General features: G+C 41.8%; 1 protein-coding gene and 2 long non-coding RNA genes across 5 annotated transcripts in view; 2 read left to right on the top strand and 1 right to left on the bottom strand.

The window, feature by feature from the left end:
* The first annotated feature begins 108,071 nt into the window (after positions 1 to 108,071).
* Positions 108,072 to 238,331, top strand: LOC140066051 (uncharacterized). Of its 2 annotated transcripts, XR_011848088.1 has the most exons (4): positions 108,072 to 108,124; positions 118,437 to 118,532; positions 226,425 to 226,610; positions 238,251 to 238,331. It is a non-coding gene; the product is annotated as an uncharacterized lncRNA (long non-coding RNA). The 2 variants fall into 2 exon arrangements; XR_011848089.1 differs by lacking the exon at positions 226,425 to 226,610.
* Positions 238,332 to 242,482: 4,151 nt separating this feature from the next.
* LOC140066050 (uncharacterized) lies at positions 242,483 to 256,423 on the top strand. The gene is made up of 3 exons (XR_011848087.1): positions 242,483 to 242,591; positions 242,681 to 242,812; positions 256,298 to 256,423. It is a non-coding gene; the product is annotated as an uncharacterized lncRNA (long non-coding RNA).
* A 26,262-nt stretch (positions 256,424 to 282,685) lies between these two features.
* TFAP2C (transcription factor AP-2 gamma) overlaps positions 282,686 to 288,358 on the bottom strand; it is a 13,693-nt gene continuing 8,020 nt past the window's right edge. For both annotated transcript variants that reach the window (XM_072110695.1, XM_072110693.1), the window contains exons 5-7: positions 286,750 to 286,868; positions 286,195 to 286,336; positions 282,686 to 284,157 (exon numbers count right to left, since the gene is read on the bottom strand). In XM_072110695.1, the coding sequence (XP_071966796.1) occupies positions 283,872 to 284,157; positions 286,195 to 286,336; positions 286,750 to 286,868 (547 nt within the window). In that variant the 3' untranslated portion in view covers positions 282,686 to 283,871. The remainder of the gene's footprint in view (positions 284,158 to 286,194; positions 286,337 to 286,749; positions 286,869 to 288,358) is intronic.

Below are 288,358 nucleotides of genomic sequence, written 5' to 3'. Positions count from 1 at the left end.
CGCTTGGCTCCTACCTTCTAAAGATCACTTCAGTCACGTGTCATAACAGCTACAAGGGAACCGATGCAGGTGGACAGAGCTCGGCTGTCTTCTCAGGAACATTCCAGGCGACATCAGGAGAACCTCTGCCTCTACTGTGCCAGCCTGGGACACTTCCTTCAGGCCTGTCCATTCCGGCCTCAGCGTCCAGGAAATGCTTGCACCTGGGGATCTTGGGAGAAGTGTCCCTAGGTGAGAACAGCTCATGAACAGGTGCTTAGTTCCAGATTTCTGCCTTCATGGATTTCGGCTCTGCAGGAAACTTTGTGGATGCCTCTCAGGTCTCCCAGCATCTATTCCCTTTGGTTCACCTCGAGAAGCATCTGGTCATCTCCTCTGTCAGTGGCCAAATCCTCTCCATTCCGGTCTGGTACCACACTCTAAAGAGAGACTGTCTTTCTGTGTGCTACCGCAGGCCACGTCTTCCCTTCTGTTGGGTCTTCCGTGGTTGCAGCTCCTGTGCTTAATTGGAAGACAGGGAAGATTCTTCATTGGGGACCAGATTGCCAGTCTCGCTGTGTGGTGGTTCCTCATCCAGTCATGGTCCTTCTATGGTTCCCAAGCCTTGGGACGGTCTCCTTGTTTGCTATCAGGATTTTGCAGATGTCTTTTCGAAGAAGCAAGCTGAGACTTTGCCCCTGAACCGTCCCTAAAACTGCCCTGTTGATCTGCTGCTATCAACTTCTATCTGCTGGGTATGTCTCCTCCTCGGGGCTGGATGTACCCACTCTCTCTGCCTGGAACCACAGCATTGTCGGACTACATCAAAGAGAACCTGCAAAGAGGGTTCATTCGTAAATCCTCTTCTCCAGCTGGTGCAGACTTCTTCTTTGTGACCAAAAAGAATAGGTCACTTGGTCCATGTATCGACTACCGCGGTCTTAACAAGGTCACCATTAAGAGCTGCTATCTTTTGCCATTAATCACTGAGCAGTTCGACCACCTAAGTGGAGCCAAGGTCTTCTCCAAACTACAACCTCATCCGTATCCGCAAAGGTGACCAGGGTGGCCGTTCTGACTTTGTAACGCATCAGCCGTCTTTCGGGAGTTCGTCAACAACATCTTCAGAGACTTGCTATATACCTATGTTGTGATTTATCTTGATGATTTACTGGTGTTCTCTGTGTACCTTGAATCTCTTTGGTCCCACGTACTATAAGTCCTCAGGCGTCTTAAGAGCCAATCACCTCTACACCAAACTTGAAAAGTGCCAGTTCCATCAGAAGAGTCTTCCCCTCCATGGCTACATCATATCTGACAGGGGTCTACAGATGGATCCTGCTAAGTTGTCTGCACTTCTTCAATGGTCACGTGTAATACAGAGATTCCTGGGCTTTGCAAACTATTACCGGCAGTTTATCCTGCACTTCTTCTCTCTTGTCTCTCCTATTGTGGAACTCACCAAGAAGGAAGCCAAACCCCCGTCTCTGGCCTCTGGAGGCTAAAGAAGCCTTCTGTAATTGAAAGTCTGCCTTTGCCTCAGCGCCAGTTCTCACACAGCCTGATACAGAGAACCCCTTTCCACCTCGAAGTAGATGCCTCCTCAGTACGAGCGGGGGCGGTGCTCACCCAGAAAGGGCCCAAAGGCTGAACCCTTACTTGGTTTTTCTGCAAGACGCAGGAATTACTCCATAGAAGACAGACAACTACTGGCCATTAAACTTGCTCTGAAAGAATGGTGCTATCTGCTGGAGGGAGATCACCACTCGTTCTGCGTGGTTACGATCATAAGAACCTCATTTATCTCCAGACTGCTCAGTGCCTCAGCCCACGGCAAGCCCGCTGGTTGCTCTTCTTTGCACATTTTAATCTCTTGATTAATTTCGGTCTTACTGAGAAGAATGTCAAGGCTGATGCCCTCTCTCGTGCCTCCGATGTCATTGGCGAAGAACCGGCTCCTCGGCATATTATTTCTCCCAAGCAAATGGTTGTTGCCTGGCCACAGAAAGGGAGCCAGAACACCTATAAAGCATGACCTAATTTATTTTACCGGTTGAATCTCAAAAAATTGCCCCCCCCCCCGCCCCGGGTCATTAAAAAAATTGAGACATGCATTTATGTATTTATTATATTTATTTATTAATAAGTTACCGTAGACATCGCTCACCCGAATACATTCTAACATATACATTGTCCCTCTTTAATTAAAATGTACAGTTTCTTTCAAATTATTATATTGTGCCTGTCATGAATTATTTATAAAGCAAATTACCTTTAACTCCACCAGAACAAAGCTTAATACATAGATGCAGCACTAGTATGGTGTTCAATACTGTATATACACTCACCGGCCACTTTATTAGGTACACCATGTTAGTAACGGGTTGGACCCCCTTTTGCCTTCAGAACTGCCTCAATTCTTCGTGGCATAGATTCAACAAGGTGCTGGAAGCATTCCTCAGAGATTTTGGTCCATATTAACACCACCACCACCACCAGCCTAAACCGTTGATACAAGGCAGGATGGATCCATGCTTTCATGTTGTTGACGCCAAATTCTGACCCTACCATCCGATTGTCGCAGCAGAAATCGAAACTCATCAGACCAGGTAACGTTTTTCCAATCTTCTACTGTCCAATTTCGATGAGCTTGTGCAAATTGTAGCCTCAGTTTCCTGTTCTTAGCTGAAAGGAGTGGCACCCGGTGTGGTCTTCTGCTGCTGTAGCCCATCTGCCTCAAAGTTCGACGTACTGTGCGTTCAGAGATGCTCTTCTGCCTACCTTGGTTGTAACGGGTGGCGATTTGAGTCACTGTTGCCTTTCTATCAGCTCGAACCAGTCTGCCCATTCACCTCTGACCTCTGGCATCAACAAGGCATTTCCGCCTACAGAACTGCCGCTCACTGGATGTTTTTTTCTTTTTCGGACCATTTTCTGTAAACCCTAGAGATGATTGTGCGTAAAAATCCCAGTAGATCAACAGTTTCTGAAATACTCAGACCAGCCCTTCTGGCAAAAACAACCATGCCACGTTCAAAGGCACTCAAATCACCTTTCTTCCCCATACTGATGCTCGGTTTGAACTGCAGGAGATTGTCTTGACCATGTCTAAATGCACTGAGTTGCCGCCATGTGATTGGTTGATTAGAAATTAAGTGTTAACAAGCAGTTGGACAGGTGCACCTAAAAAAGTGGCCGGTGAGTGTAGGTATCTGGTAAACTTCCCCCCCCCCAGTATATAGGTAGCCAGCACACTGCAAGAAGTCCCATGTAATTGCATCTCTCTTGTCCTCCTAGCCTACTAACATTCCCTTGAAAATACATCCCTCTTGTCCCTCCAGCTTTCTAACTGCAGTGCAATATACACTCACCGGCCACTTTATTAGGTACACCATGCTAGTAATGGGTTGGACCCCCTTTTGCCTTCAGAACTGCCTTAATTCTTCGTGGCATAGATTCAACAAGGTGCTGGAAGCATTCCTCAGAGAATTTGGTCCATATTGACATGATGGCATCACACGGTTGCCGCAGATTTGCCGGCTGCACATCCATGATGCGAATCTCCCGTTCCACCACATCCCAAAGATGTTCTATTGGATTGAGATCTGGTGACTGTGGAGGCCATTTGAGTACAGTGAACTCATTGTCATGTTCAAGAAACCAGTCTGAGATGATTCCAGCTTTATGACATGGCGCATTATCCTGCTGAAAGTAGCCATCAGATGTTGGGTACATTATGGTCATAAAGGGATGGACATGGTCAGCAACAATACTCAGGTAGGCTGTGGCGTTGCAACGATGCTAAATTGGTACCAAGGGGCCCAAAGAGTGCCAAGAAAATATTCCCCATACCATGACACCACCACCAGCCTGAACCGTTGATACAAGGCAGGATGGATCCATGCTTTCATGTTGTTGACGCCAAATTCTGACCCTACCATCCGAATGTTGCAGCAGAAATCGAGACTCATCAGACCAGGTAACGTTTTTCCAATCTTCTACTGTCCAATTTCGATGAGCTTGTGCAAATTGTAGCCTCAGTTTCCTGTTCTTAGCTGAAAGGAGTGGCACCCGGTGTGGTCTTCTGCTGCTGTAGCCCATCTGCCTCAAAGTTCGACGTGCTGTGCATTCAGAGATGCTCTTCTGCCTACCTTGGTTATAACGGGTGGCGATTTGAGTCACTGTTGCCTTTCTATCAGCTCGAACCAGTCTGCCCATTCTCCTCTGACCTCTGGCATCAATAAGGCATTTCCGACCACAGAACTGCCGCTCACTGGATGTTTTTTCTTTTTCAGACCAATCTCTGTAAACCGTAGAGATGGTTGTGCGTGAAAATCCCAGTAGATCAGCAGTTTCTGAAATACTCAGACCAGCCCTTCTGGCACCAACAACCATGCCACGTTCAAAGGCACTCAAATCACCTTTCTTCCCCATACTGATGCTCGGTTTGAACTGCAGGAGATTGTCTTGACCATGTCTACATGCCTAAATGCACTGTTGCCGCCATGTGATTGCCTGATTAGAAATTAAGTGTTAACGAGCAGTTGGACAGGTGTATCTAATAAAGTGGCCAGTGAGTGTATGACATAACTACACAACACAACATTTTTCTGCATAGGGGAGCAAAATTGTAAATAACAACTTATTAAAGTGGGTATGGAAAGTAATTAGGCCCTTTTAAATTTTTCACTCTTTGTTTCTTTGCAGCCAATTGGTTAGAACCAAAAAAGTTTTTTCTTTGCTCATTAGTGTACACCCCATCTCGAGAGAAAAAAACCCAGAAATGTAGATATTTTTGCCAATTTATTAAGCAAGAAAAACTGAAATATCACATGGTCATGAGTATTCAGCTCCTTTGCTCAGTATTTGAGCTAGTACAGCCATGAGTCTTCTTGGAAATGATGCAACAAGTTTTTCACAGCCGGATTTGGGAAGCCTCTGCCATTCTTCCTTGGATATCCTCTCCAGCTCTCTCAGGTTGGATGATGAACATTTGTGGACAGCCATTTTTAAGTCTCTCCAGACATGCACAATCGGGTTAAGGTCTTGGCTCTGGCTGGGCCAGTCAGGAATGGTCACAGGGTTGTATTGAAGCAACTGCTTTTTTATTTTAGGATATCTCTGTACTTGGCCGCTTTCATCTTTTCTTTAACCCCTTACCGACATGTGACTTAATAGTACTTCACATGCCGGGTGCATGGAAAGGGCTCATGGGCTCAGCCTTCTCCATAGTCAATAAGTCTTTGCTGCATATTGCCAGCACCGATTGCAGGTGTTTTCCCACTAATCGCCACCGGCGGCTTAAAAAAGAGGATTGTTGCTCCTCGTGAAGTCATCAGGGAGCGGCGATCCATCGCCATGGCAGCCTCGGGTCTTCCAAAGACCCGAGGCTGCTTTGGGTTAACCTATTCATTACAATGTGCTATCAGCACATTGTAATGAATGAGGAGTAAAATCCCCATACAGTGCCATACTGTAGTATGGCAGTATATGATAGGATCATGCAGACTACCTAGGGTTAAAGTACCCTAGGGAGTCTGAAACCTCAAATCACCCCCCCATTTCCTAGAACTTATATAAATATAAATAAACAGAAAAAACCATAAACACATTAGGTATTGACACCTCCGAAAATGCCCGGTCTATCAAAATATAATAATGGTTTTTCAAAAGCCACAAAAAGCGACACCTCCCAAAGCTCCATACAACAATGTATAAAAAAGTTATTAGCGCCAGAAGATGGCAAAATCCCCAAAAAATTTTAGTACAGGAGGTTTTAATTTTTGTAAATGTATGAAAACATTATAAAACCTATACACATTGGTATCCCCGTAATCATACTGACCCAAAGAATAAAGTAGACATGTCATTTGGGGCATACAGTGAAATCGCTAAAATCCAAGCCCACAAGAATACAGCACAAATGCATTTTTTTACCAATTTCACTGCATTTGGAATTTTTTTCCCGCTTCCCAGTACAAGGCATGGAATATTAAATACCACCATTTTGAAATGTAATTTGTTACACAGAAAATAAGCCATAACACAGCTCTGTATATGGAAAAATAAAAAAGTTATAGATCTTTAAAGGTGGGGAGTGAAAAATGAAAATGCAAAAACAAAAAAGGGCTGCGGCTCGATGGGGTTAATTACAACAATTAGTTGTCCTTAAAAACTCTATTAGGATTGTATTTGGAAGGGGATTAGCAGTGCCTGGTTTTTTCCACACATACCCCTTAGAATTAACACAAAAAAGTTCAATCTTCGTCTCATCAGGAGTCCTTCGTATGTTTTTTTTTTGCAAACTGTATGCAGACTTTTATATGTCTTGCACTGAGGAGTGGCTACTGTCAGCACACTACGCCATAAAGCCCTGACTGGTGAGGGTTTCAGTGATGGTTGACTTTCTCCCATCTCCCTACTGCTTTTCTGGAGCTCAGCCACATCTTGGGGTTCTTCTTTACCTCTCTCACCAAGGCTCTTCTCTCACAGTTGCTTAGTTTGGCTGGAGGGCCAGGTCGAGGAAGAGTTGTTATCTTCCCAAACGTTTTCCTTTTAAGGATTATGGATGCCACTGTGCTCTACGGAACCATGAGTGCTGCTGAAATGATTTTGTAACCTTGGTCAGATCTGTGCCTTGCCACAATTCTGTCTCTGAGCTCCTTTAGCAGTTCCTTAGACCTCATGATTCTCATGTACTCAGATATGCACTCTGAGGTCTTACATAGACAGATGTGTGCATTTCCTAATCAAGTCCAATCCGTTTAATTAATAAGGCTGGACTCCAATGAAGGAGTAGAACTATCTCAAGGAGGATCAGAAGGAAATGAACAGCACGTAAGTCAAATATGATTGTCACAGTAAAGGGTCTAAATATTTACTGTGTGATATTACAGTTTTTCAGCAAAAAATATCTACATTTCTGTTTTTTCTAGTGGGATGGGGTGCAGAGTGTACATTAATAAGCAAAAAAAAAGACTTCTTACCAATCTTACCAATTGGCTGCAATGAAACAAAGAGTGAAAAATATAAAGGGGTCTCAAAATTTTCTCTACCCACTGTACATATTAGCTTATATTTTATTTACCCATTCAAATACAAATACTGTAATACCAATTTACAGGAGAATTCTGGTAATTACAAAATAAACCTATCTACAAGTTGTTCAGTGACGGGTGTGCCTTATTAATTGAGAAAAGTTAAGAGGTCACCATCATTTCACAAAATGCAGTGCAGAGTACACCAGGTTAATGAAGACAGTAGTGAAGTTTGCACTAGTTTTGATAATGGTAAAACTGTTTTGAATTTAGAAAGATCTCACGTCACATAGGGGAAAATTTATTACAATTGCCATATTGAATGCATTTCATTATCCATGGCCTCCTTCCTTTTAAAATCCTAAACTTAAAATTATACAAAAGAGCCTGAAAGGCTACAGGGGCAGTTTCCAGAGCCCATCCATACTTCAGATTTACATTATCTCAACAGGCTGTTACACTGTCTCAGCTTCCCCCTGCTCCCTCAGCACTTCCCCCTCCCTTTACCTTATGTAATCTTACTGCAGCACAGGAAGTTTCAGCATACAGGGGGACGTGCTCCTTGTACAAGGTACCCGCATGTGAATCTGAAGCACTGTGGGACTCAGGAGCCTTTCAGACTCATTAGCATAATTTAAAACATTGATTTTAGAAGGAAGGAAGTCATGGATAACAAATATAAGAAGATTACCAAAACAGCAGTGTCTCCATTCTTTTTCTGTCAACCTATAAGTGACTATTCATGACTGAATAACATCCAGACTATTTATGAAAGTCTCCAAGAGAAGATGGAGACAACTAGCTTCAATCCTTAGAGAAATTAGAAGAATGCCAGATCCTAACTGTGTTCGCAGGGACTTGTCTAACTGCCTTCTCTTGTAGAACTGGACACTTTCCACCTGAGACCTGTCTGACCCTAACAAAAATTATACAGCTTCAATTTTCATGGTCTGACAACTCTCTTCAGTGTCCCACTCATTATAGTGATATTATCATGTCAACGTCTGAAAGGTCACCCGGTACTACTCTACCTAACTACTTTGTGATAAGGTATAGAAAGAATTTATGGTTTAGGGAAAAGTGTCTATACTCATGGAAAAATATGAATGTTCTCTCCATTGTGTTTCTTGCAAGGACTTGCAGGATATTAATCAAGGAGTTTTGCCCCAAATGTCTGCTAAATAGAAGACTTTTGTGTTATCATAGTGAGCGTTGAATGGACCCAAATATTTATTTTGTTAAATGTTACTAGAATAGGAGCTGATGAAGACACTAGACCAGTGATTGCGAACCTTTTACTGGCCGAGTGCCCAAACTGCAACCCAAAACCCCCCTTATTTATTGTGAGGTGCCAACCAAAAATGAAAGCAGTAACTTATTACTCCTTGTTCTTCAACAACTTTTGATCATATTGGCCTCCTAAGGACAGATGGAAAATTTGCATCATTTTAGCTTCTTTCCAGTGTCCCTATGTAGACAGAGAATCGTGGGGCAGCAGAAGGTCCTCCAAAGATAATTCTGCGCTGTCTACTCATTCTCCCTCTTCCTACATTCCCAAGCAGTGAGGTATCACTTTAATATATGACTGAAGGCAGCATCTTTTAAATTGCTTGAGACTGCAGGAAGCAGTCCTTGGTCCTTTCCTTGAGTCCGGCAGGTGTTCTGGGGCAATGGCCTGGGTGCCCACAGAAAGGGCTCTGAGTTCCGCCTCTGGCACCCGAGCGATAGGCTAGCCACCAGTGGACTAGACTCTAACACAACCTCAACAAATACAGCACATATAAGGCAAATTCACCACCAGCAGTGGCCAATTAATTCCCAAAACCCAACAAAAATTATGATTTTTACCTATTTCATCCCACAAAAAATGCAGTATAAGGGATCAAATAACACATCTACACAAGAATGATACAGGTACAAGCACAACATGTACCACAAAAAAACAAGCCATCAACCAGCTTCATAGACAAAAAATAAATAAATGTGTTATGCCACAATGCAAAATGCAAAATGCTGACAATGCAAAATTTTACAGCTTTCACTGTGCGTCACAAATGACATGTCTACTTTATTCTTTGGATCGGTGCAATTACGGGGATACCAAATTTGTATAGGTATGTTTTCATACATTTACAAAACTTAAAACCTCCTTTACAAAATTTTTTTTTTAATTTTGCCATCTTCTGGCACCAATAACTTTTTCATACTTTGGTGTGCGGAGCTGTGGGTGTTGTCATTTTTTGCGACTTTTGATGGCATTTTCATTGCTATAATTGTTAGGAGTGTACAACCTTTTGATCACTTTTTATAGATTTTTTAATATTTTTCAAAATGGCAAAAAAGTGCCATTTCTGCAGTGAAAAACTGTTATTATATTTTGATAGATCGGGCATTTTCGGACGCGGCGATACCTAATGTGTTTATGATTTTTACTGTTTATTAATATTTATATCAGTTCTAGGGAAAGGGAGGTGATTTGAATTTTTAGTTTTATTTATTATAATTTTTTTTAACTTTTGCTATTTTTCAGACTCCCTAGGGTACTTTAACCTGATCGATCCTATCATATACTGCCATACTACAATATGGCAGTATATGGGGATTTTTCTCGTCATTCATTGCAATGTGCTTGTAATGAATGTAAATGAGACAGCCTTGTGTATTCGGAAGAATCGAGGCTGTCATACGATGACGTCATGGGGAGCGACGATCCGCAGCAAGACATCTTTTTGAAGCCGCCGGCAGCATTGCGTTCGGTGCTAGCAATATGCAGCAAAGACGTTCCGGCTATGGAGAGTGCTCTGCCCGCAAGCCCTCTCCATGCACCGGGACCCAGCTTATGCTGTACTAAACACAGTAGATAATTTTTTAACAGACTTTTAGATGAAGCACATAGCTGAAGCACACAGGGGGTATTTTATCCGATAAGCCCCTATCTTTCAGCATTGTAGGCGCTGGGATATGGTGGGATTGGCTGGGCCGACTGGAAGCTCTCTAAACAAACAGGGGCATGGATCAGACTGACCACGGTGCAGGACATCTGCAGCAACGGAGGAGGCGAGTACACATTTATTATTTTTTTAAAAGCCTCCACCAGCTCAGCCCTAATTTATTGATAGTCTCGGATAACCCTTTTAAGGGGTTAAGTATAAACATGTTTACAAGCCTGTGATCATAATGCAGGTGAATAACTAGCTAGAGATCCAAGACTATTCTTTAGAGAGGTGAGGCGGTGATATTTCCAGCTTACTGCAAATTTGTAAAACTTTGAAAACAAAACATTTGCGTTGTAATGCCCTGAAATGTGTCAAATTCTGAAAGAAAAAAACATAAGAATTTTATGATTTTTTAATACTTATCATTGTAGAAATCCCTTTATGGCAAACACCTCAAGTGATGACAGTATGACATCAAAGATGCTTCTGAAGAGTATTATTTCTGTCAGTAAAGGCTCTTGATATAGACAGATTGAGTTTCTAAACTTGTCAATCTTCAAAATATCAAAAGAGAACTGAAAATCAAAAAATGACCTTAAAAGTGCCTCTAGGGTCATTATCAGGACCCAAGGAATCTTTGCAGTGTCTAGAAGCCAGTAATGGGATCAGAAAAAGACTTCATTAAGGAGGGCAACACGTGTATGGGTGAAATATAAAATTTACCCAAGTGACCTCACTAAACCATGAACTACTTTATATTTAGACTAAGACCAATGTAAAAGGCAGCTCTGGCCATAATATCCATGACTATGTAGGTGCATTTAGGAAACAGCTCTAATTCATTTTAAATACTATAATACTGGCCTCTATGTACAAGAGTATAACTACTTTAACGATGGCTTTCTCATATTCTTGGTCTCCAGGAGGTGTTCAATATATGGGAATTCATATTGCACCCTCAATGAAATTAGAAAACCACCACAGACTTAGTGGCTATACAAGAAAATGCACACTCTAATATACTGGTAGCACCCTAAATTCAAAAGTAAAACTATACTAGTACAGCAAGTTCAAGAATACATCACTATAACACTGCTATTACTCTTTCCTATGTTCAAAACTGGATTATAATACTGCCACATGTATTCAAGTAAATAACTACTACAATACTGCTCCGAGGGAACCAGTATATAAAACTATAGTATATCATATTATCAAAGAATATACCTACTATAATACAAGAATATAAATGCCACATATGAATTATACTGTCCATTATGAACAAGGATTTATACATCATACTTTGTATATTAGAAATGATTCTGAAGTTCATTGTAGTGGTCGTCCACTCACTGCTGCCATGTACTGCCCCATCAACTGGGAACACAGTGTATCTTTTCTCTGACAAAGAACAGACCAGGGTCCAGCTAAACATTCTCAGGCCAGTACAGATATGGCTGATTTGTCCAACCTCTGTGGATGACTCTTGCTTATATGTGACATGTGGTTTTGTTTAAGGCTTATGGGAACCACAAGACCTTAGGAATCAGAGCAGATGGGATGGAAACACCAAAGAGTGCATATCATGTCACTGAACAGTCCTTAGAGGTCTGATCTGGAAGTATGGGGGCAGATGCTTTAGAAGGTTACCCCTACTCCAAAACCTTGCATGCTGTACATCTCGTCACACATAATGGAGGATGAAGGTTTTGTTGTGTAAGGGTGATGTTGCTCAGAGCATGCCGGCTTTGCCTGGCAGCAGGGTTCTATTGGGCTGATGGTGCTGTGCAAGTGGGGTGATGTTGCTTGGAGCTTGAGGACTTTACTGGCAGGCGAAGGGGCTATTGAGCTGCTAGTGGTGTCCCACTAGGGTGATGTTGCTCTAAGCCTGGGGACTTTGCCTGGCAGCGAGATGCTCTTGGGCTGCTTGGTGAATCCTCTATGAGGGATGCTGCAGTGGTGGTGATCATTGTGTGGGCTGTCCCCAATGATGAAGATCATCACAAAGTGGCCAGTGGCCTATAAAGTATCATCAAGGTGTATTCTAAGAATCTTTTATTCATTTTTGTAGATTTTGTGATGGACAAACAAGTCTGTGGTAGTCTGTAAGAGTAAGTAACTGAATTTCTGCTGTATATACTCTAGTATTCTTAGGCCCTCTTGGATTAATGTCCTGTCCTGGCTTTTCCCTATGGCTTCCTCTGAGTATATGTCCCTGCTTGTGCAGTTTTTAGCCCTTTAATTGGAGATGGCTTGCAGCCCGCTGTATATGGCAGCACTTTAAAGTCCTGTCAAAGTCACTGATTCTTAAAGCGAACCTGTCACCAAGAATGTAATTTTTTAAGCTAGTGACATATTCCAACAACCTATACTGTGCTGATTTTAACTCCTTATCCATCAGAAAGCTGTTAAGGATGTATGACAAGGACTCAAGAGCATATTGTACTGAATCCTATGTAAAATAGCCAGATACTGCAATACAGTAGTATCACAGTAAATGGTAGGAACAATCAGATCATCTGGATTTAAAGTACCCTAGAGGGTATAAAAAATAATAAAACATTTTTTTAAGTTAAATAAAAATTCATATTACCCCCCTTTCCCTAGAACTGATTTAAAACTAAAACAGGAAAAATCACAAACATTTAAGGTTTCAAAACGCATCCCGAAATGCTTGTTCTATCAAAATATAAATGTGGTTATTCCCAGGGATGAACCCCATAACAGACAATAGCTCCCAAATGTGAAAAACTCTGCTTTTACACCATTTTACGTGACATAAATGCAATATAAAGGTTGCACAGTCATCAAAAAAAAAATTTAATCTTTCAAAAAATGACATCTTACACAGCTCTTACACCGAAGTATGAAAATGTTCTTAGCGTCAGCTGAGGCAAAAGACATTTTCTTTGTACACGTATTAATTTTTAAAAATGTATTAAAACACAATAAAACCTTAAATACCTTTGATTAAAACTTTTAATAAAAAATTTGGCATCATCGTGATCATACCAAACCAAAGAATAAAGTAGACACATCATTTGGAACGCACAGTGAATGTCATGAAAAAGTCCACAAGAAAGAGACGCAATTGCCTTTTTTCACCAATTTCAGCACCTTCTTAGTATGCGGCACGGAATGATAAATAATGTCACTGAGAAGTCAAATGTTTTACACAGAAAAGAAGCCCTCTCACAGCTCTGTACACGGAAAACAAAAAAGTTATAGCTTTTTGAAGGTGGGGAGCGAAAAATGAACAAAAAAACTCTGTGATGTGAGAGGTTCGTTGTCAGCATTCTGAATCATTTCAGTAGTTTATAAAAGTTTAATTTATATTACCTGGATCCCTGTCTGCAGCGTGTGGTGAATCCTGCTGCAAGCAGGGAGCCAGGTAATGTAATTCAAACTGTTTAAACTACTGAAATGATTCCGAATGCTGACAAATGAATGTTGAACATCAGCATAGCATAGACTATTGGAACCTGTCAATAACCAAAAATCACATTCCTAGCGACAGGTTCTCTTTAAGGATGAATTTTGACTCATGGAAATAAAATCAAATATATGAATTAAAGGCATATTCATTCAAGCTTAGAACACAAGTTTGGTTTTGAGGACTAAGCTACTAAGTTACAAAATCATGGCAAAATAAAGCTTTACAGAGATTTTAAAATAGGATGAATAAGACTTGAAATGGGACTATTAATAGAGGATCCTGTTCAGTCTTGTAAAATCAAAGTTTCTTTTTCCCATGCTTCCTGATAGCTCTTATAAGACATATGACTATACATTTTGATCCCTAAGTGGGTCATAAAACTTAAAGGGAACCTATCACCAGTAATGTGATTTTTAGCTGGTGACAGATTCCAATGCCATATTCTTATCTGATTTTATAAAAGCTTTTGTTAGCATTCTGAATCATTTCAGTAGTTTATAAGTTATGTTCACGTAACCTGGCTCCCCGCAAGCAGCATGTGGTGAGTCCCCAGGGATGGGCACAGCTGCAGCCTGTGTGTGCTTGTGTCAGTTTTTTCTCCTCCACATTCATACAGCTCCCTCACACTCCCAACTCCCTGTTATGTGCATTGAGCAAAAAAGGGAGGGGGATGGTGAGGAGGAGAGGAAGAATGTATAAGGAGTACATGCACACAAAGGCTGCAGCTGACCCTCCCTTCCTTTCACCACGACTGACCACACGCTGCAGGCAGGGAGTCAGGTAATGTAAACCAGAATATTATAAACTACTGAAATGATTCAGAATGCTGACAAGGGCATTTTTGAAATGAGGTTTAGGTGACAGATTCGCTGTAAGAAACCTTTCACGAAATTATAGTTTTTTTCTATGAATATGAATGATTAATCAAAAAAATTATACATATGTGAATAATTCTTTAATGCAAATACATAATAAAAATACAGATTAAAATAAGTAGATAAAACCTTGTATCTTGTATCCTGTTCAAAAAATAACTTGTACTGTAACTCAACTTAATACATGACTAAGTCGATTAGACGAAACGCGTAGGTCTGTGCTATATTGTCATTTTTAACAAAGATGGAATAAAGGGATTGGATTTTTAAACGCATCCCCTGTAATTGTGCTGGATTCCCTTTTGGATGTTCGTCTTGCTGCTGCGTGGAGGGCTTGCACGCTGAAAATCTCCATGTAGCGGGAGGATTGCGGATCAACCACGAGGGTTAGTTGGCAGTATCGTAATTTTATATTTATTTAAATTTAACCTACAAATTATTGCATTTTTATTTTATTTTTATTTTTTAATGATAATATAACATTTTCTATCCTTAACCCTTCTGGCAACAAAACTGAAACCTAATAATAATGAGAGTATTAATAATAATAATAATAAAAAATGTTTTATATATTACTATTTTTTATCGCTATTTTTGACAGTTTCCAGGCATCTGAATTGTTTATTGCATCCCAGGTAATTACCTAATCAAGAGTACAGAGTATTTGTGATAAATATTGTCATTTTGTGATACAAAATAGCTTATATACAGAAAAAAAAATCTTTTCCGCATTATTTAATAAAATTTGACATTTATTTAGATAATACAAGCCTCTGGTGTTTTCTGGAAGAAGGTGTTTTGACATCTTCCAGTAGATGGGTGATATATTATAAGCAACGGTGATGCAAACATAAGTGGGAATTGAGAATACCTCTTCCCTCAGGCTATGTGAAGCAGTTGCTATTTTGAAGGTTTTATTTTTCCTTTTTTTTTCTTTGATTTGTGTCGTTGTGACAAGGTCTTAGATGAAAATAATACAGGGAGAGGTGTTTAAGCTCAGAAGAAAATATTTAATTAGACTTTTCAATGTCAGAGACTGAAAACATTTGCAAAGAAGAGAAAAAAAAAGTTGACTTATTATCGTCAGACGCATCTCAAATACCCTCAGGCATTAAGTTATCTTTGAAAAATATTTCTCAGCATTTGCATAGAACACAAGAACATTGCTTTGAAATAGTATTGGAGGTGAAGTCAGGGTAATTTGTGAAACTCACCATCTGATTAATTTCCTTTAAATAATTTCATACTATTGTTTCACTTTCTTTAACTATTTATTCAACTATTGTAAGCCTGGGGGAGAAAGCAGTGACAGTAGTAATCAATAGGGTTTTTTCTTATCAAACAGTTGATCTTTGGCTAATACTAGGCAGTGCACTTACTGGTGGTGGTGATTATACTAGAATGAGGACTGACTGGTAGCAGTGATTATACTAGACCGTGGACTGACTGGTGCCAGTGATTATACTAGACTGAGGATTATTTGGTAGAAAAAGCTTACATTAGACTAAGGACTGGCTGGTAGATAGCATTTACATAAGACCCCCACTCATCACAACACAAAATACAGTTTAATATTGTGCACCATAACATATTTAATTGCCTCACATACTAGGAGATACGTTATTGACTATTTTTATGGTTCAATAAACTTTATTGCAAGTGAGCGAGAAGCCTACAAGTCAGGCACATGTTCGGGTCGCAGCCCCATATTTATCTATGACAAGGATCATAATCAAGCAGGGTTCAAGCTCGAGCAAGCAAATATGAACAAATCTAATATTAACTAAACAACTAGAGGTGAAGAAATAAGGGGGGTAGGAAAAGAGGGGGGGGGGGGGAGACAAGGAATCGATCACTACACATCAAGGTTAGGGGGGGGTACCCCCTGTTGCTGAAACAGCGGTGCCCATGATTACAACATCTATAACCAAGAGGTTAGAGCAGGTGAGTTCCTGAACATGTCCCATCTGTACCAGGTTTTGTGGAAAATATCATATTGATTGTTATCTAGTGCTCTCAGTTCCTCCATTCGTCTCAGTCTGTCCATCTCCTCCACCCACAGTAGTCTGGTAGGTGGAGAAGTGGATTTCCACAATCTAGGAATTACCTGTCTCATTGCCACTATGCAGTGACGCAGGAGGCCTTTTTTAATGTCTCTAAGCCGCCCTGGGAGCATTGATAACAAAGCAATATCAGGAGAAATGCTCCCAGTGGAGCCGTATAGCTGCTTGTAGAGATCCCAAATGGCGTTCCACACTGCTGCCACCACTCCACAGTCCCACCACACATGAAGCATGGTGCCCCTGTCCTTGTGACAACGCCAGCAAATAGGAGAAACTGAAGGGAACATGCTATGTAGGCGAGTGGGGGTTCTATACCACCTAGTAAGGATTTTAAAATTAGTCTCCTGGATTTTGTTGGACACCGACAACTTATGGGTTAAAAGGAGGGACTTTTCCCATTGTTCTTTGGTGAAGGTTTTACCCAACTCCGTTTCCCATGCCTTCATATATGGCAGTGGTAGGTCCTCCTCACCGCAACCCGACAGCATCCTATAGACTAGAGACACTCCATGAGGAGTCAGTTTGGCCGAACTGCAGATGGACTCAAAAGCCGTAAGTGTGGAGGTTAAGGTTCCCCCGGGAGTCAGAGTTTGAACAGCACTACGAAGTTGGAGATACTGTAGCCATACCCCAGGATAAGGTCTCCTTTCCCCCAAGATGTCGTTTAAAGAACGTATCCCTGTTGTGGATATTATCTCCCCCAGAGTCTTATGACGGCCATTGTCATTTAGTAAAATAGGGCATCTATTTAATGTTTCCGGCATTCCGGGAAGACCTATGACCGGGGACAAAGGACCGGGGACATTGATAAGTTTAACCCTGATGGCGAACTTGCCCCAGACTTTTAAGATGTGCGACATTAGTGGTGAGATGTTGTATAAGTCCCAGTCACTCTTAGGGGGGAGCCAGAACAGATCTGGGAGATGACCATGATTCAGTAGGGAACATTCCAGGTCTACCCATAGCTTCCCGCTGTTCCGACTTGTCAGGTCTAATACCACTTTACTTATGACCGCCCTATGGTAGCGTGAGAAGTCTGGAAGACCTGCCCCCCCCAATTCTTTGTGTCTTGTTAAGATGCTGTGTTTTATCCGTGGGGGGGAGTTCCTCCAAACAAATTTAGTTGCTAGTTTCCTGAGTCGATCTAGGAAAGCGGCGCTTAGATCCATGGGAACCGTCTGGAAAATGTAGAGGATCTTAGGCAGGGAGTCCATCTTAAGCGTATTCATCCTACCAAACCAAGAGAGGGAGAGGGAACTCCATGATTTGAGATCGGTTTCTATGTTCTTAAGCAGGGGCGCATAATTCAAAGCGTAGATTTGGTTAGGATCTGATGGAATGTGCACTCCAAGATATTTAATATGCCCATTTGCCCATTTAAAGGGAAGGGAGGTGGTCAGGGAGGAGACCAGCTGATTCGGAATATTGATGTTCAAGATCTCAGATTTTTGGACATTAACCTTGAAATTGCTAACTCTACTGTATGCCTCAAACTCCCTCATAATATTAGGAAGACTTACTACCGGATCTGAGACATAAATGAGTAAGTCATCAGCAAACAGTGAGAGTTTATAAGGTTTTCCTTTGATCTCTAGGCCTCTAATGGAAGGGTTATCACGAAGTGCACAAGCCAAAGATTCCATCACTAGGATATAAAGGAGTGGGGACAATGGGCACCCCTGTCTCGTGCCATTACGAATGGGAAAGGGGGAGGATAACGACCCGTTAACCCTGACACATGCGGACGGATTTGTATAGAGGGCCATAATTCTGTTCCTTGTTTTTGCTCCCAAACCCAACCTCGTAAGAGTGGCCCCCAGGTACCCCCAATGTACCCTATCAAAGGCTTTTTCAGCGTCCACCGTAAGCAGACATAAAGGGGTCCCCGAGCGCCGAGCCCACGAAATTAGGGTAAGTGTTTTTAGGGTATTGTCCCTTGCCTCGCGACCCGGAACAAAGCCCACCTGTTCAGGGTGAATTAAGTTTGGGATAAATGGGGAGATGCGTAAAGCTAAAATCTTGGAGTATATTTTAAGATCGATATTAATCAAGGAGATGGGCCTATAATTTCCGCAGTGGTTAGGGTCCTTACCCGGTTTAGGGATAACCGAGATGTGGGCTCTAAGGGATTGTGGGTCAAAGGGACTGTCTATGTCTATAGAGTTGAAGAAGTCCGTCAAAGGTGTAGCTAGGGCTTCCCCGAAGACTCTATAAAATCTGGGTGTGAAGCCATCTGGCCCAGGGCTCTTGCCCATTTTCAGTTCCTTTATCACCTGCAGAATTTCTTCTGAGGTGAAGTCGTTATCAATTGTAGAGGCTTCCTCTGGGGAAATTGAGTTTGGGAAATGAGATTCCAGATAACCTGAGATCTCTTCCATGGAGCGAACAGGATCAGTAGTGGGGACATCCAGATTATATAGAGCGGTATAGAAGTTACTAAATTCCCGAAGAATCTCATTCGGTGAGTTAACTAAGATGCCCTGGGGTGAGTATATGGACATAACTGGTGTCTGAGGGGTCCTAGGATGTAGGGTTTTGGCTAGTAATTTCCCGCATTTATCCCCATATTCGAAGTAATCTTTTCTCACCTTATCTCTAAAACATAGGCTCTTTTGATCTAATATTTGGAGGATCTTGTGTCTAATAGTTGAGATTTCCGTCTTTAAAAGATCAGTTGGAGAGGATTTATTAGCGGTTTCTTTAGAACCCAATTCTGAGAATAAGGAGCTCAGTTTTGCAGAATTTTCCTTTTTAAGTCGTGCCCCATGTGCCATAAACACCCCTCGGATGGATCCCTTTAAAATCTCCCATCTAACTGGTATTGTAAGAAGTTGGGTCTGACTTGAGGATATAAAGTCCTTGATTACATCCCGGACCTCCGCTTCGCATAGGGCATCATTTAGTAGGTTGTCATTTAATCTCCAGGAAAATTCCTTTGTGCGTTTACCCAAATGGCCTAGCCACCCGTACACAGGGGCATGGTCTGACCAGAGGGCGGAATCAATAGAACTCTTAGGGCCCCGATCTAACAGTTGGCGTGATACGAAGAGGTAATCTAGGCGGCCGTAGCTATTATGTGCTTGAGAGTGATGGCTATAGTCTCTGACTCCCGGGTGAAGCACCCTCCACATGTCTACTAATTTGAGGTTTAATAATGAGCGTCTCAGCCTACGTAGTGCCAGGTGGGAAAGTGAGGACCTACCTGTGGAAGAGTCCAGTGCAGGGTCAAGAGGGACGTTGAAATCGCCTCCTAGAATCAATGCAGATCCTTCAGCAAAAACAGCCAATTTTTTCAAAACACCCACGCCAAAAGACACCTGGCCCTGGTTTGGAAAATAAACATTAGCAAGTGTGAAAACATTTCCCAGTAAGTCAATTTTAAGAAATATGTAACGGCCTTCCGTGTCTACCTCCGTGGCCAATATGGTCGGATGGAACGACTTGTGAAAAGCTATGGACACTCCACAAGCCTTCCTAGAGGGGTGAGGGCAGTGGTGCCATACAGGGTAATACTTATTGTGTAATTTGGGAATGCCGTCCACTTTAAAGTGAGTCTCTTGAAACATTGCTACCAAAACTCGTCTCTTATGGAGACGGTACAATATTTGGCTTCGTTTCTCCGGTTTATTTAGACCCCTGGCATTGTATGTACAGAAAGTTATTACCGCCATAGTTTAGGTAAAGGGGAGCTTAGATCATGTGTAGATAATGTAGTGGGGGAAGGGAGGAGGTTAGACCAGGAAAGAACGGGGAGGGAAGAAAGGGGTAAACAAACATGACAAACATAACATACATGAGAAAATGTACAACCCAGGCCCCTAGTGAGCCTGGTAAATCTAAGAAAAGGCATAAAAAGCCAAGGCGATGTCCAGCACCGCAACCATAAGGGGGAGACGAGGAGATCAATGGGGGGCGAGTCTCCCGGCACATCTCCGCCAAAAAAAACAGTATGTTCATAATACAAGAAAAAACATATTAAGCGCTTCAGAAATAGAATTTCAAATAATTAAAGATTATAAAAGCCCCTGCTACACTCCCAAAGGCATCGCAGCCTGTGATAAAACGAGGAGTACAGGTATTATTATAAACCATGTGAAATAGATTATAACAGCTTAGTAAGGAAAGCATAACAGGTAACCCTATCAAATAGATAAGTATACAAAGAAAAACCGTTCAGGTTCCGGTAGAGTGACTCGTAGCTCGGTCTGAGCCTCTTCTGCGTGTTTCCTGCCACCTCTCTCTCGGCGGTTGAACCGGGGCCGAGTTGATTATAGGCCACTCAGGTAAGGCTATCTGTGGCAGCTCGAACGTCCCCAGAAATTTCGGGAGGTCTCCGAGAGATCTGAATACAGCCGACTTCCCATTTTTCTTGGCAATCAGTTGAAACGGGTAGCCCCATCTATACGGGATGTCCCTGGATTGCAATTCCGTCAATAGAGGACGCAAGGCCCTCCGCAGTTGAAGGGTTCTCCTCGCTAAGTCTGGGAGAACAATAATTTTGGATCCACGGAACGTGATGTCCTTGAGCTCCCTTGCACGACGAAGTATCTCCTCTTTTTCCTTGAAGAAATGGACTCGGCATAGGATATCTCTAGGGCGCTCAGAAGCCGCCGGCTTAGGGCCCAATGTGCGATGGATACGATCCAGCTCAATTGGAGAGGCAGAAGGTTGGTTTAAGATCTCTGCAAAAAACGCTTGGGCCCACTCCTCAAGTTTAGATGGTTCCACGTCTTCATTTACGCCTCTAATCCTTAGATTGTTACGGCGGTGCCTGTTCTCAATATCTTCCAGGTGTGTCAAAATACTAGAGATATGGGATGCATGTTCCTGTAGAACTTGTGAGTGAGTGTCCAATTGATCTAGAATTTTCTCCTGGGCAGACTCCGCTTCTGCCACCCTGTGGCCAATGTGATGTATTTCTTTCTGCAAACCAGCAATGTCCCTTTTATGAGATTCCTCCAGCCTTGAAAAAAGGTTGTTAATTTCATGCCTGGTAGGCATGGCACGTATATGCGCCTTCCAGTCCCATTCTTGTTGGGAGACACTTGCCCCCTGGGATGGGGAAACATTGCCCCCTTGGCTTGCAGTGGGGGTGGGAGGTAGGGCCCTGTGGGGAGTGGAAGGCCATATTAATGTAGGGGAGGCCTGGGATGGAGGTACTTCTCCTCTGCTCCCCGATAGTGGGGGGTATTCTTCATGATGCCCCTCTGAAGGGGCACTCACCGTGGTGCCCGGAGACTGCGGGGCTGACTCCTCCATTACACTCAGCTCCTGCTGAGCAGATGGTGCTGCGGTGTGAGGAAGTCGGGCGGTCGCGGCCGCCATCTTGGGCGCCTCGTGCGCCGCGTCCTCAGGCAGCTCCGCTGCCCTGAGGAACTTGGTTATAGCTCCCGGGTCGGCTGTTGGGGGTGCCGTGGTCCTCCTCGGTCCCCTCCTGTGGACCATGGTGCGATCGGGGCTCTTAGCGCTCTGTATCGCGTGTGATTGGCGGGAATGGCCGGGAGCTCGCAGTCAGTGCGACTTACTCCGCCATCGCCAAGCCACGCCCCCCTTATTGACTATTTTTAAACATAAGCAGGAGTCACATCTAGTGACCAATTGTGCTCTGATGCAGTACTTCGTGACTACTGTCTTCAGCAACTTGCAGCAGATCTCCATACTTTGTCTCTAATATTACTAAAGTCAATTAAATTAAAGTTTCCCCTGAATAACAACACTCTTCCCTTCAATAATCCTCACAACACATGTAACCAATCTGTGCTCCCAAATGTATAAATTATAATAAATTTTACGCCCCAAAAATAAATTATATAGAATCCCTTGAATTAAACTATACATGCAGGGTCACCTAATATAATCAGTAAAACTACAGTAAATACTTGAGTATAAGCCAACCCGAGTATAAGCCGAGGTACCTAGTTTTACCACCAAAAACTGGGAAAACCTACTGATTCGAGTATAACCCAAAGGTGGGAAATGCATTGGTCACAGCCTCTCAGTATATAGCCAGAAAGCCCCCTGTAGTATATAGCCTGCCAGCCCCCTGTAACATATAGCCTGCCAGCTTCCTGTATTATATAGCCTGCCAGCCTCCTTTAGTATATATACAGCTCCCTGTAGTATATAGCCTCCAACCCTTTAGTATATATTGCCTGCTAACCCCCTGTAGGCAAAAGAAGAAGAAGTTCCACAAAAAATAATCAAATATTAATACATTTTATTGTAGAAATATTATAATAAAAATATGTACTGACTAATGGACAACTATGCACAGGAAAAATATGCCCCGGCACTAGACAGCGGGGGCTGGAGCTATATATAACATTTTACACAATGGCAACATCCAAGCCGCATGACAAGATTACTGACATTGAATATCATGCAGACACGGGTGGAGACTTGAAGGCTTGACAGCTGAAACGTGCGTCGGGGTCAGCGTGGGGCTCATTCTCATTATGTGTGAGGATATTTGGACCTTTCTGTTTACTTTATGATCACCAGCAGTTTATTTTGTTCTTATACACTTGTATATACTCTCTTTTGTGTCCTCTTTATGTACAAATCCCACACTTGGTTTTTTGTACATAGCCCTCACCCGTGTCTGCTTGATATTCAATGTCAGTAACTTTCATGCGGCTTGGATGTTGCCATTGTGTAAAATGTTATATATAGCTCCAGCCCACGCTGTCTAGTGCTGGGGCATATTTTTCCTGTGCACAGTTGTCCATTAGTCAGTACATATTTTTATTATAATATTTCTACAATAAAATTTATTAATATTTGATTATTTTTTGTGGTACTTCTTCTTCTTTTGGTTTGAGTGCTTTCCATATGTTCCATGGTATTTTTGTATCTTTTGAACCCAGCAACTTCATAGCAAAAATTATTTTTTGGTTTGGCTGTTAGCCCCCTGTAGGGAATAAACTGACTATTCACCATTCCGAAGGCCCGGGCATGTTCATGCCGCAGGTCCGCGATAGATCCGTGGCCTGCCACTTCTGTCTTCACGTGCGTCAGCGACAGCTCCGTGTGCACAGCCCGATCGGCAGCGGCTGACATCACAGTTGTGCGCCGGCCGGGCCACGAGCACAAAGCTCTCGCGGACCTGCAGCCAGCATGAAGACAGAAGAGGTGCGGCCACGGAGCTGTCGTGGACCTGCGGCATGAAGATGAAGAGGACCTGCCCGGGCCATCGGAATGGTGAGTAGTCAGTTTATTTTTTTTTGTATACCGGAATATAAGCCGATTGGGGAATTTTCAGCACAAAAATTGTGCTCAATTAGAATAAGCATAATGCACCCCATAGAAGTGAGTACAATCTCCACATTTATGTAAAGATATAATACTTTGATACAATTAATTATATTATAAACAGTGCCAGACCCCTCTCCAAATAAATTATATTGTCTTTAAAACAATTATATTATCATTATAAATTTAAGACCCCACTAATGAATTGTAATATATATTGTCCTCCATAAATGAAAACCCCCAATGATAAATAATAATATATTCTGCTCTGCCAATAATAGACTTTCAAATATAAACATTGATTTTGTAATAGACTCTAATAGACTCTGAAGTCTAAAACTCCAGCCCCTTAAAAGCCCTGCCTGCTTGCCTCCGTAAACAGGGATAGTCACAAAACTTAGCTCTGTTATATATAACATGTTGTTTATTACTGAAGAACACTAAGAGGCTATTCTACCCCAGAACAAAGGATTTTGTCACAATTGGCTCTAGGGGAAATACCTGGTGGGGATGTTTTACCTGGAATTTCTTCTTAAAGGAGTGAGGTGGTGCCGGGGCTTATTTTCGTTATGTTATTAAATCGATGTAAAGTGTTTAAACGCTTTATTAATATTTATATACAAGTAGCTGCACAGCACCGTGGTCCGCGCTCGGCGCACCATGCGTGCGACCACTTTCTATTCAGGCGCACAAAGTGGCCGCGTGCTCGGTGCGCCGAGCGCGGACCACGGTGCGGTGCAGCCACTTCCTATATAAAGAAAAATAAAGCGTTAAAACACTTTACATCTATTTAATAACATAATGAAAATAAGCACCCTCAGCTGGTGCACGGCATTAGCAGCTTATAACCACCATGTGGTAGGTTTCCTTTAACCATGAATTGTGAGGAGACTCCCTCAGAGGAAAGATCTCAAGAACCTATTTATGCAGGAATCCTCCATCACCTTCACCTCTAAATCGTCTAGGAAATCTATTATGTGCACATTGGCCCGCCAGGACCTCTCCTCTTAATCAAGGTTGCCAAGCTTTTTTTTTAAAACAATTTTTATTGGTTTTACACCAGAAAAAAATAGCTGACATGGAAAACATGCCCAGTGGGCACCAATTACACATCTCATGGGAACAAATATCATTTACCAACAACAAAAATTTCTTGCTCTTGTATTTCTGAACAATTGTATTTAAATTCTGTATTGACATTAGCATAGATCCTAATGTCTAATATACGGCATCACAAGGACACATACAAAGAATAAAAAGAAACAAAAAACTGACTAGATAACATTAATATTGCATTAAAAAAAAATAGTATTGGGCCTAGAGCTACTGATAATCCAGTTTCACTCTTGGAAGTGGACGCTTTGCATCCAAGTATCCCACTGTGTTTTAACGGTGCTGTAATAAAATAGCCTTTTCGTAGGAGCATGTAGTGTTGATTTGTGTGATGACTTCCTTGATATTTGGATTTCAAGTATCTTTCCAGTACCTTGCTAGTTTTGTAGACATTAGGATATCTCCTAGGATAGTACACAATTTAGAAGGGAATTCTTTGAGATTCATTAAAAATAATGCTGTAACTGGGGAGAATGGGGTGTTTGTAATGAGTGTCAAACTTTTTTCACTGGTGGCCATATCAGCCTTACAAAGGCCTAATGTGATTTTAGTTCTGTATGAATGTAGCTACACCTTAAAACAGTTAAGAGAGCTTATAAGTAATTTATGGCGCGGCACTTGCTCAGCACACTGTACGCTGCTTTCCTGAACTTCTGCCATGCTTGTCAGACAGTAACTAAGCTCAATGTAGGGGCAGGGAGCCATAGCTGGGCCAGGGAACACAAGGTTGTGCACCAGATTCAGTCCACAAGCCTTGTGTTTAATGCTCTAAATCCACTAACTTGTCATTCAGAATATTATTTTCCCTCACCGCACAAGCCATTCCTTAGCCTCCAATCAAGAACTTTCACCTAGGTTACCATTGCTGACACCTTTACCTTAATTTTGGCCATATCACCTCTCAACAAAGAGAAATCGGTTGAGAGAATACCCATCGGTTTGGTCAGAACCTCCAAAATTTTCCCAAAAACAAGATTAAGTTCACTCCCTTATACTTCCTCTAGGTTCTCAGAAATGCCTGGAAGGTCTTGATTTTTCACCTGCATGCTACCCAGCTTTAGAATGGCCAGATTGAGAAGTTTGTCAGTTTTTGTGAGTGAAGAATTCCAGATCAATTCTTAGTGGCTTCTTTCAGCTTTACCCCATTGTAGGATGAACTGATGAATCTACCGATGAATCTCCCGATTTACGTGGTGCATTATTTTGCCATTTTTCCCTTAACCCTAGCGAATACTTTACAATCTCGGATTCCCAGGGGACTTACCCTCCAACCTTAAAGACACCAAGCCACAGAATACTGCCTCCTGGTATTATTACAATTCATGTTAAGTTACTAGATGCTCATAGCAGAGACCTCTAATATCAATGGTTCTATTCTAGGACACACTTACAGATAGATTTAACATATAGTCCCAAAGGTGGGATGCTTTTTTTAAAGCATTACTGTGCTACAGAAAATGGAGGTTCTGGGCTACAGAATGTGGGTGCTAAGTTACTTACCTATGGGGGTGGGGTGCTGGGCTTCTTTACCAAAAGGGTTGCTGTGCTACATTTATATTGAAGGATGCTGCCCTGCATTTCAAAGGAGGTGTAGGGCCACATTTGTAAGAGTTGTAAGTGCATTCTGTGCTAACTAAACTAATGAGCATGAACTGGTATAAAATGAGTTAATTAGGGGAAACTAAACACTAGTATTTACTATAATATATTAACGGGTGATAGTGTATTATCTATATATGTATGGGCACATTGTGATCAGTTTTGAGGGGAAAAATTAGAAGCACTTTCTTACTATTTTTAATTAATGGCATTAAGCCATTGCATTTTATCTCCTCAGGATCAGCCTTCATTCTGCTGTGTTTTTGCTGCAATCTTTTTTTTGGGGGGGAGGGGCACAATTTGGCTTTTCTGCCAAATTGTTATGGCTGCTATCATATCAGATCTCCCCCATTGTCTATATAGCATACACTGAAAATCAAGATAGCTGTTTGCATCCACCTGTTGATGTGATATATCTCTGTCTTTGATGTGTTGTCAGAATTATTCAATGATTTCTTCAGTAGTCCCCTATCATATCAAGAATAGGTTGCCAAAGAATTGTCTATAAAGTACAACATTGTGAATGTAGGAATGGCCTTTGGTTATGTGATGCTCCTCAAAATCCACTATTAAAACATGGTGCAACAATCATACCCATTTTGTTACTGTAATTGTTTCCTATGCTCTACTGATCTTACTGTAGGAGATTCTTCATATATCATATATGTACCATCCTGTGCATACCTAAACTGATTTTGGACATTTTTATTGATTTTTAAAGGGGTATTCTGGGAATATTAATGTCTGATACAAAAATCCATATTGCTATAAATAAATGAATACAACAAAACTCAATGAGGAAGAAGTATCAATCTGTCTACGCCAGAACACTGGAGTAATTTTCACACAAACTCATGAAATGCCAAGTGCCACATTTTCTGAAGGCTTTAGAACAGTTTCGCGATTTTTCTTTTTAAAAATGGATGTGTTCTCAGTAGCTACAGGGGTGCAACTTTACACAAAATAGCCTGTGCACCAGAAAATTCAATATTGTGATGCAGTAAACTAGACCAACTAAAAGGAGGTGCAAAGTAATACTCATCAGTCTTATCCCACACCCGATTAATCATCTGGCATCAGACACAATGATAAATCTGGAGCAGTAGAGAACTGTCTAGTTCAACTCTGCACTGGTCTAAAGACTGACACATAAATGCATTGTTTGCTATTAGGATGGCCAACGCAGAATACAAGAGAATACAACTCCCATGAGCCCTCAGTTCTTCCCTTTCCTGCTCTGCTCCACTGAGATGGTGTCTCCCCCCCGAGACTGGCCCTACTTGATGTGTCACAAACTTTACTGGTGTACCAAGTCCAAGCACATAATAAATCCCTCCAGTTTTATCTGCAATGTTCTGATTGCCTCCATGTATATCATCATCCAGACCCCTCCATGTAAAAATTCAGACATAATCCCTGAATCACCATTATAACACTGTAGAATAAAAAGTAGCTGAACATTCAGAACAATGTCTTTGAGATGACTATTGCAGAGTTTCTAGTTTGTAATGAAGATTTATCCAAAGAAGAAATGTAGACATTAAATCACTAGGGGATCATGTTGCTATATATGACAAATACAACCAATTCCTTCCCCAAGGTGATGTCACTCATACAGGAGTTCTGTTCTTATTCCGGATTCATAATTAATTGGGATAAATCGGTTTTAATGCCGCTGACAAGTAACCACAACATTACTGATGCTAAAACCTATTTGTTCGGAAGGGAACTTCAGAACGTTTGAGGAAATACAGGCTGAATTCCAATTGCCACATGCATGGTTCCATCAGTATTTGCAAATTCGACATGCTTTTGAATTACAGTCCAGGGTAGATCAGAAAGAAGTAGGCTCCAATGGAGCATTGAATAGAATCTTGAAGTCAAGTTCTACTAAAGGCCTGATCTCATATTCTTATACAGTGCTATTAAATGACTCTATTAAGAATATTCCATTAAAATGTCGGGCACATTGGGATAGAGAAGTGGGCCCTATTGATGAGGAGCAGTGGACTGAAGCTTTGGAATTGGTGCCAACCCTCTCGCCTAGTGAAGCACGCAGGATGTCTCACTTATTTCTTTTATATCGAACATATAGGTCGCCCCAAATATTATTTTGCATAGGAGCTAGGCCTAATTCAGAATGTCCGAGATGTGGAACTGAAGAGGAACTGGAATCCTTCTGGAAATCAGTATTAGAACTGACGCGTAAAGTCTTCTCTGTAACAATTGAGGAAAGTCCCCTAGTATGTCTATTGGGAGTACTGAAGATAGACAACCTGACAGAACCTAACAACATTGCAATACAAAGATCTTTATATCAAGCTAGAAAAGTTATAGCTGCTCATTGGATTAGGCCTAGGCCACCGGACAAGAAAGAGTTTATAGACCGTTTGGATGCAATAATATTACTGGAGTATAGTACGTATGTGAAGAGGAATGGGGTCTCCAAATTTGAAAAGATTTGGGGCAAGCGGCTAGATACGCCTGGTTTACCATCAAACTCCCTTATAAGACTAAGAACTAGTTTAGAATATCAATTATCATTAGCAAAATAAGTAAAGATAGGTTTAGGTCTTCTTTAATATGTGAAAGACTGTATAAGACCTAACTGGTCTTAGTAGGGCTGGCTCGCAAGGGTGGGTGGGGGGAGTTGGGAAGGGAAGCAGGGAGTATGCTACCAATAATAAGCGTATATGATAACGTGAATTTTATATGAGAAGAAGGATACAACTGTAGTTCCCTTATAATGCTTATATATATATATATATATATATATATATATATATATGTATAATTTGAGGTTGTATTATTGTATAAAACCAAAGCTTATTGTAATGATATGTACATACTCCCCTCCAGGCATAGTTTTGTGCTGTTGCCTGAAGAGGCAAGTGCCAGTGTACGACAAATTCCTCTCATTGGGGCACATTTACTTACTCGGTCCAGTTGCGATCCCGTGGTGCGTTGTCCGACAAGGATTCGGGTCGGCCGAGATTCACTAAGGTTGTGCGCCCGATATCCAGCAGGTGTCGCTGATGCGAGGTCCGCCGGAGTTCACCTTCTTCTTTCTGGTGCATGTAAGTGCGTGATCTTGCGACACAAATCGTTTTTTAAATTCTGCGTTTTTTCCGAATCCGTCGGGTTGTCGGGACCCGATTTCTGTTACGTGAAAGACGGCACCGATGCGCCACAATCCGATTGCGTGCGCAGCAATCCCAGGGCTATTCGGTGCAAACCGTAAATATTCGGGAAACCCGACGAAAGTGCGGTGTTCGGACCCTTTATAAATGAGTCCCATTGTGTTTCTAGGTTTCTTACCAGAGGTATATACTTTTAAAGTTACTATCGGTAGTATAATTTTCATATTTGGCTCCCACTCCCATTTCATTATGGATATCTCCATGTCATCAGAATCTATAAACACAATTGGTGCTATTGAACAGAAGTTATAGCTGTTTAAATTCTGCTCCGCCAGCCTATCAGCTAAAGACAGCATAAACGATGAATGAGCTGACAGATGCAATGCCCTACAAGCAGAAATATAGACAAGAGGGAATCATTCAAGGAAAGTGCCATTGCTAGACATGAGAAAATGGTTCTAATGATCCCGAAGGCATTAATCACAAGAAAATCACAATCAGGGTGCGGCCACACACAGCGCAATGCAAATGCCCAGGGTGGGGACTTGGCCAGAAACGCATTCGATTGGTAACTGGCACCTGGTATTTTGCATTGTTAAAATGCAATACAAACGCCACACGGAACTACACCCGTTTTGTGTTATGATGACATGATTATATTACAATAAATGTTGTTTCTTTTTGTAAATGTGGAATTTCACAACAGAGAATAAGACATCCACTGAGAATGAGCCCCAATCCATTTTTTTTTTATATTATCCTGTTTTTATCTTTCAGAATTCTTCTAAGCAGTTTGAAGGGAACCTGTGATCAACAACAGGTACAATAAACCATACTTACTATCCCACTGTGTCTTTGTCAAAAAGTATCAGATTCCCAGCTTAAATCTACCTCCTGACTGTAGTAAAGTCATTCCCCAAACTTTTTCTGCCTTTGTCTATGTTGGCTCTGCCTACTTGTGTGTGGATCTGCCCACTGCTGCTTGGTCCTGCCCATCCCAGGGTTTGTAAAATGGTGAGAAGATCTGCAGTTTCCCCACACAATGCTCACTGCTAAATACACCATGCAGTGAGAGGGGCCACATACTGATAAGGACTGGAAGTGGACAAGGAAAGAAATTGCTGTCTGCTCAGGCTTAGAATTGAAGAGTTTGTCAGTAAATATTATAAGGTGGGGTTCACTGGCAGCCTGGAGAAAAGGTGCCTTTTCTCTTCAGAAAATGACTCTACTCATTTGTATATTATATAAATGGTTGTAATTGAAGGAAATCTACCATTTGCATTGTGAAGCAAACATACCTTGAGAATGCTGAAGCTACACTGATGTAGAAACATATTTTGTTTAATCCCTGAACAGTAAGAAAAGATGACAGAAGTTACAAGCTACTTAGTTCATAACTTGTTTATCAGCTGAGCTGTTCTTTTTATGACTGTTCTCATTGTATATTTCCTGTAGTTGTTAATGGTTCTTTAGCTTTGTGTAACTTCAACTTAGGCTGTTTTTACATGAACGGATCCCTTTCTGGATCTTTCCTTAATGGAAACCTACCAGAACGGATCCCTTTCTGGATCTTTCCTTAATGGAAACCTACCATTACAAATGGTCGGTGTAAGCTGTAGATACGGAGCACCAGATCAGGGTGAGCTGGTGCCGGAGCTTACTTTCGTTAGTGTTATAAACCGCTGCATCCCGGTTTAAACACTTTTTAATGTTTATAGCTGTAGCTGCTTCGGCGCTTGGTGCGCACGACAGTGCGTGCGTGACGTCTCCGGCACTTCCTATAGGAAGTAAAAAAAAGCGCAGAAGCAAAAATTTTTTAGCTAAAATAAGGGTGTCAGTCAGTTAATAGAGCTCTATAGGACCTGTCACTGGCTGTATATGTGCAAATATGGTTACAAGTTCTCTTTAGGGAAAGCTGGGTGTGTGCTTGAGCTTGTTTTGTCTGCAGCTGTGGCTTGAGTGATGGACGGCTGAAAAATTGCACTTCCTAGTAACTGTATTTAATATTCCATAATACTGGGGGAAAAAAAAACCAAGTGCAGTGAAATTGAAAAAAAGCTTGTGGGCAATGTTTTTACAGTTTTCAATATGCAGCTTACAAATGACACCTCCCCTTTATTTTATGGTTCAGCATAATAATCAAATTTATATAGGTTTAAATAGATTTGAAAACATGAAAACCTTTTTCGTAGGCGTGTGGTTAGCTAGACATGTGAGCAGGTCTGCATTTGGCTAGTAGCTGCAAAATCCATTAAAATATCCTATTTTACACTATTTCAGGGGAATTTCTGTTTCACCACAAGTACTCTAAGTTATCATCTGCTTACAAGACATCGTCCGGTACCCCGTGGGAAGTTTTTGGACAAAGTAACCGTTCCCAATCCGATTCTGTTTGTCTAAAGTCTAACTGGTGCTCACTCTTCTCATTTAACTGACGTGCTAAGCTTTCTGCACCTGTCCAGAGCTTGGGGAGTTGTTTGGAGCCTGTGAAATCAGTGTCACCTGCTTCGAAGACTATGACCATCCTGAGGCATAGCAGGAGAAGAATTCAGGGGCCAGACCAGAGGCTCAGGGCTATCTGAGCATGTCAAATGGTTGGAGATATGGGTGATGCAGCTAGCCTGCTGAGTGTCCAGCATCTTTGAAGTCCACCTTTTCTGCTCTGGCACTTGAGAAGAGGTGCCCAACCGGAAGTGGTGCTCGGCTGGATGCGTCAGTTTGGGACTCTAACCATAATACCCTTCTACATCCCCATTCTCTTGTTGTACAGACTGTATGCCTTGCCGAGTCCTTTCCCAGCCACCATGTTGGTGAGCCAGGTGATCATAGTATCATAGTATCATAGTATCATAGTATATAAGGCTGGAAGGAGACGCAAGTCCATCAAGTCCAACCTTCAAGAATTAAATAAATGTTTTATCCCCATAACCCGTGATATTTTTTCTCTCCAGAAAGTCATCCAGGCCTCTCTTGAACATGTACATAGAGTCGGCCATAACAACCTCCTGCGGCAGAGAGTTCCACAGTCTCACTGCTCTTACAGTAAAGAACCTTTGTCTATGGTGATGGTAGAATCGCCTCTCCTCTAGGCGTAGAGGATGCCCCCTTGTCCTGGTCACAGGCCTAGGTATAAAAAGATCTTTGGAGAGATCCTTGTACTGTCCGTTCAGGTATTTGTACATTGTAATGAGGTCTCCCCTCAGTCGTCTTTTTTCTAAACTGAATAATCCCAAATTTTGTAATCTGTCATTGTATTCTAGTCCCCCCATTCCCCTAATAATCCTGGTTGCTCTCCCCTGCACCCGTTCCAGCTCTACTATATCCTTTTTATATACTGGTGCCCAAAACTGTACACAATATTCCATGTGTGGTCTGACCAGGGATTTGTATAAGGGCAGAACTATGTCTTTATCATGAGAATCTATTCCTCTCTTGATACATCCCATTATTTTATTTGCTTTAGCAGCAGCCGCCTGGCTCTGGTCACTAAAATTAAGTTTACCATCCACCAATACGCCCAAGTCCTTTTCAGCTTCAGTTTTACTAAGTAATTGACCGTTTAGAACATAAATATACTTTTTGTTTCCATGGCCCAAGTGCATAACTTTACATTTATCTACATTAAACCTCATCAACCATTTCTCTGCCCATCCCTCAAGCTTCCACAAATCCCTCTGTAATGCTAAACTATCGACCTCAGTATTTATTACTTTACACAGCTTAGTATCATCTGCAAATATTGAAACTTGACTGTGTAAACCCACTACAAGGTCATTAATAAAAATATTAAAAAGAAGTGGCCCCAATACTGACCCCTGTGGCACTCCACTGGTAACATCAACCCAATCTGAGAATGTGCCATTAATGACCAGCCTCTGTTTTCTATCACTAAGCCAATTACTTACCCAGATACACAGATTTTCTCCTATTCCCAGCAGTCTCATTTTATATACCAACCTTTTATGTGGCACGGTGTCAAATGCCTTTGAAAAGTCCAGATATACAACATCCACAGCGTCCCCCAGATCCAGTCTTGAACTTACCTCCTCGTAGAAACCAATCAGATTAGTCTGACAGGACCGATCTCTCATAAACCCATGCTGACGCTGGGTTATAAGGTTGTGCACAGTGAGATACTCCAGGATAGCATCTCTAATAAACCCCTCAAATATTTTCCCCACCACAGCAGTTAGACTTACGGGTCTGTAGTTTCCAGGATCGCTATTTGATCCTTTTTTGTATATTGGTACCACATTTGCTATGCGCCATTCCTGTGGAACATAACCAGTCCTCAGTGAATCTTCAAATCTTTTAAAAATAACGGTCTGTCTATCACCGTACATAATTCATGCAGAACCCGGGGGTGTATGCCATCTGGCCCAGGTGATTTATCTATCTTAGTGGTTGCGAGGCGGCGCCGTACCTCTTCCTGGGTTAAACTGTTGACATTATAAAAAGAATTTACATTATTCCTCATTGTGTCTTCCACCAGGGGATTTTCCTGGGTAAAGACAGTTGAGAAGGCGACATTCAGTAGATTGGCCCTTTCCTCATCTCCTTCCACCATGACCCCCATGTTATTTCTAAGGGGACCCACACTCTCTGTTTTTAGTTTCTTATCATTTATATACTTGAAAAATCATTTGGGATTATTTTTGCTCTCCCTGGCAATATTTCTTTCAGTCTCTATTTTTGCGGCCTTTATCTGTTTTTTACAGGATTTATTTTTCTCTCTATAATCCTGTAATGCCTCATCGCTACCTTCACGTTTTAGCACCTTAAACGCTTTATCTTTCTCGCTTATTGCTTTCCTTACAAGACTAGTTAGCCACATAGGCTTTTTCTTGTTCCTTTTATGCTTTTTCCCATAAGGTATGTGTTTCTCACAGGACTTTTTCAGAATATATGAGAAAAAGTCCCATTTTTGGGGGGGGGCTTTGGTCTTTGAGAGCATTATCCCAGTCTATGCCTTTAAGGTCTTCCCTTTGTTGATGAAAATTTGCCCTCCTGAAGTTTAGAGTGTTGGTTGCCCCTTCACTAACGTGCTTAGTAAAGCGTAATACAAAATCAATGATATTATGATCACTATTCCCCAGGTTCCCCCCAACCTGTAGTTTTGATACCCTATCAGGTCTGTTGGTAAGGATAAGGTCCAGCAGTGCCCCCCCTCTTGTTGGCTCCAGGACTAGTTGCGACAGGTAATTGTCTTTTGTTGTTGACAAGAACCTGCTACCTTTGAAGGACCTGCAGGTTTCTGCCCCCCAGTCAATATCTGGGTAATTGAAGTCCCCCATGATAAGTACTTCACCATGCTTTGAAGCCGCATCCATTTCACTTATCAGCATTTCCTCTGCTGCCTCCATTATATTTGGAGCCTTGTAACAAACCCCTAGTAATATTTTATTTTTATTTTTCCCTCCTCTTATCTCCACCCATAGGGACTCCACATTTGCGTTACTGATGTCATCTCGCAAGACGGGCTTGAGGCAAGAATTCACATATAAACAAACCCCTCCCCCTTTTTTATTTATACGATCCTTTCTAAAAAGACTATAACCATCTATAGTAACAGCCCAGTCATAGCTACTGTCCAGCCATGTCTCGCTGATACCCACTATATCATATTTCCGTTCCAACATCAAGAGTTCCAGTTCCTCCATTTTGTTTGTGAGGCTTCTGGCATTTGTGTACATACACTTTATATGGTTTTCCCTGTCCGTATTCCTTTTGTCCTTATTCCCCAATCTCATTCCAGCCCCCCTTCCTCCCCCATGGACTATGGCTCTTCCCAGCTCTCTATGTACACCGTCTATTTGCCCTGCACAAGTGTAGTTGCCCTCCCCCCAGGTCTCTAGTTTAAACACTCCTCCAACCTTCTAGCCATTTTTTCCCCTAAAACAGCAGCCCCCTCCCCATTGAGGTGCAGCCCATCCCTACTGTAGAGCCTGTAGCCCACAGAAAAGTCAGCCCAGTTCTCCATGAACCCAAACCCCTCCTTCCTACACCAACTTTTGAGCCACTTATTTACCTCCTTGATCTCCCGCTGCCTTTCTGGTGTGGCACGTGGTACAGGCAGTATTTCGGAGAAAATTACCTTTGAGGTCCTTGCCCTGAGCTTATGGCCTAAATCTCTGAAATCATTTTTAAGGACCTTCCACCTACCTGTTACTTTGTCATTAGTGCCAATGTGGACCATGACCGCTGGTTCCTCACCAGCCCCTCCCAGTAATCCATCAACCCGATCCGCAACATGCCGAACCCGAGCACCCGGCAAACAACACACTGTTCGGTATGCACGGTCTTTGTGACAGATTGCCCTGTGTGTTCCCCTAATAATCGAATCTCCCACTACCAGCACCTGTCTGACCTTGCCTGTGCTCCCATTACCCTTCTTACTGGAGCAGACATTCCCCTGGTTGCTAGCGGCCACATCTTTCTGCAGCATTGCTACCCCAGAGCTGATATCCCCCTCATCCGCCAGCCTGGCAAACTTATTGGGGTGCACCAGATCAGGACTAGACTCTCTACAACTCTTCCCTCTACCCCGCCTTCTACATGTTACCCAACTAGCTGCCCCCTCACTCTGCACCTCCATACTTCCCTCCCCACAACCATCTTCCCCAGAGAGTTTGTGCTCCAGGAGCAGCAAACTTCGTTCCATATTATCAATTGCCCGTAGCCTTGAAACTTGCTCATTTAGATCCAGAATCTGGGCTTCCAGATGAGCAATTTTCACACACCCCACACAGCAGTATTCCCCCTCGAACGGCTGTTCAAGGAAAGCATACATGGCACAGGATGTACACCGTGTAGCAATGCCACTTATGGAGTCCATTATTCTAATGGGGATTACAATAGAATTATGCACAGAAAGAAGAATTTACAGTCAAAGTAACACAGAACACAGAAGTTACCTGCTAAAGCCCCTCAAACTTAAGTCCCTTAAACGTAAGTCACACGCTCATACACTCGCTTTGCTAATGCTTTTTTAAAAGTTATCTGCCACAAAAATCTGCAGAGCTCACTGCACAAGATCTGGCTGCAAAACCCAGGGATGGTGCCTAACCCAGGGATGGTGCCTAACCAGCTGGAGCTGTGTTGGGCACCATCCCTGCCTGTAAGGGCAACTGTCTTCTGGGAAATCCTCTCCCGTGACCTCTTCACCTTCAAACCTGCATCCTCTCCCTCTTATTATACGGACTGTTTGTTCTCCTTAGTCCTCTCTGGCCATTAACTCTTTTGTTTATTTTCCCCTTTAACCCCTACGGGACTCAGCCTCTTTTGGCCTTAAGGACGCGGCCCCATTTTTCAAATCTGACCTGTGTCACTATAAGTGGTTATAGCTTTGGAACGCTATGAGATATCCAGGGGATTTTGAGATTGTTTTCTCGTGACACATTGTACTTCAAATTAGTTGGATGAAATCTTTTGCGTTTAGTTATGAAAAAACCCAAAATTTGGCAAAAATTTGGAAAAATTCTTTATTTTCAACATTCTAAATTCTCTACTTTTGATGCAGACATAGCACCCAAATAAATTCATAACTTACATTTCCCAAATGTCTGCTTTATGTTGGCATGGTTTTTTAAGATTCCACATATTTTACTAGAATGTTATGAGGCTCAGAATTTAGGTATAATTTTTCACATTTTTTGTAAAATCACCAAAACCTGTATTTAAATGCACCTGCTCAAATTCCAGGCCTAAATAATGGCTAGACTCATAAATTATGGAAACTACACCCCTCAACGTATGAAAAACCACTTTTAAGAAGTTTGTTAATCCTTTAGGTGTTATATAGGTGTCCAAACAAAATGGAGGTGCAGTCTGCAAATTGTAATATTTTTTCACAATACACTCATTTTGGGTGGAAAATTAAACATTTACAATGGATTAAATGAAAAAAGGCTCCACAAAGTTTGATCCCCAATTTCTCCCGAGTACACCAATACCCCATATGTGGTGGTAACCTGCTGTATGGGTGCACGGCCGCGCATAGGAGGGAAGGAGGCGCTATCCAGATCGGATTTACTATGTCACATTGTACAGGCTATAATTTTTTTCTTTTTTTTAATGTGGACCTATAGGGGCTTATTTCTTTTGCCACATGAGATGCACTTTTCTGGTACGTAATTTTGGGGAATCTATAGGCTAATTGGTGAGATTTTATTAACTCTTTGTTGGTGGAGGAAATGAAAATCATCACTTTTTAGGAAGATTTTAATGTTTTTTTTTTTGGCCATTTACCATGCCATAAAAATTGTATATTATTTTTATTCTATGGGTCGCCACGATTACAAAAAGACCTCATTTATATCGATTTTTTTTATTTTTTCCCATTTTTACTGAATAAAAAGTAATTTGGCAAAAATGTTGTTAATTTTAGCATCACCGTCTTTCATATGCATAAATTTTTTATATTTCGCCTCACAAATCTGTTTAAGGGCTTATTTTTTGCAAGAAGGATTGTTCTTTTTAGTGGTCTTATTTCAGAGTGCATAACATTTTTTAAATCACTTTTTAGAGCATTTTTTATAGGGTGTTAATTGAAAATTATCTTTTTTTTGGAGCTTTTTTTTTTTTTTACGGGGTTCACTTTGTGGATCTAATAACGATTCTGTTTTATTATGCAGATTGTTACGGACGCAAGGATACCATGTGGTAGGATAATATGTGGGGGTTTTGTGTATTTTATTCAATTGTACTGAATAAAAACCAATTTGGAGAAAATCTTGCTCATTTTAGCATCACCATCTTTTCATATGCATAACTTTTTTATTTTTCGGCTGACAAATCTAGTTAGGGGCTTATTTTTAGCGAGAAGAGTTGTTCTTTTTAGTGGGCTTATTTTGGAGTGCAAATCACCTTTTAGATCATTTTTTATAGGGTATTAATTAAAAATGATCTTTTTTCAGAATGTTTTTGCGTTTTTTTTCTACAGCGTTTTTTCTACGGTACCGTGTGGGTCCAGTAACGATTCTGTTTTATTATACAGATTGTGTTTTTATAGGAAAGTGACATTTTAGGGGCTTATATTTTAATGTATTAATTTTTTATTTATTCTAATGTATTAACTTTAGTGTTTTGACTTTTTTTTTACTTATACGTACTTGAACTTGAACCAGTGATGCTCTGATCACTGGTTCAAGTTCAATACACAGCTCTACAATACTATTTTATTGTAGAGCAGTGTAAACTGCAGGCGCATGCTCAGACAGTTTGCAGTCAGACCCGGAAGGGGTCTGAATGCCAGTCCTCGGAGCTGCCCAGAAGTGGATCGGATCCCCTGTGCCACTTACCGATCCACAGCGCAAACACCCTTACACGCCGTGGTCATGCTTGACCGCGGCGTGTAAGGGGTTAACACCCGCGATCGGAGCCAGCTCCGATCGCGGTTGTTAGCTCAGGCTGTCAGCTGTGATAGACAGGACTCTGGTATTAGAGGTTTAATTCATTCTGGCTTCCAATGTTAATGGAAAGGGTTGTATTTCTAATTTACTAGAAGCAGTAACATTTTTTGGGGGGAATCTGCATTAGTTATTAACACTGAATGACAATCAATTTCACGTGATGTTGTCTAAATGGAATAGACAACAGGTGAAAATTATTGCCAATTAGCAAGACATACTTAATAAAGGAGTGGTACTGCAGGTGGGGACCAGAGACCACCTATGCTTTCTGGCTAATGTTTTGGTCAATTTTGAATGTTGGTGGTGCTTTCACACGTGTGGCAGCATGGAATGGACTCTACAACCCACACAAGGGGCTCATGTAGTGCAGCTCATCCAGGATGACACATCAATGTGAGCTGTGGCCAGAAGGTTTGCTGTGTCTGTCAGCGTACTATCCAGAGGCTGGAGGCGCTACCAGCAGACAGGCCAGTACACCAGGAGACATGGAGGGCCAGTACACCGAGGAGGGCAACAAGCCAGCGGCAGGACCGTTACCTCTGTCTTTGTGCAAGGAGCAACAGGCAGGAGCACATCCAGAGTCCTGCAAAATGACATCTAGCAGGCCACAAATGTGCATGTGTCTGCACAAATGTTTAGAAACTGACTTCATGAAGATGGTATGAGGGCCTGACGTCCATAGATAAGGGTTGAGCTCAAAGCCCAACATCTTGCAGGACACTTAGCAACAGGATTGGCAAATTTGCCACTGGCGCCATGTGCTCTTCACTGATTACAGCAGGTTCACACTGAGCACATGTGACAGACGTGACAGAGTCTGAAGGCACAGAGGAGAGTGCCTGCTGCCTGCAACATCCTTCAGCATGACCGTTTAGGCATTGAGTTAGTAATGGTGTGGGGTGGCATTTCTTTGGAGGGCCACACAGCCCTCCATGTGCTCGTCAGAGGTAGCCTGACTGCTAATAGGTACCAAGATGAGATCCTCAGTTCCCTTGTGAGACCATACCCTGGTGTGGTTGGCCATGGGTTCCTCCTAATGCAGGACCATGCTAGACCTTATGTGGTTGGATTGTATCAGCAGTTCCTGCATTAAACCTATGGACTGGCCAGCTTGTTCCCCAGACCTGAATCCAGTTGAGCACATCTGGGACATCATGTCTCGCTCCAACCACCAACATCACATTGCACCACAGAATGTCTAGGTGATCTGTATATAGAGACTTTATATAATTATACCTGTGGGAGGATCTGTATATAGGGGGCTCTATATAATTAAACCTGGGGGAGAATCTGTATATAGGAGGCTTTATATAATTATACCTGGAGGAGGATCTGTATATAGAGGGGAGGGGGCTTCACATAATTATACCTGGTGGGAGATCTGTATATGGGGGAAGACATTTAATTAAACTAGGGGGGCTAAATACTAAAAACTGCATTTTAATGAGGGCTCTGTATAATTAAACTAGAGGGGCTGTAAACTAGGTGGGGTTCTATTTATAAACTATGGATGTTGTATATAATTTAATTGGGGGTCTGTATACTGAGATGTTGAAATGGTGGAGGGTGGAGTCACATGTTGCAATTGTTTTGCATTTACTAATACAGTGTGAATGCCCAGGGTGGGGATTGGCCTGGTCGCATTTGTGTTTTTTTAATTGAAATGTTTGCAATCAGTATCTAGCACCCAGTGTTTTGCATTGTTTAATTATTCTTTGGGACTATATATATGGCATTTATGAGACCCTGCATATATGTATCATTTTAGTGGAGGTATTATATGGTAATTTATTCAGGGGGAATATAGCAGATATCCTAATACATTAGTAGAGTCATGCTGTGGATGTTTTATATGTGGGAAACAGTGTGGTCTATTGTGTTGTGCATAAATGGTATTTAGGTGATGTTATGCTGTAAGTGACTTTGGTATTTTTACGGGCGCAATGTGGAAATCTTATCCCTGGAGCTAAAGACATCTGGCGGCAAAGTCAACCGTGATAAACCACGGATGGAAGGAGCCATTATGAAGTTCTTTTCTTGATGGAGCAGATCAACGTCTATAAGGTAATTCAGTCAGCAAAATATATCTGCGGATCAGGATAGCCAGCAGGGTTAAGGGGAAGGGGGAGGCAGCATTTTAATTTTCACCTCAGACAGCAAAAAGGCTAGAATCATCCTGAGTTGATGGATACTTAGTCCAGGTCTGGGAGGAGACTATCCTCAGCCGCATCAAGAGCATGCCGAGGCATTGTAGGGAGGTCATACAGGCAAGTGGAAGCCACAAAAAATACTGAGTCTCATTTTGGATCAGCCTGTAGTGTGGTTTCCACTTACATTTTTTGGGTGACTCGAATTCCAGGCCTCCATTGGTTAATAAAATGTATTTCCCTTGATCCCATTTTTGTGATTTTGTTGTCACCATATTAAACTTTGAATGAGAATGTCATTCTTACAGATCTAGGATGTGTTTGTTATTTAAGTGTTCCCTTTATTTTTTTTGAGCAGTGTACCGTATATTCCGGCGTATAAGATGACTTTTGAAGACAGAAAAATCTTCTGTCTTCTCTGGGGTCGTCTTATACGCCGGTAATCCCGACCGCCCGCCGTGTATTCACGGCGGTGGTCGGGTCCCGGTGCATGGCTCACGGGCTGAGCATATTGCAGCAAAGGCTTACCGGTAACACCGATCGCGGGTGTTTTCACAGTGATGGCTGCCGGCAGCCTCAAAAAGCTGCCGGCAGCCTCAAAAGGACATTGGGGCGCATACTCACCCTCCGTTGGCCCCGATGTCTGCACGGCTCGTCTTCAGTCTTCCGCGCCATCTTCTTTCTTCTGCTGGACGCCGCCATGTTTTTCCCAGCAGCGGCGCGTCATAGTAGGCGTCTGCCGGGGAAGATCAATGGCGGCACCCAGCAGAAGACAGAAGACGGCGCTGAGAACTGAAGACTCTTTTACTCTTTTCTTTACTCCTCTAAGGTGGCTCCCACACAGGAACAGCTTGATTCTTTCCTAGCTAATTTACCTCTACGTAGGTTAACAAAGGAGCAGGTTGCTCTTCTGGTTGTGCCCATAACAGAAGAAGAACTGGAATTGGCCCTTGCTTAGTTTTAATAAACTAAATGGCATGTTTAGAGACCTTATATAGAAGAAATTTGAGGTATATCTCATATTAAGTTAACGACTCTTCAGCATTCCAAGGAGGATGGTGACCTTGCACACCCTTATCCTTGTCTATACTACCTGTCCTCTCAGCTGCAACTGTTCAACTGTTCACAAATGTTATCCTGTTCGCTTTTGAAGACATTGGTGGAAATGGGTAATTTGTTTAGTGTAAGTGCTCGGTATGCAGGGTTAAACAGCTCACACCCACACTTGGTCCGATATCTTATATTCTGAATTGAACAAAGTACTTAAATTTGTTCAGTTCAGTGGGGTATTACTGCTTTGACACATACTCTGGAGGAAACCTCTATGAAGTAGTTTGATCAATTGCAAGAGGAGTTTGCCCTACCTTATTGATGTTTTTATCAGTTTCTTCAGATACGCCATGCAACATCATCTCGGAACCGTCTTCTCAGCCCCATCGGAAAAGCTCCCAGTAATATGGTGCTTAAAATGGTAGCAAAAGTGGGAGACACCAAGGTGATTATCTCTGCACATTATAGTTATCTGTTTCTCATTTGTTTCTCATATCCCCTCTGATGGTAAAACCTAAATCGGAGTTGGATGTGTTAAGTATCTCAGTTGACCAGTGGCAGGACATTCTGGAATCCATACCTAAGGCCCTTGTAACGGTTTAGTATATTTGATGTGGAATTGACCTTGACTCAGAAGATACTGGATTGAGTTGTTAGAACTTGTTAATGCTGTATGTGAGACTGACTGTACCATGTTTGGGAATAGTATGTATCCTGGGGTATGTTTATGACATTCCTATAACGGAGAGCCACAGATTTGCGATTCCGCAACTTTTATACCTTGCCCGTAAACTTGAGGGGTGGGTTGACATTTTAATTGATACCATTTGAGGACTGTACAAACTTTTGATAATTTTTCATTCCAATTTCTGTGATTTGCAAAATGGCAGCATGCAATTGCCGGCGAAATATAAAAGGTTAACACTAGGTTGTGTTACTGTTGGGTGTTTGCCACAACCCTTGAGCCCTCTTCAAATATCCTTAATGCCATTTTGATGTACTGGTAAGTCACATGTTGTTAAACTTACATACAGGTGTGGCAGTTATATAAACTCTGGAACTGTTCACTGAGGATCCTTACCAGCTGTCTCCTCAAGAGGTCATCAAGCATATATTAAGCATATATGGTGATCTGTACATTTCTTCATAGTTGCCTTTAATCTCAGGAGTAGAGAGATAGTGTTATTGGCTGTGATATTGTGTCACGGGTGCTCCTGCGACCGACCCATGTCCCAGGTTGCAGGCGCACCTGTGTGCCTCCCTTTGCTCCTTCATGTCAGCAGCAGCCCTTACCTGTTTCCGTTCCACCGATGGTCCCCCTTAGAGATGAGCGAGCACTAAAATGCTCGGGTACTCGTTATTCGAGACGAACTTTTCCCGATGCTCGAGTGCTCGTCTCGAATAACGAGCCCCATTGAAGTCAATGGGAGACTCGAGCATTTTTCAAGGGGACCAAGGCTCTGCACAGGGAAGCTTGGCCAAACACCTGGGAACCTCAGAAAAGGATGGAAACACCACGGAAATGGACAGGAAACAGCAGGGGCAGCATGCATGGATGCCTCTGAGGCTGCTTAATCGCACCATTATGCCAAAATTATGGGCAACAGCATGGCCATGACAGAGTGACAGAATGAAGCTAGATAGCATCTAAAACATCCAATAATTGACCCTGACACTATAGGGGACTTCATGCAGAGGCAGCGGCAGCAGCGGCAGGCTAGAGAGTGGCATGGCGACATACCCTAAATGGACTCAGGCTTCAAACCAATGGGTGGCAGAGAGGAACCAAAGGAGGTGAGCAAGAAGCGCTCAAATAATATCGGTACATGATAAAAGTTTGCCAGTATATTTTGTGGATTACACAGCAGGGTGGCGACAAAGTTAACATGGACGCCATGAAAACAACCCAAAATTCTGCCTGACAAAGCTCGTTTGATAAGGGGACCATGTATGGAGGCAGTGAACTAGTAGTAGATTAAAGGTGCTGCAGTTAAAACTATGTTAGTTGGATCTTGGCATGGAGCTGGCGCTCCGCTGCCAGGCAAGCTTTCGCCAATCCAAGCCCGTGTCTCTAGGCTACTCCCCAAACAGCACTTCTAAGAACCTTTTGTATAAGATCAAGTGTAGTAGCGTTCTTATAAGTTTAGAATATGGCGGGTGAGGGTAATGTAAACAGAAGCGCAAGAAGCGCTGAAATAATATTGGTAAATGATAAAAGTTTGCCAGTATATTTTGTGGATAACACAGCTGGGTGGCGACAAAGTTAACAACTTTGATGTGGAATCCATGAAAACAACCCAAATTTCTGCCTGACACACCTCGTTTGATAAAGGGACGATGTATGGAGGCAGCTATATGGACGACTTTTGGAGGTAGCAATGGAGACAACGTGTGGAGGCTGCTATGGAGACAATTTAATTTGGATAGTGCCTGTATGTGGCAGTCCAAAAAAGTTTTCAAACCAGAGGAGCAGGTAGGTGGCCCTCCAGAAAAATGGAATAGATTGAGTGCCTGCATGTGGCAGTCCAAAAAAGTTTTCAAACCAGAGGAGCAGGTAGGTGGTCCTCCAGAAAAATGGAATAGATTGAGTGCCTGTATGTGGCAGTCCAAAAAAGTTTTCAAACCAGAGGAGCAGGTAGGTGGCCCTCCAGAAAAATGGAATAGATTGAGTGCCTGTATGTGGCAGTCCAAAAAAGTTTTCAAACCAGAGGAGCAGGTAGGTAGCCCTCCAGAAAAATGGAATAGATTGAGTGCCTGTATGTGGCAGTCCAAAAAAGTTTTCAAACCAGAGGAGCAGGTAGGTGGCCCTCCAGAAAAATGGAATAGATTGAGTGCCTGTATGTGGCAGTCCAAAAAAGTTTTCAAACCAGAGGAGCAGGTAGGTGGCCCTCCAGAAAAATGGAATAGATTGAGTGCCTGTATGTGGCAGTCCAAAAAAGTTTTCAAACCAGAGGAGCAGGTAGGTGGCCCTCCAGAAAAATGGAATAGATTGAGTGCCTGTATGTGGCACTCCCAAAAATTGTTTAAAACAGAAGACCGGGTCGGTGGCCCTCCAGAAAAATTAAATGCATAAAGTACTATAGCTAGAGCCAGTGGGCCCTGTCAAAAAATAGCCAGTTTCCTCTGCTTTACTGTACAAAGAGGAGGAGAAGGAGGAAAATGAGGAGGAGGAGGAGTGGATAAATTATTCAGGTTGAGCTTCCTTCACCTGGTGGAAATTGGAAATTATGAGAAATCCAGGCTTTATTCATCTTAATAAGCGTCAGCCTGTCAGCGCTGTCAGTCGACAGGCGTGTACGCTTATCGGTGATGATGCCACCAGCTGCACTGAAAACCCGCTCGGACAAGACGCTAGCGGCAGGGCAGGCAAGAACCTCCAAGGCGTACAGCGCCAGTTCGTGCCAGATGTCCAGCTTTGAAACCCAGTAGTTGTAGGGAGCTGTGTGATCATTTAGGACGATGGTATGGTCAGCTACGTACTCCCTCACCATCTTTCTGTAAAGATCAGCCCTACTCTGCCGAGACTGGGGACAGGTGACAGTGTCTTGCTGGGGTGACATAAAGCTGGCAAAAGCCTTGTAAAGCGTACCCTTGCCAGTGCTGGACAAGCTGCCTGCTCGCCTACTCTCCCTCGCTACTTGTCCCGCAGAACTACGCACTCTGCCGCTAGCGCTGTCAGAAGGGAAATACTGTTTCAGCTTGTGCACCAGGGCCTGCTGGTATTCATGCATTCTCACACTCCTTTCCTCTCCAGGGATGAGAGTGGAAAGATTTTGCTTGTACCGTGGGTCCAGGAGAGTGAACACCCAGTAATCGGTGCTGGAATAAATTCTTTGAACGCGAGGGTCACGGGATAGGCAGCCTAGCATGAAATCTGCCATATGCGCAAGAGTACCAACGCGTAAGAATTCACTCCCCTCACTGGCCTGACTGTCCATTTCCTCCTCCTCCAACTCCTCCAACTCCTCTTCTTCTGCCCATACACGCTGAACAGTGAAGGACTCAACAATGGTCCCCTCTTGTGTCTCGTCAACATTCTCCTCCTCTTCCTCCTCATCCTCCTCCACCTCCACCTCCTCCGATATGCGCTGAGAAACAGACCTAAGGGTGCTTTGGCTATCAACAAGGGAATCTTCTTCCCCCGTCTCTTGTGACGAGCGCAAAGCTTCCGACTTCATGCTGATCAGAGATTTTTTCAACAGCCCAAGCAGCGGGATGGTGAGGCTGATGATGGCGGCATCGCCACTGACCATCTGTGTTGACTCCTCAAAGTTACTCAGCACCTGACAGATATCAGACATCCACGTCCACTCCTCATTGTAGACTTGAGGAAGCTGACTGACCTGACTACCAGTTCTGGTGGAAGTTGACATCTGGCAGTCTACAATCGCTCGGCGCTGCTGGTAAACTCTGGATAACATGGTCAGTGTTGAATTCCACCTCGTGGGCACGTCGCACAACAGTCGGTGAGCGGGCAGTTGGAGGCGGCGCTGCGCTGCCCTGAGAGTGGCAGCATCTGTGCTGGACTTCCTGAAATGCGCACAGATGCGGCGCACCTTCGTGAGCAAATCAGACAGATTGGGGTATGTCTTGAGGAAACGCTGAACTATCAGATTTAACACATGGGCCAGGCATGGCACATGTGTCAGTCTGCCGAGTTGCAGAGCCGCCACCAGGTTACGGCCGTTGTCACACACAACCATGCCTGGCTTCAGGTTCAGCGGTGCCAGCCACAGATCAGTCTGCGCCGTGATGCCCTGTAATAGTTCTTGGGCGGTGTGCCTTTTATCGCCTAGGCTCAGCAGTTTGAGCACCGCCTGCTGTCGCTTAGCGACGGCACTGCTGCTGTGCCTAGAGCTACAGACTGATGGCGCCATGCCCACGGATGGTAGTTCGGAGGAGGAGGTGGAGGAGGGGTGGGAGGAGGAGGAGGCATAGTAGGCCTGAAACACCTGGACTGAGGTAGGCCCCGCAATCCTCGGCGTCGGCAGTATATGACCAGCCGCAGGGTCAGACTCGGTCCCAGCCTCCACCAAGTTAACCCAATGTGCCGTCAGCGATATATAGTGGCCATGCCCGGCAGCACTCGTCCACGTGTCCGTGGTCAGGTGGACCTTGTCAGAAACGGCGTTGGTCAGGGCACGGATGATGTTGTCTGACACGTGCTGGTGCAGGGCTGGGACGGCACATCGGGAAAAGTAGTGGCGGCTGGGGACCGAATACCGAGGGGCGGCCGCCGCCATGAGGTTGCGAAAGGCCTCGGTCTCTACTAGCCTATAGGGCAGCATCTCCAGGCTGAGCAATCTGGAGATGTGGACATTAAGGGCTTGGGCGTGCGGGTGGGTTGCACTATATTTGCGTTTCCGCTCCAGCGTCTGGGGTATGGAGAGCTGAACGCTGGTGGATGCTGTGGAGGATCGTGGAGGCGACGATGGGGTTTTTGTGCCAGGGTCCTGGGCAGGGGGCTGACTATCAGCTGACACAGGGGAAGGAGCAGTGGTGTGCACGGCCGGAGGTGAACGGGCTTGTTGCCACTGAGTGGGGTGTTTAGCATTCATATGCCTGCGCATACTGGTGGTAGTTAAGCTATTAGTGGTGGAACCCCTGCTGATCCTGGTTTGGCAAATGTTGCACACCACAGTCCATCGGTCATCCGGTGTTTCCTTAAAGAACCTCCAGACTTCTGAAAATCTAGCCCTCGCCGCAGGAGCCCTCGCCACGGGAGCTTCACTAGTTGACACATTTGGCGCTGATGCACCAGGTCTGGCCCTGCCTCTCCGTCTGGCCCCACCACTGCCTCTTCCAACCTGTTCTGGTCGAGGACTCTCCTCCGTCTCAGAAGCACTGTGTTCACCCGGCCTATCAACCCAGCTTGGGTCTGTCACCTCATCATCCTCCGATCCCTCAGTCTGCTCCCCCCTCGGACTTCCTGCCCTGACAACAACTCCCCCACTGTCTGACAACCGTGTCTCCTCATCGTCGGACACCTCTTTACACACTTCTTCCACTACGTCAAGAAGGTCATCATCACCCACAGACTGCGACTGGTGGAAAACCTGGGCATCGGAAAATTGCTCAGCAGCAACCGGACAAGTGGTTTGTGACTGTGGGAAGGGTCCAGAAAACAGTTCCTCAGAGTATGCCGGTTCAAATGCCAAATTTTCCTGGGAGGGGGCAGACTGGGGGGGAGGAGGCTGAGGTGCAGGAGCTGGAGGAGTGCCGATTTCGGTGACATGGGTGGACTGCGTGGAAGACTGACTGGTGGACAAATTGCTCGAAGCATTGTCGGCAATCCACGACATCACCTGTTCGCACTGTTCTGGCCTCAACAGTGCTCTACCACGAGTCCCAGTAACTTCAGACATGAACCTAGGGAGTGTAGCTCTACGGCGTTCCCCTGCTCCCTCATCAGCAGGTGGTGTCTCACCCCGCCCAGGACCACGGCCTCTGATTCCTGCAGTAGTTGGACGCCCACGTCCCCGCCCTCGTCCTCTACCCCTAGCCCTCGGGTTAAACATTTTGAAAATGAAAGTTATAACTTTAATTTTTTTTTTAACTTTTTTTTGTGTTTTTTTGTGTTTTTTAGTTTTTTTTTGTGTTTTTTAGTTTTTAAAACCAAACAATGCTATCCTATTGCTATGGCTATTTTCTAGCCAAGTATGAAAGCACACTGCTATGCCAGATGAGATGACGCTGAGTTATGAAAAAATAAACGTAAAATAAAAAGGAAATGGCAGACTGTGCCTAATTGAAATCCAACCCCTAATAAATTTTCCCACTTCGGTCTTTGCGATGGATATGTGCGTCACTAAGCGCTAAACACAGCGGTCGCAAGTCTCACTCCAAATTCCTGACAATTGGCTAGTTTATGCACTGCAGCAAGGACAGCCACCAGCAGATCAACCAGAAATAAAATATATATAACGCTATTGTAGGCCTAAGTAAGCCGTTTGGATTCTCCTTTGGCTATTTTCTAGCCAAGTATGAAAGCACACTGATGAGATGACGCTGAGTTATGAAAAAATAAACGTAAAATAAAAAAGAAATGGCAGACTGTGCCTAATTGAAATCCAACCCCTAATAAATTTTCCCACTTCGGTCTTTGCGATGGATATGTGCGTCACTAAGTGCTAAACACAGCGGTCGCAAGTCTCACTCCAAATTCCTGACAATTGGCTAGTATATGCACTGCAGCAAGGACAGCCACCAGCAGATCAACCAGAAATAAAATATATATAACGCTATTGTAGGCGTAAGTAAGCCGTTTGGATTTTCCTTTGGCTATTTTCTAGCCAAGTATGAAAGCACACTGATGAGATGACGCTGAGTTATGAAAAAATAAACGTAAAATAAAAAGGAAATGGCAGACTGTGCCTAATTGAAATCCAACCCCTAATAAATTTTCCCACTTCGGTCTTTGCGATGGATATGTGCGTCACTAAGCGCTAAACACAGCGGTCGCAAGTCTCACTCCAAATTCCTGACAATTGGCTAGTATATGCACTGCAGCAAGGACAGCCACCAGCAGATCAACCAGAAATAAAATATATATAACGCTATTGTAGGCGTAAGTAAGCCGTTTGGATTCTCCTTTGGCTATTTTCTAGCCAAGTATGAAAGCACACTGATGAGATGACGCTGAGTTATGAAAAAATAAACGTAAAATAAAAAGAAACTGCCAGACTGTGCCTAATTGAAATCCAACCGCTAATAAATTTTCCCACTTCGGTCTTTGCGATGGATATGTGCGTCACTAAGCGCAAAACACAGCGGTCGCAAGTCTCACTACAAATTGCTCACAATTTGCTAGTAGATGCACTGCAGCAAGGACAGCCACCAGCAGATCAACCAGAAATCAAATATATATAACGCTACTGTAGGCGTAAGTAAACCGTTTGGATTCTCCTATGGCTATTTTCTAGCCAAGTATGAAAGCACACTGCTATGCCAGTTGAGATGACGCTGAGTTATTAAAAAAATAAACGTAAAATAAAAAAGGAAATGGCAGACTGTGCCTAATTGAAATCCAACCCCTAATAAATTTTCCCACTTCGGTCTTTGCGATGGATATGTGCGTCACTAAGCGCAAAACACAGCGGTCGCAACTCTCACTACAAATTGCTCACAATTTGCTAGTAGATGCACTGCAGCAAGGATAGCCACCAGCAGATCAACCAGAAATCAAATATATATAACGCTACTGTAGGCGTAAGTAAGCCGTTTGGATTCTCCTATGGCTATTTTCTAGCCAAGTATGAAAGCACACTGATGAGATGACGCTGAGTTATGAAAAAATAAACGTAAAATAAAAAGTAAATGGCAGACTGTGCCTAATTGAAATCAAACCCCTAATAAATTTTCCCACTTTGGTGTTTGAGGTGGATATGTGTGTCACTAAGAGCTAAACACAACGGTAGCAAGTCCCCCTGCAAATTCCTCACAATATGGTACTAGCTGCACTACTAGTGCCAGCAAGCCCAGCCACAAGCAAACAAAAAAAAAAAAGTATAACGTTATTGTAGCCCTAAGAAGGGCTGTTGGGTTCTTGTTGAATAACTCCTGCCTAACACTATTCTAATAGAACACCCTAACGCTTTCCCTGACCAGCAGCAGCTCTCTCCCTAGCGGCATCCAGACACAGAATGATCCGAGCAGCGCGGGCAGTGGCTAGTCTATCCCAGGGTCACCTGATCTGGCCAGCCAACCACTGCTATCGACGTGTAAGGGTACTACGTCATGCTGGGTGGAGTGCAGAGTCTCCTGGCTTGTGATTGGCTCTGTTTCTGGCCGCCAAAAAGCAAAACGGCGGGAGCTGCCATTTTCTCGAGCGGGCGAAGTATTCGTCCGAGCAACGAGCAGTTTCGAGTACGCTAATGCTCGGACGAGTATGTTCGCTCATCTCTAGTCCCCCTGCCACAGTCCCTGGGACGTGTGCCAGCGTTCTGAGATTCAAAGGGCCAGTACGCTGATAATTGCCGCAGGCCGGCCAGACATAGTGTCTTGTGTCATAGAAAAAGCTTGTTTCCCTATGTCCTGTGATTTTTTTCTGATTCCTGTTGTGACCCCGGGTTCTGTTCCTGACTATGCTTCTCTGCTGCCAGGCCTGACCTTCTGCTCCGCCATCAACTTGGTTGACACCGCTAGCAAAGTTGCACCTGTGGAGCGAGCCGGTGGTAATTTCAGCTGCAGCAAGTACAATCTGCTTTGCGACGGGCTCTGATGAAAATCGGGTTCCGCTTAGACTCCTTTCCCAAGTGTGGGCTTACGTCATCGCTTGCGGTGGTATAGTGTGTCGACTAACCCTGATAGTGACATACTGGTTCCTCTGTAGTGAGGTGTCATATTACCTATATGTTTTCTACACTACCAGTATTATCTGCTATGTAATCCATTTACAGCCGGTATTGGTTGTTCTATACAGTATTGTATGATCTATACACTACTATAGGGTATCTGCCAGGGTCGGACTGGGGTGCCAAGGGCCCACCAATGAAATTAATTCTGGGGGCCCACCAGCTGCTTCATCGATACCTGCGAGCCACCCCCATGTATATTTTCATTACGTTTCTGAACGTGCTGCAAATGCAAGGTGTGAATGCAGCCTGTGGCCATGTTCACACATTCCGTTTTTTGTTGCTTTTTTCAACGCTTTAGAAAGATGATCTGTTCCTCTTCCATTTGAATGTATGTCCATTCAGCAGACAAACTTTAAATTTTTGCAACAAAAAAAACATAATGTGTGAATGCAGCGTCAGGTTTTCTGAACACTACACTTGTGCAGTTCTTGGGATGGAAACAATTGTCCCATGGAACATTGTTTGAGGGTGGCTTGTCATCAGGATGCAAGTACATAATGATAGCCTGAACCGCAAACATGGTTGGGACCTGCTTGGTCAATTGCAGCTCAGGCAGTTGGCTCATACACAGCTGTGATATTCACAGCCATGTGCATGAGCCCATAGAAGTGAATGAGGACGTGTACAACAATCCTGCAGAGAACAGGCCTCAGGCCCCATGCACACTTTGTTTTTTGATGAGTTTTAACTGCATTGGAAACCGCAAAAGGTAGGGGCTTTGTCAGAACACATATGTCTTTCTACTGAAACACCTTTGTTCTGGAATGAGCCCCTCCCTGTTGCGTTTTAAAATGGAAATAAAACAGATAAAGAACTGCAACGTGTGAATGGGGCCTGAGGCTTGTTAACCTGTTAACCGCCGGACTGTTTAACTTCCTGGAATCAGTAATTAACATTTATCACCAGGATGAAGGATTGTAAACCAAACATACTGGTGTGTGCCCCCTCTGGCAGGATCTTCTCTTCTTTAAGGTGGTTATGCCCTTGTTTTTAATAAAAAAGGGCTTTTAAAAAATTATGCAAATTAGTCTGAGGGGCTCCAGGTTCCATTAACTTCTATAAAGCCTGAGCCCTTTTTTTCAAAACCAGGGAATAAGAAGCTAAAAGAAGAGCAGATCCTGCCAGAGGGGGCGCACACCAGCATGTAAGTATGCCTGGTTTACAATCCTTCATCCTGGTGATAGATGTCCTTTAAGGACTGCACATAGTATATGTATGTCCTTAACAGGTCCCCTACTAAAGGACACCCGACTTACAGACAACCCCTAGTTACAGACATACCCCTCTGCCCACTGTTACCTCTGGTGAAGTCTCTGGATGTTACTTAAGTGTAAACCTATTTTGTCTACCTAAGAAAGGAGACAGACCCAGGACATAAACACATAATACAAATATAATATTAAAATGCTTTATTAGATTCAATATACAAAAGATCATAAAAATTTTTTTTATTAATAAAAAATGTGCAGCCACAAATGGTGGTAAGCAGACAAAAAGGAGTGACACCACTTGGACACAAAGGGAGAAAGTTACTGCATTACATATTTCCTGGGGAACAGGTAGATCAGGTATTTATTTACCGTTATAATTAGAGATGAGCGAGCACTAAAATGCTCGGGTACTCGTTATTCGAGACGAACTTTTCCCGATGCTCAAGTGCTCGTCTCTGAAGTCAATGGGAGACTCGAGCATTTTTCAAGGGGACCAAGGCTCTGCACAGGGAAGCTTGGCCAAACACCTGGGAACCTCAGAAAAGGATGAAAACACCACGGAAATGGACAGGAAACAGCAGGGGCAGCATGCATGGATGCCTCTGAGGCTGCTTAATCGCACCATTATGCAAAAATTATGGGCAACAGCATGGCCATGACAGAGTGACCGAATGAGGCTGGATAGCATCTAAAACATGTAATAATTGACCCTGACACTATAGGGGACGGCATGCAGAGGCAGCGGCAGCAGTGGCAGGCTAGAGAGTCTCATAGCGACAAACCCTAAATGGACTCAGGTTTCACCAAAGGAGGTGAAATGATTTCCTATGTGAACAAAAGGTTGACGGTATATTTAGTCGATAACACAGCATGGTGGCGACATAGTGACCAAGTTCCATAACGTATCTGGTGAAACACCCGAAAAATGAGCCTGACACAGCTCTTTTGATAAGGGGACGACATGTGGAGGCAGCCATGGAGACGACTTCCATGATTAAGAGCGACAGTATGGGGCATTCATATTGCGCTGCTATGATTGCAACTTCAGGTCTCCAGCATGGCGGCGACAGATGGGCCGAGTTCCACTATGTATCTGGTGAAACACCTGAAAATTCTGCCTGACACAGCTTGTTTGATAAGGGGATGATGTGCTGCATATCCTCTCATGCTCCAGCGTCTGGGGTATAGAGAGTTGAAATGAGACATTGGTGGACGCTGTGGAGGATCGTGGAGGCAAAATGGACAGGAAACAGCAGGGGCAGCATGCATGGATGCCTCTGAGGCTGCCTAATCTTGGGATGGAGCTGGCGGTCCACTGCCAGGCAAGATTTCGCCTGTCCAAGCCCCTGTCTCTCGGCTCCTCCCCATCCAAAATGGGCCTGGGGGCCAGAAGCGTTTACTTTGAAAAAATTATAATTTTCAAAGCAGGCCAGGTCGTTTGAATATTTTACCTAGGAATAATGGAATAGCATAGTGGTTCTAGTTTTAATTGTTTTTACGGAAATGGTTCCATGATTAAGAGCTACAGTATGGGGCATCCATATTGCACTGCTATGATTGCAACTTCAGGTCTCCAGCATGGCGGCGACAGATGGGCCGAGTTCCACTATGTATCTGGTGAAACACCTGAAAATTCTGCCTGACACAGCTCGTTTGATAAGGGGACGATGTATGGAGGCAGTGAACTAGTAGGAGATTAAAGGTGCTGCAGTTAAAACTATGTTAGTTGGATCTTGAGATGGAGCTGGCGCTCCGCTGCCAGGCGAGCTTTCACCAATCCAAGCCCCTGTCTCTAGGCTACTCCCCAAACAGCACTTTTAAGAACCTTTTGTATAAGATCAAGTGTAGTAGCGTTCTTATAAGTTTAGGATATGGCGGGTGAGGCGAATGTAAACAGATGCGCAAGAAGCGCTGAAATAATATCGGTAAATGATAAAAGTTTGCCAGTATATTTTGTGGATTACACAGCAGGGTGGCAACAAAGTTAACAAGTTTGATGTGGAAGCCATGAAAACAACCCAAAATTCTGCCTGACACAGCTCGTTTGATAAGGGGACCATGTATGGAGGCAGTGAACTAGTAGTAGATTAAAGGTACTGCAGTTAAAACTATGTTAGTTGGATCTTGAGATGGAGCTGGCGCTCCGCTTCCAGGCGAGCTTTCGCCAATCCAAGCCCCTGTTTCTAGGCTACTCCCCAAACAGCACTTCTAAGAACCTTTTGTATAAGATCAAGTGTAGTAGCGTTCTTATAAGTTTAGGATATGGCGGGTGAGGGGAATGTAAACAGATGCGCAAGAAGCGCTGAAATAATATCGGTAAATGATAAAAGTTTGCCAGTATGTTTTGTGGATTACACAGCAGGGTGGCAACAAAGTTAACAAGTTTGATGTGGAAGCCATGAAAACAACCCAAAATTCTGCCTGACACAGCTCGTTTGATAATGGGACCATGTATGGAGGCAGTGAACTAGTAGTAGATTAAAGGTGCTGCAGTTAAAACTATGTTAGTTGGATCTTGAGATGGAGCTGGCGCTCCGCTGCCAGGCGAGCTTTCGCCAATCCAAGCCCCTGTTTCTAGGCTACTCCCCAAACAGCACTTCTAAGAACCTTTTGTATAAGATCAAGTGTAGTAGCGTTCTTATAAGTTTAGGATATGGCGGGTGAGGGGAATGTAAACGGATGCGCAAGAAGCGCTGAAATAATATCGGTAAATAATAAAAGTTTGCCAGTATATTTTGTGGATTACACAGCAGGGTGGCAACAAAGTTAACAAGTTTGATGTGGAATCCATGAAAACAACCCAAAATTCTGCCTGACACAGCTCGATTGATAAGGGGACCATGTATGGAGGCAGTGAACTAGTAGTAGATTAAAGGTGCTGCAGTTAAAACTATGTTAGTTGGATCTTGAGATGGAGCTGGCGCTCGGCTGCCAGGCGAGCTTTCGCCAATCCAAGCCCCTGTCTCTCGGCTACTCCCCAAACAGAACTTCTAAGAACCTTTTGTATAAGATCAAGTGTAGTAGCGTTCTTATACGTTTGGGATATGGCGGGTGAGGGGAATGTAAACAGATGCGCAAGAAGCGCTGAAATAATATCGGTAAATGATAAAAGTTAGCCAGTATATTTTGTGGATTACACAGCATGGTGGCGACAAAGTTAACAAGTTTGATGTGGAAGCCATGAAAACAACCCAAAATTCTGCCTGACACAGCTCGTTTGATAAGGGGACCATGTATGGAGGCAGTGAACTAGTAGTAGATTAAAGGTGCTGCAGTTAAAACTATGTTAGTTGGATCTTGAGATGGAGCTGGCGCTCGGCTGCCAGGCGAGCTTTCGCCAATCCAAGCCCCTGTCTCTCGGCTACTCCCCAAACAGAACTTCTAAGAACCTTTTGTATAAGATCAAGTGTAGTAGCGTTCTTATAAGTTTAGGATATGGCGGGTGAGGGGAATGTAAACAGATGCACAAGAAGCGCTGAAATAATATCGGTAAATGATAAAAGTTTGCCAGTATATTTTGTGGATTACACAGCAGGGTGGCAACAAAGTTAACAAGTTTGATGTGGAATCCATGAAAACAACCCAAAATTCTGCCTGACACAGCTCGATTGATAAGGGGACCATGTATGGAGGCAGTGAACTAGTAGTAGATTAAAGGTACTGCAGTTAAAACTATATTAGTTGGATCTTGAGATGGAGCTGGCGCTCCGCTGCCAGGCGAGCTTTCGCCAATCCAAGCCCCTGTCTCTAGGCTACTCCCCAAACAGCACTTCTAAGAACCTTTTGTATAAGATCAACTGTAGTAGCGTTCTTATACGTTTGGGATATGGCGGGTGAGGGGAATGTAAACAGATGCGCAAGAAGCGCTGAAATAATATCGGTAAATGATAAAAGTTAGCCAGTATATTTTGTGGATTACACAGCATGGTGGCGACAAAGTTAACAAGTTTGATGTGGAAGCCATGAAAACAACCCAAAATTCTGCCTGACACAGCTCGTTTGATAAGCGGGCCATGTATGGAGGCAGTGAACTAGTAGTAGATTAAAGGTGCTGCAGTTAAAACTATGTTAGTTGGATCTTGAGATGGAGCTGGCGCTCCGCTGCCAGGCGAGCTTTCGCCAATCCAAGCCCCTGTCTCTCGGCTACTCCCCAAACAGAACTTCTAAGAACCTTTTGTATAAGATCAAGTGTAGTAGCGTTCTTATAAGTTTAGGATATGGCGGGTGAGGGGAATGTAAACAGATGCGCAAGAAGCGCTGAAATAATATTGGTAAATGATAAAAGTTTGCCAGTATATTTTGTGGATTACACAGCAGGGTGGCAACAAAGTTAACAAGTTTGATGTGGAAGCCATGAAAACAACCCAAAATTCTGCCTGACACAGCTCGTTTGATAAGGGGACCATGTATGGAGGCAGTGAACTAGTAGTAGATTAAAGGTGCTGCAGTTAAAACTATGTTAGTTGGATCTTGAGATCGAGCTGGCGCTCCGCTGCCAGGCGAGCTTTCGCCAATCCAAGCCCCTGTTTCTAGGCTACTCCCCAAACAGCACTTCTAAGAGCCTTTTGTATAAGATTAAGTGTAGTAGCGTTCTTATAAGTTTAGGATATGGCGGGTGAGGGGAATGTAAACAGATGCACAAGAAGCGCTGAAATAATATCGGTAAATGATAAAAGTTTGCCAGTATATTTTGTGGATTACACAGCAGGGTGGCGATAATGTTAACAAGTTTGATGTGGAATCCATGAAAACAACCCAAAATTCTGCCTGACACAGCTCAAATGATAAGGGGACCATGTATGGAGGCAGTGAACTAGTAGTAGATTAAAGGTACTGCAGTTAAAACTATGTTAGTTGGATCTTGAGATGGAGCTGGCGCTCCGCTGCCAGGCGAGCTTTCGCTAATCCAAGCCCCTGTCTCTAGGCTACCCCCCAACAGCACTTCTAAGAATCCATGTGGATGTGGAATCTATGAAAACAACCCAAAATTCTGCGTGACACATTTTGTTTGATAAGGAGACCATGTATGGAGGCAGCTATATGGACGACTTTTGGAGGCAGCTATGGCGATGACGTGTGGAGGTAGCAATGGAGACAACGTGTGGAGCCAGCTAAAAAGACGACATGTGGAGGCTGCTATGGAGACAATTTAATTTGGATAGTGCCTGTATGTGGCAGTCCAAAAAAGTTTTCAAACCGGAGGAGCAGGTAGGTGGTCCTCCAGAAAAATTAAATAAATTGAGTGCCTGTATGTGGCAGTCCCAAAAATTGCTTAAAACAGAGGACCGGGTAGGTGGCCCTCCAGAAAAATTAAATACATAGAGTACTATAGCTAGAGCCAGTTGGCCCTGGCAAAAAATAGCCAGTTTCCTCTGCTTTAGTGTACAAAGAGGAGGAGAAGGAGGACAATGAGGAGGAGTGCATACATTATTCAGGTTGGCATATAGTTCTCCTTCAGGTCCGTTCTTAGTCCTTTGTTACCTCCCTGCGCTTGAATTTGCCATTCGATTAGGGCGTGGCCAGGATTGTATTCCGCCGCCCTAAATTGTTTTTATCCAATGTAATGTCTTTGTTTTGTAGGTGTGGCTGCACATGCAGCAGAGTCTTCCGGCGCCCTCATTTAAAAGCCAGATGAGGACGCTTGAAGAGTCAGGCAAGATGAAGCGCTAACTTATGCGCGAAACGATTCGTCCCTGAACGAAATAACGCATCCTTACGCACAACCCTCCCCTGATGTGTACGCCATGTTTTAATATGGATAAATAAAGAAACAGAAGTTTTACAAAAGGCGGTGAGTGCCAACTTTTTCTTTTCTCTCATGAAGTTCTTGTATTATTCAGGTTGAGCTTCTTTCACCTGGTGGAGAATGAAAATCCGGAGAAATCCAGGCTTTATTCATCTTGATAAGCGTCAGCCTGTCAGCGCTGTCAGTCGACAGGCGTGTACGCTTATCGGTGATGATGCCACCAGCTGCTCTGAAAACCCGCTCGGAAAACACGCTAGCGGCAGGGCAGGCAAGAACCTCCAAGGCGTACAGCGCCAGTTTGTGCCACATGTCCAGCTTTGAGACCCAGTAGTTGCAGGGAGCTGTGGGATCATTTAGGACGATGGTATGGTCAGCTACATACTCCCTCACCATCTTTCTGTAAAGATCAGCCCTACTCTGCCGAGACTGGGGACAGGTGACAGTGTCTTGCTGGGGTGACATAAAACTGGCCACAGATCAGTCTGCGCCGTGATGCCCTGTAATAGCTCTTGGGCGGTGTGCCTTTTATCGCCTAGGCTCAGCAGTTTGAGCACCGCCTGCTGTCGCTTAGGGACGGCACTGCTGCTGTGCCTAGAGCTACCGACTGATGGCGCCATGCCCATGGATGGTAATTCGGAGGAGGCGGCCTTTGAGACCTGGACCGAGGTAGGCCCCGCAATCCTCTGCGTTGGCAGTATATGAGCAGCCCCAGGGTCAGACTCGGTCCCATCCTCCACCAAGTTAACCCAATGTGCCGTCAGCGATATATAGTGGCCCTGCCCGGCAGCACTCGTCCACGTGCCCGTGGTCAGGTGGACCTTGTCAGAAACGGCATTGGTCAGGGCACGGATGATGTTCTCTGACACGTGCTTGTGCAGGGCTGGGACGGCACATCGGGAAAAGTAGTGGCGGCTGGGGACCGAATACCGAGGGGCGGCCGCCGCCATGAGGTTTCGAAAGGCCTCGGTCTCTACCAGCCTATAGGGCAGCATCTCCAGGCTAAGCAACTTGGAGATGTGGACGTTGAGGGCTTGGGCGTGTGGGTGGGTTGCGCTATACTTCCTTTTGCGCTCCAGCGTCTGGGGTATGGAGAGCTGAACGCTGGTGGATGCTGTGGAGGATCGTGGAGGCGAAGATGGGGTTTTCGCACGGGAGGTGTTTGGCCCGTGGTCCTGGGCAAGGGGCTGACTAGCAGATGACACAGGGGAAGGAGCAGTGGTGTGCCCGGCCGGAGGTGAACGGGCTTGGTGCCATTGAGTAGGGTGTTTAGCATTCATATGCCTGCGCATACTGGGGGTAGTTAAGCTAGTAGTGGTGGAACCCCTGCTGATCCTGGTTTGGCAAAGGTTGCACACCACAGTCCGTTGGTCATCCGGTGTTTCTTTAAAGAACCTCCAGACTTCTGAAAATCTAGCCCTCACCACGGGAGCTTGACTACGGGCAACATTTGGCGCTGATGCACCAGCTCTGGCCCTGCCTCTCCAACTGGCCCCACCACTGCCTCTTCCAACCTGTTCTGCTATAGGACTCGCCTCCGTCTCAGAAGCACTGTGTTCACCCGGCCTATCAACCCAGCTTGGGTGTCACGGGTGCTCCCGCGATCGATGTCTCGGATCGCGGGCGCACCCGTGTTCCTGCTGCTGCCCCCAGTCCCGGGTCCCGCTCACCTTCCCTGGCTCCCCCAATGTCCTCCCTGGCTCCTGCAGCTCGGCGCGCACGTCCCAGTCTCCTAGGGCGCGCACGCGCCGTCACTCTTAGATTTAAAGGGCCAGCACGCCAATAATTGGCACTGGCCTGCTATAAGTTTCTTCCCCTTCCTGTGACCCTTGCCGGATCTTTGTGCCTCATAGCCTTAAAGAAAGCTTCCAAGCGAGTATTCCTGCGTTCCTGTGTTTTCCTGCGTTCCTGTGTATTCCTGCGTTCCTGTGTGTCTCCGCTCCCAAGTCCTGTGTTTCCCGTGTTCCTCCGTGTTGTTGTGTTCCTGTGCCTGTGTTCCCGTCCCCTTCTGCCTGGACCTCCTGTTGCTGACCCCGGACTTGGACCTGACGTTGCATCTCTGCCGCCTGCCCTGACCCTGTGCCTGGACCTGTCTACGAGATTGTCATCCGCTAAGGTACCTCGACCTCGGCTGCCACCGTGGGCTAGTCACACCTGGGAACGACCTAGTGGTATCCTGCCGCAGCAAGTCCAACCCGCTTTGCGGCGGGCCCTGGTGAACACCAGGTGCCGCTAGGCTCCGGTTCCGGGTGTTGGCTAGTTACATCTCCCGCGGTGGTCCATAGGATCCACTGATCCTGACAGTAAGATTCGGCCATGGATCCCGCCGAGGTTCCGCTTCCTACTCGTCCCAACTTTGCCGCCATTGTGGTCCAGCAATCCCAGGAGATTGCCGCTCAGCGTGAACAGCTGGATCAAGTCACCACCATGCTGCAACAGCTGCTAGCCACCCAGCAACAGCAACAGGCTCCTGTGCCCGCTCCAGCGACCCCTGCCGTTCCGGTCTGTCCTCCTGCTGCTGAACCCCGACTTCGGCTGTCTATGCCCCGCAAGTTTGACGGAGACCCCAAGGATTGCCGGGGCTTTATAACTCAGTGCTCTCTGCAAATAGAGCTCATGCCTTCGCAATTTGTCTCGGAGCGGTCTAAGGTGGCATTCTTCGTCAGTCTCCTCTCCGGGAAAGCTCTGGCCTGGGCTACCCCTCTTTGGGATAGAGGCGACCCAGTCACGACTACTCTCACGGCTTTTCTGGCAGAGTTCCGGGCCGTATTTGAGGAACCTGCACGGGCCGCTTCTGCCGAGACTGCTTTACTGAACCTGCGCCAAGGCAGCTCGTCTGTGGGAGAGTATGCGGTTCAGTTCCGCACCCTGGCCTCTGAACTTGCCTGGAACGATGCAGCCCTCATCGCTACCTTTAAGAAGGGACTCTCTGCGCAGGTTAAGGACGCTCTGGCTGCTCGGGACCTGCCGTCAACTGTGAGTGGTCTTATCACTCTGGCCACTCGGATTGATGTTCGATTCAAGGAACGCGCCGAGGAACTCCGCACCGAGCACCCTCAAGCCCGGGTAAGACGTTTTCCTCGCCTGGCTCCTGCCTTTCAAAGACCTCTCCAGCCTTTGCCTGAATTGTCTGCTGAGGAACCTATGCAGGTGGACAGAATTCGGCTCTCCCTACAGAAGCGTTCAAGACGACGACAGGAGAACCTCTGTCTGTACTGTGCCAGCCCAGAGCACTTCATCAGTTCCTGTCCTGTCCGTCCTCAATGTCCGGGAAACGCCAGCACCTAGGCTTCTTGGGAGAGGCGTCCCTTGGTGTAAGTACAGCTTCTCCACGTCTGACTCTTCCCGTGCTCCTCAGCGCTGGCACCGGTACCCAGATCCAGGTTTCTGCCTTCCTGGATTCTGGCTCTACAGCGAACTTTGTGGATGCAGCCTTGGTCTCTCAGCATCACTTCCCGGTGGTTCGTCTCGAGAAGCCATTGTCCATTGCCTCGGTCAATGGTCAGATTCTCTCCGTGCCCATCTGGTTTCGCACGGAACCCCTGCTTCTGCAAGTTGGTGCCCTACATCAAGAGAGACTTTCTTTTTTTTGTGCTGCCCCAAAGCACATCTGCTCTACTGCTGGGTCTCCCCTGGCTTCAGCTTCATGCCCCTGTTCTGGACTGGTCTTCTTGAGAGATTCTCCGTTGGGGTCCGGATTGTTCCTCACATTGCATGCGGGTCCTTCATCCACTGCCTGTCAGGACTTCTACGTTGTCTCACAAATCCCTGCAGAGACTTCCCGATCCGTATATGGACTTCGCATATGTGTTTTCCAAGAGACAAGCTGAGACACTACCTCCACATCGTTCCTATGATTGCCCTGTGGATCTCATTCCGGGTGCCACTCTCCCCAGAGGTAGGGTCTATCCGCTTTCTGTTCCTGAGATGGCTGCTATGTCTGAATACATCAAGGAGAATCTTAAGAGGGGTTTCATACGCAAGTCCTCCTCTCCGGCTGGTGCAGGATTCTTCTTTGTCACCAGGAAAAACGGCTCCTTACATCCCTGTATAGACTATCGTGGGCTGAATAAGATCACGGTTAAAAACCGATACCCCTTGCCGTTGATCACGGAACTCTTTGATCGCCTGCGCGGCACCAAGGTGTTCTCCAAACTGGATCTTCGGGGTGCTTACAATCTCATCCGGATCCGCAAAGGTGACGAGTGGAAGACGGCGTTTAATACCCGGGATGGGCATTTTAAATATTTAGTAATGCCCTTTGGACTGTGTAATGCCCCTGCTGTCTTTCAAGAATTTGTTAATGAGGATAATAGTAGAAACAAGACAAAAAAGCGCTCATAGGGTGATATTATAAGGTCGCGAGTATTTTGTATGGTAGAGTGACTGGTAGAGTTGTGCTCACAAGGCACAACTCTAGTGTAAATTCACTGTGTCAGTGGCAGCCGGTGCTTCAAAGTAATCTCCAAACGCAGGGATCTAGGCCGGTAGGAGTCTGGGAGTCAATATGAGAAGGGGTAGAAGCGGTGGGCGCACAACGAGACCGGGTATATAATTTCTCCAATAAGATTTATTACGAGTAAAAGAACAAATCACAGATCATCACAACGCGTTTCGGGGAACTGGGGTCCCCTTTGTCAAGTGAAAAAATTCTGTAGGTTTGGTAAAGGACAAGTATACATAAGACTCAAAAGTAATAATAGTATAGGGATTAAAAATGCAAATATAATAATGGTAAAGAGATAAAAATACAAAATATCATATTACGATGCGTGGTACAATCAATTGTGAGTCAACATGCAGAGCGTTAAAACTGGGGTCTATTGGTGGTAAAATAGGTTGTAGACCAATTATATCTCTATACAGGGCTCCGTTTACAGATCTAAAATTGTATATAGAAATAAGTGTGGATATAAAAAAAATTTTACAACATTTCATATAAAATATATATATTAAATATATTAAATATATATACACATATGTGTCAGTTCAGTTCATCAGTTCAAAATATTATTAAATATATATACACAAACATATATGCATCAAATATATATAAACATATGTATCGGTTCGAAATTTCATATAAAAAATATTAAATATATATACACATATGCATCCGATTAAATAGATATAAAACCATATAAACCTGAATGTAGTTAGTTATGGTTAGTTACTACACTTTTGTTGGGGAATGGTGGATGGTAGTTCATATGTATCGCTGCATATGAATGGTAAGTCTTACCGGTCTCCGGACGTTCCTGGAGAGTGTGTCCAGAGGCTGTGCGCACGGTACGGCGTCTGAATTTAAATGTCCGCAGTGGCTTTGATCAGAGGGGAAGCGCAAGGTGTGCGCATGCGTACTAGATAAAGGTGATGTAACTGGGATGTTTGGTGACATGTGATCGGATGGAGACGTTGTCTAGGTGAAGTAAATAAACAGAGCACAGCGGGAGGTATGTGATCTCTGTTTATGGCAGTAAAGTATGCGAACGGAGGAATTGCCGGGGAGCGATATATGTCGCTTAAAAGGGGGGGGGGGACGTGATTGGCAGATCAGAGTTTGGGTTTAGATGGAATATTGTAAGGATACATAGGGTAATTGTATTAGGTGGTTATTGGAAAGTGTAAGGAAGGGGTTAAAAGTTGTCTTCGAACATTTCGTTTAAACCTGCTGGATGCAGGCTGTTTAATTTGAAAATCCAGAACATTTCCCTTTTTCTTAGCTGTTGGAAGCGGTCATGTTGTGTTTCAGCAATTTTTTCGATGGGTATAACAGAAAAGGTGGTGAAATCTTTATTATGGCACGTTAAAGCGTGTCTGGAGACACTATGTTTTGTGTATCCGTTTGTCACTTTGCTTCTGTGTCCATTCATTCTTGTACTTAGACTCTGACAGGTTCGGCCTATATACTGTAGTCTGCAAGTACATTCTAAAAGGTAGATTACAAAGGTAGAGGAGCAATTGATGAATTGTTGGATCTTAAACACCTCCCCAGTTTGGTTGCTGGTAAAGGTTTTTTTCTTATGTTGGATGTTTGAACAACATTTGCAATTTACACGGCCGCACTTATAGCTGCCTATTGTGTGTGGGAAGAAACTTATTTGTTTGGCTCCTTCCTTTTTCATCCGTAGTTTAGTCAGGGCTATTATGCCCTTCAGTGTCTGGGGTCTTCTATATATGATTTTGGGTTGTTTTGATAGGTCTTTCTTCAAAAAGGGGTCATGGAGCAGAATTGGCCAATATTTCTTGAAAATATTGACAAGAGTATGGTGATTTGTGTTGTAGTTTGTGATAAACGCTGGGCTATTTGTTGGGGTTTTGGTGTCTTTTTTAGTAGTTTTAATGGACGGTTTGAGACACTCTGCCTGAGAGAGGGCAAGGGCTCTATCGAACGCTGCTTCGACCAAAGGTTGGGGAAAATTTTTCTCTTTAAATCTCTTTTTGAGATTTGACTCTGTGTTTTGTACGTATCGGTGTCTGTACAATTTCGGCGAATCCTCCTGAATTGGCTAAATGGAATATTGGACTTCCACTTGCTGTGGTGTGCGCTTGTGTAGTCCAAATAGCTATTCGTGTCGACAGGTTTGAAAAATGTGCTGGTGGAGATTTGATTGTTTGCTGAGGAAAGGTGGAGATCTAGGAATTCTAGTTCAACTGGGGAGAAATTGGCCGTAAAGGATAGGCCGCAGTTATTGTTGTTGAGATGTTTGATGAAAAGTTCAATGGACGTTGGGGGGCCCTTCCAGATCAGTAAGAGGTCATCTATATATCTTTTGTATAAGATGATGTTGGATTCCCATGGATTATTGTTGTAAATGTATTCTTCTTCAAATTTCCCCATATACAGATTAGCGAAGCTAGGGGCAAACCGTGTCCCCATAGCTGTCCCTTTAATTTGTCTATAAGTTGTATTCTGGAACATGAAGTAGTTGTGAGTGAGTATATAGTGAATGGCTTTAATGATGAAGTCACACCCGCCATTTCAACATTGAGGCCAACAAAGCTTCCAACACAGAACCACCTTCACAGAAAGACCTTACTGAACCTGCAAAAACACCCTCTACCAACCTCCCAATGATTCAGACTGGTCTTAAACCAAAATCCAAATTTTATCCCACACATCATAGAGGAAGTCACATCGAGACTTTTCTATCTATGGTGGAAAGCGAGTTTAGAAATATAAACAAAAACCTTAGAGTAAGCCACAACCTGAAACCCTCAGAGAAATTGGCCCTCAAAAACCTTACAAACAACTCTGATCTAGTTATTCGCAATGCGGATAAGGGCGGTGGAATTGTCATACAGAATAAAGCAGCCTACCTATCCGAAGCCTCCAGAATTCTCTCAGATACAGAATACTACGAAGTGCTATCATATAACCCAATCAACCCATATGCCATAGAAATGAAAACTCTGCTAGATAAAGCCCTAACTTTAGGCATCATTACTAAGAAAGAAAGAGCTTATATATGGATAGAAGCCCCGGTCACGCCAACATTTTATCACCTCCCAAAGGTGCATAAAGATGCTACCAACCCACCTGGTAGACCAATAATTTCTGGGATCTCATCCTTGACCTGTAATTTATCCCATTACGTGGATACTTTACTTCAAAAACATGTAATTCAACTGAAATCTTATTTACGTGACACCACTAGTGTCCTATTAAAGCTTCAAGAAGTCCAATGGGAACCCTCGTTCATGTGGCTATCACTCGACGTAGCAGCTTTATATTCCAATATTCCTCACGATAAAGGCATAGAAGCGGTTAAACACTATTTATATAATGACCCCACCATGCCCCGTATACAGAGTGACTTCATCATTAAAGCCATTCACTATATACTCACTCACAACTACTTCATGTTCCAGAATACAACTTATAGACAAATTAAAGGGACAGCTATGGGGACACGGTTTGCCCCTAGCTTCGCTAATCTGTATATGGGGAAATTTGAAGAAGAATACATTTACAACAATAATCCATGGGAATCCAACATCATCTTATACAAAAGATATATAGATGACCTCTTACTGATCTGGAAGGGCCCCCCAACGTCCATTGAACTTTTCATCAAACATCTCAACAACAATAACTGCGGCCTATCCTTTACGGCCAATTTCTCCCCAGTTGAACTAGAATTCCTAGATCTCCACCTTTCCTCAGCAAACAATCAAATCTCCACCAGCACATTTTTCAAACCTGTCGACACGAATAGCTATTTGGACTACACAAGCGCACACCACAGCAAGTGGAAGTCCAATATTCCATTTAGCCAATTCAGGAGGATTCGCCGAAATTGTACAGACACCGATACGTACAAAACACAGAGTCAAATCCTCAAAAAGAGATTTAAAGAGAAAAATTTTCCCCAACCTTTGGTCGAAGCAGCGTTCGATAGAGCCCTTGCCCTCTCTCAGGCAGAGTGTCTCAAACCGTCCATTAAAACTACTAAAAAAGACACCAAAACCCCAACAAATAGCCCAGCGTTTATCACAAACTACAACACAAATCACCATACTCTTGTCAATATTTTCAAGAAATATTGGCCAATTCTGCTCCATGACCCCTTTTTGAAGAAAGACCTATCAAAACAACCCAAAATCATATATAGAAGACCCCAGACACTGAAGGGCATAATAGCCCCGACTAAACTACGGATGAAAAAGGAAGGAGCCAAACAAATAAGTTTCTTCCCACACACAATAGGCAGCTATAAGTGCGGCCGTGTAAATTGCAAATGTTGTTCAAACATCCAACATAAGAAAAAAACCTTTACCAGCAACCAAACTGGGGAGGTGTTTAAGATCCAACAATTCATCAATTGCTCCTCTACCTTTGTAATCTACCTTTTAGAATGTACTTGCAGACTACAGTATATAGGCCGAACCTGTCAGAGTCTAAGTACAAGAATGAATGGACACAGAAGCAAAGTGACAAACGGATACACAAAACATAGTGTCTCCAGACACGCTTTAACGTGCCATAATAAAGATTTCACCACCTTTTCTGTTATACCCATCGAAAAAATTGCTGAAACACAACATGACCGCTTCCAACAGCTAAGAAAAAGGGAAATGTTCTGGATTTTCAAATTAAACAGCCTGCATCCAGCAGGTTTAAACGAAATGTTCGAAGACAACTTTTAACCCCTTCCTTACACTTTCCAATAACCACCTAATACAATTACCCTATGTATCCTTACAATATTCCATCTAAACCCAAACTCTGATCTGCCAATCACGTCCCCCCCCCCTTTTAAGCGACATATATCGCTCCCCGGCAATTCCTCCGTTCGCATACTTTACTGCCATAAACAGAGATCACATACCTCCCGCTGTGCTCTGTTTATTTACTTCACCTAGACAACGTCTCCATCCGATCACATGTCACCAAACATCCCAGTTACATCACCTTTATCTAGTACGCATGCGCACACCTCGCGCTTCCCCTCTGATCAAAGCCACTGCGGACATTTAAATTCAGACGCCATACCGTGCGCACAGCCTCTGGACACACTCTCCAGGAACGTCCGGAGACCGGTAAGACTTACCATTCATATGCAGCGATACATATGAACTACCATCCACCATTCCCCAACAAAAGTGTAGTAACTAACCATAACTAACTACATTCAGGTTTATATGGTTTTATATCTATTTAATCGGATGCATATGTGTATATATATTTAATATTTTTTATATGAAATTTCGAACCGATACATATGTTTATATATATTTGATGCATATATGTTTGTGTATATATATTTAATAATATTTTGAACTGATGAACTGAACTGACACATATGTGTATATATATTTAATATATTTAATATATATATTTTATATGAAATGTTGTAAAATTTTTTTTATATCCACACTTATTTCTATATACAATTTTAGATCTGTAAACGGAGCCCTGTATAGAGATATAATTGGTCTACAACCTATTTTACCACCAATAGACCCCAGTTTTAACGCTCTGCATGTTGACTCACAATTGATTGTACCACGCATCGTAATATGATATTTTGTATTTTTATCTCTTTACCATTATTATATTTGCATTTTTAATCCCTATACTATTATTACTTTTGAGTCTTATGTATACTTGTCCTTTACCAAACCTACAGAATTTTTTCACTTGACAAAGGGGACCCCAGTTCCCCGAAACGCGTTGTGATGATCTGTGATTTGTTCTTTTACTCGTAATAAATCTTATTGGAGAAATTATATACCCGGTCTCGTTGTGCGCCCACCGCTTCTACCCCTTCTCATATTGAAGAATTTGTTAATGACATTTTCCGGGACCTCCTCTGTACATGTGTCGTGGTCTACCTGGATGACATCCTGGTGTACTCTCCGGACCTTGAATCCCACCAGAGACACGTACGCCAAGTTCTTGATCGACTTCGTGCCAACCATCTCTACGCCAAACTGGAGAAATGCCAGTTTCACCAGCACAGTCTTCCATTTCTTGGTTATATAATTTCCGACAAAGGCCTCCAGATGGATCCCGCAAAACTGTCTGCAGTTCTTCAGTGGCCTCGCCCAGAGGGCCTCCGAGCCATACAGAGTTTCCTGGGGTTTGCAAATTATTATCGACAGTTTATTCCCCATTTTTCCACTGTGGTGTCTCCCATTGTGGCCCTCACTAAGAAGGGTGCCAATCCACGTTCCTGGTCTCCTACAGCTGAAGAGGCCTTCTCCAAGTTAAAGTCCGCTTTTGCCTCAGCTCCAGTACTCTCTAGGCCTGATACCGACAAACCTTTCTTTCTTGAGGTGGATGCGTCCTCCGTGGGAGCTGGAGCGGTCCTCACCCAAAAAGGGCCCAGGGGCCGAACTTCCACTTGCGGCTTCTTTTCAAAAACATTTTTCCCAGCTGAAAGAAATTATTCGATTGGTGACCGAGAGCTCTTGGCCATTAAACTTGCTCTGGAGGAAGCTCCGGTGTCTTCTGGAGGGTGCTCTTCATCCTGTATGTGTGTACACTGACCACAAGAACTTGTTATACCTCCAGTCAGCCCAGCGCCTGAATCCCAGGCAAGCCCGGTGGTCATTGTTCTTTTCCCGTTTCAACCTGCTAATCCATTTTCGTCCGGCTGACAAGAACGTCAAGGCTGATGCTCTATCCCGTGCCTCTGATGTGACTGGAGAGGAACCAGCTCCTCGGCATATAATTTCTCCGGACCAGCTTGTTGTTGCAGGTCCTGTTGATCTTCGGCAGCTACCTCCTGGCAAGACATATGTTAGACCTGCTCTTCAGAAGAGGATTTTGTCTTGGGGACATTCTTCCCATATGGCTGGGCACCCTGGGGTGTGGGATCCTGCTCCTCCTGTGCCCGCAACAAAGCCTCTCGTCTCAAGCCAGCTGGACTGTTATTACCATTACCGATACCCAGTCGCCCGTGGTCCCACGTGGCAATGGATTTTGTCACTGATCTGCCTGTCTCCTCGGGCTGTACTGTCATCTGGGTGGTGACGGACCGGTTTTCGAAGATGTCACATTTTGTTCCTCTTCCAGCTTGCCAGCCTTTTCTTCAGACATATCTTCCGGCTGCATGGTCTTCCGCTGCACATCGTGTCCGATCGTGGAGTCCAGTTTGTGTCAAAATTCTGGCGTTCCTTGTGTAACCAACTGCAGGTCAACCTTGAATTTTCTTCTGCCTACCACCCTCAGTCTAATGGTCAAGTGGAGAGGGTGAAGCAGACTTTGGGCTGCTATCTCCGTCACTTCGTCTCAGCCCGTCAGGACAACTGGGCTGACCTCCTACCCTGGGCTGAGTTCTCATATAATTCCCTGGACTCTGGGTCTACTGGCTTGTCTCCATTCTTCGTGGTCTATGGACGTATTCCTCGCCCTCCTCTTCCCCTGTCTACCCCCTCTGATGTCCCTGCGGTTGAGGATCTGCTATTGGACCTGAACTCTATTTGGGACCAGACCCGCCAGTCTCTTCTGCGAGCTACAGACCGTATCAAGACCCAGGCTGATAAGAGGCGTCGGGCTCCTCCCGTCTTTTCTCCTGGTGAAAAAGTATGGTTATCTTCCAGATACGTCCGACTCAAGATACCTAGCTACAAGGTCGGTCCCCGGTTCCTTGGTCCTTTCGAGGTAATCAAGCGCATCAATCAAGTGGCCTACAAACTCCGCCTTCCTCCTTCTATGCGCATACCGAACTCCTTCCATTTCTCCCTCCTGAAACCTGTCATCCTGAACCGCTTCTCCCAACAATCCCCTCCTCCTGCTCCTGAGGCGGATTCCCCAGACGTCTATGAGGTTAAGGAAGTTCTGGACATGAAGTTCGTGAGGGGTAAGCGGTTCTTTCTTGTAGACTGGAGGGGGTTCGGGCCTGAGGAGAGATCCTGGGAGCCCGAAGAGAACATTTTGGATCGGACTCTCCTCCAGAGGTTAATTGGCCGCAAGAAGAAGAGGGGGAGGCCGAAGAGGGGTGGGTACTGCCACGGGTGCTCCCGCGATCGCTGTCTCGGATCGCGGGTGCACCCGTGTTCCTGCTGCTGCCCACGGTCCCGGGTCCCGCTCACCTTCCCTGGCTCCCGCGATGTCCTCCCTGGCTCCCGCAGCTCGGCGCGCGCGTCCCCGTCTCCTAGGGCGCGCGCGCGCCGTCACTCTTAGATTTAAAGGGCCAGCACGCCAATAATTGGCGCTGGCCTGCTATAAGTTTCTTCCCCTTCCTGTGACCCTTGCCGGTTCTTTGTGCCTCATAGCCTTAAAGAAAGCTTCCAAGCGAGTATTCCTGCGTTCCTGTGTTTTCCTGCGTTCCTGTGTATTCCTGCGTTCCTGTGTGTCTCCGCTCCCAAGTCCTGTGTTTCCCGTGTTCCTCCGTGTTGCTGTGTTCCTGTGCCTGTGTTCCCGTCCCCTTCTGCCTGGACCTCCTGTTTCCGGCCCCCGGACTTGGACCTGACGTTGCATCTCTGCCGCCTGACCTGACCCTGTGCCTGGACCTGTCTACGAGATTGTCATCCGCTAAGGTACCTCGACCTCGGCTGCCACCGTGGGCTAGTCACACCTGGGAACGACCTAGTTGTATCCTGCCGCAGCAAGTCCAAACCGCTTTGCGGCGGGCTCTGGTGAATACCAGGTGCCGCTAGGCTCCGGTTCCGGGTGTTGGCTAGTTACATCTCCCGCGGTGGTCCAGAGGATCCACTGATCCTGACATTGGGTCTGTCACCTCATCATCCTCCGATCCCTCAGTCTGCTCCCCCCTCGGACTTCCTGCCCTGACAACAACTTCACCACTGTCTGACAACCGTGTCTCCTCATCGTCCGACACCTCTTTACACACTTCTTCCACTACATCAATAATGTCATCATCACCTACAGACTGCGACCGGTGGAAAACCTGGGCATCGGAAAATTGCTCAGCAGCAAGCAGACAAGTGGTTTGTGACTGTGGGAAGGGTCCAGAAAACAGTTCCTCAGAGTATGCCGGTTCAAATGCCAAATTTTGCTGGGAGGGGGCAGACTGGGGGGAAGGAGGCTGAGGTGGAGGAGCTGGAGGAGTGCTGATTTCGGTGACATGGGTGGACTGCGTGGAAGACTGACTGGTGGACAAATGGCTAGAAGCATTGTCTGCAATCCACGACATCACCTCTTCGCACTGTTCTGGCCTCAACAGTGCTCTACCACGAGTCCCAGTAACTTGAGACATGATGAAATTTTTAATTTCAAAATTAAAGTGTAAACTTCAAATTTTTTTTTTTTGTGTGTTTTTTATGTTTTTTTTTTAAACAAAACGATGCTATCCTATTGCTATGGCTAGTTTCTAACCTACACTGGCAGCACACAACTGGATTTTGTGCTGTGCCAGATAACTTTGAGTTATAAGATAAATAAACGTAAAAAATAAATAAATCAGCAGGCTGTGCCTTATTCAAATCAAACCCCTAATAAATTGTCCCACTTCAGTGTTTGAGGTGGATATGTGTGTCACTAAAAGCTAAACACAACGGTCCCAAGTCTCCCAGCAAATTCCTCACAATATGGTACTAGCTGCACTAGTAATGCCAGCAAGCCCAGCCACAAGCAAACAAAAAGAAGGAAAATATAATGCTATTGTAGGCCTAAGTAAGCCATTGGGGTTCTCCTATGGCTATTTTCTAGCCTACACTCAAAGCACACTGCTTTGCCAGATAACTTTAAGTTATAAAAAGAAATAAACGTAAAAAAAAATAAATCAGCAGACTCGGCGTAATTCAAATCAAACCCCTAATAAATTGTCCCACTTCGGTGTTTGAGGTGTATATGTGTGTCACTAAGAGCTAAACACAACGGTCGCAAGTCCCCCTGCAAATTCCTCACAATATGGTACTAGCTGCACTACCAATGCCAGCAAGCCCAGCCACAAGCAAACCAAAAAAAAAAAAGGAAAATATAACGCTATTGTGGGCCTAAATAAGCCGTTGGGGTTCTCCTATGGCTATTTTCTAGCCCACACTCACAGTAATCTGCCAAAGCAGTGTGCTTTGAGTGTGGGCTAGAAAATAGCCATAGGAGAACCCCAACGGCTTATTTAGGCCTACAATAGCGTTATATTTTCCTTTTTTTTTGGTTTGCTTGTGGCTGGGCTTGCTGGCATTACTAGTGCAGCTAGTACCATATTGTGAGTAATTTGAAGGGAGACTTGTGTTTAGCTCTTAGTGACACGCATATCCACCTCAAACACCAAAGTGGGACAATTTATTAGGGGTTTGATTTGAATTAGGCAGAGTCTGCTGATTTATTTTTTTTTACGTTTATTTCTTTTTAAAACTCACAGTAATCTGCCAAAGCAGTGTGCTTTGAGTTTTAAAAAGAAATAAACGTAAAAAAAAATAAATCAGCAGACTCTGCCTAATTCAAATCAAACCCCTAATAAATTGTCCCACTTTGGTGTTTGAGGTGGATATGCGTGTCACTAAGAGCTAAACACAAGTCTCCCTTCAAATTACTCACAATATGGTACTAGCTGCACTAGTAATGCCAGCAAGCCCAGCCACAAGCAAACCAAAAAAAAAGGAAAATATAACGCTATTGTAGGCCTAAATAAGCCGTTGGGGTTCTCCTATGGCTATTTTCTAGCCCACACTCAAAGCACACTGCTTTGGCAGATTACTGTGAGTTTTAAAAAGAAATAAACGTAAAAAAAAATAAATCAGCAGACTCTGCCTAATTCAAATCAAACCCCTAATAAATTGTCCCACTTTGGTGTTTGAGGTGGATATGCGTGTCACTAAGAGCTAAACACAACGGTCGCAGGTCTCCCAGCAAATTCCTCACAATATGGTACTAGCTGCACTACTGATGCCAGCAAGCCCAGCCACAAGCAAACAAAAAAAAGGAAAATATAACGCTATTATAGGCCTAAGTAAGCCGTTGGGGTTCTCCTATGGCTATTTTCTAGCCTACACTCAAAGCACACTGCTTTGCCAGATAACTTTAAGTTATAAAAAGAAATAAACGTAAAAAAAAATAAATCAGCAGACTCGGCGTAATTCTAATCAAACCCCTAATAAATTGTCCCACTTCGGTGTTTGAGGTGGATATGCGTGTCATTAAGAGCTAGACACAAGTCTCCCTGCAAATTCCTCACAATATGGTACTAGCTGCACTACTAATGCCAGCAAACCCAGCCACAAGCAAACAAAAAAAAAGGAAAATATAACGCTATTGTAGGCCTAAATAAGCCGTTGGGGTTCTACTATGGCTATTTTCTAGCCCACACTCAAAGCACACTGCTTTGGCAGATTACTGTGAGTTCTAAAAAGAAATAAACGTAAAAAAAAAAAAAAATCAGCAGACTCTGTCTTATTCAAATCAAACCCCTAATAAATTGTCCCACTTCGGTGTTTGAGGTGGATATGTGTGTCACTAAGAGCTAAACACAAGTCTCCCTGCAAATTACTCACAATATGGTACTAGCTGCACTACTAATAGCAGCAAGCCCAGCCACAAGCAAACCAAAAAAAGGAAAATAAAACGTTATTGTAGCCCTAAGAAGGGCTGTTGGGTTCTTGTTGAATCACTCCTGCCTAACACTATTCTAATAGAACAGCCCAACGCTTTCCCTGACCAGCAGCAGCTCTCTCCCTAGCGGCATCCAGACAGAGAATGATCCGAGCAGCGCAGACAGGGGCTAGTCTATTCCAGGGTCACCTGATCTGGCCAGCCAACCACTGCTATCGACGTGTAAGGGTACCACGTCATGCTGGGTGGAGTGCAGAGTCTCCTGGCTTTTGGCCGCCAAAAAGCAAAACGGCGGGAGATGCCATTTTCTCGAGCTGGCGAAAAACTCGTCTGAGCAACGAGCAGTTTCGAGTACGCTAATGCTCGAACGAGCATAAAGCTCGGACGAGTATGTTCGCTCATCTCTATTCATTAGTTAAATGATGTCATTTCAAATGAAAATAGAAGAAGAGTGAATAGAGGAAAATATCTTTTCTAAACAGTGTCTGCCATGTTTGTTCCTTTTGGCTCCAAGAAGAAGAACTTTTCCATAATTTTTTTATACAGTCCTCTTTTCTTCCTTCCTACATAATCTCACCCTCCCATCTTGGTCATCCTGCTGATGAGGCCTGACATCTCAGGTTGATCTGTTTGCAGCTTAATCTCCCATTTTACAATGACTCATATATAAATGGAAGCAGCATATATGGAGGATAGCCCCCAGGCCCCAATAGTTATTACCTTCTCCTTTGATGTAACATTAATTCATCAACTTAAATAAAGACACAGACAGTGGTAATCACCAAAACAAAACAAAGAAGTCATCACTTAATGCACCTGAAATTGACGCGACTTCATCAATATGTCACTCCTAAACACTAAAGTCTCTTGTAACACCCAGTGACAGGTTTAGGGCCATTTTACACACAATTACACTACTGCTCAGTTTCATATCAGGCAAGCTGCAGATAATGACATTACCAATAAACATGGCATTTATGTGGCGTGGGGACTAGGAGAACATGTGATGTTGCCACTTGTTTGTATGGGGGAAGGGATATATAGGGTTATGTGATAGAGCTACTTTGAAGATTTCCCATGACCTGGTCAGACTCCTTTCATCTATTTCAGTTTACAGGTGTCTTGCCCTGGTACACAATTCCTTTTATAATAAGTGTATAGTTATGCAATATGTTTTTACTCCAAGTATCTAACAAATTAATCTAATTAGGGAAATATATTGATGAATGGTTTGTAGCTCCAATGCAGAGCTATGTGTGTTATAAACATTTTGTTTTAATACCTTGCCATTTAGACTGCCTGTTTGTTGCCAATGAATTGAACATGACAGTTTCAGAGCATAATATCCTTTCTATATACATAATATAAATAATAGGATTCTGTCTCCATGCAGCCACCACTAGAGGAGATCTAACAGCTTACTGAATACTGTGTATACATTGAACACAAAAACTAACCCTCCAGTCAGGACCTCTAATTGGATAGATAAGTCTGATTTGCAGTATGGCTACATAGTGAGACCCGGTCTGACCCTGTCTCCTCATTAGTTCAGCAGTAATCAGAACCAATGGTGAGACTCGAGGCGCTTCTCAGACCATGTAACCTTTTAGGCACTGTAGTACAGATCTAAGGAACATAAATAGAAGGTCAACACCCCTTCATATATTAATATACTATAATATTAATCTAGCCATCTAATGTTGGCTGGCTGTATTTATCAACCATACATGTGGAAGATGATGATCAGATGTCAACTGACAGAACCCTCTCTATTCAGGGAGAGGTTTGTGGCAGGTTTCAGGGAGAGGTTTCTCCACGGCTAGGTTTGGGGATTATTTTGTGCTCCTAATTAAAAGTGCAAGAAAGATAATGAAGACATGAAAGAACCAATGCTTTGGAGCCTTTTCTCTAGTCCAAATTTATTCTTGCAGAAAGAAAGAAACAACAGGTTGGTAAAACCTGTCGTTATAACAGCAGCTAATCATCACCAGCTTCCTGTTACACACTAGCTGCCACCGGCACATTGTAACAGATCTTCAGAAATTAAAATGCCTGGAGTCTTGAACAGACCCTATCCTGTCATGGCGATGGATTGTCTCTCCCCAATGTGGTCAAAGGGAGAAAACGATCCCCACCAAGATGGGTTTGCCAGTGGCATTTAAAGGAAGTCTACCATGGGGAATCTTTCTGAGAAATAACGCTGGAAGTGTAATGCTGGAATATGCAAATTAATTTCTATGGCTTCTGGTGGCGTGTAGTAGCCTTTGCCCCCGGGAGCTGAGCAGGTTACTCCACATCTCCAGTAGCCTTTGAAATTAATTTGCATATTCCAGCTTTAAACTTTATTTCTGCAGCAGCTGCCTGGACAGGTAATCTACCATGGGGAATAACTCAGAAAGTAGATTCTTAATGGTAGATTTCCTTTAAATGGTTATTTCTGGGTGTTTGCTGTTTAATACAGGTCTGTATGTAGAGGTCTCAGCCTATGAGCCCTTTTCATACATCCTTAATGGCCCTATGACATACATCAGTTTCCCCCAACCTTTTTGTATCTGGGGAGCGGCTGCACCAAAAATTTTTTTACCAAGGATCTGGCCGGGTAACCCTTTTACCATGATCCCTCGAAAATAAAATTGTGTGCCTCGCAAATAGTCCACATCTAGCCCCAACCAATATAATGTGCCATTAACCGCAGCCCCAGGTTTAAAATACTCCCTTTCCTCCAGCTGCCCTTTTTTGTATCCCTTTTTAATGTTTTAATTAGAAGCAACAGTAAAGGGGACATTATAATACCCCTTTTATAATGTCCCCTTGTCTTTTGGCTTTACACTGTGAGGAAAAAAATGTACATACCACATATGTATCCCAGCAGCGACCTCCCCTCGCTAATAACATGTCCAACAGCGCTGTCCCCTCACTAATAACATATCCAGCAGCAGCCTCCCCTCACTTATAACATATCTAGCAGCAGCCTCCCATCACTAATAACATGTCCAAGCAGTGGCCTCCACTCACTAATAACATGTCCCAGCAGTGGCCTCCCCTCACTAATAACATCTCCAGCAGTGGCCTTCCCTCACTAATAACATGTCCAACAGTGGCCTCCCCTCACTAATAACATCTCCAGCAGTGGTCTCCCCTCACAAATAACATGAGCAGCAGTGAAGCAGCCGTGTTGCCGCTTGATGACATCATTATAGCGGTTGCGTGCAGCAGAGAGCATATATGTGCCTCTGCCCGTACTGCCGGGAATCTGAGGAGAGATGAAGTCGGAGCCGCAGGGTGAAGGGGAGCGCCGGAGGTGAGTATCCAATTTTTTTTAACCGTCGGATCACAGCCCGGCAGCACGTGTTCCACGGCCCAGCGATGGAAGACTACTGACATACATCACACGTCATTGAGCGTTAATTTGTTAATAATAATACTAAGAAGTTAAAGAAATTCATTTAAAATTTCAACCACCCCTTTTTCTCTAAATTGCTGTCAAACTAAATCATAAACATATCAGGTATTCTCACATCTCAAAATGCCTCTATTTGGTAAACACTGTAAAAGAAAAATTTCAAACTTCAATAAAAATTTATTTTAGGTAATACAAAATGGAACCAATTAAAATGTCAAATGGTCCCCCAAAAATGTACACTTTGCACACTTTGTACACTTTGTGCAGAAGTATACAAAAGTTATGGGTGTAAGAACATAACAATAGATATTATTTTTGGAAAATTGGTATCTCTTTGTTCTAGTACTGACCAAATAATAAATGGGTTGGGTCATTTGGATTAAACACTGAAAGACGAAAAATAAAGTCCATTAGAAAAGGGGACAAGTCGGTATTTTGTCATTTTCACCCTCATTGGTCTTTTTAATGGAAAAATAAAAACATTCTGGCGCACATTTACTAAGGCCCTTGCGCCAGTTTTCTGTCGGACTTTGCAGGTTCTTTCTAGTGCAAACTGCTTGCACAGATATTTAAGAAGGATCCTCACTGGATATGTGTCGCGCGCTACCCGTGGCTGCACTATTCTTTATGCAACCCAGATTTTTGCACTGAAGGGGGCGTTCCACAGAATTGTGGCACACTCCCTATGTTAAAGGTGCACTCTGTTGGGGCAGTGCAGAGGGCAACAGATTCATGTCGAAAGTGTTAGGGATTTTTATGCAGGGCCCCAACAGCCCTCTTGACCTTTGTAAGGTGAGTCCTAATTAACCCTTTCATGATTGAACATAAAGACTAAGACATACACGTCAATCTCTTAGTCAAGATCTTCTACTCTTTAATAATGAAAATGCATAATATATAACAGACAGAAAAGTCATCAAAGGGGCGTGAATAGTATACTGCAAAGCTATTGGACATCAGCACTTTCTGGGAAAAACAATTAATTAATTGTGCTCAGTTCTCAGAGACCTTGTACACAGATATTGTTTATACTAATGCTGAGAAGAAGGTGATAAGTGGCTCCAGAATCCTAATATCATGCAGCATCGAGGACAGACTGGCTTCTCATTAAATGTCAAAGGGTATTAGCTGACAGGCGAGCAAACATGTTACATAAAATGAAGTTTGAATCATGACATTAACTGGACAATGGTTAGGGAACATGGCCGCTGTATCTAAGATGGCGGACAGTAGTCAAGATGGCGTCCGAAACCAGTGCGACCTCCTTAACAAAAGTATGCCAGAAACCCTGAATGTGCACTATACACAGGCAAACTGCAAATATTACAGACTTCACTGTTCTTAGTAAATGTGCCCCACTGTCATTTGAAAGGAGAGGAAGCAAAAACATAAACATTTGTTCCAAATCTAATTATTAATTTTCCTTTTAATGCTATTGTTTTATAACATACATTATAATGTAGGTTCTTTCTGCTCCCATGAAGGACTGACGACTTCTGGGTTCCCGTCTCCTTCAAAGGTCTTAGCAGCTCTTGAAAGGTTTTAGCTTTAATCTACAGGTATTTAGGTAATGAGCAGCTGTGATAGATATAGCCTGTAGCATGGAATTCACAGGCAAACATTAGATACAATCAAGATAGAGTTTCATGTGCTGATTTGTATCCTTCTGCTGGATGAGGTATCACAGAGTTGTCCAATCATTTCTAGCTAGTCACGAATATGGAGGGGGTGGAGTATGCCCTTCTTAATGAAATATCCACTGTAAAGATCAATGTCGGTTCAAAAAATAAAAGCATTATCATAGATAATTATTATACATGGAGATTCTTGTACATAACGGTGGTATATTTTTGTCACACATTGAGCAGTATTATTGTAGGTATTATTCCTGTACATAGGGGCCACTATTATAGTAGAGTCTTATACATAGGGAATACTATTATAACAGTTATATATTTCCTCTAAGGGGTTAGTATTATAGTAGTTATACATTTGTCTGTAGGGACAGTACTAAAATAGTATGAACATATATTAAGTGATGAAGAGGATTGTAGTCCTCAGGGTACAAAAAGCAGACCGGTCTGTGTATGACATTCAGTATATTCACAGGTGTAATTCTGGTGTTGGGACAAATATGATGTCATTTCATCTTTTTCCAGCCTTATATACTATGATACTATGATTAGGTTGTCAGCGGTCTGTAATGTACTGTACCATTAACCACACAGAGCTTTATCTTTGGATTCCACACATACAGTTCCTGAGATCATAAATTTCACATTCTTAGCTTCAAGCAATATTCAAACATCTGGAGATTAGCTACTACCAAAGTTTATGAGCTGCGTATTCCACTTTCCACTGCCATATCACTAATTCCTTTGCACTATTGTTCGCAGTGTATACGTTATACACTGTAAAGTTATGCACTTGGGCTATGGAAACAAAACGTACAATTATGCTCTAAACAGTCAATTACTTGGTAAAACTGCAGCTAAAAATACTTTGGGGTATTGGTAAATGATCAACTTAATTTTAGCGACCAGAGCCAGGCGGCTGCTGCTAAAGCAAATAGAATTATGTGATGTATCAAGAGAGGAATAGACTCTTATGATAAGGACATAGTTTTACCTTTATACAAATTACTGGGCAGACCATTCTATTATTCTATCACTAGAGAGAGTATTTTCAACATTAGTGTATAATGGTCTGTCACTGATCCTTAGTGGCAGAGTACATAGTAACAAGCAATGAAGCACAGACCATTATTCACTAATGCTGGAAATACGTGTAATAGAATGGTCTGACCAGCGATTTGTATAAAAGTAAAACTATGTCCTTATCGTGAGAATCTATTCCTCTCTTTATACATCCCATAATTTTACTGTGATGTCCTTGAGTCTTATAAAGACTCCTGGCTGTCATGGCATCTGATCGGTGCTCCCATATGATGTCACAGGGAGTGACGGTGAAAGCCGTACTCACATGCAGCTGGCTCTCGACTGCCAGCTTCGCCTGCTGAAGTCAACGGGTTGACACCCACAATTGGTAACTGCAATATGCAGCAAACACCCTGTTTATATGGAGAGGGCTCAGCCTCAAGTTAATATTGAGCACTCCCAATACTCGCTTAACGGACTTGGGACGTATTCATATGTCACAAGTTGTTAAGGGGTTAACTTCTTCCAGTTCATGTTTCTTTTTTGACCCAGTGTGGTGGCATGATCCAGAAAATCAACTTTGAAGTAGGATGAAAATTAGATGTATAAAGTCATGGGGCGGAGAGTTAAGCACTGAAGTTAAGCTTTTCCTAGTGGAGTGTTTGCCACGAAAGAAACTTTATTCTTCTTAATTATTTATAGAGCACCATTAACCACTTAGTGACGCAGCCTGAAAAGGCTCTAGAGACTGGGGCATTTTAGCAAATTTTTATATGCAGCGGTTTAAGAGCCATAACTTCATAACTTTTAAAATTAGAAAAAAATTGGTTTTTTTTGTAATTTATAGTACATATTTTTTTAATTTTAAATTAACTCAAAATGAACATTCTTAATGAAGTCCCTATTTTATTTTGGTGGTTTTACTTTATAATATGTATGGTGTCGGGCAAATGGGGCGACTATGGCAGTATTTTTTGTTGTGTAAAAGGGATTTTTTTATATTGGGCATGTATTTTTTATGTGTGTTTCTATTTTATATGTCCCCCATGAGGTCACAAAAGACCCATGGGGGACATTTTTTTTTTCTTTAAATTTCTTTTTTATCTTTTACACGTTTCCCCCTGTAACTGGGGCATCTAAAAGAGTCTCAGTTAAAGGCGGAAACGACCGTTTGTGACTTGTGATGTTAATCAGAGCTATACTTGGTCTGATTAGACCCAGCAGCTCTGGTTAACCCCTTTAGACCCAGCGGTCACGTGGCCGCAGAGTCTATAGAGGCTACACCGGCTACACTCCTCTATGCATCGCTCTACTTCAGTGCGATGTTGTGAAGAGCGGAAAAGGGATAAGCGGTAATAAACCCGGACCCGGTCCTGCTCCCACGGCTAGTGCAAGAGCAGTAGAAGGTTGACTCTGATCCTGCGCCTCCTGATGTCTAAAGTCTGAAGCAGGTTATCTACAGAGATCTGGAACAAGTGGGAAGAGGACCCTACATGGGAAGTTGTTAAGATACTTGCCAACATACTCATAGCAGTTCATTATGTCAATGCCTGCTGCCAGGTGTGTGTTTTCTGGGCACTATATCCTTATTAATGATATAAGTACATGGCTTCAATGCTTCAATGCAGTATTGTTACTCAATTGCCCCATTTTTTTGGTACCTACCTCCCAGTATTTGGAGGTGCCATTCACTCACCAATATTAACTTGTTCTAGTATAGAAGCTTTGTAGTTTGGAAAATGTTTTAATCCCTCTGTATTTACTGATCAGCCTGCAGAAGGCTAAGTGCTGAGAATAGTATTCTTACCTTACAATAAATTCCAAGGTTTCTGTTTTCACCTTGGAGCAAACTGATGTCACAGTGTGAGATGTGGAGAGGCTACATGGTCATTTTCCTGCCCCTCCTCCTACGCCTCCTGGCTAAAATAATGCTCGCTGCTTTGTTCCCGTGTGATGATAGCCAGTGATTTTCATGAAAGGAGCGTCGGCTCTGAATGGTTTAATGTGACACTTCTCTATAGAAAAAGTGACACTAATCCACCTTATGGAATAGAAAAACTGTTTCACACTCAGTCACTGAGAACGGACAATTTTTGTTTTTTACCCTCCAGCTATAAGGTATTCAGTTAGTGACTGGAACAAAGGATAGTGGTCCCATTAGTACATATTATATATCTCAGTTGTTTGGAGACTATTTTATGTGTATCAAATATGATGCCTTATAACAGAAAGGCATCTTCTGCTAAAGCTTAAGAAAAAAAAATATAAAAAATAGAACTTATAATATCTGTATTCCTGTTCCTGGTACAAATCTCATTTTTATTTCACATAGAATTTTAACTTTGGCAGAGCTACAAGAAGTTGTGGGAATCCTAGTTTCAGAGCCCACTGTGGGCCTATTGTAACATGTTTGCAGATGTTCTACTCTTTTTAAGATAAACTGGTACCCATTCCTATTCTTTATTATAGCAGCCATGCAGTGAGGCACCGTACTGGTTGGTGACAGAGGAGAGGGGTTAATGGGAGGACAACTGATCTCTATTTCATCCTCTATTGAAACACCGGCTGTATGAACACAGACTAGAACATGTTTCTCTATCTACAACAGCACAATAGACTAATTAATGATGAAAATTATTTAAAGATGGGCAAATTTACACATTTCCCCTTACCTAAACTATACAACATCAGAAAAAAATTATTTTCTGAAAAAAAATAAAAACTTTTATAGATTTCTTTATTTGAGTGTCAGTGAAAATGTTAATGGATCTCTCTTTCTCTCTCTCTCTCTCTCTATATATATATATATATATATATAGCTGCCCACATATGACACAGCATTTTGTCATCACATCCTCAAAAGCTAAACAAATTGAGGAGTTTGCACAATGGAAATGTAATGTTTATGTGTTTACAAGCAGACCACACAGGGAGGAGTTTATGCTCTGCACTTTATTTATTTTTGGATCTTTGTAGGAAAGATAATGGAAAGAGATGAAGATTTCTGGAACTATCCAATATGTTAATGCAGAGTGAAAGCCATTATACTGTATGCTATATGGATATGAGGTGTTACTAATTGCTATAAATCTGGGTCACATAGTTCTTTACCGTGTAAAGAAAAGTATTGTATATGGGGCAGATTTACCAATAATGCAGCCCATGTAATTGCTATGGTCTCCAGAAAACAGTGGAGCCCTAAACAGGGGTGGGATGCAACTTCAAAAATACATGTGTTTCAAGGAACAAGGGAAGCGGAGATACAGACCTCCCTATTTCCTGCTTGCTTTAAACTGACCTCCACTAAATGCCAATTCATCTTAAAGAAAATCTACCATCAAAATCAAGCATGAATAAACCAGGGGCACTTGCTCATAGATTCATTCATGTGACTGTGATAATCTTCTTATATTTGTTTCCCATGGTCTCCTTCCCTCTAAAATCAACTTTTAAAATTTAGCTAATCAGCCAAAAGGGCTCTAGGGACATTACAAGAACACCTGTGTTCTGTAGCTTCACATGCTATAACACTGAGCTGGAAGATGTCTTCCCCTCCTGCCTGCTCCTTCTGCACTTTCCTCTCCCTTTGTCTACTGTAATCTCACACAGTAGGAGGGGAGAGGTGCTCCAGCACAGTGTAACGGCCTGTGAGGCTACACTACAGAGGGGCTCTGGTAACGCCCCCCAGAGTGCTTCTGACTATAAAGTTTAAAAAGTGTTTTAAACCGCGATACAGCGGTTTAAAACACTAACAAAAATAAGCTCCGGCACCAGCTCACCCTGAGTTGATGCTCGGTATTGCCTTCTTACACCTACCACTTCAAGTGGTAGGTTTCCTTTAAGGACACTTTGGCACTTGCAAGACTATGTAAAGAAGTTGAAACTAGATAGTGACCACCTCACACCCCATCCAGGTTGTACTTTACTTGTTGGGCTTTTTCTTTTACTATGTTTCAGAAAAGTTGATGAATGAATATTAAACTGTTTTACTATGTCACTGTAGCATTTGTTACATATGTTGGTGTGGGTGTTCCTAAAATGATGGAAATTGGGCGATCAAGTCCCTCATTCTCTGAGGTCCTGACTCTGCTTGGATCAATGAGAGGCAATGTCTTGTAAGAGCACAAGTGATACCCAACAGTATGGCTTGACCAGTTAGTCTTTACTCTGGAGATGCCACAGAGCAAGGGACCATTGCCCTATGACAATGATCTAGTGACACGGTGAGGTTTTTCCAAGATTTGCTATGGACCCAGTGACTTCTAGTTATACCCCTTGTCCTATATAATTTAAAAACTAATGATGTATTCAAAGAAATCCTTAAAACAGTAGACCAAGAGATTGTTTAATGTATGAGATCACAACCTCTTTCATCATCTATTACTACAGTGAGGATCTCCCATCTGAGATGAATTACAGAGGAACAAATGTCTTAAGTGTTATTGTTACTGCACTTGTAAAAATACATTAACGTCTCTAAAGCTCTTTCAAGCAGCGATTCTGGCAGTAATTTGTATATAATATAGAAGAACAATGTTTGTTCCTAGTGATGATACTTATAGCTAAAGTTTATAAAGTTCACATTATAAAGGTTAATGAAAGACACAAGGAGATGCAGACACGGAAGGAAACTGGGCATATACAATCTGAGTGATTGTGTGAGATGTGTTAAAAATGTGTCAAAATGAAGTAACAGTCATTTATAAATCTACACACAAAACAAAAGCATATGTCCAATATCACTACATAATTATACTTGCTGTACACATATGGTTATATACCAGAAGATACTAGGATTGTCCAGAGCACTGTATACTGGAAGATATTTCTGTGTAGCTCTGCATATATAACTGTATAACAAGGTTATACCATCAAGGTGCTTATAACTTTATTCAGGCAAATATACAAAATGATACATAAGTTATTATATACAGAAGAAGACTAGGTTATACCAGTATGTTGTATATTTCTTATAGCAGCTGTTCATAAATAATTATATACTATAAGATTTCCATGTTATGCAAGCATGGATCATATCACTATATTCATCAGGTGTATGTACATAACTACATGCCCCAGCTACACCATCATGGCCCACACAATAGGACTATATAAAAGGACACGGTTTGTAGGGACGAACCGTCAGAGAGTCTCTGAGGGAAGAGTCTGTGGACTCCCTGCACCACCGTGGGGAATGATGGCACTAGCCGCAACCCGGGACCGGAGCCTATGTGGCCCCTGGTCTTCGCCAGAGTACGCTGCAAAGCGGGATGCTCTGTCTGCATCGGGGAGCCAGGAGGTCATTCCACGGGTGTGACTAGGCCCACGTTGGCAGCCAAGGTAGGGAAGCAGGCAACAGGAACCACTGGATGGTACAGGAACCACAGTAACGGATCACCGGAGCTAAACGCAGGACCTCGGCTGGATGGCAGGACCTCGGCAGGATGGCAGAACCTCAGCTGGATGGCAGGACCACGGCTGGATCACAAGAGTACAGGACCGCCACAGGAGTACGGGACCTTAGAACACCAACAGAATTTGATAGACCCGATATATGTGGACAATAAAGTTGGCCACACTCGGGTCCCAATACAGAACACTAATAGTTTGACCCAAAAAGTGATGTAACACTTACAAAGAATAAATGTAAAAAATTACCATCTTTATTAGTAACATACAAATAATCAAGACACACAATAGATGAACTACAATGGGTTAAAAGCCATGTGTGGTACAATAAATAATTATATCTATGTATATGGGTAGGTAATAAGTTTGTCATATAGCATAGCCCCAAGTAAACATGCATAAGACAATGGGGTTAGAATAGATGCACAGATAATCCTGCAGGAAAAAATGACAAAAGGAAAGTGGAAAACAAATACCATACCAAATCAGATCACACATGGGAAGTTGCCCTTGATCTGATTTGGTATGGTATTTGTTTTCCACTTTCCTTTTGTCATTTTTCATCTAGTTCATCTATTGTGTGTCTTGATTATTTGTATGTTACTAATAAAGATGGTAATTTTTTACATTTATTCTTTGTAAGTGTTACATCACTTTTTGGGTCAAACTATTAGTGTTCAGGAGTACGGGACCGCCACAGGAGCATGGGACGTCACAGGAACAAGGGACATCCACAGGAACACGGGACTGCCACAAGAATACGGGAACGCCACAGGAACACGGGAACTTGGAGAAACACTGGAGTACAGACACAGGGAGGAAACCTGGGAACGCTGGGACACTAGGTAACACAGGAGGGCTTTCACTTCAGGGAATGACTTGAAGATCTGGCAGAGAGTGAAGGGAGGTGCTGAATTATAAGGATGTGCCCCTAGAGACCGGGGACGCAAACGGCCGGAAGCACCATGAACAGGTATGTTAGAGTCCGGGGACGGGGTAGGCACGTAGCGGAGCACAGGTGCACCCGCGATCCGCGACACGGATTGCGGGGGCACCCGTGACATAGGTCCGGGCACCACCCGTGACACACGTATAATGTAAACCAGCTGTATATCTATATACCAGAAATACTCAGGCTATACCAGCATGGGACTATAAAAAAAGTAACTGTATAACCAGCTATACATATACAAGGGAGAAAAAGGGAGAAGCTTGCAAGCCTGAGAACAAATTCCCAACTGTGAAGCACAGCGGGTGGCAGCTTCATTTTCGTGGGGTTGTTTTACCGCAGGAGATACTGGCCCACAAACATGGTGCAGTTACACCAGTTCTGTCAGAAGGAAAGGTCCCAAATTCCTACTAACTATCTAAGCTTGTGGAAACGTTTGGCCCAAGTCATACAGTTTAACGGCAGTGATACGAAATACTAATGAAACTTATGTAAACGTTTGACTTTTTAAAAATTCTCTCTCACATTATTCTGGCGGGTCACATAGTGAGAAAAACATACATGTGTGTCTTCTTATATACTGTATATAAACTTCTTGTTTTTAACTATATATACCAGAAATACCCAGGCTATACCACCATACCAATACATTAGGACTATATAAAAATAAATGTATAACTTATACCAGCTGTATGTATCTAATTAGTGGATAAACCAGAAAGGCCCAGGTTATACCAGCATGATCCAAAAAGCAGGACTATATACAAGGGAATGTTATAAAAAGGGAATTTTACATACAAAATTTTGGTGTTTGCCCCCTTTTGCAGGATCCACTCTTCCTCAAGCTTCCTATGCCCTAGTTTTTAGGAATGAAGGCTTCAGAAATTATGCAAATGATCCTGAGGGGCTCAAGGTTCCATTAACCTATATGTAGCTCAGAGCCCCTCATGCTTATTTGCATAATTTTAAAAAGCATTTTTTTGCTAAGAGAAGAGCAGATCCTGCCAGCGAGCACGCACACCAGTATGCTGGGTTTACAACCCTTGATCCTGGTGGTCCTTTAAGATGAGTTTCTATGTCGGAACAGGTATAGTTAGTAAGTGTAACTCCAGCCAAATAATTTTTTGGAACCTGTGACAATAAGATTTAAAACAATTTGGGTCGACAAGGGAACAAGGATTAATAATAAAACCACATTATAGACACCTTACAGTTGATCATTGCAACCTTGCACTAAGGTAAAGTAAATTACAAGCATCCAGGGCGCTTCACCAGATGTCACAATGGGCAGAGAGTTACTTTTGCAACAAGGGGTCATCTGTAAGTCGGGGACTGTATAGCAGCATGGCCCATACAGTAGGACCATATATAAGATAATATATTATGCCAGATGTAGTTATATACCAGAAGATGTCCAATTTATATCAGCATGCTCCATATCATTTTATACAAGAAGATCTCAACTAACTTCGTATACCGACATTTTACGATATTTATATGATCTTGAAAAATGCTCAAAATATCTTGTAAAAACTGGTGGCATCCGAAAAATGTAACAAATAGCGTTTGTGGTTGCTGAGCTTCCTGATGTTCTACAAGTTCTCTACCTCATAAATAGATTAAAAGCAAATTTACTGGAGTCATATGGACTTTATCACGTAAGATGCACTTCTGTTTGTAAAATGGAGGATCGTAATCATGTTACTTCACTTGTGATAATTTACTGAGCATAAAGAGCTCCTAAAATTGCTTTTAAGGAATGATTTTCTCTTTGTCAAAAAAGAAGGTTCAAAAAGCTGGCAACATTATTAAATATTAATATTAAAATAGAGATGCCTTTGTTATAGATTTTTCTTACTGATCACCTTTCCTCAGAAGGGCGATTAGTATCAGATTGGCAGTGTACCACACCCGATATCCCTACTATTCAGTTGAGTAGCTCCTGTAATTGCTGTGCCCACTTTACAGGCATGTGATATCACACTTATTCGTCACCTAGCCATAGACACTGTCGGTGTACTTACTACATCTGCGACAGGACCCGGGATGTAATACGCTGTTATGCTCCTGGTGGGACTGGAAGCAATTCTGATCCTAGCATCTACCCTTTCCAGATTGGGAACTTGCCAATATATGTCTCCTCCTTATGTCTAATATAGTTTTAGCAAATAGGCACCTGTGCATACATTTTAGATTTTACTATCATTGAGCTGGCTCTACTAGAAAGCAGCTTCTAGTGCTACAGCATAAGCTGCAGTGTTACACCTTAGCGCTGTACAATTGAAACCACTGGACCGCGCTGTATGCAATCGGGCATATTCATGAGGGGGTGGGCTTTGGGGTGGTGACTGCCGGCCTATGGAGTAGGAGGGCGGTAAGAGGGAGGGGCAGCACCTCGGACTGCCCCCTCATGAATACGCCCGACCGCTTACAGCGCGTTCCAGCGTTTTCATTTGTACAGTGCTGCAGAGGTTTCCGATAACGCTAGCAGTGTAACACTGCTGTATATGCTGTAGCACTAGTGCAGTTAGGTGACATGTCCTCTTTAAGGTCAGTAAAATAAATAATAATAACTTGACCCCACAACCTTTACTTTGCATAAATAGATATATAGATTTTATTCCAAAGGGAAAAATAAAAAAAAGCAATCCCGAAAAAAGGACAAATAGAAAGGTCTCCTTGACACATTGATGCATTTTTGGAAGTAAGTGGGATACGCAGCATGCCCAGGACCCCTGATATGTCATCTACAAATAAAGCAATTATTTTAAGATGTTTATATTAAGCTGTATGAAAGGGATAGCATTTTGTGGACATTGGTCCTCATTGGGGGGTACGTGTTACTGACACGATCCACTGATTAATGCATTTAAATCCTGAAAGAAATCCAGACTTTACCCTGTTGGCCGCACAGGAGGAGATGAGCCCTATTGTGAATTACAGTGGAGGAAGACGCAGTCATTGCAAAGAATGTAATTAAGAGTGTAGACATCACGACCACTACCCCCTGATGTGTAATAGGGTGACTGTGTCTCCTTCCCTGGGACGTGGCCATGATGTCTGAGGTCCCCTCTGGAGACTGGAAAAACTGGTTTCCACTTAGAAGTATAATGAATATATATAATGGGACAAGTCATTCCTTATGTAAATGGTGCTACCCCCTTGTTGTACTGAATGTAATTAAAGACAATAACAGACCTTTGATGTAATACTCAACAAATCATTAGGCAAATTGATAAGATGAAGAGGGATTTTTATTGAATGGATGACATTTTGTCCACAAAGTGAATATCCTTTGCCCATGATTATAACAGATAGTAACACATGCATATATATTAGACCGTAGTCTGACCATGGTTTTCCCAATTTTACTGTATGGATACTCCATTCCCTATCTCTGGCCATAATGAACCATGTTTATTTGTAAATAATTTTTTTTTTTACCCACAAATTTATTTTAGATCACAAAAGATATACCAATATAGTTAGCTTTCCCTTTACATCCCCCCCACACACACAAACACACAAACACATACATCCTAACCCATTTCCAATTGCAGGGGAAGAGAGAAGAATGGAAAATGCATCATATAAAATTTTCCTTTTAATTTTCTCCTATTACTTTAGTGCCATATATCCCAATTTTTTTCAGTTTTCCACAGAGCCCTGGCTAGTAAACCAAATCCTTTATCATATTGTTTAATAGTTAACAGGAGATTACACCAGTATCCCCTAGTAGCTGGTTCCTTAGTACCCCGTTTCCTAGCAATACATTCAGGCAGTTTGTACAACCCTTACTATTAGCTTATGGAAAGAATGGTTTCTTTCTGTGGAATAATTTTAATCCCTGAAATCGTGGCTGTATAATCACATACCTCCTTCCTGTAGGATTGAGCATCATGTCCAGATTACTTGTAGAAAATTTGTACCTTGTCTTCTATATCTAATACAATACCTTTCTTTAATTTTTAAGGCTGTTGGTGTATGATGAGTCCTTTGAATACTATTAAAATGAATAAGACTGAGGTTCCAACTGAGTGAACCACTCTATGGGGGGTCATTTATCTTTCATCAGGACATTTGTATGTGTCTTTCCTTCTTTTGGACTTGTTTGACTTATCATAGAGGTTGATATATCAGGCAGTTAAGTCGATGGGTGTTTTGCAACGTTTTAATTCAATTGTCGCAGAACGGTCTCAAACTTTTCTGCAACTTCTTCTAAAGTTTTAGAGTTTTTAGAGTGATCTTTCACCACATACTTATAGCTTGAATATTATCCTTTTTATAAGTGATTCATCCTCTGAAGTGAAAACAACAACAACCTTCTATAACTTGCAAAATCTAATTCCTCTTTTTTTTCAGAAGAAATAACATCCGTAATGATTATAAGATCCTGAATATTAGGATTTGCAAAAACCCTTTAAATGTGCAGATTTGTTTTTAACGAGAACCAACTTTTTGAATTAATTTAGAGCCCAGCCCTGAAATCTCTCCTCTTTTAAGATATCACTCTCTAATAATTTGAAGATGACTCTCATCCTGCCGTCTCATTATTGAACTACATGCAATTGGTGCAGAATTGTCACTCCACTTCAGCCAAACTACTTATCTGTGTAACTATATATTTTCCAAACAAAAATTCGAGTTCTAATAGGAACATATAAATACATCATCTTCATCCTAATTATTTTGTGACCCCAGATTAGCGCATTCAGTATTACATAAGTCAGTCTAAAGAAAGAATCATCAATCCAGACCCGGCATGAGAATAGCATGGAAAGAATTTCAGAAAGCAGAACCATCTTTACTATAACCCTATTATGTCTCCATATGATAAAGGTAGTTTGTTCCAACGCTATATTATTTTCCTGAGAAGGCCAATAAGCAGGGAAAGATAATAATCCAGTCTAATAAAATACCCAAATCCCTAAATACTAAAAGTGATCAAAACAAATAGAGGAGGTATCTCCTGTGAAATATTCCTGAAATATTCCTTCATCTTAGTGTAGTAATATTGATTTATGCAAGTTAATCTCTAAGTCAAATAACTTGCCAAATTCTTTCATAACCTGAATGATTTTTAAGACTGAAATTGGCGTTTCTTTAAGATATAATATGAGGTTGTCCATATACAAAGAAACCTTATCATCTTTTCCCCTGCATCCCCTTCCATGATTGCATTCTCCTCTTTCCTAATTGCGATGGCTAGCGGTTCGGTTCAATCACGTTTCCTTTTTATTATAAGTGTAACGATCACCAGTTATCTATGGTGTGTGCTGGAACCTGCCAGCAATTGTTTAAAGGGTATATTTCACCCTCCAGTGCTTTACCATTGGACCTGATGTGATAGCATCTTGGTAATTGTGTTTGTGATGGCTGAGTAAATTGCTGGCCTGGGCAGTCATACAATTTGTTCATTAACACATCCAGTGACTTAAAGTTTAACCTTCTCTAATGGTAGACATTCTAGGGGAGATTTATCAAAACTGTAACAGAGTACAAGTGCATAGTTATACTGTCTTATTCAGTGGCAGATATATCAAGTGTCTGATGCTGAATCATAAATCTGTTGTAATATCTGTATGATCTATTAGTTGGTCTAATTTTCTCCAGGATGCTACACCAAAATGTTGGCGCATCTGCATTATTTTAGCGGACAGACTTAAAACAGAATTACAACAATTACAAACCTTTTTTTTTTAACACTTCCCATATGGAAAGCTCTCTATTTTTGTTTGTTTTTTTTTCAATAAAAGAAAATAATGTGTAAAAATTCCCAAATTATCCTAAAATTAGAGTTCCACCTATGGATATGTAAACAACAAAGACCTAAAACACATTAACATACTCTACAGACTTGTGTTCTCACACAGGTTACGGGGGCCTTTCAGCAAACTTGGGTCACGTACGTCATGTGAGAATTTAAATATAATGGGGATTTAACCAGCTATTTAAAGGCCTCCTAATCTGCATAACTCATTAAAAAGGCAAAGAGTATGTAAAATACTTTTGCCTAGATCGGAAAAAAAACACTTCTCTTTCAGTTAAAATAATAAATGCGGATTATTTCACAGCTGAGTTGCCTGGCACCAAACTTTTGAATTTTTTTATTGATTTTTTTTTTTTTGAATTTGGTGAAAATAATGAAACGTGCTTCCCAAAATGTCAGCAGAAAATCCTTTTATTTCTACCTAATTTATTTTGATGTGCTATTCGAATGCAAATACAGATGGCTTTAAAATTCTTTTTCCTCCCAAGCCAATTATTTTCCACTCATTAGATTGGGAGCTTCAGTATGCTGCATTGAAATGGAGAATGCAAGTTTTCTAATTGCAAGATATTTGGAAACCTGGTGTAAAACTTTCAGTATGTTATAGCTTCCATGTATATTTATATATTTAATATTTGGATTCTTTATAGAGTTACCTTAAAATATATTATCCAGAAGAGCCATGGTACTTTAACCCCTTAAGGACGCAGGGTTTTTCCGCTCATTTCTCGCTCTCCAACTTCAAAAATCCATAACTTTTTCATTTTTATGTGTACAGACCTGTGTGAGGGCTTATTTTGTGCGTAACAAATTTTACTTTCCCGTAATGTTATTTATTCCAACAATTCCAAATGTGGAAAAACTGAAAAAAAACGCACGTGCGTCACATTTTTGTGGGCTCAGTTTTTTCGACTTTGACTGTGCACTCAAATTAACACCTCAGCTTTATTCTTTGGTTTGGTGCGATCCCGGTGATACCAAATGTATATAGGTTTTATTGTGTTTTAATACATTTTCAAAAATTAAACGAATAGGTACAAAAAAAAAAAAAAATTGCCATCTTCTGACACTAATAACTTTTTCATACTTTGGCGCACGGAGATGTGTGAGGTGTCATTTTTTGCAAAATGATGCGACGTTTTCATTGCTACCATTTTGAGGTCTGTGCGACAACGGAGGGGTTAATAGCTTAATAGTTATTAGCGGTGGGGGTTTTCTGCAATATGCAAAAACCCCCACCTTTGTATGAAGAGGACTCAGCCCGTGAGCCCTCTTCATACATCCCTTATACCTCTGCGCCGTAGAGCTACGGCGCAGAGTGTTAAGGGGTTAACAACTGTGATACTCAGAGTAATGTATGTCATAGATATAGGAACAAAACTCAAAAGGCATATTTTTTACTTTTTGATATAAAGAAAAAAATCGATAGCTGACAAATGGTCTCTGTCTGTATCGGTTCAGTCTCTGCTATATGTGATTTTCAGAACTTTTTTTCTAATTACTGGGTCATCATGACAATAAGTACAGTGAAAAATGCTCTTGGGTAGTCCGTTTTTGAAACAAAAGGCATGATGCAAATCTGTAGCAATAAATGTAGAAAAAGTAGATTCTTTACAGCCAAGAATCAGCTCATTTGTGCGCATATAGCCTTATGGCTCATGCCCACAAAAGTAAAAAATGGATGTTGTCCTTTTCTAATGGGCAGCACAAGGCCATACCAAATGCAATACTTTTTAATGGGTCAGTACATCGGTTATTGTCTAATTAACCGTGTAAAATATGTTCTACTCTGAAATGTTTTCACTGACCCATGTTTGCAGTCAATATCAATTGGTTATTGAAAAAAACTGGACGGGACTTGTATGGCATCTAAGTGCCATTGGTGAAAAATTGATGGTTTCTATGATACAATCTTGATATTCAGGCCTAAAGTTAAGCCCTATCCACGGGATCGATCTGCAGTTTCGCTCAGCCCCATAGAGATTAATGGAGCAGAACGGTCATTCGCAGCCGTTTGCTCCATTAGTCTGTCGGAGTGACGGGGCGTCCGATGGACCCCTCGTTTTCACGATCTGTGGGGTCTTAGCACTGAGATTCCCACTGATCAGCAAGTTAGGCCCTATCCCGGGCATAGGATCTAACTTTAGTTTGTGGGAAAACCCCTTTAACAGACATAAAAAATGGACAGCCAGATCCTAAATGGAGGTAAATCTTCAGTAAAAAGAGGCCATTCATTTCTGTTTTTCATGGCTGAGAATTGGCTGGGTCATGGGTATCTGTGTAACTAATTGCAACACTTAGGCCCCTTCTCCACTGGCGTTTTTCACGCGCGAGTTCTGCGCGTGCATTTGACGCTCAGAACTCGCATTGCACTCTGTCCCATTGTATTCAATGGGTCTTTCTCCATTAGCGTGGTTTTTAACGCGCGTGCTTGCGTTCGTTTGCACGCGCGTCAAAATCGCAGCATGCTCTATTTTTGCGGGTCACGCGCGTTTTTCACGCCCCATTCAAGTCTATGGAGATGCATCAAGAACGCATTGCACTCGCAATCATTGCAAGTGCAATGCGAGTGCAATGCGTTTTAAACGTAAGGGTTGCTAGGTGACCAGAATAACATTATTTCCCCTGCTCGCGATCGAGCATTTAATTAAAAAAACACAATGAAGAACAGTGAAGAATAGAATAAAATCATTGTACACAGTGAACACAGTGACCACAGGATCATTTAAGATAAAAACACAGTGCAGAACACAGTGAAGAATAGATTACAGATGTTCGGCACATCTGCTTACTTGTCGGGAGATACGCGCGGAACGGTGCGAACAAAATAGCATGTGAAGAACAATATATATGTGTGAAGAATACATTGCAGATGTATGGAAACATCTGCAATGTGTTCTTTACACACATATATATTGTTCTTCACATGCTATTTTGTTCGCGCCGTTCCGCGCGTATCTCCCGACAAGTAAGCAGATGTGCCGAACATCTGTAATCTATTCTGCACTGTGTTCTGCACTGTGTTTTTATCTTAAATGATCCTGTGTTCACTGTGTTCACTGTGTACAATGTTTTTATTCTATTCTTCACTGTTCTTCACATCTGCTAAATTGTCGGGAGATAATATACGCGCGGAACAGTGAAGAATAGATCGCCGATGTTTGCAAATTATCAGAAGACATTATTTTTCAATTAAATAACACATTTTAATCCCAAACCATGGTCCCTTTGAAATATGCTCGAGTCTCCCATTGAATCGCGCGTCAAAAATGCGCCGAAAACGCAAAAAAAACGCAAATTACTCCAAGGAAAAATGCAACAAAAACGCAGCAAAAACGTCAGTTTTTCACGCATTGCACACGCACGTGAAACGCAACGCTAGTGTGCAAGAGGCCTTAGTCAGAAGAAACTATTTTTTATTGCCTATATACAGCACCAGAACCAAGCTTCTAGGGAATGGAGGAGGGGAATTCCTTCTGCTGCCTTTCAGCAATGCAGTTTAAAGACTTTGTATACATGACTGTCATGGGCTGAAGGTCCCTCACTACCTACAAGGCAGAATCAAACTTGGTGGGTGGTTTGAGCCCACATCATAATGTGCTACTGTTTAACACAGAGGAGCAGATTTTGCAATCTGTTTTAGAAGCAATAGTATTTAAATATGTGACCAAATTCTTTTTGCCTTACTTTTCCTTTTACCGCATTTATCTAGGGTCTCATTTGTTTTTTAGACACTAATATGACTAATACTACAAAAAAGGTATGGAAAAAGGGTGTGGCTTTGCTATAAAATGGGTCTGCACCAAAAATGATGCAAATGCATCAGAATTTTGCTGCATATTTCTGGCGTAAACTAATAAGTGGTGCAATGTTAGCACATAACTGGATGCTGCCAATGTTCACTCCTTCTCTCGCATTCAGAGGCGAAGGGTGACGCAGGAGAAAGTATCTAGTTCTCTGTTGTAAGGGAATGTTGGGAATCCACTTCTTTAGACAGTTCAGATACATCTGCCACAGTTTGTGTGTTACAAAACTTAATGGGCATATATAGTTAGTTTCACATTTATTAAATGTTTATACACTTTTAGGACTATGTTTTACAAAGGCTTAGCTGGAAAGGAACACGGCTTAACATGTGCCAATCAAAAAGTGATGCTTCAAATCTATAGTATAATATGAGCATCATCTATCTCAGTGGTGGCGAACCTATGGCACGGGTGCCAGAGGTGGCACTCAGAGCCCTCTATATGGGCACCCTTGCCATCACCCCAGGGCAGGGTTCGCCAGAAAGAATTCAAGGCTTATTGCAATCACAGGCAGACCAGGACCCCAGAAGGAAGCTACAATGATAATCCAAACTTCTTTTCCTTCTTTCTACTGTATTAGTGTCCTCAGGGGCCTATACAATTGAATCCTGTGAAAGAGCAGGGAGTAATAAGTTACTGCTTAAATTGTTACATTGGCATTTTGCGAAAAATATGTGGGTTTTGGTTGTAGTTTGGGCACTCGATGTCTAAAAGATTTGCCGTCACTGATCTATCTGATCATCATCAAAGTTTGCTTAGAAACTCTGCTGTAGTATGAGACTAGTATGAGACTAGTATGAAACTGAACATAAGATTAATATATCATTGATAGATATTTTAATGTACTTGTGGTTTATATTATATGGAGTATTAGTATTTATAAGACAACTAAAGCAGTCTTTTGCAAATCTTAAGACCCTTCAGTTCAGGACCTGAGAAGATTTATGACCTGCTCAATCAGAGTTTGCATGTGAAGGATACTGTGCAGGTGAAGGAGGTGAATATTTTTCCAGATAATGACTTTTGCCCTGGGCTGTTACATTGACAGGTTTCTTGATTTATTAGAAGCACAGAGAACAAATGACTAAAATACTAGTAACATTTCAGTGTCAGAGCCTGAGGAGGAATCTTCTTGGTGCAAAAGTTTTCTTCATAAACATGGTATACACACTATAGATAGCATAAAGCAAAATATTCCATACACACCCCCGCTGTGTGGGATGGGGGAATATCTCCAGGAACTTTCCAAATCAGGTGAAGATTATCTGCCACATGGATGACATTTACTCCTGCTAAACATGACTTCTTTTAATTATAATAAATGTCATATTTGGAGACTTGGTCCACTTTAGTGCTATTCTTTTAAAAGTATGATTTTTTATAACACCACAAAACATGCATAAGAGAGTTGGTAAAAACACCATGTATATGCATCTCCGTTTTTGATAATGAAAAAAAATAATCAATTATTTCTAAATAAGAATTAATGATGTCCCAAACTGAGTTTGCAAATTCGGCCAACGAATGGCTAATAAAAACAACAAATATTAATATAAAAATATTAAAATTTTATTTTACTTTTTAAATGCAAACATTCAATATCAAGTTAATAGGAAGGCTGTTTCCTTGAAAATATAAATGTATTGACAGAGAGAGCGTTGCCTTAAAACACGATGTTTTAAAAATTTACAAAATAATTCTTTCTGTTTTCTACTTAAATCTAAATTTCAGAACAAAATTTCTGTTAAAATTCCTGGCAGCTAACAATTTTAGTGGCTGGCAAACCTCAGACATCTAGTTCCACCTGTTGATTTCTTTTTTGTGCCCTGTAGCTGTAGGTTTGCACTTTCCTAATTTCTATGAGTAAATATCCAGGCACTCAGACACTGTGTGCTGACTTATTTCCCTTCAAAAATACTTCTAGGCAATGAAGGTTAATATTTTTTTGAATATTGTTTGCACATGTTAAAAGAAAATAAATGTCCCGGGGTTTGACATAACTGTAAATGTGTATATTTCAGTTACAATGGGTTTTCTGATCCATTAAGGCTGAAAAAATTTGTAAGTGTAACTTCTCTTCAGAACTAAACATAAAAACTGAATTGCAAAGATATTACATCACAATGACATTGGGGCAGATTTTGGGTGGTTTCACATTGGTATTTTTTACATCAGTGATTTTTCACTGAACCTATTTTGGCTTATGGACACATACAGATTGGTTTTCTCCTCCTGGTTTGAGTGATTTTTCACTGATGCCTTATGGACCAATTCTTTTCAATGGGCTTTTTCATACTTTAGTTTTTTGCACTGTTGTCAGTGAACGCAAAACTCCACAGGATTTTGTATTTAGTGCATTCTCCCAGAAATCAATAGGTTGTTTTTATATGCAAAGCATCTGCAGAAAGATGTGAGCACTTGTCAAGTGGTCCCCTCAAGCTTTAATGTCCACATGCTACATCGATCCTCCTCTCCTCCTGTAGTTATGCAAACCCCAGAACTTGAACACTACAATTACAAGTATGTAACTATGAAATAGTATGAATAGTAACCCGCTTTTGCTCCACATTGACGTCAGTCTTTTTATTACATTATTTGCCCTTAGAGGACAAAATCTTGTGAAGTGAAAAAAATTCCAAGTATGACTATAAATATCAACTTGATGCAGAAGATTCTGAGATTTATCTGAGGGACAATTAGTTCCAATTTTTTTAACTCAGTAGTAATAAAGAATGTACTGCATCGGTAGTAGGAGACATACCACTACAGAGGTCCTTCTCCTGCTGCTGGGAAGGCGTTTTGTTGTGTGGAATCCACATTTTTAATTGTCATATTCCTTGAGACCTCGTAAGGAATGAACTGGAAATCTAAAGTGGCCCTCGAAAAACATCTAAGCCACCATTCTCGCAGGCTGCAGAGTTTCATCATAGGCTGATCAGTGAGCGATCGGGGTTTGGTCAGTGAAAAAATGACATTTTCCATCAGAGTTCAGTCAGTTTTCAGTCAGAGTTTGCTCAGTGTGATCAGTTTTTACTGTCTTTTTCACACACATGACACATGAAAAAAGACCAATGTGTCTCAGAATGTAATGCGTTTTTGATGTGTCTCCATGGGGCGCTCTTGTGAACGCATGAAAAAAGGGATGTCTGACAAAACCCAATGAATACAATGGGTCAGTGTTCAATGCATGTCCTGCACGTCAGAAACACACGCAAAACACAAGCATGAAAAATGCTTGTGTGATAGTAGCTTCAGAGTGGCCACATGTCATAGAGTAAGAGTAAGCAAGAGTAAGAGTAAGTGCAGTCAACTGAAATATATATATATATATATATATATATATATATATATATATATATATATATATTCTTAAATATTATACTTCTCAGTATGGGTAACAAGAATATCTATCTTAGTCCTGTGCAAGTAAAAGAAAGTGTGTGGCATACTTGAGCAGTCATCAGTAAAATATCAAGCTAGAAGGTGCATTGATCTTCTGTAATTGTCACACCGGTCAGCTGTTCCACATAGCATTATACTTTGCACAGGGCTGCAGCAGCCTGCCACCTTGTTTATCCTTACATAGGACTGCTGTCTCTATTTGATGCTGCCAATCCTGTGTAAAGTGTAATACCTTACAGCTAAAAGATTTACATGGTGACTCAGAAAGCAGTCCTGAGTTTAAAAAAGGGATAGACTGTATAAATTATTAGTAAAATATGGATGAATGGTGTGCAGCATTCCTACTTCAAATCTTCGAAGCAAAGGCCAATGAGCAGTTTGAAAACTAAAGACAGAGCCAGATGCAGATAGCTTGAAGTGAGTAAGCATGCCTCCCAACTTTAGTAACAGAGAAAGAGAGACATAAGATTCAGTTCTCTGGGCGGCACAGAAATCATTTTCCCTAAATCACACCCTTTGCTCCATGCTGCACAGGGGCACAGGGATAATGCAGGGAGATCTCTGCAATATCACTGTAATACCTGCATAAGGATGATGCTAGACTACTGACTGATCTGGTTGCTTCTGGCTCTAGTGCTAGAGATTTATTTTGGTCAGTGTGTCAGTTGTTCTCACCAGTCATCTATTGTTGACCAATAATATGAATAGTTCAATAATAGCATTGGCAAAGAAAGCCCCTTTAACACAAAAAGATATGTATATATTACATATAAATGCAGCGATTCATTATAATATATACTGCCCCACAAAATTATCAAAGAGGTAGCACCCCTCAAATTAATTTCTGTTATATACATTTCACCTTGAATACACTGCACATCCTTAATGAAAAAATATACAATGACCCCCTCCTAAATTTTATTATATACAGTACTCCATTCCCAAAATTATTATATCGCCCCCTAATTAATACATGACACATCCAGCCAAAATGAATTACTGCAGAGCTGTAGCTGTAGTCCATAGTAGAAAAAACTTACCTTCAGGCCCTTCAATCTTTCAGCTTAATTTACCTTCAAAGAATCTCATAGAGAGTGGCCATAGGGCACTGGATTTCATGGTACCAGCTAATTTAGACAATTAAAAAGTCATGTACTCTCAGCCTCTGCCCAAATATCCTTTTTCAAGTACCAAATTGGATAAGATGAAAAGCCATCAAAACCCTTTTTGTGAATCCAGTTTGAAGAATTGATCAAACTTATGTTTTAAATGGCGCCTAAATTGTCCAAAACATATTTTAAATGTTTCATGTAAAAACAAAGTCCCAAAGGAAACATGATTATATATCTATATATATATATATATATATATATATATAGATATATATATATATCTATATATATATATATATATATATATATATTTATATAAGTGCAGCAAAATATACATAAACAGCATTATGAAAGCGGAAAAAACTGAAAAATCAAGAAAATTAGTTTATTTAGTTTTATTTTTGGACTTGGAGACATAAATAGTGTTGAACAAGTGCTGGTATACACATATGGCAGCCAGTAGCTGGCATAAACATCTTCAGTTAAATCATTAGTAATGCTAAAATTACTGTATGACATTTTGCTAAAATTAACTTACCTACTTTGACCATTAGAGGGCAGTGACACCCAAAATAATGGACAGCCTTTCCTTACTTAGCTGAAAGAAAGGCAGGAGTGACAGACCCCATGTTCTGCACAGCTTCTATCAGGTAACGTATCATTGTCATTGCATTGTTTCTGTTGTATTAAGTAAGAAGTGAATTGTCATTTTGATGCATGATTATAAAATGTTTCCCTGTTGGAATTATTAATAATAGTTTCATTTAGACTACCTGTGGTAGCTATAAGTGTCCATGCTTTCATAGAGATCTATGTGCACTGGCTCATATTAATCTATGTCACTCATACCTACTCTCCAAGTCAGGCCAGCATTTCATTCTTACTGGGAAGACCCACCCGAGCAAGTTTTGACAAATTTATAGACCCAGGTATCTGAAATTGACTACTGTGGTGAACTGACATAGGTTTTAGCTATAGTGTATGGTGGTTATAAAGACTGGCATGAATGGCAGAAAACTTGTTTTTGACCTTTTGATGCCAGTACAATGGAATTCAAGGATTCATAGACTGCTTCATATTTGTTTTGCTGTGGAAAGATGTCTGGCAAACGTCAATAAAATCTGTATAAATTCTATGCCAGAGTGCTACCCACAGTACCCAGAGTGACCTGCAGAGTACCCAGAGTACCCCTTACAGCAGCCCCTGCCCTTCCCTCGATGTATGTCCCGTTGTGGAAAAAAACGAAAACATTTACCTTTCCTTGCTGTCCCGAAGCTACAGCAGTTTTCTACTTTATTCCTGTGTGTCCCGGCTGTACACGTCGGCTCTGGCGCAGGCAGATGCGATGACATCGTCATTGTGAGCCAGCGCGTACAGATGCCGCACACAGGACGAAAGATTGCTGCACCTGCTTTGGGGAAGTAAGGAAAGTTCAGTATCAGAAGTACCCTGCCCCTGTGCTGTGCTCCTGACTAACATGGCATAGGGCAGGTGTCAGGGTTCGGGATCAGTGGACCCTCTGGACCACCGCGGGAGATGGTACCAGCCGACACCTGGGACCGGAATCTAAGTGGCACCTGGTCTTCACCAGAGCCCGCCGCAAAGCGGTATAGTCTTGCTGCGGCTGGGTGCCACCAGGTCGGACCACAGGTGCGACTTGCCCGCGGTGGCAGCCGAGGTCGAGGTACCTTTGCAGGAGACAGTCTCATAGTCAGGCTCAAGCGGGCACTCAAGGCAGGTAGCAGAGGTGCAAGGTCAAGTCGAAATCCGGGATCAGCAACGGGAGATTAGAGCAGATGGAAACAGGAACACTGGAGCACAGGAACACGGGAACACACTGGAGCACAGGAACACGGGAACACACTGGAATACGCGAACAGGAACGCAGGAACAGAAATGCCGGAACAGGAACACAGGAACAGAAATGCCGGAACAGGAACACAGGAACAGAAATGCCGGAACAGGAACGCAGGAACAGGAATGCCGGAACAGGAACACACAGGGGGCTTTCTCTTCATGCAAGATGGCTTGAAGATCTGGCAGGGAATCCTGGGAACAGCCGGCCTTTAAGTAAACCTGGAAGTGGGAAGCGCCAATCAGCGGTACTCTGGCCCTTTAAATTGTCAAGTGCCTGCGAACGCGCACGCCCTAGGGAGCGGGGACGCGTGCGGCCTGAGCCGGACGGGAGCAGGAGCATGGAGAGGTGATTTCGGAGTGGGGACCGGGGCAGCGCCATGGAGAGGGGCACGGGTGTCCCCGTGATCCGTGTCCGGGCACCTGTGACAGCAGGGAGCCACAGCCGGGCCACATAACACAAGGTCACAGGCCAAGGTCTACAGAGATTATAATTGTTTCATGGATGGTATCTAAAACAATGGTTTTACTGGGGCCCAGGCCACATATTTTTCTCTTTAATCATAGTAAATTATTACATACAATATCATTGTCAGGTTTCTAGAAGGTGTAGTAAGTCTTGCATAATTCATCATTATGTAAACGGCCGTTAAACCTTCATTTTTCTATAGAACAGCATATTACCCAACAGCTTGGGTGTGTGAACATTTGCAACAACTGTGTGATAATTATGGGGTAAATAATTCTTATGGTAATATGTTCCCAAATATATGTGTAGAATCAAGTAATCAATCAAGGCAAATGGTGAAGAAAACTTGCCTTTTTCAATTATAATGTTAGGCTTGCCCCAACCTCTGTCCCTTCCTATAGCCCCCCACGCTAACCCGTGGGGCGACTACTTGAAGACACTGGATAAGTGAGGGAAGGGAAACACAAACAGACTGACAAACATAAAACACAAAAGAATGGTAAACTAGCCGGGGTCACAACGAGAGGGTACATCAAGAGCAAAGTCAGTAAGCAAAGAGTCAATGGCAAAAACTAGCCGAGGTCACAACAATTCCGATACAGATACTGAGCAAGTCAACCTAATGCAGCGAGCGAGTGATGAAGGGATTTCAAACACTGGCACAGGTGACTAATGAAGCTGCAATTTATGCAGCCAGAAGCCCACCCCCTGGGAATTAACCCCTCATGGTGCAGAACAACCAGGCAGCATGCAGAGGTACCACAAGTCCCAGCAGTTCCGAACACAACTCCTAGACAGCTCAAGATCTTAGCAGCCGCTGCCCGGGACGAGAGGTGAAGTCTGCGCAGATACGCGCCAGGGTTTGGAGAACGCTGCTGGCACCACCACTAGATTGTTCAACAATGAATAGACAGCAAGTGCAAATCCTCCCCATAGTCACTACTTCATGTCACATATCTCTAGTGCTAAGAACCTCTACAGACATTTCTATCCTCATGACTCACTGATATCATCCTTCTATGAAGCTAACCATTTTAGGGTCACTGAATGTTTAAACTGCAGATGTCTGCAGATACTCGAGAGAGATGGTAGGAGGGAAACTATAAAGGAAACTAGCCTTACATGTACTTCCTTCAGGAAACACTTGGGAGCATCAGATCAGCCCCACAGATCAAGAGTGCGCTGTGATCAATTTAATTAGGTAACCAGATGTAATTAAATCTCTGAACATAATGCACATCCCCAGGGGGTCACCAGAACGTGTAGTGGAGTTATAAACCATAACATGAGAAAAATATTGATGTAGGATTGATGTCTCAGAGATTAGGGAAATGGCAGCCAGATACAAAGACATGAGATATACTGATATTAGATGCATACAGGAGAACTCCTAGTTATTTTATACAATGCATGTTGCCAGTTGTAAAATAATAAATCAGTTACGTCTCCCTACCACCCCACTGCAGTTCATCTCACAGCCACACCCTTTTGGCCTTTGTTGGGTAAATGGAGCCCTTTGGATTTGTTTATCTGAAACCTGCCATCAGAAATTGGCCTACTAAACCATTACCAGTATTGTACTACTGTTAACCAGCCGAACACCTTCTCGATCATGTTTTTTTCATGACCCAGCTAGGTGGCGTTGTCAATAAAACTTTGAACTCAGGTGTTACTGGTTGTATAAAGTCAGGGAGGCTAGCCCCAATCGCGGGTGTTGTCCCGTCAATCACCGGCGGCAAAGCTCTTCTGATGAGGTTCGTCACTCCATGTGATGTCATTAAAAGGGCGGCGATTGGTTGCCATGACAGCCTCGGGTCTTCCGAAGCCCGAAGGCTGTCTCATTTTAACCCATTCATTACAATGTGCTATTTGCACATTGTAATGAATAAGGAGGAAAATCCCCATATACTGCCATACAGTGTATGTGGTAGGATCAATCAGTCAAACTAGGGTTAAAATACCCTAAGGGCTCTGAAAATAGTAAAAAAAAATGTAAAAAGTGAAAAAAAATTGCAATGAAAAAAACCTAAAAATTCAAATCACCCCCCCTTTCCCTACAAGTCATGTAAATATAAATAAACAGTAGAAATCATAAACACATTCGGTATTTACGCATTTGAAAATGCCGGATCTATCAAAATATAATACCAGTTTTTCACTGCGTTTAAACCCGTAACGGAAAATAGCGCCTGAAGTTGAAAATGCCACTTTTCTGCCATTTTGAAAAATATAAAAAATTCAATAAAAAGTGATCAAAAGGTCATAGAGTCCTAAAAAATATAGCATTGAAAACATCATCAAAAGTCGCAAAAAATGACACCACCCACAGCTCCGTACACTAAAGTATAAAAAGTTATAAGCGCCAGAAAATGGAAAAATCTCCCCACAAAATGTACAGGAGGTTTTAATTTTTATAAATGTATGAAAACATTATAAAATCTATACAAATTTGTTATCCCCATGATTGCACTAAGCCGAAGAATAAAGTAGACATGTCATTTGGGGTGCACAAGAAAAAGGGGTCGCACAAGAAAATGTTATTTTTCACCATTTTCACTGCATTTGGAATTTTTTCCCTGCTTTCCAGTACACAGCATGGAATATTAAATACTGTCACTATTAAGTGCAAACACAGAAAACAAGCCATCATAGAGCCCTTTAAGTGTAAAAATAAAAATGTTATTGATTTTTGATGGTGGGGAGTGAAAAATGGAAACGAAAAAACAAAAAAGGGCTGGGTTGTTAAGGGGTTAATGCCTGCACCAAATGGTTTTTATCAAAAAACTATTATAAAATGTTGGACCTTGGGAAAGCTGGGTTGCATGCAGGCTGTAACTTTCCAGAAAGAACTAATCAACCTGACTGGATGACTCATGCACAGCATATGCCCACTCTGCTAAAGGACGCCCCGAGGAGGGGTGAGAGAACATGTATCTTTTCCCCATGTATGGTGCGGTTCAGAGCCACACTTTTGTGGCACCAGATTGCCGCCGAGAGCCTACTGCCCTCTATGGGGACGTATATGCGGCCACAAGCTTGCAGCCTTATGTACGTCCCCATAATAGTTGTTGTGTAATGTAGCCTTATTCTTCAGATGGACATAGGCTGCTTTTATGAGTTTTAGTTGGGGAGAAAAATAAAGCGAGACAGCGCCCTCTAAAGCTGCATTCACACATGGCGTTAGCGCTTGCGTTTTGAACAGCTGAAGAGAGTAGATTACTCTCCATTGACTAATTACACTACTGTCAACATTGCGTTCACAAAACATATGTAAGCATTGCATTACTGCATGCATTTTGTAAACACAATGTTGACAGTAATTAAATTACTATAATGAAGGTAGTCCAGCAAATGGTACTTTTTACCCCTGTACCCCTGCTCAACAGTTTAAAACTGCCCTTTGCTTTATTGTTATTACTTATATATTCTATGTAAGTACACTTTGTATGTGTCTACTATGTTGTGTAGGTCTGATATTGTGTCGTGTATGTGATGCCTGCACACGTTGGATTCCTTCTGCTATTAGGCAGGGAGAGAGGAGAAAGTGCCAATGTGTAGTTCCAGGAATTTGTTCCAGATTTGGTAGGTCCAAAATTTTTCCAGTTTTTGAGACCCAAAGCAAAGCTATATTTGGAGACTCCCTAATGCAAAGCTCCACTCCAAGTCTTATGCGTTCTGCTCTGCCAAATACAGAACTCCCAGGCCCTAAGCTATTGTTTGCATTGCTTTATGTGTAAGTCCGACCCTGAAAGTGCTGAACCACAGTTAAAAAGACATATTTCAGCACCCAGGGGTTATGTGTGAAAGCTCCAAACAGGGGAAACAGATTCAGAAGGCTAGTAGGGTAGAGCCAAAAATCCAGACCCTATTTTGGTGTATCCGTTTGTTTCATACATTGCTTAAAATGCACACCAAATAGCTGACAGGGGGGTAATTGGAATGTATTCATGTAAAGTCAGCTTTTTTTGCTGCTAAGAAATACATGAACATTAAAATGAATAGAAAGCTGTTGCCGGGCACATTCGATTTCCATTTCAATCTTGTGTACAGACATTTTCCATTTAAAAATAGACCTTACAAATTCTGAGCGAACATACCCTTAGGGTAGAGACACCCTATAAATGAACAGTTGTCAATGTAATGGTCAAAGCAAATATTTTCTTTGTATGCTTCACACAGTCGTACATACATAAATAAGGCCCACAGATCCAGCAGTTCACTCTCATATCAAGCCTCTTGCCCAGATACTGGCAAGAAATACAACCGCGTGGCACTCACAGCACCCACCTAATGCATCCACAAATGAATCTGGACATTTGCCCCATAGATTTATGTTGTCCTTTATTTTGTATACCAGTCATGTAACACTATAAAGCACTCACTCCTCTCCCTTTCTGTCACTATGTAATCAGTTTACTACAGATTAGAAGAGGAGAGATGGAGCCTTCAGCCTATGAGTTTTTTAGGCAGTCCATTTGGTTGCTGGCAGATGAAGCCATGGCAGTGGATGGGTTAAGGCTGCATGGCATTACTGAAAGACCACCACAAAGCATCCATATAAATCTGTGAAAAATCATAAATGAGTAAGAGAAGGTTTGCCTTAATCTGGAAAAATCTCATTCTGTTACAATATAATTGGATTTTGTAGATGGAAAATGCATTTTGGTGTTGCTCAGGTCATGTGAGGCGACATCTGGAGACATTGGATCCATTTACTCCAAACAGGACGTGCAACGCAAAAGACGGTAACACACTTGTGACTAACAGAGACTAACAAAGACTGAACAAATATGCTGCTAACTTGGGAATCACAAACAAAACCCATAGACTGAGTTTATGAGACTGTTTGTATTACCTGCAGGATATTAAGGAGAGGGGTGCATCATCTGACCTAGGAGAACACGTGACAAAACACATGACATTCACCTCTACCAGACTAAACATCTACATTCAAGCTTATGGTTACTCCTATCATCCCTCTCTGTAAGTCCAAGCTTCATATTTCATACACAGTGCATAACTGTTACTGTTGCTGTCTCATAGTGGGTTTTTCATAGCTCTCTTTCTGTCTGTCTTTCAATAAATCCTTTGATTCCCCTCCTTTACTTCCAAGTTCCAACCCTTATCACTTGTCTGTTGTTTTTGCATAGCACCAAGGAACTAAATGGGGATTTATATAAATAATTATGTTTAATTATTAAAAATAAATTTACTAAAAATAATTATAATTTGGCTCCAGGACAGCACGCTACTCCCCATGACAGTAAACCGAGTAGCTTCCTGGGAGGAACTAACCACTTTCATGTCCAGAAAGGGATGCTAATTTTATTCCTACCCTCAACTCTGAGGGTACAGTCACACGTTGCAGATAAAACAGCATCACAATCAGCTTTGAGGCGGTTTTAGGTGCAGTTTTGTCAATTTCACAGGTGAAAGACATGAACTGAACAGGTGAATTTGATTTTGAAGGAGAAAGCTGTTCAACAAATGTATTTCACCTGTTGATTTGATGTCTTTCACTTGTTAAAATAAGTAATACCACCTAAAACCAACCCAAAGCTAATTGCGATGCAGTTTTAACTGCAACGTGTGACCGCACCCTGAATCACTGACTGAAATTGATTATTCTAAGAAACAATCGTTATATGTTTTTATGTAATCAACATAAACCAGTTACATGACATCCACTCTCAAGCATATGTGTCCAGAAACACATGTAGGGCTGGAGAGATACTTTCCATATAGGAAGGTCATGAAGGTGGGCCGTTTAATGAATAACTACAAAGCAATTAGTATGAGCCTCTTGTTAATTCCAACTTGGGACTTTATCTTTTGTGAATGGAAACAATTAAGGTCCAACAGTTATAGTGACAGAGTAAGCCGAAAAACACAGCGCTAGAAGTCAGTAAATGACCTGGATCCTTCCCCTCCCCCACCCTGCCTTTCTTTCATCTGGGCTTCACATGGACCAATTTGAGTTCCTTTTGCTGTCTGATAACGACTTCCTTTGCCATTTCCTTTGGGGAATTGAGATCACTACAATAAAACTGAGATTTCCATGTCTTAACTTTTAGCAGAATTGAGATTTTGTACCTGATCCTTTACTGACAGGTGAGCAGGGAAGTGGTCTACATTGACACAACTATGCATTAAAAATCTATTTATTTCTTATTAGCAGATTTTATTTATCCATTCATCCATTCTTTTCTTAAAGACAAAAAAATATACAAAAATAAACCATGGATAAATCGGGGACACTAACTCATGGATCCAGACACCATGATTGTGGTAATCTTCTTATATGTCCTTGGCCTCCTTACTTCTAAAATCAACTTTTAAAATTATTCTAATACGACTACTGGGGCAATTCCAATAGCCCCTATGTGCTGCAGATTCACAGGCTGTTACAGTGTGCAAGGAGCACTTCCCCCTCCCACTGTATGCTGAAACTTCATGTGTTGCAGTGAGATTACATCAGTCAGAGGGAAGGAGGAAGTGCTGAGAGAGAGCAGAAATGGAGGGAGATTTTTCAGAATCAGTATGCATAAAGTGTATGTGACTATAAACCTGCCATTGGAATATTGTTCTAGAATAGCAGGTAGTTTTCTCATGTAGGGGATCTTCCTGGTATGTTTCACTGTAAAGGTGTTAAAGTTTTAATAAATATAATACATATGTATAATATGTTTCCCCTTTCCCTCCGTTATCTCAACACTTTCTCCCTCCCTCCCTCTTCCTGATGTAATCTCACTGCAGCACAGGAAGTGGTAGTAGAAAGTGCTCCATGTACACTGTAACAACCTGCGAATCTGCAGCATGGAGGGACTGTCCCAGTGTTACTGTCCCAGTAGTCTTTCAGGCTCATTAGCATAATTTTAAAAGAAAGAAAGAAGTCCATGGATAACAAATAGAAGAAGATTATAAGAGTCACAGTGTCTGGATCTATGAGTAAGTGTCCCTGGTTTATCTATGCTTGATCTTCATGGGAGATTCCCTTTAAGCTGCTCATATTCTATGCATATACACATTAAAGTATGCATGTGTCTTCTCGGGGGAGAGGAAGTCAAGGACAGTGGTTTATCTTCTGAGACATCAAAGGATTGGGTATGCTTAGATCCAATAGTAAGCTAGGTCTAATAAACCACCAGATTCAGACAGTTTTCATATAATATGTATTGGGACCTATATGAAAAAATAACTCTTATTCTAGAACAAATTTACAGTGACAGGTTTATAGGAACATAAATATTATACATACTGGTCTTCTTATTTGATACATCCATACCAACCGAAGCTCATTATTTAATGGGGTTATAAAGATGGCCTTCCAGAAACATTTCCACACGTGTTCCTAGATTGTGACTATTCCTAGATTGTGACTTCATAAGAGCGAATGAGACTAAACTACAATATCACATGCAGCCTATTGACAGGTGAGCTGCTGTCATTTTTATTCCTGTACCAACCTTAACCATTTTGGATTAGATAAAGTCCAAGACATTCCTTGACTGGTTAGTTTTTAGCTGACTTTTTGGCTCCAGGGTAAGAGATATGAGAACGAAGTGATATGAGACTAGTATATACCTGCTCCGCGGTTTATTTGTCCCATTTTCATGCAATGAATACCAACAAGTTCATGTAGACTCCATCGAGATACAATATGGGGAATTCAGTGTTTAGAACGCCAGTCTTAAAATTCCCCCCTGCCAGCACACCGATGCCTTATCTACTAAGAGGCTCCAGGTTGGAGCTGATAGAGACTATAGTAAATCGGGCATGTTGGGCGTTTACACCCTTTCTACTCCTGCCTGCTCTCTGCCCTAACATGTCCAAAGTTACATGCAAGGCGAAGAAGGCATAATGAATTTCCCGCACTGGCTTCCACTGAGATGTCCATTGTGGTACATACACTGCTTTTCTTCCTGTCAAATAATAGAACTGGTCATGGAGCCTCATTTAACTTATGTTTTTCCCCCCAAAAAAATTCTAAAATAAATACAGCATCCTTCTTTTGCATCAACTGCGTCTTCATCTATATGTTAAATTCTGTTTATATTAGACATGAAAGTGGGAAGAGCATACAATGTCAAAACTATCTATGAACAGAACCCCTGTCACTTTATTTCACTGGAGGGTACAAACAAGATGCTTTCTGAAAACAGCAGATAACTAGAGGCGGCCTGCAGTTTATTGACACTAAGTCTATGTGACATATGTCACTGTCCTCCTCCAATGAGACACAAATGACTGCACAACAAGCGCTGACTTCTCAAGTCAATATCTTAATAGGACTTACAAGAATTAAAGAAGTCGTCACAACTCCTATCATTCTCTCATTAGAAATTAAAGGGACATTCCCATTCTCCTCTATTAATGGCATAACCAAAGGATGTGTCTACATAACTTACAGATGCAGGACCCACCTCTTGAGAATAAAGGTCCTTTGAGAACATTTTTTGCCTTGGCAAATAGAGACATTTAACTCTTTCAATTTTAGGGGAGAGCTGAAAAGTAGACTTAAAGGGTGTGTCCACTTTCAGCAAATAATTTTAATTTTATGTAATGAAAAATTATACAATTTTCCAAAACTTTCAGTAACAATTCCTTGCAGTTTTCTAGACCTCTGCTTGTTGCCATTGCCTGTGGATAGAAATCTGTCCCTGGTCATGTGTTGTCACAAGTTCACAGTGCATTATACCAGACAGCTCGGATTACTTTCTGTGATGACCAAGGATGTAAACATTGAAGCTTTCCATTGAATGACAGCAAGCAGAGATCTAGAAAACCCACAAGGCATTGATAGAGAAAATATTTTGAAAAACTGTATAGGTTTTCATTACACAAATGAAAGTGGACACCCCCTTTAAATAGAGAGTGTCATGTATGTGTGGCAACCTCTCCATTATGCCTGGTCTCAATGAAGATCAGGGTCTCCAGTTCCTAAAATCAGTGTGAGACCAACATCTTTCAGTTTTTTACTACATGTAGGCCAACCACATGCAGTTTGCCTCAGAGTGCACCCAATTCATGAAGAATGGAGCATTGTCGTCATGAATCTGGCGCACCCTGTGAAGCCCCAAATTGCAGGAACTTAGTGCACCAGTTTTTTTTTAGTGCACTCGGTCTAACGACCATGCTGCATGTTTATGTGAGACTTCCAGAACGCCCCTTTCTGTGCACAGTATTGTGTTGCAGCATATGTGGTACAACCGCGACACAATATTAGCGTAAACACTGCATAAATACATGTGCAACCAGTTTTCACATGTATTTATGTGCAGTTTGCATAAATGTGGCCCATTATGTGGAAAAGGAAATACTCCTGTTTTAACAAAATATTATTTTGCCACACGGGGCGCTCTTGGACCATTTTGGGACCGTTTGTAAACGGATTGAAAATGCATGCGGTTTGAAACGCATGCATTGTTGTATGTTTACCATACATTTGGCTGGTTTTAATCTATTTCACAGCTGCATACACTTCTAGAAATGAAGATAAGCAGGTTCAAACCAGCCAAATGCATTGTAAACATACAAAAATGCATGCAGCCCCTTTTTAAAAATCTAATCTTCTTGGTGAGTATGTTCAATAGCTCATTGACTAACCAAAAGCCAGTTGTGTCCGGATAGGTTCCTTAGTGCACTGGCTATATACTGGGGGGGGTGACACTGGCTATATACTGGGGGGTAGGCACTGGTTATATATGAGGGGGCAGGCACTGGCTATGTACTGGAGCGCAGGCACTGGCATATATACTGGGGCAAGACACTGGCTATATACTTGTGGCAAGCATACTAGGGGGCTCCTGACTATATACTGGGGGCAGAGGGCTGCTGGCTTTAGACAAAGGGACAGGCACTGGCTATATTCAAGGGGACAGCTAGCTAAATACAACTGTACAGGAGATTGGCTATATACTAGGGGGCTGGCTATAAACTAGGAGGCTGATGACTATACACTGGGGGCGGGCACTGGCTATATGCAAGGGGACTGCTGGCTATATTCTAGGGGGCAGGGGGCTTGTTATATACTAGGAGCAAGCTGGCTATATACTGGAGGCAGGCACTGGCTATATACTAGGAGGCAGGGGTTGGCTATATACTGGAGGCAAGCACTGGCTATATACTAGCGGGCAGGTGGCTGGCTATATACTGGGGCAAGCTAGCTATATACGACGGGGCAGGGGTTGGCTATATACTGGAGGGCATGTGCTTGCTGGCTATACACTGGGAAGGCTGTGACCAATGCATTTTCTACTCTAGGCTTATACTCGAGTCAATAGGTTTTCCCAGTTTTTTTGTGTTAAAATTAGGTGCCTCAGCTTATACTCGGGTTGGCTTACATGTGGGTATATACAGTAATTCATTTGAAACTATTAAAATATATAACCATAGAAAAGATTAAAATATTATATGTAAAATAGGATGAGGCCTAACATTGTTTTCCTAATATTTTCTTATCAAATATTTATTTTAAATACTTTTTAAAAGAAATAAGACAAAATAAATAAAACAAGGAAAATATGAAAGTATTTTTGAAAGTGTGACAAGGAAAACAGTCGCCAAGTTAACAAGAAAAGATCCAACTTCCTGATACTATTCACATAAATTTCTCCAGCTCGCAGTTACAGCTGCCGCTCTCACCTGTATGTTTACCCACAAATATGCCCTAGCCTCATTGTAGAGGTTTTACACCTGGAAGGCGATCTGTCAAATTAATATCTGCATGAAACAAAGATCAGAGGAGAACTCTGCACTGCAGAAGATATTTACTGGGCATCTGTCAACAAGACTTAAAATGGACTATTTAGCCTTAAATATTTCAGATGCAAGCTTCAAGAAGCAAGGACATCGTGGATGTAAAACAGACTTAAACTTTCAATAAAGAAACTTTAAAGTCAAAAAATTCATTTAGGAAATACATTTGTACAAAAGAAAACCAAAACATTTCAGGCTGCTATTAATGTAAAAATAAAAACATTTTATTTTATATTGAGATATTACAAAGCCTCTGGTTGCTCAGTTTGTTGTAAGAACAACTTGGTCTGAAAAATCCTTAGGCTGCATTCACATAATGCTTTGAACACACATAACCAAACCCAAAGGCATTTTGACAATAACACATGCATTTTCAAAGTGGCAACATATGTTTTTCATAATTATTATGAAATTCAAAAGGCGAGAGACATTTGTGTTTTGGTTTGCATATGAATAAGCATTTTTCCCAATGCATTTAATGGTGTTTCAATAAAGCAAAACAGCGGTTCTGTAGGTGGTTACCACAGAACATTTCTCTATTGTCATCCATTTTGTTTTGGGCATTTTTGCAGTTTGTAATTGCGCTTATCCCATTGGGGGAACCAGGTCTGAACTGGCGGAGTTTTGTGCTGTAGTGTCCGATGGAAACTATAGTAAATGTGGAGGGCTGGCCCGCTATCCACCATAACTTTCCCCCGCTCACAGCCCTTTCTCCACTCAGACACAAATAAATCTACCCTATTGTCTGGGAATTAAGCAGATACCAGAAGACAGGGCATAGGAGGGCAACAACCCAACAGCAGCACTGCTACCGCCTACGTTGTGCAAGGAGGAACAATGCCAGAGCCCTTCAAAATGACTTGGTACTATGGTCCCAAGTGGCACGCTATTTATAGAATTAGAGAATTAGGTAGTGGCAAAAAAATTATAGAAACTAATACAATTTTTAAGTTCAAAAATTCAAGTTTTTTAAAGTATTTTTATTGTTTTAGTTTTTCTTTCTTTTCAAATACACCCAGGAACTCAGTGTTTTACCAGAATGTGCCCTTGTCATAAGTAAACATTAGACAAGATAAAAATGTAGATGAATATTTATAGGTTTTGGAATGTTCCATGAAGTTTAAAGGGGAGGGATTAAAACGATTAAACCTTTTTTTTTTTCATTTTTGCTAAATGACTTCTTAAAGGGGAAAGGTCAGGCTAATCAGGCAGAAATTAAATGCAGCTGTAGAACAAGATTCTTCTTAGAGAAAATACTTAGAACCTCAGTAAATGTCTAATTGCCTCCTCGCTCTCTGTTTTCATCCACAATAGCAATTTTATTTGGAGCCAGTTTGCTAATGAGTTTCGGAAGTGTCCAGAATTTACATAAATTGATATGGAATCTATTGGCATAAGTAGGAGAACATGACTGTCAAAAATTATTTCTTTATTATGGAAAAATATTATAAAATAAATACAAAGGTGGCACTGTTGATGTTATTTGTGTAATCTATACAATCTATAATTAAATTAGCAGATGTAATAGTACTCAGCTGCGGGAATTGATTTCCTGCAAAACTCAGTACTACCCTGTTTCCCCTAAAATAGGACCCAGTAAAATTTTGTTCAAGCTTAGAAAATAAGACCTATTTTACAGCTTTACCACACCATACATTAGCAATAGTAGATCATTTAGATACTGCAAGAGGTTTTGACATGGAGGAAGAATTCATGGGATAAAATCCCACTGTTTTGCTATGAGCAGGCTACCTGGACAAGAAGGGGTCATTTAAGGAAACTGGTATTGCTAAACATTGGGGCCAATAATTCTAATAGAAATGGAGTACCCAAGAAATTCAGCATGAAATGAGTTTGGAGAGTTATAAGGATGTTCGAGAAGTTGATTTTTGTTCAACCATGTGAATTCTTGTAAGAAAAAAAGTAAATTTCAGCTCACCATATGCTTGTGGGTTCAATGCTGGTAAATTCAGGCAGCCGGTGTGCGGCCATACTGGGGGTCATTTACTTTTCCCTGTATTGCCCCGGGTTTCTGGCGCACGCGATCGGATTGTGCTGCATCGGCGCCGGCATGCACGTGATGGAAACCGGGGGCGTGGCCGTACGAAAACTCGACGGATTCGGAGAACGGGACACGCACTTACCTTCACCAAGTATAGAATCGTGAACTCCTCCGGGCCTCGGCAGACTTCAGCGCAGCAGCGACACCTGGTGGACATCAGAGGAACTGCCTTAGTGAATCGCCGGAGAACGCGCCGCTGGATCGCGAATGGGCCGGGTAAGTAAATCTGCCCCACACAGGGGCCAGTCAGAAATCCATAAATCCAAAAAGGAAAAGTCCAGCATCCAGGCAAAAAACGATGTGTCATCAGATAAAATCCACTTTTATTAAAGAAAACAGTTTAAAAACATATAGTGACGTCCTATAACATGACAGACCTGTCATGAAGATGAAGACCCGAATCCACCGCAGAGAACGCGCCGCTGGATCGTGAATGGACTGGGTAGGTAAATCTGCCCCACTGTCTTATTTTCGAGGAGCCGGTGCCAGAAGCTGCAGGGGTCAGCTGTATATGGCAGCTGACACCCTCTTCTAACACCCATGATCAGAGGTAACGAGTATTTTGTGGCCACCCTGAAATACTTAATAAAATCTTATGAATGAGCTACAGACCCCCAAAATGAAGTATATGTACAGTGTATCTAATCCATCAAAAAATAAGCCCTAATATGTCAACAGAAAGTAGATAAATATTTTAAAACTTTTACAATTTTGACAATATAAAGCTATATAAGGCTGTGTAAGGCTGGAAAAAGATGCAAATCCATCAAGTCCACCTTTAAGAATTAAACAAATGTATTTTCCCCATCCTGTATTGCAGTCTCTGGCAAAGTGCAATACAGGAGGCCTAAAGACAGGTATGGGAGTCTTTAACAGGCTCCCAGCCATCATAGCAACTGATCAGCACCATCCAGTGACGTCACAGGGGGACCAATCAGCCATCCAAGATCATGGTGCTCATGTGAAGAACTGTTAGGTGCCGCAGTCTGATTTGAGCATGGCACCTAACATCATAATTGCTGCGATTGGCAGTGGCAGCTGTGTAATACAGCTGACACCCATTGGGGCACATTTACTAAGGGTCCGAACACCGCATTTTACTTCAGGTTTCCCGACAATTGCCAATTTGCTACACATTTAACAGGGGTTTTTGGCGGACGGGATAGGATTTTGGGTCAATCGCACCGCCTTCCATGCAACACAAATCGGGTTGCGTGGCTGCCGGACAACCCAAATGATTCGGACTAAGAGCGGGATTTAAAATTCAAATTGTGTTGCAAGACAATGCACTCACATACACCGGGAAGAAGATGGTGAACTCCGGCGGACCTCTGCGGGTAAGAAACACATGTAGGATATCGGGCGCACAATCTTAGTAAATCGTGCCGGACTTCATCCTCGTCGGACAACGCACCTCGGGGATCGCAACAGGACCGGGTAAGTAAATGTGCCCCACTGTGTATGGAGAGGGCTCGGTCTGTGAGCCCTCTCCTTACACCCCTTACTGCTGTATGAAGTTGTACAGCAGTAATGAAGTGGTTAAATCTAATTCTGAATGCAGCAAGCTCCCACTAGTGATTACTAAAGAGAGAGCATATAATATCTCAATATGATGAATTATGCAGTGTGTAAGATGTGTTGGTGTGATGTTCTTTTGGGTCCAATCCTATCAAAAAAAAAAAATAATAATTTTGGGAAAAAAAAGTCATTTAGGGATTGGTATTGTGGTTTACGCTTTTTTGTTTCTAACTATTGTGGTTTTCATTCAGTTCTAATGTACAACCTGTAACAGGTGTTCACTGCCTGGTCTCCTCCTGTGGCCGGAAACAAAGATCTTTAGAATCATTCAAAGAAATCATCTGGCCCATCATTAGATCTTAGAGTACTTAGAGTAATCCAATAACATATGTTACCCTTTAAAGCTCCGGAGGAATGGAACATATTAGTTACAGACCTTGATTTTTACTGTTTATTAATAATTTCCACTGCCATCCTGTTAACGCAAAAAAGCAGAGACGTCTTAATTAGTGGTCTTTAAAGCATCTCTTAAGCTGTTTCGGGTTATTGGAAAGCAGATGTCAAGGTAAGCCAATATACATAGAAAACAATCATGGTAAATGCAAAAAATAAAATGATCTACCTATTGTAGCTTTAAATTCAGTTCTACAATAAAACATAGCTACCATATATATGCATACCCCAAATATATATTACTGTATGTAGAAAATAAACTTTCTGAAAAATTGCATTGGTTAAATTGTTTTGTTAAAAAATAAAAATAAAATAAAATCTCTTCAGTAATCAGGTGTACTTTCTATGAGAACATAGCTCCAAGAAACTGCATTACCCCCTGAAGAAGTCACTTGACTGACACATAATCCTCAGTCCAACACAATATTTTCAAAATATTTGCTTAAACTTTTTTATGAAGTGAATTAAATCATTGTGACAAGTGTCTATTTTTGTCTATTTCAGTTAACCAACTGAATTGTATGATTTTTCTCAACCAAAAGGATCCCTGGGGCCATACTGTTGCACTCATATGAAGGCATACACAAAAAACAAAGCAATGTAAGACCTACCCGCATGTGAGCTTCTGGCATACAGAGAGGATTTGTTGATGTCTTATTTTGATTCTTTACTTGTCTTTTATTGTATAGGATGATTTTAATTTAATATTTTATAAAAACACAATTATCTAATACTACTGAAATGAATAGGACATTAGGTATAATATATATTTCAAGGACAGTATTAAAAAAATAACTATATACTACTACATACAGTGACCATGTAGCCATGTGTATGAGCCCTTGTGACTCAAATCTGTGTTTCATGGGGTCCACATGTACCACCATGCAAGGACCCTAAGGGTTCTCTATTTTCACAGCAGCCAGCACAGTAATTGCACCCTTACTTTGTATAAGGGGTGGATGTTGGAAATACTTTCTAATGTTTTTCTTATAGAATAAACTCCTAAATATGGCTAGAGGCTTACAACTATTAGCACAAAACAAAGTTAAACCATAGTAGAAAACTACTAAGACACATTATTACTATTAAAGGGTAACTCCAGAAAGAAATATGAATTCATTACATTTGGCTTACATGTGGCCCTTGTAACATAACAATGATCTAAAATCAAAATCTGTAAAACCCTATGCTATAGGAAAAGAGTCTGGTTTAACCCTTTAATGACCTTGCCCTTTTTTGTTTTTTTATTTTTATTTTTCCCTCCCCACAATCAAAAATCTATAAAATTTTTTTACACGTAAAGAGCTCTGTGTTGGCTTGTTTTTTGCCTAACAAATTGCACTTCATAGTGATGGTATTTATTCTTCCATGCTGTATATTGGGAAGTGGGAGAAAAATTCAAAATGCAGTGAAATTGGTGAAAAAACGCATTTGCAGCGTTTTCTTGTGGGCTTGGAATTCACGGCTTTCTCTTTGTTTTCATACATTTACAAAAATTTAAAACTTGTGTAGAAATTTTTAATTTTTCAATGCTATTTTTAGGACTGTATGACCTTTTGATCACTTTTTATTGATTTTTTAAAATATTTTTAAAAATGGCAAAAATGTGCCAATTTCGACTTTGGGCACTATGTTTTGTTACAGGGTTATATGCAGTGAAAAACAGTTATTATATTTTGATAGATCAGGCATTTCAGATGAGGCAATACCTAATGTGTTTGTGATTTTTACTGTTTATTTAAATTTATATCAGTTCTAGGTAAAGGGGGGTGATTTGAATGTTTAGGTTTTTTATAATAATTTTTTTTCATTTGTACTTTTACTATTTTTTGACTCCCTAGGGTACTTTAAACCTAAGTTGTCCAATTGAACCTACCATATACTGCCATACTACGTTATGGCGGTATATGGGGATTTTCCTCCTCATTTGCACATTGTAATCAATGGATTGAAACAAGACAGCCTCTGGGCTTCGGAAGACCCATGGCTGTCATGGCAACGGATTGCTGCTCCCCTAGGACGTCACGGGGAGTGACGATCTCCAACAAGATGGTGGCACCCATGTGCAGCCATCTTTTTGAAGCCGCTGGCAGCTTTGCGGGTTATTTGCGATATACTGCAAAGACTTACCGGCTATGGAGAGGGTTCAGCCCGTGAGCCCTCTCCATGAACCCGCAGCTAACCCGTGACATGCTATTACGTTACGGGTCATGAATGGTTTAAGTAACCACTGGACAACAGGAATTACTTTGGGTTACCAGGTTGACAAAACCTGCTAGGCCACAAGGAACTCACCAAAGTGGTAACTAGAAATTATATGAGGACATTGCGGGTCAGAATAATAATTCCTTTATTTATATAGCGCACACAGATTCTGCATTGCTGCACAAAGCTTGTCAAATCAGTCCCTGTCCCTATGAGGCTCACTATCTAATCAACCTGCCAGTATGTTTTTGTAGTGTGGGTGGAAACCCACACAAACATGGAGAGAACAACAAATTCTTTGCAGATGTTGACCTGGATGCGCCTTGAACCTAGGATTCCGGCGCTGCAAGGCTGTAGTGCTAATCACTGAGCCACCGTGCTACTAGATGCTGTATCACTGGATCAAAAAGGATTTGACTATGCATAATTGGGCCAAAAGGTACTGCTTTCAGTACTGAGTGGTCATGAGGGACTTTATGCTGCTCACCTTCAGCACAAGATACTAAAATATGTAAGGCACTAGGTTCTGCAGTGGATTAGAGGAAACTCCCGGAATAATTAACTGTGTAATGTTCTATTGGATCATCAAGGAGTAGAAGCTATACTATTACATCCCCAAAGACCAGATGCCCCGCTAATGGGTGACCAAGGGTCACCAAAGTTCCAAAGTACTAATATATGAAAAGAGAAAAACATCACTTTATCATCAGGAATGAAATGCAAAGAAATTTCTAATAAAAAGCTGCCCTTCCTCCCAAAAGCGGATGCATTACCATTTAACGCTCAGCTATTGAATCATATAGATGTATTTATGACTTTTTGGACTAACTGGTTTGTTTACACCACTCACATTTTTGAAAAGTGGGTGGGAATGTGGGCGTGGTTAGCAGGTTTAGCAACATTTTAAAAAATCCCATAATTGTATCAGCTTTCCTTCATAAAGGGGATGGTTTAGAAAATGAAGTATTTACTTCACAGACTTAGAGTAACACTTCAGGAAAGATGTGGCATATAAAGTACATATTTATAAATTTGGCATAGTCTTAAGCCAGCCCAGTGTCCAGCCAAACTGACTCCAAAAAGTCTAATGATAATACATTTCCCCATTGGGTCTGTTTTTTTTATTCTCCTAAGGTTTTGCTGGATGTGAAGAGTTCACCTGCTTTAGCTGGAGACAATGCTTAGTAATTAGGCATTAGTACCTCTTACCTGCTGCAATGGCTTTTAGTTTGTCGTTTGTTTGATGGAGAGAGATGGGATAAGGACTGCAAAGAAGAGTCGTTGTCAGTCAGTTTTCCCTGGGGGTATAAGACAAGCTACTCTCAGCTCTTCCAAGTAATTATAGATAATCAACCCAAAAATGTCTGCGGTCTTTTCTTGTGTTCTGCATTCCACACTCCACCCACAACAGGATCTCCACAGCAAAAAAAAATTTGATTACTCCTAATTTGGACACTTTCTAAATTTGTACTTTTATAAATGGTGCACAGAGTACTACACACTCCACATCCTGCATGCAGTGGATGAAAGGCTGCAGCCGGATATATAGACGGCTTTTCTCTCTTAAACATCCTGCAATTAAATCCTACAGAGCCGTGACAGCACCCCGAATCCACACATTGTTATAATATCTGGGGGGGGGGGTGGATGGAGAAATGCAATTTAAAGGCATATGACACTGGAATACAGAATTTATATCACCAGCTTACATAGGAGAGTGTACCAAAATGTAAAATGTTATACCATTACACCACAGTTATTTTGGACTACTTACACATGTATGCTTGGCTCAGCCTATCGGTGTATGTTTAGTGAACAGAAAGAGGGAAGGAAAGTGAAGAGAGGTGTCTTGTAGCCGCTTATCTCCCAATCCTTATCTGCTGTCAGGGGAGAGTTAAGAGGCTCCATTACACATATGATTGCCAGCTGAACATGTCAAAATTGGTGGGTTCATTCCAATGTTTATGTGTATAACCAGATTAATAGGGATATGGACCCCTAGACATTCCAATGTTTATCTAATGTGTATAACCAGATTAATAGTGATATGGACCCCTAGACATTCCAATGTTTATCTAATGTGTATAACCAGATTAATAGTGATATGGACCCCTAGACAGTTATAGTTATTGGCTTTGGGAGCAATTCTGACCATAAGCTCTGAATTGCTATCCTAATATCTGAATGGTCAGGCCACCTTTGCATCAACTTTTACTAAAAATATGTGTTATTGCTCATAATTTCAAAATCGTTTTTTTCTAACCTGGAATGGCAAATCTACAAAGGTTAGATATTCATCACTACTCTGATTTAGTAGCTTTGCCATTCAGGAAAGGGAAAATTGTGATGACACCTCTTGTCTGAATATTTGATATTGTCATAGCTATTATTCTACTTAGGGCAGCACATAGATTCAATAGGTTTTTCCGATTTAATGTACTAGTAAACCCCAGACAATCCCCATAAAGGACCATCTTTTAACAACAGAATCACTCCATTCAAGGTGATAGATTTAACTTAGGCATTCAAAAAAATTTCCAAGCCTTAAGAATACTTTAGACATTCAAGTAATACATCTCCTTACAGTTATCGCCTTTGTCAACTGCAAATTCAAAAATATTCCTTTAAGATATATAAACTCTGAAAGAAGAAGATAAAAGGATCAGGTTATAGAGGAGGATGAGTTCAGAGAATGGCCTCGGGTGCTGTCTGCAGTGTGAGTTCCCACCACAGGAACTGAATCAGTCACACAGTCGTAGGTGCAGCTGAAATAAATATATACAGAGTCACATGCGCCTGCTAGGTGTGACCCGTGAGCTGCTTCTGCTCCTTTATTTATCTCTCTGCATTCAAGATGTTGCTGTTACTTCTATGTCCACACTGTCTCTCCACATCTTAAAGCAGGCAAGCTGTAATCTATGATCACTACTGGACATGCAATGTTATGAGTGTACAAAATTACCCCACCAGCAGGACAGTTAGTGCATCATCCTGGGTCATAGAATGTACTAAATACTGGGAGATAAAGCAAGAGGAAAGATGTTTTGGTGTGCAAGGCTATGTCTATATTGACAACTCACTCAAGTCCGAGGAGTTGTTTTCTAATTGGTGCCTTTAAATATTTTCACTCTTACCCACAATAATTCAGAATGGTCAATACTGCGTTACTGGGTGGGTCATGTAGGAATTCAGATGTAATCTCAGACCAGCTAAAGTCATGCCTTTAAATCCTAGTCCATGAACTGGTGGAACTGGCTAGAATGACCAGTGTTTGACCTGATAACCTTCCTGTAATTTTACTTGGCTTGGGGCATTTTTTCTTTATCTTTAGAAAAAAGAATTTTTTTCAAGCAGTGACCAAAATCTTGGGTATCTTGTACAGATAGATGTAGATGATGTGCAATAATGGGTAACACTTATCATCTTCAATCACAACAGGCCTTAGATTGAGGGCTTTGTCTGAACAGCTTCTCCTAGCAGAAGCCATTATCTGTACCCCCAAAACTTTGACCTATATGCAAGCAATGGCGGTCCAAGATGTCTCTCTCCATTCACTATGCCTCTCCAGTCCAGGCAAACTTTGGAAGCTACAGTTTGTAGGGGCGCTTAAAAGTTGATTTGCACATATGCATTACACATATGCAAATGTGAAACAGGCCTAAAACTACCACACAAATCACTGACTGTCCCAATTTCACAAATGCAGTTCATTACCCAAAGAAAAGTTTCAGTACTGATATAACAGTTTTAAATACTCCCAAACAATACTATATGTCATTTACAAAAGGAATAGTGCCATACGCTGACTAAATGACACTTTAATAGTGTCATGCAGTCGCCAAATCATAGTCTCAAAAAGTTTTATAGTCTGCATTCCATAAACTACTCCAATAATACTGACAAGCAACAGCTTGAAATATTACCTAACAATAGTGACATTCAGTCCAAATACTACTGTTTTAAATGTTAGACACAATAGAGCCCATATAATAATAATAATTCCTTTATTTATATAGCGCACACAGATTATGTAGCGCTGTACAGAGCTTGCCAAATCGCTCCCTGTCCTCAATGGGGCTCACAATCTAATCAACCTACCAGTATGTTTTGGAGTGGGGGAGGAAATTGGAGAACCTGGAGGAAATCCACGCAAACATGGAGAGAACATACAAACTCTTTGCACATTCCACAAGGAGGGTAAGCCACAAAAGGTCATTGCTAAAGATGCTGGCTGTTCACAAAAGGCTGTATGAAAGCATATTAATGGAAAGCTTAGTGAAAGGTAAATGTGTAGTAAAATAAAGGAATTATTATTATTAAAAAAGGTGTACTAATCATCCGGGATAACTGCAGCATAGATATGACTGTTAAGAATAGTCCATAAAAAATTTTGGTGAGATTTACAGTGAGTGGACATCTTCTGGAGTCAGTGCTTCAAGAGTGTCAAATCATTCCTGACAATAGACAGCGCCAAGGTCAAGAGTCTGGATCTGGCTGTGATCGGTTGCCATGGGCAACTGGAAATATTCTGACTTTCAGACACTTGATAAATCTGCCCCATAGTGTTGCTCTCCCGGCCTCTGCTGAGTATATCAGTAGCTCAGCAGGAGGGTAGCTTTAAATTATGTCACTGTCGATATAAGGGAAACACCCTGGACATTGGCAGCAGCCACTCACTGGCTACTGCTGATGCTCACTCCTCCTCTCACTTTCAAGGGGGAAGCAGTAGGACAATATATCCAGGGGTGTAACTTGAGGGGCAGAGTAGGTTGCGATCGCACCCAGGCCCAAGAGGTTTATGGGGCCTTGTGGTGTCACTTTCCCATATGAGAAGACTATTACTATAAACCCTACATTATATTTGGAGGCCTGGCACAATCTTTGCACTGGGGCCCATCAGCTTCTAGTTACGCCACTGAATATATCCCATGTTATGGCACATCATTTAAATGCAGCCTTACATTTTATCAAACTATCTGAGGCTAAATGATAAATCTGGCATTTCAATTCCAGAGTTTAAATGATGACAATTAGATTTAGACGCATTATTACCACAGCTTACCCATGGCTTGCTCCTGTCTACATTCCATAAGTAACCAAAGAAAGGCTACATTCACACCGCGCTGCTCACCCCTGGCCCTCTCCATAGAGATATATGTTGCACAGTGCCGTATGCCTAGAAAAGTCATGTCCTATCTTTCACGTGGTACAGAGTGGTATGGTGCCGCACGTGTGCGGCACCGTACCGCTTTTGTAGGGTGCCATGTGCCCATTGCCGTCAGTGGGGGACATATATAGGCTGCATATATGTCCCCCATATGGCAGTGTGAATGCAGCCTAATACTGACAAGCAACAGCATGCAAAGTATCTACAATTATATAAAACCCATGAAAAATGTGGTGCAAGGAGTTTTGACAGTTTTTTTGTGCAAATAACAGATTTCTGTTATAAGCCACTTCATTCATATGATGTCAAATCCACACTGTTTCTTACATTTTATAGAAACAATTTTGCAAACAATATTGATACATAGATTTGCTTTTTGCGAGAATATCTACCCAGAAACATTTTCCCCTCTGCAAAGACACATGAATCATGGAAAGTGTAATTATCTGCAACTAACAATATGCTAACATTATGGGGCAGATTTACTTACCCGGTCCATTCGCAATCCAGCAGCGTGTTCTCTGCGCTGGATTTGGGTCGGGCCAGGATTTATTAAGGTAGTTCCCCCGACATCCACCAGGCGGCGCTGCTGCACTGAAGTTCCCTGGAACGCACTGGAATACACCGAGCCAGGCTGAGTGAAGGTAAGTGCAAGCTCCACGACAGATTTTTTTTTTTAAATGCTGCGTTTTTTCCGAATCCGTCGGGTTTCCGTTCGGCCACGCCCCCCGATTTCCGTCGCGTGCATGCTAAGGAGCCCTGTCTCTCCTAGTTATGCCACTGCATGAGAGGCTTAGATACAGCAGCTTAGCAGCCCACAAAAGTTTCTCAGGTAGTGTAGCTCATCCAGGATGGCACATGAATGCAAGCTGTGGCCAGAAGGTTTGCTGTGCCTGTTTGGTAGTGGCCAGAGGCTGCAGGCGCTACCAGAAGACAGGCCAGTACACCAGGAGAGCGTGGCGTGGGCCGTAGGAGGACAGCAACCCAGCAGCAGAAGTGCTACCTAGACTTTTGTACACGGAGGAGCACTGCCAGAGCCCTGCAAAATGACCTCCAGCAGCCACAAATCTGCATGTGTACAAATGGTCAGAAACAGACTCTATGAGGATGGAATGAGGGCCCAACGTCCACAGAAGGGGGTTGTGCTCACATCCCAACACTGTGCAGGGCACTTGGCATTTGCCAGAGACCACCAGGATCGGCAAATTCACCACTGGCGTGCTGTGCTCTTCACAAACCAAAGCAGGTACACACTGAGCACATGTGACAAACGTGAAATAGTCTGGAGACGCTGTGGAGAGGGATCTGCTGCCTGCAACATCCTTCAGCAGGAGTGGAGCGGCATAGCCCTCCATGTACTCCCCAGAGGTAGCCTCACTGCCATTATGTACCAAGATGAGATCCTCAAACCCCTTGTGAGATAATATTCTGGTGCAGTTAAATGCAGTTGTAATGCAGGTAAATGCTAGACCTCATGTGGCTGGAGTGTGTTAGCAGTTCCTGCAAGATGAAGGCATTGAAGCTGATGGACTGGCCCGCTCATTTCCCAGACCTGAATCTGATGGAGCACATCCATCCACCAACATCACGTTGCACCACAGACTGTCCACAAGTTGGCGAATGCTTTAATTCAGGTCAGGGAGGAGATCCCTCATGAGACCATCAGCAACCTCCTCAGGAGCATGCCGGGGCGTTGTAGGGAGGTCATTCAGGCACATGGAGGCCACACACAATACTGAACCTCATTTTGTCTTGTTTTAGTTGATCCGCCTGTAGTGTGTTTGTCCACTATAATTTTGTGGGTGACTCCAAATCCAGGTCTCCATTGGTTAAAGGAAACCTCACATTTGATTTGGGGCATTGTGAATCAAACATTGCCTTGAAAATGCTGTAGCTACACTGATGCAGGATCATATCTTGGATAATCCCTGAGCTGAGTGGTTTTGCTGAAAAAACAATTAGAACATTCAGGACCTTGGGAAAGCTGGGTCAGGCTGGTTTCCTACCTAAACACATTACACATGGAGCTTTTCATTAGACATGGAGGTTAGTCAAGACATGACTAATCAACCTGAGCTGGATCACTTATACACAGCAACTGGGGGGTGGTGCAGCAATTGATTTTTCTGCCTTCAAACACAACCCAGGGATTACATCATCTCGTCAGTGAATAACTAATGTGCTAGGAGAAGGGCTGAGCCAGCTGCAGCAGCAACAGAGCTTTATTATCATAATTTTATAATTGTTTTATCAGCAAAACCACTCAGCCCAGGGATTAACCAAGATATGATCCTGCATCAGTGTAGCTACAGCATTCTCAAGGTATATTTGCTTCATAATGCATCATATTAAATGTTATTTGAGTGTTATGAGCAATACATAATGAATCTGCTCAGCTCCTCCTGCTCTACAACATTCTGCCTGCAGAATGGACAGCGGGTCCCATTTACATACAAAGCTCAGCAAAAAATATAATACATATTATGTTAAGATACAGCATTTTGGCAGACTGTATCATACAGCCGAAACATACTGTATGGTAAAGATAATTCACAATCATCATAGAGGTAGCTGTTAATTGAGTAAAAGGCCCTCACTTGAAATGCTGACAAACATCTGATCCCCTAAACCTTCTGCAAATGAGTTTGGCGACCCTGTCCTGTATCAATGTGACTGGTGCAGGAGTCCACAGAAGCTTAGACCATGACCCCCAATCTGCCAGCAGCATAAGCTGGCAAGAAGCAACCTGCCATGAGTCAGCCAGTCTCCCAGTCCAAATCAGCACCCCACAGTTTATAGTGCAGCCCCTGAATACAATAAAGAGTGGTTCCTTTGAATAGAAGGCTGTGCACTGAAGGAGAGACCATTAGATCATAGTAATTATTCCATTTACATCGCACAGAGCCACAGTGGGATCCTAAGATCTCATCAAACACTTCTCTCTCCCCCTGTCCTGGGCTGTTAATGAGGCAAACTGGATGCCTTTGTAAGAGCCATTCACTCAGGAGGACGTCTATCCAGCCAGCAACAGCTTTGTCCACAGAACAGGCCCTGCTTTTCAGAAGCCATTTATACCCCTGTGACCTATGACCTGTAGGGTTGTGACATCAGCAGGCAGATTTGCGATCATTTTTATTGGCAAACACTCAACTCTTGTTCTGTGTCTTTAACTTCAGTCTGCCGTTTTGTGGCTATACACTTTGCTCTAACAAAGCATCTGCCAAATAACTAGAAAGTGGGCCAAAGCCTCACAATAGAGCCTCTTATCTCATTGCATTGAAATAAAAAGCTTGCCCATCCCCAAAAATAATATCCTTATAACAGGAATTTAATTGTCTAGATTATCGAATAAGTGAGACGGTGAAATATTCAGCTAATCACATCACAGGAAGAGCCAGCTTTAAAAATAAATTGTATATTTACAGTTTTAGGTGAATTTATGGGGCCTGGAAGAAAAAAAAACAGCTAAAATTATAGTACTGTAATTGTAATCTAAAAATAGTACATTATTTATTGTAAAAAGACAATAATATTATTAATCAAGTAGATGATTTCCAGCATTCAAATAATACAAGTAAATAAAACATTGTAATGGTGGTAGAATAATACTAAAAATAAAGTTAATTATATAAATAAATGTAAATAATACAAAATTACTCATCCATAATCTCTACACATAGAACAAAAACTTTCTTAATAGTAAAAATAATACCAAGAACCCAAAAGTGGTGTTAACTTAACTTAATAATACACACCAAAATTGAGATGCAAAAGGAATGTCAAGCGTCCAGTGAAGCGCTGTAAAAAATGATTTTCTTTATTAATTTTCCATTAAAAAGAGATACATATTCATAGATATGCAGACTGAATTTACCCAGCCACATGTGTTGTTTAGAGTTAGGACAACATATCACATCCAAAACCACCACAGTTCATACAAGGAAAATAGTCAAAATGCTAAATGTATAGATATGTTTAAACATACCCAAATGTTTAATCCAGAAATCAACTAGTGTTATTTATATTGGAGAACTTATAAAAGATCCAGGGAATTTCAAATGTCCACACAAAAAAAAAATCAGTCTCCAAGAGGGCGCTGTCTCTATGTCCTCTGTTATGCATCTATTTTTGATTAAAAACAAATAAATGTATTTTTTACAGAGCCCTGTGAGATGCTGGATTTCCCTTTTACATCACTTCTTGCAGTGTGTAACCACTGTCTCTACAGTATGTGTGATGCATACTCATGGTGGTTTCCACTGCTCAGTTTTTCAGATGCAGTTTTCAATGCCATTAGCAGACGTGGATCACAATGAATCGGAAGATATCTTTGATAGGTGCTACTCCTCTTTTTTTCATTCCACTCCTGGTTTGGACATCGAAAAACTGCATCAGAAAAACTAAATGTGTGATTGCAGGCTCAGCATCCGGTGTATGGGGAGTTTGGTGAGTGTATATCCCCCTCTAACATTTATTGAAAAGAGACACGGACAATGCTTTCAATACATTGATCCAGTGTAAAATACAGTAGGTACATTAACAGGTAGGTGTCTTCAGTTCATCCGCAAATGTGATACTACACAAAACAGAAGGACTTGGTGAGATACCAAATATATACAACTTTGTTATAATACATAAATCATAATCATTAGAAAAAGAATCTCATACCAAGAATACCAATACAGACAGGTCCACCATCATGGGGGGTCTAGTGGGACTGTGTTCAAGGGCCCCCACGTTTTCCAATCAAAAGGTGGCCGAGGGGCTCACAGTACCCACTAACTCCCCATACATGGGTCCTATCAGTCTGAAAAAAAATCTATATTCACCTTCTTCTCCCCTCCAGCGGCTCTGTCTTCTCCTCTTCTGGCCTGGTTACATCAATAAGACGTGGCTGTGTCGCGGCCGCATGACATCATAGCGTATGTCCTGTAAACGCTGCCACGCTGACACACGCTGCCACAACACATGCAGAGTCATAGTAATGCACCCAGGCCAGAGGAGAAGAAGACGGAGGTGAGTATAGACTTTTTTTTCAAGAGGGCCGGGCTGTGGACATTAAATTAATGATGGGTAGGTTAATATAAAGGGGGCATCTGGGGTGGACATTTCATTAAAAGGGAGCATCTGAGGTGGACATTTTCATTAAAGGAGGGCATCTGGAGTGGACATTTTATTAAAGGGGAACATCTGTGGTGGACATTTCATTAAAGGGGGGCATCTGGGGTGGATATTTCCTCCACATGGTCCGTTGCTAAGCGGACACAGGACAGAAGATGGCCGCTGGTCACATGTCCACATCACATGTCCTGCACCTGCCTGGACAGGTCATGTGATCACCACTACGTTTGGCTGTAGCCCATTGGTTGTGGTGCATCCAGTATGGTCAGTGTTGTGGTGATGGCAGTTACACATCATTACTATGGTAACAGAGCAAGAAAACCTGTTAGATCATCACTGGGAGCTGAGCATAAGAGGTAGGAGGAGTTACTGAGAACTAAAGGACCTTGGGACTTGTAGTTTCCAGTGGCGGCCAGCTTGGTGATAACTCTGCATACTTTAGAAAGGCCATAAAATTTTGTGAATCATAAAATTGAACTATTTAAGCTCCATTTTGTGACTAATGACATTTAGTTTTGTTTCATCCATTTATTTATATCATCATGGGTTTTTGTATCAGATGTTCATATTCCTGGAATACCCCTTTAACGCTGCTGCTCTGTACCAGAATGGCATACAACTTTAATGAGTTAAAGAGAACCCGTCAGGCAAAATAATCCCCCTAAACTAAATATATTTTCATAAACTGCCATTAGAGAGCATTGCCTCTATCCCTTCATTGTCCCTCTACATGCCTGTAAACCTAAGCAATGAGGTCCTAAAGCTGTATGCAAATGACCTGTGAAATGTCCAATGAGTCATTAGCATATTCAAGCTGCCCAGCTTATTCATGAGTGGGAGGCACAGCCACACCCCCAGTGCATAACTGACAGCCTATATAATTATGTGAGGCTGTATAATGGTGTGAGGCTGTATAATGATGACCTTCCTGGTGCTGGTGGCCACGCCCCCTGCAGCCTGTGTGTGTATGTGTATGTGAAAGATACAATATCTCCAGGCAGCCATGTTATAGCAGAACCTGTCAGGTACTTGTGTAGCTGATGTTTGTGTCATAAATGTCACACATGTGTATTAGGAGAATGTCAGCAGACAGCACACACTGCTGCAATGCTTTACTATACATTACACACAGACATGAGCAGGGGGAGGAGAGGGGAGGGGTAACAGGGGTGACATCACTGCCTCTGACCATGTGACCAGCCTCATTTTCATAATAAAGAAAAGATGATTTTGCAATGATTAATGTATGAATTGACTAGATATAGGCTGTGATGGAATCCCTGTGAACTGCTCCAACAGGTAGTAGTGACAGGACAAGTGACACAGATCTGATACGTAGAAACAGTAGTGACCGCACACCATGCATGGGTGGTGCTCAATGTAGGATTCTCAGTCCATCCATAATCCACATAGAGAACATGGCACACACCAAACTGGTTTTCTTTAATTTCTTTATTTTTAGCGTTTTCAACGTATAATTCACACAGTGGAGCCTTCACCGTAGAAATTGAACAAAAGTTATATAATTCTATACAGATCAGAGGTAATATACGACGTTTCGGTCATCACGACCTTTGTCAAGCATGATCTGGCAATGTCTGCAGTAGTAGGTAGGAGAGTGGTGAGGCTGATGACAGGTGTCCTTTAAGAGGACCATTTATCTGTGTAAATTTGGGTGGTCTGGTCAATGTGGGTTTACTGTATTATTATAATTTGGTAGGTTACAAATCAGATCTGGAAATATAATATCGGAATTTCATCAGCAGTTAGTATCTATAGCTGTCACTTCTAAGAATAATAATAATGATAACTAATTATAAGATTTACTTAAAGGAAATGGATAACCATGAATAAACCAGGGACACTTATTCACGGATCCAGACAACATGATTGGGGTAATCTTCTCATATGTGCTATCTTTGTTATTCTTAACCTCCTTCCTAAAATCAACTTTTACGTTTATGCTAATGAGTCTGAGGGCTTAAACTAGTCCCTCAGTGATCTGGCTTTACATGCTATTACACTGACTCACCCTTATCCCTGCTTCCTGCAGTGAGAACTTCCTGGAGGCCATGGATAACAAATATAAGAATATTACAACAGTCACGGTGACTGGATCTATGAGTAATTGCCCCTAGTTTATCCATGCTTGATTTTGATAGTAGATTTTCTTTAAATATGTATAATCTCACCTTGGTGGTGAAAAGGTGAACTACAAATGACAAAAGGTAAAATGTTTATCCTACACATTTCTGGCATGAATGCTGCACACATATCACTAAACTTCCAACATTAGGATAGTGATAAGAGTTTCAATTGCACTCCCATTTCTCTGGATATAGGTGGAGATCACAGATTACAAAACCTATAGGTTCCATTAAACTGTGAACAACATGTTAAAACGCAAACCAAAAAGAAAAAAATGTGGAATTTGCCGTTTCAATAAAAATTAAATATATACATAAATCATCCCATCACTTGTCATCAAGTAAGTCCATATTGAAAAAATTATTAGCTGAAATTTTTTTTCAAACAAATATATTCATATTTTCAATGCAGTTGGGAGAAGGCGTCACAAGTTTTGAAAGTAAACTCATTTCCTGATGCTAAAAAAAGGCTATTTTCACCTTGCCTGTTGTTTGTAGCGCTTCTCCGCTTTACCTGCCACCTGAAAAAGCATCATTTAGTCTCACCTTACCTACATCTCCGTGACAACGTGATTTCACTTGTCACAACAACTCGAGACAGCATTGGGGCCACCATTAATTAGACTAATTAGAGGCAAAGGACTGCGCCTAATTAATCAGTTTGGTTAAAATAAAACGTCCTCTTGTTCTACAGCATTAGAAGTGTGATTGTTAATTGACAAAGCTTCTTTTTAACCTCATGAGTGCTGAGATGAAGAACACAAATCAAATATTAAGATCCTCTCGTTCATTTCTCTCAGAAATGAAGCTTGGACTTGGCTACAAGTGGACCTATCCTGAAGTCACGTCCTTACTGTAATAGTTACCAAGACTCCAAGAACAGTTTCTAATTAGTAGCGTTGGATAGGAGTGTGGGTATAAGCAGAACTTGTTACAGCCCTCAACCCACACTCACCCTGATGACCATTCTGTGATCTCAAGGGGGGTTGCCAGGTTTGTTTTTTCTACAGATTTTATTGACTTCTGTAGAAATAGCTATGAAAATTTTATTCATTCACAGGTGAATTATAGATCACACAGACCCAGGGTTTGAAAGGAGCCCCTCTGGTGCAGGAACTCACCTGAACATACTCTTGACCACCAGGGATATTCTTATCACTTTACCTGCTGTCATAGACCACTAGTGGTATTCTTATTTTCCCACAGATGGAGCAAGGATATAGAAGTAATCTACTGAATGATCTTGGAAGCAATTACTTTGTAAGATTAAATCAATTTTACAATTTTTTCAGACCATAATGAAAATTATACAGATCTTTTCATGACAGTGGTGCCTCATATATACACCCAAGAGTCAATAAAACAGTCTTTAGTGTTTGGGTCACAAAACCCCTGTCCTCAAAAATGGGCACAACTCTTCATGGGATTTTAATGATTATTTGGTTTTCATTATCAGAGGTAGCTGCACTCTAAGAAACATAATACAGATTCTGGGATTGTAATGGCTTGTTCTGTATAAGAATGTGGCACTTAATCACAAAAGCCCAAGAAAACCTATAATTTGAGGCCAAGTTGCAGAATATAAGAACTGAAACAAAAGTGACTTTTGTCTCTTGTGCAAGAGAAGCAGCTGTAACGACTGGTTTCTCACCTGTCCTGAGTGGGTGGGATGGGTAATTATCACCTTTGGATAGGTCCTCTGCTAATCCTGCAGATTAAGGGGACAGAAAATACACAGTTCCTGTGTGATAAAAAGGACAGGTGGATTGAGGTCACACCCTGTGCAGAATACTTAATTGCACAAGTGACAGTTTTCCTTACTTTTTTGCCTTGTGTCCTGCAATAATGAGATTAATGGATTATTACAACCAAAAGGAAGCAGGTGAATTTTGGAAAAGCCAGAGTTGTCTAGATCTATCTATCTATCTATCTATCTATCTATCTATCTATCTATCTATCTATCTATCTATCTATCTATCTATCTATCTATCTTTCTAGTTATTCATCTATCTAATTCACTAGGTCTCTTGCAAATGCCTTTATGCTCACCTGGACTTTACCTGGGTATAGCATATGGCCGGGTGCAGGAGGGAGGAAGGGTGAGCGCTCAACCTGAAAGATTCACAACGCTGGCTCACAGTGTTCCCGTCGGCTGGATTGACTTCCCTTGCTGTTACATTATACAGGACCCTGTCTTCCGGTGTGGATCTTCAAGTTGACAAGGACTTTTACTATAGAGGAAGCCTTCTGAGACCTGTGGATGCAGGTTTTACAAAATGGACCCAACAAAGGGAGGGGTTTGTCCCCAAAATGTGTCGTCTGTTATGTGTATCCTGAAAAAATCACTATAAGAGCAGCGCGTATGACTCAGCCTGTCTTTTCCTATTACTGAATTTTGGTCTGGTACACTGTCTGTCTATAATGCTGTGTGCAGTGATTCACTAAGATTGTGCGCCAGAAATCATGAATGTGTCCCCACCATCTTTTTAGTGGTGCATCTAAGTGCTTGGGCTTGGGACACAATTTGAAAATGAAATCCTGCGCTCAGTCCGAATCAGTCAGACTGTCCGACGGCAAGCCCCCTAATTTGTGTTGCCCCCCAATCAGTGGTAATTTACAGTATATTGTGTATATGCAACACCTTGCCATTGCATAGGCAGGTGAGAAGTTGCTAATAGCGCCCTCTCTAGTTAGGAGCTGTTAGGGGAACTGATCACCTCTCTTGGAAGGTTCTGGAATCTAGTCATTGTGTAATTGCAGCTGCAGGTTCTGCCTGAAAAGGCAACCATTAATGCTGTTATTTGTATTGTCCAATTAGGTTCCTGTAAAGCAAGCTGGAAGCTGGTTGAGGAATTCTACCACCTGACCAGGGGAGCATAAAAACCTCTGCTGGGTGGAAGAACATGGTCTTGGAATCCAGTCAGTAGAAAGAGAAGCAGGTCCAGTGTGCAGCTCCCTACAGAGCTGCTGTCCAGACCCACTACCAGGAAGAAGAGGTATCTCAGGCCGCTGCCTGATACCTGAGGGCGAGTAAGAGGACTCCAGCCCAGAACTTCAGCTTCCAATATTGGACACAGTTCCCCCAACATCAACCCAGCCCATTCTACCAGGCTGAGTAACCTTCCTGAGGACCAGCTACCTCCCACCAGATTGCGGAATCTGCTGCTGTTACGTTTGGCCGTTGTCTGTGGTTTAACCCCTTACCGGCACGCGTCATACTATTACTCACCGTACTCACAGGCCGGGCCCTCTCCATTCTAATGAATGAGGAGGAAAATCCCCATAGACTGCCATACTGCAGTATGGTAGTGTAGTGTAGGATCGATCAGACAACATAGGGTTAAAGTACCATAGGGAGTTTGAAAAATAGTAAAAGTACAAATAAATAAAAGTTTAAAAAATAAATGATAATAAAAAAACCTAAAAATCAAAATCACCCTAGAGCTGATATAAATAAAAATAAACAGTAAAAATCATAAACACATTAGGTATCGCCGCATCCGAAAATGCCCGATCTATCAAAATATAATAATGGTTTTTCACTGCGTTTAACTCCGTAATTGAAAATAGCGGCCAAAGAAGTGATCAAACGGTTGTACAGTCCTAAAATTGGTAGCATTGAAAACGTCATCGAAATTTGTACAAAATTAAACCATCCACGACTCCATATGCAACTATGAAAAAGTTATTAGCGCCAGAAGATGGCAAAATAATTTTTTACATTTTTGTCAATGTATGAAAACATTATAAAACCTATAAAAATTTGGTATCTGCGTGATCGTACCGACCCAAAGAATAAAGTAGACATGTAATTTGGGATGCACAGTGAAAGCTGTAAAATCCAAGCCCACAAGAAAACTATGCAAATGCGTTTTTTTCACCATTTTCAATGCGTTTGGAATTTTTTCCCCCTTCCCAGTACATGGGATGGAATATTTAATTACATCACTATGAAGTGCAATTTGTTACGCAGAAAACAAGCCATCACACAGCTCATTACATGTAAAAATAAAAAAGTTATAGATTTTTGAGGGTGGGGAGTGAAAAGCGGAAATTAAAAAACAAAAAAGGGCCAGGTCATTAAGAGGTTAATAAACTGTAAGTTGATTTGCACAGTGTTACCGCCGTCTGATCCCTGGATACGGCTGTCACCACCACGGGCTTCCATCCATCACCCAGGCACTCATACTACAGACACTCAGGGGTTGCCCCAGGGAGAACCAGTACATCAGCCTCTCCCTGCTGCAGGCCTACCAGGCTGTAGGACAGCCCCCGATCCCCATACCAGGCCCACAAGAAAAGGCTAGGCCCCGTAGAGGAAGTTGCATATACATTTATCTGTGTGTCAAGATTTCTGTTTATTGGACATAGATTGTTCTACAGATAAACTGTGATTCAGAGTTTGACCCTTTAAGTGCCATAGTCAACTGCTAAGGGGTTTTGAATTGAGGGGATTTCTTCTGTCAGACATCAGCACCCCCACAATCAGATTGCCTGGCAGCCAGCCTAAATGTATCTTTAGTCTGCTTTCAATGTATACAGTGTCTATAGAATGATCCTCAGTTTTTCATTGACTGCAAATCAAGTCAGGTTATAAGTAGTTAAGCTTAGTATGCAAATGATCACATATTGAAGTATATCTCGCCTTCAGAAATCAGTGGTCTAGTGTTTGCACAAGAGGAAAAACTGCTTCTACCGTTTCTGAGTCAGCAGCCCAGTGCTATCAGCAACTTTGTGTTTCACCTGGATTAACCCTTTATTTTGCTGGACATTTTCTGTCTCTTTCTACTCTTCCTTTTGTTGAGTTTTTTTTTTCTATCTGGTTGTTACAGTTTTCTAATGACACAATAGATGAGGTCATCTGCAGGAATAATTTGCCTTCTGTTTCACATAACTTTAACATTTTATTAGCAGAAGAGACGTGAGAGAGTTGTGAAATGTTCTGATTACATAAAGATTCCGGTGTATACAGCGATGATCACATACTCCTGAATCTACCTGAGCGTAAGGTTTTAATTACCAGAAATATTTAAAGGAAATTGTGAAATTAATTCTCTACTCTGAGAACTAGTTGTATGATAAATATTACGTAGGATCAGGCAGCACTAAGTTATTCTCTTTATGAGCAAAAAAAAGCACTTTTCCTATAAAGAAAAACAAGAAAATTATAACAAGATTAAACTGGGTTCATGTCATATTTTTCACCCTTCGTTTTAGTGATACCTTCACAACAAATGGTTAGAGCATATCCCACGGTATGAAAGTAGGAGTAGGAGTAAACATCAGCAGCAACCAGTGACTGTCCTTATATAGACAGTGTACACTCAGCTGAGGCCTGGGGTGGGTGCAATACGATGCATCCTCTCAGCTTCAGTGGCATTTGATTTGCCAGCAGGAGGAAGAAGGATGGAAAGTTTCCAAGTTTTCTACCGTATGCAAGATATACTGGTCACACCAAGGAAAAAGGATGCATCCGTCAGCAAATATATGCCTATTAATATGCTTAGAGATGGATTAAGTCTGCCCTGGGCCCTGGTCTGTCTGAGTAGTATAGTCTCTACAAGTCTGGAATTCACTTCCTACATATGGTACTAGAATAAAGCTTTTTGAAAATGGTAGATTCGTCAATTCTGTCTGTGGTTTCAGGACCTTAAAAGGTCCTCAAATGGCTCTTGTGTACATGTGTCTTCAAATCATGAACAGATGTATGAGGATTTCATAGGTGAGGGTCCTTTTTTCACAATAAAATAGTGTAGGTGGCTTGGATGGCCATGGGCCCTTTAGAATGGTTTGGCCCCGGGCTATCGCCTTAACTTCCTATGTAATACTGCTTGAGCTTTCCTGGCATATACTCTGAGCTTGTGATGATCAACCATGTGAATATGGTTGAACCATCTTACTGGTGAGATCATTAAAGAGCTTCTTTATATCAGGTGGTAAAGATACTCATCCAATAGATTGTAAGCTCTTGCAAACAAGGCCTCATTCCTATATATCTCAGGTCGCGGGCTCACCCGTGGCCATCCATGTTTGCTGGCACGGCAACCACGCTTTTTACCTGTCCCCGCTCCTGTTCCCGATCCTCCAGCCGTGCATGCACGTCCCAGTCTCCTATGGCGCATAGTATCATACTATCATAGTTAGAGATGAGTGAGTATACTCGTCCGAGCTTGATGCTCGTTCGAGTATTAAAGTACTCGAAACGGCTCGTTGCTCGGACGAGTATTTCCCCTGCTCGAGATCGAGCATTTAATTAAAAAAACACAGTGAAGAACAACGAAGAATAGAATAAAAACAGTGAACACAGGATCATTTAAGTGAAAAACACAGTGAAGAACACAGTGAAGAATAGATTACAGATGTTCGGCACATCTGCTTACTTGTAGGAAGATACGCGCGGAACGGTGTGAACAAAATACTATGTGAAGAACAATATATATGTGTGAAGAACACATTGAAGAACACGGTGAGCAGGACGGAGACATCGGGGAGCAGCACAGAGACACCGGGGAGCAGCACAGAGACACCGGGGAACAGCAGCACGGCGACACCGGGGAGCAGCAGCACGGAGACACCGGGGAGCAGCACGGAGACATCGGGGCACCATGGAGACATCGGGGCAGCACGGAGACATCGGGACAGCACGGAGACATCGGGGAAGCACGGAGACATCGGGTAGAACGGAGACACCGGGGCAGCACGGAGACATCGGGGCAGCATGGAGACATCGGGGCAGCACGGAGACATCGGGGCAGCATGGAGACATCGGGCAGCACGGAGACATCGGGGCAGCACGGAGACATCGGGGCAGCACGGAGACATCGTGGGCAGCACAGAGACAACGGGGAAGCACGGAGACATCGGGCAGAATGGAGACATTGGGGCAGAACGGAGACACCGGGGCAGCACGGAGGCATCGGGCAGCAAAGAGACAACGGGGCAGCACGGAGACAACGGGGCAGCACGGAGACAACGGGCAGAATGAAGACATTGGGGCAGAACGGAGATATTGGGGCAGAAGGGAGACACCGGGGCAGCACGGAGACATCGGGCAGCACGGAGACATCGGGGCAGCACGGAGACATTGGGGCAGCACGGAGACAATGGGGCAGAAGGGAGACACCGGGGCAGCACGGAGACATCGGGCAGCACGGAGACATCGGGGCAGCACGGAGACATCGGGGCAGCACGGAGACATTGGGGCAGCACGGAGACAACGGGGCAGAACAGAGACATCGGGCAGAACGGTGGCATTGGGGCAGAACAGAGACACCGGGGCAGCATGGAGGCATTGGGGCAGCATGGAAACATCGGGCAGAATGGAGACACCGGGGCAGCGCGGAGACATAGGGGCAGCACGGAGACACCGGGGCAGAACGGAGACACCGGGGCAGCACGGAGACATCGGGAAACACAGAGACATCGGGGCAGCACGGAGACATCGGGGCTGCACGGAGACAACGGGGCAGCACGGAGACATCGGGCAGAGCGGAGACACCGGGGAGCAGCAGCACGGATCCCGGGACAGTGTATCTCCCGACACGTAAGCAGATGTGCCGAACATCTGCAATCTATTCTTCACTGTGTTTTTCACTGCGTTTTTCACTTAAATGATCCTGTGTTCACTGTTTTTATTCTATTCTTCACTGTTCTTCACATCTGCTAACTTGTCGGGAGATAATATACGCGCGGAACAGTGAAGAATAGATAGCAGATGTTTGCATACATCTGCTAACTTATCAGAAGACATTCTTTTTCAATTAAATAACACATTTTATTGCCGAACCATGGTCCCTTTGAAAAATGCTCGAGTCTCCCATTGACTTCAGTGGTGCTCGTAATTCGAGACAAACACTCGAGCATCAGGAAAAGTTTGTCTCGAATAACGAGCACTCAATCATTTTAGTGCTCGCTCATCTCTAATCATAGTATATAAGTCCATTATGTCCAACCTTTAAGAATTAAATAAATGTTATATCCCCATAACCCGTGATATTTTTTCTCCCCAGAAATTCATCTAGGCCTCTCTTGAACATGTACATAGAGTCCGCCATAACAACCTCCTGCGGCAGAGAGTTCCATAGTCTCACTGCTCGTACAGTAAAGAACCTTTGTCTATGTTGATGGTAGAATCGCCTCTCCTCTAGGCGTAGAGGATGCCCCCTTGTCCTGGTCACAGGCCTAGGTATAAAAAGATCTTTGGAGAGATCCTTGTACTGTCCGTTCAGGTATTTGTACATTGTAATGAGGTCTCCTCTAAGTCGTCTTTTTTCTAAACTGAATAATCCCAAATTTTGTAATCTGTCTTTGTATTCTAGTCCCCCCATTCCCCTAATAATCTTGTTTGCTCTTCTCTGCACCCGTTCCAGCTCTACTATATCCTTTTTATTCCATGTGTGGTCTGACCAGGGATTTGTATGCATGCATGCTGGCTTCAGAAAATTTAATCCATCCATCGTTATCGGCCATTTCTTTATAAACCTGCCTCTCCCTGTACACCCTGGCAGATCTTCGCGCCTTGTGTCTAGAGAAAGCTTTGTCTCATGCCCAGCGTTTTTTTTGTGATTTCCCATTGTGACCTCGTTTCCGTTCCTGACTATACTCCTTTGCTGCCTGCCTTGACCCATTGCTACGTCCCCAGATCTGATCCTGTGCTGCCCGTACTGACCTCCTGCCTGTCCCCGACTACAATTCTGCTCAACATCACTGTACCTCGCCTTTGCAGCCACCATGGACAAAGTCGCACCTGTAGAACAACCTCGTGGTACCACGCCGCAGCAATTCCAATCCGTTTTGCGGTGGGCTCTAGTAAAAACCAGGTACTTCTTAGATTCCGGTCCAAGGTGGCATTTTATTCTAATCCCATATCTTGAATCTACGCTTCCATCTGATTGCACATTAAAAAAATCACATTCTACTACAAGACCTGGGTATTTGCTTCTTTCTGAACAATATGTTTGTGAAATGCATGGGGATGGGTCTCGACACAGTTTTGAAGACAATTCTGTCTGAGTTGATTAAATGTTATCCAATGCATATAATTATACCATAAAATACCCTAATAGCAGCCATAGCTACCACACATTGTCATTGGGACCCACAGTGTCATTGGACCCCGTCATCCGACCTGACACTAAAGAATAGAGGATGTGCACCATTATATACATTGTACATGCACATTGTACAGCACAATATGCATATAACATATATGTGATGTATACACTCACCGGCCACTTTATTAGGTACACCTGTCCAACTGCTCGTTAACAATTAATTTCTAATCAGCCTATCACATGGCGGCAACTCAGTGCATTTAGGCATGTAGACATGGTCAAGACAATCTCCTGCTGTTCAAACCGAGCATCAGTATGGGGAAGAAAGGTGATTTGAGTGCCTTTGAACGTGGCATGGTTGTTGGTGCCAGAAGGGCTGGTCTGAGTATTTCAGAAACTGCTGATCTACTGGGATTTTCATGCACAACCATCTCTAGGGTTTACAGAGAATGGTCCGAAAAAGAAAAAACATCCAGTGAGCGGCAGTTCTGTGGGTGGAAATGCCTTGTTGATGCCAGAGGTCAGAGGAGAATGGGCAGGCTGGTTCAAGCTGATAGAAAGGCAACAGTGACTCAAATCGCCACCCGTTACAACCAAGGTAGGCAGAAGAGCATCTCTGAACGCACAGTACGTCGAACTTTGAGGCAGATGGGCTACAGCAGCAGAAGACCACACCGGGTGCCACTCCTTTCAGCTAAGAACAGGAAACTGAGGCTACAATTTGCACAAGCTCATCAAAATTGGACAGTAGAAGATCGGAATAACGTTGCCTGATCTGATGAGTCTCGATTTCTGCTGCGACATTCGGATGGTAGGGTCAGAATTTGGCGTCAACAACATGAAAGCATGGATCCATCCTGCCTTGTATCAACGGTTCAGGCTGGTGGTGGTGGTGTCATGGTGTGGGGAATATTTTCTTGGCACTCTTTGGGCCCCTTGGTACCAATTGAGCATCGTTGCAATGCCACTGCCTACCTGAGTATTGTTGCTGACCATGTCCATCCCTTTATGACCACAATGTACCCAACATCTGATGGCTACTTCCAGCAGGATAATGCGCCATGTCATAAAGCTGGAATCATCTCAGACTGGTTTCTTGAACATGACAATGAGTTCACTGTACTCAAATGGCCTCCACAGTCACCAGATCTCAATCCAATAGAGCATCTTTGAGATGTGGTGGAACGGGAGATTCGCATCATGGAAGTGCAGCCGACAAATCTGCGGCAACTGTGTGATGCCATCATGTCAATATGGACCAAAACCTCTGAGGAATGCTTCCAGCACCTTGTTGAATCTATGCCACGAAGAATTGAGGCAGTTCTGAAGGCAAAAGGGGGTCCAACCCGTTACTAGCATGGTGTACCTAATAAAGTGGCCGGTGAGTGTATATGCTGTATATGTGTGTATCTGTGATGTGTTTATGCTGTATGTGTATATGGTGTATGGTGTGTATTTGGTGTGTGGTGTGTATATACTGTATTTGTGTATATATGCTGTACCTCTGTACATGGCACTGTATGTGTGTATATGTGATGTGCATATGCTCCATATGTGTGAGGGGCATTTATTATTGGTTTGCCAACAGTTTTTTTGCACATATTTATTTTGCTGCTCTGCTTTGTGTGCCATATTTGCGCGCAGTGGCGTTACTAGAAGCTGATGGGCCCCAGTGCAAAGTCTGTGCCAGGCCCCCCGACTATAATGTATGCTTTATAGTAATAGTCTTCTTATATGGGAAAGTGACACCATAATGGCCCCGTAAACCTTTTGGGCCCAGGTGCGATCGCAACCTCTGCACCCCCTCAAGTAACGCCCCTGTTGGCACGACAATCTAGCTTCTTTCCCGACACTCCCGCCTTTGGGTGCAGCTTTTGAATCCCAACACTTTTCATTTCATTTTTAATACATAATTAGACCAACCAAAAGTTTGTCAGCCAAGTCCTATTTTACTTTCATGAATGTAGAGTAATTTCAGACACTTTTTGTATGTGCGCCAATTTATTAACTCCTTGTGCCACAATTTAAAAGCCCAGTCTATGTACGCACAATTCGTATGCCAGAAAAACGGACCTTGCAAAACAAACAATGAGTGCCCCCCATATTTCAGGGGAATAGTGTACTGATCCTGTAGGATGCACTGACGGGAATAAAATAATAGGAGTAAGATGCCCCAGCAGCACAGAGTACTTCAGCATCCTGTGCATTCTTAAGTTTCAGAAGTAAGGTTTGCACAATGTGACTATGATGGCTGAGGAGGAAGAGATGCTGTATAACAATGACTCTGACATCTGGTTCTCATCTGGCCTTTATGACTCTTTCCCCTATGCCCATTATAAGGACATTCGAAAGCCATTACTGGGAGACATTTCGAGGATCGGATGGAGAATTGTGGGAGAACAGAACAGCAAAGTGTGTGCCACACATGTTAATTGGTCAGCAGAATGTATTGGCAGATCTTTAAGGGGGCAATTAACATGTTTTGATGAGGGGGCAAAGCTTTTCTTCATAATTGCTGAAAGGTCTATGAAACATTTGTGCCAGATGCCAAACTGTCAAGTAAAGAGTGCGTGACCAACCAGTCTAGAATCAAAAGAGAGAATGTGAACTGGTCACCAACAATAAAAAAATTAACCTTTTCACTGATGCCAAAGCATAGCTGAAATCTTCCAGGCCCATAATATGACCACTATAAGCTTAATATATATATATATCCTTGCACTATGTCCTACAAATTTGGTATAGGCTTTGTTTAAAGCACAACTACGGTATATTTTTTTTTACATTGGGATGTAGAACAACATTGCCTGTTATTTTGATTATCTATATCCAGCAGTTTATATGCTATTCTCCTCATTTTAGCTTAATCCTGAAGTAGCTGCTTCCCTTGGCTCTACTAATAAGCCCTGTATAACCATCTTATAAGCAATTCTGCAGTTAAGGTCTGCTGTTCATTAATTCCTCTAGGGCAGTGGTGGCGAACCTGTGGCACTGGTGCCAGCGGTGGCACTCAGAGCCCTTTCTGTGGGCACTCAGGCCATTGTCCCAATTTCACCAAACAGGATCAAATCCACCAAATCTTCCTGCAGTCCCAAGCATCTTAAAAGATACCGCTCTTTTAAAGCGACATTTCATTGGCTGTTTGAACTGCGGGAAAAGTGAGAAGGACAGAACTGCACTGTCTTTGGAGGTCCTCCTGCTGGACCCACCATTGTCCCTGGAGAGAAGCTACAATGATGGTCTGAATTTGCCCTCCTTCTTTCAACTTTATTTGTGGTCTTAGGCGAGCCAATACAATTGAATGATGTTGAAGAACAGGCAGCAATAAGTTACTGCTTGAAATGCCATGTTAGCACTTCATGATAAATAAGTGAATTTTGGTTGTAGTTTGGGCACTCAGTCTCTAAAAGGTTTGCCATCACAGCTCTAGGGGGAGAAGGGGCGGTGTAATGTGACTGTATTCTCTGTGTGTAACTGAGAGCTGAGTGCATGCAGATCTGTGGATGCAGAAGTCACTTACACTACGTATACTGAGGTGAAATATGAGCTTCTCCATCGCAGTCTGTGATTTTACAAAACTTTCTCGCTCTCTCTCTGCAGCTCTGCATTGCCATAAACTCCTTTGCAGCCCCTCATCCATTTTCTGCTCTCTGGACACTTTCTGCGCAACAAGTTATTAATCCTTAATACTCACACATCACAGACTATAAACTTCATATAGCTATTTCACTGCTGATGTCTACATTTTTTTACATTCTCCATGCTCTTCCATGTGATGTAAAGCTGGCAAGCTAGTCACAGTATACATCCTGTATATCCACTATACAGTATTCAGTGGGTTTACTTTTAAGAATCTCACTGTATTTAAATTTCTCAAATGTTAATCCCCTAGTGATGTTAACATGATAAAGATAACTTTTAACCCCTTACTTTGCAGTTTTACTTAGTTTTATTGCTTCTTTTGTTCCTGTCACTACTTTAGATGCTGCGTGTAAGATGTAGCTGTGGGTACAGTGTTTAAGTAAACTTTTATTTAGCTTCTGAAGATTCTACTTGACACAGAAAAAGAGAGATGAGACGTAAGATGGATGTAAGATAAGGCACATATATAGAGTAATAAGTCTGGCTTTGTCGTTCTGTTTTTTTCTTTTGTTTTTCTGCTGGTCAGATGTATCTTAGCATTTTTCCATATTGATACATGTGGTGTTTGGTCTTTAGTGAATTTGCAACTTTTTAAAAGTTGCAAAAAGTCTCCAAAAGTCACAATCAGTTTTGTGACTTATTACGAAGAGTTTTCAGGTGACAACTCAGGGAACACTGCAGAATATTCTTGTGAGAGGAATCTGACCAGACAGGAAGAACCACCCAACCATAGTCAGGACTGAGTTTATGGCTAATCCAGGCCAACCTAAATATTATAAAGACAAAGGTTATAGTTATATCTGTTAAATACTGTCTATTTGTTAAAACATTGAATTAGAGAATGTGTTGCCATGCTGAGTATATTTAAGAATGCTGCTTTGTGGGAATACCCCTTTAATGCAAAATTATTTATTGAGAAAACAAAAGGCATCATAGGAACTGTGGGAAGACTAATTTAAATAATCTGCTTCAGGGCAGAAACAGGAAGAGGTTAGTCTGTGCCCACTTCACTGAAGATATTTGACAAACAACTTCAGAACAGAAAGAGCCATAATTATGGAAAGAATATGGACAACTTTCTGCTTGTTTTCAAAGGGGGAATTATATATGACAGTTGGGTAAAAGTCATTATACCATCAGTTACACTTGAAATTTATCAGCATTTTTAGAATATATGCTTGCAATCAATTCAAGAGAACATCCTTGTACAGCATTGAGCATTTATTCCAATGTATCTCTGTAGATAACAGCTACCACCTTAAAGCCCAGGAGAGAATTTTGTGCTTCTGTATTTGACATGGCTGTGTATATAAACCCCTATTTTATTTATGTGCTAACCAATGAATCAGCAGATATAACAAGGACACTAAGGATACGTTCACACCTTCCATTTGGATTGTTTTTATAAACCCAACCAACCAGAACTTGAGGAACTTGACCCATTAGAATATGCATTTCAGATAAAAAAAATCTTGTTATCGGTAAGGAGCTCTACATGTTTTGCATGCAAAACATGTGGTGTTTCCAATTGCATGCATTTTCACAGAGTTGCCTTTGCAGTTGGAACAACCAGTTCTGGTTGGATTGCATTTTTAAACACAATTCAAATGGAATTTGTGAACACAGCCTAACAATGTTTGGCAGCATGAGCATTCATCTGATACTCACTCAGAGCAGACAAAAGTTTTGAAAATAATGAATAGATTAAAAATAATGAATAATAAAATTATATTAAACATTTCTTTGAACATTGATTATTAATAAGACTGAAAATTTTGTCATTGTTGTATATGTTAAAGGAATTCTACAATCAAAATCCAACATGATAAAACACTTACACGGACACCATGGCTATGATAATCTTCTTATATTTGTTATCCATGGTCTCCTTCTTTCTAAAATCAACTTTTATAATTATTCTAATGAGCCACAAAAGCCCCTCCATGCTGTTGCTTCACAGACTGTTACACTGTGCAGGAGCACTTCCCCCTCCCACTGTGTGAGATTACAGCAGGCAGAGGGAGGAGAGAAGTTCTGAAAGGGGCAGAGACAAAGACCATGTGAAGCTACAGCATAGAGTATATCTGATAACAGGAGCCCTTCTGGCTCATTAGCATAATTTTAAAAGTTGAATTTAGAAGGAAAGGAGGCTGTGGATATCTGAAAATTACCACAGTCACAGTACCTGGATCTATGAGTAAGGACTCTTTCACATTGGCGTAAGGACCACTAATTCCTATGGCTTGTATCTTCACTGATCTGTTGTCCGTGGAAAAAAATTATGAAACATGTTCTATTTTTTTCATGGACGTGGATCACGGACGGCAATAGAAGTCTATGGGTCTATGGGTCTGCAAAAAAAATTTTAGTTCACTGATGAGGCTGAAAAACCTGTTTTTAAAGCAATGTTAAATCTTTAGGTTTTCTTAGAAAACAGAGACAAAACGGAAGAAAAATGGAGACACTATGGAGACAAAAGGCAACGGATGCGCAACTGAAGCTGAGCACCAACACCAATATGAAAGTGTTCCATGGTTTATTATGAAGGATTTTGATGGTAGATTTCCTTTAATTTATTGCATTGTGCAAAAATATGTTGTATATTTTACAAAATTGCAATTAGCAAACTGGATTACCCATATCAGGACACAAAAATTATATAGTTAAAACATAACTTTTATTTAACATATAATAATAAAAGCAATACTTATAACAATTTGTATTGCTTGGTGCTCAAACTAGTGTTATAATTAAAAACACAGTGCTACACACTAGCCATATATAGCCAGGCTAAATTTACTCATATTGGCGCAGATTTACATACCCGGTCCATTCGCGATCCAGCGGCGGGTTCTCCAGCGCTGATTCGTGTCTTCCGGCGATTCACTAAGGTAGTCCGCCGAGGTCCACCGGAGTTCACAAGCTAGGCTGGGTGCAGCTAGGTGCGTGTCAAGCGACACATTTTTTTTTTAAGATTTCCGTTGCGTGAATGCCGGCGGCGATGCGCCACAATCCGATCGCGGGTGCCAAAAACCCGGGGCAATTCAGGGAAAACCGATAATATTCGGGAAACACATCCGAAAATCGCGATTCGGGTCCTTAGTAAATGACTCCCATTGTATCTAATGGAGTGCAAACAGAGACAATGCGTGAGTAAGTTGTGTGTTGGTCACACTTGTGACCGTACTGGGTAGGTGGTCGCAGAATGTCTCTCGCAATTATTGTCACCCGCTGCTATATAGATGTAGATGCCATTCAGATAACGAAGATCACGGCGCTCTCAGTGTAGCCAAAAACTCTTCTTGTCCCAAGAGTGATCAAAGCAATATGGTATTCCAGCATGCAGTGTCTCAGTTTGCTCCCTTGAAGTGTTATATCATGGGACTGTCACATCCACAGAAGAACATAGCTGCTGCCTTCCTCTGCTCCGCAGGGATTAGTACATAATATTAACATTAAACAATATTGAAGTATACATTAATATTAATCATCAATCATATCATACAAGTTAAGTTTATACAGTGGGCAAAATTTCCAGGTGTCAGACACATCAGTGTTTAGACTGATCTAGATAATGCTATGTCTGACCTTATAGTCTGACCTATGGCTAAGTAGGTCAGCGCTGTAGTCCTGTATGTCCCAATACCCTGGGCAGACAGCTTGGCTCCATATGATTATTCATGTGAACCTGTGAATGTGGACATCACGATTATAGAGACATAAATTGACCTTTTAATGTGCCTTTAACTCAGCAGTACAGGAACATTAGATGATGGGGATTGTAGTGCTGCATGTCAAATGAACAGCCTGGATATACACACAAGTTTATCAATATCAAAATAAAAAAAAACTGTTATTCCCAGCGGTGAACCCCATAGTGAAAAATAGCGCCAAAACAGGGCTTATTCAAACTTAATGCCTTAGGCTGCATCTGAAACCTGGCCTTTCCATTGGATGTACATAGTGCAGTTTGCCTTACTATTATTAAATGTGGGCCAATGTCATTAATCACAAAACAAAGCTTAAATTGTTTGCTTTTACGATTCCAAAAAATGTATGGGCTTTTTAAAGTAAGCAAAGTTATCTCCAAGATAGCCACCATCTACATCTACAACTCCCATGATTCCTCACTTCTCAGTAACAGCTCCTCCCTCTTATGCTCTACTTCCAGTGATGCTGTAACAGACTATCTTGCTCTGTCACCATAGTAATGATGTGTGTAACTGCTATAACTCCACATTGAACCATTGAGATGTGGTCTAACCACAGCACTGGTCATACTGGATGCACTGTGAGCAAATAACTACAGCCAATTCTGGGTAATATCACCCCTGCTCTCTTGTGAATGTTTAGGCGGCATTCTGTGTAGTGTCACCCTGCTCTCTAGTGAATGTTTAGGCTGCATTCTGTGTAGTGTCACCCTGCGCTATAGTGAATGTTTAGGCTCCATACTGTGTAGTGTCACCCTGCTCTCTAGTGAATGTTTAGGCTCCATACTGTGAAGTGTCATCCTGCTCTCTAGTGAATGTTTAGGCTGCATTCTGTGTAGTGTCACCCTGCGCTATAGTGAATGTTTAGGCTCCATACTGTGTAGTGTCACCCTGCTCTCTAGTGAATGTTTAGGCTGCATTCTGTGTAGTGTCACCCTGCGCTATAGTGAATGTTTAGGCGGCATTCTGTGTAGTGTCACCCTGCTCTCTAGTGAATGTTTAGGCTCCATACTGTGTAGTGTCACCCTGCTCTCTAGTGAATGTTTAGGCGGCATTCTGTGTAGTGTCACCCTGCTCTCTAGTGAATGTTTAGGCTGCATTCTGTGTAGTGTCACCCTGCTCTCTAGTGAATGTTTAGGCTCCATACTGTGAAGTGTCATCCTGCTCTCTAGTGAATGTTTAGGCTGCATTCTGTGTAGTGTCACCCTGCGCTATAGTGAATGTTTAGGCTCCATACTGTGTAGTGTCACCCTGCTCTCTAGTGAATGTTTAGGCTCCATACTGTGAAGTGTCATCCTGCTCTCTAGTGAATGTTTAGGCTGCATTCTGTGTAGTGTCACCCTGCGCTATAGTGAATGTTTAGGCTCCCTACTGGGTAGTGTCCCCCTGCTCTCTAGTGAATGTATTGGCTGAATTCTGAGTAGTATCACAGTGCTCTCTAGTGAATATATAGATTGCATTCTGAGTAGTGTTCTCCTGCTTTCTAGTGAATGTATTGGCTGAATTCTGAGTAGTATCACTGTGCTCTCTAGTGAATGTATAGATTGCATTCTGAGTAGTGTCACCCTGCTCTCTAGTGAATGTTTAGGCTCCATACTGTGAAGTGTCATCCTGCTCTCTAGTGAATGTTTAGGCTGCATTCTGTGTAGTGTCACCCTGCGCTATAGTGAATGTTTAGGCTCCCTACTGGGTAGTGTCCCCCTGCTCTCTAGTGAATGTATTGGCTGAATTCTGAGTAGTATCACCGTGCTCTCTAGTGAATGTATAGATTGCATTCTGAGTAGTATCACCCTGTTCTCTAGTGAATCGATATATTGCATTCTGAGTAGTGTCACCTCTGCTCTCTAGTTAATGTTAAGGCTGCATTCTGGGTAGCGTCACCCCCTGTTCTCTAGTGAATGTTTAGGCTGCATACTGAGTAGTGTCACCCTTCTCTCTAGTAAATGGATATATTGCATTCTGAGTAGTATCACCTCTGCTCTCTAGTTAATGTTAAGGCTGCATTCTGGGTAGAGTCACCCCTGTTATCTAGTGAATGTTGAGGCTGCATACTGAATAGTGTTACCCCTGCTCTCTAGTGAATGTTAAGGCTGCATTCTGGGTAGTGTCACATCTACTCCCTAATGAATATATAGGCTGTATTCTGAGTAGTGTCACCCCTGTACTTTAGTGAAGGTATAGACCAGTGATGGCGAGCCTTTTAGCTGCCAAGTGCCTAAAAAGACACCCAAAACTCCCCTTATTTATTGCGAGGTGCCAACCAAAAATTAACTTACTGCTCCCTGTTCTTCAACAATCATATTGGCGTCCTGAGGACAGCAGCACGGTAGAAAGATGGAAACTTTGCATTTTAGCTTCTTTCCAGTGTCCCTCTGCAGACCTGTAGGGGCCAGCAGGAGGTCCTCCAAATATAATTCAGCCCTGTCTATTTATTCTCCCTCTTCCTACAGTCCCAAGTAGTGAAGTAAGTATCAAAATATGAAAGCAGCATCTTTTAAGTTGCTTGGAACTGCAGGAAGATTCTTCGAGTCCTGTCTGTTGTGCTGGGGCGATGGCCTGAGTGCCCACAGAAAGGGCTCTGAGTGCCGCCTCTGGCACCCGTGCCATAGGTTTGCCACCACTGGTATAGACTGTGTTCTGAGTAGTGTCCCCCTGCACTCTAGTGAAGGTATAGACTGTATTCTGAGTAGTGTCACCCCTGCTCTCTAGTGAATGAATTGATTGCATTCTGAGTAGTGTCACCCCTGCTCCCTGGTGTATGTTAAGGCTGCATTCTGGATAGTGCCACCTATGCTCTCTAGTGAATTCTTAGGCTACATTCTGGGTAATATCACCCCTGCTCTCTAATAAATGTTTAGGCTGCATTTTGGGTAGTGTCACCTCTGCTCTCTAGTGAGTGGATATATTGCATTCTGAGTAGTGTTACCCTGCTCTCTAGTGAATGGATATATTGCATTCTGAGTAGTGTCACCCCTGCTCTCTAGTGAATGTATATATTGCATTCTGAGTAGTGTCAGCCCTGCTCTCTAGTGAATGGATTTTTGGTTAATGTAAACCGTGTAAATTAAAATAAACAAGGAAGAAAAAACATTTGATCAGGGGGCGCAGTTGGTGGTGCAGAGCAAAATCACCTGCAGCAGTTCCTGCTCACTATTAGATTGTATGGGAATACAATTTAAGAAAGGTTTTCAATGATAAGATATGGAATAACAGGGAACAGTTTACTGTTACTATGCAGGCGCCTCTACTTTCTGCACTGCCTGTAGGGGTTAGGGATGCAAATTCTCCTCTGCCTCAAATAAAGGCACCTGTATTAAAAATGACATATGGTTGTTGGGACAGTTTTAAAAGTTTTTCATTGGAGCGAAAATTTCAATATTACTGCTTGAGTACCGTAAATTAGGAAAAACTAAGAAATTAGGAAAGTGGATTTAGATTTGTTTACTGTACAGATTTGATACATTGTGACTAGAGATGAGTGAACACACTCGTCCGAGCTTGATGCTCGTTCGAGCATTAGCGTACTCGAAACTGCTCGTTGCTCGGACGAATATTTCTCCAGCTCGAGATTATGGCATCTTGCGCCGTTTTGGTTTTTGGCGGCCAGAAACAGAGCCAATCACAAGCCAGGAGACTCTGCACTCCACCCAGCATGACGTGGTACACTTACACGTCGATAGCAGTGGTTGGCTGGCCTGATCAGGTGACCCTTGAATAGACTAGTCCCTGCCCGCGCTGCTCGCATCATTCTCTGTCTGGATGCCGTTAGGGAGAGAGCTGCTGCTGGTCAGGGATAGCGTTAGGGTGTTCTATTAGATTAGTGTTAGGCAGGAGTGATTCTACAAGAACCCAACAGCCCTTGTTAGGGCTACAATAGCGTTATATTTTATTTATTTTTTTTGCTTGTGGCTGGGCTTGCTGGCACTAGTAGTGCAGCTAGTACCATATTGGGACGAATTTGCAGGGAGACTTGGGAATGTTCTATTTAGCTCTTAGTGACACACATATCCACCTCAAACACCTAAGTGGGACAATTTATTAGGGGTTTTATTGAATTAGGCACAGTCTGCTTTTTCTTTTTACTTTTTTTTTTTTTATAACTCAAAGTCATCAGGCACAGCACAAAATCCAGTTGTGTGCTGTCAGTGTATGCTAGAAACTAGCCATACAAGAACCCAACCGGCTTTCTTAGGGCTACAATAGCGTTATATATATATATTTTTTATTTGCTTGTGGCTGGCCTTGCTGGCACTAGTAGTGCAGCTAGTACCATATTGTGACAAATTTGCAGGGAGACTTGCGAACGTTCTATTTAGATCTTAGTGACACACATATCCATCTCAAACACCTAAGTGGGACAATTTATTAGGGGTTTGATTGAATTAGGCACATTCTGCTTTTCTTTTTTTTTTTTTACTTTTCTTTTTTTTTATAACTCAAAGTCATCAGGCACAGCACAAAATCCAGTTGTGTGCTGTCAGTGTAGGCTAGAAACTAGCCATATGAGAACCCAACAGGCCTTCTTAGGGCTACAATAGCGTTATATATTTTATTTTTGGTTGATTTGTTTGGGGCTGGCCTTGCTGGCACTAGTAGTGCAGCTAGTATCATATTGTGAGGAATTTGCGGGGAGACTTGCGACTGTTCTGTTTAGCTCTTAGTGACACACATATCCATCTCAAACACCTAAGTGGGACAATTTATTAGGGGTTTGATTGAATTAGGCACAGTCTGCCTATTTTTTTTTTTTTTTTCAAAACTAAAAGTCATCAGGCACAGCACAAAATCCAGTTGTGTTCTGTCAGTGTAGGCTATAAACTAGCCATACGAGAAACCCAACAGGCCTTCTTAGCTCTACAATAAATCAACAATTTTGTTGATTTGCTTGTGGCTGGCTTTGCTGGCACTAGTAGTGCAGCTAGTACCATATTGTGACGAATTTGCAGGGAGTCTTGCGAACGTTCTGTGACACACATATCCATCTCAAACACCTAAGTGGGACAATTTATTAGGGGTTTGATTGAATTAGGCACAGTCTGCTTTTTCTTTTCTTTTTGTTTTCAAAACTAAAAGTCATCAGGCACAGCACAAAATCCTGTTGTGTGCTGTCAGTGAGGGTTAGAAACTAGCCATAGCAATAGGATAGCATCGTTTGGTTACAAAAACACAAAAAAACACAAAAAAAATGTACAGTTTACACTTTAATTTTGAAAATGTTGAACCCGAGGGCTAGGGGACGAAGGAATGGGCATGGGCGTCCAACTACTGCACGGGTCAGAGGCTGTGGTCCTGGGCGGGGTGAGACACTCCCTAGGTTCATGTCTCAAGTTACTGGTAGAGCACTGTTGAGGCCAGAACAGTGCGAACAGGTGATGTCGTGGATTGCGGACAATGCTTTTAGCCATTTGTCCACCAGTCAGTCTTCCACGCAGTCCACCCATGTCACCGAAATCAGCACTCCTCCAGCTCCTCCACCTCAGCCTCCTTCCCCCCAGTCTTTTTTCCCTCCCAGGAAAATTTGGCATTTGAACCGGCATACCCTGAGGAACTGTTTTCTGGACCCTTCCCAGAGTCACAAACCACTTGTCCGGTTGCTGCTGAGCTCTTTTCCGATGCCCAGGTTTTCCACCGGTCGCAGTCTGTGGGTGATGATGACATTGTTGACGTAGTTGAAGAAGTGTGTAAAGAGGTGTCGGACGATGAGGAGACACGGTTGTCATACAGTGGTGAAGTTGTTGTCAGGGCAGGAAGTCCGAGGGGGGAGCAGACTAAGGGATCGGAGGATGATGAGGTGACAGACCCAAGCTGGGTTGATAGGCCGGATGAACACAGTGCTTCTGAGACAGAGGCGAGTCCTCAACGAGAACAGGTTGGAAGAGCTAGTGTTGGGGCCAGACGGAGAGGCAGGGCCAGAGCTGGTGCATCAGCGCCAAATGTTTCACGTAGTGAAGCTCCCGTGGCGAGGGCTAGATTTTCGGAAGTCTGGAGGTTCTTTAAAGAAACACCGGATAACCGACGGACTGTGGTGTGCAACCTGTGCCACACCAGGATCAGCAGGGGTTCCACCACTACCAGCTTAACCACCACCAGTATGCGCAGGTATATGAATGCTAAACACCCCACTCAATGGAACCAAGGCCGCTCACCTCCACCGCTCACCACTGCTCCTTCCCCTGTGTCATCTGCTGCCTCTGCTAGTCAGCCCCCTGCCCAGGACCCCGGCCCAAACACCTCCCGTGCGAAAACCACACATTCGCCTCCACGATCCTCCACAGCATCCACCAATGTCTCTATGTGCAGCGTTCAGCTCTCCATACCCCAGACGCTGGAGCGCAAGAGGAAGTACAGTGCAACCCACCCACACGCCAAAGCCCTCAACGTCCACATCTCCAAATTACTTAGCCGGGACATGCTGCCCTATAGGCTGGTAGAGACCGAGGCCTTTGGCAACCTCGGTATTTGGTCCCCAGCCACCACTACTTTTCCCGATGTGCCGTCCCAGCCCTGCACCAGCACGTGTCAGACAACATCATCCGTGCCATGACCAACGCCGGTTCTGACAAGGTCCACCTGACCACGGACACGTGGACGAGTGCTGCCGGGCAGGGCCACTATATATCGCTGACGGCACATTGGGTTAACTTGGTGGAGGCTGGGACCGAGTCTGACCCTGGGGCTGCTCATATACTGCCGACGCCGAGGATTGTAGGGCCTACCTCGGTCCAGGTCTCTCAGGCCTACTATGCCTCCTCCCACCCGTCCTCCACCTCCTCCACCTCCTCCTCCTCCGAATTACCATCCGCGGGCATGGCGCCATCAGTCGGTAGCTCTAGGCACAGCAGCAGTGTCGTCGCTAAGCGACAGCAGGCGGTGCTCAAACTGCTGAGCCTAGGCGATAAAAGGCACACCGCCCAAGAGCTATTTCAGGGCATCACGGCGCAGACTGATCTGTGGCTGGCACCGCTGAACCTGAAGCCAGGCATGGTTGTGTGTGACAACGGCCGTAACCTGGTGGCGGCTCTGCAACTCGGCAGACCGACACATGTGCCATGCCTGGCCCATGTGTTAAATCTCATAGTTCAGCGGTTCCTCAAGACATACCCCAATCTGTCTGATTTGCTCATGAAGGTGCACTGCATCTGTGCACATTTCAGGAAGTCCAGCACAGATGCTGCCACTCTCAGGGCAGCGCCGCCTCCAACTGCCCGCTCACCGACTGTTGTGCGACGTGCCTATGAGGTGGAATTCAACATTAACCATGTTATCCAGAGTTTACCAGCAGCGCAGAGCGATTGTAGACTGCCAGATGTCAACTTTGGGTGGGGAGGAGCCGAGAAACAGGGGCTTGGAGAGGCGAAACCTCGCCTGGCAGCGGACCACCAGCTCTATCCCAAGATTAGGCAGCCTCAGAGGCATCCATGCATACTGCCCCTGCTGTTTGCTGTCCATTTCGCCTCCACGATCCTCCACAGCGACCACCAATGTCTCCATGCGCAACTTTTAACTCTCTATACCCCAGACGCTGGAGCGCGAGAGGATATACAGCACATCATCCCCTTATCAAACGAGCTGTGTCAGGCAGAATTTTCAGGTGTTTCACCAGATACATAGTGGAGCTCGGCGCATCTGTCGCCGCCATGCTAGAGACCTGAATTTTCAATAATAGCAGCGCAATATGGATGCCCCATACTGTCACTCTTAATCATGGAAGTCGTCTCCATGGCTGTCGCATGTCATCCCCTTATCAAACGAGCTGTGTCAGGCTCTTTTTTCCCCAGATACGTTATGAAACTTGGTCACTATCTCGCCACCATGCTGTGTTATCGACTAAATATACCGTTAACCTTTTGTTCACGTAGGAAATCATTTCAGCGCTTTTTGCTCACCTCCTTTGGTTCCTCTCTGCCACCCATTGGTTTGAAGCCTGAGTCCATTTGGGGTATGTCGCCATGCCACTCTCTAGCCTGCCGCTGCCGCCGCTGCCTCTGCATGCCGTCTTCTATAGTGTCAGGGTCAATTATTGGATGTTTTAGATGCTATCAAGCCTCCTTCGGTCACTCTGTCATCGCCATGCTGTTGCCCATAATTTTGGCATAATGGTGCGATTAAGCAGCCTCAGAGGCATCCATGCATGCTGCCCCTGCTGTTTCCTGTCCATTTCCGTGGTGTTTCCATCATTTTCTGAGGTTTCAAGGTGTTTGGCCAAGCTTCCCTGTGCAGAGCCTTGGTCCCCTTGAAAAATGCTCGAGTCTCCCATTGACTTCAATGGGGTTCGTTATTCGAGACGAGCACTCGAGCATCGGGAAAAGTTTGCCTCGAATAACGAGCACCCGAGCATTTTAGTGCTCGCTCATCTCTAATTGTGACACTATAATGTAACAGACTGAGCATTGAGGATTACACTGGAGACTCCTTGCATATGTTTCTCATTTTCTCAACTGTTGCACAACAAAATAAAACATATTAAAGGGGCTGCACACAGTTGCGCCCCAGAGGCTACAGCTTAGTGCTGTCAAAAATTTCTTGCTATTTTTTAGACTGATCTGTTTGAATTTCTGTTAGTGTGTCATTTATATGTAACTGGAAATCATTTCTGGAACAAATGTATTCTAATTACACTTACCATCAAGTCACATGCTGAAGTAAGCAATGATGATCTATTCCTGTCCGATGACAACTGCAGCCAATCACATTCCTAAAGGTGCCCTTTGTAAAAATGCCAGCCTGACTACTGCTGATACCAGACAGTTTTTTGCTATTCCTGCTGAGATCACTGCTGAGGCTTGAGACCTGCTCCCAATATGTCAGCCTTTACCTGTTCTGTTACTGGCTGTTTCTATTTCTATATATCACATTGAAATGGTTGCTTAGGTGTATGAACCTGCCTTATATAACACACTTTCTATCCTGGAGTTAATGGAGATCTATATTCTGCCTATCACAGGAATCAGATTGTCATGTGTGATTGACTGTACAATATTTGATCACACAGGCACACTATAGCAGTGATGAATAAGGAGCTCACAGCTCAGCTTCCCAGAAGGTGGTCAAATAATTTTCATATGTTAAAGTTTTCTAACTGTCCCATTTTTACCGGATGGTCCTATAAAATAAACCTATAATGGAACAGGGTGATAACCAAGTTAGGTGTATTTGGTAGGTTAGGTCTGTTTTTCTGGGCATGTCGAGGGTGGTGCTCAACAATATCCTTCATATTTGGATTAAATGAATAGAATTTTTGAATATCTGAGCCTTTTTGGTTGAGTTATCTGGGTTTTTGGTCTTTGACAAGTGAATCATTGAAATATATTAGGATTACATGAATTGTAAGGGGGACCCTGTCATTACTGTCATCATTAATTGGAACTGGTCAGAGTATGCAGGTACATAAACCATTTTATCCATACATTTCAAGGTGAAACAACATAGGAATAGTTAAACATTATTAGTTTAAGCAGAGTATCAGACAGATGCACGGTGATGCCTGCTCTTTAGCCTTTTACGAATGCTGACCTTACATACACATGGATGATTTCTCTGCATTGAGAGGGTTCACAGACTGGACCGTCTGCATATAGGGTGGGTGTCTGCTGTATAAAACTTCACACTTATCACACCCAACTGGTGCCCGCAAACCCTGGCACTAAAATGGCGCATCCTGGCCTCTGAAAGCAATATAAAATGGCGATATGAAGGTATTTTTTTCTCATGAAGTTATTGAACATAAATATGGTAGCTCCATAATCTTACTGACCCAAAGTATAAAAGCGGATGTGTTTGGTAGACACAGTAAAAGTTGTAAAAAAACTCACAAAAAATCATAAAACTGTTTTGTTATCAATTTCGCTGCATATTTTTCCAGCTCCCAAGTACATTGCATGGATCAATATGTGGTGCCACTAGAAAGAATTATTTGTTTTGCAGGAAACAAGCAATAATACAACCAAAGTTCTGGCTTTTGAAAGGTGGGATGTATAAAATGGAAAAGCACTAAAAGGTTAAAATGGGCAGTAAGACCAGGAAGTTGAGCCTAGTAGTTTGGCTTTGTACCTGAGTCCTAAAGTAAATGTTATACCTTTAAATTAGGTCTAAACTCTTTCTGTAAACACAGCTAGTTAAAATTTTTAGTTTCTCCCCCTGGGTGACAATAATAAAAATGTAATTAATGGTCTAATGAATTTGGATGGTGCCAATTCGCTGCCAGGCTGTGTATCTGAGTTATTTGTCCTGAGTTGATTGGAACTAACATTGGGTTTATTAAATAACAGGGGGATGCATGTGCCATGATATACATGGCAGGAGCAAAATAAATATACAGGGAGGGTGGATCAACATGAACATTGATTTTGACCTGGAGGCTTCAGTTTTAGCACACAATGTAGAAGCCACACAAGTTTGTAATCTATGAGACTATGACTAGTCCTTGGTCTAAAAGGTGAGAAACCTTACAAGCCACCATTATAGTACCCATTCTACTACCTACCCAGAGCAGCATTTTAAGGATTTCTTAAGTTTTACGCACATAATGTTGTATTGCTCCATAATAAGAAGTTTTTAGTATTCTTATTTACAGTGGGTTACAAAGTTATTCTTATTCTTGAACTGTTCCTCATTTTTTGATGTTACAGCCAAAAACTTAAATAAATGCACTTTATTGATATTTTATGTGATAGAGCAGCACATGTTTTTTAAGTGTAAAGGAAATTATACATGCTTTTGCAAATTTTTGCAAAATAAAAGAATTGTGATGTGGATATGTTTTTAGCCCCATATACAGATGTTTTGTGTAGGGATTCAGAGGATTGTTAGATAACATTAGTGGACAAACAACATCATGAAAACAAGAAACACTTGAAAAGCATGGGACCTTGGTAGTCACTTTCTTTGTCTACTGGTTTAAAATACTTGAAATTTTAGCAGTTTCATATACAGGTTTATTAGTCTGTAATATGATTGATATGGTAATGCTCTACAGTGTGATAACTAGGATCAAAAGCCATTGAAATAAGTCAATGTTAACTGAAACTGTTAAGGGAAACCTTTAAGACTGAAGTAACCTAATATACCACTACCAAAACCTTTGCAAACTGATTAACACTTCACCAATCATGTTCTCTTTATGACACAGCGTGGTGGCATTATCCAGAAAATCAACTCTAATCTGCTATGTAAATCAGTTTCATAAAGGCGGAGAACTTCCTATATCAGAAAATCATCTCCTCTGTGACTGACATGTGATGTCACCAGCCATTCCCCTTCTGAATCAGAGTGGGAGTTCTCAAGCTGGGAGAGCTTGACTGAAGCGCTGAGTTCACCTCCACCGTGTCTTTATACAAATAAGCATCTCTCTTCAGAGTTGATTGTCTGGATAAAGCTACCATGCAGGGCCATTAAAGGAACATAATTTGAAATGCTTGATGAAGTATGTGGGAGATATAGTGGTGCTGTAGGTGGATCTGTGTTTTTTTTGTGGGATTACTCAGGCTTGTGTTATAGAATCCTTATATACATATATTTATCATTACTGTTATTATTGCCAATCCAAATTGTAGCTCTTGTAGCATTTTAATTTATAACATTTAGTTTAAAATGTAATCGGACCAATACAAAGTAAGTAATGTGATATTCTTTGAGTATAATACAGATTATTACCCAAAAGGAACTATATGTACAAAGTGACTATTAGAGATGGACGAATTGCTTGAAATTTGCATTCGCTCCGATTCACTAAATTTTTCGAAAAAATTTGATTTGACCTGAATCAAATAATGATGAAAAACAGGTATCCTGGCTGCAGAGAGCCTGTAGGGTGTTGTAGAACGTTGTGCCATGCTCAGATATGCATAAAGAGCGTGGTTTGGTCTTCAAACAATGCTGTTTTTTAGTATGACACGCACATGACATCCGCCGCTCTTAGAATCGCTTCAATCTTATATTCCATGGGCACTTACAGGGGCCAACCTGACCAAATAAGCAAAGCGGGAACGCAGCCTCACAAGGTAACGTCTGTGCCAGCTCGAAAGGACTGAGCTGAGGGCCAAGATCCCACTATAACAACAGAGTGCACTCTTTTTACACTGACATCAGATGATTCCATAGATTACGACAGAACCTGTTCTGTTAAACGCGGATACTTGTAGAAACCCCCCCAAAAGAGTGCAGAGGATGTCGGCAGTAATTTTGCATTGACGTCACTGATCATTTTGCCCTTCTTTTCATCCGTCAGTGTCCGCTTTCAATTGGTCAATAATTCATCAGTATTGCTAAAGCCAAAAACAAACAGGAGTGGATCCAAAACAGAGACGACCAGTAAATGGGATATTTGCATGTCCTCTATGTTCTTTATCCACTCCTGCTTTTAGCTATCAATCCAGAGGCTTTTCATTCCCTCTGACCGATGAAATCAAGGGGAAAACCAAACATAGTGGCAACGTCATAGAGTCTTGGAGGGTGAAAACAGCATTATCGAAATCACAGGGTGTTCCAGGGAGACATCGGTCAGTTGGCAGCAACATAAATAGGCTGTAGAGTGGCAAAATGATAAATTGAGTGTGGAGGTAGCGGCAGAAGCAGGAGGCCACAGATTGGCCCAATGATACAGTGTGGAGGTGGCAGCAACATGGTAAGCCATAGAGTGGCACAATGATAGAGTGCCGAGGTGGCAGCAGCAGAAGGCCACAGAGTGGCACAATGACAGAGTGTGAAGGTGGCAGCAACCTGGTAGGCCACAGAGTGGCACAATGACAGAGTGTGAAGGTGGCAGTAACCTGGTAGGCCACAGAGTGAGACAATGACAGTGTGGAGGTGGCAACAGCCTCATGAGGTCACAGAGCGGCACAATGACAAATTCTTTAGCTGGCAGCAACATGGGAGGCCACAGAGTGGCACAATGACAGAGTGTAGAGGTGGCAGCAACATGGTAGGCCACAGAATGGCAGAATGACAGAGTGTGGAGGTGGCAGCATTAAAAGTAGCAGCAGGAGGTCAGAGAGTGGCACAATGACAAATTCTTTACCTGGCAGCAACATGGGAGGCCACAGAGGTGCACAATGACACAGTGTGGAGTTGGCAGCAACATGGTAAGCCACAGAGTGGCACAATGATGGAGTGTTGAGGTGGCGGCAGCAGGAGGTCAGAAAGTGGCACAATGACAGAGTGTGAAGTTTGCAGCAGCAGCAGGAGGTCATAGAGTGGCACAATGACAGAGTGTGGAGCTTGCAGCATCAGGAGGTCAGAGAGTGGCGCAATGACAAATTCTTTGGGTTGTTTACCAACACACTGACGCAAGTTGACACCGGCAGTTCTGCCCTCACAGAGTCACCTCTGCAGCGATGTCCCCTTACTGTGCTGCCAGCCACCTGTGCCTGCTTCATCTCCCACATCTCTCTCTGACATATTGGTTAATCAGCTATGTATATTTGACACTGATCTACTTTATCTACCATAAAAACTTGAAATTTGGGGTATAAAGAAGCACAAGAACTGACACCCTGGAATAGGAGCAGAAATTGCTACAGAAACTACGTGGATTTTACACAGTTTTCTTCCAATTCACTTCAGCAACAAAAAAACAGCAGTTTGAGGTATACAGAAACTCCAAAACGGACACCCTGGTATAGGAGCAGAAATATATGTTGATTTTACAGATTTCTTCCTATTCACTTCAGCAGCAAAAAAGAACTGCTATTTCGAGTATAAAGATCCCCCAAAATGTACATCACTTGGATAGGAGCAGAAATCACTTCAGAAAATATGTGGATTTTACACAGATTTCTTCCTATTCACTTCAGCAACAGAAAATAACTGCTATTTGGGGTATACAGATCCCCCAAAATGGACACCCTGGGATAGGAGCAGAAATCACTCTAGAAACTATGTGGATTTTACACAGATTTCTTCCTATTCACTTCAGCAACAGAAAATAACTGCTATTTGGGGTATACAGATCCCCCAAAATGGACACCCTAAAATTGGAGCAGAAATCACAACAGAAACTATATGGATTTTACACAGATTTCTTCCTATTCAATTCAGCTACCAAAAAACTGCAATTTCAGGTATACAGATCCCCCAAAACGGACAACCTGGGATAGGAGCAGAAATCACTACAGAAACTATGTGGATTTTACACAGATTTATTCCTATTCACTTCAGCAACAAAAAAAACCCTGCTATTTGGGGTATACAGATCCCCCAAAACGGACACCCTGGGATCACTACAGAAACTATGTGGATTTAACACAGATTTCTTCCTATTCACTTAAGCAACAAAAAAGAACTGCTACATGGGGTATACAGATCCCCCAAAACTGACAACAAGCAGATAGACACGGGAGACAGCACATGCTGTCTGAAGTGCCGTGATTGGAAATGGCTGCCTGTTTTTATAGGGCTGTGTGACATCACATAAGCCTGCCGGTCGCTGATTGGCTTACAGGTCTGCACATGTGACTGAGGGTGTTCCTTTCTCCTTGTTCCCAGAGTTCTCTGCCACATGTAACACATTGTGCCTGTGCCCATTTTTGTAATAAAGGAGAAAAAAAAATCTTTGTTTCCACGAATCACCGTAAACTTCATATTCGGGACGAACAGAATTTTCCCTGAAATTCGGACCGAATTACTCTTAGTTCGAATCAATTCACCCATCTCTAGTGACTATGATAACTGAGTTGAAATGAGAGGTCCATTAATATCTGCCATTTGGGACCACCCTTCCTAACCATTTTCTGTGTTGCATTGACCCAATAAAAGACCTGTCACCATACACTGATGCATCTGAGATTTGGAAACATACTTATTGTGTGTGTGTCATCTGGCTGGCACCCTTGGCAGTGTTTGTACAGTGATATCCAGGGGGTATTTGTTGAACAATAATGTTCATATACATTGTCCTATTGTTAATACACAAATGGTGGGCAGAACAGAAGAGCACATACACTTAACCCCTTCCTAGTCTGAGGTTAATCTTAGCTGCTGTTGGTTGTTCTGATCCACAATTGTAGATGAAAATGTATTCTAACAGTTTAGGGACAATGGGGCACATTTACTAAGGGCTTTGCGCCTCACTTTTATCATACTTTGCACATTCTTGTACGGGAAAACAGCTTCCACAGGTATTTAAGAAGTGTCTGTGCTGCTATTGTGACTGAATCGGAGGGAGCGCCATATTTAACATGCAAATTGTGTTTCACATTCCCTATGTTAAAGCTGCATCACAAAAAAAGTTGGGCCAGTGCAGGGAAGCGACAGATGCATGATTTCTGGCGCACGTTCTTAATGAATCGGTCACATCCAGCATTATACACGGAAAGAGCACTTTTAGTGAAGTTTCCGACTTTCTGAGTAAATTTGCCCCAATAACTCAATGGAAATGCTGCTGTCCAAAGGCTACATTCATTAAAATCACCTTGAAATCACTTTGTAATATACCATATTGAAGCTTCCCTAGCTTTTTTCCTCTTTTTTGCAGTGTCTAAATCAGCTATCTCTCCACTACTTAAACTAGCAGCCATCAACGATTTATACATTATACGAGGCAAAAGAATGGGAAAATCCCTTTAATCTTAAAACACATGTGATTATTTTAATGCCCCACGAGAGATGTGGGATACCACAACCAAAGCAGAGGTTTTTTCTAAAGCCTTAGAGGAAAAGAGACCTTTCATGCATGATAATAGTGGACCATTTTGTTAAAATGTTGATTGAGGATTATGTAAAAAGAGAAAATTAAAAAGGTGAAATGGGATGAGAGCCAGATGGAAGATTGGAAAAGGTGAGCAATGACAGTCACATGATAGATCCCCAGTGGGGGACAAAGATAGGGGTGAGAGAGGGAAAACCTTGACGGACAGCGGAAGCTGATCCACCACTAACCCAAGGACATTTGAAGATTAGACCAAACTCGCCCATGCTTGTGATCTATAGACCTACCAATGTGGCACATATTATAAATGGCACTAAGCATCTGTTAGGCTTGTTCCACACTTGCGAGTGTGATGCGATGAACTCGCACGGCCCGAACGGCCCGAATGCTGCACCACGGGAGTGAACTCAGCATGTCAGTTTAGTTCCGGTTTTCAGCGTTCGGGCCGTGCGTTCCCGGCAGCATGCGTTGCGAGTGTGATGCGAGTTCATCGCCTCACACTCGCATGTGTGGAACCGGTCTTAGGCAGGCGGTACATGACTGTGCTTGGTCTCTTGAAACTGTACTATGTTCTTTTTGAATAACATGGATCTGCTAGGGGACAGGACTCCTTGCATCACAGTAAAATATGATGCAAGGAGTCCCTGCGGACAGCACCATCAAAGTGTTACAGTTCCATGCTAATGTTTCACCAACATACAGGGACGTATTTCACTATTTAAAAAAAAGTCAGGAAATACTTCTAAAGCTAGACAGAAAAGATTTGACCTTGATCTTATATATTACATTTCATTATGGTGCTTTGTGCATCCATTATCCCACCACTAAAGCATTATTGTTTTTTTATTAGCTATGATAATAAAATGGTGTCCCCATTTCAGCAAATATTATTGTTTGTATAATTTAAAGTTATAGATTCTTGTTAAAAGGACATAATTTTGCCCACACATGGAATATTGTGTACAGTTTTGGGCACCAGTGTATAAAAAGGTCATAGTAGAACTGCAATGGATCCAAAGGATAGGAACCTGCCCTATTAAGGGAATCAGGGGAGTAGAATAAAATAATAGATTAATAATCTTGGGTTTATTCAGTTTAGAAATGTTAAATGTTATTGCCAATGAGCCAACTGTCTCTTTCTTCTTATTTTAGCTACCAGGTTTCGGTGTATGTTTAGTACGTGTTAGTTTGTTTGGGTTTTCTTATTATTTTGTTCAACTTATTTCAATGTTTATGACCTGTTTTATGTTCTGTAATTTAAAAAGTGATTTAGAATAAGCAATGTATGAATAAGGTTACTCCAACAACAAAATAGTAAGTGCTTGCATGAAGACTAATATAGGATGTAATTCTGGATTATTGAAATATAAGTAATTTTAGTAAACAAGGGACTTAACCATGGAATGCTGCAGAATGCAGAGTACAGCTCTGGAGTATAATACAAGATTTATCTCAATATCAGTTCAGTAAAATATCATTTATTTTTATGCTCAGTAGTGAATAATTGCCATTATAAGTACAGGTTACGTTTGATGAATGATGGGGCTGTCTGCTCATCTTTAGTAACGTCAGCATCGTCTAAAATCTTTGGAAAATGTGATTTCAATTAAGCCCACTGAATATGTTGGCAGGACGCAGAGTAATTACATAGAGTCCACTAGTATGCATCCCATTGTGCGACTTGCGTTGTGTGTTTGTATTTTAGACCCACTCTCAGTACATATTCCCCAAAGAGGTCTTTTTCTATGATGTTAGGGTGATTGATATAATAAGTTTAATATAAAACTGTGTCATCTAATTTTGATTCTCTCTGGTGTCAGAGAAAGGGGTAGGAGATGCACATGTTTGTCCTACAAAATAGACAATGAGCACAGGAATACATTCTGTAAATAACTACAATTTAACTTTGTCTAAGGAGCACATTATTGCGGTAATAGGTGCTCAGTGAGTAAGGGTAGCAGAGAATGGGACTGGATATTGGCTACCATTGTTTTAGTTACAGTTATAGTTATTGTTGTTATTGGGCTGTTAGACTTTCTTTACCCATGTAAGCCAATATAAATGGGCATGAGCTGGAGTAGAAACTGGGAGGGTATTGTCTTGTATATTCCATCCTATACCAGGTATTCAGTTAGTTGTGGGAGTAACAGGCACTGAAGCTGGCACAATCCCACATCACCATGTACCTAGAAAGAGAGCAACATTTCAGTGAGAAACCTTGCCAAGTGCACTTAGTTATCATCCAATGTAGGCAGCTACAGTGCTAATTCAGGACCGGTTTATATCAAATCCCAGAAAGGGCAACTTCACAAAGTAAGCCACAGACCACAGGCAACTCCAGATGAAGAGATGTAGCTCTTGCCAACATGCCAACCGACAGCCCTCCAGTTTCAAATAAATTATCTGCTGTGAATGCCCCAATACAAGAACATATATACTGTACCCATTTAGGAGAGATCTAAATATACTGTACCCCCTTACAGAGAAATATAGTTCTATACTGCACCCTATATAGACGTATATAAATATATAATTTTACCTTTACAGAGAGATATAGATATATACTGTGGCCATTTACAGAGAGATATAGATATATAATGTGCCCCATTATAGGGATCTATCCATTTGAGAGCTATAGATATGTACGATATCTCATTATAGAGATCTTTATATATTGTGCCCCATATATATATGGTCCACAACTTACAGAGGACCACTAGGTACAAAAGGCCCTATGGATGTTGGTAATTGATTGTACTTCAACCCCAGGCTACACTAAACAGCAATAATAGTTATTAAAGTTGTCTGTAATTCACACTGGCGTGAGCCCGCCGCACCGTAGTGCAGCTCACCCCCGCCCCTCTCCATAGAAAGTAATGGCGCACGGCGCCGTAATACGGGGAAAGATAGGACAAGTCCTATCTTTCCCCAGGCTATGGAGCCCGGAACCCCACCACAGAACCCCTACGCACGTTTCGCCTGTGCTTTCTCAAGGGGTACCAATACCTGGACTTTTGGTATTCAATATATGTATTATGCTTTACAACCCGCGGGCACCCTACCTCTGCAACTCATGTTGTTCTTACATCAGTATTCTCTCATTCTCTTTGTAGTTTTGTATCTTTATCATTTTTGTAATCTGCCAGAATGAGTAAATCCTTAACACATGAACTAAGTAACTTTAGTCACAAGTAGTATATCCATCTACCACACGCTGGGTGCTGTCTTTCTGGTTCTGATGAATCTGTGGTGCCAGTAATTCTGCTTATGATTTCTCCAATTAGCACTGAATAACAAAAGAACACTAATCACAGTGACACCTACACCGCTGCGATCTGCTGAGCTGTCAGAGGCTGAACAGTACTAATACGGCTATAGATGCTGCATCATTTTTCAGGGGCCCTATAAATCCATATACTGAGATACGGTGTATTCATTTTATATCTTCCCACATAATTTGGAATGGCTCTTAAATTTAATTGCAACAAATGCAATAGTAAGCTATCATTTAACAAGAGGAGTATATTTCCAAGTGCATGGTTTCAGCCAGAAGACTTCACCTAGGTAATACCTAAAGAACCTTGGAGATTTATTTTGGGACATACAATTCTTTTTAAGATTTGTAGAACATGTAATATGTACATCTCTAGGTAACATCACATTAAAAAGCAACTGTCCCCACAAGACGTTGCTTTAAAGACCACTCCTTTGTAACATCGTAGATGTAGCCTTTGATGTTTAAAACTAGTTGTAAATTCCTTGAAGTAAGCCTGACTTCCTCTTGTTTCAGCATGTTAACAAGACTTGGACGACTGACAGGCGGGCGTACATGAGCACGCATATGGGTACTCCCTGGTCGTGTCCTCTAATGAGAAGCAGGACATGACACTGCTCTGTACCACTCAGACAGGAAGGACCCTCGGCTTGGTACTGGGTCATTTGGAATTAATTAAGAAAGGAAATGCCAAAATTAGCTCAGTGTCTTGCATAGTCCTGGGCCTTGAAGTGCAGCTCATCAACAGTGCATATAGGGAGGCCATTCACATGGCAAAGGAAATATAGCAGTCATGGGAAACACTATGTGGATGGTGAGATCCATGACATCAACACCCTTCCACTCCCCCTCACCTCAGCATCTTTCAGATTCGAATTAGTACATTTAATAACAACAAATCCCTTGCACAACCTGACTATGTCTTGCACTACCACGGGGTAGTAGATGTAGTGCTGAACAAGTGCTGGACACTGAACACAGTCTGAAATATACTTCAGCCAAATTCTTCATTTCAAATATGGAATCGATTATTATAAGGCAGGATCTTGGAGTGTGTTAGAAGATTTATTACATTGACACATGAGATGTTAATGTCTGCAGTGAATACGCAAATTTTTAGGTAAAAAATTGTATAAAAGTTGTAAATTTGACTCAAGTTTTTTCCATGCCAGGATGGGGAATGCAGTGTATTTGTGCCTAAATTTGTGACTTTCTAAAAACTTTATCAATCTGTTTTAAATACCTGAATTCACTTGATAAATCTGGAGAATGCAGACTGAAATAGAAAGTGTCTTTGGCATAGATTGGAGACATTTTGAAGACAGAAAACAGTTGCAACTGCAATGATACATCCCCCCATTACATTTTATTCAGGGTCTTATATGGTTTCTCCATGTAAAATTAAAAAAATAGGATCTCATGTTGACCCATAGTCTCATTCTTGTTTACAGATATATTGCAATATATTCAAGACTTGTGTAATAGCAGTAAACTCATACAATTATGTTAACATGTCATGCATGAATTATAGAGGAGAAGCATTTAACACCTGTCTTATGAACTTAGCCCAAAACAAAGTCCTTCTAAAAGGCAGAAGGTTGGATAAGAAGCAAAACATTAATTATGTACAAATTCACATCCAAAAATACCGTTTGGCCTCCAGACATGAGCAATTATTTCATTGTAACAGAAAAAGTATACACAGCTATTTATATGGTTTGGTGGGGCCAAAAGACCCAGTGTCATGAGGAAGTGGGAAACACTGAGGAAGAAGTAATAGCTGACACAAAACACAGTGTTTGATGCACTTTCAAATAGAAACTAAGAGGCTACAATTACTATTTGGAATCTATTAGAAGTCATAGGGGAGCAATATTACGATGGTTACATTTTATATAGTGGGCAGTGTTATATCCGTTTTGTGCTTGTTTTCAGAGGCAATATTATAGTAGTAGGTATATTCTCCTCCAAAGGAGACAGCAATAGAGTAGTTGTATTCTTATACACAGGAGCAGTATGAGGCCCCATTCACACTAGTTTTATCAGAGTGCGATCCAGGTTTTGGTCAGTGAAAAAATCATTTTCCTTCAGAATTAAACCGATTGGCCCACTTTTATCAAATCTTATTCTAGTGCACAAGGAACAGTTTGCTTGTGTAATGTGCAGAGGGCGCAAGATTCATAAATTGTGGCGCATGTTCTTGCTGCTCTGGCAGAGTGCACCAACTTTTTCTTGATGCACCATATTGCAAGTCCTGGTAATAAATGTGGCCCACGATCCGACAAGAATGTCCCTTTATATGCAGAAATGTGTCACAGACACTTTAGAAATAAATGTACAAGTAGTTTCCACTGAAAAGATTGCGTGAAAGTCAGACAAAAAACTGGCGCAGGTGCTTTAATAAATATGGGCCATTGAATACAATAGTACAGAAACCAATGCAAGTTGTGCACGTCAGTAATTGACCATTCTAAAATGTATTTTGTTAACTACTATATGATGTCTTTTCATACAACTTTGGAACAATGTTCTCCTCTATATTTCATGTTTCTACTTAATCTATGTAAGATTCATAGTAACACAGCTTAGCTGGCATGTTTCATAATATAGACTCCTTAGGCACAGCTGGCTTGGTGAGGGTTTGATCACACATATGACATGCAAGGGTTGAGCTGGGCAATGCCTGAGGAATGCAGCAAGCATACAAGGCAGGTTGAACAGGCCCATAGCACAGAAGGCATAGGACTTGCCGCTCAGACTCTGTATACTGTATGCATCAGTACCCATCTCCCTGTAGTCACATTCAATCCAGTCTCCTTCTGCTAGGATGTTCCTGCTTGTCACAGCTCATCCATTTCTCCCAGTGGCCATATTACTGTCGTATATATTTATCTATGTGCCTTATCACAAGCCCAAATTCTCACGGCCGTACCATGCCTGCCTGGGACTAAAAGAAAAATATTGCAGATGAAATATGTATATATTGTTGTGCAAAACTGACCCAACAAATGTATGCTCTGTTACAAAAAATTATAAAACACCAAACAGGAGTTAAGAAAAATGTTAAATTGAGAGGATACTCCAGTACCCTGTTAGGTTACATTTATCCTGAATACAAGATAAGATATGGTTAGTTATGGAGACCTAAAGGTACTATATTGTACAATATGGCACACAAATGTGTTAGTTTGGTCTTCATTTTGCATGCCAGCTTGTCCAATACATTCTTGATTAATTGGGTAATCTATGAAAGTGGGTAATGTGGCCACCTTTCTGGTAGTCTTCTTTAGTGTGACTGAGCTAATTGAAACCCACTTGATTTTTTCCAGAAATAATGTAATCTCCATTGATCAACATTCAAAGGATTTTTGTAAGGGTTACACCATACCAATAGAACAGTGTTTTACAAAATTACCAAAATGTATCAACATAAAACCTTTATTTTGCAAAACATCTGACGATCATAATTAGAGAACTTTATGCACTATAATTGTAGCACAGAGAAAGATTATAACAAGATTTTCAATAGGGCCTTTGCTTTGAATGACTTCAGCACATCTGGGACCACAGGACATCACTAGACTCTCTCACTGCTCTAGTGTGATTTTGATCCACTCTTCTTCCAGTCTCTTCCTCAGTTCTGCGACTGATGTGGGTTTCTTGGCCAAAACTTTGTCACCAAAGATTTTCCAGAAGTTTTCTATTGGGTTAAGATCAGGACTGATTTACATGTTTTTCTGTGTGGGAGGATGTATTGTCCTACATGAAAATTGATGGCTGAATGAATGATGAATGTAGGGAAGGAACCAATGTTATTGAAGAAGGTTCTGATATACACTTGCATTCTCATGCATTTAGCTTGTATGTAGTTGTATGAGAGTTTCAACTCCTTCTGCAGAAAACATTTCCCAAACAATGACACTTCCTCCTCCACCTTTCACTCGCTTCTTTGCACACTTTGGATTCAGTCTTTATCAAGCTTTTGAACAAATATAATGTTTCCCATCAGACCCCAAAAAATTAAACTTGGCTTCATCAATAAAATCAATTGTGGACCACTTTTCCTCTGTCCACACAACATGTCCCTCAGAAAAGGTGAGCCTAGCCTTTAGAGTCTTTCTGCCAATGGTCACTGCAGAATGGGATTTCAGTCCAAATGCTCTAAAAAGTTGAGACACTGTATGATGAAACAGATGCTTACCCTGTTTATTACTGATCTGGTGAGTAATTTCAGCTGTACTGTTGAAACAATTACCCAGGGAGATTTTCTGCATTACCCTGTCCTCTATTGCATTTGTCTTCAAAGGGTGACCATCTTTCTTGGGGGACTTGAATAAGTTTGTGATTTTGAAAGGATGCAATATTCTAGAAATCACAGACTGGGAATGACAAAAGGTGTAAGGCCCAATCCCATGCGTTAGCATTGCATTTGTAAATGGAGCACTAACGGTACGTGTGACTGCACCCTCAATTGGAAAGTAGGGCTGCCAGATAATGAAGGAGATGAGCACCAAGTGCCAGATTGACAACAACTTGCAGGTATCCATGTTCTTTTTCATTTATCTCATTTACTTTTTTTATTCTGTGCTTTATAATATGTACAATTTATGAAATAGGCTTAAATACTGCTATTTTTTTAATGTTATGATATGTACACAAAGGACTATACCATAGCCCACATTGCGTTTGCACCAGTTTTCTGTCTGACTTTGTACTGAAAAGAACATGCAAACAGTTTTGTGTCGCGGCTACACTGTGTCTGACAAGACAGAGAAAATGTGCACCCAAAGGGGCGTGTTATTGCTTAGTAGGAGTTTGCGCTACATTTATTACTAACGTGCAACACAATTCTGTCTGCACCACAATTTTTCAGTTTGAACAAAGTGCACCAAAAAATGCTGCACACTTCCAGAGCAGTGCAGGGGTATAACCTGGAATAACCTGATATAACCTGGACGTCTTCCGTTATATATAACTATATGAGCAGCTCAGGTCAGATATCTTCTATGCCATTTTCTGTGTTTCTGGTGCATAGCCATGTGCCTGGAAAACTTCTTGGCAGCAGTGCTTTTCGGGGAATGAGCTGATTCAGTGTACATACTGGTATCAGATTATGTAAGAGATGCAGGAATCCAGGGCTTTGTCTCGCTGAGCTCTTCTTGCAGCACCACCTTTTTGTTGCAGGACAGGATCTGGTGAGTCATTAAGTGAGTGAATGATGAGTGACTCTACCAGCAGTCTAAGGAGTTCCATAGAACAAGGCTGTACAGGAAGCCAAATTCGCAATGTCACAAATTCAAACTCCATCCCTAGTAAATTTTGTACGTAAAGGAGTTTTCTGGGATTGGGCAAAATTTGTCCAAAAGGATGAGATCGGAAACAAATATTAAAAGACAGATATTCACCTGTTAAATCACTCCAGAGCCCCGAGTTAGTTCACTGTGGTAGATGGAACTTTGTCTCTGTAGCCAAGAAAAGACCACAGGGAACAGTGAAGCAGCAGGCAGATTGTACAAGTGAGTATTTAACCCTTTTTATTTGTACCCATTTCCCCATAGATAAATGGCATTTTGTAAAACCTCAAAATAAGCATTTCATCATGATATTTGTCAGCCAGCTTTCCCAGATTTCCGTATTATTAAGAATTAACAGAAACAGAAACAAAATGATCTTATGCTTTGTTTGACTCTTACCCAGTATTATCTAGTTGGTGTTCAGGGTCTTTACAATGATACAAACATGTTTTACACCTATTACAATGTATAAAGATTCCAGATCTGGAACATGTAGATGCATGTAAGGAGTACACCTGCCAATGTCACACCCACATTCCTCTTATTGGGACTGACCCTGGAAAAATAATCTATGACTTTATCCATGGTGACTTGAGAAATCCTGCAAAATGAGAGATAAAGGGCTGAGTAGTTCAATAAGATTCATATGATATAAGATATCAGATATTGAGGCTCACTGGAAAGCATGAGTCTACCGCAGCTAGAAAAAATGACACATAATGGTCCACATATATTATTAGTGAAACAAACTGCACTACGTGCATAGTACGGTCTTCATGGATGTGGCGCACACTGCACGAGGCCAAAGTGCATAAACTGAGTGCACTAGTTTTTTTTATGTGCAATTCAAAACAGATTTCTTGCGTAGATTGCTTCATAAATGTGGGCCAGCTGCCCAGATTTATCGAAAAAAGGGGCAAAATGAACAAAGTGCAGTTTGTCTCACAAATGTTCAGGGTGCGCCACATTATTGAATACTGGTGCACGATCTTCAATTATCTGGCGCACCCTGTACTGCTCGGGAAGTGTGCACCATATTATTTTTTGTGCACCTTTAATATACAGCGTGCGACACAATTCTGTCGATTCGCTTTATTAAATGTGTTACAAACTCCAACTAAGCAGTAACTCGCCCCTTTTGGTGGACATTTTTTCTGTCTTGCATAGGCTGACACTGCTAACACCCTGCAATACATCAGTATTGCAGAGTATTATCATAAACAAGCAATCAGATGATTGCTTGTTCATGTCCCTTAGTGGCAATAGTAAAAAAGTTAAAAAAAATGTTTCAATAAAAAATAAAGCAATAAATCTATAAAAATGCCCATAATCCCCATAACATATTAAGAGACATATTAGAGACTTATTAAGACTTTTAGATTATCTGCCAAACGTTCCATTGCATCGGTATTTTATTGGCATTTAGTCAACTACTGACACATGTTCATTATATGCTATAGGCGCGACATGATCATGTGAATACTGGTGCCTGGGTTAGATTTATTTTTGTAAATTCGCCGTATTTTTGCAACTTACTGTGCGATTCTCACAACCGGCTTTGATAATTGGTGTTTAGTTTTATGTTCTATAATTCGCCGCACCTTGGTAAACCCGCCGTACCTTTGTAAATTTTGTAAAACTTTTGTAAAAAAACTTTTATACCTCTATAAATCTTTGTAAATTGTTCCTGAATGCCGTTTTGGATAACTGGTCATTTAGCTCTATAATTCGTTGTACCTTCTCAATTGACCATGCGCTCTACAATGCCGGTTACCTGGTTGCCTGGTTACCCCTTTTCTTAAAAAAACCTTGGCCAGAGTACGTTTGCGCAGCGACACATTGTGGCGCGCACTGGCACGATCGGGCACTTCCGGTTGCTGTACTGAGACGCCGATTGAGCGTCTCTGCCTGTGAACGCCGCGTGCACACAAATGGGGGGGGCATATAAAAGGTGAGTGAACAGGGCATTCGACAACTGACCCCTGAGGAAGTCGTCCGGGTGACGACGAAATGCGTGGGGAAATTCACCTCGTCGCCAGCCTCACCACCTCCTGCTGACCAGCCATGCAGTAGCTATCTATCTATCCTCACTGACATGACTCAGGAACATCTTGCAGTACCGACACACTTTGTGGGATAGCCCATCCTTTATTAGTATAGCACTTTATTGAAGCACTTGCACTTTGTATTTTTTGCTTATTGTTGAGGAGATATTACTTTGCACGTATAATTATTTGGTTGCTGCTTGAGTCTGTGCCTGGATATTTCATATATACCCATTTTCATACTCCCACTATATCTGGAGGTTGGCTGCTTGACACTATTCAGTATTGGAGAGAGGAGGTATACGGGTCACCCTTACATGGGTCCCCGGCCTGTTTTGTTTGTACATTTTGTGTTTTAGATGTTTTTAGATGTATATTGAGTTTGTGATGTTTGTCTTCTTATTTTTCAATAAAGATTGTTGTATATATCTTTAGATTTATATTTGATTGGCCGTCTGTTGTGCACTGCTTTAGCTTTGTAAATTTCATTGATGTATCTCTCTGCACAAGGCCATTTTTTGATTTATTCAGGTGGTGCTAGCCAATCCTTTGCTTGGTACATATTAAGAGACATATAACGCAAAAAAACAGTCTAAATCATAACACACACCCCACATATACATATAGTATCGTGGCGTCCGTAACAACCCGTTGAATAAAAGTAAATAATTATTGAACCCGCACGATGAACACCACTAAAAAAACTTTTTAAAACCCACCAAAAATTATGATTTTTACCTATTGAATCCCTCAAAAAATGCAATAAAAAGTGAACAGAAAAACATATGTACTACAGAATTAACCTGTTGCAAAGTACAACATGTCCTGCAAAAAACAAGCCATCCTCCAGCTCTGTAGCATCAAATCCCACAAAAAAAAATGCCCTCACTTGGCCCCAATAACGAAAAAGCTAAAATTTTATAGCCTACAAAAGGGGCCAATGAGAAAACTAAAATCCTGGCAGCTGCAGGGTGCTCCTTGCCTTATGCGCTTCGCTGTGCGCCCATAAAACAAGTAACGGACACATGTTGAGAGTCTCTGTACTCGGAAGAAATTACATAACAAATTGTAATGTGGGTCTTCTCTTTTTGTCTTTTTGAAATGTTTACATTTTAGGGCTAAATGAACGTATAACCGACAAAATTTGAGCATTCTAAATTTCACCTCCATTTTGATTCAATTACTATGAAGATCTCAAGGGGTTAACAATCTTCCTAAAAGCTGTTTCTGATAGGTTAAGGGGTGCAGATTTGAAAATGGGTTGATTATATAGGGGGTTTTTGATGTAAAATATGTAAAATTTCATTCAAAACTGTATTTATCCCCAAAATAGTCAATTCTGAAAATACGGAAAACTGATATTCGATTTGTAAGCCGCGTGACATCAAAATAAATTATTGAGATATTTTAAGAATTATGAAAATGTAAAGTAGACATGGGATGGAAAAAGAAAAATATTGCCTCTTGACTACTGTGGCAAGGCAAGATGCAATGTTTTCCTTAGCCCATCCTGGAAATAAAAATCCCCTAGTGGATGATCAATGGCTGCAAGTCTCCACACATCTTCTGAGGTGGCCTAAAATGGTAAAGTTTCCATAAAAAGTCTTCTTACTTCCCTGACCTTAAACATGATAGGCTGAGATACTGTAATAGAACTCTTATTTTATGTTGCTAAATTTGCAGAGACTCAGTGGTCAGGTACAAAAAAAAATTATAAACATAACTCCTTTGATAAATCTGGTGCAGTATTAGACTGTCTAACTCTGCTTGGTTTTGGTACTGTATCTATTTAGTAATATTTGATCCAGTATGCTATATATGTATTAAGTTTGGTGCTGATACTGTATCTATTTAGTCATCTTCATTTTGGTAACAAATCTTTGTAGTTGGCTTAGCTGTAGTGACTTAGCAGGGACTATTGCATATGATAGTATTAGATACAATAGCACACCATAAAATAATCACACGAAATAAGATTATATCCATCTGGTACTGTATCTATTTAGTAATCTTCATTTTGGTAAAAAAATCTTTGTAGTTGGTTTGGTTCTGGTAGCATATCTTTGTAGTAATGATGGTTCTGTTGCCATTTCTATATAATAATCTTGATTTTATATAGTCATCTTGGTTCTGGTAAAATATCTATGTAGTAGGCTTAGTTCTGGTAATTTATCTATGTAGGAAGCATGATTCTGATGCTGTATCAATGTAGTAAGATTGGTATTCATGCTGTGTAGTTTTGTTATATTACTGTTTTTATGCAGTAATGGAACAGTACTACCAGGGCCGGGTTGAGGCATTTTGGTGCCCTAGGCAGACAAGCAAAATTGTGCCCTTTCCCCCAATTTGGGCCGATCCTAACAGGAAAAATGAAATGCTCCCCCCCCATCAAAAATAATAAGAAACACTTACCGTACTATTGTGCTGCTGCTGTCTCCTTCTATGTTTGTGTTGGCCTGGTTCATCCCGCTCTTTCTCCTGTAGTCTCCTTCTCCATCAGGCAGAGAACATCATGGAAACTTCTCCCTGTCATGACTTATCTCTGCAGAATTTGGCATCTTGGTAACTGTGGCCCCTGGCAAACATATTCACACTTCGCCCCTAAAGAAATCACAGTCGATATAATGTTTTCTAAATAACAGCTAAGTGCCCCCTGCATATACAGATAATACACTGTGACCCATCAATATACTATAATATGCTACCATATAATTTCCTCCTCATTAATCCGGTAGCCCCAGCACACTTCCCCAGTATTTAGCCTGGAGAAAGCGCCGAGTGGCGCGAAACGGCCCGTCGGCTCAGCGGCACTGCGTGCCTCCCTGTATTTTACCCTGCACTAATAAAAGAAGACTTTTTCACCACCGGTGAGTGCCATCTCATCCTTCCTTTCTATTTATCGGACTATTGCTGTTTTTGAGATTGAGCACCACCACGGTACAGTCATCTGCCTGTATACACACCCCCTGTCCACTCCACTGCGTTGTGCTATCTGGACTAGGTGTCTGCGCGGTGCCCGCGCTTCCTTCTGCCGTTGTCAACTTCCCCAGTATTTAGTTGGCCTATGCCCTCATTATATAACCAGCCAGCCCCATAACACACAGTCACCCAGTCCCCTGGACCACAAGTATATAGCATGCCCCCTGGTAGTATTTAGCCAGCCAGCCCCATGTAGTATATAGCCATCCTGCCCCATGTAGTATATAGCCATCCTGCCCCATGTAGTATATAGACAGCCAGCCCCCCATGTAGTATATAGCTAGCCAGAACCATGTAGGATATAGCCATCCTGCCCCATGTAGTATATAACCATTCTGCCCCCTGTAGAATATAGCCATCCTGACCCCTGTAGCATATAGCCAGCCTGCCCCCATGTAGTATATAGCCATCTTTCCCCCTGTAGTATGTAGACATCCTGCCCCCGTGTAGTATATAGGCAGCCAGCCCCATGTAGTATATAGCCATCCTTTCCTCCTGTAGTATATAGCCATCCTGTCCTCCTATAGAATATATAGCCATACTGACCCCATGTAGCATATATCCGTGCCCCAGTAAATAATTAAATAATACTCACCCACCTGCACTCCCTGGAACCACATGGCCCACCCCCCGTCCTGCGTCAAACTAAGACCCAGGCGACGTCTGAGCAATGATGTCAGCAGCCAAACGTCTGGGTCTTAGAGGGCGTCAGCTGCACACAGCAACCAGCGATATGTGTATTTTAAATCGCTGTTTGCTGCAAGGCCTGGATTTGAGGCGAGGGTAACACCCTAGGTGATCAACTACTACTCGACCCAGAGTAGTACTACTCCTATCCTGCACAGACGGAGCACAGCAGTACTCAAAACAGAACTCAATACAGTAATAATAATATTATTAAATCTTCTACATGTACCATATGTGTGCAGCGAAGTTCTGAAGGTGTCCCACTGAATCAACCCACTTTTTAAAGGACATTAATAAATATATAGTTTTTAAATGTTCATTATTTTGGTGTGCAAATTATATGAACTGAACCACGAATAAGAGTTGACAACTTCAAAAATTTTATTTTTCAAGGGCCATTTGCCTGGGCTGGAATTTATATTGTAAGCATGTAAATGATTGTAAATGATTGTTCCCATTTTATTATCAGTTATTTAAAATTTCAGTCGTAGATAGTCTGTGATATATACGGACAGACTTGAGAACACTGACTTACAGACAATTCCTAGTTACAAACGAACATCTCTGCCTACCATTACTTCTGCATTGCAACCAATTAGATCTGAAGGTATTTTACTTGCATAATCTGTATATTGTGTGGGGGGTATAGGGAGGCATTCACCTTGCTTATCTAGACAGTATAGGCACAGGTACTGCCTAATTAATAGGGGGTGTGGCTATCTAATTAGCAGCCTTTATATACTTCCGTGGTCAGTTTGTTTGGTGGTTTGCAGCCAGATCTTGTTGCAGTGAGCTCTGCAGATGTTTTAAACCTTTTAAAAAGCATCAGAAAAGCGAGTGTGCATTGATCCTAAGTGTGTGCAGTGTCCAAAGTGGGACTTTAGCAGGTAACTGCTGTATTTTGTGTTACTTTTACTGTGAATTCTTCTTTTCTGCAGTATTTCTCTTGTAATCCCCATTAGAACAATGTACACCATAATTGGCATTGCTACACAGTGTACATCCTGTGCCATGTATGCTTTCCTTGAAAAGCCCTTCGAGGAGGAATACTGCTGTGTGGGATGTGTGAAAAGTATCATAGTATATAAGGCTGGAAGGAGACGCAAGTCCATCAAGTCCAACCTTTAAGAATGAAATAAATGTTTTATCCCCATAACCCGTGATATTTTTTCTCTCCAGAAAGGCATCCAGGCCTCTCTTGAACATGTACATAGAGTCCGCCATAACAACCTCCTGCGGCAGAGAGTTCCACAGTCTCACTGCTCGTACAGTAAAGAACCTTTGTCTATGTTGATGGTAGAATCGCCTCTGCTCTAGGCGTAGAGGATGCCCCCTTGCTTTAGCAGCAGCTGCCTGGCTCTGGTCACTAAAATTAAGTTTACCATCCACCAATACCCCCAAGTTCTTTTCAGCTTCAGTTTTACTAAGTAATTGACCGTTTAGAACATAATTATACTTTTTGTTTCCATGGCCCAAGTGCATAACTTTACATTTATCTACATTAAACCTCATCAACCATTTCTCTGCCCACTCCTCAAGCTTCCACAAATCCCTCTGTAATGCTAGACTATCGACCTCAGTATTTATTACTTTACACAGCTTAGTATCATCTGCAAATATTGAAACTTGACTGTGTAAACCCACTACAAGGTCATTAATAAAAATATTAAAAAGAAGTGGCCCCAATACTGACCCCTGTGGCACTCCACTGATAACATCAACCCAATCTGAGAATGTGCCATTAATGACGACCCTCTGTTTTCTATCACTAAGCCAATTACTTACCCAAATACACAGATTTTCTCCTATTCCCAGCAGTCTCATTTTATATACCAACCTTTTATGTGGCACGGTGTCAAATGCCTTTGAGAAGTCCAGATATACAACATCCACAGCGTCCCCCAGATCCAGTCTTGAACTTACCTCCTCATAGAAACCAATCAGATTAGTCTGACAGGACCGATCTCTCATAAACCCATGCTGACGCTGGGTTATAAGGTTGTGCATAGTGAGATACTCCAGGATAGCATCTCTGATAAACCCCTCAAATATTTTCCCCACCACAGCAGTTAGACTCACGGGTCTGTAGTTTCCAGGATCACTATTTGATCCTTTTTTGTATATTGGTACCACATTTGCTATGCGCCATTCCTGTGGAACATAACCAGTCCTAAGTGAATCTTCAAATATTAAAAATAACGGTCTGTCTATCACCGTACATAATTCATGCAGAACCTGGGGGTGTATGCCATCTGGCCCAGGTGATTTATCTATCTTAGTGGTTGCGAGGCGGCGCCATACCTCTTCCTGGGTTAAACTGTTGACATTATAAAGAGAATTAACATTATTCCTCATTGTGTCTTCCACCAGGGGATTTTCCTGGGTAAAGACAGTTGAGAAGGCGACATTCAGTAGATTGGCCCTTTCCTCATCTCCTTCCACCATGACCCCCATGTTATTTCTAAGGGGACCCACACTCTCTGTTTTTAGTTTATTATCATTTATATACTTGAAAAATAATTTGGGATTATTTTTGCTCTCCCTGGCAATATTTCTCTCAGTCTCTATTTTTGCGGCCTTTATCTGCTTTTTACAGGATTTATTTTTCTCTCTATAATCCTGTAATGCCTCATCACTACCTTCACGTTTTAGCACCTTAAACGCTTTATCTTTCTCGCTTATTGCTTTCCTTACAAGACTAGTTAGCCACATAGGGTTTTTCTTGTTCCTTTTATGCTTTTTCCCATAAGGTATGTGTTTCTCACAGGACTTTTTCAGAATATATGAGAAAAAGTCCCATTTTTTGGGGGGGCTTTTGTCTTTGAGAACATTATCCCAATCTATGCCTTTAAGTGCTCATCTGGAAGCAAATGCAAATGTGAAGTCTCTATGGGTGGAGATAAGGGGAGGGAAAAAGAATAATAAAATATTACTAGGGGTTTGTTATAAGGCTCCTTATGGAAAAAAGCATAAGAGGAACAAGAAAAAGCCAATGTGGCTAACTAGTCTTTTAAGGAAAGCAATAAGCGAGAAAGATAAGGCGTTTAAGGTGCTAAAACGTGAAGGTAGAGATGAGGCATTAAAGGATTATAAAGGGAAAAATAAATCCTGTAAAAAGCAGATAAAGGCCCCAAAAATAGAGACTGAGAGAAATATTGCCAGGGAGAGCAAAAATAACACCAAATTATTTTTTAAGTATATAAATTATAAGAAACTAAAAACTGAGAGTGTGGGCCTCCTTAGGAATAACATGGGGGTCATGGTGGAAGGAGATGAGGAAAGGGCCAATCTACTGAATGTCGCCTTCTCAACTGTCTTTACCCAGGAAAATCCCCTGGTGGAAGACACAATGAGGAATAATGTAAATTCTCTTTGGTATGTCAACAATTTAACCCAGGAAGAGGTATGGCGCCGCCTCACAACCACTATGATAGATAAATCACCGGGGCCAGATGGCATATACCCTTGGGTCCTGCATAAACTATATACTGTGATAGACAGACTGTTATTTTTAATATTTGAAGATTCACTGAGGACTGGTTATGTTCCACAGGACTGTCGCATAGCAAATGTGGTACCAATATACAAAAAAGGATCAAAAAGCAATCCTGGAAACTACAGACCAGTGAGTCTAACTTCTGTGGTGGAGAAAATATTTGAGGGGTTTGTTAGAGATGCTATCCTGGAGTATCTCACTGTGCATAACCTTATAACCCAGCATCAGCATGGGTTTATGAGAGATCGGTCCTGTCAGACTAATCTGATTGGTTTCTACGAGGAGGTAAGTTCCAGACTGGATCTGGGGGACACTGTGGATGTGGTATATCTGGACTTTTCAAAGCCATTTGACACTGTGCCGCATAAAAGGTTGGTGTATAAAATGAGACTGCTGGGAATAGGGGAAAATCTGTGTATTTGGGTAAGTAATTGGCTTATTGATAGAAAACAGAGGGTTGTCATTAATGGCACATTCTCAGATTGGGTTGACGTTACCAGTGGAGTGCCACAGGGGTCAGTATTCGGGCCACTTCTTTTTAATATTTTTATTAATGACCATGAAGTGGGTTTATACAGTCAAGTTTCAATATTTGCAGATGATATTAAGCTGTGTAAAGTGATAAATACTGAGGTCAATAATTTAGCATTACAGAGGGATTTGTGGAAGCTTGAGGAGTAGGCAGAGAAATGGTTGATGAGGTTTAATGTAGATAAATGTAAAATTATGCACTTGGGCCATTGAAACAAAAAGTATAATTATGTTCTAGACAGTCAATTACTTGGTAAAACTGGAGCTGAAAAGGACTTGGGGGTATTGGTAGATGGTAAACTTAATTTTAGTGACCAGAGCCAGGCAGCTGCTGCCAAAGCAAATAAAATTATGGGATGTATCAAGAGAAGAATAGATTCTCATGATAAAGACATAGTTTTGCCCTTATACAAATCCCTGATCAGACCACACATGAAATATTGTGTACAGTTTTGGGCAAAAGTGTATAAAAAGGATATAGTAGAGCTGGAACGGGTGCAGAGGAGAGCAACCAAGATTATTAGGGGAATGGGGGGATTAGAATACAATGACAGATTACAAAATTTGGGATTATTCAGTTTAGAAAAAAGACGACTGAGGGGAGAACTCATTACAATGTACAAATACCTGAATGGACAGTACAGGGATCTCTCCAAAGATCTTTTTATACCTAGGCCTGTGACCAGGACAAGGGGGCATCCTCTTGATCCTACCATCAATATAGACAAAGGTTCTTTACTTTAAGAGAAGTGAGACTATGGATCTCTCTGCCGCAGGAGGTTGTTATGGCGGACCCTATGTACATGTTCAAGAGAGGCCTAGATGCCTTTCTGAAGAGACAAAATATCATGGGTTATGGGGATAAAAAATTTATTTAATTCGTAAAGGTTGGACTTGATGGACGTTTTTTTCCAGCCTTATATACTATGATACTATGATATTATTAGACTTCTTGTAGGTCATACTTGGTGGTAAAGGGGCTGCCTTTCAAGGTAGCAAAAGGAGGCATTGTTTTCCAATGTATTTGCATTCTTACCATTACTTCTGGTGAAGTGCTCTGGAGGCTGGTAATTTAGTGTTCTTCAGTCCATGGTTGCAATAATCATTTTTGAGGTGTCAGCCATTAAGCTTTATTGTAAATCATTCTACCCTTGTCACCAAATTTTTTTAAATCCAATTGTCACAAGGACCAATTACTAAATATGCAAGTTTTGACTTAAATACAAATTTAAAACAAACGTACACAACCTATCTGTCACGGGTGGTCCCGCGACCCATATCGCGGGTCGCGGGCTCACCCGTGCTTCTCTGCCCCCGCCAGCGCGCCACCAGCGCTGCTTACCTTCCACGGCTCCCGGCTCGCTCCCTTCCGCCGTGCGCGCGGCCCCGAACGGTAGGGCGCGCGCGGTCACTTCTCAAAATTTAAAGGTCCAGTGCGCCATTAATTGGCGCTGGCCATTTTGCAGAATCTATTTAAGCCTGCCTCTTCTTCCAAGCCCCTGCCGGATCTTCGTGCCTAGAAAGCTTTTCTGATGCCTTGTGCTCTTCTTGTGAATTCCCGTTGTGACCCTGGTTCCGTTTCTGACATCGCTCCTTTGCCGCCTGCCCTGACCTGTTGCTACGTCTCTGACTCCGATCCTGTGCTGCCTCTCCTGACCTCCTGCCTGTCCCCGACTACGAGATTGCCTGCCGTTTCTGTACCTCGACCTTGGCTGCCACTGCGGACAAGTCACGCCTGTGGAACGACCTGGTGGTACCACGCCGCAGCCTGTCTAACCCGCTTTGCGGCGGGCTCTGGTGAAAACCGGGTACCACTTAGACTCCGGTCCCAGGTAGTGGCTTGTGCCATCGTCCGCAGTGGTTCAGAGGATCCACAACCTCACGGACCCTGACACTATCTTGTATGTATTCTGGGGACTGTATTGTTAAATGTCCATATTTCATCAGTGGGAACAAGTATATGAGTACTTCGTATCTGTAAAATATTAATCCTGACCATGCATGCTTATTTCATGGCCTGTCTGCCACGATCCTGGCACACAAACTCTGATAAACTCCCCTTCCCCCATTGTGTCCTAAAGTATCCATATGAAATAAATGACTTCATATATGCAGAATCCATACATTGTCAAGTCCACAATGCGTTCATATCTACATAATCCATTAAAAAAAATAACAGATAAATAGAAAGTAGACAAATAAAAGCAGTAATGTATGTTCCCTACTGTATCCATAGATATATGGTAGATATGCATTATCTACAGACAGATAGATATACAATATAGCCACATATCATCACTGGGGACAAGACATTTAGTAAGGAACACAGTAGCGTAATATGTGCAGAATCGTCCTACAAATAAATTAGAAAGGTAAAAAAGGAGTTCAAACCTACAGTACATTCCAATTTATTTCTTCTTGGGAGTAGTCCTCGGGCTGTTAAACTCCCTGTTCTAAAGTCCACTTCTACCCTGACTTTACTGTGTCCTCTCTGTCAATGTATTTGTTTGACATGATCTCATCATCTGCTGCTCAAATTCTGTTCTGCTTCCCTCGTGCTATCCACAGTTGCACACAGTTGTCTCTTTGTGTTTTTCACTCACATCTGTGGAGCTGAAAACCTTAAAACAACTTGAAGGCCATGACAAAGAGGGTCCGTACGCCACTGAGCAGATTGATCGTCTCTGATATCTTCTCTTCTTGGAGCTTGTCACAGTTCCACTAAGGGAGATGCCACGTACATACATCACGTTGGCTCCTTCATGCCCGGCCAGGTGCTGTCATGTTTGGTAGCAGAGGCGAATGCAGTCGTATATTATTGCAGAACTTGCCAGTCAGACACTAGATGCTTTCTAGCAGCTAGTACAGGTAGGTTCCCTGATTATTCCCAGTTTCCAAAAATATCAAGAAAATATCTTAGATTGGTGTACAAAAAAGAAGAGACATGCACTATTTGAGATGGACCATATCTTAAGTTATAATAATTGGGTCAGATTGTGCATGCAGACCACAAACAGCAAGCCATGGCGGAATTGGTCATCTACTTTTTAATTTAATACATACCCACTAATGGACATTCACTTCCAATTAGAAAGTAGTCACGTTATTCTACTAAATGGTCAGCTATCAATTGATGACCAACAAAAAAATCTTGATTCAAATTAGTTAGACGTCTAATCTCAATTTTATGAAAACAACTGGATTTGAGATTTAACCCCTTAACGCTCTGCGCCGTAGCTCGACGGCGCAGAGGTATAAGGGATGTATGAAGAGGGCTCACGGGCTGAGTCCTCTTCATACAAAGGTGGGGGTTTTTGCATATTGCACAAAACCCCCACCGCTAATAACCGCGGTCGGTGCTTGCACCGATCGCGGCTATTAACCCCTTCAACGCCGCCGGTAAAGTCGCCGGTGGCGTTTAAAAGACGGCGGCGCGCGGGCGCCGCCATCTTTTTTCCGATCGCCACGCCCCCGAACGTCATCGGGGGGCGGCGATCGGTTGCCATGGTAGCCTCGTGTCTTCTTTTGACACGAGGCTATCTGGCAGCTGCAGATTCGTTACAATGAGCCAGTGGCTCATTGTAATGAATGTGCTGCAAAAATGCCATATATTGCAATACAGAAGTATTGCAGTATATGGTAGGAGCGATCTGACCATCTAGGGTTAATGTACCCTAGATGGTCTAAAAGATAGTGAAAAAAAAAATTAAAAAAAAAGTTTAAAAAATAAAAAAAATTAATAAAATATTAAAAGTTCAAATCACCCCCCTTTCCCTAGAACGGATATAAAACATAATAAACAGTAAAAATCACAAACATATTAGGTATCGCCGCGTCCCAAAATGCCCGATCTATCAAAATATAAAAACGGTTATGGCCGGCGTTGACCTCCGAGACGGGAAATGGCGCCCAAATGTCCGAAATGCGACTTTTACACCTTTTTACATAACATAAAAAATGAAATAAAAAATGATCAAAATGTCGCACAGACCTCAAAATGGTAGCAATGAAAACGTCGCCTCATTTCGCAAAAAAAGACCCCTCACACATCTCCGTGCGCCAAAGTATGAAAAAGTTATTAGCGTCAGAAGATGGCAAAAAATTTTTTTTCTTTTTTGTACACATTCGTTTAATTTTTGAAAATGTATTAAAACACAATAAAACCTATATAAATTTGGTATCACCGCGATCGCACCGAACCAAAGAACAAAGTAGGCATGTTATTTGGAGCGAAGAGTGAAAGTCGTAAAAACTGAGCCCACAAGAACGTGACGCACGTGCGGTTTTTTTTCAATTTTTCCACATTTGGAATTTTTTTTCAGCTTCGCAGTACACGGCATGTTAAAATAAATAACATTACGGGAAAGTAAAATTTGTTACGCACAAAATAAGCCCTCACACAGGTCTGTACACGGAAAAATGAAAAAGTTATGGATTTTTGAAGTTGGAGAGCGAGAAAAGAGCCGGAAAACCCTCCGTCCTTAAGGGGTTAATGATAGCCTAAATATAGCAATAATAGTCAGTGTTAGTATTATAGAGGCAATGCTTTGGGACTCTATGGGCAATGGTTCCTCATGGGTGCAGGTCCCTCCTCCTGGTAATGTAAACCCCAACCAGGCTCTTTTTAGTTTTTGCCTTTTTTATTTTTCACTCCCCACCTTTAAAAATCTATAACTTTTTATTTTTCCATGTAAAGTGTTCTGTGATAGCTTGTTTTCTGCGTAACAAATTACACTTCATAGCGACGGTATTTAATATCCATGCCATGTACTGGGAAGTGGGAAAACATTTGCAACATTTTCTTGTGGACACCCTAAACGACATGTCTTCTTTATTCTTTTGGTCGGTACGATTGTGGGGATACTATTTTTATATAGATTTTATTGTGTTTTAATAGATTTAGAAAAATTTTAACATTTTGTCAAAAAAAATTTTTTTCATTTTGCCATCTTCTGGTGCTGCTAATAACTTTTGCATACATCGGTATACAGAGCGGTGTGACCTGTCATTTTTTGTCAGATGAGATGTTATTTTCATGGCTACTATTTTAAGGACTGTATGACCTTTTTATCACCTTTTATAAAATTTTTGTTGCAAAATGGCAAAAAAGTATTGTTTTGGACATTTGGGAGCTATTTTCTGTTACAGGGTTAAACACTGGTAATAAAGTTATTATATTTTGTTAGATCGGACATTTTGGGACAAAGCAATACCTAACATGATCTTTACTGTTTATCCTACCATATACTGCCATACTACAGTACCCAGTACAGACGGTCCCCTACTTAAGAACACCCGACTTACAGACGACCCCTAGTTACAAACGGACCTCTGGTAATTGGTAATTTATTCTACTTTAGCCCTAGGCTACAATAAACAGCTATAATAGTTACTATAGGTGTCTGTAATGAAGCTTTATTATCAACCCTGGTTCTTATAACAATCCAACATTTTAAAATTCAATTGACACAGAGACCAAAAAGAATTTGGCTGGGGTTACAATTATAAAATATACAGTTCCGACTTACATACAAATTCAACTTAAGAGCAAATCTGCAGAACCTACCTTGTACGTAACCCGGGGTCTGCCTGTACTTTACCAAACATGCCTTACAATGTGCCACTGTAAAAAATGATCAGTAACTATACAGCCTTGGGCCTTACAAAGATCAAAGGCTGTCATAGTAACAAATCCATGCTCCCTGACATCACAGGGAGTGATGATCTAAGCCATCGGAGGTTTGCTGGCACCGATAAAAGGGTCAACGCCTGAGATCGGTGCTAGCACTGATCGTGGGTGTTACTGGTGGGTGTTTGCTGCTACATGCCCATGAGCCCTCTTCATACACCCACACCCAACGGTTAACGTACTCATACGTCACATGTCGGTAAGGGGTTAAGGCAGTGTGGTAAAGTTAGCTCATATGTTTTAAAGGCGGTCTACAAGCAGCTTAGACCATATAAAGCTGCAGGCAGTGTTAGTTAGCAGTCCTGGAGAATTTTTTTATTCATACATTTGTGTGTGTGTGTAAGTAGGATCAGGACTTTGAAGAATATACATAGATTCCAGGATCGTAGTTGGGCTTGGAGCACTATGCTTTTTATAATAAAAACTACTGATGCATTCATTTTCTTTAAGGCTTAAAATCACAATGAAATATTTGGTTTTCAGCCATATAACAAATAGATTGGGGTGGATGATGATGTGATTTGGAGTGGAGTTAATACTATGGTGGATAATAGCAGGTGATGGGACACATTTCCTATAATATCAGATGCTCTAAACATCCGCCTATGATACGCATACCTCTGGCTAATAAAACAAACAGAACTGAGAGCCTTAAAAGTTTGAAGTTATTGCAAGGATTATGCTGAGTCTATAAGATGTCAGAAAGGGACTGTACTTAAGTAAAGTGTGGCCTATTAACATCTCTTCCGTAGAATCTGTAGAACTTCACCTGCTTCTTAGTGAATAACTCAGACGAAAGATGGGATTGGGACACATTCTGTGTAAACAATGGGAAATTCAATTATGACAACAGATAAATGGCCATACACTGAATGGAGAAGAAAATTGTGGAAGATGGAAAATTGTCAAGAATCAGCTGCTTTATTCAGGAGTAAAATGAATGGATTCCTAAAACGTTGTTGAGAAGACTGCTTATTGGGTAATGAACACTTGCCATTTCACTGATGCTTTTTTTACCTTTTTTAACTTTTGGGTTTTTTTTTTACCTTTTTGAACTTTTCCTAATAGTAAATAAAGTGATTAAAAAGCCCTCAATTTCATTAGACTTTGATATGTATGAGACATCAAACACCAAACAGTAACTTTATTGGACTCACCATTCTTATAACCAGTGTGATCAGTATATTTGTGAATTACATCCAAATAATTTCCCATATGGTTTGTGTTACAAACACCCTAGAGCTCTTCATTGTTTACAGCCTATCTAGTCCTTCCAAGGTAAAGGTTAACCTAGTTATTGAATCTGGGTAGAACTCTCCTTCCCACCAATTTTACATTGTCAATCAAGATGTTCACGTCCATGAGATGGGTAATGAGACATAGAACACGGTGTAGCATAGACAAGCACTCCAAATATCTGTTACAATGATAGACATTTTTGTCTACAGTAATCCCATCCCAATATTCCCACAGTCTGTGTTTACCTTGAATCAACTGATGCACAGCAAATGGTGAAATGCAGGTGACCTTTACATCTACAGCTTGAACTAGCTTTCATCATCTTACAATTGGTTCCTAATTACCAAAAATCACTCTATTTTTCACTGTCAATTTTCCTGTTATATAGAGTTTTGTGGCCTTAACCCTAGTCTTAAGAATCCACCATCATCTCTGTCGCCTCTTGGCTTCGTCGGTTGTGTTGATGGGACAGTGGAATAATATTCACTAACATTTTCATAAAAAAAGAACATTTTCCCATTTAGAGTTAAATTGCAAAACAAAATAAGCAACAGGTGAGGAATGTAAGAGCAGAAAGTGCATCAAAGGATGAGGATTTTCTAGCACTCAACCACAGGTGTGGAAGAAGTAACAAGAAAAAATGTTAAAAAGAAAAGAACAGATTTATCAAGTCTCAAAAATAAAGCCAATATTAAAAAAATAGGAGAGAATAATATTACATATAATAATTATTTTCATTATTTATAGGGAGAATAATAAAATGTAATATAAAAATAAACTTGAAATTAAAAAATATATACAAATTAATATAATATATAATAATATTGATAAATTACTCCAAATTACTGCCCCTATCAAGAATAACAATGATAATATCATTAATGTAAAAATGATAAATGAATAATAATAGCAATATTGAACTCCAGGAAACAGCAGAAACTTGTCTTTTCTGCAGTGATGTTACATTGATTATAAAAACTTCACTATTTGCTTTATTGTTCCTGTAAATATGTATATTTTTATAGTTATAAATGATTTATTCTATTTTTATGTTATCATATTTTATAGTAGTCATTTGATATTTACTCTCTATCATTGCGACAAAGCCAATTTCTTCAGTTAGTTGCCAAGCCCTACAAGAACTGGCCTGGAAATAACCATCTGGGTCCATGGTCATTATCCCACTGGGCACTGGTTGATGTCTGTATGTAAGTTGTTTGTGTGACAGGAGCAGAGGTCCAACAAGTCACAGGGAACCTGGGGGCTGCCCCTCTTAATGCTCAATATATAACTAATTTAATTAAGACAGATCTTGTATTGCATGAACTATGAAACAGGACAACAACATCATTGCCTATGGCAAAAAAAATGATGTTATATTTGCTGATGTCTGACATCTTAAAATCTGTTCTGTAAATTATCACAAGTGGACAGCAGAAGCTTAGGGCAACCCCAAAAGATGGAACAATTACTGTCAGAAATAGGGTGCAATGCATCTGGATCATAGACCGGTATCCCCAGTATTAATATCTCATCCTGAATTCCTGGGGAAGTATAATTAGTCATTTTATTTGTGTGCTTCTAAAATCACATTTGTCAAACATTACAAGTAAATAGGGACAATTGTAAATCATATTTTCCATGTAAATATATGTCACCAGACCTTAAATATTTACACCCAATTAAGAGGGAATTTCATTGTTGATTCTAGATTCAGAAATTTGGGACTTTTATACTGTTTGTGTTATTTATGTGTATATAAAATACCAGATGTCTTGTTTGTAAATGTACTTAATGTCCCCAGGTGAAAACTGACATGTTTTACCAGGTTCATACTATTACATTACTGTATGTGAGAAGCACACAATACAGTTCACCGAAGGGCTGCACAAAGCACAAGTCCATTTAGAGCTGCCTTCTGTCCTTGATAAAGACAATTCACAGAACCACAGTCTAGATTAGAAGGAAATGATGTTTGTCTCAATCAGGAATGGACAGACCACGTGGGCATAAGTGTTAGACCTAAGAACCTTGAGCCATGACCTTTCAACCAAAAATCACATTGAAAATGCAGTTTAGATTTATAGAAGTGTATTAAGGCTACACTATCTTCTTCTTTCATTCCTATGGGATGCTACATTGTAGTCATTCCAAAGTCAGATATACCTTCAGGACAGACATATATTTCTCATGAGTTTTGAATATAAAATCTTGACTTAATAACTACACACCTGTTTTAATGGAGAAAGTGAGAAATTATTAGAGATTTATGACTGAAGGATCCAGTGAAAGTCTAAATTGTATTTGCACTGAAAGGAGTGGGACAATGTCTTTAACTCAATGAAGTATCACTACAGTGATACCCCGAAACTGTGTAAATTTGCCTTTGGCCCTATTTTACTTGTACATTGAAAAGGTTTTTGTAATACATACCCAAGCCTTTATCCTTATGGGTGGAATAAACTTTGTTTTCTTAAACCTAGGAAGGGGAGCTCATAAAGGTTGTCCCCTCTACTCAGTGATGTTTGTTAAAGCCATAAAGTTCCTCAACAATGAAGCTAATTTCAAACACTACTTAAAGGGAACCTGTCACCAGGGACCTAATTTCTACTAAAGACAGATTGCAGAAGCCCCTCACATCTACTAAAAACAGATTGCAGAAGCCCCTCACATCTGCATTGCAAATATACCTTTCTGCTCTCTCTAAGCATTTGCATTACAATATAATTGTGTGTTTAATTTACCTGGCTTCCTGATAGAATCCTCTGTTTAGTCCCAGGGGTTGGCTTTGGTTTGGATGCATTTCAAAAAACAACACTTGACTTGTCTGTGCTGCAGACTCTTCAGCTCTCAGCCCCCACATTTGTGCTCCGGTAAGGCTCCTCTCTCCCTCACTGATGTCAGCTCACCAGGCTGTGAGCTCTGTTCCTGTGAAGTCACATGTGGTTGTTTTTTTAAATGCATGCAAACCAAAGCCAATTCCAGGGACTAAACAGAAGATTTTGCAAGGAATCCAGGTAAGTTATAACACACAATTGTATTGTAATGCACATGCTTACAAAAAGCGGAAAGACATATTTGCAATGCAGGTGTGATTGGCTTCTTCAACTTTAGCGAAAATGAAGTCCCTGGTGAGAGATTCCCTTTAAGTCTCAAAGCTAGTATTAACAGTATGGTGGGATGATTCATTCATTGAAGCAATTACAAAAATGTCATGATCACCCAATGTTAAAACTAAAACGTCAACCACCCTAGTAATGTTGTTACTAGGTAGTAGTTGGCATTTTAACAACATTGTGAATGGGCCACTCCATTTAGCAATGAACATCACAGGCTGAAATGTCCATTGTTGCATTTGTGTGGCTTTTACCTCCACATGGCCACTATGGCTACTACATTGATAGTTGTACCCATGCATCCAAGCAATATAAAGCTTTTTGCCTATTTGCTTGCTATCCTTCATAAGGGTAAATTGTCAAACACAAATACCCTAAATAGGACAAGAGAACCTGATGCTTGTTTTCACATGATGCATCAGAGGGAAGGAAGATGTAATCCTTAGTTATAACCATCCAAACACAGAAATGTCAATATTCATTGTGCCCCATGTTTCCAACTCTTTAAGGAGGGAAAAGTTGTTTTAGGTTTGGAGATCATGGATCAATACCTCATATCAATTGTAGTGGTTCATTATTTCCACATCGGCACAATATTTCCATCATCATAGCTCTGTATTCAAAATGGACAATTATGTAGTCAAATTTGTATTTACTGTGTCTTTGACCATCTATTACACCCTCTGTTAGCCAAGTGACCCCCTCCCAACAGGCATGCCTCTAGCAATCATGTTCAGATGCCCCCAGTGGAATTCACTGTCCCTTGTTGGACACCTGGGACCTGCATCTGTCCGCTTTTGCCCATCTGGGATCTTGGCGAGAGTAGAAATGAAAGATTCATCTCTGTCCGGCAAGAGAAACCACCAAACACCATCCAAATGCCAGTCTGTGCCACATACACACTGCTGTGCAGCCAGGCATTATAAGAGGCTGATGTTCTGCCCAAGCGACATAGAGCAGAATTAATGGAACATTCACTTAAGAGATTAACACTTCTACTGCCAGCCATTTGTTCTTTAAAACATTAAGTTACCACAACAGAAAAAATTGTGTTCTAAATTTGCTGGGTATTAAAGCCATTAACAGGCCAAGGGATGTGAAAAAATGTTAAGTGACAACAATGTTAAGTGACAACAAACATTAGTTCCCATCATTTTATATTGTGATATGTGTGTATTTGTTATGCGTGTACTTTAAGGGTAATATCATTTAAACTTCAGGATTTCCCTTTCCTAATGTTTCTCCATTCTAACATCAAAAGTGCAAATTTTCAATTTTGATCATGACAACAATGACAATAAACCTGACGTAACTGCAAGTTCATAACTAGCTACTAACTCCTTATTCTCCTCATTATTGTCCTTAATTTGTGCTCAAGAGTAGCCCTTCATGCTGTGGACTACATTTAGCAATCCTTTCCAAATTGTCTAAAAAAAAGTGATGTGGCCAATGATTTTTTTTACCATGAGACCAGTAGAGTCTTTGGCCTCAGGTTGGACGGATGCAATAACTCAGAAGGAGAAGCATAAGGTAAGTGGTATAAACATGGCGGACAAGGCATGTAAAAAGCTCCCTTTCTGTGAGTTTTGTCGCAACTTAATGCGCTATGGGCCAGGGTTGGGTTGGGCTTGAATGCCCACTGTATTTACTATAGTGTCAACCGTAAAATAAAAATAAATAAAGGAACCATACAGTAGGTTTAAACCGATTCTATTGCCTCTAGGATCCTAGTTATTAAGTATGTAATATATAGATTTAATAGGATGGAGACTGAAGCAGAGATTTGTTCAGTTGAGGTGGCCTCGATGGAATCAAAAGATCTCTCATGGTCACATGGACAGACTTTGTTTGAGGTACTCTACCTAAGTCTTATTGCGTTGACCACTGAACCTCATGCGTGTTGTATGGCCCACATAATTCACTAAGGAAGATTTACATGTGAGATGCTGTTTGATCTTAAAAGTCTCACCAGAGCTGTTAGAATAAAACATAGCGCAAATGTCCTTGATAATGAGATACAGAGAATCACATAGTTTGCTTGGGGAAATTATATTTTTAATGGACCTTTGTCTCCGGAATGTAATTCCAGGATTAGGGGGACTAAATACTGTGAGATAAGGGTCCGGGTCCTGGCATAAAATGCCCCAAAGGTTTTGTAATACTCTTCATATATTGTGGTGACCCTTATCAAATGTAGTAAGGAAAATAAGATTAAATTTGACAGTTTTTTAGTCTTTCTAAGATTTTTGCTTGATCTTTAAAGTCAGAAACACCGTATATACTCGAGTATAAGCCGACCCAAGTATAAGCCGAGGCCCCTAATTTTACCACAAAAACATGGGAAAACCTATTGACTCAAGTATAAGCCAAGGGTGGGAAATGCATTGGTCACAGCCTCCCCTGTATATAGCCTGCCGGATCCTGCCCCATAGTATATAGCCAGCACCTACCCCCCAGTATATAGCCTGCCAGCCCATATCCCCCAGTATATATCCCCCTGCCCCAATATATATCCAGCCCCCTGCCCCAGTATATAGCCAGCAGCGGGGGAAGCCAGAAAGGTGAGTTTTTATATTTTTTATTACTCGAGTATAAGCCGAGTTTGGGTTTTCAGCACATTTTTTGCGCCGAAAAACTAGGCTTATACTCGAGTATATCTGGTAAATGTACAATGTCTCTGTATTCTCCAGAATTAGCTGAGCGGAATGTTTTTAGGCCACTATGAATACAATGCACTCTGAAAGTTTAAATTGTGTTTTAGTGACATTAGACCCAGTGTCACCATAAAAGATTTCAAAGTCAAGAATAATCTTATTATTCAAAATCTCCTAAATGTATACAGATTTAATGAATTATAAAAAATAAGGCAGCTATTTTATACCAGAATGCATCAGATTATACCTCCGAGGGTATTGTCATTCAATTAATTGGAAAATGAAATGTACACATCCAGGTGTGAGTGTATCTAGTGTGTAGCCTGCAGCAGTAACTGAATGAAATCTCAACTCAGTCCAATGACTTAAACATTTATTTTACTGGGGCTTGGTATTTGAGATGACTTTGTCAAGGCTTCAGGGTTCCCCACAAAATCTACATTTTTAATTGAATTTCTTACCATATTATCTATTTCTATATACAGCTGTGTAGACATAGAACGACTGCTAGTGTCACATAATTACTCCAGGTCACTGCTGGTGTATGCACTCTGACTTTTTTCTTTCCAAGATGTTAACTGAAAGGCAGCGCCCTTAACACCAAGCATGACCTACAAGAAGTCTAATAACATGATGTGGGATTCATCCAAACCAGTATTATTCCAGAAAGAACACATTCCCAACTGTAAACAGCTTTATTGAAAGAGCAAAGTCACATTACAGTCATTTCCACAATATATATAAACATACGGCATATACTGTGTCGCAGCACAGACCACAGCAAAGCATACAATAAATTAAGATTCACACTCTCCATAAAGAGAACTTTTACTTTCTGACCCTAGGACTTTTTATGCATTTTGCAACTTTTTGGGGACTTTTTGAAAAAGAAAGTCCCACACAGCAATTACAGCATAAAACACATAAACACAGCACCATATATACACTACACACACTATATATATGCTATATATACACTATATACACTCACCGGCCACTTTATTAGGTACACCATGCTAGTAACAGGTTGGACCCCCTTTTGCCTTCAGAACTGCCTCAATTCTTCGTGGCATAGATTCAACAAGGTGCTGGAAGCATTCCTCAGAGATTTTGGTCCATATTGACATGATGGCATTACACAGTTGCCGCAGATTTGTCGGCTGCACATCCATGATGCGAATCTCCGTTCCACCACATCCCAAAGATGCTCTATTGGATTGAGATCTGGTGACTGTGGAGGCCATTTGAGTACAGTGAACTCATTGTCATAATCAAGAAACCAGTCTGAGATGATTCCAGCTTTATGACATGGCGCATTATCCTGCTGAAAGTAGCCATCAGATGTTGGGTACATTGTGGTCATAAAGGGATGGACATGGTCAGCAACAATACTCAGGTAGGCTGTGGCGTTGCAACGATGCTCAATTGGTACCAAGGGGCCCAAAGAGTGCCAAGAAAATATTCCCCACACCATGACACCACCACCACCAGCCTGAACCGTTGATACAAGGCAGGATGGATCCATGCTTTCATGTTGTTGACGCCAAATTCTGACCCTACCATCAGAATGTCGCAGCAGAAATCGAGACTCATCAGATCAGGCAACGTTTTTCCAATCTTCTACTGTCCAATTTCGATGAGCTTGTTCAAATTGTAGCCTCAGTTTCCTGTTCTTAGCTGAAAGGAGTGGCACCCAGTGTGGTCTTCTGCTGCTGTAGCCCATCTGCCTCAAAGTTCGACGTACTGTGCGTTCAGAGATGCTCTTCTGCCTACCTTGGTTGTAACGGGTGGCGATTTGAGTCACTGTTGCCTTTCTATCAGCTCGAACCAGTCTGCCCATTCTCCTCTGACCTCTGGCATCAACAAGGCATTTCCGCCCACAGAACTGCCGCTCACTGGATGTTTTTTCTTTTCCGGACCATTCTCTGTAAACCCTAGAGATGGTTGGGCATGAAAATCCCAGTAGATCAGCAGTTTCCGAAATACTCAGACCAGCCCTTCTGGCACCAACAACCATGCCACGTTCAAAGGCACTCAAATCACCTTTCTTCCCCATACTGATGCTCGGTTTGAACTGCAGGAGATTGTCTTGACCATGTCTACATGCCTAAATGCACTGAGTTGCCGCCATGTAATTGGCTGATTAGAAATTAAGTGTTAACGAGCAGTTGGACAGGTGTACCTAATAAAGTGGCCGGTGAGTGTATACTATAATACTTATAATATTGCAGTAATGAATACACCACATATATAGAAATATAGCAGCTGGAGAAAAAAACTGCACATTACTATACAGCACGAAAAAATTACTGAACAAAAGGTCTGCCAAAAGGCAGATATAGACATTACTTACTGTATACTCCGGAGCTTTGACCTCTGATCTGATCTGTCCTGGTCTATATATATGGCGGCTTCTCACAGATGACAATTCTTTGGCATCAGTTCCAGAACATTTTTTCCCGGCGTTTAACCCCGTAATGGAAAATAGTGCCCAAAGTCGAAAATGCCACTTTTTGCCATTTTGAAAAATATAAAAAAATTCAATGAGTGATCAAAAGGTTGTACAGTCCTAAAATTAGAAGCACTGAAAACGTAATCAAAAGTCGCATAAAATGACACCACACACAACTCCCTACACTGAAACACACAACTCCCTACACTGAAGTATGTCCTCCTGCTGCTGATTGATTCCCCTGTGGCAATTCCCCCATGTCCTCCTGCTGCTGATTGTTTCCCCCATGAGTATTCCCTCCCTGACGCCCTCCAGCTATGATAACAGGAAGATCTCATAAGGGAATCATATAGTATGTATGATTCCTCCTGTTGGGATATAATTACCCCATAAATTATAGACCGAATGAATTAGGATACATGTTACTCCAGGCCAGGGAGTTTGGGACACTAATAGTGTGACCAAAAAAAAAAAACTTAAACTTACCTTCATCCTCCCTCTTCTTTTCTATGCAAAGCGCTGACAGCGTAATGACGTCACACGCTGCCAGCGCTGGGACACTGAGCTTGCTTCCCATGCACTACTGACAGCAGTGAAGTGCCTGTGTCACGGGTTGCAGCAGCATCGGAGCGCAGCTCTGATGCAAGACTGTAATAGGTTACAAGAAGGCAGCAGAGTGCAGCCGCGGGCCTCCATCCCCCTGAGAAATGAATGCTGACTGTATATTTATGACAGGGGGGCCCGGACTGCTGCTGTGACAGTTTATTATATTACTGTAATAGCCCTGGCCCGAGCCCTCCCCTGCCAATGCGCCCGGTCGCGGTCGCACCCTCTCATTACGCCCGTGCCAGCCCCTGCCCAGAGTAATGCCAAGGCCTTAATTAAAAAATTTAACACTGTACTGACCTGTCCTTTTCTTGCTTACGATGCTCCGGGGCCTCTTCAGCTCCTTGTCGGGTCATTCGGCTGAGGAGAGGAGCCAAACAATACTTATCCAGATGTAAAACTGAGGATCCCTCTTTGGGTCATTCGGCTGCTCTTCGGCTCCCGGTGCAAGGCTGGCACACACAATTGCGTCAGCCGCTTGCCGACGTTATTGTTTGTGAGCCGCTGGCATTGCGAGGGGACCGGAAGAGGAGCCAAATGACCCGAAGAGGACTCCAAGGTGCATCAGAGCATCTGAAGCAAGAAGAGGACCTGCGGGACGTCGAAAAGGTGTGTACAGTGTTAATTTTATTATGGACTTGAGTATAAGTCGAGTTAGTTTTTTTTCAGCACCGCTGAAAACCTCGGCTTATACTCGAGTATATACAGCATATGGGCACAGAACAGTACTACACTTATCCTGTATATATAGGCACAGCACAGTTACAGATCTTTTGACCTAGGGATGCCCCAGCCTCTGTGCCTCAACAGTTTTACATCTGGATAAGTATTGTCAGGGTTCAGGGGTAGTGGACCCGCTGTACCACCCTGGACAATGATGATGTGAGCGGACAGGTAAGTTAGGCTGAAGCAGGGTAGAGGGGGCACAGGGAGACCCACGGGTTGCAGGAGCATCCCTGACAAATATAAACGCCCCATATGGGGGCTGTTTAGTGTCCCAAATCCACCTGACACTTTAACTATTCCAAGATCCAACTGGTAGAAATCAGAGCGACACTGGTCATAGGGAAGAGACAGACCTATAAAGAGTACAGAGATGTCTTTTATAAGTCATTGCATTGTTATACACTATGATTATTAATAAGAAAGGCTGATGAGAACCAGTATCTACCACTTTATGGTCACTGTATGGTAGAATATTGGTACACCTGGGTTGGGGGCCCACTTGGGTGAGTTTTGACCCCCCCCTAAGCTGAACCCCTACCTACGCCTCTGGTGATAATACTGTGCCCATATATATACAGGATAGGAGTAGTAGTTGGATTGGATTATCAAAATTTTGTGCTGTCATGGGAACAAATATTATTAATAAAGTTTCAACATAAACACATTACAGCTGATCATTGCTGTCTGGAACTACAGTAAAGCATCCAGAGAGCTTCACCAGAGGTCACAGTGGGAAGAGAGGTCTGCCTGTAACTAGGGCTCGTCTGTTTGTCGGGTGTCCTTAAGTAGGGGACCCTGGGCGCAATATTTATTGGGGGCCCCCATTGACTGTAATCTAGACTGGGTAGAGTAATCGCTATCTACTGCCCTTCAGCAATAACTATATACAGTCTCCCCAGTAATAACTATATACAAATCCCAGTATTCAATATATACAGCCCCAGGTGATCATTATATTCAGTTCCCCCAGCAATCACTATATACAGCCCCAAGTTTTCACAATATAAAGCCACACAGTAGCCACTATATACAGCCCCCAGTAATCACTGTATACAGCTCCCCAGCAATCACTAAATACAGCCCCCCATAATCACTATATACAGCCCCCCAGTAATCACTATATACAGCCCCCCCAGCAATCACTATATACAGCTTACAGTAATCACTGTATACAGCCTCCATCAATCAGTATATACAGCCCCAGTAATCACTATATACAGATCCCTATAATCATTATATACAGCCCCCAGTAATCACTATATACAGCCCCCCAATAATCACTATGTAAAACCCTCCAGAAATCACTATATACAGCCCCTCAGCAATCACTGTATAAAGCCCTCCAGCAATCACTATATACAGCTCCCCAGCAAACACTGTATACAGCCACCCATTAATCACAATATACATCTCCCCCAGCATCACAATATACAGCCCCCCAACATTACCTATACATTCACACTATAACAACTATATACGACCCCCTATAATTACTATATACAACCCCTACAATAACTATATACAGTCTCCTTATTATAACTATATACACCTCCTATAATAACAAACCATATACAGTCCCCCTATTATAACTAAATACACCTCCCCCCATATTAACTATATACAATCCCCCTATAAAACCTATATAAAATCCAAGATAAAATAATAAAATTGTACTTCACCTTCCTCCATTCCCCTGATGTACGCTGACCTCATCTTCGTCCCTCGCGGTTACGCTCGGAGGTGTACCAAGATGGTGGCGCAGTGACATCACACACTGCACCGACGCCAGCAGCAGGGCACCGCCATTTTGGTTAGCTCTGATTGTCTAATGGCAGAGCAGGGAACTTATTAATCCCTGGAACTTATTAATCCATAGGCTGAACTTGGGGCATACCCCATGTCTGCTGGGTACGGCCTGGTCAACCCGGGCCCGAATCGCCCACATTTGTTAATGCATGTATTACCATAGAGACTAGAGTAGGCCTAGAGAATATACCAGTCAAAGTATACCACTCTGTGTTCTAGGGACACAAATAGAGTTGAAAGCTACTCAGGGGGACCCTCAAAGTCCCGAGGCCTGAAGTCACCACCCCCTTTGCCCCTCTGTTAGCTACACCTCTGCTACCTGGTTTATGGTACCAAATCACTTGATATGACAGCTATCTCTGGCCACAGGGTCGGACTGGGGTGCCAAGGGCCCACCTGTGAAATTAATTCTGGGGGGCCACCAGCTGCTTCATGGATACGTGCGAGCCACCCCCATGTATATTTTCATTGTGTTTCTGAACGTGCTGCAAATGCAAGGTATGAATACAGCCTGTGGCCATGTACACACATTGCGTTTTTTGTTGCGTTTTTAAAGCTTAGGAAAGACGATCTGTTCCTCTTCCATTATAATGCAGGTCTTTTTGCCATTCAGTAGACAAACTTCCTGCACACTACACTTGTGCAGCTCTTGGGATGCAAACAATGGTCCCATGGAACATTGTTTGAGGGTGGCTTGTCATCGGGATGTAAGTACATAATAATAGCCTGAACCGCAAACATGGTTGGGACCTGCTCTGTCATTTGCAGCTCAGACATATTCACAGCCATGTGCAGGAGCCCATAGAAGTGAATGAGGACGTGTACAACAATCCTGCAGAAAACAGGCCTCAGGCCCCATGCACACTTTTTGTTTTTTGATGAGTTTTAACTGCATTGGAAACCACAAAAGAGTGGGGCTTTGTCAGAACACATATGTCTTTCTACTGAAAAACTTTTGTTCTGGAATGAGCCCCTCCCTGTTGAGTTTTTAAATGTAATTAAAACAGATCAAGAACTGCAACGTGTGAATGGAGCCTGAGGCTTGTTATTTGCTGGACTGTTTAACTTCCTGGAATCAGTATTTAACATCTATCACCAGGATGAAGGACTGTAAACCAAAAATAAGGACATACTGGTGTGTGCCCCCTCTGACAGGATCTGCTGTTCTTTAAGGTTGTTGTGCCCTTCTTTTTAAGAAAAAAGGGCTTTAAAATTATGCAAATTAGTTGCATAATTTTAAAAGACTTTTTAACAAAAAAACAGTGAATAAGGTGGTAAAAGAAGGCCAGAACCTGCCATGGGGGCACACACCAGTATGTCCGTGTGCTTGGTTTACAATCCTTGATCTGGTGATAGATGTCCCTTAAGGACTGCATGGTACATGTATGTCCTTAACAGGTTTCAGGTACAGACAGTACCCTACTTAAGGACACCTGACTTACACACAACCCCTAGTTACAGATGTACCCCTCTGCCCACTGTGACCTCTCTGGATGTTACTATAGTCCCAGGCTGCAATAAACAGCTGTAAAGTGTCTGTAATGAAGCTTTATTGATACACACGGGGGAAGGGGGGGGATATAAAGAATTTGCGATTATAAAAGCAACTATGCCGCCTCCATGACATGTGGATGTGAAGGGGTGGAGGTTGGGCCTGCTTGAATTATTTTGAAAAACCTGCAAACTTTTGTTTGCTGTTTTTACACAAAACTACACCAGGACGGACCTGATGGTTTTGCCCAGCGGCTGCTATTTCCAGCAGATACATCAAGAGGCCTCAGGGCGCTGTCACATCTTAGGGTTGTGATTCCGATTTGTAACGGATTCAAAACGCACTAGGGTGGCCCGCGACCAATTGCATGTTTGTTTGTATAGAAACAGATGTGATCGGCAATCAGCACCTTTGTCTTGTATTTCTTAATCTGCGGGGTATGCTGGTAATACTGAGGCTGGGGTCACACGTAACGCAGGGTATGCTGGTAATACTGAGGCTGGGGTCACACGTAACGCAGGGTATGCTGGTAATACTGAGGCTGGGGTCACATGTAACGCAGGGTATGCTGGTAATACTGAGGCTGGGGTCACACGTAACGTGGGGTATGCTGGTAATTCTGAGGCTGTGGTCACACGTAACGCGGGGTATGCTGGTAATACTGAGGCTGTGGTTACACATAACGCGGGGTATGCTGGTAATACTGAGGCTGCAGTCACACGTAACGTGGGGTATGCTGATAATACTGAGGCTGCGGTCACATGTAACGCGGGGTATGCTCATAATACTGAGGCTGGGGTCACACGTAACGCGGGGTATGCTGATAATACTGAGGCTGCGGTCACACGTAACGCGGGGTATGCTCATAATACTGAGGCTGGGGTCACACGTAACGCGGGGTATGCTGATAATACTGAGGCTGCGGTCACACGTAACGCGGGGTATGCTGATAATACTGAGGCTGCGGTCACACATAACGCGGGGTATGCTCATAATACTGAGGCTGGGGTCACACGTAACGCGGGGTATGCTGATAATACTGAGGCTGCGGTCACACGTAACGCGGGGTATGCTGATAATACTGAGGCTGCGGTCACACATAACGCAGGGTATGCTGGTAATACTGAGGCTGCGGTCACACGTAACGCGGGGTATGCTGGTAATACTGAGGCTGGGGTCACATGTAACGCGGGGTATGCTGGTAATTCTGAGGCTGCGGTCACACGTAACGCGGGGTATGCTGGTAAAACTGAGGCTGGGGTCACACGTAACACGGGGTATGCTGGTAATACTGAGGATGCGGTCACACGTAACGCGGGGTATGCTGGTAATACTGAGGCTGCGGTCACACGTAACGCAGGGTATGCTGGTAATACTGAGGCTGCGGTCACACATAACGCGGGGTATGCTGGTAATACTGAGGCTACGGTCACACATAACGGGGGGTATGCTGGTAATACTGAGGCTGGGGTCACACATAACGCAGGGTATGCTGGTAATACCAAGGCTGGGGTCACACGTAACGCGGGGTATGCTGGTAAAACTGAGGCTGGGGTCACACGTAACACGGGGTATGCTGGTAATACTGAGGCTGCGGTCACACGTTGCGCAGGGTATGCTGGTAATACTGAGGCTGCGGTCACACGTAACGCGGGGTATGCTGGTAATACTGAGGCTGCGGTCACACATAAACCAGGGTATGCTGGTAATACCGAGGCTGGGGTCACACGTAACGCGGGGTATGCTGGTAATACCGAGGCTGCGGTCACATGTAACGCAGGGTATGCTGGTAATACCGAGGCTGCGGTCACATGTAACACATTGATTCCTTCAGCATTTGGACAATACAAGACACCGGGTGCGGGTTACCCATCGCGGGTGCGGGTTACCCCCCCTTTACCCCCCCGTGCGCTTTGATTCCATTTCTAAACAGAGTCAGTGTGTTACGTGTGACATCAATCCTTATTCTACATCAATACTTACTACAGTCAAAGTACTACAACTTTCAGCATCTTATTCAACTGCTGGGAGTTGTAGCTCTTGAGTCCACTGTTATTCTCTTTGTATGTACACATTGCAGGGGTGTAATGAGGTGCACTGTCTGTGTGTAAATGTGATGCACTTTTATTTTGTACCTTTTTCTTGTGCTGGAAGCCATCATGGGGGGAGCAGCATCTCCTCATCCATCCTGAGCTCCCTCCGCTGTGCACATGAGGGCAGCCTGTGCTGTGCCATGGGGAGGACACTCCAGCAGCAGCTACTAGCTGATTGGTGGCCCCTGATGTCTGTCATGACCAGGTGGAAGGGGGCCCCCTGTGACAACTAGGGGGCCCACGTCCTCTGGTCTGTAATTAGTGACAGCTCACTGTCTGCTCCTCCAGTGAATCAGGGGCCATGTTCTCCTGCAGTGACTCAGGGGCTGAGGTGCTCAGTGCAGGGAGGAGGAAATGTCTTATCCCCTGCCCCAGCGCTGCTGTGGGAAGAGCATAGAACCTGTCTCTCCCTCCTGCAGGACGTCATAGTCCCCCCTGCTGCCCCCCTCCTCCAGCCTCAGCTGAATGTGCCTGCTCCCAGACACAGATAAGAGATGGTGACTTATGATAAGGGCCCTACCGGCAGGCCAGTCCGAGCCTGTGTGGCCATATATATACTTCCATTGATCCAGAGCTCTCGTCACCTGCATGGACTGAGGGAAATATATAAGTTTGTATTTTTTTATGTGATCACAGACAGCTGTAATATGGGGCAATTTGGTCCCAAATCCACCTGATTCTTCAGCTCCCACAACCTCCATCCCACAACACACCAAATCGCATTCCCCAATCCTTCACATTTCCCCTGCTACATATTATCTACCACATATGACTCGGTGGAGTGATGGAAACAAATCCAATGAAGGGACAACATAGCTACATGTATGGGACATTATCTTCACACAAGTACATTTTTTAAATACCATGTAATTCACGAAATCTAACTATTTGGCATATTAATTCAATTAAATGGGAATGCCTAGATGAGAATACCCCTTTAAGGTTACAGTTAATCCTAACTCAAGGTTAGAGTTATGGTTTCTGTTAACTCTACTCCATCCTCAACTCAACCTTTAGATTATGGTTAATCCTAACCATCCTGTGTTGAACGTTTAGGATTAATCCTAACTCTGGGGAAGGGTTAAGGTTGAGGTTTAATGTACGCCATACTCAATTCTACCCTAGGGTTATTTCCAACCCTAGGGTTTGTATTGGAAGGAAAGGGTTAAAACTATCTCTATAGACATATACCTATTAACATTGTGAAAACCCCAAAAATTAAAATTAAAATACAGTTAACAATTTGTTCTAGAAAAAAAACTGTATGAAGAATAAAGAAACAAAAAAACTAAATGTTCATCAAATCCTGGGAAAAAGCTGAACAAGAACTATGGCTAGGTAGGTTAGATCTAATCACATTCTTCCTGATGTGCTATCTTGACCGCATATAGGTCTCTATACAATTAACCAGGTCACTGATATCTTACCCTGGCTAAGGACTTGTCCCCAGATGGCAGTTTGGAAGGTCAGCTTCACCTCAGGGGCATGGTCTGAAGATCTGACACCAAGCTGCAACAAAAAATGTCTTCTGGGCTTTCCTCACACCTTTAGCATATTTGCCCAAAAATTTCTAGATCAACAGCTCTTGATTAGTGATAAGTGGGTTGGTAGAAATTTGGGATTGTCGAGCTTGAGGGGAAAATTCTGTCCAGGACCCAGACTTGATCTTGAATGGCAAAGAACATTCCAGAGAAATGGTGCTCGGGAGAATTCCTGGAGATGTGAGAAGTTCAAATAAAGGTAGAGAATCATCTAAGATCACTGGCAGATCGAAGAGCATGGGGTGGCCAATAGACTGAGATGAGAGAGGAGAGGTAGGGAGGTGCAGAGCTTTGCGAATCGGGGTGATTATTTTAAACTGCATATGGAAAGAGACAGGCAACCAGTGCAATGACTAGCACAGACTGGAGGCATCCGTGTAATGTTTGCTCTGATAGACAAGCCTGGCTACTGCGTTAATAACAAGAAGTTCAGTCTTAGAAAGATTAAGTTTCAAGAAGAGAGACATATGATGTTAGAGAAGGCAGAGAGAAAATCACTAGTGTTCTGAAGGGTAGGGGTGATGATATGTGCAATATTACATAGTTGGTTTTCATCAGCATAGAGATGATACTTTAAACCAAATCTGCTGAGGTTTTTTTCCAATGGGGTCATTATAGAGGGAAAAGAGAAGAGTACCCAGGACTGAGCCCTGAGAAACCCCCACGATGAGAGAAAGAGTAGGAGATGGAGATCCAGAAAAGGAGACACTTAAAATGCAGTTATAGACGTAGAAAGAAAACCAAGAGAGTACAGTGCCCTTCAGGCCGATGAAACAAAGTATCCTTAGGTGGAGCCGATGGTCCACTGCATCAAACACTGCCAAGAGATCCTGAAGAATGAGAAGAGAATAGTCACTTTTGGATTTAGCAGTGAGGAGATCATTGGAGAAAATAATTTTTTTCCAGAAATTACAGTGTAAACAAGAATAACTTTTAAATTCATACACACTACCACCTTCATGCAACTTCACAGCAAAAGGCAATAAAATGCAAAAATTGCATGAAAATACAAAATTTTCTCTAAAATATGGACAAATCCAGAATACTTGTATAAAGAAAATATACTTTCCTAAAACAGCAAGATGTGAGGACATCATACATACCTCACCTGTGTATATTGACCAAAATATGCAGCAAAGGGAACGTTAAATCCACAGGGGACAAACTATTTTTACAGAAAATTGCACTGAGCGTCACACAGATATATTATTGTATTATCCCTTACATAATGGTAACCCAAATAAATAACTATATATCCATAAACCAAGCTAATGAGATAATAAAAGTCACTTTTAGATGTGCGCCATTGTATCAGCCACACAATAACAGAACCCTCCGCGCTTCATAAGAATGAAAGTGAGAACGTCATAACATAGGTGTAAATAATGGAGGATGGTGTGAAATAAAAACCTTATTCAGGAACATGTGTGTTTTTGGTGTTACATATAACTTTATGGACATGTTCCGGGTTGCTGTGTTAATAAAATATTAATATTTCCATTATCTGTGAGGTGCAGCAGCTCCTGTGTCCAGCAAATTCTCCCTGTAGCCTGATGGCTAAGAATGTGGAGGAGGGGGTAGGGGGGGACACACTTCAGAGGGCTATATCTCTGCAACTTTTTTTCCTATGAAAGAAGAGTCTCACAGTGGTTGCTCCAGGAGTCAGTAGTCACAATACCTTCCCCTGTAGCCAATCATCACAGTGCTTACCTCTTATAGTCAAAGTGTTAGCCCCTCAAAGTCACAATACAGTGCCAGACCCACAAGATTCACAATATCTGCCCTAGTAGCCAGTAGTCGCAGTGCCAGCCCCTAGTAGCCAGCAGTCATGGTGTCTGCCCCCCTGTAGACAGTAGTAAAGGTCCCTGCCCCAGTAACCAACTTACCTTCCCCAGTAGTCAGTAGTCAAGGTACCAACCCCCAGTAGCCAGTCGTCAAGGTACCAGTCCCCAGTAGCCACTTTGCCTTTCCTAGTAGCCAGTGGTCAAGGTACCTGCTTCCAGTGACCAGTGCACTTGCCCCAGATTAAAAAAAATAAACGACCCCTTTCTTTATTCCCTTCATTTTGGTGCCTCAAACACATGACGGCATCAAATATCTGTTTGCATTGGGTCATCTCTACCCGTAGCACTCAGGAGCCTTTGACCAAGCGCAGGCGGATCATCATTCATTGCCTGCGCTGCATCTACTATCACATAGGCCGCACATGGCTTGTGTGATGCAAGGAGTGCAGCAGAGCATGACTGAAAACTCCAGTGCTTTGTTGCAACATGTGAGGGGTAGCAGCTGTTTCACTGTCCTGTTTCTCACTGGCTCCACAAGCCGCCCTTGATTTTACCAACCGGTTTGCCAGTGAGAGCTGGTTGCATCCTATATCTGATAATACTGCCCCTGTGTAAAAGAATATAATAACTATAATAATGTCCTCTACAATTATACTGTATTACTACTATAATACTGCCCCTTTGTACAAAGTTATAACTACTATAACACTGCCCCTATGTACAAGAATACATTTACTATGATACTTCTCCTATGTACAAGAATATAACTACTTTAATACTGCTGTAAAATACTATATGACCAGGGCAGGGACAAGTTATTGCCCTAGGCAGACAAGCAAAGTTGTACCCCCTCCCCTATGTTAAATTGTAGCAAGAACATGGCAGAATTAGGGATGTAGGCCTTAGGGAAAAAATAAAATGTCTTTCTTCCATCAAAAAAGATGGACAACTAATATTAAGGATTGCCAGTAATAAATCCAGTGCAATCCAGCCCAGCACATGCCCCCAGTATAAAAGTAACAGCCAGCACACGACTTCAGTTTATAGGTAGCCCAGCACATACCCTAGTATATAGGTTGCCCAGCACACTTTCCCCAGTGAATATGTATCCCCACCACATGCCCTCCAGTATATAGGTAGCCCCACCCCCAGCACATGCCTCACCTATATAGGTAGCCCAGCACATGCCCCCAGTATATAAGTGGGCCAGCACAGTAGGCAGTAAAAAAGATGTATACTCTGCTATCCTTGAATACCCCTCATCCTGTTCCTGAATATTACTATAATACTGACTACAATGTAAATGAATATAACTATTATAGTGCTGCCTTTTAGGTACAATAAAAAAACTGTAATAATACTGTTCCCTATAACTGCTATATATCAGTTGGTGTGACATCCACATGGACAGATCAATTGTAAACATTTATGGTGCTTAGGCAACAGGATATAAATGAGAGAAGCTATAGTAGAAATCATATAATTTTCATCCATTTGACTCATCCAGTGGAAACGATCTCCAGTAAGTGCCATGTGGTATTGTTTTCAGGAATAGATAAAGATTAAATTGCTGTTAAAGAGATGTTTCAGGGCCTGTGGATCCTGCTTCCAGACGGGGAACCGTGGGGACATTTATCATGCTCTCATGCCAGGAAATAGCTTTTGAAGGGGTTGTTAGGGGTTATTAGAAAAAATTAGGGGATGGGCTGGGTAGGACGTTTTAAAAATCAAAGTTTAACTCTCCTCACCTGGCATTCCCGGTGTCCCACGCCATGGTCCTTCGGAGCCTTGACTATTGCCAGGCATCCGGCATGCCGATCCGTCCCTATGTCCCAAGCGCTCCATCAGTCGCTGAGACAGGGGATGGGTGGCCGTGCCAGGTGCCCCTGCAAAAAGGGGCAAGTCTCCGTCGGACAGCTGTGTGGGACTTTGGGTGAGCGGCAGAACTTTATTTATATGAAAAAAAAACCCTCCCAGCTCTTCTGTAAATTTTCTCTAATAGTTAGACATCCCCTTTAAAGCTCAATATAAGTAAAATTTTACTTGTTCCCTATCAATACGATATCATTTGCAAAGTATATATCATCTAGGAGAGGACACAACATGTTGCTGTACGGCAAGTGTTATATCCTTCACTAAAAAAAGAATATATTGCTGTAGTACCTGTAATAAATTGTCCCAAGCATATACAGCATAAAAGTATCAGTCAGGCCCAGGATGAGGCATTTGGGTGCCCTACTCAAACAAGCAAAATTGCGCGCCCTTTCCCCCACGCCTGTAAAATTGTAGCAAATATGCAACGGCAGCCTGATACTGAGGGGAAATTACATTGGCACCGGTTGGGTCAAAACAAAGGGAGCAGATACTGCTGATTGCTTTTGAGGGTCGTGACGCCACCCCCCAAGGGTAGAAGGCAAAGGTGTCCAAAGCAATCGCCTACCCACGTTCCATTCTGTGTTTTACTCACATATAGTCACCAACATAAATAATCTATTCATATGTTTTACATGTCTTAAATGTTTCTGTGTAAGCATGGGTTGTACAAAACACACCTTATAGTTGCCACACAGTCAGGGTGCAATGTAATCCCCCAAAGACATCCAACACTCTATATAGCAGACAGATAGTTGGGGATACAGGTGGGAGAGGGAGTTTTTGTGAGGCCCCTTGGTAGCTTCACTATATTGGTCTGTATATTTGCTCATGTTTTACATGTAGGGCCATTATGTGCATATACATGTGTATTGATTGTAGTGTTATACATTTGTACTTTGTTGTGAATAGCTATATACTGTACTGTTTTCTAGGTGTTACTATTTGATGGGGCATCCCTGCTGGTATTTGGATCCTATCAATGACCACTACCTGGCTTTTATACTACATATGTATTTTAAATATGTCTGTTTATTAATTTAATTAAATTTTAAATAATTTTTCCCTGTTGTGGTATATAAAGTGCATGGGTTGTACATACCAGAGGTAAGCCCTAGAGGCCAGCCTTGTATACTTCTTATGTCCATAACTTGCTAAAAAATTGGGTGGCCACATTGTGAAGCCATAATAGTGGTCACTTTCCCATTAGCAGATACAAGGTTGAGTTAAGGTTCTTCTTTACACATTTGTTTTCCAGAGATGCTCCCCCCCCATTGGGATCTACACAAGTGCAGCTGTAGTTATTGTAAAGCCAGATCAAGGATGGGTAACACAAGCATTGTGATCACATGTCCCACAACACACGTGGTGACAATACTGCACTCAGCTGGAGATCACATAATAATCTTGTAGGGAGCCAAGAACAGATCTGAAGATTATGGTGTTGTTGACACATGAAACAATGTAATGGGTCCATCACAGGATACATCACCACTACTCCCTGTCTTCGTGTCTATTTTCCATCCTCTTCCTTCCTGTTTTCCTGCCATCAAAGGCCAAAACTCAGAGAATGGTCTAAGTCAGGCAGCACATCTGGCCACCATCTCTCCAGGCCAGCTCTCATGGTTGAACATGAATGAGGTCTGTTGCCTCCTTGGAAGTTGCTCAATGTTCCTCCTTTGTCTACCCAAAATGTCAAGGCGTTAAGCGTTTGTAGCACGTTTAGCACTTGGCATAGCACATCAGGTCTTGTTTTGTGGCTTGATCAAGGTTTAACTTCATAAAATATGTAGTTTGAAGAGGATATTCTGGTTTATATACTTTTTTATGAAGTGAAGGTTCTGTTATTAAAGGGAATAAGTCAGCAGAAATTTACCACTACCAGTATGTTGTCAAGTAGAGTAACACCTTCCAGACCGTGTTTCATGGGCCATCATAGGGACATCATCCAGAAAGTGAGGTGAGTCAAAGAGGTGGAGAGTTTAGTAGTGAAGTCAATCTCCCTCTGTCTCATATGTGGTGTACTTCATTCACCAGATACCTGGAGAACCAGTTATGGGGACCATTAATTACAGTGAAAAGGATTTTCTGGGGAATAGAGAACTCAATTATGACAATTTCTGTTGAAGTTTCCCTTTAGAGCAGGGGTCAGGAACCTTTTTGGCTGAGAGAGCCATGAACTCCACATATTTTAAAAAGGTATTCCGTAAGAGCCGTACAATATGCACATGCCCCCAAGCAGATAGGTAGTCCCGGTGTCACGGGTGCCCCTGCAATCTACTTCTCAGATCGCAGGCACACCCATGCCCCTGTATGTGGTGGTGCCCCTTTCCGAGCTCTCGACGTTCCTGCTCCTGTCCCAGCTGGCCAGCACTGATTGGCACAACCCACTTCCCGGGTTCCTATAAAGACCGGTGGCTCCCAGCATCCCTTCCCCCCCAGATTTTAGTTCTTCGTGCCTATGAGGAAGCTTTCCAAAGTGTTTCCTTCCCAAGTGTTGACCTCCCGTTGTGACCCCAGATCTGTTCCTGATTCTGCTCCTTCGCTGCCAGCCCTAATCTCTTGCTCCGTCTCCAACCTCGCACCATTGCCGCCTGACTTGACTGTCCGCCTGTTCCTGACCACGAGACTGCCTAGTGATCCTGTACCTTGGCTGCCAATGTGGACAAGTTGTGCCTGTGGAACGACCTGCTGGTACCACGCTGCAGCAAAGCCATCCTGCTTTGCGGCGGGCTCTGGTGAAGACCGGGTGCCAATTAGATTCCGGTCCCAGGTGTCTGCTTAAATCATCGTCCGCTGTGGTCCAGGGGGTTCACTACTCCACTCACTACTGGGTCGTACAGAGGATGCAGGCAGCGGTAACATCGCTGCCTGTTTCCTGTGATAAGTCTAAGAGACACACAGCAGCCATCACTATTTATTAAAGATCTACCTGAGAGCCAGATGCAGCCAACAAAAGAGACACATCTGGCTCCAGAGCCATAGGTTCCCTACCCCTGCTTTAGAGCTAAAGAGTATAATGGAAAATATAGAAACTCAGGTGAGTAGCGGTTACATTTAAAGACAATCTACCATCAAAATCAAGCATTATAATCCAGGTACCCTGACTGTGCTGATCTTCTTTAATTTGTCATGCATGGCATCCTTCCTTCTAAAATCACTGTAAACAATTATGCTAATGAACTTGATGGGCATCTGGGGGTATTACCAGAGTCCCTCTGTGCTGTAACTTCACAGGCTGTTACAGTTTGCAAGTAGCACTTTCCCCACCCACTGAAAGGAGGGTTGATGTGCTGAAGGAGCAGAGGGGGTGACAGTCTGTGAAACTGTAGCACAGAAAGGCTCAGGTAATACTTCCTGCAGCCCTCCAGAATCATTAACATAGTTATAAACGTTTATTTTAGAAGGAAGGAGGCACATGTAAGAAGATTCCCGTAGTCACAGTGCCTTACTCATAGAGTAAGTGTCCCAGGTTTATCATGCTTCATTTTTGATGGTATATTTCTTTTCATGGGATTCTGATACCAGATTTGGAACCATTAAACAATTAGCCCCTCAGGGGTATGAAATGCCCTTTCTTTTATGTGAAATCCTGGCAATTCACCTAAAAAACTCACTTCCAAAGTCATGTCAAAATTAGTAGAGGAGGGTAATATTTTCCCTGAGTTGAGTCAAGTTTATGGTTGTCACATCAGACACTGCTATCTTAGGTTTTGTACTACCTAGAACCATATGAAAGATAAGTGTCATATTAACATAAGAATCTCATTTTTCAGATTGCATCAGGCTTGTTGTTGTGTGAGCTACAGAGCCGGAGTGCATACAGTAGCCTACACGTTAAAAGATGAGATTTGTATCTTTAGCTGGTTATGGACCAGGGCAATTTTCTCTTTTAGGACCAGAAACAATAGGGGGAAGTCATCATGATTGCTATATTGAAGTACACTGCCAGAATGAAATTTCCACCAAGTTAGACATGATTAAGATTTAGTAAATATGGTGGTCTGGGCCATTCACAACCCCACGCCCATGGATGCCTGCTCTCAAAGATGTTGGCAATGAGATTTTTTTAACCCCTTAATGGCCTGGCCCTTTTTTGTTTTTTCATTTCCATTTTTCACTCCCCACCCTCAAAAATCTATAACTTTTTTATTTTTACTTGTAAAGAGCTCTATGATGGCTTGTTTTCTGCGTAACAAATTGCACATAGTGATAGTATTATTTATTGCATGCCTTGTACTGGGAAGCAGGAAAAAATTCCAAATGCAGTGAAAATGGTGAAAAAACAAATTTGCAACGTATTCTTGTGGGCTTGAATTTTACGGCTTTCACCATGCGCCCCAAATGACATGTCTACTTTATTCTTTGGGTCGGTGCGATCACGGGGATAACAATTTTGTATAGATTTTATAATGTTTTCATACATTTACAAATTGAATTCCTGCACAAAATTTTTTTTTGGATTTTGCCATCTTCTGGCACTAACAACTTTTTCATACTTCGGTGTACATAGCTGTGGGTGGTGACATTTTGTACAAATCTTAATGCATTTTTACTCCTATCATTTTTAAGGCTGTACGACTTTTTGATCACTTTTTATTTAATTTTTTTGATTTTTCAAAATGACTTTCGGCGCTATTTTCTGTTACAGGGTTAAACACAGTGAAAAAACATTATTATATTTTGATAGATCGGCCATTTTTGGACACGGCGATAACCTAATGTGTTTATGATTTTTACTGTTTATTTATATTTATATCAGTTCTAGGGAAAGGGGGGTAATTTGAATTTTTAAGGTTTTTTATTACAATTTTTTTTTACTTATTTTATTTTATTTTTACTATTTTTCAGACTCCCTAGGGTAATTTATCCCTAGGTTGTCTGATTGATCCTACCATACACAGCCAAACTACAGTATGGCAGTATATGGGGATTTTCCACCTCATTCAATGGGTTGAAATGATGGGATAACACCTATGATCGTTGCTGACAATATGCAGTAAAGGCTTACCGGCTATGGAGAGGGCTCAGCCTGTGAGCACTCTACATGCACCTGCACCTAACGCGCGTGGTACTATTATGTGTGCATCGGTAAGGGGTTAAATGCCTTGTCAGTCAGAAAACAGGTGTACAAGGCATGGAAAATTACTTACAATGGCCCAGATATATAAAAACTGTTGCTCGGTGCATTCGTTTTCTTTGCACCTAGTGCAAAGAAGAGAACTGGTGCAGCAGAGAACTTCACACCATTTTTAGGCTGTTTTCTGACCCAAATTGTAAAACATAGAAAATGTTTACAATTTGGGTTTACTGGGTTTACAATTTGGGTTTACTGGATCAACCCTTGACTGTTTGTAGCTCCATGAGAGAGGTGTGCAGCACATAGCTGTTATTGCTGTATTTTTTGCTTGTTTTCTGACCCGTCCTAAAAGGTCCTCATTACCTAGAGGGCGTGACCCAATAGAAAATAACCCGTGTTATATAATAAGTCTGGAGCAGTAAACTAAACCAACTATTACGAGGTGCAAAGTATTTCTCTGCTACACCTGATTAATCACTTCAGTTTCTGATGCGTTTTGTCTCCGTTGTGTCTCTGTGATGAATCCGTTTTGTCTCTGTGTCCACAAAAAAAGATGGAAGGTGTAACACTGCTTTGAAAACATCACACATCACATTCTCATCAGTGAAAAAAAACTGATGTTTCATATTTTTTTTTTTTGTGGACCCAAAGGGCCACATTTACTTACCCGGTCCTGTTGCGATCCCCGCTGTGCGTTGCCTGACGATCATGCACTCACTTTCCTGCATCTGTCGTTCCCCCGCTCAGGTCCGACGGAGATCACTTTCTTATTCCCGGAGTATGTAAGTTCATGTGTTGCGACATAATTTTTAGTTAAATCCTGCGGTTTGTCCGAATCAGTTGGATTGTCTGACAGCCCGCCCCCCGATTTCTGTGTCACGCAAGCCGGGGCTGATGCGCCAAAATCCGATCATGTACGACACATGTCTAAAATGGTCTAAAACCTTCAGTAAATGTGGCTCAGGGTATTTCAGGTACAAATTTCTCTAGTTTTCAGGCACAGACAGATTGGTATATTTCCCTGAAATATTATACTGGCGCAAAAGAGAACTGTCTAGTTCTACTCTGCACTGGTCTGAAGGGAGACACATAAAAACATCTCCCCATTCTGTGTCTGTTTTTTGCATGTGTTCTTTCAGTGGCTCTGTTGGGCACTTTATGCCAGAGATTTTAATATATCACATGTCTGTTTTATGATAACTGGGTGTTGTATAGGTGATATTACCCGCTAATTGGGTGAACATATTTTTGGGGTATATTTATTTATGTATTTTTTAAATGTATTTAATTATTTAATAAATAAAATGAAACACTCTCCTGTGTCCCCTGCAGCTGCATGCAGTTTGGGAATTGACAATCAGCTGCCCAATAACTCAAACAGCCTCCTAAAGCCTGTACTGTAATTACACAATATTGCAGGCTTTATGGTCACACTGTAAATCTACACCAAACACATGGTTCTAGGTACTAAAGAACCCAATATATGGGTATCTGAAGTAACAGCTCCCCTTAAACCTCAGGCAAAATATGACTCATCTCTGCTTAATTTCCAAGACCTTAGAAGTGATTTCTATAGGTAAATGCCAAGATTTCACTTAAAAGAGGGAATTCTAGAAAGGACATTGCATACCCTACCTGCAGGTGCTTGTAATTTAAATGGGTAAAATCTGTCCCTTTATACTAGCTTTTCATAAATCTAGAAACATACAGTGTACACAAATTCAACCAATCAGGTCATTGCCTTTCATGGGTTAAGCCTTTGCAATCCCCACTTAGCGCGTGCGAACTCATCGGGTGACACTGAGTGAACATTCTCTGTTTTCACAACCAGCAGCCACAGCAAGAAAAGCTGAAATTTATCTTTTGAAGTTTTTTAATGTTTGCCTCAAACAGGAGGGGGGATAAAACTCAAGACATCTTACAAGAAGCAGGAGAATATGGAGCCTGTTTGTGATGAGAAGGCTTAGGGGACTCTCAGGTGCCAACAGAACTGCACACACTTTCCTTTCTTACAAGACAAAAGTAAAGAGATGGTGAAGACTCGACTGCTGAATGATGATGCATGATTTGATGCCATTGGATCCGTGCCCACCTTTGGCTTGTGTGTTTATTGTACTATTTCTAAGAGGTGCTTAAGTTATTCCTAGATTGGTCTAAACAAGAAATCACTTTGTAGCTGTGACTACATGTTCTGCACTGAGTCACCAGCACAGTTTTAGGAGATCCGATGTACCGATGATATATTAGTATTACAACAGATTTTTCATTATGTCAATTTTAGCAAGCAGCAAGGCAAGGAAGCAGATTTTAGAAACAATTATAGTTGGCATGAAAGGTATATATAAAGGATGGGAGCCCCATAAAAACTTCTAAAAACTATTTTTTGTGATGATGAGCTATCCTCTTGAGATAGTGTGCCACCCAAAAGTGCAGCATATCCGGTGAATCAGCAGCAGTTCATACCATATATGGATACAGGCATTTATTCAGAATTCAGAACTCCTACTTATTTAGGCCCCTAGCAGTTGGGGAAAGGTTCTCAAGAACAACGCACTCAACTGCATTCTAGAAACCACCTAGAGCAGTGCATAGGTATTCCTATTTTAGGAAATAAATGTTATTGCTTGTAAAATGAAAAGTTATACAATTTTCCAATATACTTTCTGTATCAATTCCTCAGTTTTCTAAATTTCTCTTTGCTGTCCGTCTATAGAAAGCTTCTGTTTACATCCAGTGGACAGAAATCTGTCCATGGTCACACAGGTACACGGCTCGTTATATATCACACAGCTGATTACTTTCTATGACAGAACAGGCCGTGCACCTGTGTGACCATGGTCTGATTTCTGTCCACTGGAAGTAAACATAGAAACTTTGTATAGAATGACATCTAGCAGAGATCTAGAAAACCATGAGGATTTGATACAGGAGGTATATTGGAAAATTTTATAATTTTTCATCATGCAAAAAATAACAGTAATTTGCTGAAATGAGAATATGCCTTTAAGTGCTAAAAGTTTGGAGTATGGGCATTTGGGGTCAGCAATCCTTATTTTACAGGTTCCATGACAATAATATTGAATACCAATCTGTCCTTGTTTCCAGGTATATAAACTACATCAAATGCTGTTGTTACAGTAGTTCAATCATCAGGCAGAGAGTAATTAATTAAATTAAAGCATCGGCCGATAAAATAGACACAACCAAGATGTTCCTGTATCCACGGAGATCTGATCGGGACCTCTGTGTATCTTTATTTTATACCCTTTTAATCTAGGAGGGTTAAAAGACACCTGTCATCAGGTCTCTGTAACTAATCCTGTCACTACTACATGTTGGAGCAGCTCACAGGGATCCCATCCCAGCCTTTATCAAGTCAGTTCATACATAAATCATTATAAAATCATATTTTCTTTATTATGTAAATGTGGCTGGTCACATGGTGAGAGGCAGTGATGGTCACCCCTGTTCCCCCTCCCCTCTCCTCCCCCTGCTCATGTCTGTGTGTGATGTATAGTAAAGCATTGCTAGTGTCTATGCTTTACCTGCTGACATGCTCTCCCTCCTAATACGCATGTGTGAGACACAGACATCAGCTACACAAGTGCCTGACATGTTCTGCTATAACATGGCTGCTTGGAGCTGTTGTATACTCTCCTATACACACACAGGCTGCAAGGGGCATGGCTGCCAGCACCAGGAAGCACATGGAGGAGCCATTACATCATTATACCTCACAACATTATACAGACTGTCAGTCAAGCACTGGGGGGTGTGGCTGTGCCTCCCACTCATGAATAAGCTGGACAGCATGAATATGATAATGACTCATTGGACATCTCACAGTCCGAGGGTGCAACCGGGACCAGGCCCGCTGTGGGCAGGGACCTGGGGATGCAATGCTGGGTCATAATTCACTGATGCGTACCTCCGGGCCCCTCCCTCTGTGCAATTGCTTCTCCGAAGCAGCCCAAACTCAGCCCGCCCCAAGTCCATCCCTCCCATAGCTGTCCCACCTGCCCAGCGCAAACTCTCCCACCCAGCCCAACCAACCCCGCCCGAACTCCATGTGCAAACTACGGCCTGCCAGGCCACGCAAACAAACTTCGGCCGGCCGGCCCGCATACTCACCCGAACTCCAGCCCGTCCGAGCCACCCACTCACCTAAACTCCGGCCGGACCACTCAAACTCTGGCCGGAAACCCGCCCGCCCAATCTCCGCTTGCAGCCCGCCCAAACTCAGGACGCCCTCCTCTGGCCTGCAGCCCACCTGCCCAGACTCAGGACGCTCCCTCCGACCTGTAAAACGTTGGGCACCCCCCCCCCCCCTCCACAACATTATATGTATTTCTAGTGAACCAAACCTCTGTATGAAGAGGGCTCACCATGTGGGGCGCAGAGCGTGAAGGAAATATAAGTATATGTATATATTTTTTTCAGGGGAAGGGGGGGGCCATGCAGAAGTTTGTCATGGGGCCCAGCCTCTCCTTGTTACGCCACTACTCATTGCTTAACTTTACTGGCATGTAGAGGGACAATGAAGGGCAATACTTTCTAATGGAAGTTTAGGAAAATATATTTAGTTTAGGGGGTTATTTTGCCTGACGGGTTCTCTTTAACGGTTCATGTGTAAATTATTTTGGGTGGCACTTTACATAACATTAAAAATAACAGTTATATAATCACATACAATAGAATATTAGTAACATCATTGCCCCCCAAAATCAAAATGTCCTAACATAGGAATTCAGCTAAAGTTAATTACAGGTAATTGTGTGTCATTCAGTGTTTGTGAATAGCTTGGGGACCATCATTGTGTTCACTTGGATAGTAGCCTTGTATAATCATTGAATAGTCTATGTTAAATGAAAATTTTCTTTCACGTACAAGATATTTTTGAAACTCCACGTTTGTCCGTGCAGTCGTACTAAGATCATCATTATAGAGAATTGATCTGTACAGACACCTAAACTTTAGCAACTTCCTTCATGAAACACAAACTTGTGTCTTTTACTGGGCCCCAGGTGTATAATGTTTTACTAAGCAGAGCCGACATGTTCCAGTGCCCAGTAATAACTAAAAAAAGACTGTACAGAAGAGGACATCACATAGAACTGTCATGGCATGCTGGCAGAGAGCTGGGTTATGACATCTCCTGACATGACAAAGCTTTGAGAGGATGAAGATTTACTCTGGCTATCAATCATTCTTAATGTGACATATCCAATCCATAACTGATGATGGGAGCATTTCATGCCCAATGGCATCTGATACACAGCTGTCACCATTACTGAACTTAAAGGTTCAGTAAGGGCCCTGCACAACTACCATCTTATCTAAGGAGTGTGAATGTAAGTCAACATAAAGGGTCCTTTGATTTACACTATAAATAGGAAATGAATATGAAATTTACCCCGAATTTATTCATACAATCTGGACTAGGAAATATAATTAGAATTTCATCAAAGGTATAGAACACTGTGGTTCTGTGAAATGTTCATATAATAAAAGCAGGTATTATAAATAAATATATATAAATATATATAATTATATACGTATAATTATAATATTTTATATATATATATATATATATATATATATATATATATATATATATATATTACTACCATATTACTACATTTATGAGAAATTATCTTCACAAAGGAACATTTTTTTAAGAACATCTAATTGAAGAAATGTTTATATATGGCAGATTAATGAAACTGAATTGTGAATGCCCAGGCGAGAATACCCCTTTAAGGCTGTGGAATGCATCAATTGCCTATTGACTAAGGGCAAATGGGGAAGAGGCAATTCAATCACTAAGGGGCAGCATCAGGCTGTAGGCAGCAGACCTTGTCCCAGGCCTGCAGGAGCTGGCCAGTCCTAGAAACATGTGAAGAGGCTTAATGCCTCAGGCAGGGCCAGATTAAGGTTGGTGGGGGCCCCTGGGCGCAAAATCTGGTGGAGGCCCCCACTAAGTGTAGCGTACACAAGTCCTCCTGCTTCCTTTTCACTATCCCAGCAGTAACACAGCTACATGCAGTCGCCTCATCCCCAGTAACACAGCTACATACAGCCGCCTCGCCCACAGTAACACCGCTACATACAGCCGCCTCGCCCCCAGTAACACCGTTGCATACAGCCGCCTCATCCCCAGTAACACAACTACATACAGCCGCCTCACCCCCAGTAACACAGCTACATACAGCCACCTCGCCCCCAGTAACACAGCTACATACAGCCGCCTCGCCCCCAGTAACACAGCTACATACAGCCGCCTCATCCCCAGTAACACCGCTACATACAGTCGCCTCACCCCCAGTAACACAGCTACATACAGCCGACTCGCTCCCAGTAACACAGCTACATACAGCCGCCTCATCCCCAGTAACACAGCTACATACAGCCGCCTCAACCCCAGTAACACAGCTACATACAGCCGCCTCTCCCCCAGTAACACAGCTACATACAGCCGCCTCGCCCCCCAGTAGCACAGCTACATACAGCCGCCTCACCCCCAGTAACACAGCTACATACAGCCGCCTCATCCTCAGTAACACAGCTACATACAGCCACCTCATCCCCAGTAACACAGCTACATACTGCCACCTCATCCCCAGTAACACAGCTACATACAGCCGCCTCTCCCCCAGTAACATAGCTACATACAGCAGCCTCATCCCCAGTAACACCGCTACATACAGCCGCCTCGCCCCCAGTAACACAGCTACATACAGCCGCCTCATCCCCAGTAACACCGCTACATACAGCCGCCTCGCCACCAGTAACACAGCTACATACAGCCGGCTCATCCCCAGTAACACAGCTACATACAGCCGGCTCATCCCCAGTAACACAGCTACATACAGCCGCCTCGCCCCCAGTAACACAGCTACATACAGCCGCCTCATCCCCAGTAACACAGCTACATACAGCCGCCTCGCCTCCAGTAATACGGCTACATACAGCTGCCTCGCCCCCAGTAACACAGCTACATACAGCCGCCTCATCCCCAGTAACACAGCTACATACAGCCGCCTCGCCTCCAGTAATACGGCTACATACAGCCGCCTCCCCCCCCCCAGTAACACAGCTACATACAGCCACCTCATCCCCAGTAACACAGCTACATACAGCCGCCTCGCCCCCCAGTAACATAGCTACATACAGCAGCCTCATCCCCAGTAACACGGCTACATACAGCCGCCTCGCCCCCAGTAACACAGCTACATACAGCCACCTCATCCCCAGTAACACAGCTACATGCAGCAGCCTCACCCCCAGTAACACAGCTACATACAGCCACCTCATCCCCAGTAACACAGCTACATGCAGCAGCCTCACCCCCAGTAACACAGCTACATACAGCAGCCTCACCCCCAGCAACACAGCTACATACAGCCACCTCATCCCCAGTAACACATCTACATACAGCCACCTCATCCCCAGTAACACAGCTACATACAGCCGCCTCGCCCCCAGTAACACAGCTACATACAGCTGGCTCATCCCCAGTAACACAGCTACATACAGCCACCTCGCCCCCAGTAACACAGCTACATACAGCCGCCTCGCCCCCAGTAACACAGCTACATACAGCCGCCTCACCCCCAGTAACACAGCTACATACAGCCACCTCGCCCCCAGTAACACAGCTACATACAGCCGCCTCACCCCCAGTAACACAGCTACATACAGCAGCCTCATCCCCAGTAACACCGCTACATACAGCTGCCTCGTCCCCAGTAACACAGCTACATACAGCCACCTCATCCCCAGTAACACAGCTACATGCAGCAGCCTCACCCCCAGCAACACAGCTACATACAGCAGCCTCACCCCCAGTAACACGGCTACATACAGCCGCCTCGCCCCCAGTAACACAGCTACATACAGCCACCTCATCCCCAACACAGCTACATACAGCCGCCTCGCCCCCAGTAACACAGCTACATACAGCCGGCTCATCCCCAGTAACACAGCTACATACAGCCACCTCGCCCCCAGTAACACAGCTACATACAGCCGCCTCGCCCCCAGTAACACAGCTACATACAGCCGCCTCACCCCCAGTAACACAGCTACATACAGCCACCTCGCCCCCAGTAACACAGCTACATACAGCCGCCTCATCCCCAGTAACACCGCTACATACAGCTGCCTCGCCCCCAGTAACACAGCTACATACAGCCGCCTCATCCCCAGTAACACAGCTACATACAGCCGCCTCACCCCCAGTAAGACAGCTACATACAGCCGCCTCACCCCCAGTAACACGGCTTCATACAGCCGCCTCGCCCCCAGTAACACAGCTACATACAGCCGCCTCATCCCCAGTAACACAGCTACATACAGCCGCCTCACCCCTAGTGACACAGCTACATACAGCAGCCTCGCCCCCAGTAACACAGCTACATACAGCCGCCTCACCCCCAGTAACACAGCTACATACAGCTGCCTCGCCCCCAGTAACACAGCTACATACAGCCGCCTCCCCCCCCAGTAACACAGCTACATACAGCCGCCTCCCCCCCCAGTAACACATCTTTACATCCTTCACCCCTACCAGATACTAGTCCCATGTAACATACACCTCAGCCAGCACAGCCATGCAGTCCCATGGAGTGGTGTAACTAGGAGAGATTGGGCCCCATAGCAGATTTCTGCATGGGGCCCCCCTTCCCCTTAAAAAAATATAAACATATGTCGGTTGCATTCGCATAAACGTGTGGTGCCAGACTGTAGCCTGGCAGGCACACATCTGGCGTGCTGGAGAAGAGGAGAGGTGATCGAGGCTCACCACTCCCCTCTCCATAGAGAATAGAGCTGCATGGTCGTTCTTACGGCCATAGATAGAGCACGCTCTATCTCTTTTGCAGCCACAGCACGAAACAGTGAGTACTAGTGGTACTCACTGTACCGAGCCCAGGCGCTATAGACGCCTTTGAGGGAAGTATATCCGGTAGCAAATTTGCGGCCAGATATACATCCCCCATACCTTCTTGTGAATGTACCCTTATACAATTACACACATTTATATACTTATATACACACATAAAGTTCTACACTCGTATACTTGCACCCATATATACATACAAGTATACACTTATACACACACATTTATGCACTCATATACATTTAAACACCAATACACAGAGTATATACAAAGTCATAAAGTATATACACACATACAGCAAATACATATATACCAAATACACAAACCACATCATTCACATATATATAAATGTACACACATATATGCTTATATAAATATAAGCGTGTATAAATACAGTATATGCATCTATACACAGTATATACATATATACACTGTATATACACATATACACAGTAGATGCATATATGCACAGTATATACATCTATACACAGTAGATGCATATATACACATATACACGCAGTATATACACATATACACACAGTATATACACATATACACACAGTATATACACATATACACGCAGTATATACACATATACACTGTATACACACATACACTGTATATACATATATACACATATACACTGTATATGTATACACATATCCACTGTATATACATATATACACATATACACAGAAAAATACATATCTATATACTTACCTTTTAGGGTGACCGGGTGCCTGTTCGGGCGGGGGGGGTGTCTTGCTGGTGCTTGTTCGCAGGGGGGGGGGGGTAGTCGGTCAGTCGTTTATTCGGCCAGGAAGGGGGGGGGCAGTCCGAGCGGGAAGCGGGGGGCGGGTGGTGGTTTGAGCGGGGAGCGGGTAGGCGGGGGGCGGGGGTGATGTCGAGCGGGGAGCAGGCGGAGCGGGGGGCGGGGTTTGCAGGGTCGGCCGTGGTGTTGCTTGTTTGGGCGGGCCGGCTCTGCCATGCATGGCGGCGGGATAGGCGGGCCGGGAAGGGGTCATCTGTGCCGGAGGCGGGGGGGCCTCCTCTGCCTGGGGGGGCGGCGTGCGGCTTATGAGGGGGGGGGCGCGGGAGGCGCGATCTGGTGGGGGCCCCTAGGGGGGGCAAGATGGTGGGGGCCCCGGGGCTCGAGCACCGGGAGCCCCGCCTATAATCCGGCCCTGGCCTCAGGACAGGGGCATATTCTGGACTGCCGGCTTTCTCTCCTCTGTCAGGTGTCCGCCTGTGGTTGAGAGGCAGTGGCCTAGGAAGACCACCTTCTCCTGGCAGTACTGGAGTTGTCTCTGGAAGCTAAGCAACCCTTCTGGAACAGAAAACACAGGACAAGGGATGCATCCTGACAAACCTGTATAGTGGGGGCACACAACAGTAGGTCATTCACTTATTGTAAAAAAACAACATCGGGTGGGAGGGACTAGGCAATAGGTACTGGCAATCTTCATATAGGGGCACAGAGAAGAAAGCATTTGACAAATCAAAACAGTGAAGAATATTTTTGGGGACCGCTGACAGTAGGGTGTGTGGGTTAGGGACCATTGGCTTCGGTACACTCATTAAAAGCTCAGAGTCATGGACCAAACTGGATGTATCCGGCTGTTCTTTTTGGGTCTTTTTCTTCACTCTGAACATGTTAGTTATCACTGAGCTAACAAGGGAGGAGTGCCACATCAGTTTTACAACAAAAGGAACTAACTCTGTCTTGTGGAGGGTGTGTTTTCTTACGCCCTCATCCATTACCCACCCCTCGAGTCCTCCTGTTGGGGGCATCTCTGTTTCCTAGAGTGTGGGCAGTCCCTTCAGTCACTTTGGTAATGTCCCTCCTCCCCACAGTTGAAGCACGGCAGCTTGAGTCTGGCTGCCAGTACTTCCATAACTGCTGTCAATCTCACTTTCTCAGTGGTCTGTTCATGACTATGATCCTGATATCTGACCCCCTCTCTTTTTGTAACAATCTCATCAGTCCCTCTGTACGCCACTCTGGCAGAGAATTCTGTAGTCCGTTATGCACTTTTGGTTACAACCCATTAACAAAACAGCTGGTAAAGTGCACAACATGTTGATCATTACTCAGGTCATACCCCATGTGTCCAAAAGCTATAAACAGTTCCCCGTCTTCAGAGAGATAGTCTCACAAGTATGCTTCGGACCATAAGCAAAACAAACAACAAAACTACCCACTCCAAGAATTCTCTCAATAAAAAACTGGAATCAGTGAAAGTATTCACTGATACTGTGGGGCTGGCTGGATATTTATTGGCTGGCTATATACTGAGGGCATGGGCTACCTATATACTGGGAGAGGGGGAAATTATAGGCTAGTTTATATTATAATATATTGATGGGTTGCAGTGTATTATCTGTATATGCAGTGGGCATTTAGTTGTTATCTAGGGGACATTATATTGACTGTGTTTTTTTTTAGGAACATAGTGTGGAGAAGTTCTCTGGAGGCCACAGTCAACTTGGTGGAAAATTCTGCAGAGATAAGTCCATAACTTGACATTCTTTACCTGATGGAGAAGGATTGGCAGCAATGAGGAGAAAACAAGGAAGAAGAAGAAGAATGGGATGGACCAGGCAGTAGGAAGGAAACAGCAGTAGCCTATCAGTAAGTCATGTCTGTGCCCAAGTGCAGCCGAGATGTTCAGTTTATTTAACCCCTTAAGGACGCAGGGTTTTTCGGCTCATTTCTCGCTCTCCAACTTCAAAAATCCATAACTTTTTCATTTTTACGTGTACAGACCTGTGTGAGGGCTTATTTTGTGCGTAACAAATTTTAATTTCCCGTAATGAAAAAAATTCCAAATGTGGAAAAATTTGTGGGCTCAGTTTTTACGACTTTCACTCTTCGCTCCAAATAACACGTCTACTTTATTCTTTGGTTCGGTGCTATCACGGTGATACAAAATTGATATAGGTTTTATTGTGTTTTAATACATTTTCAAAAATTAAATGAATGTGTACAAAAAAGAAAAAAAAATTTTGCCATCTTCTGACGCTAATAACTTTTTCATACTTTGGCGCACGGAGATGTGTGAGGAGTCATTTTTTGCGAAATGAGACAACGTTTTCATTGCTACCATTTTGAGCGACATTTTGATCATTTTTTATGTTATGTAAAAAGTTGTAAAAGTCGCATTTCGGACATTTGGGCGCCATTTCCTGCCTCGGAGGTCACCGCCGCCCGTAACCGTTTTTATAATTTGATAGATCGGGCATTTTGGGACACGGCGATACCTAATATGTTTGTGATTTTTACTGTTTATTATGTTTTATATCCGTTCTAGGGAAAGGGGGGTGATTTGAATTTTTAAGATTTTATTAATTTTTCCTTTTTTTTCACTATTTTTTAGACCATCTAGGGTACATTAACCCTAGATAGTCAGATCGCTCCTACCATATACTGCAATACTTCTGTATTGCAATATATGGCATTTTTGCAACACATTCATTACAATGAGCCACTGGCTCATTGTAACGAATCTGCAGATGCCAGATAGTCTCGGGTCAAACGAAGACCCGAGGCTACCATGGCAACCGATCGCCGCCCCCCCGATGACGTTCGGGGGCGCAGCGATCGTAATAAAGATGACGGTGCCCGCGCGCCGCCGTCTTTTAAACGCCGTTGGCGACTTTGCCGGCGGCATTGAAAGGGTTAATAGCCGCAATCGGTTTGCTACAATATGCAACAACCCCCACCTCTGTATGAAGCGGACTCAGCCCGTGAGCCCTCTTCATACATCCCCTATACCTCTGCGCCGTAGAGCTACGGCGCAGAGCGTTAAGTGGTTAATGCTGGTATATATTGATGTGTGTAGTAAATAAATTTTTGGTATATATTTATATGTGCACGATATTATTATCTGTGCTGTTTATTCAATGCTGGTGAATATTTATGTGTGCGGCCTAGTCAATGGTATCTACAGTATGTGGTTGGTATATTCATTGCTGTAATATATTTGTCAGGCTTCAGGGGTAGTGAACCCACTGGACCACCGCGGATGATGACATAAGCCAACACCTGGAACCGGAATCTAAGTGGCACCCGGTTTTTACCAGAGCCCACTGCAAAGCGGGTTGGACTTGCTGTGGCGTGGTACCACCAGGTCATTTCACAGTTGTGACTTTGTCCACGGTGGTAGCCAAGGCGTGGTACATAGACGTTAAGCAGGAACGTAGTTGGGGACAGGCAGCACAGGATCATAGTCGGGGACATAGCAACAGGTCAAGGCAGGCAGCAGATGAGCTTAGTCAGGAACAGAATCAGGATCACAATGGGAAATCACAAAAACAGCACTGGGCATGATACAAAGCTTTCTCTAAGGCACAATGCACGAAGATCTGGCAGGGTGTGCAGGAGAGTCAAGTTTATCTAGAGTTCTGGGAAATGGACAGTGCCAATTAATGATGCGCTTTCCCTTTATATTTTATATATATAAGTCGGTGTATGCACGCCCGGAGGAACAGGATCGTGGAAAGGTAAGAAGTGCGGGCGCCGCACCAGGGCACACGGAGGGGCACGGGAGAGTCCGCAACCCGAGATATGGGTCACGGGAGCACCCGTGACAATATTTATGTGCTACATTCCCCTATGGTGTCAAGAGAAGGTCCGCAGTATTTCCCCCTTTATCCACTCGTCCGGCTGTTGAGATGTTTGTTACATCTGTGGTGGAAGAATTGTACAAACTACCCAGACACAGAGAGGAGAGCAGAGAATGGCTTTACAGCAATTAAAAGGTTTAAGCCTGCAGACAAAGGGAACTGGCAAACTGACAAATACGAGAGGAAAGCATTTTGCCAAATCAATGATTTGAATTGTTACAGAAAATTGGACTGTTCATCGTTGAGTCGCTGCAAAGTAGAATTGGATGATATCCTGCTAAAGGCGTTTGAAATGAATATATCTCGAAATCAGTATTTGATGGCCTGACTGTGGATAATCTCAGAGTGGCTACTCTGTATTTACTACCAAAGGTCCACAAGAACACTGTGGACCCCCTAGTTATTTCCAATTGTCTCGGGGAATGCTAGCCTCTGTGAACCCATTGCAAAATTTGTGGACTATTATTTAAAGCCTCTAGTGGAAACTTTGCCCTCATATTTGAGGGACTCCACGGAAGCTTTAAATCTATTGGATAGTATTATTCTGGATGATAAGGATATCTTGGTGACTTGTGACATTGAGTCACTTTACACCTCGATTGATCATTAGCTGGGATTATATGCCGCTCCAAACTTCTTGAGAGCTACAAATTTGAATGTTGACCTGATTGAGTTCATGTTGACACTATCGGAATTTATTTTATATCACATTGTTTTTCTTTTCAAGGACCTTTACTTTTTACAAGTCCGTGGGGTGGCTATGGGGGCGGCATGTGCGAGTGGTTGTTCCCTAATGGAAAGATGCAATAGGTTCACCGATTCAACAGGGATGAATGAGTATAGAATCTCTATCGTCATCTATTCCTAATCTTTTTCTTTTGTATGTTGCTGTATACACTTTATATAACAGTGGATGTTCTATGTGTACACTAAAAAAAAGAAGCATGCATGCTTGACAAAGATTCATGGCAAATCGGAACGTTGCAGTTTTTTCTATGTCTGTGTGAATAAAGGTTTAACCTTTTTTCATCATATTGGATGCTGTGGCCTTCTCTCTTTTTTTTCTCTTTTTTTGTCTATGTGTATACTATACACTGTCATTTGTGTGTATTTTTGTGTTTATTTTGATGTTTGTCTTGTTTCACTCTAATTATGTAGCACCTTAATTTCTGTTCGCTCTAATGGGCCTCGGTCCATGAGAGGAGTGACCCATAATACTTACACTACAATAGGATCAATATCCCTTTAATCATTTTTTCTATGCACGATGGACTTTAGGCTTATATCAATTTTTCATATTTTTATATTTCTTTTGTATATTATTTATTTATTTATTGCAGCATCTATTCATGAAATGGTGATATAATAATAAGAATTTTGATAAAGTTAAATGATATAGTTTCAGCCAAAAGTGTCCTGATCAATTCTTTAAAAAATATTTGTGTTTGGTACAAGGGATATGTTAAAAATGCAATTTATGAGGGTAGGGCATTTTTGCGCACTTCCAAGATGGTCACCACAGTGCTTTGGTTGTTTGTGCGCATGACCGGAAGTCGATCCCTACCTCACACGCTTAGCGGCTCCTGCATCGTTTGGAGGACGGTGCTGGATCTGTGACGCTGGTGGCCGGATTCTGAGGTGTTGTGGTCACTTCCTGACATGCAACAAAAACAATGTGCTTACTGGTAATTATCTCCACCTGTATATGGTCTTTAAATGATTCTGTGGCACACTGTATCGGCACCCCCTGACGAAGCAGGGTGTGAAACGCACGTCGGGGTGTTTGGACAGTGTGGTACTGGACTTGTGGAGCATGGCCTCCGGTTGGTATTATGGCTGTGTCATAGCTGGCTGAAAATAATTTGGATGATTTGGAGTATTGGACTAGATTATGTGTATTTAACTCTTTTTGTTCCCCTAAGATGTTTCATTATTGCTGTGACATTTATGATTTGTTACCAGGACTTTGTTATAGATTTGATATATTTTATATATTACTCCCAGTCCAGATATTATCACACTGTCTGTTTTATTGCTACATTCTTTGCAGGTTTATACTTTTGTATAAGCATCACAGGTATTTTCACTGGAGGGACATATTTTTTCTATATTTTCATATTTTTTGATGCCATATTTACCCTAATAAATACCACCACTATGTTTATATCCTAACATGAATAAAATAGCGGTATTGTGCATGTGCACAGGCAGACTGTTATAATACATGATGATTACAGATGATCACTTGTTCAAGTCCCAGAAAAAGAACCAAACAAAGTGCAAAAGAAATGTAAAACAAAATTTCAAACACAATAAAAGTTCCCTAAATGCCCCCAAACCACATAAAAAGTGCAACACAAACCACAGATATTGGCCCAGATTTGTGCCAGTTTTCTGTGGAACTTTGCATGTTCTTTTTTTGCAAACTGCTTGCACATGTATTTAAGAAGTGTCTGAGACACAAATGTGTTGCATGCCATGCATATCCGATGTGACTCTGCAGATAAAGGCTTTTTCTGATGCACGGTCAGACATGTGCCACATTTATCATGCAGTGTCTGACAGAATTCTGTTGCATGCACTGGGGCCCATTTACTTACCTGTCCTGATGTGTTCGCCGAATGTGCATTGTCCCAATCCCCTGTTAAATACCTGTCACTCTGCAAAACCCGAAAACGTTGGAAAGACCGGTGAAAGTGCGTCCGCGGACCCTTAGTAAATAAGCCCCACTATGTAAGAGAGGCATCAAAAAAAAAAGTTGGTGCACTCTGCCAGAGCAGTGCAGGGGGCACCAGATTCATGAAGAACAGGCGCCACAATTCATGAATCTGGTGAACCCTGCACACTCCACAGGCAAGCTGCACATAGCAAAAATGCTTCTCTGTTCCAAAGTGACTGAATCCATAGGCAGCAGGTTGTCCAGATGAAGGCCAAAGGGTGTACCCTATCAGCAATTGCAGGAAAAGTTGGTTGTTCCAAGTCTGTGATTTCTAGTATGTGGCATCTTTACAACATCACAACTCAAATTTGTCATCCAAGAAGGCTGGATGACCTCAAAAGACAAATGCAAAAGTGGACAGGATAATGCAGAGAATTTCCATGGGTAATTGTTTCAACACTGCAGGTGTTCAGCACTTAAGGGTGATGCCACACATGGCGTTTTGAACCCGTTTTTGGTCCGTTTCTAGGCAGCCTGTCCAAAAACACATGCGTTAAAAAATGCATGGGTTTTTGGAAAAAGTATCCGTTTTTTAACCAGTTTTAATTAAGATAATTGGTAAAACCTGTCAAAAACTAATGCTATTTCAAAAACACATGCGTTTTTCAAAAATGGCTTCAAAACGCCATGTGTGGCATCACCCTCACAGGTTGTGGATCTGTCTTCTCATAAAATGATGCAACATTTATGGGCATTTAGATGGCCCAAGGTTTATTTTACTGATGAAAAAATGTTAATTTATTTGGGTCTGGTAGGAAACATTGGGGCAGATTTACTTACCCGGTCCATTCGCGATCCAGCGGCGCGTTCTCTGCGGTGGATTCGGGTCCGGCCGGGATTTATTAAGGTAGTTCCTCGGACGTCCACCAGGTGGCGCTGCTGCGCTGAAGAGCATCGGAACGCACTGGAATTCACTGGAGTGAAGGTAAGTGCAATTTTCGCGACACATTTTTGTTTTAAAATGCGGCGGTTTTTCCAAATCCGTCGGGTTTTTGTTCGGCCACGCCCCCCTATTTCCGTCGCGTGCATGCCGGCGCCGATGCGCCACAATCCGATCGCGTGCGCCGAAATCCCAGGCAATTCAGGGAAAATCGATGCAAATCAGAAATATTCGGGTAGCATGTTGGGAAAAACTCGGCCATGTGTTACTGTCCCGTGCACAAAGTGTCAACCCCTAGCCACCTGTGGAGCAGGAAGGGGGGAGGGGGCAAAAACATCCAGCTCCAGAAAACTATGGCTTAAAAGTATTCTTGCAAAAATCGGTTCTACAAGATATAGGCACAGATTTATTAAAGCGCTTGCGCTAGTTTTCTGTCTGAATTTTCACATTCTTTTCAGTGCAAACACACTTCACTGTACTGAAATGGGCGTTCCTGTGCTCAGTCGGACTGTGCGCCATATTTATCATTCAAAGTCCGACAGAATTGTGTTGCATTCCCCAACTTAAAGGTGCACTAAAAAAAAGTGGGGCACACTGTCGGAGGGCGCCAGAAATCCTGAATCTGGATCCCTCTGCACACAAGACTATGGGGCACATTTACTTACCCTTCCTGCGTGATCCCCGAAAGTGCATTGTCCGACTGGAATGCACATCTGCCGCGATTCACGGAGATTGTGGGCCCGATATCCTGCATGTGTCGTTTCCCCGCTTAGGTCCGCCGGAGTTCACCTCCAGAACGGAGGACAAATCCCCAAAATTTTGAAAATCTGACGAACGTCCGGACGCTGATCCTTAGTAAATTAGCCCCATTTTTTGTAAATGTGGGCCAAAGAGTTAAAGAAGTACACAGCTTCTCCATTATAGCCTTATTTCTGTTTTTAATGTGTGTTGATGTGTAGGTGGGCACAGGAAGGTGCCATCCTCATTCAGAATCTTTTCCAAGCCTTGTGAACTGAGCATTTATGGTGTGATTTTTTTTTTTTTGTAAATGTTGCTATTCCTACTGATATTTTCCAGCAAATCAGCAAAATCACTAATTGGAGTTGTGCGATATTTGAGTTATTTAAAATGCAATGCCCTCTGGAGTTGCAGATCTGAGAGGTGCCAAGAGGAAACAGCCAAAGAGATTAACAGTCAGAAGATATCATGCTTCTCATTAGGTTATTTAAATATATATTAGCCTATATATATAGAGAGAGAGATATTGTAACACATAGAAGACAGTATACTGTAGTTATGAATTATTTATTAGTCACATTCTTGTACATAGGGGGCAGTATTATAGTAGTTGTATACTTGTAATAGGAAGCAGCATTATAGTAGTTATATATTCCTGTTACTTACATGCTTTTACTTATATTCCTGTACAGGAGAGCAGTATTCTTACAGTTACGTGTTCATACATAGAAAGTAGTGTTACAGTAATTATAACACTATATTACGTAGGGAGCAGTATTGTAGTGATTCATCAGTACCAGCCTAGATGATGTAAAAACGTTTCATCCATTTATTAGTACATCAATCTGAAAATATAAAAAAGCACATTAAAAAGTGTACACATGGAAAAATAGGTGATGTGTTTTGGATCTAACAATAGTGGTCCTTATTCATATGATTCATATAAATAAGGACCACTATTGCTAGATCAAAAATGCATCACTTATTTTTCCCTGTGTACATTTTTTAAAGTGCTTTTTTGTATTTTTAGCTTGATGTACTAATGTACTTTTTTGCCTCATCTGAGCTGTTGCCGATGGATTTGCACCTTTTTCTATTATAATTTTATCCTTGGGACTAGACCAAGTCTTTTCTCCATAGGAGCACAGCATTACTCATGTTGAGGTTTCTATCCATTGGTGAGCAGACACTTTTTCTTTTTATTATAGTAGTGCTATTGTTGTACATAGGGGCCAGTATTATAGTAGCTGAGTCTTCTACATAGGGGGCAGAATTATAGTAGTTATATTCTTGTACATAGGGGGCAGAATTATAGTATTTTTATTCTTGAACATAGGGGGCAGTATTATAGTAGTTATATCCTTGTACATAGGGGGCAGTGTTATAGTAGTTATATTCTTGTACATAGGGGGCAGTATAATAGTAGCCAAGTCTTCTACATAGGGGGTAGAATTATAGTAGTTATATTCTTGTAAATAGGGGCAGTATTATAGTATTTGTATTCTTGTACATAGGGGGCAGTATTATAATAGTTATAGTCTTGTACATAGGGGGCAGTATTATAGTATTTGTATTCTTTTACATAGGAGCAGTAATATAGTAGTTATATTCTTGTACATAGTGGCACTATTATAGTAGTTATATTTTTGTACATAGGGGACAGTATTATAGTAGGTATATTCTCGTACATAGGGGGCTGTATTATAGTAGTTGTATTCTCATACATAGGTGGCAGTATTATAGTAGTTCTATTCTTGTACATAGGTGGCAGTATTATAGTAGTTATATTCTTGTACATAGGGGGCAGTATTATAGTAGTTCTATTCCTGTACATAGGGGACAGTATTATAGTAGTTATATTCCTGTACATAGGGTGCAGTATTATAGTAGTTATATTCTTGTACATAGGAGGCATTATTATAGTAGTTATATTCCTCTACATTAGGGGGCAGTATTAAAGTAGTTGTATTCTTGTACATAGATGGCAGTATTATAGTAGTTATATTCTTGTACATAGGGGGCAGTATTATAGTATTTATATTCCTGTACATAGGGGACAGTATTATAGTAGTTATATTCCTGTACATAGGGGGCAGTATTATAGTAGTTATATTCTTGTACATAGGGGGCAGTATTATAGTAGTTATATTCTTGTACATAGGGGGCAGTATTATAGTAGTTATATTCTTGTACATAGGGGGCAGTATTATAGTAGTTATACACTTTTACAAAGGGGGAAGTATTATAGTAGTTATATTCCTCTACATAGGGGGCAGTATAGTAGTTATATTCTTGTACATAGAAGCTAGTATTATAGTAATGATATTCTTGTACATAGGATGAAATATGTAGGAGACAGTATTAGAATTGTCATTTTATGTCATTTTATGATTGTCATTTTCCTTTATTATGCCATTATCATATATTTGACTACCAGATTAGGTGTTAGTCAAAGCTCAACTACATGACAGTCTACAATTTGAATAATACTTTTAAAGTATGAGTTTATGAAGGCAGCATAACCGCAGTCAAGCACCTATGAACGGGTTAATCACTGTGTTTACTCTGGCTTCGCCCTTTGCAATCAAACTTTCCAGGTTTATTTACGAATGCATTCAACTGCGTGTGTGGCAATGTGCTGCGTACTGCAGTCCGGGCGCCATCCTGTGTTCATGTTTACTGCAGTGCAGTCCTCCACCACAGACACGGCTGATGGCAATTAAATCCATGTGGAGAGATGTGGGCCTTCTCTGCTGCCTATGAGATGTGTTACACAAGATATGTACCAAGAACATTCCTGCTTCTATCTCATCCTGTGTACCTGAACAGAAATGTTACAAAATCTGCTTCTGCTGCTACTAGAGGGAAACTGATACACAACATTCTATTCACTGATGCTATGTATGCACATGTATAATGTTTTCATGAGGATAACTCTATTAACAAACTGTCCCATACTGAACATAATACATTTGTACTCTGATTAAGAAATGTTATGTTTTTCCAGAGAAATATAAAGCTGAACTGTCCACCTCTAAGGGTGTTATAAACTTTCTACCTTGCACTGCACTCCTTGTTGCGAGGAGGTTCATTCCATTTCTAGCATCCAGGACTCTAAGATGGATACAGGAAGATGATTGATGGGGCTGAATTCTCTTTCTGGCTCCAAGCACCTTATTTCTGTCTCTGCCCTTCACACTTCCTCCTCCACCACCTCTTACTGCGGGTGCAGGGGGCCCTGGTCCCTATATATCAGTCTTTTATTCTCCAATAGTTTATCCTACAATCTGCCATGAATTGTGATCTTCACAGCTCATTACCTTAAAGAACAACTGTAAAGTATAAAAACTTTTGCCTAACTGCTCTAAACTAAATAAGCGATTCTCTAATTTACTCTCAGTATCTATCTGCAGCCGTTTGCCTGCCAGCAGGGCTTTTACCTTGTCCTCCTGGCTGCTCTCCCTGCTTTTGTTTATTTTTTTTTGCTGTGGAAATCCATATCTGTGGCTGGAAAGGAGTAGAGGGTGGGTGGCTTGTGTTGGGGGGGGGGGGGGGCATAGAGGTGCAGAGGTGCACGCATCCGAGCTGTAGCTGCTAGGTGCAGGAGGATATCAGTCCTGATAATTGCTGGCAACATGTGAAAAACTCCAGGATGTGGAATGATGTCACAAGCATTTGATTGATCACATGCTTGAGATCATCCAATGACAAGGAGAAAGTCTTTGTTATTGCCCCATGAATGGTATGTAGGAATGTGGTATGAACTGGATGTGTTTGAAAGTTTTAGTGAAGCTTAAATGTGTATGTATCAAATTGTTAATGCACAAATAAAGATGAATAGCATCAAATTCTGCACACATAGTACACTATATATGTATAGTGAATCCTCTTTGCACAGAGAAAGGGGTAGTCTGCAGATAGGGGGAAACTTCCATAGAGTATAAAAGCAAATAAAATATCAGTGACTGAATATAAAGGAGGGGGTGCTATCATAGAGGTGATCTTCTTGAGAGGTTTAACTCTGTGTATATACTGAATATATGTACACATACTGTGATGCTTTGTTCATCTTTTTATTCCTACATAGGTGTTTTATAGTGTAGGTGGACATGTTTTAATATATCTTTTTCTTTGTGGTGTAATAGATTACTGTATGAAACAGAGCTGCAGTGCTCTGTGCTGTCGGCTCTGTGCCTTACCTGCCTTCTCTGTACTAGAGCTCTTACAAGCAGTAATTCTGTGCCCTGAGTGGCTGACCTGTTTGTGCACGTTCATGTGAATGCCCTCAGTGCTCTAGCCTTAGTGCTCTTAGCGATGTCACAAAAGCAAAAGCTGAGAGGATTTTATAGATAGGGCTGATAGATATACCAGAATGTGTCTCAAGATAGGAAGAAGCCAGAAGCATTAAAGAGGTATCGTTGGAATCTGCTCAAGCTCTTCAAGATCTTTATGCTTTATGACCCGTGAATTTAAACAACTATTTAAATTCACTGACAGCAAACCAAATAACTTTACATTATGATTGTGCAGTATTCTTTTTTGTTTGGAACTGTAGTATTTTGAACCAATTCAGCATTTTCTTCATCAGAAGTAACTGGCATGTGAGTGTGACATTTTACAGTATACGACAAGCATCTTGATGTCCTTCAAGAGCAGTGTCTACAGTAAAGAATCAATTCTGCTGTCACCTTGGCATTTTCTATGTTTCCAATAAATTTTGATCCTTTTGAAGTTTACTTGTTGAGTTTAAAGGATGAGCTACAAACCCCATACATCTAGTTGTATAAACATTTGCTATGCCAAATTGAACTGCTCCTCTTCTGCCCCTCGCCAAGAAATTTTTATACTTAGCTTCCACTTTTCTGATTCCCATTACAAACTCAAGTTTTGGCCTTGAGGAAATGTGATATATTTATTAACATCTAGTGAAATGTTGCTGTTGGTCTACTGAAACACTCCACCTCTTAACCCACAGTCTAGCGTAATGTTTTAGTCACTCAGTCCACAGTCCCAGGTACAGCCAAGTTTTATCTCAGATATCAGTTATGTCGTATTGTGCCCTAAAATAGCAAAACCCAACTGATTGGTATAGAAAAATGTGCATAAAACACCTCTACTGAACCTTGCCTGATTACTTCCAAATAGTTTTCTTGCTGTGGTTAAGTCCTAAACATATGAGTTCTTCTCTTGTTCACAGCCTTCAGTAATTATTTTCTTTTACATCTTATTGCTTTTGTAGTATTTGTTTGGTTTCAGGGGACTGGCCTTGCCTCTCAATACCAGTTGACTGACACTTTGTGTCTTTACAGTTTTTACAGAAATTGTTGTGGGCGAACCTTGAAGACAAAAAAATGTTGATTATCTGGAAAGACAGGATATACACCAAAAAGTAGGTGTCATGAACTTCTAGAGTGGAGATTTGGTATAAACCTATCCCCAGGGTCAGCAAAAAAAAAAAATAAAATAGCTGTCCATGATTTATTGTATATAAATATGTGTGACCAGTGTATGCAGTGTTCACTGCTCTGCCTTGCCTCCCTAGTCCTGATGGACAGGTCTTACACCATGCTGCTGGTATGGAACTAGTACTTAGGGACCGTTGGCCAATATTCACCTACAGACATATACAGCTCCATTTATTTTTAGGTTCAGAGGCTTTAGGAAGTTGAACACAATCCCTTCCTGGAATATTGAAAAAGAGACACAGCTACATCATAAACCACTCCCTTAAAAAGGGTGGGGTCTGATAGAGACCTGTCTATTTGAAGAGAAACAAACCTCAAGCTGCCCTCAGGAATTCTCTTCAGGGAGTCACATGTCTCTGGGCTAGCAGTGTCAGCGTCAGTGAGGAGGTGGGGTATACAGACTGTATATAGCAGCTCCCTGCCACCATGACTGGAACAGCGGACATTAATAAAAGTCTTTTTAAGAGGAATAGTGGCTTTAATCCCATGGGTAGAGGTATTAGTGGAAAATGTATAAAGATATCGAGAAGGTGCTGTGTGTGGTTTGTAGGGGGGTCCCTGGTGATAAATTCTCTTTAAGTGGTTGAAATAAAGAAATAAAAAGTTTCTTACTTTGGGGAACCATCCCTGTCCTATCTGTTGTTATATGACCATTATAACTACCCTGTTTCCCCTAAAATAAGACATCCCCCGAAAATAAGACCTAGTACAATGTTGTTCAGGCTTAGAAATATAAGGCCTCCCCTGAAAATAAGACCTAGCGGCAGTCATTGAAGCGGCTCCCCCCCACGCCATACATTTAGTATTAGGAAATGTTTTAGATGCTGCAGAAGGTTGTGACATGGGGAAGGATTCATGGAAGTAAATCACTGACTGTTGTGCTGCAAATGTGATACCAGCAGCTATCTGGATAAGAAGAGTTATTTATGGAAAGTGCTTTTACAAAACATCAGAGATTGGGGCCAATGATTCTAATAGAAATGGAGTCACAAAAAATACAGCAGCAAACTCGGAATTCAACGATAAATGTAAACTTATGTTCATGGAAAAATAAGACGACCCCTGAAAATAAGACCTAGTACCTCTTTAGGAGCAAAAATTAATATAAGACACTGTCTTATTTTCAGGGAAACAGGGTATCTTTGGTTAGGTACTTCAAACTGACTACACTCACGACATTATAGTAACTATTACAGGTACTAATAAAGTGCAAAAATCAATAGAAAATGAAAGTACATGTAAAGAAATTGCACACTTCAGACATATAAATTGCAAGAAATTAACCACACAAGATAAAATTATATAAAACTCATTAGAAGGCTCAATAATATCCCTTAAAGGAAACCTACCACTTGAAGTGGTAAGTGTAAGATGCATATACCGAGCACCAGCTCAGGGTGAGCTGGTGCCGGTGCTTACTTTCATTAGTGTCCTAATCCGCTGTATCGCGGTTTAAACACTTATTATTCTTTACAGCCGAAGGAGCTTCGGCGCACCATGCCGCGCGCTGAGCTGGTGCTCGGTATATGCATCTTACACCTACCACTTCAAGTGGTAGGTTTCCTTTAAGCATGATATGGAAGATCATCTCTATATGAGCTATAACATGCTGATATAGGTTCCACAAATGTAAGCAAATTGCAATGCAGGGAATCATTTCCATATCTATTCTGTCATGTATGAATCAGTATTCAAACATGCTTACCAACTGAACAATTGTGAAATGGGAACGTTTAATACAGGGGATAGGTTCAATCTATACAGGCAGTACCCAGTTTGGGTGTCCTTAAGTCGGGGACTGCCTGTACTAGCCCCAGTTGTAGCAGCATCATGTAATAACCTTTCCTGTAATGTTTCTCATTTAGCTTTCCATTGGTGAAAAGTCAAGTTATAAGCTTTTAAAAGCATATATTGGTATATGCTAATTTACGCCCTGTAACTTTCTTATGTCAGCCTGTTGCCCTTCCAAAATCCCAGCCAAATCTTGTGTGATATGGCATGATGACTACATAAGTAATTATAGCTGTTCTCCACCCCTGAGAATAGTTAATGTAAATCTGCATATATAAAATGTACAACTTTCCTGTTCAACAACCAAAAACAAATTAAGAAGTAACAAATCAAATGTAAGGCCTAAAAGACTATAGTTCATGAAGAGCTGTGAAAAAAATGATGCCTCAAGGATTTAACTTGGTAGTGAAAAACCTGGACAGAGAATGAAAGTGGTCATTGAATAAAACTTTGGAGCTGTTTCACACTATCCATGATGAGCTCGTGATCCAGAACATGCATAGTCCTGTGTCATGGGCTGACCACGCTGCTGAGGACAGGATTCCTTGCATCATATTGATCTATGATGCAGACTTCCTGTATCTCCACTAAGCAGCAGAGCTGTAGTGTAATCAGTTATAGTGTCGGTGCATGGTAATTCACAGGGGGTCACCATGAGATCACATGACCTATGAAGAAATAAAATAGAAAGAATTATCAGATAGAAACAAACTGTTTATGTTATACTGGATAAATGATATAAATTAGGGGTATAGTGACCTACTGAAAGAAAGTGGACAAGTATATTGTGAAGATGGTAGTGAGAGGTAAAGGAGTTATTAAACTGAACAAACTACAAGCTACATAGAAATTTTAAGCCTGCAAAAAAAAAAGGGTGAAAACCCAACTTTATATATTCTTCCCTTTCCTTAGAGTGAGCAGGATTAGGACATGTTGTAGCATGAAATGACATACAGTACATATTACGAGAGGATTTACTGTTGACTTACATTTTTTGAATGGGTGTATGCCGTACTATCAGTTTTCTGAGGATTTATGTATCACTTCAATTGTCTCACATCCTGCGCCAACTCCCTCCAGATGACAGCGTGCCAAAAGCTTCCATTATAACTGAGCGCCTAGGATCACAACTGAAGGAGTGGAAATATGGTTTTAAAACTTAAAGACAATATATTTCTTTTAATAAGAACTCCCCAATTGATATCCATTTTTCTGTCTGTCTGTGATGCAGCTGCTTCTATATTTTTATATATGGAAAGCTGGGTGACAGCCAATTATGGCAGCCATTACAGTTCATTGAGGCACTGGGAGATTACACGTACTCACAGATAGAATAGAATATCACTCTAGTTATGCAGAGATTGTTGAGGGCATATTCATTCTTTTCACACAAATTTTCTTTGATGAAGCCTGGGAAAAATTATTCCTAACCATAGTGTGAAAATACAAAGCTCATACCTCGAAACTTTCCTTTTTCTAGGGACAGTCCTAAATTTCGAGGTCTGCTCCACTATTCCAGGCTCTGGGAGGTATGTTCGCAACTGTAACTCCATCTAAAAGGCTGTTAGAGTTAAAGGGGTATTCCCACGAAGACAAGTTTCTTATATGTATTCAGCATAACAAAATAACGCATTCTCTAATTCACTGTTATTAATAAAAATACAGCATTTCACAGACATAAGTCCAACCTGTCTCTATCAGTCCTGCTGTACACAACTTCTGACTTAGGGTCGGGTGGCATCCATCTTGGATTTCTGTGTGAGACGTTTCTGTATCTTTTAGCTGTGTGGCTGTAGCCACGCCCCCTGCACGGAGCTCAGGGACACTCACTAATTACATCCTGCCAGCACATGGTGAGCAGAGAGAGGCTGCAAACTACAAGGAGATAAGTGATCCGGGGTAAGGGAGAGGCAGGCACATGTCAGTGAGATGTAGCAGTCTGTGTGTGTAATAGGCATCTAAAGGATCTCATGATCTGTGAGATGTAGCAGAGCTATGTGTGCAGTAGGCATCTCATCATCTCTGATATGTCTCATCTCTCTTTCTATGTGTCAGTGTGTTAGTACAATGTCAGAAGCCAGATGAAAGTGCATATACACCTGTACCCTGATAATGTAACCACATTGTCACCCCACAAAAAACATGGATAATACAGTAATGTGTCTGCCTAGTGATATTACACTGAGCAGCATAGAGAGTGATAGAAGCTAAATTAGCAATAACACTGAGTAAATTGTAAAGTAAGCGGTTAAAATGATCTTTTTTTGTGTTAACATCAGAAGGGGATTGAGACCCCTTTAAATTCAATGGTGCTGCGAGGAGCCTCTGCCACTGCTGACTTCAGAGCTCTGCAAAGCTGAGGCAGAGAAGGAAGCAGAACTCCTGCATGGGAAGGTAAGTAACTTTTTTATTATACAGCTACAAGGAAAGATAAAAATACCTTTTGCTTACCTATATTCTTATTCATTTTTCCTCTTTCATAGGAAAAAAGAGAGTTTCTAGGTGCCACAGAGCCCTCGGAAGTGTGCCCCTAATTTTTAGATTCTTAGTCATCAGGCTGCAGGGAGAATTTGGAGGATGCTACTCACAGGACCTGCTCACACCTTACAGAAAATGTAAATATTGACTTTATATGTTACTATATTTTGATATGGGATAATATCAACTCATTTTCATGTTTACCCTCTCCTCTCCAGAACAATCTGAGAAAACACTTGAATATTTGATCCTGTCATATTTGTGTTATTATTTGTAAATGCCTATTTGTTCATAAACCTCCGCTTTGATGTGAGTTTTATGTAAAATGTATGTTTTTATGGCATTTTCAATGCATTTTTTTTTAAATAATTTGTTTTTGTCACAAAGTTAAATGAGGGTGGTACAGGTGTCAACTGTTAATCAAGGCAAATGGAATCCCCTGGTTGTCTGCTTTCAAAAAATATATAGGTTTTAGGGGTGCCTTTGCTTTTTAATCAGTTTTTTGCTATATTTTTCAGATTGTGACTGTCTTAAAATTTCTACCTGAAAAGCAGATATTTGGTTATTTCAGTTTTTGTGATATTATGATGATTTATTTATGTGAACATATGACTATGAGGTATCTATGAACTCCACACATGTTCACCTATTACATTCATGAGATATGAAAGTAAACATTTTCTGTTTGCAGCACATTTTGCCTTTAAATTAAAATTTTATGTATAACATGTTACACTTTGAATCAAAATTAAACACGTTAATGCAATTTTAAAAATGGGGTAAATGTCTGCTTCCAGAAAATATATGGAAAATATATGTAAAATATAATTTTAGACAAATAAGGGTGTGTGTATAAGTGATGTGGGCCAAGATGCACAGGGGACATAGAAGAGGAGAATTTTAAGTTTAGAGGGCAATGATGTTGGGGAGGCACATTGAGAGTATTATAAGTGTGAAGCACTATGGAATTTGATGGCGCTATATAAATAAAGATGATTATTATTAGCGATATTAGCGAGAGCAACAATAGGGCAGTCATTTATAAGTAAAGGGGCACAGTAAGCTGGTAAGCAACAAGTGAGGACGCCACTGGAACGCCACCATGAGACATTATACCATATCTGGGCCTCCTTACCGAGAATGTGTCTATGGATTCAAACTAACCATCCAAAACAAAATTAAACTACAATTAGAAAGCATTGCCCCTATCCCTACATCGTTTCTCTACATGCCTATAAACTTAAACAAGAAGGTACTAAAGCTGTATGCAAATGACCTGAGAGAGGTCCAATGAGTCATTATCATTTTCAGCAGTCCAGGACATAATGATATGGCACTCCTGGTTCTGGCTGCCTCTCCATACTTCCTGGTTCAGGCGGCCCCCTGCAGCCTGTGTGTGTATGAGATACTCCTATACACATGACTGACAGCCTGTGAAATGATCTGACACTCCTGGTTCTGGCTGCCTCTCTATTCTTCCTTGTTCTGGCGGCCCCCTGCAGCCTGTGTGTGTATGAGATACCCCTATACACATAACTGACAGCCTGAATGATGATGTGACACTCCTGGTTCTGGCTCCTCTATGTAATCCTGCTTCTGGTGGACACGCTCCTTGCAGCCTGTGTGTGTATGAGATACTCAATGATGGATTAAGATGACCATGGGCCCTGGGCTGTATGAAAATTGTGGGCCTCTACAAGTCTTATTATTTAATGGCAATTACTTCCTTCATATGGTAATAGACCTTCTGCCCACTTTTAGTCCTGCAGTTTAAAGGAAACCTACCACTTGAAGTGGCAGGTTTCCGATGCCAATACCGGGCACCAGCTCAGGGTGAGCTGGTGCCAGAGCTTATTTTAGTTAGTGTTTTAAACCGCGGTATCGCGGTTTAAAACACTTTTTAAACTTTATAGCCGGCGCAGGCAGGCACGCGCTTGGCGCTTACCGTGCACACGGCTCTCATTCACTTTCTATGTAGCCGCGCGCATGGTAAGCGCCGAGCGCGTACCTGCCTGCACCGGCTATAAAGTTTAAAAAGTGTTTTAAACCGCGATACCGCGGTTTAAAACACTAACTAAAATAAGCTCCGGCACCAGCTCACCCTGAGCTGGTGCCCGGTATTGCCATCGGAAACCTGCCACTTCAAGTGGTAGGTTTCCTTTAAGGATTTTTAGAGGAGCTTCAAAATCCTGGAAGGCCCTTGTATACATATGTGTTGAGGATTCATCGCTTTCCTGAGAATTTCATGCAGGGCCTTCTCTCTATTATCTTACCAGGGCTTTATCAACCTTGCCAATTGATTCATTTGGTCATGGGCCCCCTAGAAAGCTTGAGCCCTGGACGGCCACCCAAACTGCCTATATTATAATTCACTACTGAGATACTCCTATAAACATGGCTGCATCCTGTAGCAGTTGTAACAGCCTGACATGCTGTTGCTCCTATATACTACTTGTGTGGCTGATTTCTGTTTCTCTCACAGGCAGCAGATAAAGCACAGACACTAGCAATGCTTTACTATACATTACACACAGACATGGGCAGGGGGAGGTAACAGGGGTGACATCGCCCCGTCTCATTCACATAAAAAAATATATGATTTTAGATCGATTAATGTATGAAATGACCAAATAAAGGCTGGGATGGATCCTTGTGAGCTGCTCCAACAGGTAGTAGTGACAGAATTAGTGACATAGACCTGATGACAGGTGCTCTTTAATTCTCCTTAACGTACCTGTATGTCATGGAACTGTTAAGCATGGATGAAGAGGGGTCAGAGGGTAATCCGTCATCGAGCAGACATTGGGTTTGTTGCATATTGCAGCAAACACCCACCACTAACACCCACTATCGGCACTGATTGCAGGTATTAACCCATTGATTGCACCCATTGAAGCCTCCGGTGCCATTTAAAGATGGTGGGCATCTTTGTTTTGCTCATCGGGGGGCAGCGATCTGTTGCCATGACAGCATCGGGTCATACAAAGACCCGAGCTATCTTGTTTTAGCCCATCTATAACAATGTGCGATTTGCACATTGTAAGAGATGATGTGGAAAATCCCCATATGCAGCCATACTGTACAGTACATAGCAGTATATGGTAGTATCAACCAGACAACGTAAAGTTAAAGTACTCTAAAAGGAAAAATATTTTTAAAAAATATAAATAAATGTTACAAAAAAAATTAAATAAAACCTAAAAGTTCAAATCACCCCCCTTACCCTAGAACTAATATAAAATAAACAAGTTAAATCATAAACATGTAAGGTATCACTGAGTTCTAAAATGTCCAGTCTATCAAAATATAATAATGGCTATTCCCAGCGTTGAACCCCATAACGGAAAATAGCGCCCAAATGTCTGAAACGCCACTTTTTTGCCATTTTGCAACATAAGAAGTGATCAAAAGGTTGCACAGTCCTCAAAATGGTAGCTATGAAGACGCCAGCTCATCTTTCAAATAAATTACACTTTACACAGCTCCGTACACCGAAGTATGAAAATGTTATTAACGTCAGAAAATAGTGAAACAAAAATAAAAAATAAATAATACAAATTTTTCTTTTGAAAGCAAGGTTTTCATTTTTTTTAAATTAATTAAAATGCAATAAAACCTGTACAAATGTAGTATCCCCGTGATCCTAGGAATAAAGAATAAATTAGATGTGTTGTTTTGAGTGCACTGTAAAGGTCGTACAAACCGAGGCCACAAGACGCAGATGCGTTTTTTCACTGATTTCACATTTGGAGTTTTTATCCCACTTTCCATTACAAAGCATGGAATAATAAATACAGCCAATACAAAGTGCAATTTGCTACACAGAAATAAGCCCTCATACAGCTCTGTACATGGAAAAATGAAAAAGTTATAGATTTTTGAAGGTGTGGAAAGAAACATGAACCAAAAAAGGCTGCAGCCTTAAGGGGTTAAAATCTTCACCTAATAACCTTTCACCTTAAATCTCATTTACAGAAATGGCCCTTACCTATCCAGTCGAGCACGGTCCATGTAGGTCAAATCTCCTTCCTGCATGGTATTTCATTGCTGTACTTTAACACTTTCTTTAGATTTATGACTAAAATGTCCAAAATAAAGCTACTCTAATCCCCTTAAATCCTATTATTAGTGGCATCCATTGAAACCCGGGAACTGTGTGTACAATATCCGTTAGTACAAAGCACTCTTGTGAGTGAAACACGTAATGACGACATGTCACTTCTCTTAATGTTCACGCCTGCAGCTATGTTTGCTTCACTTTAAATATTATTTGCCTTTTGATGACAGTGTCGTAGTAGAGAATCGTGTAGAATGTGATGTATATGTGTTAACCCAGTGTGTGCCATCAAAAAGCAATTAAAAGATAATCAATTCTGCTGTGATTTTACAGGGAAGCCACAATCGCCAGCATGCTCTAAAAGACTTTGGAAGTCACAAGCCCTGGCAAATAAAAAATCATTTCAGGTGTGATTGACAGAGAAACCCCCAGCATAAATAACAAGCCTACCATCAAAACACAATTGTTTTAGACATCTATTGAAAGGGAAATTACAATTTCCATAATAATCTGAAAGAGGTTGTGACTTGGAGTTGGAATATCCTTCTCCAAGTTGATGATGATCTACAGTCATGGCCATAAGTTTTGAGAATGACACAAATATTAGATTTTCACATTGATCTGTTGCCCTCTGGTTTTTATGTGTGTTTGTCAGATGTTTTTATCACATACAGAAATACAAGTGCAATCATATTATGAGTAACAAAAGCTTTTATTGACAGGTAGAATGAGTTAATGCAGCAACTCAATATTTGCAGGGTTGACCCTTCTTCTTCAGGACCTCTGCAGTTCTCCCTGGCAGCTCTCAATCAACTTCTGGACCAAATCCTGACTGATAGCAGTCCCTTCTTGCACAATCATTGCTTGCATTTTGTCACAATTTGTTGGTTTTTGTTTGTCCACCCGTCTCTTGATGATTGACCACAAGTTCTCAATGGGATTAAGATCTGGGGAGTTTCCGGGCCATGGACCCAAAATCTCTGTGTTTTGTTCCCTGAGCCATTTAGTTATCACCTTTGCTTTATGGCAAGGTGCTCCATCATGCTGGAAAAGGCATTGTTGATCACCAAACTGCTCTTGGACAGTTGGGAGAAGTTGCTCTTGGAGGACATTCTGGTCCTATTCTTTATTCATGGACGTGTTTTTAGGCAAGACTGTGAGAGAGCCGATTCCCTTGGCTGAGAAGCAACCCCACACATGAATGGTTTCAGGATGCTTTACAGTTGGCATGAGACAAGACTGGTGGTATCGCTCACCTTGTCTTCCCCGAACAAGCTGTCTTCCAGATGTTCCAAACAATCGGAAAGGGGATTCATCAGAGAAAATAACTTTACCCCAGTCCTTTACCTTTTGCAGAATATCAGTGTGTCCCTGATGTTTTTTCTGGAGATAAGTGGCTTCTTTGCAGCCCTACTTGACACCAGGCCTTGTTCCAAGAGTCTCCGCCTCACAGTGCGTGCAGTGCACTCACACCTGCCTGCTGCCATTCCTGAGCAAGAGACAGTCCTGGTGCTTGCTGGTCCTTCTTGGGCACCCTGGAGCCTTTTTGGTAACAATGGAACCTCTCTCCATGAATTCCTTAATGATGCAATAGATTGTTGACTGAGGTGCAATCTTTCTAGCTGCAATACTCTTCCCTGTTAGGCCAGTTTTGTGCAGTGCAATGATGACTGCACGTGTTTCTTTAGAGATAACCATGGTTAACAGAAGAGAAACAATGATGCCAAGCACCAGCCTCCTTATAAAGTGTCCAGTGATGGGATTCTTACTTAATCATGACAGATTGATCTTCAGCCCTGTCCTCATCAACACCCACACCTGTGTTAATGGAGCAATCACTGAAACGATGTTAGCTGCTCCTTTTAAGGCATGCCTGCAATGAAGTTGAAATGTGTTTTGGGGGTAAAAGTAAATTTTCTAGGCAAATATTGACTTTGCAATTAATTGCTGTTAAGCTGATCACTCTTTATAACATTCTGGAGTATATGCAAATTGCCATTATAAAACCTGATGCAGTAGACTTTGTAAAAATTAACATTTGTATCATTCTCATAACTTATGGCCATGACTATACTGAAGTGAAGGTTGTCTGACATGTAGAAGACATCATTCCAGTGTCATAATGTGCTGTCTTCTTCTAACAAAATCCACTGTGACTCCTAATTTTGTTGTGATCATCCACACCGGGTGTTCAGCCATACTCTGAAAACCCATCCTTCCCAGGCGTTCTATAACATATACAGCAAGCACATCATTTAAAACACAAAAGCATATTAATTCCAATAAAAAATGTTTGCCTTTGATTGCATTTACCAGCAAGGAAATTAGACAATGCAAGACACCGGGCGCTGGTTACCAATTACAAGCGTTTCCATATGTGATTGGGCCAAGTCCTGTCTCCAGGCACTTGCTTTGTGTTTGTAAATGCAACACAAACGCCATTTGTGACAGCACCATTACATGGGTGTTTTAAGTTCCTAAAAGATAAAAAGTCTGATGGCTATATTTCCACACTGGAGTCCTGGGTTCGAGACCCACCCAAGTCAACCTCTCCAAAGAGTTTGTATGTTCTCTCTGTGTTTGTGTGGGTTTCCTCCCACACTCCAAAACATACTGGTAGGTTGTTTAGATTGTGAGCCCCATGTGGACAGGGACCAATTCTGCAAACTCTGTGTAATCTGTTGACACTATATAAATAAAGGATTATTATTATATGTATATAAAGTTGTATGTATGACCATCATGCAGGGAATCCGGATCACTGGTCATTTTTTAAGGAGTGAATACACCCCTGTATAAAAGGAGTCTAAGTCTCTGCTTAGGAATTCTGGGTTGCCTCTGCTAAGTGAACTTCTTCTCAAGGATAAACGTCTACACTAACGAAAAAAATTAAAAGAATATTGCTCTGTCAGCAAATTTGACTCTAGTTAATGTACCTATCCAATAAATCTACCTGTGCTGTGTGCACCTGGGCTGATCATTAAAAACATCCTTTATGTCTTTCCAAATGTTTCATCATGTCATGTCAGGCACTTCCTGTAAGGGCGGGTGATAATAACAATATTAGGTGCAGCACATTTAACCCTTTCCTCTTCTGGCTGCTGAGATCATATTGAGAATTATGTAACATTTACAGGTCATTTTGTGCACTTTTGTGTGGACTGTCATGGGTGCTCCCACGATCGATGTCACGGATCGCAGGCACACCTGTGCCCTTCTCTGTGGCGCTGCACCCCCGGCCCGCACTCACCTCTCCATGCCCCTGCTCCTGTCCCGGATAGGCCGTGTGCCCGTCCCCGGTCCCTAGGGCGCGCATGCGCCAGCTCTATGAGATTTAAAGGACCAGCGTGCTGCTGATTGGTGCTGGCTCTTCCAGGTTTTACATAAAGGCTGGCTGTTCCCATCATTCCCCGCCGGATCTTTGAGTTACCAGCCTTAGAGAAAGTTTCCTTGTGAGTTCCCCATGTTCCTGTTTCTCCTTTGCTTTGATCTCTTCTTGCTGACCCCGGACCTGAACTCCGATCACTGCCGCCAGCCCTGACTAACATCCTGTACCTGACTACGAGACTGTCATCTGTATCGGTACCTCAACCTTGGCTCCCGCCGCAGCAAGACCATCCCGCTTTGTGGCGGGCTCTGGTCGAGGTTCCAGTCCCAAGTGTCGGCTAGTACCATCTCCCACGGTGGTCCAGGGGGTTCACTGACCCCAAGCCCTGACAACTGTTTCAAAAAGGAAACAAATATCTTTTGATTTCTCTTATAGCACCATACTGTAATTTGTAACACTGCCTATGTGGGCTTTAGAATGTGTCCAGTTTATCAGAACATTTGGTTTATCCAGAAGGGCAAGTGACCTAAATAGCTATACCAATTGAGCACTGGTGCAAAAGTTCATCCTCAGCACCATTCACTTTTAGGAGAGTTGTCCCTTAAACTGTTCTAGAAGTCCCATTGAAGGGGAGAGACTATAGGGCAGATTTACTTACCCGGTCCTGTCGCGATCCATCGGCGTGTTCTCTGTGGAGGATTCTGGTCTTTCGGCGATTCACTAAGGTAGTGGCCCGATGTCCACCAGGTGTTGCTGCTGCGCTGAAGTCTGTCGGAGTTCACTGGAGTTCACGATCCATTGCTGGGTGCAGGTAAGCGCGTGTCAAGCGACACTTTTTTTTAAAATATGGTGGTTTTTCCAAATTCGTCAGGTTTTCTGACAGCCACGCCCCTCGATTTCCGTCACGTGCATGCCGGCGCCGATGCGCCACAATCCGATCGCATGCGCCAAAAAAAACAGGGCAATTCAGGGAAAATCGGCAAAAAATTGTAATATTCAGGTAACCCGACGGAAAAACACGATTCGGGCCCTTAGTAAACGACCCCCTATAAGTGTCAATAGGGGCATAATGCCTTTGAGAAATTTTGTAAATACTTTACAAATCGTGAAATAAATCCTGTTTTATATTCATACTGGGAAGTGCCAAATAAATGACAGAAACAGCCCTTAAATTCTATGTTTAACACTGTTAGGCACGATGTTAGGCACAGTGTGGCTGAAGCAGGGGGTACAGCTCAACCTTTCTAAAGCATTCAGTAAATATAATCCAAAGCAGTAATTGACTGCTGCGGATTCTGAGCCACTGTGGGGTTTTATACAACATGTGTACACATCCCATATACCATGTTGTCACTGCAAATCACTGCTGGTCCACTGCAGATAGGCTGCAGTAATAATGCCAAAAAAGGATTCAATGGCAGCTTGTGTGTAAAGATAGAAAAAAAATGCCATGCTCACCAAGGCAATCTCTGTTAGCAGAAATACCAAAGAAATATTGAAGTTGTAAACTGTTCAACTCCACGACAAGCTGAGGAATGGCACTGCAAATGCTGCTCTTGTCTCGACAGGTCTGCATCTACATATATGTAATTTTATTATTTGATGACCGCTCAGGTAGCTGTTTGCTAAGAATAGGTGTGCAAACAGCTTTGTATGCTTATGCCAACTGATGCTCCATCCTCAAACAATAAAGCGAAGGTATGGACTGCTGTTATTACAGGAATATAAACAAATGGACTTGTGGGGAGGGGTCTCACTGAAAATATCTCTTCCTCCCATTTATTCTCCAAGTTATAATCTCTGGGAAAATATTTGATGTTGTGTTAAGTGGATCTGATAAATCTGACGTTCGAGGGAAAAGTTTAGCCGCTTTGTTGATATTAAGAAACGCCTTTTCAAAAAAAGATTGAACAACAATAAAGGGATTTCGGTACAAAGCAGAAAATGTTAGCAGGAATAATGAGAAATAAAAGAAGGAATAAGATTTCCTGTAAATGTAAAAATAAAAAAAATGTACATATTACAGACACTTAAAACCATCTACCATGCCCACTGGCTTAACTTCTGTAGCGCTGCAGGGGTTTATGGCAAAGTATATACTATTTCTATTCCCTGGTGGTCAGAGGTATGTAATGTAACTGGTCCCTGTAAGTTAGTGTTTGATATAGAATTGAGTTGGTCAGCATTTTATTCTCTGATAAGTATTTTTGGGGAGTAATTCCTGCTGGTGGTACATGCATTGTCTCTCCATTGCTGGTCACTAGCACCTGCATGTTCTAAAACAGCAAGCCCCATTGCAATGCATTGTGCAGCGATTCACTAAGATCGTGCAGCTGAAATCATGAATGAGTCGCTTCCCCACACTGGGCCGATAGAGTTTACCATCTTTTTTGTGGTGTACCTCTAACATAGGGCCTGCGAGACAATTTAAACGTTAAATACGGCACTCGGTCTGAATCAGTTGGACCATACAATGGCACACCCCCTAATTTGTGCCGCATGGAAGCCAGCCACAAAAAGGTTGCGTGCGCCACAGTCCCAGTGCCCCATAGTGAAAGCTGTAAAATCAAAGATTGCAAAAAATTGGTTTGGAGAAGAATGGGGAATAAAAAACTAAAATACATGGGAAAACTTAGTTCTGAAATTACAACTTATCCTGCAAAAAAAAGCTGTTTTCGGCAGGCAAATTATAAAGATATCGTACTCATAAGGAATTGAATATAAATGAATACAAGCAACTGGGTGTAATAAATACTGTGGGCAGTGATAGTCTAAGGAAAGAGAATGTTAATATCCTGGGAAGTATGAGCTGTTACCTCCTCAGCCTCCTATACAGCTTCCCTGTTTCCAGATTGTTATTCTGTGGCTCAGTTTTTGAAACTCTGTTGTTCTGTTTGCTAGTTGTGTCCTTTGATATCTTGTTGTGACTTTGGAGTGACTACTCTTTGTTTCTTTGTGCTATTCTCTCTACCTGTTCCCTCCATCTAGCAGCAGGAGCCGCCAGGCAAAAGCCAACTCTCTTTTCTCTCTTTCCTTGCGGGTCACTCAGGGTAATCTAGCAGGTTCCAGATAGTGGGTTTGCCTTTATCAGTGCGGTTTATACACAGGAAAGTCAGTCCGAATTGCTGACAGTATAGTTACAAAGGGGTTAAAAGTGCATCCTATAATAATTAAAAACTCATAAAAAACTCATAATATTCAGAATGATGCATTATTAATGTGACGGCTTCACCTCTCAGTGTCATTGCATTGTTCTTCTCTGCCACCTGTTGATGCTCTGTTCTTCAGAGATGAACTGGTATATACTATATGTAGTATTCTATCCTGATGACTTACTACTGTCACATACTTTTGGACATGTGGTTGGAGAACATGCAGCCTGAGGAGGTGAGTAGAGGTTGGACCCCTAGTCTAGGTTTAGCAAGATGTTTGGCATGGGGCAAACCCCACCAGAGTGGACTCCTATCCCAGGTATAAAATTTTACCATCATGCCGGTTCTTACCGTTTGATCTTGTTATAAATGCCTTCTCCTTACTTGTTTAAACTGTGTATTGACTTGTTATCTATGCATGCCCTAAAGGCAATAATGCATCAACCTACGTTACTTTGTATGTACCTTAACTCTCTCAATAAAACCTTGAATGATAAAAAAAAAATTTTACCATCATGCAATGGCTATATAGTGGTAGTTATAGCTCTTACAGTAAATAAAAATTGCAGTACACAAAAATATAATGACTTACAGGTTACATCTCTGACTGTGTCCATCCACATTTCCTGTATCTTCCTGACCAGGGCCACCACAATCACTTGTTCCAGCTACGTCTTGTATTTGTATAACTTGCTACACACATTTGGTGACATAGTCAGGATCCATCTATTTTCATGTTAAAATTAGTGACCATGTTTTCAACAAAAAGCAAGTATTCCATTTATGTCCATCAATTTGGAATTATAATTGAGAAGGATTTGGTAGTAATGTGTGACCATATGTGCAGAATAGGAGCAGTACTACTCCTGGTAGCTCAGGGCTCATGGCAGTCTTAATTCGCCCCTTTCGGTAACATTTAAATCAATGGAGCGGGTATTCACCAACAACAACATGCAATTTTGGGGAGGGTTGTCACTTTCTGATGACATCATATGCTTCCGGGCCTTGTGTTTTGAAAACTATTTGTTAAACAGTTAATACTGCAACAGGTGCCACAGGGGTGGCATCTGTACCCGAACAGATTGTTCAAATTCACAAATTTTCACAGGTCCTCTCATCACTACTTTTCTGTCAAATTTTATACTTATTGGTTTTAAAGTCAAAATTTCCTTTTCTGTGCAATACCTTAAACATTTTTGTGGAGTTTTTTTCATGACATAGGGATAGTTAAAAATTGTTAAGGGACCTTTTTTATTTTTAGGTTGTTTTAGGGTTAAAATTACAATGACCTGCAAAAAAGTTATGTTCTGTAATGTATAATATATATTTTTTCAGTTTTCAAATTAATTAAAAATGACCTTTATAAATTAATTCCCGGGTGTCTGATGGTCGTTTTGATATATAATATATATATATATATATATATATATATATATATATATATATATATATATATATATTTACTACAGGGTCACCGGAGTTCACATAAAGTGCATTGTCCGACTATAATTGACCGTCCTGCAATTAACTAAGATCGTGCGCTCAAAGTCATGAATGTGTTGCATTCCCGTTCAGGTCCTACCGAGTTCACCATCTTTTTAGTGGTGAAAGTTAAATCCCGCTCTCAGTCTGAATCAGTCGGATCATCTGACAGCGCCTCCCCCCCCTAATTTGTGTTGCATGGAAGCCAGCGCAGCTGTGTCACAAAAAGTGTTGTGTGTGACACAATCCCAGCACAGACACACTTATTAAATACCTTTGCAAGCCCTTTTACCCCTGAAAACGGTGCACAGTCCTACAAAAGTGCGTGCGCAACCCTTAGTAAATGAACCCCATAGTCTCAGGCAAAAGGAGCAACTATGGCAATTTTTTTTGTGTAATGGAGGGGGGTATTTATTTTATTGGAAATATTGTTTATTTTTAAATATTTATTAATATTTTATGTGTGTGTGTTTTTTAACTTTAATTTTAGGCTTCTGAGAATTAGAAACAAGTATAATGAGCATATTTGTTTTTTTTTTCTGCCTGTGGTCAGCGCACCATCGTAAAATCAAAATCTACTATTAGTCAATGAGCGCTTAAAAGAAATCAATCATCAAGATCAATCGCCATAAACCAGGGCAATGACTCATAATCTAGCTACTGTGACATTCATTCTTCTTACATTTGTTAACCATGGCCTCCATTCTTCTTTAATAAATGTTAACAATTATGCTAATGAAGCGCTGATGTGTTTCCAGAGCCCCTTAGTGCTGCAGCGTAACAGGCTGTTCAGCAGAACATGGCTCACCCTCCCCTTGCTCTCTCCCTTTCCCTGCACCTGTGTAATCTAGCAGCAACAGGAAGTGCAGGGAGAGGGGAGACCTGCTCTGATCATTGTAACAGCCAGTGAAAAGACATCACTGAGGGGCTCTGGAATCACCCATGATTTTTAAAGGAAGCAGGCTGTGGATAACAAATATTAGAAGATTACCACAGTCAGGGTTCCTGGATCTATGGGAAAGTGCCCCTGGTTCATCATGAAGGATTTTGATGGTAGATTTTCTTTATTACGCTTATTTAATTGTTCTACATTAAAACCACTTTTGTGTTATTAGTTTAGTTACAGTTAGTTACAGTATAATAACAGCAGGCTGAAATTTTAGCAACAAATGTAGGAATGCAGGAAAACGGATGTGAATTCTTTCCTGTGGGGGCATGTGCTATCAACTGTTTTGGTAACTGTCACATAGGTTGCCCAATCACTGGTATCCAGTCTTTCTACACAGCTTTATGAGTATAAGTTTCACTGCTCTAAAATGTGTTACCAATAAAAATTGAGAATATGTGGATAAATCAGTGGTGACAGAAGCAATTTAGTCACAGATAAGTCACAATAAGAAAAGAAGTCTTAAGGTGCTCAAAAAGATGACGAGCTTACAGGACGAAATTACCTCCGGAGACCTCTATGCTGGTCAGACCCAGCAGCTCTGATTAACCCCTGCAGACCAGGTAGTCACGGCAGCACCATTGGCTCCTTCAGCGCTATGCAGTAAAGAAAGAAGAAGGCAGAAGAGGTAATAAACTGTGTCTACCTTCCCCCTAGGGTGTCCGGTTGTGTATGACAGCCAAAGACGCATTTCTGCGGGAACAGAAGAAACTGCAGCGATGCTGAATAAGTCAAGATCCGTTCCCGTTGATGTCAAGCTAATCTATGTCTGTGAAACTTGAGGCCTCTCAGAAGAAATAAAATGAACATATTTGTATTTCTTTCTGCCTGTGGTCAGAGCACCATTGCAAAATCAAAATCTACTATTAGTCAAAGAGTGCTTAAATCTATAATCAAAATCAAGAACTGTAAACCAGGGGCACTTACTCATACGTCCAAGCACTGTAACTATGGTAATCTTCTTATTTTTTTATTCATGGCCTCCATCCTTCTAAAATAAACTTCTACAATTATTGTAATAGGTTGCTGAGGGTTGAGTGTTTCCAGAGCCCCTAAGTGCTACAGCATCACAGGCTGTTACAATGAGCAGAACATGCCTCACTTTCCCTCTGCTCTGATCATTGTAACAACCAGTGAAAAGACATTACTTGGGCACATTTGCAAGTTTTTAAAAGTTGATGTTAGAAGGAAGCAGACCATGGATAACAAATATAAGAAGATTACCACAGATATAAGATATAAATCTCTTGATTTATATACTTATCACTGTTTTGTTACTAGGATATGGCTAGCAAGATTGGTGGTATGCTCCAGTGCACACTCTGCCGCATGTATACACTGCTGGAGCAAGAGTTCGAGGGTGAATACCGCTGTGACAGATGTGCCCATATTTTTCTACTGGAAGCTCGTGTTAGAGATCTGGAGGAAGATATTGCACGGCTGCGAGCAATTGACAATCTTGAGAGGAGTATGCTGCTCACTGAGCAAGCAATAAGCGGGGTAGAAGTGGAGGGTGGAGAGGGAAGCCAGCAGGGCCAGGTGGGTAGCTGGGTTACTGTAACTAGAGGGAGTAGGAAGGGGTCAAAGAAAAGGAAGGCCAACTCTGACTCTGAACATCCAAGCAAAATTGCAAAATTGTGCAATGATGTAAGGACGTCAGTGTCAGAAATGGCAGCCCTAGCGGATCCTGCTCTCCCTCACAGCCGGGGGAGCAGACCAGCTAGTAGTAGGGTGGATGGGAGTGCAGGTAAGCCAAGGCAGCTAGTGGTTGTAGGGGACTCTATAATCAGGAAGACGGATAGAATAATTTGTCGCCAAGACCGCCTCAACCGAATGGTTTGCTGTCTCCCTGGTGCCAGGGTTCGGCATGTGGTGGAAAGGGTGGATAAATTACTGGGAGGGGCTGGGGATGACCCAGCTGTCGTGGTCCATGTTGGTACCAATGACAGAATAGATGGTAGGTGGAGGAGCCTGAAGAATAATTTTAAAGAACTAGGTTCAAAGCTTAAGGAAAGGACCTCCAAGGTAGTATTCTCCGGAATCCTACCTGTGCCATGCGCTACACAGAGCAGACAGCGGGAGCTCAGGGAGTTAAATGCATGGCTCAGATCCTGGTGTAGAGCAGAGGGATTTGGGTTCCTAGAGCATTGGGCTGACTTTTCACTGGGGTACAAGCTGTTTTCTGCAGATAACTTGCACCTAAGTGGAAGGGGGGCTGCTGTGCTGGGGGAGAAGATCCTAGCAGGGGTGGCGGAGTATTTAAACTAGGATCGGGGGAGGAGGAAAAGGAAGACACTGAAGGCGTAGACAGGTCAGAGAGGGGGCAGGTTATGATGGTGGGTGGTGAGGTGGGCGGTGTATGGGGGCCTAAGGCAGTGGATAAGGAGATCCACAAGTTGCAGAACAGTGGTGAGGATATATGTGCCAGTAAAATTACTTTAAATCAGATAAATAACTGTGGAAAATTAAATTGTATGTTCACAAATGCCAGAAGTATCTCAGGCAAAATGGGCGAGCTTGAGGCTCTGATATTAGAGGAACAGTTAGATGTTGTTGGTGTAGTAGAGACATGGCTTGATGCATCGCATGATTGGGTTGTTAATATTCAAGGTTTTACACTCTTTCGGAAAGACAGGGCAAATAGGAGGGGAGGTGGTGTATGTCTGTATGTCAGAAGAGACTTAAAAGCGATTGTGAATGAGTCAGTGGTCTCAGAGTGTGAGGAGGCTGAAACTTTGTGGGTTGAAATTCAAAGCCAAGAGAGCTTTGAGAAAATTATTTTTGGTGTAATTTATAGACCCCCTAACATCTCTGAGGAAATAGAGGGTCACCTATATAAACAGATGGAGCGGGCTGCACAGGAGGGGACCGTAGTGATAATGGGAGACTTTAACTTTCCAAATATAAATTGGGGTCAGGGCTCGTCTTCATCTATGAAGGGGAGACATTTTATCAACTTTCTGCAGGATAATTTTATGTTGCAGCTTGTAGAAGATCCCACAAGAGGTGACGCATTGTTGGACCTTGTGATTTCTAACAATGAGGAGATTGTCCAAAATGTCAGTATCAGGGAACCCCTTGGGAACAGCGATCATAATATAATTATTTTCCTCTTAAACTTTAAAAAGCAGAAACAGGTGGGAAAATCGAAAACTTTGAATTTTAAGAGGGCTAATTTCCAAAAATTCAGGGCTGCAATACAGGATATAGACTGGGATCAGATACTGTCACATGGTGATACTAATGTTAAATGGGAGAAATTCAAATCTATCCTGGGTTTTTATACTTCTAAATTTATTCCAATAGGCAACAAGTATAGACGGGCTAGATTACACCCCGCGTGGCTTACAGCTACAGTTAAAAGGGCAATTAATGAGAAAAAGAGGGCATTTAAAAAATATAAATCTGACGGGTCACCTGAGGCTTTCAATACTTACAAAAAACGTACCAAAATCTGTAAAAAAGAAATCAAATCAGCCAAAATACAAAATGAAAGACAGGTAGCTAAAGATAGCAAAACAAATCCCAAGAAATTTTTTAGGTATATCAATGCAAAAAAAAATGGGTCACAACAGGTTGGACCCCTTTATTCTGAAAATGGGGCATCGGTGACTGGAGACCAGGAGAAGGCGGAGATACTTAATAGGTTTTTTAGCTCCGTTTATACAATAGAAGAGAGAACTTCTGACTTGGGTGGTGCCAGTGCGGGTCATGGATCCTGTGATATACTAGGCTGGCTAAATGTAGACATTATCCAATCTAAGCTCAATAAAATCAATGTGTACAAAGCTCCTGGACCAGATGGGTTACACCCCAGAGTTCTTAAAGAACTCAGTTCTGTTATTGCTGTACCGCTGGCTAAAATCTTCAGGGATTCCGTAATGTCTGGTGTGGTGCCAAGTGACTGGCGCAAGGCAAATGTGGTGCCAATATATAAAAAGGGCTCTAGAACTTCGCCTGGCAATTACAGGCCTGTAAGCTTAACTTCCATTGTGGGGAAAGTATTGGAAGGGTTAGTAAAAGACTACATACTGGAGTATGTGACATCAAATAGTATAATAAGTGACAACCAGCATGGGTTTACTAAGAATAGAAGTTGTCAAACTAACCTTATCTGCTTCTATGAAGAGGTGAGCAGATGCCTGGATGGAGGAGCAGCTGTGGATATTGTGCTCTTGGACTTTGCAAAGGCATTTGACACTGTCCCTCATAGACGCCTGATGGGTAAAATTAGGACTATTGGTTTGGCAGAAATCATTTGCAATTGGATTGAAAACTGGCTGAAGGATCGTATCCAGAGAGTTGTGGTCAATGATTCCTACTCGGAATGGTCACCAGTTATGAGTGGTGTACCTCAGGGTTCTGTGCTTGGCCCATTACTATTTAATATATTTATTAATGATATAGAGGTAGGTATTAATAGCACTGTGTCTATTTTTGCAGATGACACCAAGCTGTGTAGTGTAATACAGTCTATGGAGGATGTTCATAGGCTGCAGGGTGACTTGGACAAACTGAATGTTTGGTCATCCACTTGGCAAATGAGGTTTAATGTGGATAAATGTAAGGTTATGCACCTGGGGGCTAATAATCCAAAGGCAAAATATGTCCTTGGGGGAGTAAATCTGGGAGAGTCCCTTGTTGAGAAGGACCTGGGGGTACTAGTAGATCATAAATTGAATAACAGCATGCAATGTCAATCAGCTGCCTCTAAAGCCAGTAGGATCTTGTCATGTATCAAAAGTGGTATGGACTCTCGTGATAGGGATGTAATATTACCACTATACAAGGCACTGGTTCGGCCACACCTGGAATATGCTGTCCAGTTCTGGGCACCGGTCCATAAAAAGGATGCCCTGGAGCTGGAGAGGGTTCAACGTAGAGCCACAAAAATGATAAGGGGTATGGAGGGTCTCAGTTATGAGGAAAGATTAAAACAACTAGATTTATTTAGTCTGGAAAAGAGACGACTACGAGGGGACATGATTAATTTATTTAAATATATGAATGGTCCATACAAAAAATATGGTGGTAAGTTGTTTCAGATTAGATCAAATCAAAAGACGAGGGGGCACTGTCTCCGTTTGGAGAAATCAAGGTTTAATCACCGGAGGCGACAGGGCTTTTTTACTATGAGAACGGTCAATCTGTGGAATAGCCTGCCTCAGGCGCTGGTCACAGCAGGGAAAGCGGATAGCTTCAAGAAGGGTCTAGATGCCTTTTTACACCTAAATAACATTGATGGTTATGTTATTTAGAATTGTTTCCCCTAAATCCCTTCCTCATCCAATCCCTTCCCTTCCTTGGTTGAACTTGATGGACAAGTGTCTTTTTTCAACCGTAGAAACTATGAAACTATGAAACTATGAAGTCATGGTGCCTGGATCTATGAGTAAGTGCCCTGGTTTATCATGATGGATTCCGATGGTAGATTTTCTTTTAGACACCTATTTACTTTTTCTACCGCTTTTGTGTTTTTAGTTTAGTTAGTAATCGTGGCTTCACAGTACAAAACCAACAGATTAAATTTTTTAACAATAAGTGTAGGAATGCAGGAAAACTGATGTGAATTCTTTGCTGTGGGGGCATGTGCTATGAACTGATTTGGTAACTGTCACATAGGTTGCCCAATCCTTAGGGTCACAAGGATCTCCTACACACATTTTGTTACTTTGTGATCACTGGTATCCAGTCTTTCTTCACAGCTTTATGAGTTTAAGTTTCATTGCTCTTTAGTGTGTTACCACACAACAATGATAACATTTCCCAGCATAGATAAACCATGTAAGTTTTCATTTTTTTGGCTTTTATGATAAATAACGATTGAGAACATGAGGATAAATCAGCAGTGACAGAAACAATTTAGTCACAGATAAGTCACAATAAGAAAAGAGGTCATAACTTGCTCAAAAAGATGACAAGCTTAGCTTCTATGACCCAGCCCCTCCCAGCACAGCGTGAGTCACACATAATACCTGCTCAGACCATGGCCCGCCCCAACATTACCTCAATCTCTGCAGCCGTGGATGACTGGTGTTTAATCAATCTAACATCCCAACTGGCAAAAGTTGCATGTATGCTCAAAATCTCAAAAAACAAATATAAAAAGGAGAAAATGGTCTATTTTTATTCCTTTTTAGATTTCCAAAATAGTGGGAAGAATTCATTTATACAGTGGTGAACCAATAGGGATTATACTTTTTAAATTGACTATTATTCATTGACTTATTTAAATTGACTTTGATTTAACCCCTTCCTGCTGATGCCTTTTATCGTTTTTATGTTTAGTCCCTTGCTGTAAAAATCAATAATTAATTTTTCTGTGTACAGAGCTGTATGAGGCATTTCATGCCATATACTTACAGTGAGAAAATTCTGAATACAGTTAAATTAACAAAAAAAATGACAAGAGACACCTCTTCTTGATTCTTTGGGTCTGTACGATCAAGAGGATACCAAATTTATATTGGTATTAATATGTATTTAAGGCTAAATTCACACTAACGTGTGCCCGCCATACCATAGCACTGCGGGCACACATGGGCATCAGGGAGAGGAGGAGGGGATGAGCGCTGCTCACCCTCGCTCCTCTCCATAGAGAATAATTGGGCACAGCGCCGTATTCCGGAGAAAGATAGGACATGTCCTATGTTTCTCCCAGCTATGGAACGGTACTGTGCCACACGTGTGCTGCACCATACCGCTCCATGCAGCGCCGTGCGCCCATTGCCAGCCTATGGAGGACGCATATCTGATATATACTATATATGCGTCGGCCGTTTATACATCTATATATATATATCTATATATATCTATCTATAAATGTCGGCCGTATATACATCCCCCAATGGCCAATAGGTAGACCAGCACATCCCCCTAGTATAGGTAGTCCCAAAAAATGCCAATATTATATAGGTAGTCCCAGCACAGTTCAACATTATATAGGTAGCCCAGACACATGCCACCAGCACATAGGTGGCCTAGGCACATTCCCCCGGTATATAGGTAGTTCCAGCAGATTCCCCCTATGTATAGATAGTCCCAGCACAAAGAAAGAAAAAAAAAAATACTCACCTACCTACACTTCCTAAAGCCGCCTCCTCATGTCAGCATTATTCAGGATTCTGGCAGATGCCAGTATCTTCCTCTTTAATAGCGGCGATCGCTATTGAGGTCCGGGACTGCACCCCCAGGGTTACCACGCGTTCCGGTCCTATAATACTGAGCATACATATGGCTGTTTATTCACCTTCAACTTTTTTCCAACTTTATTGAAACCATAAGCTATACAAAAAAAAGCTTTTTATCACTTTGTTGAAAAATTAAGTAAGAAGTACTGTTTTTGCAAAAGGGAATGGGAAAAAATACAGCAGACACACTGCAAGTTACTAAAAATAAACCACCCAAGTATTACCATATATACTAGAGTATAAGCCGACCCAAGTATAAGTCGAGACCCCTAATTTTAACACAAAAAATGGGAAAACCTATTGACTCGAGTATAAGCCGAGGGTGGGAAATGCATTGATCCCAGTCCCTGTAGTATATAGCCAGCAAGCCCCAAGTATATATTGCCAGCCCCTGTAGTATATAGCTAGCCAGCCCCCTGTAGTAAATAGCCAGCCAGCCCCTGTAGTATATAGCCAGCCAACCCTGTAGTATATAGCCAACCAGCCCCCTGTAGTATATAGCCAGCCAGCCCCCTGTAGTAAATAGCTTTCCAGCCCCTGTAGTATATAGCCTACCAGCCCCTGTAGTATATAGCCAGCAGCTGTAGTATATAGCCTGCCTGCCACCTGTAGTATATAGCCTGCCAGCCCCTGCCCCCATTATTATGCCTGTCGGAAGAAAAGAAAAAGCGCACTCACCTTCAGACGACCAAAGAAGCCCCCCCCCCCTCCCCCGGCAGGTCCTATCTTATCCGTCGCGGCTCTGACATCAGCACCATGTCCACGGTGCTGTCCGTCGCAAGCACCATGATGTTAGCTGCTCGCTGACATCATAGTGTGTGCTGATACCAGCGCACACATTATCAGCATGCGGCTGACGTCACGATGCCTGCGACAGACCGGGACATGGAGCCAATGCCGGAGCTGTAATGTAAGGAAGAGGACCTGCCGAGGGGGTGTTGGAAGATGAGTACACTTTTTGTTTTTTTTTCTTGACTCGTGTATAAGCCAAATAAGGGTTTTTAGCACATTTTCTGTGCTGAAAAACTCGGCTTATAACCAAGTATATACTTTAATACTATAACCACTTCTGAGTACAAGGGTATCCCACTTGTGTATGTAATGCACTGCCAGGGTATTTTATTGTACCCACAAATAGTGTATTATTTCTAGCGGTATTATTTTCGGGATAGGGTGATGCCTCAGGCTCATTAGCATCATTTTAAAAGTTGATTTTAGAAGAAAGGAGGCCATGAATGAAAAAATATAAGATTACCACAATCATTGTGCCCAAATCTATGAGTAAGTGTCCTGGTTTATCATACTTGATTTTGATGGTAGATCAAAATCAAATTTGGAGGGCATCGTTCTGGCCCTCAATGGTAAACAGCAGTGTGTGCATCTTTAAGACGCACATACCACGGGTTATTGAATGCAGGCAGCGATTTTACTGCTATATGCACCCTCTTTGTGACCCAGGCGGCGCCTAGGATATAGAGGATATGCTGGGTCCCTGGAAGAGAGAATAGTGTAGGAGCAAGGAGAAGGCTGCATCGAGTGCAGGAAGGTGAGCATTATTTTCTTTCTTTACTGTGCAAAAGGGAATGGGAAAAAATACAGCAGACACACTGCAAGTTACTAAAAATAAACCACCCAAGTATTACCATATATACTAGAGTATAAGCCGACCCAAGTATAAGTCGAGACCCCTAATTTTAACACAAAAAATGGGAAAACCTATTGACTCGAGTATAAGCCGAGGGTGGGAAATGCATTGATCCCAGTCCCTGTAGTATATAGCCAGCAAGCCCCCAGTATATATTGCCAGCCCCTGTAGTATATAGCTAGCCAGCCCCCTGTAGTAAATAGCCAGCCAGCCCCTGTAGTATATAGCCAGCCAACCCTGTAGTATATAGCCAACCAGCCCCCTGTAGTATATAGCCAGCCAGCCCCCTGTAGTAAATAGCTTTCCAGCCCCTGTAGTATATAGCCTACCAGCCCCTGTAGTATATAGCCAGCAGCTGTAGTATATAGCCTGCCTGCCACCTGTAGTATATAGCCTGCCAGCCCCTGCCCCCATTATTATGCCTGTCGGAAGAAAAGAAAAAGCGCACTCACCTTCAGACGACCAAAGAAGCCCCCCCCCCTCCCCCGGCAGGTCCTATCTTATCCGTCGCGGCTCTGACATCAGCACCATGTCCACGGTGCTGTCCGTCGCAAGCACCATGATGTTAGCTGCTCGCTGACATCATAGTGTGTGCTGATACCAGCGCACACATTATCAGCATGCGGCTGACGTCACGATGCCTGCGACAGACCGGGACATGGAGCCAATGCCGGAGCTGTAATGTAAGGAAGAGGACCTGCCGAGGGGGTGTTGGAAGATGAGTACACTTTTTGTTTTTTTTTCTTGACTCGTGTATAAGCCAAATAAGGGTTTTTAGCACATTTTCTGTGCTGAAAAACTCGGCTTATAACCAAGTATATACTTTAATACTATAACCACTTCTGAGTACAAGGGTATCCCACTTGTGTATGTAATGCACTGCCAGGGTATTTTATTGTACCCACAAATAGTGTATTATTTCTAGCGGTATTATTTTCGGGATAGGGTGATGCCTCAGGCTCATTAGCATCATTTTAAAAGTTGATTTTAGAAGAAAGGAGGCCATGAATGAAAAAATATAAGATTACCACAATCATTGTGCCCAAATCTATGAGTAAGTGTCCTGGTTTATCATACTTGATTTTGATGGTAGATCAAAATCAAATTTGGAGGGCATCGTTCTGGCCCTCAATAGTAAACAGCAGTGTGTGCATCTTTAAGACGCACATACCATGGGTTATTGAATGCAGGCAGCGATTTTACTGCTATATGCACCCTCTTTGTGACCCAGGCGGCGCCTAGGATATAGAGGATATGCTGGGTCCCTGGAAGAGAGAATAGTGTAGGAGCAAGGAGAAGGCTGCATCGAGTGCAGGAAGGTGAGCATTATTTTCTTTCTTTACTGTGCTGCATATCTAATGGGGCATGGGCTACCTATATAGTGGGGGCATGTGCTACCTATATATACAGATGGCATGCACTGGTTTTGGATACCTGTACACAGACAGCAAATGCTGGTATGGGCTACTTATATATGGATGGCATGTGCTAGCCTGGGCTCCCCCTATACTTGGAAGTACTGGGGGTATTTGTTGGCCTGTGCTACCTATATATTGGGAGCATGTGCTGGGCTACATATATATACTGAGAGGACTACTTAAACTAATGAGGATTTGCTGGTGTTAAATATTAATTAATGAGGGGAAAACTATACAGTAGAATATACTATAATAAATTGAGGGGTCACATTGTATTATCTGTATATGCAGGGGAAACATTGTGCTCATTTTGAGGAGCACTTAAGAGGGGATGTTTTATTGACTGTGATTTTTTTGGAAGGATGGAGTGTGGAGATGTTCTCCAGAGCCACTGTCACCAGGGTAGAAAATTCTGTAGTGATAAGTCATGGCCGTGGAAAAGAAGCTATTTCTACCTGATGTAGAAGGATCGTCAACAAAGAGGAGAGCACCAGAAAGTGGACAGGGAAGCACCAGGCCAACGTAGAAATAGAAATAAACAGCTGCAACCTGATTTCAACAGTAAGTGATGTCTGAGCCCGAATGCAGCCCAGATGTGCAGTACATTTAATGCTGATATATATTTATCTGTGGTTATTTACTGATGATATATATTTATGCTTCTAGTATATTCATTTTTGGTAAATACAGGCAGTCACTGGGTTACATACAGGAAAGGTTCTTTCGGTTTGTTCTTGTATGTTCTTGAATTTGTATGTAAGTCAGAATTGTATATTTTATAATTGTAGAAAAACTCCAGAAAAAAAAAACATTTTTGTCCCAGTGACAATAGGATTGTCAAAATTTTTTTGTGTAATAGGAACAGGGATTATCAATAAAGCTTCATTACAGACACCTTATCATTGCAGCCTGGGGCTAAAGTAAAGCATCCAGAGAGCTCCACTACAGGTCTGGCAGAGAGGTCTGTTTGCAGCTAGGGGTCATCTGTAAGTCGGCTGTCCTTAAGTAGGGGACCACCTGTATTTATATGTGCAGCATATTTTTACATGTGATGTCTATTCATTGCTGGTAAATATTTGCTTGTCTGCCTAAGGCACCAAAATGTCTCACCCGGCCCTGAGTATTATAGTAGATATGTGCAATTATACATTTAGTCCGGCGCCAGAATTAAATAAAATCTATCTTTTTTATTAAATCCTTATTGTTCTGAACTGTTTTTTAATAATGTTCTAATAAACAAGATTGATTTTATATAATTCTGGTGCTGGGCTACCTTTTCACTTGGACATTACCAATATCTTTGAAAGCAGCTGATAAATTTCTGGGCACCTGCTTTGTCCAAGGATACAAGGTTTAACGCGTAATCACAAAGACAGAGGTGTGTGAGTGTTTATTTGATTTTATTACAGTTGTTCTGCTTAGGAAGAGTATTGGATAGTTAAATTCTTGGAGGTAGTAATATGAGATATAATATGATATATATTCCTGTACATAGGTGCAGTATTATAGTAACTATATTCTTGTACAAAGGTTCTATTTTCGTACATCAGAGACAAATCTTACATTATATTGCCATGCATAAAAAATTTAGAAAACCACACAGTTCTTAAGCTCTGCTTTATATACTGAAATATTGTTAAAAAACATATACAATTAAATCAAATAAATTTTCTTTGGTGCTAACTATGCTGTTTAATTTACAATAGATTGCTGCTCCATACCTGAAGATTTGGGGGTTACAGTTATTTCCACTTAAGAGGATTATGTGATATAGCAGATACAGAGGGAATGAACACAGTCCATACAGATTATGGCATCTCCTGGTAACAAGGATGCATAGACATGACATCTGGTTGACCATAGCGTCTCCTCCTCTCCAGCCCATTACGCTGGCTCCATGCAGGAGTGTGTAACATGATGCAAACTTGACCTGGATTCATCACACAAATTCACACGCTAATTATTACTGTGAGAAGCAGCATATGGGCTGGGCTAAGATACAGATACACCACTTCCCAGACCTAGAAACCCTGTCTGTTCCCACACAAAAGGCTGGACACACAATATGGCTGCCCTCCCAGAGCAAACCACTGATGGTTGTATTCTCAGAGGCCATATTATATGTAAAAAAAAATAAATCATGAGATCTGGGTGATTCACCTGACTACTGCAATTTATTTGGTCAAAAGATTTATATAAAATCAATTTTTAATGTAATTTTCACCATAATATCTCTGATTCAAAGCAACTATGTCCACTTATAAAGGATATAAAGGAGATTCACATTGAAGGAAACCTACCACTTAAAAGTGGTAGTTCTAACTCACAGATACATGGCACCAGCTCAGGGTGAGCTGGTGCTGGAGGATATTTTCATTAATACAAGAAACCCCCGATCGCTGATTTATACTTTATATTAAAATCTGTTTCGGCGCACCAGAGTAGAGCACGGCGCACCATGCGCACAACTGTGCGTGTGGCTGATTCTGAAGTTTCCCCATGCGAAATTGCGCAGGCGCGAGTGTGCCCGAGAGCTCAGTGACGTCATCGGCTCTCCGGCACTACAGAATCAGCCACACGCACAGTCGGCCGCATGGTGCGCCGTGCACTACTCTGGTGCACCGAAACAGATTTTAATATTAAGCTTAAATTAGTGATCAAGGGTTTCTTGTATTAATGAAAATATCCTCCAGCACCAGCTCACCCTGAGCTGGTGCCATGTATCTGTGGGTTAGAACTACCACTTTTAAGTGGTAGGTCTCCTTCAATATTACTGCTAGTAACTAAACTAGTAAGTGAACCTTTGATTTTTTTATAACCTGTATAGCCCACTTTAACAGCAGTTCTTGAGCACAATGGTCCACATTTATTTTAAGGTGGTACTTAGTGTAGCAGTGTATGATGTTCCCCTCCCTACCCCCTGCCACGCCAGATTTATGAGGAGGGTGACTTTGCCAGCGGGGCAGTTCTAGGCATAGCATTGCACTATAGTCTGTGAGTGAATTACAGCTTGTGCTTTATAAATATATAACTCTTGGACTGGTAAAGAATTATTTAGATCCTTAACTCCTCCAGATTCCCTTTTGTGTCTCCTCCTAGAAAGGACACGTCAAAAAGTATTCCAGACGTATGCCATTGTATGCTTATACAGTAGGATATGTCGCCTGGGGACCCCCCACCTGAATGCAGGGGGAGGAGTGTACATCGGCAGCAGTCAGTGATTGGCTGCTGCCATTGAATGGGGCGTTCCCCCAGTGATGTCACTGTCCTAATATGGATAGTGACATCGGCTGGTGCTCTGTCCTGCCAGGCAATGTATGAAAATATCCTGATCAACTATAAGAAAATGTTGATAAAATAGCCCAACTGGCAACAAAAATGTCTACATTAAACATGTACCTGCCGGAGTAGGATGCAGTTTAGCAGTTAAGCTAGGTGCCTTACCTCCCTTTGTTGCCTCAGGCACATCACATAATATGATATTCATTACACACAGAAATGTGCATTATCTAAAAATAAATGGTAAAGTGTTATAACTTGGTATAATTCTAGAATGTATAATGTGATTTTTATAGTTTTATATATTTGATTGTTTTTTCTTCTGTTTCACACTCCACACATTTGCATCAGGTGAAAAATGACCTTAACAGGTAAAAAATGATGGGTATGGAAATATTTTGTATATTTTATAATTGCAACAAAAAGATAATAAGTTTACACTTCTACATTTTCAAAGTTTTTGGTGAAAAGGCTTCATTTGCACTTGTAATTTTAAATAGATTTGCGCCCTGCACTTCACAGTCAATCATTACATCCAATCGGCTGATTTCTGACTAAGAGTCTCCCTGAATGATTTACCATTAAAGCTATGTCTAGGTGTCCATGTAAAATATAATAATATTCAGCCCCTACATGCTTTACCTCATCAGAGGAATTACAAAGAGGCAAGAAGACTTGTTTTCAACAGGAAGACATATCTTCCAAACGAGGATAATCATACTAATAAGTTAAAGCCATAGTCATTGCTTTTTGGGACAGGAAACACAGTTATAAGTTGTGTGTACGACGAGGATGCCGTGAACTTGACATACAAGATGTCAGCTCAAATCAAAGCTCCCACCTCAGGAGAAGCTCTTTCCTGTGCTATGGGGCGTGCTTACCATTCTTGCTGCTCAGCTGTTCCCCTATTTAGTTCTGCATAAATGCCCAATCACTAGACCCAGAGGGCCTTTGCCTGTAGCTGTGTGGTTTAAGCCTTCAGGCAGATGTCTTGGTGGATTGCACATCTCATAGCAAGCACCCAAATAACATTAGATTTTCCACTGCTGCAGAGCCATTATGAGAGAGCAATTCTCTGTGAGAGTCTTTCAGTGCTCAGTCATTACAAGTAATGGGCAGTGAGCAGGGAGAAAAAGCAAGAAAAACTAACTTTGAAGCCCAGAGAACACAACCCCGATGGCTCCCATTGCTAATCAGTAGGCCCACGAACACAATTTTTTGGACATTGTAATATTACATCACACAAAACAATCATATCAGTTATGATTTACCTTTCTTGTCATTTATTAGTATTATTACATTATTTTATTAATTCAATTTTAATAGTATTACGTATTTTGATCTTAATATTTTTTTTTCAATAAATTTAATATTAAATGAATCTCAGGTACACAGAATTATCTATTAGTTCCATGGTTTTTTAAATCTGTGCTACTGCAAGAAGATCCAAAAGTGCACAGTCCTTTGTATTTAAATCTTGCAGGAAGAAACAGTGCACATTTCACAGTACTTTTCTAGCCCACTTGTATGGCCAGGTTCCTGATGTGTGGAGTCCATGTGAATCTGGTGCTCCCTACACAGCTCCGACAGAGTGCACCAACTTTTTTGGTGCACCTTTAACATGGGGCTTGCAATACACTTCTGTCTGGCTCTGCATGTGGCATGGACACCTCTTAAAGTGAACCCGTCACCACATTTGCACATATACAGCCAGTGACATGTTCCTATAAAGCTCTATTAACTGACCCTTCTTTTAGCTAAAAATAGTTTTGCTTACATCCACATAAATCACCTTTTATCTTATATTCCCTCAGGTTACCTGGAGAGGGGAACTCAGAAGGACTCCGAGTAACCCCGTGGGAAAAAAATGAAGGACAAGACGGAGGAGTGCAACCTCGTGTGATATAGTAGATTAAGTAGATTGTGTACACTAGTACATCAGTAGACTCTCACCTGATGAATGATTCAAAGAGGCATATCACATATGTGAATCCGAACAGCCGGTCTCGACAAGCCACGCTCCACAGCACAGGACCAGGATCCCGGGAGTGTGTAAACGACAATGCTAGGCGAGTCCCGAAGGATGGAGAAAACGTGGACCGGCGCTACTATTATGACATTAAGCACAACTCAATGTGTTGTTTAAAACGATAAATAGATGGTTTTTATTCCTAAAACTTTGCGACGCGTTTCTGCTCTGGACCGGAGCCTTCGTCAGGCCAGAGTGACATCATCTCAAGTCCTTAAGCCTCTTAATAATAGCAAACTGTACCCCATGTATGTGTCTAACCACATGAAGTCACAGCAGCCTCCATGGACTTCTACTCCTCTCCATCCTCCATGGAGGCTGCTATGATATCATGTAATCCAGTACATGGTGTACAGTTTGCTATTCTTAGAAGGTTGAAGGACCTGCAATGATGTCATTGGTCACATGTCATGAATGTAACCCAGAGCAATATTTCCCATATGTACATAGAGTTGTATATGTCTGCAGTTGAATATTAGCAGGCGGTCCCTCAGTACAAGGCGGCAGAGCAGGGATTTAAAGAGACACAGAGCTGTCAGTCACAATAATGGGGCGTGGTTCACTGCCAGCCTGAGAGAGAGAAGAGTCAAAAACACCAGACATAAGTCACAACAGCTAATTTGCATATCAGAAAAATGTAATTAAGGTACAGTGCCCCACTGGCAGTTAATTTTAGGTGATATGGGGAGGACTTGTAACCCTTTTATAAGCAGGCATTGTTACTCAGGGTGGTCAAAATCCAGCGACAGGTCCTCTTTAAATACTTGTGCAAGCAGTTTGCACATGAAACAATGTGCAAAGTCCAGCAGAAAACTGGCGCACGGCCTTTAGTAAATCTGGGCCATAGTATTTTCCTTAGAGTATGATAACATATGGCACTTTACAAATGCAACATCAATACCCAGGGGCAGACTTCGGCTGATCACATATGTGCTTTCATCCAAACGCATGGGATTGGTAATCAGCACCTGATCTGATGTAGTACCTGCTCTAGTCTCTATACATTGGTCACTGCAGGCATCTGAATGCAAGCTATTTACTCAGAGCTCACTCGAATGGCTAATTCATTCATATGGGACTTGGTCTTTTATGTGCCTCAAACTATGCTAGCACTTTGGAGAGCAAGGACTTGGTGGGGTAATTTATCATATTCTGGAACTCATGCACCAACATATAATAAAGACCATGCAACCCCTGTCAAGGTGGATACATAAGGTGGCTTAACGGTGAATGTTCATAGGCGTAACAGAGTGCATCGGCCGCCCCCTTTTCATGTTACTTCCATTCTTAATTACTGCTGTTTCAGTACTTGTACACCAAAAAACTGCCGTCCTGATAAATGTCCTCCACGGTCTCTTTCTCTCTTGCCAGTTGCAGTGATGATTGATTGTTCCATAGGACAATCTTCCATTCTTCCACAGGAGGATTCCACTATATTATCCATGATATAGTATCCTCCATCCTTCAAAGTTTCATGGATTTATTTGGGACAGATTGGATACCCATAACCAGTCTCTAGAACTCTTAGTGTTTCAGATCTGGATTCTGTTTCTCTCTAGTTTTGCCTTGGTTAAGTCTATAGTTGGTGTTGCTTTGTAAGGGCGATCTTTTTAAGAGGCAGCACTGTGTGTACTGTAATAATTCTGTGTCTAAGTTTAAACCAAAGGAAATAGAAAAAAAAAATTAAATCAATTTGCAGTAATTGTATAGCTATGAAACTGGTGGCTAATATTTCCTGGTATGTCTGATATTAAGAAATCACAAAGAGTCACAAAGCTCCAACTTCCACTTCAAGAATCCTCTACAGAGGGTTGTTAGCAGGGGGGAAATTTGGCTTCCTGTGACAATAGATGACCTAATTTCTTCTCAGCCACGTTCCTGAAACTGAATTGATATAGAGACATCTGCTGGGACAGCTATCTTGGTTAATATTTCCCAGGATAATAGAGTTATTATAGCAGGTTTGGGTTGTTAGATGTTAAGATGCCTGAAATATTATCATGACCATATTGCACTTAACCTATTATAACAATTACATAATATAATACAAAATTAAAATACAATATCAAATTAAACAAAATATGGCATAGCACAAGAAATTGGACCACATTTATGGCTACTCCAGTAATGTGGCACACATTTTTAGTGCACCAAAAAAAACATAGTGCACTCAGTTTAAAGGAAACCTACCATGACAATTCTACCATCAGAAGTAGATCTGATGGTAGAATCCTCCCGCCCGCCAGTGACCTTAGCTGTAATTTTATAATCCTGGAACCTAACCTAACTTATTAAAAACTTTATTTTAGTAATATGTAAATTAACTGTAGAGGTTACTGGGGCGTGGAGTTAAATTTTTTCATTTTTCACTCCTCACCTTCAAAAATCCATAAATTATAAACATTTTTCCATGTAAAGAGCTACCTGGGGCTTGTTTTCTGCTTAAAAATTTCACTTCATAGTGACGGTATTCCATGTCGTGTACTGGGAAGCAGGAAAAATATTCCAATTCCAGTGAAATTGGTGAAATTTTGGGCTTGGGTTTTATTGCTTTCACTGAGCGCACCAAATGGCATGTCTTCTTATTCTTTTGGTTAGTACCAAAATTTAGTGCCAAAATGGGGATACCAAATTTGTATAGGTTTTATAATGTTTTCATACATTTACAAAAATGAAAAAATAATTCTTCATTTTGCTGTCTTCTAACAAAGTAACTTTTTCCTACTTCCAGTGTACAGTGCTGTGTGCAATGTCACTTTTTGCTAAATGAGATGATTTCAATGCGACCATTTTGAGGACTCTACAGACTTTTGGTCACTTTTTATTAAATTTTATATATTTAGCAAAATGGCAAAAAAGTGGCATTTTCGACTGTGGGCGCTACTTTCTGTTACAGGTTTATTATATTTTGATAGATCGGACATTTTGGGATTTGGCGATACCTAACATGTTTATTATTTTTACAGTTTACGTATATTTATATTAGTTCTCGGGAAAGAAGGATGATTTGAATTTTTTTAAAATATTTTTTACTAATTTGCAGACTCTCTAGGGTACTTTAACCCTAGGTTGTCTGATTGATCCTACCATATAATGCCATACTACAGTATGGCAGTATATGGGTATTTTCCTCATTATTTATTACAATGTCTTTGTATGACCCAAGGCTGTCATATGAACAGATCGCTGCTCCCCAATGACGTAACCCATTTTTTGTCGCCGTCCACGATAGCAATGTAAACACCCACCATTGGTGCTAGCACGATCGTGGGTGTTATCGGTGGTTGTTTACTGCAATATGAAGCAAGCACCCTCCGGGTGTGAAGAGCATTCAGCCTGTGAGCCCTCTTCAAACATTGCCAGACGAATTGTGATGTACTAATACGTCGTTAAGGAGTTAAATTACAGATTAGGACAAAGGCAGACAGGAGGAAATTTGTGTGTAATATATGATACCCAATATCAGTATTATTACAAAAATGCATTTTTGCCAATTATTGTATATTTATAAGAGATTACCACTACTTGCACTGTCATGTGTCTCCAGCCTTAGATGATGGACATAGATGAGAAACTGCATAGGAGGTTGTTGTTTTTATTTGTGTCTGGCAATGCCACTATTGTTATCGATGTCGAGATATCAATATAGAATAAGTAGAAAGCAGTTTGTGAATGCTGAGGATCACTTAGGATAACACTGTTTCTTGGAACAATATTGATGTCTCTGTTATGAGTACAATATGGGTAGCACTGATAAGGGGATAATGTGGAAACAGAACTGTGGTTATTGGTGTTATAGTGGCACTAATAATTCTAAGGGGATTTTTCATGGACCCCTGTGACTGATATGGTAACCAGGGGCACTTTGGATGGTACTTGTACAAGGGTATTACAGCAGATAAGGCACAATATTGGAGGTTCTGCTGTAGCTTGGGTTTGTATTGTCCAATACCACTTTATTACTAGATCACATATCAATAACCCAGGAACATAACATAGGGGTTAATGAGGATCTGAAAAGGAAGAAGGGGGATGTGCGATGAGCTAATTAGCAGATTCACATGAATACATTGTACCAAGCATTAAAGGAAGCTCAAAACTTTCCAGACGCTGAATAAATTGTCTATTTTGGAAAAAGACTTGCAGTGCAGAATCTTGTTAGTGGTTAAAAAATCTCAAATGTTTTGATAATTTGTTTTTCAGGCGAGAAATCAGGAGGCAATGAACAAGCAGAAGACAAAACAATATCATGTAAAATTTGGAACATAACTGAAATTCAGTCTTAATTATTTTGTAATGAAAATATATAAAATACTTTTTATTAATTTTATTTATTAATTTATTATTTAATAATTTATTACTATGTTTATTTATGATATGTTTTCACCAATTAAGTGAATAAAGGTACTATTAATTATACTATTTATACAACTGAATCATTTTATAATATTTCTATTAACAAATTCATATTAATTCCTTACATCCCTGGGATTTATAACTTAGATAAGAGAACCTTTAGAATAGGCCTTTTGATGGGAAACTGGCACCTGGAGACCGCGGCGTGGTCAATCACACTGCAGGGGGGAGCACTTTTCTTTATGCCCATGACATATGGCTATTTGTTTTACATGAGAGACAAATCAACACAGAAGTGAATTCATCCCTGACATGAACCAGTTCTCACTTTCATTAGGGGCAGATTAGGAGAAATCTGGTTACTAATCATTACATCCTCTTCATCAGCTTTTCCTACTTGCTTTTTGTTTGTTTGTATTTTTTCAAAGGGGGGGGGGTGGGTGGGTGCACTGAGCCTTCTCATTACAACCTTCACAGCACCATGACTTACAGTAATACCATGTCTTGTTAAAGGGTAAATCAAATATATTGTAAAGTTTACTATTATTACCTGCACTAGTCACCTCTAAATAAGCTTCACTATCATTTTAATACTTTAATCAATATTATAGAATAGCTACAACTCTATACACAAGCCGTGGACAGGTTTTTCTAATCTTGACAACCAGTTTTCAGATATTTTCATATGGCCAAATTTGACCCGGATTTTCCACAAGGAAATACAGCTAAGAATCTGCTGCCCTATTTTCCAGTGTAGATTTATAGACAGGCATATTCCACTTAAAATATAGGGAAGCTGAGAGACTTGCTAGTAGAAAAAAGATCAAGTAGCCTCTCCTTGACGGAATGATTTTGCAAGGATTAAGCATTTCCTTACTGTTGATATTTCTTTGTATAGGTGTCCTGCTGAAAGTAAATATGGCCGCCATTACCACTTCCTCAGGGGTTGTCACCTAACCTTTACAAACTTTTGAAAGGGAAGGCTGGATAATTATGTAAATCTAAACTGTAGATTTAGCATTCTGAGAGTTAATACTGGTTGTCACCCAGATTTTCCTGAAACTGCTGGATTTTCCTAAAAAAAAACAGGTTAGTATTGCAGGTACTGGATAGGTTTTTGTGAGGGAGGAGACGTACATTAGCAGTAAAAAGCTACCATCTCCATGTGCTCCAAAGCATTCAATGTCAAAAGACACAAATGTCACTGCTCTGTGCGGCCAGGCAGCGCTCGTGCCAATTGTCATCTGCGTGTCCTCATTTCCTTCATCTCAAGGACAGAAGTTCCACTGCGTGGAGTCTGCCAAATCAGTCCAGGTCCAAGAGGAACCTACTTGGCCTATGTTGTGGATTTTGAAATATAGAACAGTCTTTCCCCCCATCTGTTCATTGGTGTGATGTCCAAATATTGGATCTGCAGCCCAGCACAAACACATGTACTGTTCCTTTGCCAGGTGATAACTGCACTCCCTCCAGTAATGCAAACATTAAAATAAAGAAATATTGTTCCTATATGAATTGTTACTGAGCTTTCTGAATCCTAAATGACAAATCTGAAGTGTGAGAATCCTCTTCTGACATCATAATATAAAAACCCTGCCCATGGGCACCAGATTTCACTAAGGGAGTTGTATACTATAATGAGAGCACTGTAATACTCTCTGAATTACTGTATCGTGGGGGGTACAGTGACAGTCATGGAATTCTGTAGTTAGCATTGTTATGGGTGGGCTGTGTGGTCACACTTATAAAACCGATAACTAGTGACGAGGGGTTTTCGGTACATCCCCATTCAGCTGCTCACAGCTTTCTTGGCTGTACTCTTTTTGCATGTCTTCTGATTATGCATATGGTGCTTTACCCGAGATACAAAACAGAACATTGATTGAATATGCCATTTCCTCTACATCCTCCCAGAAACAAATATGTTCAGCCCCACGATAAACATATGACACAACAAACAGTAACAAGATGAAGCTGAAGGTAACCCCTTCACTGCTAGGAAGTGCTAAGTGTGAACATCTCTCCTGAGGGATGTTAATCAGATTATAAAGATTTACTATTCCTTACAATATGATTACAAAATGAGTTAAAGGAATTGATTAACCCCATATAGTCTTGGTCAATAGAGCCTTAGAGTAGCTAAAAACAAAACACATTTAAAGAGGACCTGTCACCCAAAAAATGACCCCCCACTACATGTGCCCCCCCCCCCCATAATCCTCTCCCCAGCCCCTTTCTCTCCAGACAGTTTTTTAAAAAATTTATTTGTGGTAAGTAGATTTAAACCGATCCAACCTCTTATTAAATAAGAGGTCGGATTCTCGTATCTTGTGTCAGGGGAGTCGGCCTTATTCATAAGGGGCCGGCCGACACACCCCCAGCATGCCCCTGTCAGCGGGGACCTGTAGGAGGAGCCGGCAGCATTGCATGTATAGCCGGCTCTCCGCTGTGTGTAAGCCTGGTGTGGTGCGTTGTGTATACAGGTCCCCGCTGCGTGTATCCTGCGGCCACAGCCACTATATGTGCGGCACGGCCGCTATGTATACAGGTCTCCGATGACAGGGGTGTGCTGGGGGTGTGTCCGCTGGCCCCCTTATGAATAAGGCCGACTCCCCTGACACAAGATACGAGAATCCGACCTCTTACTAAATAAGAGGTTTAAATCTACTTACCACAAATACATTTTTTTTTAAACTGGCTGGAGAGAAAGGGGCTGGGGAGAGGATTATGGGGAGGCACATTTGGAGGGGGTCATTTTCTACGTGACAGGTCCTCTTTAAAGAAAATCTACCACTAGGATGAAAGACTGTATGCAAATGAGCCTGAGGGGCACCAGGCTCCATTTACACCTGGAGCCCCTCGGGCTCATTTGCATACAGTCCTTCATCCTGGTGGTAGATTCCCTTTAAATAGCTGAAATTGTTGAAGTATTTGTACACTTGCTACTCCAGTTGCTTCCAGAGCAGCAGTCACAATTCTACAGGCTTCCTCCTTCCTCACTGCATGCACCCATAACATTTTCAGTTATCATTTCATCTTATGCACATGTCCTATTCTGTAGTCACATCAAGATCTATATTTATAAGTCTGCCTGAGTCAAGTATGCATTGGATTGTGGTTACAAAAATATAATTGTGGCCTTGAGTTTTAGGGGGTGCAGAGGTTGCGATCACACCTGGGCCCAAGAGGCTTAGGGGGCCCTTATGTTGTCACTTTCCCATATGAGAAGACTATTACTATAAACCATACATAATAGTTGGGGGCCTGGCACTATGTTGTCTTTGTTGTCCACAGCAACATTAATCATTAAAGCTGTGCTTTAATTTTTCCAAAGTAGTTAAAGAAATAAAATGAGTTAGATGACGTATAATGTATATTTCAGTTGCGTCCATAAACTCATGCTTCCTTCTGCCTCAGTGCTCATATAGTTTCACTACATGAGCTTAGCTGCATCAGAGATTGGCTTTAAGTTTTCCAAATCAGTGTAAGAAATGAAAGGTGATAGTTTATTAGTTGCTATGAGCAACAAAGAAGGTCTCAGTATTAGACAATTTTGATCAATTAGGCCCAGTAATTATAATGTAAAGCAAAGGTTACATAATATTTAATATTATATATATTAAAATATACATAATTATAATTAGATTTAAGTGGTAAATACCAATGAGGTGATGCAGGATCCCATAAGACACATTGGGGCTCATTTACTAAGGGTCGCGCTGCTCACTTTTGTCAGAGTGTTTGCCATTTTCAGGATTTACGTAGTTTTGACAGGTATATAACGGGTTTGTGCTGGGATTGTGTCCCACCCGATCAGTTTTTGGCGCAGCTGCGCTGGCTTTCATGCAACAGAAATCAGGGACGATCCGACTGATTCGGACTGAGCGCAGCATTTAAGTTTCAAATTGTGTCGCAAGACAATGCACTTACATGCACCAGGAAGAAGAAGCTGAACTCTGACAGACCTGAGTGGGGAAGCGACGTCGGACAATGCACTTTCGGGGAACTCCGTGGACCGAGTAGTAAGTAAATATGCCCAAAAGTATTACACAGGATAGTTTGTCTGTATAAGGACCACAAGCTCTTTGAATTTCTGCAGCAGAATCCATGTGATACAGTGTACCTTATGAGTGGAATTACAACTTTCTTCATGTTTCTTCTTGTGGATATTTTTTTACTAATAACTGGATGATGGATCTAGAACCAAATGCATTAAGAACATATATGACATAAAATCCTCTTCCCTGTACTTATACAGTAGTTTCAAGCTGCAGTCAAAGATTCAAATTTAGAGCTCATGCATTCATGCATTCTTAACTTGTTCATAGCCTTCCGATCTGCAAACTAGAAAGTACGGTCTTTATCATAGTAACATAGTATATAAGGCTGGAAAAAGACGCAAGTCCATCAAGTCCAACCTATAAGAATTAAATAAATGTTTTATCCCCATAACCTGTGATATTTTTGCTCTCCAGAAAGGCATCCAGGCCTCTCTTGAACATGTACATAGAGTCCGCCATAACAACCTCCTGCGGCAGAGAGTTCCATAATCTCACTATAATAGACTATGTTCCGTCAACTGAAAAACTAAAGGACTGTTTCCATCTTATAGTTAGTCTACGTGCTTCATTAGCATCAATGGCACTTCTGGCATGACTCAGGGGCAAATCAACAGCAGAAGTTGGCATCACAGGGCAGCTAAGGACTTGCAGTCATCCTGCCATTTAGACATGCATCCCCTATATAGTTGATAGTGGAGGAATATAGTTTATGGGAAAAGCCCTTCTCAAGTATAGCCAATGTAGTAACACTGCCCCCACAGTAGCCTAGCCAACAGTAGTATGCGCCAAATCTGTTGCTGCGCAAAAGAATTTAAAAATACTCTTTGATAACATTATTGTGCTACTTCATCCAGACACAGTATTCTCAGGGCAGAGGGCTATGCTGTGAGCTTAGTGTGTTCTGGAATGGGGTGAAAGTACAAAACTAAGGGTAAATGCCTCTCTTGACCTTTGCCCTGAGCAAACTGACTTGACACATGTGGTGCAATGACATCATTGCATTGTCTGCGTTTTAACCTCACAGGCCATTTGACCATTATGTCCTTTCAGTTATGGGGTCCACAAGAAGTTTCTTCAGCCCGAAGCTGCCCATGGATGGATGGCTGAATGTAGCTTATGATTGTGTCATGTGGGTAAATTTGCAGTCAGTCATTTCACCAATAAACTTGAATGTTTAGCTTGGAAATAGTAATGGGGTCTTCCCACTGTAGACACCATATCTACAAAACAGATTATTAATGTCCAATTGCGGATAGTCAGCAAGGGTTCCATAAGTTACCAATATGAAGACAGAAATGATACAAACACTGCTTCATTCACTTTTTGTTGGACATCAAATCAACTATATGTGGCAATCCCATTAGAATGCATTGCTGCCATATGCTCTAACCATGCCTTTGGTCACAAAAAATGAGGACCTACAATGAGGGACCAAGCAGTCGCATTTCATAAATCAATACATTCCTAGAAGGCCAATTCTTGTCCCCATTATATCCTATTTCAGTTGTCTCTCTCTCTGAGCATACCACCCCTTTATCCAACAAAAACTATGTTGAATGTAATTTTTTAATAAGTATCCCTTTAAAAAAAGACCCCCACATTGTACCTTCCAGAACACAAGAGGATGAAAACTCTTAAGAGATAAGTGCGAGACTTGTGGATGTGGCTAGATTTGTAGGCTGGGTAAATCTCCATATCATGACTTTACATTATAGTCTTAGTCTAGGTCCTGTGCAATATGCTGATATTATTGTGGGCTTTCAACGGTATTTGTGCATTTTGGGGTCTGTAAGTGTTTGTGGACACCATTTATTCTGCATAATTTTTGGGAGTTCTGCTAAAATGGGCATACTGTATTTATTTCAATGGGTAGAGGTATGTTATGAATTGGAAATGCCCCTTAAATATTCAGTGCCCTTGCATTGAGAAGCATTTTGTGTTTGTCATTTTCCACATATGACATGTGGAGATTCTAATGTTCCACAACAGGGCATGTATGGCTGCTGTGAGCACTGTGGGTACTGGTGGTGTCCCATTTGGCACTGGCACAGTAACCACATCCTTTATAATTAGACATCTTGGGAAGTGCAGATTTGCATTTTCTATTGTACACACTACTTCAAGATGTGGTATTGTTGTGGAGCTTCCTACCACCCATCAGTCTCATCTGGCCTGTGTGTTTGAATGCCGACACAGTACAAATTAGAGGGGCAATCATCGAGCCTTGATGGGCAGATGATCAAACACTCAGAGCCGTGGAGGATTTGGTATAAAAATATACAAGAGTCCCAACCATGTGTAACTGCAAATCCACAGACTAAAATATTAACATATGGCATCCTGTCATCCCATGAACAGACTTTAGAAAGACACAAGCCCTGGAATGTACAGAGATAGTGAATAGAAAAACTTCCACTGCTGTGTTTCATATGGAATGGTGCAAAAGCAATAAAGTATTAAAATGTTTCTAGGGAAGAATGAAGGTTCTCGCTCAACTATCTTGGGGCTTAAAAGGATTATCACTGTAGCTTTTTGTTTAATATGTCTACGTGTGATTTATTTTACATTAAGTGTGAATGTATATGAAATCCGTGTATGTCATTGCTCTTGAACGGATCCTAAATTGGAGCCAGCACCTGAGCTGCAAGAAGTGGTGCAATTAATTTACCCAATGCATATTGACAGGGCAAGCTCTTTTGCAGACATTAAACAAGTATTATATGCCATGTTCTGAATGAAAAGGCCCTTTCTATTCCACATTAGAACATCTTCGTGACACAACTGTGCTGGGAATTTCCCTAGTGTTCCCCAAGCAGTTTCTGCAAGTTGTCAGGATGTGTAACCTTTCAGCAGCACAGAAAGAGGAAAGTAAATATCAACCCCCCCCCTCCCCCTATTCTTTGTGATTGTGGTAAGGTTTTTGGTTTTACCTTAGCAGTCCTCCATCTCACTTTAAGACGTTAATGACAATTTCCCAAATTGAAATGTAGCTGAAATAAAGGCTACATTTTACCATATTTGGCAACTTAATATGCCCAACATAGTCACAGCAGATTATCTACGGTATCAGGATTTTATTATAGGATTTTAATATACAACAGTTTAAATTGTAAGAATTACAAATATGTAAAAGCTGTTGAACACAAATGCAACATGGCACTCTTGCCTCAAAGAGAGGGGAAAAAAAAAAAAAAAACACACCTATTGCTTTTGTGAGGCATCTTTAGTGCCACACTATTTTTTTTTTTAATTTGTTAAATAGCCTAAGTTTACAAAGACATAAAAAAAAAATTAAAAAGTTTCAACCTTCCCATAACCTCAGTTGTATAAAGTTTCACCATTATTTACAAAGCCCCTTAAATTACATATAAATAAATATGTACAAAAGAAAATCTGGAGGAAGAAAAAAAAAAAAAAAAAATTCAAGATGCATCATCATGCCACAATGCCCTCCTTGGGACTACTCTTGAGGTTACTTATGTTAGCAATAGATTTTAAACACCTTTATAATGAAAAATAAAAAAAACACACTGAGGCAAATGTTATTTTGTGAAGGTGCAGTCAATTTAAGAAAAATGAGATTGTTTGCATCCAAAAGCATCAATGTATTAAAATACAGGGCCAAGAGAACAATAAAATGTATTTGAGAGGGCCTACACTTAAATGCTTTAAAACCCTATAAAAACCTGAAAAGTTAAGAAATGTAAAAAAAAAAAATCTATGCAACAATACCTGAAAATGTAGTAGGCTGACAAGACAAAATTATTGCATATTTAAAATTAATGATGAAAAATAAATTTACACAATTAAAACACCAAGTTGGAGCAATATCAAAATGAAATGTGCTACAATTGGCTGAAGTCACACCAAGTACATGCATACCAGCCAAATCTCAAGTCCAGATTTTCATTGACATCTACAACCTCTAGTGAACAGTTTCATATGTTAGGGAGGAGGGTATAACATTCCCTGCAAGATCCAGGTAGTCTTATAAAATGGTCCAATGAAATGTGTGTGAGGGGAGAAGAGGCTGAAGTTGAGTGCAAAAGGATTTTCTGGAAGAAAATTCTGCCACTTGAATTTGAAGTTCCCTCTCAGCCAAGGCAGTGGGCAGTGGAGATCTGAAAATAGCACCGTCCCATTATATTCCAGGGTCTATGGGCCACAAGTCTGGTCATCTTGAAACTGAGACCATGAGAAAATTGATTGGTCCAACGCAAAATGTTCCTTTAGTCAAAGTAGTCCACCCTATATCATTTCCGGTGTTTGTCCATCTTGTCTAGACCTTTGTTGCCTTCTCCTGGACTTTGGTCTCCTGTGTTCATGTACATTTTGTCTGCAATCTTTAATGCCTCATTTAGGTAGTTCTGTACAGATGTCATAGCGGCACAAATTGCAGCACTCCCAAAGCCATGCGTGATGAGGCTGAAGTGGGCCAAACAACTTTGGATTCCAGGTTCCAGGATGGGATTTGGTCTTGCGTTGCCCAATGGAGTCCTGTCCTGTGTTAGAAGGTCTGTGAATTCTTTGCAAATTTGCCTATTAATGGAAGGGGAAAAAGTTAGAATAGTTCACGATGATAGCTATGCAAATTACAGAAGTAAATATCCCCATGTGAATTGAGGAATTACAACAGCAATAATGTGCAATAGTAAAAAAAAAAAAAACATGTTCCTACATACAAAACTTATGCATTATATAAAAACACATGTAATTTATCAGAAGTGTGAAATCAAAACTGCAGTAGTTCATAGTATCATAGGTTATACGTTTGAAAAAAGACACTTGTACATCAAGTTCAACAAAGAAAGGGAAGGGATTCGATGAGGAAGGGATTTCGGGATAGTTTCCATAGTTGCCCATGGAAACCAGAGGAAAATAAAAGCTGACATCTGATTGAGAGCCAACACTTCTGGTTAATCTATCTGCTGGGTATGGTTGACTTTTAGAAGCGCTGCTTACTTTCGTGGAGGAGGGGGGGGGAGAATTAAAATCCTTTGCACTATTCATTTCTACAATTAAAAAGAAATGGCTCTGAAAAGCTTAGAAACATTCCCCAAAAGTTATTGAAGTGTATCTAAACCTAAAAAGGTGCAGTGAAACATACAAGATAACCATCCCTAGTTCAGACTAGACTAGATTTCTGCAAAGAGTTTGTATGTTCTCTCCGTGTTTGCGTGGGTTTTTTCCGGGTACTCCGGTTTCCTCCCACACTCCAAAAACATACTGTTAGGTTGTTTAGATTGTGAGCCCCATGGGGACAGGGACCAATTTGACATGCTTTGTGCAGCGCTGCGTAATCTGTGTGCGCTATAATAATAATAATTCATTATTAATTATTATTATTATTATTATTATTATTATATTTCCCATGATGGACAAAATATGGCCATTAGGAAAATAAATAGAACTACATGATTTTTTACTTTTAATCAAAACCTTTTAAGGCCTCTATAATAAGTAGCATTTTCAAAGCAATTAATTCAAAACTATTGGAAAGATATGCCAAAGTCTGGTGTATATAGACCAAGCATAAACAGTACTTCAGGCTGTAGGGGGGAAACAATCAAGGTATTTTTATCCATCGGAAATTCTGCCGATGAAAAATTCTAATAATTTTGCCTCCTGAAAAAAAAAAAAATAAATCTCAAAGTATCAAAATACACTTAAAGTACTTGTTGTTTTGTACATCATAAAAGCTTAAACCATGCCACAGGCAACATTTGTCTCAGTAACATTTCAACATGCAAGTTTCCTTACATTCCAAAAAAAAAAAAAAGTTGCAGCAACTTTTGAAAACCATCAAGATTTCTTTTGTAGTTTTCAGCAACTTCATTGACCTAGTGGAACATAAAAAGTTTTATACAAAAACTTCTGTGGCCTCCTTTTTGCTCCTCTCATGGCCTGCAGTGAGTAGTGTTTCTGAAGGGCAAACATTTTTTCATTAAGAATATTACAAAAGGTTATTATCACCTGAACCATTTATTTCTGCAAAACTAAAATTTGGCTTAAAAGTTTACCAAGTCTTTTCAGCATTAGGAAAATAGCACACATATTCAGCATGGATTTTCTTGAAGAAAGCCTGTGTTGCAGCATGGTGAATAAGCATTCAAAAGAATGTTATTTTGCTAAGTAATGTAGATAATGTTTTTTTTTTTTTTCCTCTCTTTGGTAGAGAAATTTCCGTGCAAAGCGAAAAATAAAATATGCAAATATCTGGATCAGAACATAAATTCAAATCCAAAAACTACTTCAAATATGCAAGGTCTTTGACATAACAATCCAGACAATGTGCCGTTAAGCTACCTGTACACTAAAAAAATGTCCGTCAATGTACGTGTTTGCACAACCAAGTTTGCGTCAGTCTGGCGTCTTTTTTTTAAATAAGTCTTTGGGTGATCACTGAAAAAAGAGAGACATACTCTACCCTTTAACAGATCCATCACGGGCACTGGTATTACAGAATGCGACTGCACTGGATGCATGTTCATTAAACTAATAGAATTGATTTTTTGACTGGACCTTGAACTGGAGATTGTAGACTCCCCTGTGTCACCTCCACATCTGAATACTTACTTTGCTGCAAGCAACATGTTTTTGCGATTTGCCATCTCATTACGTTCCATGTGTGGCCGGCTTAAGTATTCCGCCACTGCCTTAGAGGGGAATTCTGTTTCACAGACATAACCAAAGTCCCGAGCGAGGTGTACTGCTTCACCTGCAAAGAGAACATATAGGTTACCATGATTGTAAAGGATCCTTTCAGCACATATTTTTTTCTTTTGTTTAATTTGAAGAAGAGAGAGTTGTAAACGAATGCAAGTCAGACAGCAAGATCCCAACCCACAACAAGGCTAGGAAAAGGGAAGTGACTCACTAGAGAGTATGTGGATGGGTAAGGGTAAGTGAAAGGAGAAGGAGAAAAAAAAAAAAAAAAAAAAAAAAAACAGTTCTCAATATTCTGTTAAGAATATGAGCAAGGCTACATGCTATAATGAGCACCCATAATGTCCCATCATGCAATCCCAATGACAAGCAAATAACACATTTAAACCACTGCTCCAACATAAGACTCAAGCCAAAGCATTTCCACCACTAATGGGTTTTCCACCCACCCCCTAAGACACTGACCTTCCACCAATGATGTCAGAAGTGTAACATTGGCCGCTTTCCTTCTTCCGGCTGGTAGGTTTAGACCAATTTTTTCAAGTTTCTCTCGCAATGACCTCCCTCCGTTTTTAGATTTGGCTCTGAAGGAAGAAATAAAACAGGTTGGTAACTTTTGCAGTCATTTCAATGTTCATCCAACAAAAGAACTCTGACAAGGGTGGTGCTATAGAGAGAAGAGGAGAACAAGACCTCACAAGTAAGCTCTGATGTCACAGGCAAGATTTCCCCAACAATGAATCTAGAATGCATCACACAATGAATAAGAGCAACTATTTCAGAAAAATAAAGGGTGCCTGGGAAATATATGTATACTATAGCCACTCACTACCATATAGGTAGATGCTGAATTTTAACACCGACACCAAAGTTCTTTTCATTTCAAATTCTACAAATATAAAAAGATTCAATTAATTATGGAACATCAGCCACAGGAACAGATGTTTTTGCACTTTTAAGTTGCTAACCTCATGGCGCTCATTAATGCCTGCTATTTTTAGACAGAAAGTAGCCATATGTTAATGTTATGCTCCTAACCTCAGCCTTCCCTTCATATATACATTTTTAGAGAAAGATGGCAGAATCCTGACTATATACATAGGAGATGGTGATTGAGACAATTAGTAGATTTCCAAGACCTTCTTCAGTATTCATGTTGAGAAGGTTAATTATGGTAGAAGGACACTAATTCTAATAAGTATATAATATAAATCAGGTCAGTTATAGCTAAAGGTATATGGGGTGATCACCTTATTAAGGTCTTCTTTCACTTCATCCCAGGTGTTTTGCAATAAATATTTGCATAAGAGTTCAAATATCATTAAGTCTCTACAGATAACGTTTTATTTTTATTTAAATTTCATAATTAATTGTCTTGATAATGGTGAGACCAGGTACTGCTCCTTCTGTGTGGACATCAGTGGCTTTGCTTGGATTAGTGAAAATGTGACCATTTTATTTTTCTGTTTAAGCTGTAGTAGTTATTATCTGAACAGACACTTTGAATACTGCAGTTGCTTTGTGGGATTTTTGCCATTCAAAAAAAAAATCCAAAGCACAAGAACAGGTTTCTTTCATACATTTGAATACAATTAGTTCATATTCAAATTAGAAAAACTGTTAAGCGAGTAGAAATGCGGTCTAACGATTTATCTTTGATCTGCCAAGATCCATAATATGAGGTCCCCTTTAACAGGACCTTTCAACAAAGCCCACCATTGTAAAATTTAAGAAAAAAAACCCACACCCGAAAAGGAAAGTTTTGTTGCACTACAAATGTTAAAGATTCTAAGCATCCTCCTCTCGAATGTAAATTCTCTCATTAAATAAAAAGCAGTTGGGCGAGTCTCAATGGCTGGGAGAGATTCTACACATTAACTATTTAGAGATCACTTTAGCATCCAGTAGCTTACCATCTGCTGCAAGACTACAAATTCTAACAGACCCGAAGACAATTAGGAGCCAAGTTAATAGTGCATCAGGATTGAAAGAAAGACCATCTGAACATCAACCTGGGCATGATTGGAATATCTGCTTCAGATCTTGGTGTGGACATTCACTCAAAAAGGGAAAC

The sequence above is a fragment of the Engystomops pustulosus genome, chromosome 6 (assembly GCF_040894005.1).
Source record: "Engystomops pustulosus chromosome 6, aEngPut4.maternal, whole genome shotgun sequence".
Classification (NCBI taxonomy): Eukaryota; Metazoa; Chordata; class Amphibia; order Anura; family Leptodactylidae; genus Engystomops; species Engystomops pustulosus.
This window is presented reverse-complemented; position numbering and strand designations above follow the sequence as displayed.